Source organism: Poecilia mexicana, unplaced genomic scaffold (assembly GCF_051168715.1).
Source record: "Poecilia mexicana isolate PSO_F unplaced genomic scaffold, ASM5116871v1 scaffold_9, whole genome shotgun sequence".
Taxonomy (NCBI): Eukaryota; Metazoa; Chordata; class Actinopteri; order Cyprinodontiformes; family Poeciliidae; genus Poecilia; species Poecilia mexicana.
The window spans coordinates 17,577,479-17,825,451 of record NW_028263378.1 but is presented as its reverse complement, the minus strand read 5'-3'; the positions used below and the strand labels follow the sequence as shown (position 1 = coordinate 17,825,451).

Below are 247,973 nucleotides of genomic sequence, written 5' to 3'. Positions count from 1 at the left end.
GATTTAAACGTCAATTAAAATGTTTTCCCATTCAGTTCTCAATCATTTTACTAGCATAATGGAATCATGTTGCTGATAGTTTGCCTTTTTCCTGTCATTTCTCTCCTTTCACCAGTTTTGACAATGGTCCCCCAGGACTCCGTTCTGTCAGTTAGGAAGTTTTTGTGATCCATGCACCACTGAGCACATCTCTACATCCCATCCCCATTCACAGTAAAATACCACCACATCCCACAGGATTAGGCATGCCTCCTCTCCTTTGACCCTACTTGTCTCCTGCCTCACACACGCACACAAACACACCCTGCACACTCACACTTTCTAAACACTCACCACTGACTTTCATTTCAATGTTAAGTTTGACAAGGGGAGTGTGAAGGATCAGCATGCCTAATGCACCCCTCTTCCCTCCACCCCGCTTCAGATGTATGCATGTTCTGGGTCTGACAGCTCACAGATGTGACTGACAGTATGTGCCCATGCAACCGAGAAGAGGAGAGAAGACAAGGGGGGGGGGGGGGGTAAAATACAATAAAAAAAAGGAGAAGCAGAGCTTCAGTCTTTTCTGCCACCAAATCATCAACCTTCAGAAACACAGAGACTGAACTAAAGTGTAATGTTGTTGTTCTGCAGTGGCTGTAACTCAGATCCTTTTAGATTTAAGATAAATGTGACACATTGATTTCCTCTGATTGTTAATTGACGTGAGGCTGTTGTTGTCTGAGAATAATCTGAGAAGTGTGGCGTGCATTTGTGTTCATCCCTCTTGACTCAGATATCCCTGAGTTGGGCTGGATAGCAAATGCACAAATGAACAGGAATTGTGAAAACCATGATCAAACATAAAAACATTGCATTAATTGGTCACAAGTAATCAAATTAAGTTTATACAAGTTAATTTATTAGATTTATTAGTGAAACAAAAGTAAATCAGTTAAGTTTGACAACCTTTATTCAATTACTTGTGACCAATTACATCTTTTTTTTCATTTTGCAGGCTCTGTTCTCGTTTTCCAGTGCACAATCCCACCCTGCTCAGTGTTGGTGTGTCATGCAAAATCCCACAGAAATACTTACAGATTTGTGACAAACCTGATAAAGTTCAAAGGACATGCAAACTGTTCCAAAGTACCTAATACTTTCAGGACACTTGTCAGTCTCGCTTCTCCTGGTCTCATGAGCAGATGGTGGCGCTGTCGAGCCGAGGTGTGCTATGTGTACTCCCCCCGTGTACGACAGGGCAGGAGGAGAGTGAAACCACAACGCTGTTTATCAAACTCATAGGAAGTGGTTGTTGTTGAGCAAGGACGTGTCGCACCACCACATCCTGCCGCTGGGAAGCTGCTTTAGATGGGACAGTGTTCACACAATGTACAGTAAACAACAAATGCAGGCCAGATGTTTTTTTTCTTTTTTTTCACAGTGCATGTGCACGGGTGAGTGTGTGATGTGTGTGGGTGCTTCCGACATTGTACCATATAGCTATGATTATTCAAAGAGGAAGTTGTTCGAGTGCGTACCACGACAGATATTATAACGTTTTATTTCACATTTCTTGGAATTTCTCTTTTAGTCTAACATAGACTTGTTTTTACCCCTTAAGCTAACTACATCACACTGACATGCACAAAAAACAGTGTTCACAACCATAGCTTCAAATTGTTCCTTTGCGAAGCAGATCCTGTTTTTACATACATTTTTCTGTCATGCTTATAATATTTTTGATGTTTTCGAGAGACATGTTCAGAAGTGATAGTTGTAAAAGTTTTAAACGCAACTTTGACCCCGTTGTTGGATATGTAAGCCATGAATGATTCAGCATTGTGTTTCATACACCTGCTGCATGTTTCTGTCTTTGTTTCACTCACAGGGGGAAGTGGCAGTGTTCTCTCATCTGGGGAGTTTTCCTCGTTTCTCTTTCTGACTCTTTCACACATGCACGCACGCACACACAGTCATAGAAAGAGAGAGAGAGAGAGAGAGAGAGAGAGAGAGAGAGAGAGAGAGAGAGAGAGAGAGAGAGAGAGAGAGAGAGACATGCAGCTGTATTTGACCACAGGCAGGGCTCTAACACAACAGGATGTTGCAGGGTGGATGTGCGAGGTGTGAAGGTTCACACAAGCTATGACAAACATCATCTGATTCTCAGAAACTTATTATTCCTTTTTCAGTGGTCTAATAGACACCAACACATTGAATCCATTGCTCTTTTTGGGTCTGCAGACAGAGCGACAGCACGTAAGCCGGGATTTAAACCCACATTTATGAAACTCCACTGCACGACACTCGGCCGTGTTCTGCACTGTCGCTCACTTTGTCCTCTTCATTCCTCTCAGATGTCTGCGGTGACAAGACAATGAGGAAACAGAGGGACAGCAGAAGGACGGTCTTTATCTTCCTTGCTGCGGTGTGTTTACAAGCTATGTACAGATCCATCAAATCAGCGCTGTCAGTCCTGTGCTGCTTTGTTACATGCAAGAACGGTCAGGCTGAATTTCCATTAGGGCATCAACCCCCGTTCAGCACTGTCCTCCCTCAGCATGCACCAGGCATGTGGAGGACTTCAAGATGAGCCCACTTCTCATAGCTCATCTCAAATAGAGCCAACATTATGATAATGTCCCTATAAGTAGCAGGGGGATGGGTGCAGTGTCATCTCCTCACAAAGACAGAGCCAGCAGGGACTCCACAGTCAACTGCATTTAGGGCTTTGTTGTTGTCTGAGCCCCCTCGTCAATATTGTTTTTTCTGTTCCGGTCCGCATCCTCCTCTCAGACTTCATTATGGCTCTCATTAAAATGATCTCTTTCTGAGCTCCTGAATGAAGAACAAAGTCTTGCGATATTTTCTTTTTCTGCCCCTTTGTCTGTGTGCCTGTGTCCTCGAGTCTGGCTGCATATGCAAAGCACATGTGGCCAATTGAGAGCTCCAGAAAAGCCAACACACTGCTTGAAGAGCTGCGCTATTTTAATCAACTGCTCTGAATAGCTTGCTGTTTGTCCAATAAGTCATGGAGGCTTAGTCGTCTTTTTTTTTTGTTGTTGTTGTTGTTGTTGCAGAAGCAAAGAGAAATGACAGGAGAGCACAGTGGGGCAAATAAGAACGGAAAACATCAAGGTTTTCTCAGTGAATATATTTCTAATGGGGCTTTTTACATGCCATTCACACCACATTTTGATAACAAAACACATATACAAATGAGAGGAAATGTCCAATAACCTGGATGGACATAAAGAATTATATAAACAGGACGAAAAGGAGGGTTGAGAAGGTACAAAAACAAAAAAAATACTGCTAAAACCTACTGGTTTAGTCTTAAATGGTTAAGGTTTTTCATTTTCAAAGTATTTAATAAGAAACATTTTAGGTGGGGGAAAATAAAGGGCTCTCTCCTGGGAACTTTACGTCTGTATTGTTGTAGAATATTTAGATTTTTCCAAGAGTTCCAATGTTCAACAGCTCTGGCCTCTATGCTCACTCACAGCACAACACTCCACTGATGAAGAAAAAGCACTTTTCTGTAAAACAGATGGAGAAGTCCGTTAAATACTGGAAGAATACCAGATGAGGCTTAAGTTACGCTTTTTAGAAAGCATTGCAAACTGTGAGACATACTTGATTATATTCTTACAATTCACTCAGTGCTTCAAGATGGGTCTAAAATGATGAGAGCACTCAACATGCCTGCTGCAGCTTTTGGCTGTAGAACGTTATTATCTTTAGAAGGTAAATGAAGGAGAAGAGTCCCTTTGTGTGTTTCTGTATGCGTCTGCAGCCGGAGACGGCCTTCAATGGCGTGCGACCCAAGAAGCCATTTACTTCATTAACCCCTCCAGATCAGCAAGGGCTCCGCAATCAGCCTCGTCACACGTCCCATTAACTTCTCCTTCTATCAGGATGGCCCTCGCTCCTCCTGACACCCCACACAGTCATGCGTGCATCTCATTTTGTTTTGCAACACACAACCGCGCGGTCTTGCGTTTCCAAAGTACCCCGTCCTTCTGCGCTCTCAGATCAGCGCAGCTCCTCTGCCTCTGTCTTGGCTAACCCCATTACCTCTGCGGGTCCCAGGGGTCCCTGGGCTCTGATGAACCCTCAGCTGCCCTGTGAGATTAGTGGACTCCCTGAGAAAATCCCCCTCATTGATTGAACGAACGCGAGTCTCTCCTGCTCACAATGTCAGCTCAAGGTTGGCACGTCCACTCTCCTTCCCCTTCAGTCCTGTCAGGAGTTGCTACTTTGCCATTAATATCAGTTATTTCATCTCCTGCTGTCTCCGCTGTTCTTGTTTTTCCACAAACCTACTATTGACATTCACTCGTGTTTCCTTCCGACACTTTTCTCCACCGGCCCCACTCAGAGCATTTATTAATTGTTAGGTAATTTCCCCCTCACTTCTTCCTCATCTTCCCATCTCCTTCCCTCTGCTGATACTTTGTCGTAAAGTTAAAAAAACTTCAGCCTTTCATAAGGTGCTTTGAACGTTTGAATTCCCTTCTATGAGTTGCACATTAAATGAAGGAAACTGTTTTTTTTTTCTTTGCATGCATCCCTCTTGTGGAATAAAGGCGGAAAGAGAGATGAGGGAGTAAGGCCACTTAGATGAATGACTGAATCTTTCTTTTTATTTATTTATTTATTTTTTTTTTATGCTGAACCTGACGAGCGATGAATGATGCACCAGATTTCCTGTAGCTGTGAATAGAGATGAAAAGATTATCCAGATATTTGGATCGCTCAGGCAGGAAGGCTGCCCTGCACGCTGCTCCTTTCCTGGCCTTCCTCATAATTCAATATTTACAGTTTAGGCTGAAAACGGCTCCCTCTCGGCCCTCCTGGATCCGGTATCCATGGCAGCAGATTGGAGAGCAGAGGGCCTTCTTCGTGTGTCTGTGTGTGTGTTTCTGAGAGGGTAATCTCTGCTGATACACTGCCATTGATTGGTTGTTAGGGAGCAGCTGTTGACCCCTCAATCTCTGGGGTCTCTTTGTGCTTTCACACACATCCCAGATCAATGCATGTGATGATACTCACACACACGCGCATGCACGCACACACACACACACACACACACGCACGCACGCACACACACACACACACACACACACACACACACACACACACACCTGATTTGCTATTCTAGCAGTATTTCAGAGTTCTTTTCAAAATTATAAAAAATCAACCTAAATTTAAATGTGGTATTAATTTGAAGTTAAATCCCTGTGGCTGGTTTTATGAACATATCGGAACAAATGACTTAATTTATTTGACATAATTAAACTAGTTTCAGAACCCCTAAGGCTCCAGAACTTCAGAGCAATTTTAAATGCCGCCATTAAAAAATAAAAAAATATCATTAGAGTTATTTTCAGACATCAGGCTCTTGTGAAAGAGGTAGTAAAATTCACAAATATACATATAGATCATAACACAATGCGCAGTGCAGTGATTTGCAAAAGTAATGATACCCTGTTGACCTGCTATAATTATTGTTAATGGTGTTCAGTTTAGTTGGCTAAACTGAACACCAGTTTAGCCAACTAAACTGGTGTTCAACATACAGCACTTCACATGGATTATATGTGATAGAAAACACATAAATAGTGCATAATTGTGAACTGGTATACAAAGGACACATTTATTACATGTGAGACTTTGAAAAGGCTGAACTTTACCTGTATTTGGTGCCAGGAGTCATCTCTGTAGAAGCACATTTAGTTACAATTATTACACATGTCTTTTGGGGTATTTTCCAACCAGTTTTGCACTTCCACAGGAAGGAAAATGTTGCCTTTCTTCTTGGTAAAATAGCTCAAACTCAGCCGGAATGGATAACTGGTGCCAGTACAGTTTTCATGTCATGCCATAGATTCCCTGTTGACTAAGAGTGGACCTTTACTGGGTCACTTCTAACTCAAGGATGTGCTTTAATCTGAACCACTCCATTGTTGCTCTGGCTGCATGTTTTTCCAGCACTGGCCAATATTGAGCTCCACTCACCAGCTTCTCTTTCCCTGCTGAAGAAAAGCATCCCCACATCACTTTCACTACCATTTCACTGTTTCAGGGTGATTCTGTATTTATCACAGTGAAAGAGCACCTGAGGAGGAATCATAGTGAACGGATAATATTTAATAACGTTATTATGTCCAGCACCTTGGAAGGAGTGCAAAATGGAAGAACAAACATGACAAAACCTGAAAGCAAATTGAAGGATAAACACAGAGGAGGGAGATTACTGAATCGGCGCTCAGGCGGGTCTAACTGATTGCAAGTTGCAGGTTTGGGGGAAAAACGGGGAAATACAGAAAACTGATGGAAAACTGAAAAGGAATGTCTGGTAAACACAAAAGAGAAACACGAGGAACCAAACTAAGAATAATTCCAAACAAAAATTGACAAAACTTCCAGTGTATATCCTTCTGGTTGTTTTTGTGATTAGTATTTACTTCATAGGCTATAATTAAAACCATTACAAAACCCCCGAGGCTCTAACGCAATATAGAAATGTGGAGAAATGTTAGACATATGCCATTTAATGAATGTTATTGGCACAATTCATAAAAAAAAGGAAGTGAAATAAGTATCTAAAGGGATTCAAAACCGGTCACGTATTTATAAAAAGCACATTTAGTGAAATTTGCAGAAAGCTGTGACACTGCTGTGAAAACACTTCTTTTGAATCAGAGCACACAAACACACCGAGTTTGTGAATCTGGTGTATCTCAGCAGGGGAAGTGAAAAGTATCAGCACACGGGCTGCTGATGGCACTGCAGATTTTTAACTACAAGCTTGGAGTCGAGTGTTTACCTACTACTGACTTCAAAGAGCCTCCACCCTAATGAAACATCTCTCTGTGGGCGTTCTGCACAAACACACGCATATATGCACAGGGCTGGGCTGAGGAACTGCTTGTAACTGTGGCTCACCAAGGGAAAAAAATAAAGGTCGTGTGAGGTCATTTGCATGGCTCGTCAGTGCTGAAAGTAGGTTTCCAACGCAGGGAAGGTCAGGTTTTGCATGGGACAAACTGAAGCTCTGATAGCGATGAGGCGGCAGAACAACTGCGGCTCGCTCACGGCGGTTTGATGTTGAGTTTTCCATCCTCCTTTTTTTCTTTTTTCTTTTTTAAATTCTGACATATTAAGGGGAAATCACCGGCACTCACATGCATGCACACAACACCCACGCGTCAACAGAGCCTCTCAAGTCTCCCTCCATTCACCAGCTCGGCCCCACGCGAACGCCCACCTTGTTTTACTCTGAATAAAACGTGTGGGCGACGTGAGATGTTGCAGCTTCTGTCTTACTGGGCACACGAGATAAATTGGAAGGAAGTGCACTGATGCTGTCAGGTCTCATCTCTGCACGTCATCCCAGGAGTGCAAACTATTTCCTGTTAAGACAAAGGCGTTCATTTTATTTTTAGGTTAACTCAGGAGGTTTTAAAGTCAAAGCGCCCCCCTAGGGTACGCACACATAGATAGTTAAGATTTGTTATCACTCATCAAAGGTCTGTTTTGTGGTCTCCCTGAATGGAGTGAAGTTGAACCATTTAGTAATCCTGTTTGTATTTGTTTGGAGGTGAGAGGATTGTCTCCAAAGATAGGAGTCTATTATTGCATTATAAGACCACCTTAGACCAGTGGTGGTCTGTTTTGCTTTGTGATGTTTAATCTGCTCTGAACTGCAGGATGGTTTGCCATCTGGACTCTCTTCTGTCCAGGACATGCTGTTGTCCTTTCAGCAAAATATGATTTAGCGTTTTCTTTAATCAACAAGTCCCTGGAAAAGATGAGAACCGGATGGCTGAATGAGAATGCCTTTAACGTTTTTGCAATTCATCTTTGCACCACATTTTCAGCATCTATTCATTAACTCCTTAAAATATGTTTTTATCAGCTATAAAGCTGTACACCTTAGAAAGGCTGGGTTGACGGACGAGGATCAGGGGTAAGTAGTAAAACAGGATTCAGTTCAATCATTGATTTTCAGCAACAAACAAATGCCCATTGTTAAGTATAGTGGAGGTTCTGTGATGCTATGGGCCCCTTTCTCCTCCAAAGTTCATGACATTTATATACATTTAGATTTATGGTTGTAATGAGAGAAAATGCTGAAAAGTTTAAAAGGGTTTAATAAATTTACTAAATTGCTTACTTTTTTTTAGAATGCTAGAACAATTAACTTATTTGACATAATCAAATTGTTTCACTTCTATCTGAGCTATTTTCTGTCAATTTATGAAATTCAAAGCCAGAATATTTTTTCTCCAATCATAATTACTCCTTTAAACATGTATGTTGTTTTTTTTACTTCCTTACTCTGCTATTTTCATTCATACATATTGACCAGCTGAAGTAATATTTTTTCTATTACCAGCACTTACTCAGAGGCTTTCCGTAGATGCATGTTGTGCGTCTGCAGAGAAAAGCTTGAGCCCCACCTCTCATTTCCATTACATTAAACTATCAGAATGTCTATAAGCTGTCCCCCTTGGAGAAAACCGGTGAAAAGCAGGTGGACACAGAAACGAGGGACGTGCAGAGGCTGTTTGCAGCCAGAAGGAGGCGATCTCGCTCCTCCTCTTTCTCCTCTTCCTCCTCCTCCTCCTCCTCTCCTCTGGTCGGCTCAGCTTGGCCAGAGCTTCCAGTCTGCTGGGTGAGATCATTACCAGACACCAGGCTCCAGGACCTGACATTCACCGATTGGAAAAGCAAAGAGAGAGAGGGAGAGAGAGGCACACAGGCTCAGAGAGCGAGAGAAAGCCTTGATCCAGTGCAGCCGGCGACCTAAAGCGAGCTAACCCGCGGCGTGCAGCCTCAGCTCCCCGGTCCTCCGCTGCACGGACACGGCTCAAAGCGCGCTCTGTTGTCGCAGAAAATCTTTTCCCTCCTCGCTTGGATTTTTTTGGCTTGTAGTCGGATGCGGGCTGCTTGTTTTGACTGCAGTAAGAGAGCTGCTCCCCCTCCTTCTCCTTCTTCCTCTCCTCCTCCTCCCCTCCTTCCAGCCGAGTAGCGGATTTGCGAGGGATCTCAGCGCCGACTCACCAGCGATCCCGCAAGGCTCCGGGACACGCTCTCTGCACCGCTGCGGCTCTCCGGCTGCTCCCGCCTGCAGGAGACCCCGATTGGTTCTCCTTTCTGGCAGAACCTGGACACGACCGCCAAGTTTCCTGCTGGATTTTTTTCTTTCTTTTTCTTAATCGCTATTTTTTATTTTGATTTTTTTTGCAACCTTGATTCTCATCGGATCGCCCGCAAGTCCTATTTCCCCCCCTCGCTCCTCTCTTTCCAAAGCGCTGTTGACGCCATTTTCCCCGGGGTTTTCTGTCAGAGAAAAATCCATCCACATTTACTCCCCGGCACCGTTTGACAGCTCCCCGGGAGGCTGTCATCCCATCCGTCGCTTGTGTAAAAAACGTGTCTCGGCTAAATGGATTGTAAATGATCTTGATGAAATATTCACACGTTAGAGCCGACTGTGTGGCAACATTAGACATGGGTAAGTAGCCCCGCTTGACTGAGCACATTCCCGCACCTGAACGCACCTCTTCTTCTTGTCCATGTCGGCGTGCCCGTGTGCTGCTGTTTGAAAGTGTTTCTTGTTTTGCATGCAGATCTGAAGCGAGAGTCGTGTGCGCCTTCAGGTACGCAGCTCGTCCAAGTGCGGGAGAGCGCTGCTCCTCGCAGCGAGCGCGCTGAGAATGCTTGCAGTCACATGCCCACAAAATAAGCGGGCAGATTCACGCACGTAGGCAACCCAAACGAGGCTGTATCACCCAGGGAGGCAGCGTTTGTTATCGCTGGGTAGCACCTTGGCGCTTGTGCGGCTTTGATTAGGTCTTCTCCACCGACACAGGAGGAAAAGGTTCACCTCACTCATCAAAAACCGCTGCTAGATCAGATATTTTCCTGCTGGGCTCTGCCTCCTGCGTCTTCATTTGACATTGATAATCCGTCACATTGTGCAGGGGTCGGGGGTTGGGGGGGGGGGGCTGCTTGTTACTTTTTTGGGGTGTTAAGTTGTGCCGAACTGATTTGGGCTCTGTGGGTTTTGGTGTGTTGTTGTGGCGTTACGTTTTTGAGATTTTTCTTGTTGTTGTGTGTGTGTGTGTGTGTGTGTGTGTGTGTGTGTGTGTGTGTGTGTGTGTGTGTGTGTTAAAGATTATCCAAACCCTTGAAGTCGTTTTTCCACATCTTTGCGATGCTTTTAGTTTGCAAAGATGGTTCCGAATTTGTTTTCACTTTGCAGAATGGTTGAACTTAGGTTTGGACTTTGACTAGGCCACCCTAACGCATGCTTTGATCTGAACTGCCGGTTGGGTAGCGTTGTTGTTGAAGTTTGTCTTTAGTCTGCAATATCTTGCAGCCTCAGTCAGGTTTTCTTTTTCCTGGATGGCTCTGTTTTTAACTGCATCAAGGGTAACCAAAGAAAAGCATCCCTGCAGCATGACGCTACCTCCACCGTGTTTCCCCACTAGGAGGATGTGTTTGGGGGAAGGTTCAGTGTTAGTTTTCAACCCCACATGGTATTTTGCATGTTGAAAGTTTAGAAAGTTTCAGCTTGTAACTTCTTCTGACTTTCTGTTATGCCACTCTAAACTAAATATTCTCTCTCCTGAGTCGTCCACGCCTGCTGCTCCTCTGGGGTTAACATGACCCTCTCGTCTAGGTGATTCTCTGATAAATGATCTTTAGTTTTGTCAGTGCAGGTGGGCAGCCATGACCTGCTAGAGCTAAAACACAGCTCCCTTTAATTACACTGCAGAAACGATTAGGGTGACTTACTGCTGAGAAACACACGACCGGAGGCTAACAGTAACATCAAGGGGAATGAAATGAAACCAGAGTCGACCAAAGAGAAGATTTTCCCCCAACAAACAGCCAATCCAGGTGCATGAAACAAAGGACGAATACATCGCCTCGTGCCTACTCTTAAGTACAGAGTGGAGGTTTTGTGATGCTGTGGGCCACTTTCTGTTCCAGTGGCCTTGGACTCTTTAGAGTACTAAGAAATGTGGCGGGCTCTGTTGCCTCTTGATCTTTCAGCAGGATAGTGATCAGATGATGCAGCATCAGCTCTTGCCGATTACACGTGCTTGAACGTACGGCTCTATGTAAACAGATAGGAATCCTGCATTGGATGTAGTTTCTTGCTTGTTACACAAACCACTACTAGGATGTAGTTTGATGCATGTCAGTGTATTTAGTTTCTACTTATTTCAGTCACAACAACAAGTTTCAAACCTGGTTAGGTCTACTTATATGTAATTTTAGCTCTCACTCTTCTGGAAAAAAGTACTAAATTCAATATTTCAAAGTTTGACATGCTTCGCAATACTTGCAGTCAGATCAGTAAACCTCAGTTCTTTTTTGAAGGACATTCAAAAATACCGTGCTTAATTTCTCCTGTTTTAATTCATGGATCTTATATTGTGTTTCATTGATAACGGATCACAGAAACAATCTTGAATATTTCAATTACATTGAAGTAGGTTCATTTTTAGCTTCTTAACATGAGGAGAGCCTGACAATTCATTAGAACTTGTCTGTCTTTACCTCCTGAGTTTAGTGTGAAGGGTCAGAGGTGACACCAGGAAATGGGATTCAAGGTTCTGCTCGGCATCTATTGAGCAGAACTTTGATGTCTGTGGGTCTTTGGTCCAGGGAAATGTTCACCTCACTAATCAAACACTGCGCTTCAATCAGACGTTTCTTCCACTTCCTTCATCTTCATTTATCGTTGACAGTTCATCGCATAGCATCACATTACGTGAAGCATAAAACCCCCCCACAGATGTTTCTGACTTTTTCAGGCTGTAAAATAACATTAAGTTCCTTCTGGTTGTTGAATTTACTATTTGTTCTGTTGGAGCTGCATAAACGAGTCCAAAAGCCCCAGGATCCAAACCCTCATGTACTGTTGTAATAAATCTGATTTGTTCTGTAGTTTCCACTATTAAAACATCACTTTGTTGGAGCTCTGGCCTCTTCGCCTCCTCCCTACGTGACAGAAACTATCGGGACTCCCAGAGAAAAGGAGGGTCGAAGGCTAACGATGAAAGATAAGTAGCAAAATGGGAGTCGGCTATAGACTGAGTGTTTTGGCAAGAAACACCATGAATGAGTCAGGGCTGAAACAAAGAATGAAAAGCATCTCATACCCACTGTACAGCATGGTGGGGGTTCTGTGATGCTGCGGGACTGTTTTTCTTCCAAACAGTGTTTTGGTCCACTTCACTGAAGGGTGGGGCCTTGTTAAAGTGAAACACATTATAAATTCTTTGATATTCCAAATCGCTTAAAGTTAAAAAGCTGCTGGGTTCTGTTCATTTGGTATCTTAACAGGACAGTGGTCTGAAAAGCATGACTGAGTCGTCACTGACACTTTCAACCAGACACAAAGTCAGCCGTCTTCAGCGGCCACCTCAGTCTGCAATGCTAACTTGTTGAAAACCTGTGAATTGAGCCTAAAGACGAGTGCATAATAGATACATTGTAGCATAAACGCATTACACCCCGATGCAGAAATGCTAGAACATGCACGTTTCTTCCAGTCTGTGCTCTCTGGATCAATACCTGGTCCGGTTTTTTATTTTCTGGGTACGAGAACATAGAATCGAAATGAGTTCATGCACATACTAGTGCTGTGTCGTTGATGAAGGAAGAATATCGGCCTTTGAAAAACTGCGGTCCGGTCCAGATCCCACCAAAGACGAGCGCAGCTGGAGGGTGGAGGGAGCAGAGGCGACGTTCGGTCAGCTCTCCTGAACGTGCGGGAGTGAAGTTGTGGAAGTGAGCTCATGTGGGTGATAAAGGGCAGGCAGTGCATGACCATGTTGAAGGATGGATAATAGAGGTAATTTTATCGATCCTGTCTCGTTAGCACTTTCAGCCCCCCTCCCCCACTCAAAACAGGGCAGCAATTTCATCTTTTTTTTTCTTTTTTTCTCCCCGGCATAAAAAGTACCAAGCTGGCTGTTGTTACTCCCCTATTAGGTAACAAGATGCCTGTGCCACCTTTAAATTAAAGCATGAGAAATCGATTAGGTGTATCCCCTTCTGGGCTGAGGACCTCAGGTCGAAATAGGATCACAGGGAGAGGAGAGGGGAGGGAGGGAATGTGAACGGGATCCAAGGACAAATCTAACTGTTGGCAGTCTCTGTGAACAGAATATCGGCACTGGAGCACCTTTTGGCAGAGCGCTCTGAGAGAAAGAGGGAGTGAAGTGAGGGGTGGGGGGGGAGAGAGGGAGTGAGGTGGAGGGCGAAGGAAAGTGGTAGCAGAGGGAGAAGAGAGGGAGAGAACGGAGGTGGGGAGTGGGGGGGATGAGGTGAGGAGAAGGAGGAAGACAGTGGGAGAGTAGGGGAGGTGTTTTTTTTTTTGCTGACAGCCATTTTGTGTCTTCTGCTGCAGTTAAAATGGTTTAACATTCATCTGCTTGTGCAGGGTGTAGTTAGGTGAGGATGGGTTTCTTGCTACCTGGCATATGGTTTGTCCTGGGGATTTGTGTGTGTGTGTCTCAGTATGTGTATGTGTGTGTGTGCATCTCTTCATGAGCCAACTCCAAGGACCATCATTTTCAATTATGGCTGCCCCACATGTGGTGTTTTATGGTCGTCCTTCCTGCCACCTTACAGTCGAGCTCATGCATGTGGCGTCCATGTTGAGCAGCCAGAGACGGGAGCGTTTGTTCTAGGAGTCATGATCTTTAGAATAATCCGTTTGATGGCTTCTTTCACCTTGCCGGTCATCTAAGTTAGAAACTCGCTTCTCCGCTTGTTTGATTTGTGAACCGAGCCTGTCCAAGGCTGTCTGGGACCTTAAGCTGAATTTGATTTGGGGCCCCTTCTAACAACCATAACTCATCAGAGCCCACCTAATATCCCCTTTATATCATCCATGTTCAAACATTAATGCACTATTCCTCTAGTAGCAGTGCGGTCCTGTGAAAAGGATTTGCCCCCTTACAGAGTTAGCTTGTTTGGCTTTTTTGTTGTAGCTTAAATGTTTGAGATCACTAAACAAGTGTTGACGTCGAACAAAAAAAAAAAAAAAAAAGGCAGATGCAAAAAGCAGGTTTTTGTTTTGTAAGGTCTCAAACTAATGGCCAGAAATTCCTCTTCAGGATTTTCACATAGAGATTCAGAGTTTCTTCAGTGGCTGCTTCAAAGCAGCCCCTGACAATAATACCTCCGCCTCCATGTTTCGCTCTCAGTAAGATGTTCTTTTTCTGAAATGCTGCGTTAGTTTTGTGCCAGGTGAACAGAACACGCACCATCCAGAGGTTCTGCCTTCGTCTCATCAGTGTACTAACATGTAATGCAATATGCACAGTGCACACTTATCAAGATGCTTTTAGCAAATGTGAGACGAGTCTTGGTGTTCTTTCCAGCCGCTCCTGGGAAGATTCCCCACTGCTTCATGCTTTCTCCATGTGTGGATAATGACTCACTGTGGTTCTCTGGAGTCCCAAACACTTAGAAATGACTTTTTAAACATTTTCAGACTAGTATATGTCAGTAACTTTCTCATCTTTTCTTTCTTTTTTTTCGGAATTTGGGTCAAAAAGTGCTACTTTTTTTTTCTTTTTAGATCTTTTAGATTTCTACCATATTTTAATGACTTCTTGATTGCACATACTAGCAGTGAATTGAACCCAGTTTCCCCAAAACAACAATGAACAAACAAACAAGTTATTCACAGCTAATTCTTGATTTATTTAAGGGATAATCACTTTATCATGAGGCATATTTTTTCCTTCCCCAATCAATTTTTTTTTCTGAAGTGAATTTTTAGAGCCCAGTTGTTGATTCTTATCATCTACTGGGATCTCAACCTTTGGAGCCACTGCTCCAGGAAATACACATGGAGGCCACCCTAATGTTAATGCTAGCTGAGCTAACTGTGCTAATTGCAAATATGGGTTCCAAGGTTTTTTTTTTTTTTAAAAAAAAAGATATATTAACTCTCTAATCTTTTAACTTTGAAATATGAGGAAAACATGTTTTTAAGAGTGACATCATCTCTGCTTTTAAAGTGCTGTAGGGACAATATCGGTAGCAAGGATATAAAAAATATTCTGAATGCTGTTTTTTCCTACCTGTTCCTATATATTATAGTTCTCAAAGAGAAATCAGATTTTGGGATCAGAAATTTGGTTCTCATCAGCGTGTCTTCAGCAGGTTCTCTGTGTTTCTGTAGTTAAGTTGAAAAGTAAGATGGTGAAAGTGCTGAGTTGCTTCAAAACCAAAATCTGTTTACTCAGAAAAAGTCTAAGTAAACAGATTTTACACACAACCTTTTAAAAATAGAGATGAGAACTGTAGTTACTGCAAAACACACAGTACAGATTTACATTTGTACACCTGACTTCTGTGACAGCCGCTTAGTTTGCTTATGCATCAGGCAGGCTCTGCTTGTGAAGACGACCGGGCCCACGTCTTAGGATTTTCCTCCAAGCTAAGACTGCGTCCTGTTGGAAACATTTCAGCGCTGTATTAAAAGAGTAAAGCAGATAAATGAAAAGACAGTGTTCTGCATCTCATTAAGATACTCATCTGCAGCCACAGACTGTGCTGGTTCTCTCACATGAAAAAGAAAGATGGGGTGCGGGGAGGGGGGGTGGGGAAATCACCAGCTTGTGCAAATAAAAAAAAAACAAAAAAAAAAAACAGCCATTTGGTGTGCATCTGAATCTGTAAATGTGTGTGTGTGTGTGTGCATGCATTTGTCTCCATGTGTGTATGAGCTATTTGCGAGTCCACCTCAGGCACTGAGCTGCTGGGTATGCAGCCTTAAAAGGTTGTGTTTCTGCTGCCATCACCCCCCCCCCCACACACACACACACACACACGCCCCCCCACCCCTCCTTCCCCTCCCTCTGTCTCACTCTCTCCGTTTTTTCGCTAACACTCTTTTCTTCCTCAGTTTTGTCTGTACGTTTGCATCATGCACCGTCTCTCTCCTCTGTCCATCTGTGTTCCATTATCGGTGTTTCATCATTAGACAAAACGTTGCGTGGCCCTCCTCGCTCGACCTTATGCTGTTTGAGAGCGAAGCTGGTTAGCTCTGGCAGTTCTGAGAGCATAATAAAGCTATTTATGCAGCGAGTCTGGCCTCTCACAATCAGCCTGCTGTTTGAGGCTAGCTGAGGTGTGTATGTGTATGCCTGCATGTGTGTGTGTGTGTAGGAGAGAGGAGACAGTGAGGCTCGGGCTAAGTAAGTGAGGGAGGCCCGAGGAAGGGTCAGGCTTACATAAACTCTCCGGGCCTGCCAGTAACTGTACTAAACACTTCTTAGGGCAGCTGAGCAGGGAGGGAGGAGAAGGAGCCATGACCTAGCTAAGTAGTTTACGTAGTAATAGCCTGGACTAATGCTTAATACCACTCTGTTGTCATATAGGGCCATGGTGGTAAAAGGCCGCAAATGTTCAAAGTGTGTGTTTTTGATCTGTGAACCTGTGTGTGTCTCGTGGTTGGCATCGGTGTATTTTTTTTTTTTTTTTGTTTCCTGTCATTGTTCGCAGTCACATGATGGCCAGGGTGGCTTTCACGCATACCACAGGGGGCGAGTCACTCGGCTGGCATGAGGACCAAAGTGGGTCATGTGGGCACTCTGAGAGATCAGGCCGGACCTAATATCTGCTGTTATTTCTGTCAAACCCAGAAGCCATCGAAGCCACCACAGCGGTGGTTTAGAGCTCTTTTTTTAATGTTTTTTTGCAGCGATTTCTTCCTGGAAGCGAGCGGTTTTCATTCTTTCTAGAGGGGTATGAAAGACACCCCTGAGATGGGTAATCCATCAAGCTGATCATGTTGGCTGCTTTATTTATGTATCATTGTTACAGACTGATGTAACCCTTCCCAATGTGCGGTCGTACAGTGAGCCGGATTTGTTTGGAGAACTGTTTAGGGGAAGACTTAAATCACGGAGGCTGTGACATCCGAGACTTCGGGCTGCCAAAAAGGCTTTGCATTTAAGATGTGGAGATCTACCACAGAGGAAAATAATGTTTGCCACAGAGAGACTGATGGATACTTTCTGCAACTTAAAAAAAGAAAACTGCTGTTAAAAACCGAAGTTTTCTTAAAAGGAAATAAAAAGTTCTGAGTAGTTTGTGGCCTTGAATCTGAAGAGTAAAACTCTTCAGATTCTTCAAGCAATTAAACATTTGTTTTATTTATTCATTAAAAGAAGAAACCTTGTCTGAAATGGGTTTTTCTTCTCCCTGCTGTGAGCATCAGTGATTCTTATTGTGGTGCAGAGCCTTTTGATTACAGTTTCCTCTTGCTTTTCTTTTCTTCTTTCTTTTCTTCTTTTTTTTTTAACAGTATCAGTTTCGGAGCTAAACTGGAGGTGGTGGTGGTGGTTTAGCACCGGTTCTTTCTATTTGAGCTGCATAAAAACATTGACTCCATCCGATGACAACAACAAATCTTCACGTCAGAAGACCAAAGTTTCTTGGATGTAGGAAATTATAAGTCCAGGTTTTTATTGTTATATTGAAACAAAAGGAGAGTAATTAGAATTCACATTTTAAACTATCTTTAGATTGCGACGTTAGCGTTTAGCGCAGTTAGCATTGCCAGATCTGCGTTTCTGTGTTTAGCTGAGAGAAAAATGGAGAAAACTCCAAAATGTTGCCACTTTTTCTAAATCTTGGATGCTCATTAACAGACAAGGGCCAAAAGCTCAAAAAGATAAAGCAGAGCAAATTATCTGTACGCTGCTCGACCTCCCTGTTGTACTTTTTTCACTCTGTCACCACTTGAATGAACCACAGACTCCTCATGACATGCTTTCAGAAAATACATTGTAAAATGGCTTTACTAAAGTTCATTTTTTAAACACCTGAGAATTGTTGGCTTTGAGTCTTCTTCACCCAGAATCCACATGAAAGAGCTGTTTTAACGTCATCTGGTCGCACTTATTGTGGAGCTTTCATTTATTGATAGAGATCAGCTTTTTGAGTTCTTGGCCAGCCACAGCTGACAGTTGATCAATTCTTGATGCTAGGCAGTTTCTCTCTGCATCGTGACTCCTAGCGTTTGTTGAAATATCAACATTTACGCACCGAATGGTGTTGCATAGGGTTGCAGTCGTAGTTTCACTTTTTAATGAATCTTTAAAGGTTAGGCAGCTCTGTTGATAAGAACTCTGTCACTTGATATGTCCTGCTTGAAGTAGCTTTTCTAAATCAACTTTCAGCTTAGCTTTATAACGCTAGCTGCTTTTTAAGCAAGTTTTGCAAATTAGAGTGGATTGACTTATAGGAGAAAAACACAAACACCATGACCAAAGTAAGACGATTACCCTCGATCCTTGCTAGAAGCTTCTCACACTCGTTTGCTGACGGTTTCTGCTACCTTTCCCTTTTAAAGCTCTCTTCGGTTTTGGATTTGGTTGTGCATGAGGTTGTTCTACTGATTAATGAAAACAGTTTTACTCTTATTGTTTTTTTTATTGAATGTTTGGTTGAAAAGGGATTCAAGAAGTTTGTCTTAATCAATCATTTTTGACTTTGGGAAACAAATTTTTCAATGTCATTTTACAAAAAATAATAATAATTCAAAGCTGCATGGTGGTGAAACGGTAGAAGAACCCGAGTCCGAATCCTTTTTCTGTTCTTTCTGTGCACGCCTGCTTCTCTCTGTTAGGTTAAATGGGTATTTCTAGCTATATCCACCACTCATAGTGCTTTACATTAGAGCCGCATTGACAAAAATCACTGCTGTGTCACACATTCATACCCATACATGCAGATCAGGCCACTTGGTTAGATGTCCCTTGCCCAGAGGCACACCAACATGTGACGGTAGGAGGCTGGATCTGAACCCACACATTTAGGATTCAAGACAACGACACTTCTCATTGAGCCACGATCAGCTAGCTGGCCTCCCTAAAATGCCCTGCAGTGTGTGCATGCTGGGCTGGTTGTCCTCTGTGATGAACTGCCTGACTGACAGCTGGAAGCAGATGTGCTTCAAGGCAACACAGTTATAAAACATTTTAACAAGTCCGTAATGTTAAAACCGGCGACCATTATTAACCGTTAAAATCAACATTTCATACTATTGCCTTGTGATCTTTGGGGATTTTAATGTTTTTAGCACTTTCAGAAATCTCGTCTCTTTTTACACTGAAAAACGATTGTTGTTTAGTAGCTTAAAGCAGAGGTTCCCAAACTGTGGGGCGTGCCATTGCAGGGGGGGCGCGGGAAGCCGTCTAGATTAAAAAAAACAAAAAAAACATGAATGCTGTATGCGCTGGGTTTTTACCTTAGAATGGCCAACTCTCTGTTATTCCTCTGTCAATTTGCTTGCAGCTTGTTAACAAGTAGCCTGTAGGCTACTGGTGTTGTTGTCTATGTCCAGCTACGTACATTAATTTTGCCCCCCAAAAATGTTGGAGACAGGGAGTCTCTAAGAATCCTCACCCCCCGCACCCCTTCCACACACACACAAACACAACGTTCAACCAGCCAGCTATTTTTAATCATGGGGGGGCAGAAAATGTTTGGAAACCGCTGTGGGGGGGGGGGCAGGAGAAAAAGTTTGGGAACCACTGGCTTAAAGTGTTTTGGTGAAAAGTGGCGTTGTTGAATGGGAACAGTAGAAACACTTTGGTCTATTTTTTAGCTTCACAGTCTGTCACTGCTCAAAAAAGGAAAAGCACATTTAATGTTAAAGTACACCTTAACAGTAAAACCACTGCTGTTCTCGAATTTTCAGATTCCTATCAGGAAAGCTTATAAGCCGTTTCAGTCTAGTAAAGTAAAGTTTTTTAGGATTTGCAACTTTAAAACAGAACAGACAGTTAAACTCTGTTTTAAATAAAACCCCTGAATTATGATATTTATTCCTAAGAGCTTGTGTTATGGAGGTTTCTTCACTATTGTGATGGCGAGGATTTCTTTTTCACTCTTGCTCAGACAAAAGCACATTGAGAAAAAGCATCCAGGTAATGCTCAGCTTAGGGTCTCAAGGCATAATAGTAGAGAGGAAGGTTTCTGGTTTGTGTTTTACCCGACCTGTTTCAGGGTAGCAGTCAGCTCCCCAAGTCTGGATCTGGTCTGGTTCTTGAATGGAAGAGGCTGGTCTGCAATCCTTATCTTGGCGTCTTGTTCTCAAGTGATCATGGGGTGGAAGGTGGTGTCTTCAGTCTGCTAGCAAAAAGCAGAGCTCTGAATTTACAGATTTATCCACATTGAGACTCACCGATGGTCATTAGTAAGCTTGTCGCCATAAGGAATGAATCGATTAATCATGTGATAAATTAAAACGAGGTCGATAATTTCAATTTGTATGATTGTTTATCTTTCTTTACCAAAAACTGGATGACAAAGAGCTTCACTCCGGTGTGTTGGTCTCAATTAGCTCATTTTTCAAAGGGCAATTTTGTTTACAGAAACTTCGGTGTCTGTTTTTATTCGTTGTTTCGATTGTTTTATTTATTTTGATATTTAAAATGTCTTCCAGTTCCAGTATTGAATGTTCGTTGGAAATTAAAGTTCACTTGTCTTTGAGAGCGGGTACTTCCATTTTTATGACTTAAAAATGGATATTATCGTTTGTTACTGTAATTAATGGGACAATTTGTCATCCAGCAGAATTTGTTGTCATGACAGGCCTATTCATGAGATGAGAACAAGCAGCTGAAATGGGCCTCCCCTCTTTAGAGATGGAGAGAGGAGCTCTCCTCCTGGTGGTTATGGCAGCTGATCAGGACGCCTCCTGGGTTTCTCCCTTTGGAAGTTTCTCTGCATGTGCAACTGGGAGGAGACTCTGGGGAAGACCTAGAGCCCACTGCAGGGACTGTGCAGGGACTGTGCATCCCTTGTGGCCCGGATTCGCCTTGGTTACCGTCAGAAGGAGCTGCAGAGTGACGCTGGGAGATAGATGTCTGGAATTCCCATCCTGGACGTTTTCCCCCCCATTACCTGATGTGGGAGGGTGGGAGGGAGGGAGGGATGGAGGGATGGATGGATGGATGGTGTATTCCAGCAGTAACCCTCATGGTGTGTAACTCTGAATAGGGGTTGAGGATGTTTTCTTTTGGCCGCTTGCTGTGAACACTGAGGTCTTTATGTGTCTCCAGCGCGCAGCAAAACTTCTACTTGAGTCATGTTTGCAGACCGTGGTCCGGTCCGGGTTCACATCAGTGTAAATGGTGCCAGACTCAACTCAGCATGTGAGACAGCATTCCCCACTTCCACTCAGTCCTGCCTCATGTCACATTGACTGATGGGATTCCCTGGAGCTGTAGTAAGAACTGTAGTCTAGTGTTTGTTTTGGTTGCTTTCTGTTTATACCTCGGTGTATTTGGCCTGTGTCAGTATGCGCGCGTGACGGTGATGACAACGTGCATGCGCGTATATACAATGATCCGATGCTAAAATCCTCAATCTTGTGAGAAATTCTCCTCTCTCTAAATAGCGGTGCGGGTGCAGCGGTGCAGCCTGCTCCATGACAGCAACACTGTCATTTGGATGTGTATTTATGTGCATAACGGGTTTTTAATGCATGCGTGCAGCAATGCTTCTATGTGAGTGTGTAAAACAGTTCAGACGCTGGTTTTTCCAGACCAGCTCGTAAACCACATCTGGGGAAGGAATTTAGATTCCTTCTCTCCTTCTTTCTCTGCTGGCATTTGCTTCTCGCCCCTCCCTCCACGGTAAGACTCCCTCCCTCTGCCCCCCTGCTTTGGATTTAAAGGAGAAAGTCATTTTTGTTCAGATTTTCTGCCCTGTGTCCTCAAGATAACTTGAGCCTGGCTCTAGAGCAGAGAAGAGGAATGTCTTATTTGAAATTGATCACGAGCGCCAGCACTGCTCTGCTTCAGATCTGCTGGAAACGATGAAGGCAGCTACTGAGACAACACTACAAAAGTGAAAAATCAGTTTATTTATGTGAGATTCAAAATGCAAATCAGAGTCTGGCAGCATGCCTCTGCAGCTCTGTGATGATCCTGTCTGTCTTCGCGTCCAACAGGCTGCCAGTGAGGCTGTTGACAGCGTACAAGCCTGTGCTGAGAGGTTGTACGCGAACAGAAGATGCAGAGCTCCTTTTCTCCCTCTAATCGTGTTCTTCCCCTGCTCTTCTCTCGCAGATTGTCCCTGGCTTCGATGCGTTCCTGTGGGACTACGGACGCAATCTCAGTAGCTAACTGACAGCACCAAGCAGCCCACCAGACCCCTGCGCTGAATCTTCCCATTGGCTGATTGCCAGAGCTTCGCCCTCCCTCCCCCCCATCCTGACTGGCTCTGGCGGGAGCGTGGATGGAGCCGAGGGATCTGGTTGGCTCAGCCCGACCCAAAGAGGCGGACCTTCGGGGAGGCAGGGCAGGGCCCGGCGAGGAGCATCAACTGGCGGCGGGAGGCGCCGGGCCGGTGCACGGCGATGACGTGATTAACGGCACTGCCAGTGAGGGGGAGGGGCTAGAGGAGCAAGGGGAGGGGCTTATGGAGGAGCAGGAGTTCTCCATCAAGGAAGCGAGTTTCCAGGAGGGAAGTCTCAAGTTGAAGATCCAGACCACCAAGCGCACCAAGAAGCCGCCCAAGAGCCTCGAGAACTATATTTGCCCGCCAGAGATCAGGATGACCATCCGACCTCCAGCTGGAGAGGGCAAAGGGGGGCGACAAGGGCGGACAGGAGGCGGGGCAGGAGCAGGGCGGGGCCCCAAGGACGAAGAGCGAGGTCCCCCGAGAAAAAGGGTAAGTTCTCCCCCCACCTTTCCTCCTGCTTCTTCTTTACTCACTTAGAGTCAGTAATAAATCACCAGGTAGGCTACACTGTGTACGCTTTGAGCTTTAAGTGAAAAACACACTTCTGTCCACCCTAACGTCTCAATCCGTAGCTTTTGTTGATCGTCGCCTCCAGCTACATTTACAAAGAGTCAAAGTTTGCTGTAACTGAAACCACTCTGACTGAGATCACACACACACACACACACATACACACACAGCAGCTGAGAATAGGGCTGACACAAGCAAGTGACAGCTGGTGTCTGCCCTCTCCATTTGTGGTCATAGACTCGGAGACCTCTCTGGTCCCCTCCACTCACCGCTTGTTTCCTTTCCTCTCCTGTTCCCTCCTTTAATGAAATCAGCCTTTGTGGGTCAGAGCCTTCACCTCCTCCTCCCCCGCTGCGCCCCCCCGCCCCCCTACCCCATCACCCTTCCCACACTATACTGGTTTCTGGTGTGTGTGACACCGTGTACGTACAGGTCCTTGGGGGAATCTAGTGTTTGTGGGCTGTGTTGACCTACACGGTGCTGTGTGTGTGTCCAAACCTGACAGCCATCTCCGCGGCGCTGAGCGCGACAGGCCCAGCAGGACTAACGGTGTCATGTTGTCAACATGCTGCAGAGTCGTGTTCTGCTCTGTTGTTTGCGCTCCAACTCAAGTGGCTCACAAGGTAAAAGAGCCCCTCGGCAGGCATCTGAGCCGGCTTCCTGTCTCACACACACACTTTGAGGCGCTTCATTGGTCGACACGATCGCATCAGCAGGGACGTTGCGAGGAAATGTTTATCAATGCAAAAGCACTCGCAGCCCTTAAACTTTCGCAACCCAAAACTTTAACGATTTCAAGACAAGTTTGCATAATAGTGAGGTGAAATTAAAACGGTACATGGTTTTCAAAGTGTTTAACATATCTTACTGTAGAGCCGCCTTTTGCCTCAGTCACAGCTGAACTTTGTTTCTTTTGGGTTTTAAATGCAGAAGCTGAACATTTCTGCTCAAGCTCGGTCAGACTGCATGGAGAGAGTCTGTGAACACACGCTTTTAAGAAGTTTTTAAAGTACTTTTGAATCTAAAATGGGCAGAACATGTATACACAACAAACTTTTTCTTTATATATTTCATATTAATTTTGCTTCAGTTTACAGTTTTGTACTGTTTTTCTTGGTGTATCTCATAAAATCCAAATACAACCCATTAATGTTTGTGGTTTAAAAGTGACCTTTGACCTTTATGTACCCATTTACTCTGAGCAGCAGGGCCAGCTTTCCTGTCCCTCCTGAAACAGCAATCCCCACAGTATCATTCTGCCACCACCGTGTTACACAAGTTGTAGCAATTTCTTTTTGCCATTCTTCTACAAAGGTCCGAAGTGAGTGTGCATGACAGTAGCTGTCCAGTAAACCTTCCTCCTGTCTTAGTTTGGTTTATTTGCTGCTGCTAGATTTCTTTCTTTTCTTTTTTTTTAGCTAATCGTAAATCTTTGCAATTAATGTAAGTGGAGAGTCATGGCCAAGATGGAAGGAAACATCGTGGTGTGTTCATGTTTATTAACCTTTTTAAACATTTGGAGCGTTTGCTTGGAAAGAAAGCAAAATGTGGTTTTTGATTTGGAGCTGGCAGAGAAAGCTTATCCATCACCACAGCCAGAGTTCCTGTTGGTTTTCTCTTGGACTCGTCGTCTAACCGCACAGTGAACCTTCCGACCTGCCTGTGGGATTGTTCAGGCAGGAAAATAAAAAAGCGTGACAAGATGCGCGTAGCACGAACGAACATCAGTGTTTATCTCCGTTGGTAAGCACGGCGGGCTGAGCCTCGCTTTCCGAAGCCCGGGCAGCCGCTCATAATCCAGCGCCATCAGCCCCCTAATTAGGAAGCCCGCCGGTTGGCGATGATTGACAGATTGTTGTCATAGTGACGGCTCTGAAACGCCGGTGTCTTCTGAGCTTTGCTGAGGGGAGGGGAGAACGTGTTGGTGTTGGTTCAGATCGGTTTCAACCCTTCATCCCCACCACTCCGTCCTCCAATTACTAACACCCTCCCCCCCTTCGCCCCCCCAGCCCCTCGCCTCACGTCGTCTGCCTGCATCCACCCATCACCTGCCACCCCAGGCAGGCTCACTGGAGAGGAACGGGTTAAAGAGACCCTCTCTCTCTCTCTGTGTGTGTGTCTCTCTCTCTCTCTGCATGCCTGGATATGTGTGTGTGTGTGTGTGTCGAGGTTAAATACTCTCTTTGTGGTGTACGGGAGGCTGTGTGTCAGAAGGGGAGGGGAAGTGAGGTGGGGAGCAGATGGACAGCCTCTCCACTCGCCCTTGTATTGTGTCCGCAGCTACTTCTTTTTCCCGCTCTCCCTCTTTATCTCTTTTAGCCATCTCTCTTTCCACACTTGTCCCTGCCATTTTTTTTCTTCCCTCGCATCTTCCACTTTTTCCATCACTCTTTTCAGCCCCTACCAGATGGCAGCACGGGGCAGCGGCGGCGGCAGAGCAGGAGAAGGAGAAGGGGGTTGTGGAAAGAGGAGGAGAAAGGAGGTGGAGGTCAGGCATATGGAGAGCCTGGTTAAGGGGCCCCCTCAGAGGGAGTGTGTTTGTGCGTGTGGTAGTGCGGTGAATAGAGGAGGGGGCTGAGGGAGGATACAATAGAAATCCATTAAGAGGGAGATTTGCCTCTAATAGACAGAGAACGGGAGAGACGGCCAGCCCGATTAGAAGCTAACCATGTAGAAAGAGATGAAAATGGTGCCCTTTTTTTTTAAAGTTATTTTATGTTGTGTGGTGTCACCCAGTCAAGGAAGGTGAGATGATTTAAATAGGAATTGTGTAATTAATACCTTTGACAGTAAATTAAAGGGCAGAAAACATGCGTGTGCAGACTGGGAAACATAAATATCAGGTGCGTGAAGAGATCGAAACACCTCAAGTCTTCCTTCCCAGAGTGAACTCTTTCATATTAAGTCCTATCCAGTTTCTGTCAGCACGTGACTTCATCTGATGAAGTAAGAGTAAGGTGCTATTATGACCTCCGGGTTTGAGGGCTTTAAGCTTCGCACCTTGTTTTACCTCCAACTAAACTCTTAGGAAGAATTTTTTAGAATTTCGTTGAGTGTTGACAGTCTGCTAACGATCATCATCAGGCGAGCCGACGACACATTAAAGAAGCTTCAACCACTTCTAAATCGTTCATGTGGCATTTATAGGATTCAGTAGAACAAAAAAATTAAAAATATAACTATATACTGCCATATGAGGCTGACTGTAAGCACTGTGAGAATGCCTCGACTGGTAACTGTTAGCCAATGTCATAAAAAGGACTATATCATTTGATCAACTGTAGTTTAAAATCTAGTGAGTGAGTGAGTGCTTTAAGCTCGACACCTGTATCTACGCTTGAGACTCTTAGTTTGAAGTAAGAACAAAAGAAGTTCATTGTTTTGATACTGTCAGCTAATGTCATCAGTCATTAAATGCCACCGATCCAATTTTAAATTGAGGTATAAAAAGGAAGAAACTGTAACAAACAATGTATGAAGGATTTGTAAACACTGGGAGGATAAAATGACTAACTACTTGAACGTAATAAGACGTTTAGCTTAAGATGTTAAATTTTAGTGCATAGAAGCTCTTTAAACGGTAATTCTGCTTCGAACAAAGAACTTCGTTTACTAAGGTTCGTTAGTAAACGCAGCACCACCAGTGCAGAAAGTTAGTCTAGAGTCACCATGTTGTATCACTGCTGTAGATTTTTATTCTGAAGAAAGCAAAGAGGAACCTCTCGGGTTTCTTTGTTTTGTTTACAGTCATTCACAGTTTGAGGCTCAGAATTAGACAAGGATGACAAAGGAGAAAGTCATCTTTGCTCATAACAGATGTGGTTTTGTATCTCTTCATCTCAACAAATACACATAATTCTACAGCTGTCAGTAATAACAGTTGAGCATTATTTGCTTTTTTTACAATATACTATTCTATTAGTGAGAGGATTATGAAAGAGGGAGGGCAGAAAGGGGAGGTGCAACGGGGGTAATTTCCTCTTTTTTTTTTTAACAGGGAATCTCACTCTTCTATCATCTTCATAGCAGGCATCCATAACCAGAGGCGTCATAGAGTGAGCGTGGCGTGTCAGGGGACGGGGCCCACATTAACGCAGTATGATGGGCTCCCCTTCTCTGTCTCCAGCTGACATCACACACATGCTGGATGTCTTCTCGCACGCGGCTCTTTGTCTGGCCCACTCCGTGTGCGCTCAGAAGATGAATGTGTGTGATTTAATAGATCGGATCCCGGGTCAACCGCTGCATCACTCCTACGGACACGGAGGAGGCTCATGCAGCCGCGTGCACGCAGGCACACAGTCTGCAGGTTCGATGCCTTCACTTGGCAGAAGCTACCTAAAGAGCATTTGCTGCTTTTTTGCTCCCAGAGAGAAACACATACACACACACACAAATCATGTTGAGCGGTGATTGCAGTTAGAGGGAGTGTTTTCCTGGTTATCTGTCCAGTTCCCTGGATGTGCCAAATGTGGCTCTTAATCCATTTTGCTATCTGTGGGGAAAGATAAGCCAGAGCTTTTTCAGGAGTCCGGGCCAGGCTGTGTGTGTGTGTTGTTGCTGTTGTTCTGCGTGTGTGTGTTAGTGGACCCATCCGAAAGCTTGACTCTAAATACACACTTATCTTGTCTTGACAGCCCCTCTGCTTGGTGGTCCTACTGGCTGTGTGTGTGTGTGTGTGTGTGTGTGTTGTTGCTTGGTGGTCTTCTCCCAGCAGTGTTTGGGATTATTATGTGTTAGTCAAGTGCATGCAGGGAAATTAATGCTGTCACAGTCGCAACGCCAAGTGTGTGTACGCGCAATACGTGCACGTGTGTGCGCAGGGAACGCTTGGACGTTTGATGTGGATGTTGTTTTTCTTATTTCTGTCGGAGATGGCGGTTGGTGACCTGAGGGACTTGATGAGCTCATAAAAGCAGCAGCGTCTGTGTCAGCTTGTGTGTGTGTGTGTGTGCGTGTGTGTGATGCGTCATGCTTTGCCCACAGAGAGCAATCCATGATTGATTTATGAATATGTATAAACATAAAATGATCACCTCTGCTGCGGTCTGACCCTACTGTCCCATTGACTGTTTTTGGTGTCTGTCCGTTTGGTTAAAATCCCCCAAATTGTTCATTTAGATTTTTTTGGTGTGTGCATGTGTGCTGTCAGTGTTTGCAGCCTTTGAGTCTCTGATCTGGGAAAGCTTTAAGGGGCGTCTCCCTTTAGTGATTGGGGGATGGTAGATGTGAATGTGTTTGTGTGCATGTGAGCTGGAGGGGGGTGGAGGGGTAGTCGGGGTGAGTGATTTAGCACCACGGAAACACCAGCTGTCCATCTGTGTCTGACCCCCATGCACACACACCAGCACACGCACACACACACACACACGCACACACACACACAAACACATCGCATCTAACCTCTGATCTGCTTCTCGGTATCTCCCAAATCTTCAGAAAGTCGAGTCAAAACACAATCTGTTCACTTGTCTTTCACTCGCCAATCACATCCACAAGGTTTTCCTCTCTAAAATCTTTTTCCTGGAGATCCGCACTAACCTTAGTCTGCTTTTCAAAACTAGACCTGGGCCAAGAGGAGATTCTCACAGTGTCTCAATACCAAATTATGATGACAATATACAAAAACATTTATGCTGCAATATATAACATAAAACAGAAAGTACTGGTAGTGTTGCCTGCACCATGTATTTATTATGTTTTAGAAACATATTTAGGCCAAACTAAAGAGAAAGCACAAGCAAAGCACGAGACCCCAGTCTCAGTTCAGTATTAAGGGATTCCACTATTTATGGATTCAAATTATTTTTGGAAAATTCACCCATTCGTAAATATTTTTCTGAAATATTTGAAAGTGAATGCAGCTCAGGAAGCCTACTTTACATGCTATTGGGTGATGTTTGTTTGCCAAACAGCCAATCCAGACGTAACATTGATGTTCTTTGGTGCTCCTTGCCTGTACCTTCAAAGAGTTGACATACGAAAGACTCTAGATATTAGTTGCTATGCTAAGACTGAGCATATTAATTCATAGCACAGTTTAATTGGTGTTTGAATTATTAAAATGTAGATTTACAGGGATCAGTGAGCAACAATCTGGGTGGTCTCCGGTATTGGCGGACGGCTGTGGTCTCTACTATCGAGTAGTTTTCAAGTATTTTTGTACAAACCATCATCAGTATCTCACTTTCTTGGCATTCTTTCAGTTTTAAAAATGTCAAAACAATATGGTTTTATTCACTTACTGTTTCTTGCAGGAGTTTGAATGGTTATCCCTTATTTGTTTTAGAGCCAAAGACATTCGTTCCACGTTAAAACATTACATAGTTTTGTTTTGAACTTCTGTATGAAAGCCATGATACCGTGAAACTGTGAGAATCTCGTATCGTCCTACGCCTAATTGAGAATGATGATGACCCCAAACAGTGGCAAGCCCTCATATAGCGATGCCTTCGATGATTAATGACTCTAGAATATGAGTAACGATCATAAACTCAAACACACAAACATACTCAACGCTGCAAGGTTGACTGAATGAGGTCTGCAGCAGCGCTCTGACTGCTTTGGATTTATAATGAATGAATGCATGGTTAGCAATGGTGAACACACACACAGAGCCACACAAAGAAGTGCTGGAGGGGAAGCAGAAGAAGAGGTGAACTTTGACCCCGCTGGACATTCAAAAGCAGAGGTGATAGCTGAGCTCCAGCCTGTGTGTTTGCATGTTTGTGTGTGTGTGTGTGTCTGCTGTATTGTTGTTTGTACGATTGGGTCAGGGTTGAGACAACTGGAGTCTGGCCTTTGCTTTCTTACCCTCAGGGCTGGATTTGATGCCTGTCTGTCTGCGTGCGTGTGTGTGTGTGCGTGTGTGTGGGGCTGTGCTGACCATTTGGTGGGAACTGTAGCTAATTTCTCAATCAGACACACACATACCATCTTCTCACTTGGTCTCAAAAGGTCAAGCCTTATTCTTCCTCTATTGTGTCCGGGTCCCAGTAGGTCTCTCTTCCTCCTCCGGCAGATGCAGACGTGCTATAAAAGCCGGTCCGACTTTAGGTGCGTTTTTTTTTTTTATAAAGACCTTAGGCGCTCGCTCGCATTTAAAGAAATGCTAATGGCTCTGTGACAAATCAGCTCGTTGTGCTGAGACTTTCTGAGACCTGTTGTGTTGACAGGTCGGTGCTGGGAAGTTTTTCGGGATGTGTGTGGGAGCACAACACACCAGAGCAATGCTGAGCGATTCTGGCTTTTGGACGTGTGAATCAGCCTGATTCTCATCACCGAGGGACAGTGTGGAGGGCGGCCTTGTTTCATCTTCTCTGTGGTCATAGATAACGTTGAGTCACACCATCTTGAGCTCGTGGCGGCCACTTCATTATCTTCATCAACCCTCTGTGGTTGGTCAGTGAGTCGGTGTGTGTGTGTGTGTGTGCATGTGAGGGAGGAGAGGTGCGGCGTGTGGAGGTCCAGCAGGAACTGGGAGAGCAGGAAACGGGCTGCGGATTCAAAGGAGAAAGAGAAGCAAGTGCTGAGTATCGACTTTCACTAAGTCCCACTACAAGCGCTTGTCAGTGAAATCTGATGGCACCATCAGCTGTCTGGAGCACGCCAGTGTGTGTGTCTGTGTGTGCGCGTTTCTAAATCGCTGAAAGAAAAAGACGTTAAAGTGTCCGAAATCTAACGATAAGGTCCCGAAATCAAATTGTCTCCAGAAATAGATGCATGGTGCTTCAGAGTGAAAGTGTTACAGCAAAACCTACAAAGGAGTGGTACTGAGGACATTTTGTTCGTAGGACAAACCCTGAGGTTGTTGCTGTCTGTTGTTGCAATGTGTTCAACTTGTTTTCAGTCTGCAGGAGGCTTTTTAGTAATAAACAGATTTTAGGTCTCGCCAAGCGTTTCTCTCTTTCTTTTTTTTTCAGAGACGTGTGTGCACTTATTGATATGTTCTTCAGGATACTTACCATCTGACAGAAATACCCATCTGTACCAAAGAACTTGCTTCAGACATTGTTTTCACTCATTAATCCAAACTTTCTCCTAAAGATTTCATACTTTTTATACAGTTAATCCTTACACTCCGGGTTCAAAGCAAGCCCACAACATGATACCGCCTCCACCTTGCATCACTGTTTGCAGCACCATTCTTTCCTCCTTCCTTCCTTTCACTGTCCTAAAAAGTCAATATTTATTATATCAGAAGGAGAGGAGATGTCACACCATGTGTGTGAATGAACAGGTTTTGTTGTCTCAAAACAAAGAAAAAAATTATTTGAGGTTTGACATTTTAAACTGTATTTATTGTTCTATAAAAGCAGTATCAGTGTTAATTATGAACATTGTGTGCTTTTCCTGTAGAGTGTAGATCTTTACCTTTGTTGTTAAATTCGTCGTGTTCTGTTCGACTTGAATGGATAGCCGGTGTATCTCTGTCAAAAATGCTTCGGACTTATGAGTTAGAGCTGCATTTGATCGATTTATGAAATTTTTCTTTTTTGAAGATTTAATTTATGAAAAGTAACTTTTTTCACCATTGCACTAGTTGGGTTTCTGGACTTGTGAGTGATATCAGCCCACCCAGGGCCTTCCATCTCGTTTTACAGGCATGTTTTACAGCTTGAACTTATTTGGACTTTGAATTCAGGTCAACTCCCAGAGGGGAAGATTGAAATAAAAGCAAGTTTTTGAAAATAGTTCAGGTCATTAAAAAAAAACAAAAAACAAAAGGAGAGAGGAAAAAATAATTAAAATCAGAAACTGTATTTAGTATGAAAAAAAATCTGATTTTATTTTGAAGCCATGTTGGGCGCGTCGTCCGATTTAATTTTTAAACATTTTCGTGAAATATTTAATATTCTCTGACTGGATGAAAATGGACTTTTTGGGTTTCCAACAAGTCGGGACAAGGATCGTTCCAATCAATAGCTGATTTTCTCTTTGCATGTAAACATTTAGATTACAGAGTTAAACTCTTTTTAAGTCTGCAGATAATTGGCAACAGAGAGGGACTTTCTGGTTTTCTTTTTTATAAAACGTAACTGTGTTATAACCATAACTTACGCTTAACACCATATTATTGCTCCGCATGTCTTCTCTCCAGGCTCTGTGAAGTGCTCCTGCTGTAGTTTGGCTGCATATTTATGCTCCGTCTCTTAAGTGTGGATCCCAGCATGAATAGGACTTTTCTGTCTGTCCTTATGTCTGAGTGTCTGTCCCTGGGCACGGCTTAGACTAAACAAACAGCAGTGTTTATGAAGCAGAGAAGAAGCCACGAGGGTTTTCTGTTTGCTGCTTCATTTCACCACTCAGACATCTCCACATGCACACACACACACACACACACACACACACACACACACACACACACACACACACACTGCAGCTCCTCCTGCGTTTCTCTGCCCCGTTCTGTTGCGTTTTTTGTTTTTTTTCACCTTCTGCTTCCCCCCTCCTATCCCCCCCCCTCCAGTTCAGTGTCTCCTTCTCAGTCGGTCTCTTTTGGACCAAACCGCTCAGTGAAATATGTGTCCGCTCTCAGACCGAGAGGAATGCCACTCCGTGTGACCTCTCACCCACTGCGAGGAGGGGGTGTTGGTTTGGACGAGGGAGCGAGGGGGCAGCTTCAGTCATGTGCCCGGGCCTGGAGAGAAACACGCAGAGACGCACGCACAGGCATTTCTGAGATCATGCACACACACTTTAATTCCTGCAGTCTGCTAAGCTTTGACCCAGCTCTGGACCTGCAGCTCTCCTTCACCCGCGTCTCTTTGTGGCTGCTGGGAAGTGTATGATGCTTCACTTTGGTCTGTGTGCGTGTCTGTGAACACACGAGTGGAGTGCAGCCTCGCACAAAGGCATTATTGTTGGTAAGAGGGGGCCTAAGGGGAGGCAGGCAGCCTGATTGGTTAAGACTATTGTGTCTCACTTTTCCCATTCTCCCTGTCACTGAGGATGTCATTACAGAGCCTCTCTGACTCTCTCCCTCTTCCTGCTGCTGGCAAGCTGAAGATCATCTAAGGATACGAGGTGATCAAGGAAGAAACTGTCTGCTCACAACCTTAAAACTTCAAAGGTGGACAGAAGAGTCTATCTGAGACACATTTAGGGCTTGTTAAACCAGGGATTGTGCTAGAGCCAAATCTAAACTGGTCTAGTTCCCCACAACTGGAGACAGGGTGTCCGCGCATCCATAAAGTCTTAAAAGGTCTAAAAAAAAGAGGCAGGACTGTTTAATGTAGTTTTTCTTTCTGTCAAGCACTGTGGCCTCCAGACATCTTCATAGCGTTCTGCTACTGGCGAGCTTTTTTGCGTCTATCATGGGTAAAGTTCAAATTTATTGGCTGGATGACGTTGGTCGTTCCCTTTGTGCGGAAAGCTTGGAACTGCGGGGTTAAGGCTGTAGAGAACCATATGCAGAGTGAGAAGCACAAAGCTGCTGCCAAGAGCCACAGACCTCAGAAATTTCAGATTTTTTGCTATGCCCGATTGTAATGCAGAAAACTCCCCCAAACATCCCCTACATTTATAGTTTTTTCCGTCTTAAATTTCATTCAAGGTGGCATTAAAAAAGGGTCTTAAAAAGTCTTACATTTGACTCGCTGAAACCTGCAGATACCCTGTGGAAAGGCGCGTCATCGTATCACTATAAATGACTCACCCGGTTCAAGTTTGATCCTCCCAGGGAGACAACTCAATGACACAAGTCATATTATTAACCTCAGTGTCCCTATAAAAAGACGCCCTAATGTCACCAACAGCATTGTGCTTTTTTTTTTATTATCCTAAAACAAGATCCAGTTCTAGATTTGATTCATCCAGATTAAAATCAATTAATTCACGTTCATAGTTCAATACTGGAGCATTTTCAACTGAGGCACTCTGTTAATTTGGCTTTTTACACAACATTAAGTTAAATTGCTGGTCTCCAAAAGCTACACACAAGCTTCTGACGACAATATTTGTTTTCTGCAAAAAAAAACCCAGTTTGTTGTTGCCTGAGCTTGTTGCAATGGAAACACAAAGGACTTTCCATTCCTTAGCTTTCACGAAATTCTGTGTGAATTTATCGGTGTGTTTGGTGTCATTTTGTGTTTTGTTTCATGGTCCAGTTCTGCACCAGCTTTACTATTCTTTACTTGTGGTCCCATATTTTCCTGAAGCACCTGCTGACAGACCTCTGTCTTACCTTCATGTGATTTTAGAAAGCAAAAGTTTCCTCCTTTAAAGCCTGTTATAGGTAGATTTTATTTTTTTTTGGCTTCTTCCTGATTGTAGCGGAATCTACTTTCACATCAACAGCAGTAAAAACCTTCTGTAGGTTTTCGTAGACATATTTTAGCATCTTAGTCTGGTTTCAGGGTGAACCTGCTTGAATGGTCAGACCTGGTTGGAAGTGATTCTGAATCTCCTCCTCTTCGGTACCGGAGAATAACTAAGTTGCTCCAATGTCTTTCTAAGTCCTCGGACAACTGTTTGGATCTCACCATGTTCACTAGTCAGGAGCACAACAAACAAACAAACAAAGGTTGAAATGAGACAAACCTTTAAAACTCTGAGTAGTGAATGTTCTTATCATGCTCATTTAAAGTAGTGTGCCTGTGTGAAGTTTTAAAAGGAATTTTCTTAAGTTTATATTGTTTGATTGTATTAGTTTTAGTATAATTAAAATGTGTCTTACCTACCCACATGTTCAAATATGCTGGAAACACCCAGATCTTTCCTGGGTGGCTGCATTTTGTGCACTATACTCACTGATAAATGAGTAAACCATGTTGTCGTAATACTCCACATGGCACATCTGCAAGCTAAGACAGACTGCCTCTCATGAACACATGAACTAACCGTCATGGGTTCATGGTTGTGGTGACCGTCTACTCTTATCAGATCTTTGCTGTCCGCCAACACAGGCAGATAAAATACATTAGACTGCATAATTTGTGAATAACTAATCAGTGTGTGGGGCTTTGCTGTTGCAGACCGCAGAGAGGAAGCGTTTAATCTGAGCACACAGCTTCTGTCTTGAATTACCAATCATTCCACACAGGAAGTCATCCCTTAAAGCAGCTCATTGGCTGTTAATTGTTTCCTGTTGGAGAGAAGCGGTGCGATTGGGTCATATGGTGCCCAGAGAATGCAAACAACTTCTCCTGTTGGTTTGTGCACCTTGTGCTGCATGAGTGTCTGCATTGGGGAAGTGAGTTTTGACTTATCTTGAGGCTTGCAAAGAGTATCAAACGTCTGTGAGTGTGTGTGTGTTGTCTTTGTGTCGAGAGTGTGTACTGATTGTCATCTGTGCTGTTTCTCAGCTGAAGTTCATTGACCCCCATGAAAGGGACGATTGGTACATAATCGCTGTGAAACGACTCTAATACGGCTCTCAGCGCCTTTCTGTGGCCGGCTGCACATACAAAGGCCCAAACACGCCATTAATGGTAATAGTGGGGATTAGACGTATACTTTGTGTAGCATGTAAATGTGTGTGCTATTAAGGCGCGAGTAGAAACCTCTAACTGCCTCATAATAACATGCTCTGGCTCAGCCAATCAGAGGTTCTTGTTTAAATTGAGCCATCAACTTTTCAGTGTGTCGGAAGAGAGCGTGACAAGGAGGCTCTTTGGTGGTTTGCTGCTATCTTTAGGAGCACTCCAGTCTCAAGGATTACTGCTGAGGGTGTATGAGGGACCGTTTTACTCCAGACCCACCACTGCGCCTCACGTGTGCGCCGAAGCTCCCGCGTTTGATCGTGTCTAAGAGGATCAAATGTGCCGTACGTGACGGCGTGCAGCATCAATGGTGCTGCAGAACAGGGTTTTTTCAGTGAAAAATAGAACTCTTTGTGGTTGCAAATAGGCGTGTCACAATAATAAATTTTGCTAGATGATGCATTGCCACAAAAGTTATTGGGATAAATGATAATGTTGTTGTTTTGAGACCGTTTTCAAGTAATACAATAATGAAGGCATAGTAATGTAAGTACACAAAGATCAATAAACTTTCATGTCTAACAAACGTGTACCACTGGAACTGGAAGATATCTTAAATATCCAAAATAAATGCATAACACAGCAAACAAAATGGATGCTAGAGTTTCTATAAGCAAAATTGCTCTTCATAAAGGGGCTTATTGAGACCAATGCAGCTGTTATCATGTGATTATTGTGTAGTGCAAATGACTGTGGCTTGATTCAAAATTTTGTCCAGATGAAAATTAGAAAAGTCTGACATCCATTTTTTTTCAGCCTTCCTTGCTTTGATCCATCTAATTGAAATCCAGTGCAGCCTATTGCTGTCAGAAATTATTTAATTAGTAAATAGAGTCGTCATTTAATCTCAGATTAAATCCGTACGATCTGGCGCACATAGAACAGGGAGAACGCTGTGAGGAAAGTTTATATCAGGGCTATAAAACAATATTTTAAGCTTTGAGCATCTCATGGAGGACAGCAGTAAATCTAGAGCTGTATTATCAAAATGTGTAATTATGAAGCTACTGCAGTGACAATACAGTTCAAAATTAACCCAGTTTCTTGACTCTCTTCTTTCTTTTTCTTAAGTAAAATGTAGTATTGTAGATGCATGCCACACTTTTCAGATTTTTATCTGTAAAAAAATAAAATAAAATGTTGAAAACCATTTCCTCCCACTTCATAATTAAGCCCTACATTCTGCTGATCTGTCACTAAAACATCCCATGAAAGGTTTCAAGTTGTAGCTTGATGAAATCTGAAAAGTGAAGAAAATATAGATGCTTTGGCGAGGGGACTTTATAGTTTCCGAGCTTTTCGGCTTCGGAGCCAAACTTCCAAATGTTCCCACCCAACTTTCCCAGAAGCCGCTTGAATCTGAGGTAGGGAAGAGCGTGTCGAAGTGGAACATGCTGAGTAAAAACAGACGTACAGTTTCAGGCAGCGGCGGGTCTGATCCCACCCATCCGCAAACCGTTCACCTTGACAACCCCTCCTCTTCCCACCCCCTCCTCTCTCCCACTCCTCCCTCTTTTCTCTCCCCCGCTGTGGGTCTCCTCAGGCGCATGAATGGAAGTCTTTATTCCCAGGAGAACTGGTGGGAAGAACGAACGAACGAGGAACAGGGATGAGGGTGGCGGTGGAGGGGGGGGGGGGTGAATGGGGCTGGTTAGAGGGGTGAGGGGTAGGGTGGGGGGTCTGTGAGAGTGGCCACAAGATCAACACAGTGCCACAGCTCCTCTTTTCTACTCTGCTGCTTTTTCCCTCCTTTTTCCCCCTCTATGTTACTCCCCCTCCTGCCCCGCCCGCCTCTTCCTACCCCGTTTTTAAGTGCTGTGGATACAAAGCCCTGTTAGTATTCATGGTGTTTGTTTGCAGAGGAGCTGCATGTGTGTGTGTGCGAGTGTGTGTGTGTATGTGCGTGTGTGTGTGTGTGCTCATGGAGCTGTCAGAAACACAGATCACAGGGAAGCAAAGCTCTGAATGGAGCTGGAGAGAAGCGGGCATGTCGGGGAGGAGGGTGGCGGTTCCCACAGGAGGAGAATGGTCAGCTCCAGAATAGACGAAAGAAAAGAGAAAAGGACGAGGAGATGGGGGTGAAAGGAAGGGTGGAGGGGGGGAGTGCACAGGGGCATGGTGTGTGTGTGTGTATGTGGGGGGGGAAGCTGGGTTCCTACATGGTGTTAAAACCAAGACTACAAGGTGAGAGCGAGGGAAAAAGACAGGATCATATCAATCATAAGGTTTCAGAGAAAAGTGGCGGTAAACAAGTCCAGGCACCTCTGTTCTTGTTTTTCTGCCCCCCCACCCCCCTCCTCTTCTCCTCATTCTGCTGTTCTCATTCTTTTACTAACAGCCCCCCTTCCTTCCTTCTCCTCCCCTCCTCCTTCGCCTCTTCCCTCCCCCCGCGCTCCCTCTTTCTCTTTGTGTGTTTGCCTGGACAGCTGCCCAGTTCCATACACAGGAAAAATGAAACACTCTAACCGCTGGGCGCGCTGCCAAATAAAAGGCTGCGAAAAACTATTTGAAGGGCAGCGCGATTGTGTGTGTCTGGGCACGAGGATTTCTGTGTTTGTGTGTGTGTTTGCGTGGGCCGGTGTGCGTGTGGTGGGATGTTGAGATTTTTGGGTGTGCCTGTTTAGGGTGTTCTTTTCCCAGTGCAGTGGGCTGATCGGTCTGCCTGTGCGAGACGGGAAGAAGCTTCAGCTCGCCATCCGACTGGGAGAGGAGAGAACGCGGTTGGTTCACATGCGATCACGAAAAGTCTGGAAAAGCAGAATTTTGTTTTCCCCGAGTCTAGATGAAATTAAATTGAGCATGGAAAAATGTATTTGAGTTTTCAGTATTCAGTCTCTGCTCAGGTGTTTAGGAAATAATCTGAAACCCGCAGCATGATGCTCCCACCACCATGCGTCACAATGGGGGTGGTGATGTGCAGTGTTGGTTTTTAGTAGCATACATGCAGGTCAATAAGCTTTTTCAGTTTCCAGAGCACATGTTGGGTGGGACATAAAGATTTTGAATAACGAAATTGCTTTAATTTTCTGTTATCCCAAAAAAAAAAGATGTTAAATAATTCTTCAAACCCAATTAAAACCCAACTTCTACATCTTGCTAATGTTTTCATGAAAACTTTGCATGATGCTGCCACCAGCTAATCCCAGAATTTCTCCGTTTTTAACTATATTCTTCACATGTTGCCGTCTTCTTTGTGTTTGGTGGTTGTACAAACATGATACTGCCACCACCAGGTCCCACTGGGGGACTTTTCAGTTGGTTGCAGGTTGCAAAGACCTAAACTGGATCATGGATTGAAGGTGTAACCTGAAAGGACTACTCCTCCTTCTCCCTTGTTTCTATTTTACGTCACCTTGATATCCCAGAACAGATCTGAGACTAAGAGTTGTTGATTTTGAAACAGAGATTATTTAGGTTTCAGTGTTTCATGAAGAAAAGCATCCCCTTCATGATGCTGCCACCACTGTGTTAGTTTTCCACCACAGGGTTTTGGGTGCAGACCAAAAAGCTTGGTCTTAGTCTCAGCTGACTGGAGCGGCTTTACATCGTCTGCTCAGCGCGGATGTCCCTGTCCAGATGCGAGTCCAAGTATTATTTGAAACTGAGCTCATCTTAATCCGTCCAGATCCCAACAAGCAGAGAAATGGCCCTTAATCGCCACGCTGAATCAGAAGCCAACTTCGGCTTTTGTGTTGTTTCTTTATTTGTGGAACACATAAGATAATAAAACCCAACTAGTTAAATGTTTTGTGCTGAAATGTCCTTAATGCCATAAAATCTGCCATAAAAAAATCTGAAGGCTTGAGTCTGGGAAGGAGTGGAAATTTTTACTGGAACATTTGTGGGAACCCCGAGAGCAATATTTAACTTTCAGATCAGATCTCAATTTATAAAAGCCCACTGAGAGGCTGAGAGTGATGCGTTCAGGCGCACGCCCACGTATCTGTCCGTAAATTTATGCTGACTCATTTGCAAAGTGCCTTTCAGTTGGGTGATTGCAGCACTTAGTCACATATTATCTATGACCTCCCGAGCTGCTGCGTGCTGACCTTATCTGATGGTTACATCACCGCTGAAGGAGGAATGTGTGCGGCTCAGAAACGGCGGGCGCTCAGGTGTCATGGAGTCGATGTTGGAACAGTGGCGGCGTCTTACAGGTGTGCGCAGATCTGGGACCAGAGCAGACTGTCAACAGGAAGGAAAATGCACAACAGGAACTGAGGACTGAATGTGCTACAGCGATCTTTATCCTTATCTTCTTTCTGCTGGTTGAGACCTGTAGATGGCAGAGGGAGAGGTTGGGGACGGCAGGTCTTGTGCTTGTTAAAAGGTCAGAGTCCACGCTTTGTGCTGCTGATGTCCTAATTTCCTGACTGTTGCCCCCTCCTGCAGGTTAACAGCGACACATAAAGAAATTGCGAATATGCTGGTTAGGAGCAACAGATCCATGTTTAGCAGTTTTCAGCCCGCTGTCCGAGTTGTTAAAGGGCAGCAGAGAGCAAAAACAGCAAACTCTGGTCCATAAAATCGCCTAAAAACCGCATTTCTCGGTTCGGTTTAAGTAAACTCAGACTCAATCCGAATGAACGCCAAGCAGACCGGAGACCGCTCCAAAAGCAGAAGGTGGACTACAGGGGACTGTATCCTGGGTAGATTCCTGCAAAACAAACTTGCGAGTTTTTTGTTTACATTTCATGAAGGCGGAAGTTGTGCTGATGCTTTCTTCAGAGGTTTTCATGTCGTTTCCTTCACTGGTTCGTGGTGCAGCGCCACCACAGGCGAGGAGGTGAACAGATTCTTCAGAGGGTTTGGTTCGTCTTGCAGAGTGCAAGAGTGAAAGCAAAGCGCATCAAAAGAAAATGTAGCAAATCTTTCATTCACACACTGGTGGTGGTGAACTACATGGTAGCCACAGCTACCCTGGGACAGACTGGCAGAAGAAAGGCTGCCCAAAAGCCAGTACCAGGAGAGACCAAGTCCTGCAGACAGACAGAGAGAGCCTGCTGTGGCTGAAGGAAGGAATTAAACGGCCTCGTCTGAAATAAGATGCCACCAATGTTTCCCTGAACTTCTGGTTGCCCAGGAAGCTTTTGGAAACTAGTAGTAGAGGGCCTTGGATTGATATTAGACATAATAATCCCTCTACAGTGATAACTGTTTGATGAAACCGAGGTATTTCATCCATCTCCTAGCAGCCCGTGCCTATTCTCAGCTGAACGCCCGTCAGGTTGAGGCTGACGTTGACCTTATCTGGAAACAAAGAGCCCAGCACAACTCTGAGATTCACTTTGTTGACTAAAACACAGCCGTGAGTACCGGCAGCTCACTCTTTATGACCGCTATTTACATCTGACTGTGAATATCAGACAGTGTGTGCGTTTTCCCTGGAAATGCCTCACACAGAGAGACACAGAGACGGGGCGGGTTGGGGGGAGGAAGGGGGAGGAAACTAAGAACAAAAAGCTGAACTGGTGCCAATATAACCCAGGCTCAACCAGGAAAAAGGGGAGGTGTGTGTACTGGTGGTGGTGGAGCACCATTTGTATTTTTGTCTTCTTATTTCTCCCCTCTTTTGCCTCCATGTTTCCTCGTTTTTATTATCTCTCTGTGGTTGCTTTGTGGTCGGTGGGGAGGATGTGTATGGTGCATATGAGTGTGAGACTGTCTGTCTTAAACCGACGTCCCCCTCCAACCCCCCGCCCCCTTAGAATCTGTCTCTGTCATGGCTGCCCTCCTTTAACCCGGAGCAGCAGGTTTTCTAGGACAGGTTAAATGAGAAAGCGAGCGTGTATCAGGTGCCTGTCATCTTACTCCTCTCTGGACTCTCCAGCTCTCCTCTGGTGTCAGTGCGTGCGCATGCACACACTCTGTGAGCTTTGAGATAAATGGCAGCATGCGTGTGCGCTGAAGTGCATGCATTTGCTGGCTTTGTTAATCATTTACGCTGCTTAGTGTTTGTTTGCTTGGGCGTGTTTTTTTTTTTTTTTCCATGTGCTGTGCAACTTGGCGGTTGTGTGTGTGTGTGTGTGTGTGTGTGTGTGTGTGTTTCTGTGCTTTGCCAGTGAACAGACTCTGGAAACAACTCTCACTATTTGACTTCCAATAGAAGACAAGATGGCATGAAAAGTGTTGTTGAGGGGATTGAGCAGATGAAAGCAGGAGCAAACGTTAACACAGTGAACAATGGAGGGTGTACAAATGCCCTGTGTGTGCATTACACGTATTCACACAATGTATTTGCAGAGCACCTGCTCGCATACATGCATTTTGCGTTTCTGTATAGAGAACTCTTTTTTTTTTTTTTTTTTTTTTCTCTTTTTTAAACCGTTCAAAACTTAAATTGACTGTATGGAAGTGTGAGGGTGTCTTTGTGTGTGCACTGGCGCGTCGACGTGTGTGTGTGCATGACCATGAGAGGCAAACCTGTGGTTAGGTTACATCTCCCTGCTGTGCAGCAGAACAGTGTCTCGTTGCGTCATACTGAGTCTGTTAATAACAGGCTAAACCACAAAGGCCATCCGCTGCTCTATTTCTCATCTTCCAGCGGTACACTGATTATGCAGCAGTGATACATTAGGCACGGTTGTCTTGTCTGATGCAGCACATTGAGGTCTTACACATGTAGTTTATGTATTAAGTACAATGCATTGATAAAGTATTGAAACCAATTTCTTTTGCCACTTAACACCCATAAACTTCAATGTGCTTTATTGGAATTTTATGCGATAGACCAACACCAAGTAGTTTCGAATTAAAAGCATAGATAGGTTTTCAACGTATTTTGCAACTAATAATCTGAAAAGTGTGGCGTGAATTTGTAATGAGTCTTTCTTGAGTAAATATTTTCTCTGCACGTCTAGAGAGTGAAAGACTTGACAATTTGTCAAACGTGGAATTTTATTTAGAGCAAAAAGAGAAAGCATGAGTGAAGCAGCACAAATTATACATTTTTATTAGTAAAAAATGTTAAAGAAACACACCTTTTTTCTTTCTCTCCATACAAAGTCCCAATAACATGCATAGGAGCTTATCAATGACAGAATGTGGAAATGTTCAAAGGGGAATGAATGACTTTGAAAATTTATTTCAAACGGTTAAACATTCGATTTGTTTGACACTCGACTGAGAGTCAAGAAGATACAAATGAAGTCCAGATCTGAGTCAGAAAGGTGAGGCGATGAGGGTGGGTTTAGCTACTGCGATACTGCGTGAGCTCAAACATCTCCAACTCTACCCTCCCTGCTCTCACAGCATGAAACATCCTTGCTACAGGAATTTAATTGCTCTGTAAACAAGGCCTTTGTTTTGCTGCACATTGTTTGCTCTCGCACAAAAGATGTATTAAAATCCTCGGTTTTACTATGAATAGAGATGAATGTCATATCGGAACTCCGTGGTTCACTCATTCAAAGTGTGCTTACAAACTGAAAAATGTACACTAAGCTAGCTGAATGGCGATGGTAGTCGTTTCTATTTACCCATGCGTCTATCAGTCTGTCCCTTGCAGCTGTTTGCTGTAAGTTGTTTTCTGGTTCTCTGAGTAAACAGTGAGATTCTTTTGTATTCTCTTGTCTCCAGACTTACGAGCGCCAGTTCAGAATGCCTGAGCAGAGAGAGGGGGGTCTTCTGCAGCTACTGGGTGATCCCGCTCCACCCAAACACCAGCCGCGCGGCGCCCTTCTCTCCAACGCCCAGCAAACGCAGCATGGCCTCACTCAGAAGTTCCAGCACAGTCACACGCAGCCGCACCAAATCAGTCCCGATTGGATCACGTCTGCGGCAGCTTTTTCCTCGCCGGGGCAACCGGCCGGCGTCGAGTCATCCGGAGACTTGGCAGGAGGGAGCAGAGGGTCATTGCTTGACGCGACGCAGCCTTACTCCCGGGCGTCGACCTCAAGCCCGTCTCCCCAGAGATCCATGACTCCGGACCTGCAGCTACCAGTGGTCACAGACGCCAGCATTCTCAACCTCACCTCACTGAGCAGGTAGGGTTTGATGGGTGTCCAATATGCAGCCTGGGAGCCACTTGCAGACCCCTGGACTGACTGTGTTTGTATCTTGACTTCAGTTCAAGAAAGATACAAATTTGTGCCCCCCAGCACAGATATTTGACGTAGATGGAGACTTTCTATGAATTGGGAAAAAATTATCACAATGTAAAATATTGTATTAAACAACCACGCTTTTTGCATTCTCTTGCCAGAACCAGTGACTTTTGCTCAAAAGCAAGCTTTGCTGCATCCCAAAATGCTTTTAATTAACTTCATAAATTTAATACAGCAAACCTTTTCAAAGAAAGAGTGACCTAAATCCTAATGTTATTGATCAGATTCGACTAAATTGCTCTCTTTTTTCTCCCAAGTGATACCTAGGAAATTTGCACAATTATTTTTATTCAGGCAAATGTGCATAACCGTTTTTAAGTTTTGGATCTAGAATAATTTACACATCCCTTTTCAGCAATAAATCTGACTACTTTATTTGTTTAACTGAAGTAATCGCATGCTTTATTACCATGTGACAACAAGTTTGGACATCCCTGCTGCAGATACACTGTTTGAGATGATTGTTGAATGTATGAAACTTAATCTTTCTTTCATGCATCCCCCTCTCCGTAGGGGAAAGGGTTTGCAGGAGGTCAGCGAACAGCTCTTTGGAAACATCAAGAGGAAGTATGGAAGGAAAGACTCTCAGAGGATGTTCGCGAACCCCCAGAGCGCTGATGCACCTTGGGGAAGGCAGTCGGAGAGAGAGTCGGAGAGCCCCGCTAACTCTGAAGAGAGGCAGAGATACAGGCAAGAGGGGACGGCTGAGCAGTTCCAGGAAGCAAGGGAGGAACGAAGGAAAGACGAGCGAGACCAAGCAAACATCGGGAGGAGAGGCGATGAAGAAGAGAGAGGAATGCCTGTGCAGGCGGAGGACGGGAAAGGAAGAAAAAGGCGGCGGAGGCCTTCATTTGATGAGTCGTTTTCCATGGAGGAGCGGTCCCTGCAGCAGACTCTGGATACTCCAGAGAAGCCCCCGGTCGGACCCCCAGAACCTAAAATAGCACACAAGATAGAGGCCCACAAAAACGATTCTCGACTTTCAAGTCAGAGGGGCAGCAGTGCAGACAGGGTAGAAAAGGCAGAAAAAGCTGATAGGAGGGATAAAGCAGAGAGGGGAGAAAGAGGAGAGGCAGGTACATGCGGACCTGACCAGGAAACCGATCTGAGCTCCAACAGGGTGAAGAAAAACCCGGTGGGCCGACCCAAGAGCCTCACAGATTCCCTGAAACTCAGAGAGGCAACATACAATCAGATTAACAAACCCAGTCTTAGCATGAACCCCAGACTCCCCAGCCCCAGCTCTAGAGTTAGCTTGAGTCCGACGTCCAGCCCTAAATCCAGGATTAATATCAGTCCAAGTCCAAGTCCCAGACCAAGGATGGACCTGAGTCCCAGTCCCAGTACTGGGAGCAGCCCTGCAGCCAATTCCAGGCCAACCAAGGTCAACGAAAGGTGGTCCTACCTGAAAGCTAAGAATCATACGAGTCTCACCTCCCCTCAGAGAGACAGCATGGGCAGCCCCTCCGCTCTGTCAGATCCGCCCTCTGCCTTCCCAATCACCCCCTCCAGTCCGCTCTACACCAACACCGACAGCCTGACCGTCCACGCCCCCATCAAGAGGAAGCGTGGACGTCCCAAGAAGCAGCCGCTCCTGACCGTCGAGACGATTCACGAGGGCACGTCCACCTCACCTCCGAGCCCGCTGGCGAAGGAGTCAAACCTGGGGATAAGCCGCAGGAGAAAGATGCACACGCTGAACCCACTGGTGCACGCGGCGTCCTCGTCTCCCAGCGACGGTTTCAACAGTCTGAAGGTAAAGCGAGGCAGAGGTCATCCCAGGGCGGTGATCAAGACCAAGCTTGGGAAAATGCAGAGCATCCTGAACGAGATCCTCTCTGGATCCAGTCAGAACGGCTCCCTGGCTCTGAAGTCGGCTTCTGCTCCGGTTACCTCAGCCATGAGCGCCATGGCGACGACCATCGAGGCTCGATTGGGAAAGCAGATTAATGTCAGCAAGAGAGGAACCATCTACATCGGTAAAAAGCGAGGGCGTAAGCCCAGAGCGGAGACCCAAGGCTCTGTCGCCCTCAAAGCTAGCAGGGACAAGCCCCAGATGTCTCTGTCCATGTCCAGTTTTTACGACAGCCCTGCAGTGCCTTCCACCAACTCGTCTCCCAGCTCATGCGCTCCGTCGCTGAGAGCCAGCAACACAGACGCCACCATGCCGAGTTTGCAGCCCATCTCGGCCCTGCCCACCAAACCGTCAGGAAGAGGATTTCTCTCTGGCGGCTGGAAACTTTCTCCTCCTCGCCTCCTGGCTAACTCACCCTCCCACCTGTCGGAGGGGGCGTCGGTGAAGGAGGTGACCCTGTCCCCCATCAGCGAGTCCCACAGCGAGGAGACGATCCCCAGCGACAGCGGGATCGGGACAGACAACAACAGCACCTCGGATCAAACCGAAAAGGGTCCCGCCTCTCGTCGCAGGTACAGTAAACTGTTCAAAAGTTGCCAACCATTGATTTAGCTGTATCATCGTAAATATAGATCATTTCCATAGTTTTATCTGTTGAACATTTTGGAAACTATATTGAATTTTTGGTTGTAAGCTGACAAAGTTTGGGAAGGTTGCTAACTACTTGTTTTTCAAGTTACATTCACTCTAATGTTTACAATTTCTGAACTGCATGCCTTGTATTTGCAGGTACTCGTTTGATCTCTGCGGGTTCGAATCCCCGGAGGCCGCCGCTCTGGACACATCCACCAGGGGGAGCAGACCGCGCTGTGAACGAAAAGTTACTGCCGTGGACAGCTATCTGTCACAGCAGGAGAAGAAGCAGAAACATCACCGGAGGAAGAGGAAATGCCTGCAGACTCGGGACCATCTTCACTTTCTCTCTGAACTGGAAGAGGTTTGTAACGGCGTCATGAAACATTGTTTCATTTGTGATAAAGTGCGAGCACTAAGCCGGTGTGGTGGTGGTGTTGTTGTGCCTTCCAGGTTGTGTTAAAGTTCCAGCAGCTGCGGGTTTCTCACAGGCTGTACACCTGCTATCCTCAGCATCCGTACCCATCTATCTTCCGGCTCAACTTTCACCATTACTACCCGCTCAGCTACGACTCCTACGCCTGCGACTCCGGCTCGTACCTGCGCAGGAGTGCAGACCTGAAGGCCAAACGGAGGCGTGGCCGTCCGGCCAAAGCCAGCGAACCGATTACATCCAAGCTGCCGTTTGTCCCCGGATATGGCTACGCGCTAGGAGGGGGGAATTACTATGCAGCGCCGTATGCGATGCCTTACGCACCTCCTCTGAATCTAGGCTACTTCCCCCCAACGCCACCGTTTTACCTGCCCCACCACTCGCTCGGGCCTGCACCCCCGTCCCCTTTCATGAGGCCCGCCGTCCCACCGCCAAAGGCCTTCCTCTCGAGCGGGCACCCCAAACTGCAGGTGGGGGCGAAGATCCGCAGTGCCAGTGGCCCCCTGCAGGGCCCCACTGTGAGATCGGAGGCTCTGGGCTCCCTGAGCGGCGGCAGTGCAGGCGGTCTGGCCGGGGTCCGCCTTCATAAGAGAAAGCACAAACACAAGCACAAGCACAAGGACGAGCCTCTCCTTTCCCCGCGGGACCGCCAGGAGCTGGGCGGACTTTTCAGCGGCGCCAAGACCAACGTGCGGCTCGGCATGCTGAGCGAGAGGAGGGACTTGGCCGGTCAGGGTTCCTCAAAGCATCTGGAGAAGCAGAGGGGCAACGCGAGGGGCCCCAACCTGGGGTCCGGCCTGGGGATTTTCGAGTCGGACCAGCTGTCCGGCCACGCGCTCGCCGACAGCCAGTTCCACTCCCGTCAGACTGCACAGCCTGCGAAGGGCTTCATGAGCGGCTACGGCAGCCAATCGCAGCGGTCGGAGGCGGCCTCTGACCTTTTCTCGGGGTTACGGGAGGATGAGTGTGCCGGGAGGAGCAGAAGGACTAGGCTCGCTGTCTTCGGAGATCAGGGCTTAATGTCTTTCCAAACGGCCAGGCAGGAGCCGGAGCAGATGAACGAGCGTTCTAGTCCAGCTCTCACTGGTAAGCGTCACATTACGACCTTTCTGTTTGTTTCCGAAGAGAAAGCACTCACTCTCTTTGATTTCAAACAACGCAGCGTACATTTGAATGTCAGAACATTAAAAGGTTAACTTATTTTAGTACTTTGGTCTAAAAAGTGGAACTGTAGTGACTCACAAAATTAGAATATTTATGGGGTTCTTACTAATGGAAAATGTTATTTTACACAGTCATAAGGCTTGATTGCCTGTCATTGACACACAAGGAGGATTAGTCACAAAAAGTAATTTTAAAAGAAGCTGACTGTTTAGATTACTGTTTCCAGGCATGTTAATGGAAAGTTGAGTGGAAGGAAAGTGGTAGAGAGCAAAGGTGAGGTAGATGACAGAGCAGCTAGGAAAAGAAAGGCAATACATAGGACATCAATACAGCATAAAACGCCACAAATAGAGCCAGATTACCAAACTACACTGAAAGCCCAAAGGAAAGTGAAGGGGGAAGTAAGGGTGGGCGATATAGATGTATTGCTTTTTGTACTATTGTGGTAAGGATAAAGAAAAAAAAATATTTATTTCTGTTTTTGGTATGACTGTGACTGCATGGCACCCCAAACACAAATACAGCTCCTGAAACCATTCCCATTTGAAACAGGCTTCTCCAGGACACCACTTACTTAAAAACACAGTAACCGCTTTTAATCGTGTTTTCAGATTTACTGGTACTTATTGATGCTCTCGTGGAACAGTGGAGAAAATGGCGAAAGCAACATTTCCGACCATACTGTCAGTTTTTTTTTTTTTTTTTTTTTACCATCAAGAACTGAAATTGTTAAAAAAAAAAAACACACTAAATTCCCTCCCCTGGGGGACGAGTCACAAAATGCTGCTGAACCAGAGACAATCATCAGAACCCAAAAGTCTCATCTTCAGATGAAAGTAAATTTTACATTTAACTTGAATATCAACAGCAATGGGTTGGCGATTGATTGATTGATTCATTCATTTGGAAATAAAGTTCTCAGAGTCTGAAGGAGAGTTGCCTGATGTTCAGGGTCAACAGAGAATCTGTGGCTCATCATCCAGAGGAAGATGAGGAACGCAGACCGGCTGAAGGCTGCTATCAAAGCAACCTCACGCTGCAGTGATCCAGTTATTCATGGACAGGGAGCCCTGACTGAAGGCTCACTTCATATACTTACTTTTCAGTAGGCAGATATGTCGGCATTAAGATATTCCTGTTATTAATGACCTCACAAGACATTCTAATAGCCTGGGAAACTAAATTCTTGCTTTTCATTTAGCTGTAAGCCATATTCCTCAACAGAAATATGGAGATGCGTGCATCAGTTCAACATTTTGAACCAAACTACTAAAACTAAACGAACTAACGCGCCGAGTTGCACCTGTCGTGTCGGTGCCGCCCAGCAGGCCCGGTCGCACTGAGGTCCTGACTGAACCCACATGCAGCCAGGAAGTTTTCAAAGGGAAATGAAGTTTCCCTCTCGCACGTGCTCATCGACGAACGCTGCATGTAAACAACAAAGCCCAATCTGCCGCATAGCCACTAATTGCTCCAACGCCAGCGACGGGAGAGCGGATGCACATGTGTTGTTACAAAGCAGCTGTGTGGGATCTTAACCTGCCAAGGTTACTGGACTGTTAACATCGGCAGATTGAGATCACTCTCTAGCTCAGTGATAATGGACATCTGCTACGCTCTGTGTCTCCATGCAGGCAGAGCTAATAGGGCTTTCTTGACTAAAGATGCGGTACCTGCAAAATGCTGCTGTTGTTTATAAATAAACTCGGGTGCAGGTTAGGTCCGCGTTCTCACAGAGCAATGTGTAATTTGTTACATTCTGTATTTGGCTGTCTCCGAGCACATCTGGCCGGGGATAAAGAGAACGTAATGCATGGGAGACAACCATAATTCACCGATCTCTCCGTCCCCCTCCCTCCCTCTCTTCCTTCTCTCCTGCCAATGCGTTCGCCAGAGATATATTATTCACACAGTGTGATTTATTTTCTACAGACACGCCGTAAAAGGCTCTTGCCTGTGTTAAAAGAGCTGGCTGGGAGCCAGGGATTTAATGACTGGGGCCCAGTCCAGTGGTGGGGAGGAGAAGCCAGGGGTTCGGGCAGAACGCACCCCCCTCACCCCAGGGGATCCAGGACGGATGACTCATATGCGCGGCCCCTCAGCCCACCCCCACCTCTTCCATATTATCGTTATAGTACCTCATCTACTCCTGCACATCCTTACCCTTTTTTTTCTTCTCCAGTTTTGCCTTTTCTGCAGCTCTTGCCCTTGCTCTCCTCCTCTACCTTGCTCCCACAGCTCTCACATCCACTTCTCCCCCCCCACTTCTCTCCTTCCTACTTACTTCCTTTCTGCCTTTCACCCCCGTCTCCCTCTCCTCCCAGATTACCTTCTCTATTCCCCATTCCCGTTGCCCCTTCTCTAGCATGACTTACTGCTTCACTTCACCGCCTTAGTCCAATTAAAATACAGGCTCGTGTGCATATGAGTTCTGCTGCACACGTTTGCACATGCAGGCACGTAAACGGATGGGTGGGGGTGGGGGGAATCAACTACAACCTGCAAAATTCACAGCAGATTATATATCCAGGAGTTAGAAGAAGCTGCTCTGTAAAATGTTTCAAAATGGTTGCTAAAAATATTATAGTTACTTGAATATTTTGTTACCTTTAATCATTATTTTGATTTAAAACTGAGATTAATGAGTATTTTCCTCCCTTTGTTTCCACACTTTCTGTTTTTCTACTTAGAAATAGAAATATTTCAAAAAGTCTGAATCATATGCAAAAAAAAAAAAAAGTTGTAGTAGTCTTTATTCAGTCATCTGATGAGCAGTGTGCAGCAACAGTGGGCTGGAGCAATGCTGGATCCCTTTAAGTCTCATGAAGTTGGAGCCATTTTTGTTTATTTAGGCGTTTACTCTGGAATCTCATTAAATCGGTTGTAAACCAGAGGAAAGGCATTCAGAAAGTTTCTGCCGGTGTGAAACCGAAACTTTTTAAAACTTTGACTCCAGATGCAGATCTATGTTTGGTAGCAACTATTCTAATCAGTTGACTTATTATTGTTTTTATTGCAGTAGCGAATGTGTCAAAAGCTGTTTTCCCACATTGGCATTGCTGAGGGTTGTTTTGTTAATATTACTAATTAATGCCCAGCATGGTTGGAGTTTCTCTAGTTACAGTTGTATAGTATGTGTAGAAAAAAAATATTTCTCTGTTTCTTTTTTTTTTTCTTTTGTATGTCATTAAAATTACTTTAAACCACAGGAATGATGCGGTGGAAAATATAATTGGCTTTGTTTACTGCTCTGGACTCGGTCAATCTTTTGCATGAATAACTGCATAAATGCACGATTTCATTTGCTAAATGACAGCATGCTCCTGTAATGAGCAGAGCCAAGATACGGTATTAAAAAAAAAAGAAGCTTAATGTCTGTAAAGCACAGAACACTGTCTGCTTACCTCATCCTTAAATGAGATTAGTTCACATTTCCCATGAAAACCTGATGGAGGGGGAAAAGTGCAACCGCAGCAGAGGTAGCTTTTAAAATCATAAACAGACATAAATATTGAGAAGAAGAACGCATGAGGAGAAGACGATAAGGAAAATGTAAGACAGAGCGAGAGCAGAACGCCGGAGGACGAAGATCGATATCTAAAACATCTGGAAAGAAGCGAGAACAGCCAGGAAGGCCGAGTCACATGACGCTACAACCTCTGCACGCAGACAGAACCTGAAATAACTTTCATCGTGGAGGATGACTTTATCCTGCTAGTCGGATACGAAGCGGGCCGTGGAGGTGGGGATGCCTCTCTGCTCCTCAGAGGAACAGGTCCTCGGTGCTACAGAGTCCCTCGCGCCAGTGAAGGTCATCGGTTTTATGTTCCGTGTATGGAGCTCATAAATTTCTGCTACTTTGTAGTGTGCATGTGTGCATGTGTGCTCACTTCTGTGCAGCTCATAAACCGCTGCTACTGAGTGCTTTCTGCAGTCACTAATTTCACTGCCCCTTCTAACTTTTTTGGCAACCGTAAAGTGAAAATTTACAGCATGCAGCTGATATAAGCAGCTTGAATGTTATTAGTCAAAACTCCACACCTCCTTGTGTTATTTGTGAAGTCACAACGGGAGCACTTCCACTCAGAATTACCAACTGGTGCTGGTCCGGCATGAAATGCATGTTTCAGCCACGCAATAATTCTCAAACATCCGGAGGATTTTTTTTTTATGTGCTTTGACTGTGATTTAATGTTATTTTTGAAACACTGCTTAAAGTAAGTATAGTTATATTACTCAAATACGTAGTAAAATTAAAATGTTTGTACAAAATCACTTAAGATGACTTTGGACTCATCAACAATCATAATGATTCATGTCATTTAAACAGAGTCAGTTAGCCCAAAATAGATTGAAATAAAGTGTAATACAAAGATTTGAGAAAACAATGAAATGAAATTATGATGACAATTAAGCATTTTTTTCTTCTATATAACACACCATAATTCATGGTGAAACAAAGTGAAACCTAATTTTTTTATTTTTTTTTTATGGTTCTGAAATGGAGCCAAGAAGATATTAAATGGGGATATTATTGGGCAAAGAGGTAAACAAACAATTTAGAAAAAGAATAATTGAAAAATTAAAACTACCATTATTGAAGAATATCTTTATTTCCATTGAAAACTGTAGGAGAAACATCTATGAAAGTGGGAGTAAATCTAAAATAAACGCACACTCAGCGAACCGTTCTCTGACGAGCCTCTTAGCCTCACGAGGACCTGAACGTAGATTTATGCAAAATATTTCACCCAGTGACAGTAAACTGTGAAGACATGAACAGAAAAGGAGCAGATGTTCCACAAATCATTTAATACACGTTTTATAACCTAAGTAAAGACCAGGCATGGGCTGGTTTCAAAAGCGCATAAAATATTTCTGTCCTACCGCTGCTGCCTTTTAAAGTCCTTTAAGTAAGACGTTAAAAAACGTTCTGGAGACACCTAATGTTTTTTTCAGCTCTACGGTGCATAGAATCAAACAGAGCTGCACCTCCCCCACCTGTTGCTGCACACTGTCAGGGAGCTGGCTGAAAGAAGGCTACTGCACCTTTTCCCTTCTTAAAGGAAATATTAAATTGAGCGTTTGGGGATATTTGTGGTTGTGAAAAGCGTGGCTAGACATGGTGTGGGTACTAGCTGAACGTCCTGCATTACTCTTATTAAAGTAATGTTAAAAGTTGGTAAAATTCTGGGCTAATTAACCAACTGCATTAAATAAAAACAGTTAGATTATGTATGTTGTTCCTAATGTTATTAAATTTGAGTATTTTTACTCAGGTTTATGATATCATGCCTATTCTCATTTAACTTGTGCATAAACTTCATTATTTTACAATCCTACCACACTTTTATTGAAGTGCTGGATCACAACAAAAACCAGCTAAGCTGTAACAGCAGGACTGTGGACCAAAACAAGAAATGACCATTTGGGAACCAGCGGCCGATTGTGCTTCTCCCTCCATTTTGGCTATTGCTAGCTCTGAGCGCCGGGAACGGTTCCCAGACAGGGAGGAGAGGGTACGAGGAATTTTTTGGTGTGTGTGTGTGTGTGTGTGTGTGTGTGTGTGTGCGTGTGTGTGTGTGTGTGTGTGTGTGTGTGTGTGTGTGTGTGTGTGGAGGAGGGGTTACGGTGTAGGGGACAAAGATTGAAAACAAAAAGAGAGACTGAAAAAGGCCCAAGATCAGGAAGCTGTTTGTGAAATGAAGACGGAAATGAAACGGTGCAGTGTTTCCAGTTTAATTGAAAATGAGAGAGCGGCATATTGCCTCCCATGAAGAGCGGAGAGGAGAGGAGAAAGAGAGTGATGGGAAAGAGGGAAGGAGAAAGAATGGAACAGCGTGTAAAGGGCACACTGCCCAGTTCATCAGTGTGAAGGAAACAATATGGCTCGAGTTTCTTCTGCTCAGCCATTCTGAACTGCTGAATTCATTATTCCTGCGTGTTGGGGCCTTCTGCATGCGTGCACATGTGTTTTTCTCTTTGTGTCTATGTGATGCTGGGGGATATATGGATGTGTGTGTGTGGGTGTGTGTGACTTTTTGGCTGCCTGTTCTCCAGATGCACCAGTTTGTTTCTGTGTGGCGACATATTAAATGGTTGAAGGAGACATTTCTTTGGGTTTCCTGCGAGCAGAATAGGATCTCCTCCTCTCTGCTCTCTAGCAGACAATTACAGGATAGGATCTGCTCTCCTGGCTCAGCTGGGCTTTGAAAAGCTTACATGAATATCTCAAAATTAGCAGGAAGCTCTTGAGGCAAAAAAAAAAAAAAAAAGAAAAAAGAGACCTTCTTCCATGAGCTAAATTACATGATGCTTGCACGAAAACTCCTGCTTGCTTTGCAACCTATTTACTCACCTAAATCGTTCCCTTTTACTCCCCAGGTGTCCCCGGTAAGAGGAGGTATAAACGCCGTGAGGTGGAACAGATCCAGAAGGACGTCAGGAGGATGCATTCTTTGAACTTTGATCACGTGCAGAAGATCCTGCGTGCCAAGCGTCTGCAGCGACAAGCCAAAACAGGAAATAATGTCATCAAGCGGCGGCCCGGGCGGCCCCGAAAGCAGCCCTTGGAGGAGTCGCAGCCGGCCACCATGAGGGAGGAAGTCTGGGCCGACGCTCGAGGTCTGGACGTTCCGGCCAGCAGGAAAGGCGACGGCAGGACTTTGGGGATGCCCGTCCTGGAGAGGTGCGACAACCTGCCGGGTCGGCACAGCCTCAGGCCGAGCCTGGCCCTGGAGGCTCACGAGCTCCCCTCTCACGACTCCATCGCAGCGACTATCGAGACGGTGGTGCACCAGGCGCGATGCGTCCCTCCTCCCGGGAATAAGGAGGGCAAACGCAGAGGCAGGGGCCACAGCAGGGACCAACTGTGGGCGCCTGGCAGTCAGTAGACGCCCTGAACTGACGGTAGAGCAGCTACCAGAATCAGAGCTGCTTCAGGCCTAACAGATGCAGTGCCCTTAAAGCGGGAACCCTTTGATGCACTTTGACTTGTGTCTCCTCCTCCGGTCGGTGGAGAGGAGCCCAGGCGGCGGAGCGGTAACGGAGGAGCGACAGCCTCCCTCCGTCTGCAGAAACCCCGACCAGACAACGGGCTTCTCAAACACCCTCCGGACCTGTTTTCACATCGGCACTCTACGGTACTCTGCGATACTGAATCTGATGCTATAAAAGTGTGTGGTACTTATGATAGAGTAGGATTTCATGTGATTCTTTATGTATCTGATACAGTGACGTGTATGGTACTTTACGATACAGTATCTGAATGTGGCTTTAGCCATATATTTACCAGCAAAGGGGAAGTGGGTGGGGGTGGTTCATATAAAACTGTGCAGCTCTGCTTATTTTTTGCCTTTTTGTGGAAGCTTGTGAGACATGCAGGATAACACATCAGTAATTAACCCTCCCTAACCTGTCTGGGATATTTTTGTTTCCCCCCCTTACCATTTTCTAAGGTTTCTCGCCCACTTTTCGAAGAAATTCACACTTCCTTGGCAGCTCATCTTCCCCGTTTAACCCCCAATTCTCCTCAGATTTGCTCCTACTGATGTTTTCAATCTGCAGTCCTTGAGCTTCCTTGTTTTCAGTCTGTCTGTCGTGTATTTCTCCCGTCTCGCTCAGGCCTCTCCTGGGCAGGGAATCAAAAGGCAATACGGTGGCTAAAACTTGTCCCCCGACTGTATATAGAACTAAAAAAGTCCACTGTTGCCTGCCTTGTACAATGGGAAAAAAAAAACCAGCTCATAGATGTGTACTGGCTTCCAGTATAATAAATAGAATTGTAGATAATGAAAGTGTGTATTGTTTTATAACCAAAAACAGACATGGGTGTGACTCAAGACAAGTATGTTTTCAGACAGAAGAATACCACGTATATTCATTCATACGCTCATTATTGTGTTTGTATCCAGGGGTGGGGGCGGGGAGGGAGTGTTTTGGGTGAAAGAGGAATGTCGGATGTGTTTTTTGCTGAACTTTTAGAGTTTGTTAAATGCACTATGAAGAACCGTTCACTTGCATCAATCAAAATGCAGCACTTACATGCTTGTTCTAGCCTTATGTGTTCTTTGCATCCGCTGGGTTGGGCGTCCGGTCCAGAGAGCATGCGTTATTTTTTTAATCAATTTATATATGCAGGCCGCGCAGCCAAAAAGCATTAAAAAAAACAAAAAAAAAAAACAAACAAAAACAAAACAAATGAAGCGTAAGTCACAATTGGACAGTTCAATTAACAGCCCCATCCTCCCCTTTTATGTTTCTACTTCAGCTGATTTCAGTGAAGCAAATCCAGTGTTTCGACTTTGAAACCAAAGTCTCAGAACTCCGTTAGGATGTAGTATTTGAAAGTATTAAAGTTTGGCAAACTCTCCACCACATTGCCAGCAATGTAAAGCATTCCTATGTGCACTGTAGAATGTAGCCATGTTGGACCTCGGTGTCAAGGAGCCTTTTGTTTCACTCCTTTTTCTTCTTCTTTTTTTATTTCATCAGTATATGGGACTTTGGATCACGGTTGGATTTTTCCCAGACATAAACAATAGTTCAGTGTTTCTTTGGGAACGTTTTCAGACCGGTGGATTTTTTTTTTTTTTTTTTTTGGGTCAGGTGATATTCTCAGTTGCAGCAGCTCAACTTGTGCCTTATGTTTCCTTTCTATCACGGATTGCATTTGACTGAAGGAACAGAAAGTGGCAAGGAGTGCCCTCCCGAGAGTGACCCAAGCATGTTCACGATTGTGCATATCGACCCTCGTGTCTTATGTCATCAGATCCCTGACGCTGCCTGTGTCCCCTCACGTCTCTCCGTCTCTGGGCGTTCTTCTCGTTTTCTGATCGTTTCATCCTGACAGAGCTGGAAAGGGTGGGACTCGCTGTGTTTAATGCGCATCATGTTCTGACCTAGAAACCGCCGTGCAGCGGTGGCAGAAGAAGAAGAAAAAAAAAAACCCCACTGAGTCAGATCTGCTTCTGACCGGAGGTATCAATTCTTCTCGCTGTCTTTGATGTGGAATTGAACATCACTCGCTCCTAACGAGCGAGATATCTGACAAATAGAGGAACAGAAGCAGCTGTCAGGAGAAAATAATAAAATAAAATAAAAAACACACATATTTGCGTATATTGTTTGCTATGCATCTGGCCATTTACACTGGCAGTGACCTTAAACAAAATCCATGCTCCGGGTCCACTTTGCGACAAAGAGAAACAAGTGGTCTTATTTGCTGAATAAAGTGAGTTCATGTAAGGAGAATTGTGAATAATACCACTAATAATTTGTAATAATGACAAAGTTGTGCAGAAAGTGACTATCATTTCAAGAAAATTATACTTACTGCCTCTCTATGCAGTACAGCCTTAAACAGACGTAAAACTACAGTATTGACGTGTTGGTTGTAAATAGTGTTTTTGTGTCCATCGTGCATGGATACCAAACCAGAGACCGCCCCCATCAACCCGCCAGAGCGCCGCCTGTCTCCACCAACACACAAATAAAGTACCTTGGTATCAGGCATGGGTCGGTTTCCGAGCTTCTCAGAAATTACAGCTTCAAAAAAAAAAAAAAAAAAAAAAAACAGCTGAAGGTTTTCCTTCGTCCAGATGGTTCAATTGACAGAAGACGGTTTTGTCACTTTTGCTCACGAGACAAGTTAAAGCAGCACTTTCTTTCCAGGTGTGAAAAGCAAACAGCCATGCAGTGGAAAGGAGCACAACCCAGCTCTCTTGTTAACATGATAATGTTTTTAAACCACAGTGGGCAAGCTACAATAAGCCCTTTAAACCACTTGTTTTTGGTCTCAGCTATCTATCAAATTGAGAATCATAACTATTTGCTATAAAATCCAATATTAATGTTATTTCAAATGTAGTAATATATTATTTTAACTGCTTCACTGTTCTGATTTAAAGCAATTAGGCCATGCTGTGGTGTCATAACTTACAGTTTTTTGTTATTAACCTGATATTTTTAACTGAAGGTTATCGTGTCGTCAGAATCTCGTACCGACCCATGCCTATTTGGTACGGTCATTATTCCAGCTCATTAATTTACAAAGAATGCTATAATAATCTTCCTTACTTCCTCGTGAAAGCTCTCAGAGGCCCGACTGCAGTACACTGGACCAAAAATAGGGATCTCTGCTGACTTTTGGCTCCTTCCGCCTGCAGCTTGAAGGTGCGTTGTTGTAGCGTGAAAAAGGCTTTTGTGTGTTGGGGGAGCTCTCAAAGGGAAAACACCAAAAATACTCTCAACCTAATGTTAGCGTGCTTCGCCTTGCCTTGGTAGAGGACTTTGTGTGGGTCTGTGGTGGAGGTTGGCTGTGTACCGACGGCTCCTTGCTGCGGTGGGGCGGTGGTCTCTGACGGTGGCGTTAAAGGCCCTGGGTAATGTCTGCGCTGTCCTGTCTGTTTCGTCTCTTCCTCCACCAGCCGATGCTCCGGTGCCTTTTAACACTGACAAGTATTGTCCTAGTCCAGAGCTTTCAGTCGACTCGGAGACTTCAGAGGGGATGTAGTTGTGAGTGGGGATTCATGCTCTCCTGTTAGTCTGGCTCAGCTGGTCAAACTTTTCACGTTTTGCCGCTTCATAACCACAAACTTCAGTGGATGTTGTTGTAGGCTGATATTGGTGAGATGAAAGGAAAACGATACATGGTTTTCTTTTTTTTTTCTATAAAAACAAAAATCTGGACATTGTGGCTTTCATTTGCATTCAGCCCCTGTTAGGCAGTATTTTGAAGAGCCACCTTGTGCTGCAGGTCTATATAGCTCAGCTCATTTATAGGTCTGGACTTCAACTAGGCCATTCTACTACAAGAATATGCTTGGATCTACCTTTCACTCTGTTTTTAGTCTTTGCCCTGCTGGAATTGAACTTTTACCATGTTTCCCATCTCTACTGAAGTAAAACATCCCCACATCATGATGCTGCCACAACCGTGTCTCACCGTTATGAAAATACCGGTGAGATAAAGATACCTGTTGATAAATGCTTCTTTGTTAACTGTGTATTCTTGCAAGTGTTACCAAAGGACCTTCAGCTGCTCCCCTGTTAATGCTCTCCTTGGCCAGCCTGTCGGTTTAGATAGACGGTCATGTCTTGGTAGGTTTTGGTCTTTTCATTTCCATATGATGAATTAAGTGGAATTGGTCTTCATGACTTTTGTTCACCAATGTTTTCTAACAAACATCTGAGGTCTGTACAGAAAGTTTGGCTTCATACTGACGATGAATGAAATCCTTTTGCTCAGCAGTTTGCTTCTAAAGGCCGCTGGGGTCATCTGATTTTATTTAAGGGTATCAAACTTGAGGCGTGCTGCACTTTCAGGGCTTTTATGTGGAAACTATTTCGAAAACCATGTATCACTTTCCTTCTGCTTCACGAATAAGAGCTGCTTTGCGTTGCTCTGTCGCATAAAATCCCCACAAAATCGCAGTTTTAACAGGATAGAATGTGAAAGGGTATGAATAGTTTTGTAAGGCACTGAAATCAAGCTTGTAAGCAGCGTTTGAGCTTACAGTAATATTGCATTAAATGTACAATTAGTCCACAGGGACACCATGCAGGACGAGACAAACTGGCAACTGCGTTCTGGTCTTATTCCCCTGATCCCATGCAGTGATGGGAGTCTTACACCTGGAGTGAGGGAGGGCAGGGAGGGGGGTGGGGGGGTCATATCATGGAGTCATAAAAGTTGTCATCCTTCCAGCATCTGTTTCCCATTCGAAGCTATAACGTTGTTCCGAACTGAGAGTGCAGACGAGGCACTGAGAAAACCAATAAACGTACTTCTGTAGAGCACAAAGTGAGCTCTTCTAACAGCGCGGGCATATTTTAATTTGTATACATTGTGTATTTGAAACCTTTTTCTAGAGTGGCTCTTCTTTATTTGCATGCTCAATTTTGATTGTATGCATAAATATTTTAGACAAGTTGAATTTCAATTGAATTTGAACCAAGACTTGTACATTGTTTGATATGTTTCTTTTTGTAATGGATTTTTTAATTCATGAGGCATTTTTGTACATTGTATGAATATTAAAAACTGCAAATATTTGACATATAGAGTAAATACTAGATGCACATGCATATGCATATATTCCTCACAGTATGTATGTGTAAGCATACACATATATTTTGTATTTGCATTTGCCAGCATACAGATATATGTCTTAAGCACATATATACCTGTATTATATATGTATATCCATGTCTGCTGGCATGCTTTTGGTCATGTTTCTCTTCCATGATCTTGTAGGTTCTTTTTTTTTATTATTTTATTTCCTCTTTCCTTAAAAAGAAATGCTCATTCTTTGCTACCCTTCTGTTGGCTGGCAGCCTTGAGCACTTATTAAGAAGAACTACAGTTGAAGTTGTTCATGTTATCCATTGTGTGAAATAATAAATGACTTTATTGACAGCTCGCAGTGGTTCGTGCTTTCTTCTTTCTGTCAGAGATTGTATTGTTATTCTGTTCCCCTAAAAACTGCTTGGTCACATGCTGAGATTTGCCTCTGTTCCTGCATGTGTGTGTGTGCGTGTGTGTGTGTGGGGAGGTGTGATGGAGCGAGATGACAGGCAGCGGGGTTACTGCACTGCTGAATTTAAGATTCTCTCTGTGAATGAGTCCTACTCTACAGTGTTGCAGGTAAATGAGAGGGAATCCTCTCATCAGATTATACTGCAGAATCTCTCTCTCATACACATGCACACACACATATACTCTCTTCGTTCTTGTTAGCCAATCTCGAAATCGTTTTTGCACAACCCCTTCGGTGTCAGTTCGAGGTGGGCCGGGCTGGAGGCTGTCCTGTCATTGGACGGAGGTGAGCAAAAAGTGCCCTGCTATTGGCTGCCGCCAACTAGTAAAAATCTCCTGTTACCATGGTTGCAGAGTGAGCTGCCCAAATGTGTCTCAGTGCATCTGGTGGTGCTGATGGAGCTGTTGGCACCACTGGTGTTGTGCTGCAAAAAAAAAAAAAAAAAATCCCACTCCAATGGAAAGAAGTCAGAGGAGAGGCGAGCCTGCACCCAAATCACTCTGTTCTGATGGCTGCAAATGAGCCCACATGGCTCGTCTCCACCCTCCTCTGCACGTGAGAGAGGATGAGATGGATGAAGGTGAAACAGCCGTGCTAAATGTATCCTGCATGATGGATGCGCTCCTTAACCAGGGGGAAAAACAGGCTCATCAATCTCAGCTTCAATGCATGGATTTTTTTTTTTTTTCACCAACTTTGCTATTAAAGTTGGTTTCATGACCCTGCATCCACTATGGACACAAACATACATCCACAGAATACCGTGGATACTGTCTACATCCACAGTATGAAACTTGATGAGTAATGTCTTTTAAAAAAGGGAAGTACCTACAGAATACCCTTTGCAGAGTTAAATTTAAAGATTTTTTTTACTTTATTTTGGCAACATGTTTCTTCAGACTAGAAGTAATGTAAAGTTTTTGGAGTGACCCAGGAAGGGTCCTGAATTAAATCTGATAGAAAACCTCCTTTGACATTATTTTATAATATTATGTGAGATAACCAACTTATTTCCTATCAGAAACAAACTCCTTTGTTGAATAAAGATTCTTTTTAACTAAATTTGTTAGATGTATGAATAATTTTGGGCTGGGCTCCTACAGATTTTGAATCCTATACTTTTCCAGAATCAAATTTCAAGCATTTCTGAGAATTTTTTTTTTTTACCTTTTGGAGATTTTATTACAAAAACATTGACCAAGTTATTATTATTTTTGACAAATCATTAATTGCCATGACTAATGAGGGCCTTACAGTTCTGCAGAGAGGTAAAGGGGTTTTTTAAACTCATGAAATAGTTTGAAAATTGATCAGTGTCTCAGATTCATGTTCTTCAGGAACCTGGATCTGAAATAAACCGTGCAGTCATCCAAAACCATAAGCATGAGTTTATTAAAGTAATAAAGTTTATTACTACTGGAGAATATGTGAAGATAACATTAAATTCCTACATCAACCTGCTAAATTACGTCCATATTCAATAAATTAGGATATATGTTCAGAGGTTTGTTACCCAGATTAAAAGTATCTTTTGATAATAAACTTTAAGCATTTATTATACATACTTTTCATTAAACTAACATTTCTGTGTTTATGAATAGTTTCTTATTAGCCTGATGTAATAATTTTAAATGTTTTCATTACATGTAGGTGAAAAATCATTATAATCAACAGAAATAAAAGTTTTCAACTGTGTGTAATTATAATGTGTTTCTATTAGTGACAAAGTTCCTAAAATAAATGGGCTTTTCAATAATAATCCAATTTATTTACTGGGTCTGTAGTCCGGACTTGTCGTTTCACTATTGTAAGCAACATTTTCCCCTTTAGCTCTATAACTTTTTGAAGTTTGGAAACCTGCATCTGCCACAACATCTGTGCATTGCACGAAAGTGAATATTTGCAGAATTAGTTCAGAGCTGTTGTGTTTGAATGCAGCTCTCAGACAGTGTGGGAGGAGGACAGGTGTTATAAATTGTCTCATATATCTGACTCCTTAAGGTCCAATGTTCCCGTCTCGCCGTAAAGAAAAGGGTCAAAATTTAGGAGCATCATCCTCCCAACTCTCTGTGGATCCTCCCCTCCAAGGAATGTTGGATTTAGTGTTGGCTGAGGTGGAAACTCCAATTCTACTTGAAATACTAAGAAACAATTTTATTAGTAGAAGAAAGCATCTCAACTCAGGCCTCCATCGGTCGTAAGAAGTCGCCACACACTTAATCATTAAATTAAAAAAGGTATTAGGCAGATATCATCAGAGGTGTTCTCACGGGGATGCAAAGCAAATTCCCTCTTATTGATTTCGTAATTTTTTATTTTTTTTCTGGGAAAGAACCCAACAAAGGAGAGCTTCAGCCTGACCAGAGCTGCATCCATGGATCTTAAGCTTTGTTGCTCAACACATCTCAAAAGAAAAAAACCATGTCAGAGTTATGTTGTCCTAAATCTGGCTTCTTAAATCTCCACAAATCACAATGTTTTATAGCCTCCGATTGTCCTTCCGAGAACACCAGTAGGGAGTTCAAAATAAATTAGATTACGTCTTTCTGTAGATTTGCTAATAAAACAAGGGGGTGCACTAAAATTTGTGCTCAGTAAGTACTTTTAGTTGTTACATTAAAACATTTACAATAATCAAAAACTTGTTAACATCAAATATAACCCTAAAAAATACTAATAACAGTTGTTAATTTTATTTAAGTGAAAAAAAACCTATCCAAAGCATCCTATTAAAGAATAGCATGATATAGCTTTGCTTAGACTTTGACTAGGCCACTGATAAAGACTCATTTTGTTATTGTCAGAGGCAGACTTGCTGGTCTGGTCTACTTTTGCATCCCTTCCAAAATGTTCCAATTTTTTTATTTTTCTCTTTCCCTCCAAATTTATATTTCACTGTAAAACACTGAATTTGATCAGTGAGGGGTGTTACTGATCAAAATCATTTACTTTTTGTGGATAAACGATTTTCATATAATCCACATGATTTGCTATTTAAAAATATTTTTCTAATGTTTATGTAAAGGTCAACTGAGGGGAAAGTCTTCTGCACCTTACTAACCAAAACAAAATTTAATTGGCATTGTTCCTTTGATTTGATTTTCTGCATCTCAAAAAATGCATTCCTTAAAAACGTCAAACCATCTGGTTCAGATGTATTTTTCCATCCAAAATCTCCCAAGTGCTCCAGAAAGCACATGTCAAAACCAAAAACCAAAATAAAACCATCCACTAGGTGAGACCCTGCCAGCTAGATCAGATTAGATTAAAATCTTTTTTTTTTTTTTTCTAGACTAGAGCATGTTCACATGTGTGTTTTCTTAAACAGACTCCTTAGCCCTCAGTGATGATTTTCTGAGTGAAGATGCATGACTGAATGCCAATGAATGCCAGAGACTGTTTCAAGCACATCCAAAGCCACAGAGACCACCAACAACAAACAGAGCCATAAATTTACAACAGATAGTCCTGCAGTCCTGGCCAACTAACCGGGAAGCCTGCCGTAACCAAGCGTCCTCTCAATTTATCTCTGTTGCTGTTTTCAGAGGATGACTATTGCTTGTGTTTATGAAGATGGATAGAGCAGGCAGCAACCAAAGCACCTCCTCCCTCCCTTCTCTCTCATTCTTCTCTGCGCAGCGATGGGAGACACCATCTGGTGGCTGAAATGTAAGAGTGCGGATCCAGCTCTCCTCTTTAAAAAACAAAAAAAACAACAAAACCTTCATGTCACATCCACAGGAGAGAGAAAAAAAAAAAAAGCTTTTTACCGAGGTTAAAGCAGAAAATGTTATCCCCTTTTTTATGTGGGGGTCTAAAAGGAAGAAGCTTTCTGGAGATTTGAGGGACATAAATCTGCTCCCTGACCTGCGGTGGTCACATGCGAACACCTGAAGTGCTTTATGCATTGATGCACTTGAGAGATCTGTGCAGGAATTAGTGCCGCCGAACGATGGCTGTGACTGTGTGTGGCGCACGGGGAAATGAAAAGAGAGATGACAGAATGTGTTCTGCATGGAGTCGGCCGCTGTTGCCACAGTGACAGTGTGACTCATGGCAGTTTGATTTGGATTTAGAGAGGTGCTCTCTATTCTGTGTGTACAGGCTCCCAGTGTTGGATCTGCAGGGCTGCGAAGGAGTCTTTGCTCCTTTAAACAAATGTAAATATTGGACAAAGACAACCTGAGTGTATACAAAATGCAGATTTCAAATAAAGGCTGTTCAAACTAATCTCAATTAATGATGATTACTTGTGTTTCTTGGAAAGCTGAGTTCAGTGTCATACAGATGTGTTTGCTGCCAGCCCTGTAAAATCAAGAAATCACTTAAAAAGAACCTGTCTGACAACATGAAGCAGGCTAAAGCGTCATGATTCAATCACAAGAAACAAACCAGGTGGAAATGGACGAGATATGCACTGCTGACCCGTTTCACAGGCCCGTCACCAGGGCCCGTCTCACATCATGGCCACAAACATTACGATGACCAAATTTTCGCTCCTTCAGAAAATGGAGCTGCCATAACTAACAGAAAGAAACATTAACGCTGCGCTCTGACATAATGTCCTGAAGAAGAATGCCATCAGTTTGTGACTGTACGGTAAAGGAAACTCATGTAAAACCGCAGGAAAATTATCCAAAGCACACCGGAAAGTCCAACTCCGCAAGGATAAAAAACAACAACTACAGCGAGGTTTATGGAATAACCTAGTCAAGGTTCAGACTTAAATTTGATGGAGTTGCCATTTTATGACCTTAAATATGCCAGAAAGCCCACCAATATGAGAGCATTAATGCAGTTCTATGAAGAACAGTGAACCAAATAGCCTCACAGCGATGCAATAGCCTCATGACAATTGCTGAGGAATAAATTTTTCACATAGGGAAATGTTTATTTAGTACTCTTATTATTTCTTTTAAAATAATGAAACTGTTTTGTGAAAACTGCATTTTAAATAGATTCAATTTAAAACAGAAGAAATCTGCAAGGAGCCGAGTCATTCTTCATTGCACTGTACATTTCAGTAAAAGCACAAGCTGAAACATATAGCAATTATCCATCACTTTATTGTCCACTCGGTTATATTTAAAGCCCTTGTTAGACCTGCCTGTGCCTGTGTCTTATTAATGATACCAACACTTAGTTAATGCGCCTTTTTGATGAGAGCGGTCCACTTAATCTGTCCATTTAGGTTTCATCTCTTTCTCTCCCGTACACACTCATGCCTCCCCCTCAGTTCCTCTAACAAGCTACCTCTCTGTCTCCTGTAATTTGGCAGACAAGTCTATTATATGGTACAGTCATATTTTATTAATGGACTCCCTACAGCGAACACACACGCACCTTTAATGGATGAGATTATGTGACGCACGGCAAGCGTGTCTCTGTGTTAAAAAATGATTTCAGTTCTCATCTGCAAGGTTCGTCTGTTTGGTTGTTAAGTGTTTGGGGCTGAGAGGCTGAGCGACAAGCATTTCAGCTGAAGTTGCCGTCGTTCTCCTCCACACTTCATTACACATCCATCAAGCTCTCAGATAGCGCGGAGCAGCGTGGCTTCAAAAGGCAGAAAACAGCAAAATAAAAGACAGCGTTCAATTATAGACAAGGAGATTTCGTGGAAATGTTCATGTCTCTCTCTCTCTCTTTCTCTCTCTCTCTCTCTCTGTCTTTATCTCCCACAGCGCTGTGCAGATAATTCATACCACATGTTTTCAGGAGTGCCAGCCATTTTATGCAATCCTGGTGAAGTTTGTTCCTCCAAAGATATATATTTTTTTTCCACAAACAACACATTGTTTCCATAGCCCACTGCTCCAAAGAAAGTCACATTGTTTGTTGTAAAATCGTGGTCCTATGTATTCTCTCTTCATTTCATTTACACTCACTGCAAAAAAGTGTTGCAACTCTTCAGCCTTTCCACATTTTGTCATGCTACAACCACAAACTTAATTGTGTTTTGGGGGGTTTTATGTGATAGAACATGAAGGCAGTACTTAATTGTGAAATGAAAGCAAAGGACTAATGGCTCTTCGATTTTGTTGTTGTTTTCCAAATAAAATCTGGAAAATCGATGTGTGCATTTTCCAATACTTTGTAGAACTGCCTTTTGCTGTATCTAAAGGGGGAAAACATTCTGGGGTATTTTAGTCTATAAAAAGACTGAACTGTTTGTCCATTCGTCTTTGCAGATTAGCTGGCTGCTGACTGCTCATATGCACAGACTTGTCCTTCTGAAAGGCGAACGTCCACAATGGTCTCAAATCTCTTGCAGCATCTAACAGATTTTCTTCCTGCATTGCCACGTATTTATCTTGATCCATCTTTGCACCTGCTTTAGCCACATTCCTTGTCTGTGTGAAAGTAAAGCTTTCCCACATAATGCCACAACCATTTTCAACATTGGAGTGGTGTGTTCAGTAAAATCTGTGGCGTTAATGTTTTGCATGTGGGCCAAAGCGTTTCATTTTGGTCTCATCGGACCTTGTTATTGCACCTCCTTCCACATATTTACTGTCTCCCCATCGTGGCATGTCACAAGTCTTTCTTTCACTAATTGCTCTCCTCCAGCCCTTTCCATAAAGGCCAAATTTGTAAAAATTTGCACAACTAACAGTTCTGGTATCATCAGATGTTCCCACCATGCAGTGGATCTTTTCAGCTCCACCAGCTGCATCTTTTCTCTGCTTCTCTGAGTAATGCTCTCCTTTTCTATGTAGGTGGACGACAGAGACAGCTGTGACTTGGCAGTAGTGTCACTCAACAGAAATGCATTCAGATCTCTTTACCCTAAAATTAAGACTAAAGAACACATCAGACAGGTCAAGGATAAAGTCATTGAGGGAAACTAAACAAAAGACGTGACATCGAGAACATAACTATCTCCTTGGGTAAACATGGTGGTGGCAGTGTAATGATGTGGGGATGCTTTCCGTCAGCAAGAATAGGGAAGGTGCTACTAGTCAAGTTCCTCTTCCAGCTGGAGAACAATGCTGGACGTAAAAGTAGAGCTGCAGTGAGATGGTTTAGATCAAACCGTATTCATGTTGCTCAGTCAAAATGCAATCCTATATGGAATTGAGACTAAAGCAAAACTTTAAAACTGATGTTGTGAGATTCTGTCCATTCAGTCTGACAGAGCTTAGACTGTTTTGCAAATGGGCAAGAATTTCAGATTAAAGATGTGCAAAGTGAGCAGAGACATAGCAACCAATGAGTCCCAGATGTAACTGCAGCCAAAGGCAGGAAATATTAACCTAGAGGGGTTTGTGATTTATAAAATGTTTTTAACGACAATGTTGAAAGACATGTTTTTATGTTCCAATAAAATACATTGAAATTAGTGGCTTTAGCTTGCCAGAACAATAGAGTTGATATTTGAATACCATTGCAAAGCAATAGGCATCAAACTCCGACTTCTTAAGTCTGAATGCTTAAGCTACATGAGCTATAAAAAAAAACAAAAAAAAAACAACCCACTGCATTAAGTCTAAAGTAAACATAGCCCTGAATGATAACATGTAAATAAGGCCACCAAAATCATCATTTACTGACAGGAAGTCAGTGTGTATGCCACATTTCACTGCAGCCCATTAAGCTGTTGTTGAGATGTTTCACTCTAAACCACAAATGTAAAACTCATGGAGCCACAAGAGGAGAAGTCTGGGGATCACCAGACTAATTAGGATTAGTCCTCTGGGGATTGTGAAACTACGTTGTAATCCGCCCATTAGCCTGCAACATTTCAGGCGGGACCGACAAACGGACAAATAATGTTACCTCCAGAGAGACTGGCAGAAGTGTTTGCTATCACATTAAAACAACACAGGACTGTTGCTTTAATTTTGTTTCCTGTGGAACTGAATTTGGCAGGATGTTAGTGACTGACATTCACCTGATAGTAGATAATCTTGTTTGAATCCCTTTTTTTCAGGAAGTGCAATACGCCTGGAATGGTGATGCTTCCTGGTCCTGCTGCCATGTAAACTGTTATACTGATATTAAACTTACTTTTATTTAGTTATTATTGTATGTTTAAACTTTGTTCATAGGATATAAATAATGTAAATATTATAGGTAAAATTGCATCATTTTTAAACATTTTACAGAAAAAGTTAAAGCTCAACTTTAATTGCTTATTAATTTCTCAATATATCCTAATACAGCACATTTCCCTGTGCTGAGCTAGGCACCACGAGTCTTAATGATTTCACATTACAACACAGTGTTCTTACTATATCCTCATGTTGTGCAGCCAAGCAGACATAGTTTTGAAATTTTCTGTTGCAATAAATAAATAATTATTTTTAATAGGATACATCAGCAGTAGTAGTTACTGAAATATGTTTGATGGAGTTCTGCGCATCCTGTGGGAGTGGCATTTTAATAAGTGCTTTATCAATAATAGCATCCTAAAAAGTACAAGATAACGCTTGTTTTGTTTTTTTAAATTGTGTTGCTGGAACAGACGACCATATCAAGTTCTTTATCAGACATTTTCTTTGCTTTATTGTCTCCAGTGAAAGCAAAACTTGATCTGATTAGAAATTCTCAAAGAATGTCTTGCAACATTATTTTATGAAAATGATCATTTTGAGGGAAATGTTTCTGAAAATAAGTGTCTTCATACTTCTTGCCCACACAAAGAGTGAGGGTGTGATAAAGTTTCAGAGGCACCTGAAGTTGCTTGTGTTTCAGAGGAATCTCTTTCCAGAGAAGTTCAGTAGCATCCTCATGTGACGGTAATCAGCTGTGTAGCAGCATCATGGATGAAAAATGTTCTGAGACTTTGGTAACTGAGTTTTGTGTCTACAGACAGAGTACAGTTTGAAAGTTTAAAACTCATGACCCATCAGAGTCCTCTTGAGTCAACCAGAGAGACACAGGAAGCTTTCAGCAGATTTTCTTATTTTCTTTGGAACGAAAGTTTAACATTTTTACATTCTGGTCCATAAAAGAGGTCAACAAATCAGGCTGCAAAGGCAACAATACAATAAATCAAGCAAAGAGTTAGCGTGTAGTCCTAGATATGAGCAAACATTGTGCATACTTAGAGTCCTCTGCTGGCCTGTGATTCCCAAAAGCACCTTAATTTACACTGAACATGTTTACAGATGTACTAGTTGAATTTATAGGATGGACATCCGTCATAATTTGAAAGTTAGATTAAGAGAGTCAAGTTTTAAAGTTGTGCTTGTGTGAGTTTCTCATAGATTTATAACCTTGAGTGCCCTGATAAAAATAGTTTTTAACTGTTTACTGCACAAAATAATTTAAGTATTGCTATGACAGCATAACAAAATTATCTGGTTAGTTAGTTGGGCTGTCTGCTCCGGTGGTCAGCCTGCGGTAAAATACTTAACAGACCATTTTCACACCACATTTCCCACAATTTCTTCCAAGCAGTCAAATTTGTCACTCCTTTACGTGTAACTGCAATAGCCTTTTAACAGCACGCTGACCAGCAGTGTGCAGCTACAGTTGAAGGAGGAGAAACACTGCAACAAAATCAACTTTTTTTAAAGTTTTATATGACATCATAATATTATCCCATCATCACAAACCTACCTAAAGTGTTGTCTTGATCAATAGGTGTTTAAAAAAACAGTGAATGGTTTCATTCTCAGTGAGAAAGTAACATTATCTAGGTATTTCTAAACAATGTGATTTATTTTCACACATAATTCCGATATAAATGGTATTTAATACAAAAGACTTACTATTCAGACCTTTGATGTAAAGCAGCAGACATTTCTTGTGTATTTTCTGTTCTATTTCTTGTAAGAAAATAAAGCTTGTGTGCTTTCCATGGAAATTAATTACTCAATTCCCAAGTCAAAAGAACGTCAACAAACTCAGCATCTGGAATTAATGCTTGGTTTAACAGCATGTAAAATTAGTCAAAAATTAGAGTTTGTTGGTCCAGTAGAGGTAAATATTTCAGTGCCATTTTTATAGAAAACAGAAGCTCCCGTCTGGTCTGTGCAAGCCCCTCTCCATGGAAGCAGAGGTGTTTTACTTTTCCTCTGTCTGTGTTGCTTCCAGCACTCTGAGGCACATAACATACCTACTCTATAACCTTTCTATTCCCTAAATGTTACTGTCTCACCGGCTCTCAGAAGAAGCACAGAGACAAACAGGACCATAATTCTACGAGACGGGACGATTTGTCCCGGCAAGATGTTTCTCTTTGCCTCTCTTGTCGTCCGTCTCTCGTGTCTCGGTAAGAGTTCACACGCTGGTGGAACACTGGATTTCCATTAGTTCATTTCCCATTGCTTCTAAAGCGTGCGTGTTAGATGCACGTGTGCGGGTTCAGGCATGTGCGTGCGCATGCACATGTGCGTGTGTCTCCAGAGTCTCTGAACGGTATTATTGTAAACATATCATTTGATGGGGCGAGTGGTTCAGGTTGTTGGACGACTGCCCTGCTTTCATTTGGAACTGAGCTGCCAACATCTGGACTGTGTCAACACTCACTGACACACTGACAGTATGTGTGTGTGCATGTATATATATGTATGCATGGGTGTGTGGGGGGGGGTGTGTGTGTGTGTGTGTGTGCGTGTGTGTGTGTGTGTGTGTATGTGTATGTGTGTGTTTCCGTGCCTCAGAACCAGGCCTGACGACCACTGGATGGGGAACAGATTTGCTGAGATTAATCAAAGGTGCACCATTAATACAAAGGAGCCCTCTGCCTCCCAGCAGCCATTTTAAGAGGCCTGCAGAGCACCACTGCAGGATGCCATATGCTGTGATGCATGCACATATTTCACATGGACACATGATGAAACACAAAGGTACGTGCAACTGAAAAGGGAAACTACTATTTGCGTGTGGGGCGAACAGCATGTATGAGCACCTGTGGGGAAAAAAAAAAGGGCAAGCTATGAGTCCATTCAGTTAGAGTCAAGTGCGTCGGTATGACTGAAGCAAAAATGGCACATACATAAAAGCCACTTCCACAGGTTTAACCCAGAGAGAATAAATTAAGATTTGACATGTGACAAAATGTGTAAATCTGAATGAGAATTTTCCAGCGTGCAGTTGGGAGTCATTTAGTCCCAATAATCTAATAAATGAGTAGGGCAAGTCATTTGCTCTAAAAGCCCTCTGTGTTAAAACAAACTCAGTGATAGCAGCTGTTTGCATCCTCTATCTTTGGGTTACTTTTATCTTTGTTATTCTCAAACACATGAACCTGTAGAATTGAAGGAGATGTATGAAATAAAAAAAACACCCATTATCTTGGTATATAGATATGCTGGAAACGTTTGGCCTCCTGTAAGCAAAAGCTCTACATACTTCTAGTACATTCTCTCCAGTTAGTCTAACATACATTGCTCATACATTTTTGTAAAATTTAGCCCATTATGGTTGTATATTTTAATGTTCTGATTTGAGTGGTTTTCTTTCATTGTTGCTAGTGGCAGAGAGGGGATCCACAGGTTGACCTACACTTTCATTTGTTCGTAGTTTGACTTGCCAAGCAGCCAGGAAGATGGGGTGAGATGTGTGCTAAGGGATTCTTCCCTTTAGGGTGCAACCGGTTGCACCAAGAAAGGTAAACAGGTAGACATGCTTCAGTGTTAGTGGGACCAGCTATGCTGCTACAGTCTACCCCCCGACCCCAGCTTGTGTCGACGACACCTAGAAATCCTAACAACATGGTCTAAAAATGCAGAAACTGCATTGTAATGTAGATCAGGAGAGCTTGCAGCTCCCATTGACACTGGGAGATGGATGGCCTACTGTTGGACTTGTAGTTCCTCATGTGGCCCATAGAGGGCCCTCTTCTTGCCCGTGATACTGTATTAGACATTAGACACACTCTTAACACATTAAAGATGATAAGATTATATTTACGTGTTAGAACGGTTCAGCTAATGCTCGGGTCAAAAACTTGACAGTTGATTTTTACGGATGTTCTCCATCAAATCTGAATGGCAGCTACTTTGCAAAGAAAAGTTTAAATGTACAAAGCTGGCAAAGATCCACACCAAGACACACAGCATCACAACAATACCAACAAAATACCTCTGAGATGTGTCATGAGAAAACAGAGCCTGTCTGGGTTTCACTTTTTTTAGCCGTAGTGAGCGGAGGTGTGTTGCTCCTGAGCTGGGATGTATTTGGACTGGCTGGCTGAGAGATGGAGCCTGTTTGCCTACAGGGGCCGAAAACTCTGCAGGGGGCCCCCGCCTGATCTGCCGTACCATCCAACAGCTTAATTAGTGTTTCGCTGCTTGCTCTCACATACAGTCTGCACACACACACACATGGCTCGTCTTTTCCACACATGCACATCACACTGGGGCATAGCTCGTTAGTCTAATAAAGAGCCATTAGAAGGTTAAATGTGGGTCTCATTAAAGATTAGTCATTTACTACCATGCATAATAAGACTCTCTTGTGTCACTCTGATAACTGCTCATATGGCTGTGAAAGTGAAGAGTCAACTCATGCAATGTTAATTTACCGTGATACAGTCTGGGATTTGGCCCGTCTCCTACTGAGAGAATAAACACCACGAGGAACAATGTAGTCTCTCCCAGTCAACGACTGAAGGCCCAGATGTCATCGCGTGAGTGAAACTCCTCGTGCGGGTGGATCCTTCACGCTGTAGAGTAAGACAATTTCAACAAGCGGCGACCCGAGTAGCTTAAAAATCCCCCCAAAAAAAGAAAGTTAGATTAGCTTGAATGTATCTGGGGTAATTAATGTCAATAATAATAATCATTTTCATTTTCATGTTCGCTGAAGATTCCCTCCGTAAAGCCTTTCTGAATGCAGAACAGTGGGCTTCTGTCAATGCAAGAGGGAGACACAAACCTCCTGTTTCCAGTTTCTCTGAGCCAAGCAAGGATTTGGGTTTTTATCTCGGACTCCAATGGCATTTAAAATCACAGCCACATGGCGAAGCAGATGAGTCATAAGAAGAAAATCTAGTTTTTAATAAGAGGGAATTGAAGCTCTGAAGCTGCCAAGTGTTTAGCTTAGTGGAGGCAGCCTCTGATCGGGTTGAACTGGAGGAAGACAGAGGAAGGAGCTAAGAGAATGTCAAACGGCAGCCAGTTTGACAACATGAAGAAAAGGATTAGCCATTTGAAGCCCTGTTTAGGAGCCACGCTGCTGCTGAACAGTCCTGCTCTAACCTGTGGTGTAAAACAAGGTGTCGGCTGAATATCTGGCAGGAAGATTCTTTTCAGAGATGGAGATGAAAGCTCAAAGTAAGCTCTGAACCTTTCTAACAAAATTCACCTTTTAACCAGGCTTGGCTGCGATGAATAGTTTGCCAAGGCACTGTAAATCGTTTCCGCTGCATTTTCAATCTTCTGACTCGCCAAATGATCTCGCAGCATTTTGGGATGCGTTTTCTCAATTTCTGCTTCCTGCGTGTCGCCGGCAGATGTACAACTGGAATGCAATTACAACTAAATCATTTTTGCCATCAAGCTGACAGGTCTGCCTGATCCATTTAGGGTTTGTAAATGTTTAAAATTATTTTTTGTTTGTTCTGGTCCTTAACCAGACTGTTGGAGCAGATTTGGCAAAGCATCATTCAGTGATGACACTGAATGATGTCGTCACTGAATGATGGAGATAAGTTGGAGGATGAGATCCCATTTTATGAGTTATTGGTTGAAACATCTGTTTAATAACTAAATAAATAAAAATGTTCCCTTCATGAGAAAAAAGTTTTTTATGGTCTGATAAATTAGAACTGCTCAGCACTTTGATGTTCCGAGTCATAAAATATGCAGTAAGTTAATATTAGCTGCTTCTCGGCAATCCCTTCATCTTCTTTCTTAATAAAATGATTTAATGATGTTAAATCATTTTAACAGAGCTTGGGTGCTTGGAAATTAAACCACTAAAAAAACATATATGTGGTTTTTTTTTTTCACTTTTAAATTTCATTTTAACATTTAATAGAATTAAACTAATAAAGGCAAAACTGCAAAAAAAAAAAAAAAAAACCTTGAAAGAGTTAACTGTTATTTCCTGACTTTATGTCTCAATAAAGTGTGGTTATTTTTTTCATAATTTATTTTTGCTGTCTAGCCTTGTGTGTTCATGTGTGTGCGCCAGCAATTAGTTTTGAGAGTCACTCCTCAGTTGCAGACAAACTTGCTAATTTATCGTCTATCAAACAGATGTCAGGTTTTGTTTTACACTCGAGCACGTATCCCAGCCGAGACCCCGCTCACATCTGCCCATATGGGCGGCTGTCATGGAGATTTGGTCTCGAGCAGTTGGCGTCTCCTACTGCAGCTAGGCTCCTGAAGATTAATTTCCATATTCTTCCTACAGATTTGATTGATTCTAAAAGGACTTTTTCAGGATAAATGTCTGTCTAATTAAAGGTGGAAAAAGTTTTTCTTGGGTTATTTTCCTTTACGAAGATGTGGGCGGTTGCCCAGGGCGGCATTAGAAAATTAGACACAGAAGCGCCACATCAAAAATAGAATATTTTTACCAGTTAGACTAATCTGAATAGAGTTGACAACCTTGTATATTGAAATGCTGGCCTCTGCTTTCTGTTTTTGCTGTCAATCACACAAGGCCATAATCCCCCTGCCGCCCCCCGGCAAACTTTTTGCCCTCCTCTGCAACTATTGTGTGACTGGTCTGAATTTTGTGGGTGTGCTTGTTTATGTGGAAAACAGCCCCAAAAATTCAACTTCCAGAAGCCAGTTTTTCAGCCAGAAAGTAGGAGGATGGATAGATTTGAGGAGCGATTATCCAAAGCCTTGAAGAGGAACGTAACATTGGACCAAAACGTTAAACCCCTGCACAGTTCTGGTTCGAGACAGGCAGCACACAAACTTCCCACCAACACCTCTTGTTCTTTTTTCCTTGTTACATGGAAAATAAAATTAGATATTGCAGTTTTCCAATTAGTATTTTGTCCTGCTCTGAACTTATGAACTCATAACAGTCGTTTCTCTCTGCCATGATCTCTGTGCTTACTATGCTGTTGTAAACCGCCTATGGGAAAACACCATGACGTACACTGCAGCGGGACGGGTTTCACATGAGCTTGGACCTTAAAGGGTGTGTGTCAAAATGAATGTGGTGAAACCCCAGTTGCACTTTAGTCCAACCATGTTAGAGAGACCAATTAACTGTTCAGCCATGTTTTTGAACCCAGAGAAAACCCATATGTGCAAGGGCCCTTCCTGTGTGAAGCTTTGCACAAATTTTTGCTTCTGAGTACCTGGTATAGGGTCGAGGACATTTTAAAAAGATGTGTGTTGACTGCAGCTCACCATGTGTGTGATGGGCGCGTCAGTAGGACATTTATAGAAATACGGAACAAACCCCGTCCTGTATCGTTTCAATACGGGACTCTACATTGAACAGCCGAATTTGGGACGATTCTGTATTTTACAGGACGAGTGGCAACCCTATGACGGATGCAGAAAGAGCCCAGGCCAGGATTCGAACCCTGGATCTTCTTGCTGTAAGGCAACTGTGTCTCCTTAACAACAACCTTGCATAATCATGTCAGGTTATTTTTGCAGCTGTATAAATAGTTGCTTTACTTTTTATAAAGCCATTAGATTATACCATTATTGTTGCTGTTTTAAGATTTTGTGTAAATACAGTGCAGCAGTGTGGTGTTTACACTCCAGACTAGCATACTGAGCGAATCTCATACCAGCTCAGCTGTGCATGCCCATGTCAACAATCATTAGATCTCAGACATGCATCGCTGTGGTCCTCGATCTCGTCTGCTCTGGATTACTGGTTAACTTGATAATATCTAAACATGTGCTGTTAATGTATCCAGATAAATAATAATAAATAAAAAAACACACACACACATTTCTATTTGTCAACCCTGCATGAAAGCACATTATATTCACATCACGGTTATACATGATGAGATGCATTAAATATTGTAATTTATGGGCTAAAAACCAACCTCTATTAAGTGACCCTTAGTATTATCACTTGGTAGATTTTTCAGATTAAAACAAACAAGACTATTTTAGCTCACTAACATGTTCAGGAAAAGCAAAGATTGTGTTTTCATGCTGCAGTGTGACCGTAGGTGTATGTGCACAGCATGAAAACTTGGTTTGGCCATGTGCCATGCAGCTGGAAGCCATCATAGCACCAATTACTTTCTGTCTCCTGCTCTCTCTCTTCCTCTCTCTTTGCCGCTCACTTGATCTCTTTCTCTCTCTCTCTCTCTCTCTTCCTTCTGCCCTTATTTCTTTTTTATGTCTGTCTGAAATATTTTTCAGGACTGTCTCTTTGTAAACCAAGAGCTCACCTCAAACGTTAACCTCTCAGATTGGCCTTCGGCTGCTCTTTCCCCCGCGTGGAAGTCATCATGATCAAACTCACCTCATCCATCCCGCTTCCCAACATTAACTCCAGTTACAGCCTCCTCGGTGAGATCTCAGGTTTATCTTTACGTTTGGACCTGTATAAATTAACCAGCTCCCTCTGTCAGAGGGTAATTTACAGCAGCAGGTTAGAGCCGCACATCGTGCCATGAGTGAAGGGCAGAAAAGGTGTAAACACTGATTACAGACTGTGCACTAAATGAACGTGTCACCACAGTGAGGGATGGAGGAAGTGAGGGGGTTAACAGTGTAAACAAATGATGAACATAATGAGGATGAATTGCTGCTGTGAACAAGAAGCCCTTTGTTTTCAATTATACCTGCTGCTTTCTCCAACTCTCTGAAACTCACACACACACACACAGGACATGGAGGAATCTTGTACATAAACATGAAAAATAAATGGCTGTTGAGTCATTAAAAAGATGGAGAGCAGGATGCGGTAAAGCCGTTCGAGTATCAGGTCAGAGGTATCGGTGTAAACAGCAGCTGAAATCAAAAAAGTTTGCAGACGTTTCATGGTACTGGAGAAACGTTTTCCCTCTTGAGAGATCTTCTTTGTTGTCAAACGAAACAAATGTTGATATCACACAAGAATCAGGTGAGTGGCTGCAAAATGCAGTTTTGAAAAAAAAAAAATTTCATTCATGAAAGGTATCATACCAACCTAGCCGTATGTGGAAAGTAATTACCACGAAGTATTTGCAATAATTATGGTAGTAAGTTTTTTATTTCTTATTTGAGTCATTCAGAGGTCGACTATGATGGTGTGCTTCAGATCACTGTCCAGCTGCATATCCCAAGTTATAGTAAGGCCATGAATTGGTCAAGACGCATTCACCTCCAGCATTCTCTGGTAAAAAACAAATCCCAGATCGAGCACTGAAGGGAGATGAGAATCAAACAGAATTGCAAAGAAAGTCAATGGCCAGTCTGACCATATGCACATGAGTGCGGCGTTACCGTTTTATGCACAAAAAAAGAATCTTCAGGCCTTTACATAACAACATAAACATCAGCGTTTCACTGCCAAACATCCAACCAGGGTGATTTACATTGTAAGCGTTAAATGAACAGCATTAAGCTGCGTGTGAAAGGGGGATGAGAAACCAAATAATGGACCTGGATTCTATAATCACAAAAGTGAAGAGGTAATGGAGAACTATTTCTTTTTTCAGTATCAATATAAGTTTGCTAAAAACAAACATAAAGAGGTTGTCTTTTTCCTCCCAAATGTGACAGCACAACTATCATAGAAAGAATGTCTCAGTGTGCACAAAGAGGCCACTCATTAAAGGGGGGCAAATTGTAACAAGTAATACTCTCAAGCACACACACAAAGATGGAGATGTGGCCGGGCATCAGGCCAGATGCTCCAAGAGAAGGAAACTCACATACTTGTGATGAGGAGTCATCAAGTATCAGGTTCCATAGACTGTGGAGGGAGTTGGAGCCCCTCATCACACACACACACACACACACACACACACACACACATGCACGCACGCGCGCACACACACACACACACACACACACACACATATGCACGCACGCACACACAGGCTGAACACTTCTAGCTTCATGCCACACACTTTTTTTAGTCTGCAAACTGTTTTGGTTTGATGGCACAGATAAGATGTAAGAAGCAACATACAGTGCCTCACAAAAGTATCTTTCTTTCATTCTTACTTTGTCACGTTACAACCTCAAATTTCAAAGAAGTTAATTTGCATTTAGGTGATAAACAGCCGCAAAGTAGTGCATAATGGTGAAGTGACAAGTAAATGCATGGCTTTCAAATGTTTTTGGACCAATAGGAACAAACAAAATTAATGATGTGTTCAGCCCCCTGAGTCAAAACTTAATAGAAACCATCTCATACGGCAAATATATCTGCAAGTCTTTTGGTGTTACTTCCTGCTTTGTGAAAGAAAATCATTTCTTCACTGAAGGAACCTTTTAAGAAAGATGTAGCTTTCTTGGGTGCTTTTTTGTTGTTGTCATTCAATATGGCTAAATTAGACAAATGTTGGTAGAAATCTACTCCCACTGGTAGAGGGTAAAAATTTTTTGAATGAACTCTGACCTAAAAGCTTAGTCACGAGGTGTGATGATGCCAAACATTTTCCTCGCTTGTTGAACATCTATTTCATTTCAGCCATCTCCTCCACTCACGGTCATATTTTGTTGTCGCTTCGACTCCTACAGGAGCTTTGCATTTATTCATTTATTTAGAGACTGAGACGTCCTCTCTGTAAAATAGCTCAAGCTAAGTCAGGTTCATCATAATTCATGACAACATGGGTGTTTATCCAGAACGTTTGGCAATTTAAATAACTAAGTTTGAGATAAGATGCTGCATTTAATCTTTTTTTATGAATAACTATCCGTCATGTGTATTCAGATACAAGGCAAGATGCTATGTTAGCTATCACTGGATTCAGAGCAGGATTAAATTTAACGTGGATCCCTGCACAATTTGGTGAGAATTTTAAGACTTGTCAGACAAATTCATAAAGTAAACAGCAAGAAAGTCAGTACACTTGAACATAAGGCTGAAAGTAAAACCTAATTCAACCATTTAAGTGAGAGGAATGAATTATTATAGAAAGAGTACATTTGAAAAGTTAAGAGGTAAAAAAAAACAAAAAAAACGGAGCTTATCCCAACAAGACTGAGATAAGGGCCTAAAGGGTTAAATATCAAGCAAAATAATAGAGCAAACACAGCAGGCATAGTTGTGATTATTGTGGTTGAGATTAAACAAAGGAGGAAAAAACACATCAATTGTATTGATGCACTAAGAGTCCCAAAGGCTAGCAGAGGCAGACTCCTGCATGTTCTCCTGCACTCTGCCCATAAACCTTCTCCGTTTTTTTTTTTTTGTCCTCCTGCCCAGCAGCTCTATTAACATTGCCCACTGTTCTTTCTCTGCACGTCCATGTAACTTTTTGTCCAAACTGATCAAATTAACATGTCTCTCCAGTGTTGTAATTTCTAATCCCGGTCGCTCCCAATGAAAACTCTGATTTCTCAAAGCTCCACCTTTATTAGAGCTGCTGTCTCAAACACAAACCAAATATCTTGGAAGGGTCGACTCCACAGCAATCTAGTAAGACGTCCCTGTTCCTCTTTTACATATATTGCCTTGACATTGAGTTTCCTTGCAATGACCTGAAGCTGAGAAATATTATAGACTCAAGGCCTGTTTATTTTTCTAAAACCTTTAATGTGCAATTTAAAGTTCTTTGCATGAAAATACAAATGAGATTAAGTAAATTAGAATCAAGAAACACTTAAGAATAGCAATGTAAGCATCAATAATTTTTTTTAAAAACAGCGATATACAGCTCTGATTCAGATGTAATTTGACTTATTTCCACTAGATGTCAGTGTCTGTCTACTCTTCCAGTTCAAAAATACTGAATCATTGCTATTCACACATAAAAAATGTTTATGGTGAGAGAGTCATTTCCAACCATCTTACCATGGACATCTAGAGCTCAGTTTGGTGTTTGTGTCCCAGCACAACTTGGACCTGAAGTTAACTGAACTTGGGGTTGAATTTACTGACAAAAAAATATATATAGAAGGATCCAAGCTGGTGACAGCATGTTAGTTGGAACTGGAAAAGTAGGAATGCAAAACTGAAAACTACTTCCCTAAAGTATTTTCTGTTCAGAACTAAAATAAATTTAAAAAAAAAACATTAAAAAAAGATTAACAAGAATAGAGTCTAGGAAAGATGACAGATGATGTTCCTGATTTGCATAAAATTTCATAATAACAAAACACCAAAGCTGTTTAATCAAAATAAAGTCATGTGAAGTGTTTTTTTAGTTGCTACTGTAGGTGATTATTCACTACCTCGGATGCGGAGGAGACTGATTTTAGCTAAAGGCTCTTATTTATGTCCAAGATGAAGAATACCACAAGTTTTGATTTTCAATGATAAAAGATTTTTATGGGTAATAACGGTTTGAAAAAAAAAAAAAAAGTGCAATAAACTGTTTTGTGGTAAAAGTGTTAAAAACTATAGATTGGAGTTCAAAAGTGCAAGGGAGGGTCATTAAAATGCTTTAGTCTTCACTGCTTTCAGAAGGGAGCAAGAGTAAAGTAGAAACATAAATCAATAGAGGCGGTTTACATATATTAAGATTTATGACATTCAATTTCCCTCCTGGGAGTTCTGAAGTACTTCCACGAACGAAGCATCACAAGCTCGTACCTGCTCACCTCGGTGTGTCATCATATGAGAAGTCAAATGACTTCTTTGAATAAAACGTCTTCCACAAGTCGTACAGGAAAAAGGCCTCTCACCTGAATGAATTTTTTTGTGCCGAGATAAACATCCTCTATCTGCAAAACTTTTTCCACAAGTCAAACATGAGAAAGGCCTCTCACCTGTATGAGTTCTAATGTGTTGAGATAAACCATCTTTTGAGCTAAAATTTTTTCCACAAGTCAGACATGAGAAAGGTTTCTCACCCATGTGAGTTTTTATGTGTTTAGTGAAATTACTTCTTTGCGGGAATCTTTTTCCACAGAAGCATGAATAAGGCGTCTCACCTGTATGAGTTCTCATGTGCCGAGAAAAGCAGGCTGCACCACTGAAATTTCTTCCACAACTCATACATGAGAAAGGTTTCTCATCTGAGTGAATTCTCATGTGAACCTTCAATCTAGCCGCCATTGTAAAGCTTTTTCCGCAAATCAGACACGAGAAGGGTCTCTCATTTGTGTGAATTCTCATGTGATCAATCAAATAGCTGGAAGCAAAAACTTTACCACAAACTTTACATGCTGAAATATTGCAGTTTGTGTGCATTGTCTCCTGCCATTCTGCTTCTGGACCGACAACATTCCCAGTTTCAACTCTGAAATGCTGAAAACTCTTTTCTTCTAGCTCGTCAGCCCTGTTTGATCCAGATTCTTCATTGTTGCTCCTTCCCTGGTTTTGTTTCTCAGGCTCAGCGGAAGTCTGGATGGTGAGTTGGTCCTCGTTTGACTCTGGTTTCCTCTTCTCCGTTTTCTCATGAATAGTGACTCCTGTGAAGGAATCAGTTGGCCAACGCTGTTCAAGCTGCTCTTTCTCCAGACTGATAAAGACTTCCTCCTGTTCATCCTTTACCACCGATTTCTGCTCTTCTTTTATTTGTGGTGGTTCGGGTTCTTCTTGGTTTTCTTTCATCTGTTGAGGTTCTGGTTTCCCCAGTTCCTCATGCATACATAAAGGTTGTATCTCATCTAGGTTCAAACTGGAGTTGATCTCTAGGCTGGGGAGCTGATGGTCAGTGACATTATCCTCCTTCCAAACATAAGGCTGTGTGAGGTCTGGACAGAAAGAAAAACATTTTTGATTAATCCAAGTAGAAAACAAAAATACTTAAAAAATTTTTTTATTTCAGGTGCTTTATCAAACACATAGAAGAAGGTGCTCTGGTCAGATGAGACTAAAGCTTAGTTTTTTGGGAGTTTTCTTACCCACAATTCATTGTGTGGAAAGGAAAACGAGTAACACTTTTGTGAATTAAAAAAAACAAACATCAAGCAAGACTGAAATTTATACGCTGAGATGCTCTCCTTCCAGGTCAATTGGTTTAGTTATTTGCAAATGAGAATGTGCAAAACTGTCAAACCTCAGATGTGCAAAGCTGGTAGAGGTATACTGCTGCAGAGTTGCAGATGTTATAGCAGCAAAGGTTCTATAAATCCTGGGTTCAGGTGGGCTGAGGTGGGCTGGGTTCAGATGGGCTGAACCCATGATTTCAACGCCACATTTTTCTGATTGTTGTTTGCATTTTGAAAAGCCATGCATCTTCTCTTTCACATCATAATTGATAACGGTTTATAAATTTGATAGTCCCTTTTAACCACATTACTGAGAGGTGATGTAGTAAACAAACAAAACATCCTGCAAAAACGCATTTTTTACTTAAAAGTTTATAAACAACTTTAAGTCTTAATATTTTAGGCCCGTTCATTTCTGTAAACGTGTGTACAATGAGAACATTTACTTGACACATCTCACTATAGTTTAGTCACTAAGTTTAAGACATGATGGTTTTAATCATACCTATTCTCTGTAGCTTTATGTGGGGTTTCCAGTGGATTTCCAGCAGTCTCTGTTGACGCCACAGCTCTTCCTCGTACTGGACGATGGTTTTATCAAACTCTGTAAATATTTCCTCAGCAGCAGCGGCCAGTCGCTCCCTGATAAAGTCTCTCAGAGACTGAAATGAAGACATTGTTGCTGCAGAAACACAAATATTCACCCCAGAAGAAACAATAGAAGAAAGTTAACGCCGCTAAAAGATGCAGAAAGTCTTCTTCCTGGTTCAAGGAGAGGCTGTGGAGGAACGCATTTGCTCTTTATCGCCATCTGCTGGAGGGAAGTACAACAGAGGCCAGAATTTATAAAACCCGTAGAAGGAAAAAAAACATATACAGCATTTCAGACTACCTGAATCATTTAATGAAGTAACAAATGCTTTCTTGTAGACTTGCTGGATCATTATTACAATGAAAATCAATCGTAAGCAACATTCACAGCAAAACACAAAATGTTAACACCATCATAATCAAAATAGTAATACTTTGCTAAATTTGAAGTGTGGAGTTAAAAGACATAAGGGCACCAGAAAGAGATGAGTGGACAAATGTGTAAATTGTCATCTTTTCCACAAAAGGTTAGGGTTCACCGACTCTTCTTCCACTAGCAGCTTTTATACATTACATCTAGGTTTCTGTTGCTTCCAACAGAGATTTAATTTGGTTAGAATAAAGACATGCAGGAGTATTTTAACTATGAATCAATAATTTTTTCACATATCTTAATGGTATGATTTTTTTAGGGGTTAGATACTTCTACCACTTTAAAAATAGTCACAAAAGTTATGAGTGTGACTGCTGTCATAAAATAAAGTTGTAAGTTTAAGTTGTATTATTGGCTGGTAAAGATTTTACAAGAACTGAAACCAGAGAGAGATCCTTCTTGTGTCTGACATGTGGTGAACAGTTTAAAAATGGTGGGAATTTGTCTCAGTACACTACAATTTATTCAGGCCACAAACCTCACTTGTGTACGACGTGTGGAAAAACGTTTCTTTGAAAATCTCAATTCATGAGTCACATTCAAATTCATACAGGTGAGAAAGCATTCTCATGTAAGATCTGTGGAAAACACTTCAACAATAGTGGAAATTTATCTTGGCACAAAAACATTCACTCAGGCCACACACAACTCAAAAAAACACAACAGCTCAGAACCAGTGTGAATAATATCCACTTTAAATAAATCCGAGGCATGACAGTACATTATCTGACAAAAAAGTCCTGCCTGAGACACTTCAATGCTCAAAAGTTTTCACAAACAATGCAAGTTACTACAATGGAGGGAAGTTTTCTACATATCTTGCATGAAAACAGCCTCTCACTTGTGTGTTTTTATGTGACGAGTTAATTGAGTTTTTTGAATAAACCTTTTTCCACAAGTTATACACAAGTGAGGCTTTGTTGTGTTGTGAAGTTACAAACAGTGGATATTGTGACGTCTGCATAATAGCATCCCGACAAACTCTTCATTCCATTAGGTGGCGGTAATGAGCCACACCGTTGCTTCCCAGTCGTCGTTAAGAAGAAGAAGAAGAAAAAGACTTTCTGTGTCTGTTAGCAGAGTTAGCTTTCCTCTATTGTGCCTTCTTTCTGGGCCGAATATTTGTGTTTCCATACCAACAATGTCTTCATCTCAGTCTCTGAGAGACTTTATCAGGGAGCGACTGACCGCAGCAGCTGAAGAAATATTCACAGAGTTTGATAAAACCATCGTCCAGTACGAGGAAGAGCTGGATCGTCAGCGGAGACTGCTGGAAATCTGCTGGAAACCCAGAATAGACCTGCAGAGAATAGGTATGAACCACCAGAGGAACTGATGTTGCTATGCTGATCATAGAAAGGCACGGAAGTCTGGTGTGTTTCAGATTAAAATCTCAGCGCAGGGCGAAGCCCAAGTTGTAGCTTCTAAGACGATTTCACTTAATTTTCCGTTGGTTGAACATCTTTACTCTGGTCTCATTTAAAAACAAAGAAGTCAGACTATTAAAATCTGCACTAGATTGTTCTACACTAAAAACTGAATTTTTCATACAACGTTTTTTAATTTATCAAATCTTTTTGATCTGTTAAACTTTGATTTTATGCAGACTTCTGCCCAGGTCCCTCTTGAAAATGAGATCTGGATCTCAACGGGGTTTACCTGGTTAAATAAAGGAAATAAAAACATAATTACGACGTAGTGACAAGACAGAGAATCTGTGTTAAAAAAAAATATTTCTTCTACCTTATTTTATGGTCCTGCTGTCATCTGAACAACTCCTCTCCTCTGTCAGAAACAACCAATCAGAGCCAGGAGGAGGAGCTTAGTGCTGTCAATTTTGCAGGTCTATTCTGCCCAGACCGTCTCCCTTTGTCTCTGCTACATTCACTAGCTAGTTCACTAACAGAGCCTGTCACGATAGCATGGCCGCTGTTGACGGAGGATAAACAGTGTTTCTGAAATGGCAAGTTGTGTATGCAAGACTGATTGACAACACTAAGACCCTCCTCCTGGATCTGATTGGTTGTTTTTGACTGGGAGCTGAATAACTTTCAAAGGAGCACTCTGAGGAGCTTGATCTTTCCACAGATTATCTGTCTCATACTATAGCGTCACAACATGGTGACAGTTTGAACAAATATGGAAAAAAAATACTTTTTTTATTTTGTAAAAGATATGTACTGCAGCGGTATTTGTGAAAGTTCAACAAAGGGGCATATTAGTGCCTTTTGTTTCAGACTCACGATAGAACCATTTATGTTTCAATTGGCTTCAGACGTGGATATAAATGTCGACTGACAGAAGAAATATACACATTTATAAAAGTGCTTTCTAGAACAGAAATATGTGTTTATAATTACCAATAGTTCAAAAAATTAGTAGGTTAATTTTTTTAAAGGGCCAAATGTCAAAGAACTGTGTTCTCTGTGTTTAAAACACTATACAGCAGGGGTGTCAATCTCCAGTCATCAAGGGCCGCTGTCCTGCAGTTATTAGATGTGCCTCAAAACACTGGAATGAAATGACTTAATTACCTCCTTCTTGTGTAGATAACTGCTCCAGTGCCTTGCTAATGACCTAATTATTCTATGCAGGTGTGGTGCAGCAGAGGCACATCTAAAAGTTGCAGGACAGTGGCCCTTGAGGACTGGAGTTTGACACCTGTGCTATAGAGCGCTTAATAATGTCCAAAACATTTTTAGATGCACAAAATTAGAAATGTGAAGTGTTCTTTCTTATAATCACATTTATCATCTCTTTTCTTTTGTTGCCTCTCCAGACCTTTCACAGGTATTCAATGAGCAGGAGAGTCATTTTAATTTGGACCAATGGGAATCAAAACCTCTAGGACAGAACCAGGAAGATCCAGGACTTGAGCAGATGCATCAGAACCACTGTGATCTGGACCCACTCTTTGTAAAAAAGGAACCAGATGAACCAGAACTTCCACAGATACAGATTGAACCGTTTGAACTGAATCAAGAGACTGATACCTTCATAGAAAATCCTGACTATGACGAGAGAAACCTCAGACAAACTGTACCAAACTTCGACCAGCTCGTCGTCCAGTTCTCTTCTGACAATGTGAACCAAAACCAGGAAAGAAGCGACAATGAAGACTCCGGATCAAGTACAGATGCTAAACTGAGACAAATTAAAGGGCATCAGAAAATCAGAAGGAATTGTGACAATATAGACAAACCAAAAATAGAGAAACAGAAGAAAAGACAGTTTAAGGAGAGTTTATTGGCTGTTAAAGATGTCACAAGAACTGAAACCAGAGAGAGGTCCTTCTTGTGTCTGACATGTGGTAAACAGTTCAAAAATGGTGGGAATTTATCTCAGCACACTAAAATTCATTCAGGCCACAAGCCTCACTTGTGTACGATGTGTGGAAAAATGTTTCTTCGAAAATCTCAATTCATGAGTCACATTCAAATTCATACAGGTGAGAAAACATTCTCATGTAAGATCTGTGGAAAACGCTTCAACAATAGTGGAAATTTATCTCGGCACAAAAAAATTCACTCGGGCCACAAGCCCCACTTGTGTATAACTTGTGGAAAAAGGTTTATTCAAAAAACTCAATTAACTCGTCACATAAAAACACACAAGTGAGAGGCTGTTTTCATGTAAGATATGTAGAAAACTTCCCTCCATTGTAGTAACTTACATTGTTTGTGAACATTTTTGAGCATTGAAGTGTCCCAGAAAGGACTTTTTTGTCGGATAACGTACTGTCATGCCTCGGATTTGTTAAAGTGGATATTATTCACACTAGTTCTGAGCTGTTGTGTTTTTTGTTTTTTTGTTTTGAGTTGTGTTGTAAAGTTACAAACAGTGGATATTGTGACGTCTGCATAATAGCATCCCGACAAACTCTTCATTCCATTAGGTGGCGGTAATGAGCCACACCGTTGCTTCCCAGTCGTCGTTAAGAAGAAGAAGAAGAAGAAAAAGACTTTCTGTGTCTGTTAGCAGAGTTAGCTTTCCTCTATTGTGCCTTCTTTCTTGGCCGAATATTTGTGTTTCCACACCAACAATGTCTTCATCTCAGTCTCTGAGAGACTTTATCAGGGAGCGACTGACCGCAGCAGCTGAAGAAATATTCACAGAGTTTGATAAAACCATCGTCCAGTACGAGGAAGAGCTGGATCGTCAGCGGAGACTGCTGGAAATCTGCTGGAAACCTAGAATAGACCTGCAGAGAATAGGTATGAACCACCAGAGGAACTGATGTTGCTTTACTGATCATAGAAATGCACGGAAGTCTGGTGTGTTTCAGATTAAAATCTCAGCGCAGGGCGAAGCCCAAGTTGTAGCTTCTAAGACGATTTCACTTAATTTTCCGTTGGTTGAACATCTTTACTCTGGTCTCATTTAAAAACAAAGAAGTCAGACTATTAAAATCTGCACTAGATTATTCTACACTAAAAACGGAATTTTTTCATACAAAGTTTTTTTATTTATTAAATCTTTTTGATCTGCATTTTTTTGTACATCTTTGTTAAAACTCACCACGTCGTGACAAGAGAGAGAATCTAGAAAATAAAAATTCAATTTCTTCTACTTTCTTTTATGGTCCTGCTGTCGTCTGAAAAATTCTTCTGCTCTGTCAGAAACAACCAATCAGAGCCAGGAGGAGGAGCTTAGTGCTGTCAATTTTGCAGGTCTATTCTGCTCAGACCCTTTCCCTTTGTCTCTGCTACATACTACAACAGAGTCTGTCATGAAAGCTTAGGCTAGATAGCATGGCCGCCGATGACGGTAGATAAACAGTGTTTCTGAGATGGTAAGTTGTTTCTCCACCTTTCGCAAATTCAGAAATGCATGTGCAAAATTTATTAACAACACTAAGACCCTCTTCCTGGATCTGATTGTTTCTGACTTGGAGCTGAATATATTTTCAGAGATCAATAGGAGCACTCTGGGGAGCTTGATCTTTCATACTATTTCTCATACTATTTTGACAGAACAAATATGGAAAAAAGACTTATTGGTAAAAGATACGTACTGAAGCAGTTCAACAAAGGGCCATATTAGTTCCTTTTGTTTCAAGCTCACTGTATAACCCGTTAATAAAAAAGTAAAAATGTACAACTTCAAACTTCTAAACATTTTTATCCGCATAGCATGTGCTTTTGTTAGACAGATCCTGCACTATGTGAAGTGGGTCCAAATTTCTTTGAAAGTGTTATTTTTAGAGGTGTGCCGATCGATCGGCTACCGATCATAATCGGCAGGATTCCGTAAAAAAGTGTGTGATCGGTGATCGCAGCCAACATGTGCAGCTGATCTCCTCTGTCCTTCACACTGCGCAAGCGCGCAGCAACTCCACCCGCAGTTAACTCTCACACCGAATGTCTGCTTATAGCTGCAGCATGTAACTTAATAAACAAAAAAAAGATTTTACATATGTATTAAAACGTAAGCTATGTAATAACATAAAACGGATAATCGATCTCCGTCCTCCCTGTGTTCTGCAGAATTACTCCGCTCAGTCAGAAACAGCCAATCAGAACCAACATTAATCAGCTAGCCATGCTATCAGGAAGTTTTGATTAATTACCTCAGTATTGTTTATTTTGATGCAACCTGCATTTGACTCTAAATTAATATTTCTTTTTTTTTTCTTGACATTATTTGATATAGGCAGTGTTGTGAGATGTATTTGACTCATGTAGAATGTAAGCTGTTGAGAACTTTACTGTTAAATATTGTTTTACTGATAGCAGGTTTTACAGTTGTCCTTTAGCCTGAATAGTTGCTGTATTGTGCCTGCAAATATTTTGTAATTTATGTCTAAATTAGGTGAATTTATTGCCAGATCATTTTTCCATTTTGTCAGATCATATAGGAGTATTTATACTGTTGAGAAAATAAATTTAAAATAAGCTAGTTTTAAAACTTATCATGTCTTGATTCAAATGGCCTAATTCTGGTTTTGAAATTACTAATGTATTCTGGCTTTTTGACCTTTATTTTACCTGTAGTTACTGCAGATTGTTTGCTGGGATCGTTTAAACTGCCTTTTGTCTGTGGGAAAACAATACAGTGGAAGTTGTAGCTTTTCACACTCATCTGTGAAAGGCCGTAAACACGGCAGGGGTTTCTGGCTTCAGATAGAGGGTCAGAGATAGCTCCTGGTTGGATGAGCAAAGATACGCCTTATTTGAATAAATTAAAGATAGGAATACGTCTTTTACTATAAAACTTTCTACACAGAAGTAACAAATCAGATTTGCTCTTGCAACTCTCCAAAGATGTCTTTGCACGTCTTTGCTTTTCTTCTTCTTTCCATTTATGTCAGGTAAATGAATGTATGTCTCCGTTGTTCTGCAGTTTCTGGTGTAAGTTTATGCATTGCCTTACTTCTAAGTTTGTGCATTGTCTTATATTGGATTAAACTCTGTAATTCTGTGACGTCAACACGCATTGTTGTTTTCCTTGTGGCTACACGTGGCCCGCCGAGAGGACCTGGGATCCAGAGGAAGAGAGAGCCAAACTTTTTCCAAAGTTAACCTATTTTAGATAATTTCTTCCTTAACATTTGGGGGCTCGTGCCGGTTCTGGAGTCTCGGCGGGCGGCTGTTTGGTACCTGATTGATCCGTTTCGGCCTGACGCTTCAGTGTGGTAAGACACTATTTAATTGTTTTTTGGTTGTCTGAAGCGCTGTGTCGTTGGACCGTCGCTGATTGCTCTTGGTGTGTGCGGCCTCACAGAATTTAGAAACTGCAGCGGTATATAAAATCCTTCCTCAAAGAGTCTGTAGTTTGAAGAGAAAATACACATTACAGGGGATCGTAGCGGATCCAGGCAGTAGGAGTTTACGTTACCTCTGTCCTAAAGCTGGGTTTCTTTTAAATTCTTTACCCTCAGGATCCATGCCTGTGCCTCAATAAAAGAATTTTGGGTGTCTGTGTATTAATTAGAATTGGCTTGAATCGGCCAGGAGATTATGGCTCATCTCCAGTGGACTCATAATTGGACTGGTTTGGGATTAATAGGACTGACGGGTTGAATCACCCTACTCTGGGACTCTGAATCGAGTTGCCAGGAGTAAAAGGACTGAAGCAGGTTGAATCACCTTCAAGGACTTTGAAGTTGAAAGAGAATAAAAGAGATTTGTAAAAATGAAGTTGGAAGATTAAAAGATGCATCGTACATTCTTTTGGCCGGCGCCTGACATTTTCTTTTCTTTTCTGTCTTTTCTTGGCTGAACTACGACGTCGTCTGTGTTTCTGTGTTTTGTACGTTTCTTTGTGTTTGTGTGCGTGCTTGGCTGCGGGTTGATCTATTGCTGTGTGTCTGTCTTCCGCCGTTATATGTTCCACCACGCGCTGCTGTCTATTTGTCTGTCTGTGTCTGAGTTGTGCTGAGATTGTGCAGAAGTGATTTGTGTTTCACTACGTGTTATGTGTTTGTCTTGTGATTTTTGTGTTGGTGGATGGTTAATGAGATTGTGTTATGAAATATTGTCAAATGTTTTTGCTGGATGTTGTATTACTAACTTTCTGTTAAAATGTGCTTCTGTGGGACAGAGGTTTCTCCATTTTGGTTACAGGTTTTACAGGGTTTGTTTCACAGAGCAGGGGGCCTGATTGACCACTCCATTTGCATTTTGGGAGTGCTTCAGTTCTGTTAACGCTGACATTTGCAGCTCACTCTTTCAGGATTCTTGGATTTTGATGTGAATTTCTTTTAGAACTGTGTTTTATGTTGAAATGAAAAGTACATAATAACAGATTTACAGATGTTTCTACTTTCTCAGCGGGAGAAATGTGTGGCATCAGTTCCAGGCTGGACCACTGGAATGTTCTCACGGCTTTTTTATAATATTGTAACATTTACAATCACTTCAATTTCTAGGTTTCCTGACACAGGATGGAACACCCTCACTGATTGGAACAAGGGAACAAAAACGAGAGCATATGGATGTTTTTCTGCTTGCAGTGTTTTCTACACTGTTAATGTAGGACATGTTGAAACACTAATGAATGACTTTGATTCTTGTAGGACGATCTTCGTGTCTACAGCGAAAAATTAACAGCCAATCCAGGTGATCGGTGAAGATATATACATTCATATAAATGCTATCCAGAAGAAAAATGACAGATGCATTTTATAATTATCAATAGTTCAAAAAATTAGTAGATTAATATTTTATAAAGGACTAAATATCAAAGATCTGTGTTTCTATAACACTAAAGAGGGTTAAATAATGTCCAAAACGTTTTAAATGCATAAAATTAGAAAAGTGAAGTGTTCTTTCTTGTAATAATATGTCAACACTTTTCTTTTGTTGCCTCTCCAGACCTTTCACAGCTGTTCAATGAGCAGGAGAGTCATTTTAATTTGGACCAAGGGGAAACAAAACCTCTAGGACAGAACCAGGAAGATCCAGGACTTGAGCAGATGCATCAGAACCACTGTGATCTGGACCCACTCTTTGTAAAAAAGGAACCAGATGAACCAGAACTTCCACAGATACAGATTGAACCGTTTGAACTGAATCAAGAGACTGATACCTTCATAGAAAATCCTGACTATGACGAGAGAAACCTCAGACAAACTGTACCAAACTTGGACCAGCTCGTCGTCCAGTTCTCTTCTGACAATGTGAACCAAAACCAGGAAAGAAGCAACAATGAAGACTCCGGATCAAGTACAGATGCTAAACTGAGACAAATTAACGGGCATCAGAAAATCAGAAGGAATTGTGACAATATAGACAAACCAAAAGTAGAGAAACAGATGAAGGAGAGTTTATGGGATGGTGAAGTTTCTCGTACAACAACTCCAACCAGTAAGAGGCCTTTCTTGTGTGCAACGTGTGGAAAAGGCTTTAGCACTAGTGGAACTTTAACTCGACACAAAAAAATTCACACAGGCCACAAACCTCATTCATGTATGACATGTGGAAAACGGTTCATTCACAATTTTCACTTAATGCGTCACATGCGAACACACACGGATGAGAGACGGCTCTCATGCAAGTTCTGTGGAAAATGCTTCGATAATAGTGGAAATTTATCTAAGCACACTAAAAGTCATGCGAGCTTTAAGTCTCATTTGTGTCCGACATGTGGGAAAGGCTTTAGCACTAGTGGAACTTTATCTCGACACAAAAAAATTCACTCGGGCAACAAACCTCATTCATGTACGACATGTGGAAAACAGTTCATTCGAAAAGTTCAGTTATTGCATCACATGCCAACACACACAGATGAGAGACGGCTCTCCTGTGAGATCTGTGGATTATGCTTTGGCAATAGTGGAAATTTATCTAAGCACACTAAAAGTCACGCGAATCTTAAGTCTCATTTGTGTCCGATGTGTGGAAAAACGTTTTCTGTAAAACATCAATTAACGAGTCACATTCAAGTTCATACAGATGAGAAGGCGTTCTCATGTGAAGTCTGTGGAAAACGCTTCAAAAGTCGTGGAAATTTATCTCGGCACAAAAAAAATCACTTAAGCCACAGGCCTTATTCATGTGCAACATGTGGAAGAGGATTTCTTCGAAACTATCAGTTAACCACTCACATAGAAACACACAAGTGAGAGGCAGTTCACATTAAGACCTGTGGAAAACCTTTCTGTCGATGTAGTAACTTACAATGTTTGTGGAAACGTTGGAACATTGAGGTGTCTCAGGCAGCACATTTTTGTCTGACAACATACTCATAGGCCTCAGGTTTGTTTGTGTTCAGTTGGTCACACTGGCTCTGAGCTGTTGTGGTGTTGCTTGAGTTGTGTTGAAAGGTTATAAAACTCCAATAGAAAAAAAAAAACTGGATATTGTGACGTCTAACATTTTCATGTTTTGTACTGTACTTTAAACATTTCACTTAAAGGTTGTATACATGCAGAAAGCTACCGCTTCTGCCTTTATGGTTACTGTTTCTGAAGAGGACAACGTTCTGCCTGAAAGTAATACATCTGATGAAGATGATTGTCAGCCTTTGATGAACAGGACTGTGAGACCATCTGTGAGGAATTTGGGGTCCACTTCTGTTTGTCATATCTCTAGTTAAAAGCTTGACAGTAATTTTCTACAGTTTGAAATGTAATTCAAGTATTCATTGCTAATAAAACTGGTTTGAGGACACTCTTGTTTCTTTGTTGTGAATATTGCTATAATGATCTGTTTAATAATTGTACAGGTATTAAACAGAATTGTACAAGTTTTTGTACAATTCTAAACATTTTCTACCACGAGGTTCAGAGACTCACTGCTCAGAAAAATGTAATCTCAAACACCCTCCATGAGAAAATCTTATATTGATTATATTTTTATAATCAGAAGAGAAAATTAAAAAATAGCTTCAGAATGTGTGCTTTATATTAATCTCAATCTTTGACCTTCATGTTGAGTAACTCATACAATTTATTCCAGTCCTGCTTCCTATCTTGGTTATTTTCGTGACACTCCCAGGTCATTGCTGGTCCCCATTTATCTCTCTTCAGAAACTTCCTGGATACAATCCTGCTCTGCAATCTTGAGAAGGCATTTAATATCTTCTCTTATTTGAAGAGAAGATATTACTTATTAAAAGACAGTTATAAATGTATTTTGTACATATTTACCATCGTTACCCACACTTCATTCCAATAGGTGGCGGTAATGAACCAAAACCGTTGCTTCCCAGCCGCCACAAAGTCCAAGAAGAAGACTTTCTGCGTCTGTTAGCAGAGTTAGCTTTCCTCTGTCGTGTCTTCCGGGTTGAATATTTGTGTTTCTGCAGCAACAATGTCTTCATCTACGTCTTTGAGAGAGCTTATCAGGGAGCGACTGACCGCAGCAGCTGAAGAAATATTCACAGAGTTTGATAAAACCATCGTCCAGTACAAGGAAGAGCTGGATCGTCAGCGGAGACTGCTGGAAATCTGCTGGAAACCCAGAATAGAGCTGCAGAGAATAGGTATGAACCACCAGAGGAACTGATGTTGCTTTACTGATCACAGACATACAGGTTGTCTTATTTAAACTTGTAAAGAAAAAAATATATTTTAACTGGTTTAAAATAAGCCTTTATAAGACTGTCACAAATCACAAGGTTTGAACAATTATTTGAACAATTAGAGTAAAACGTCCAGTTCAGGTATCAGGAGTCTAAATATTGTATTTTTCAAACCAGAGCAGACGTTTTTATTGTGTAGCTGCTCCAACACGTTAAAATTCATCCCTGATCAAAATAGGTGAATAATCCATGAATCAAATCCAAACTCACTACGCGTCTGACAAATGTAAGTTTTTCTTCAAGTATTTCTTCTGGTATCATGGGCAGAGCAGTCTAAAACCTGTTTCCAAACACGTTGAGACTTCGACAGTCAGAAGGATGTACATTTATAAAAATGCTTTTCAGAAGAGAAATGTTTACAATTGTCAGTTATAAACATTAGCAGATTAATCTTTTCTAAAGGACCAAATATAAAACTGTAACACTAAAGAAGATTAAATAACGTCCAAAACATTTTAAATGCATAAATTAGAAATGTGAAATGTTATTTCTTATAATCACATTTATCATCACTTTTCTTTTGTTGCCTCTCCAGACATTTCACATCTGTTCAATGAGCAGGAGAGTCATTCTAATTTGGACCAAAAGGAAACAAAACCTCTAGGAGAGAACCAGGAAGAACCAGGACTTGAGCAGATGCATCAGAACCACTGTGATCTGGACCCACTCTTTGTAAAAAAGGAACAAGATGAACCAGAACTTCCACAGATACAGATTGAACCGTTTGAACTGAAACAAGAGACTGATACCTTCATAGAAAATCCTGACTATGACGAGAGAAACCTCAGACAAACTGTACCAAACTTCGACCAGCTCGTTGTCCAGTTCTCTTCTGACAATGTGAACCAAAACCAGGAAAGAAGCAACAATGAAGACTCCGGATCAAGTACAGATGCTAAACTGAGACAAATTAAAGGGCGTCAGAAAATCAGAGACATTGTAGACAAGCCAAAAGTAGAGAAACAGAAGAAAAGGCAGATGAAGGAGAATTTGTGGGATGGTGAAGTTTCTCACACGACAGCTCACACCAGTGAGAGGCCTTTCTTGTGCGTGACATGTGGAAAAGGCTTTAGACATGCTGCAAATTTATCTCAGCACAAAAAAATTCACTCAGGGGACAAACCTCATTTATGTATAACATGTGGAAAACGGTTTATTCAAAAAAATCAGTTAATGTGTCACATGCAAACACACACAGATCAGAGACCGTTTTCATGTAAGATCTGTGGAAAACGGTTTAAAAGTGGCACAAATTTATCTCGGCACGAAAAAATTCACTCAGGCCACAGGCCTCATTTGTGTGTGGTGTGTGGGAAAGCATTTATTCAAAAATCTCAATTGACCAGTCACATTCAAACTCACACAGGTGAGAAGGCTTTGTCATGTAAGATCTGTGGAAGACGCTTCAACAATAGTGGAAATTTATCTCGGCACAATAAAATTCACTCAGGCCACAAGCCTCACTCGTGTACGACATGTGGAAAAAGGTTCATTCAAAAAACTCAATTAACTAGTCACATAAAAAGACACAAATGAGAGGTCGTTCTCATCAAGAACTGTGGAAAAACTTTCCCTGGGATGAAGTAATTTTCAGTGTTAAGACATAAGTCTGTAATGCAGCTAAGATGGAAGAGTGTTGCGATCAGAAATCAGACAGAATCCAGAAATTGTAGAGCTCTGAATTTTTTCTTTATGCGAAAAAATTCGAAAACTTCCCTCCCTCTCAAACAATGGATTTTCCCAGTGAGGCTTATTGAAAACACCAGGTCCTTGTCAGCACTGGTCATGGGCGCGCTTCCATGGCAACACGTAACCAGATGACCTCAAAGAGGAGAGAGAATGATTAAAACAAAAATATTAAATAAAGCAAGTTACTACCTCCAAACAAAAAATACATTTACCAGATAAATTAGAATACAGAAGTACAAAATCAACACCTGTTAGGAAAGGGGTAAATCCCTCACATAGTATCTCAAGCATTACATTTTTGTTCGACAACATACTTCCATGCCTAGGATTTGTCTCCGTTTAAGGGTGGATATTGTGACGTCTAACATTTGCATATTTTACATTGTACTTATTGTAACAGTACAATAAGTATTACAATTATAATACATGGAAAAATCCACTGCTTCTGCCTTTATGGTTACAGTTTCTGAAGAGGGCAGTGATCTGCTTGACAGTAATAAATCTGATGATGATGATTGTAGACCTTTGATGGACAGGACCTTGAGACCAACTTGAAATTTTATCCAAGTGTTCATTGCTAATAAAAGTGGTTTGAAGTCACACTTGTCTTTATTTTAAATATTGGTACAGTGATCTGTTTTACCCCCATGCAGTCTGTCAGCAGCTGTCACAGTCGGAGAACAGGGAAGCGGTGCGGGGCGTCCTGTCAGCCGCCAAAAGCAGACACACAAAACAAAAAAAATCCACTTATTCTTAAATATGAGGAACAAACTAATATGTGGTTTTTTTTACTTTTTTTCTTTTGCTTTTTCCTTTGTTTTGTTATTTTGTTTGTATTTCGTTCTAATTCATGTAAAGCATTTTGAATTGCCTTGTTGGTGAAAATGTGTTATATAAATAAAATCACTTTACCTTATCTTAAATGCCTCCAGCAGGTGGCGATAATGAGTCAACAGGTTTCATTCTTGGTAACAGATTTTCTGTGTCTGTTAGCAGAGTTAGCTTTCTTCTACTGTGTCTTATGAGCTGAATATTTGAGTTTCCACACCAACAATGTCTTTATCCCAGTCTCTGAGAGACTTTATCAGGGAGCGACTGACCGCTGCTGCTGAAGAAATATTCACAGAGTTTGATAAAACCATCGTCGAGTACGAGGCCCAGCTGGATCGTCAGCGGAGACTGCTGGAAATCTGCTGGAAACCCCAAATAGATCTACAGAGAATAGGTATGAACCATCAAAGCAAAGAAATGCTGATCACAGAGATGCAGAACAGTCTGGTTTGAGGGACTTTATGGGTGAAATAATTGAAACAGTCTGATTAAATCAGTCTAGTGAATTTTAATAACATGAATGTTTCTGATAAAAATCTAAAGATATGACCCTTTTATTTTCAGAAAACAGAGGAGTCATATTTTCAGAAGTGTGTGAATGAGTTTAAAAGAATAAAACCAGTTTCAGTAAAAGCTTTGGGATTTTACCCTGGTCATTATGAGTTTATCCCCTGTAATGAGAACGGCTGAGGAGCCTTTCGTATGACCGCTGCTGAAATGAATGAATGAAACAAACTACTGAAATGAATCAGTAGTTTGTTTCTGTTGGCTCTTCTGACAGTTTACTAAAACATTTCCGTAATGCAGCTAAGATTGAGGAAATATTATTTAATTGACCATTACTTTGATTTCAGTTATCAGATTCATAGATTAATGTTGTGACAAATAACAAAGGCCCATCAGAACTCACAATATATTTTTGAGTTATGTTGATATATTGACTGATAGTTGATGAAGAAGTGTCTCTTTTCTTCACTTTTCAAAAACAAAAGAAAGTGAACTTTTTTTTTGTTTTGTTTTGATCACTTTCTGGATCAGTCGACTGGTGTGATCAAATTATAGTAACTCAAAACGACCTGCTGATGATTGGTACTATTTATTGGAATCGTATGACCACTGCTTTCCAAAATATCTTGAGTTATATAAAAATGTGAAAATCACCTGGTTTTTTTTCCTCATAACCATGTTAATCAGCATTTCTACCTGTTTGCTATTTTAGACCTCCCAGAGCATTTTGTCTGGAAGAAGGAGGAGGTTATTACTGACCAGCAGCTCTGCAACCAGGACAAGAACTCCAGTTTGGGCCAACAGGAACAGGATGAACCAGAATCTCCCCAGATAAAAGAGGAACCAGAACTAGCACAGATCAAAGAAGAGGAGGATGAATGTTGCATCAGTCTGGAGAAAGAGCAGCTTGAACTCAAGCAGGAGTTTGATATCATTATAGTGAGTCCTATTGATGAAGAAGGAGAGAACCGGGAACCAGATGTCTCTTTGTTGAGCCCAGAGCCAAACTGGGACCAAGACACCGTCCAGATCTCTTCTGACCAGGAAAGAAGCCACCATGAAGAATCAGGATCAAGCAGAGCTAGAGAGGAAGAACTGAAGCAGAAAAAATGGTGTCAGAAAATCAGAGGTTGCAGCGGTGATCTAGACAACCCAAAAGTTATAAGACAGAAGAAAGCACACCTGAATAACAATCTGTGTTCTTGTAAAGTTTGTGGTAAACTTTTTACTCGGAGCAATTTGACTAAGCATGTGAGAACACACACCGGTGAGAAGCCGTTTTCCTGCGTGACCTGTGGAAAAAAATTTGGTCAGAGGTATCATTTGACTGTTCATATGAGAACTCACACAGGCGAGAGGCCTTTCTCCTGTTTGACTTGTGGAAAAAGCTTTACCATGAGAATTGCGTTGACGCGTCACGTGAGAACTCACACCGGTGAAAAGCCTTTCTCGTGTGTGACCTGTGGAAAAAGCTTTGGCCAAAGAACTCATCTGACCGTTCATATGAGAACTCACACCGGCGAGAGGCCTTTCTCCTGTTTGACTTGTGGAAAAAGCTTCACCCTGCAGATTTCGCTGACCCGGCACATGAGAAGTCACACAGGAGAGAAGCCGCTGTTGTGTGTGATCTGTGGAAGAAGTTTCAGCGAACGAGGAAATTTATCCCGACACATGAGAACCCATGCGCATTAGCTGTTTCAGTAAACACACCAAGATGAGCAGGTGTAATATTATACATTTCATAATGCTCTTAAACTATGAGGGGAATATCAAAACAGCCAGAAAAGTTGGGCTCAGCTTTTCATCACTAAACAGTTCTCTTAAAAGGAAAGGTCTGTCTGTGAAGTGTATTGAATGTAAAACTATATTCATTATTAAGCAGGACATTAAATGCAGGTACATCTAAAAAAATCTAATAATGTGAAACTTATAAAGATTTGTTACACCTACAGTGAAATATTTTAAGCCTTTATTTGTTGAAATTTTGATGATTGTAGCTTTTAGATCATGAAAACCCAGATGACAGTCTCTCAGTAAAGTAGAATATTGTGAAAAAGTTACATGTTGTAAACATCGTGTCACACAATAATCAGCTAATTAACTGATTAATCTGAAAAGGTCACTGCTAAAGAAGCTGCTTGTCAATAGGGTGTTTTATTTAAGTGTATTTATGGAAAGTTGAGTGGGAGTAAAAAAGGGAGCAACAGGAATAATCACATCTTTGAGAGGCTAGTGAAACAAAATCCATTCAAGAATTTAGGGAAGCTTCATAAGAAGTCTTGAGGCTTGAGTCACCAGTCACATGACCAGTGGTACCAAAAGCTGGTTAAATGACCACAATGTTCCTGTTCTGGATTGGCCAGCAAACTCCACAGACCTGAATCCCGTGGAAAATCTGTGGACCGTTATCAAGAGAAAGATTTCATGAAGGCAGCTATCAAAACAGTCTGGGCTTCGATTGCACCTGCACAGGCCACAGACTGATTGCCTCTACTCAACTGCGTACTGATGCAGTAATTCATGCAAGAGGAGACCCAGCCACGAATTGACTGCATGAAAATGAACCTTGGTATTTCTGTTTAAGACATCCTTGTGTAAAAATTAAAATTTACTGAGCTATACAATTCTTTGTTTTCCTTCTCCGTAAGCCACAGCCATCAAAATTGCAAGAAAGAAAGTCTTGAAATATTCCACTTTTTGTAATGAATTTATATAATAATGACTTTGGCATATCGAAATACCAGACTTTTTCCACACATTTTTAAAAATGTATTTGTATCTTGCCCACTTATTTCTGTGACATTGTTTACAGAAATGAGTGGGCGTAGTTTGCATCTTACCTACAAAATTAAAATGTTTTACCTTGAGTGTAATTAATTTAAACGGACCCACCTATGCAATTGTAGCTAAATGTTGCCTGCTGCAGTTTTTTTTCTGTTTGTCAAAGTTGTAGAATAAAAATAGCAAAGTGAATATCGGCACAAGTAATGTTTCATATACAGCTTTGTAATTATGATGAATAGAAATTGATATTTTGTCTTAAAGAAAAATGTTTTCTCTCACTCATAGCCTTCAGAAGCTACTGTTTCTCCAACTATTATGCTGAAGTTCCTTTTTGTTCCTTCCTGTTTTGGATGGTTTGTAGTTTGACAGATTTTTAGCAATATTTTTCATACTTTGCTATTTTGTTATGGTGTGTAACCATAGCAACAGAATCTTAATTCGCAATGGTCAATCATGCAATGAAGACTAGTTCTCAAAATAAACATTTCAAATTAAGATGAATAATCAGCGGTTGGAATTAAACTTTAACCTGGGAAACCTGGGAGTAGTGATGGACTCTGACCTGAACCTTCAGAGCCACATTAAGACAGTCACAAAGTCGGCCTTCTGTCACCTGAAGAACATCTCCAGGATTAGAGGACTTATGTCTCGGCGCGATCTAGAGAAACTCATCCATGTGTTTATCTTTAGTCACATTGATTACTGCAACAGCGTCTTCACAGATCTGACTAATAAATCAATCAAACAGCTGCAGCTGATCCAGAACGCTGCTGCTCGCGTTCTCACTAAAACCAGGAAGATAGAGCACATAACACCAGTTTTAAAGTCCCTACACTGGCTCCCTGTAGCTCAAAGAACAGACTAGAGTATTGTTGTTAGTTTATAAATCACTGAACGGTTTAGCACCACAATACATTAAAGATCTGTTATTGCTGTACCAACCGTCTAGACCCCTCAGATCTTCTGGTTCTGGTCTGCTCTGCATCCCCAGAACCAGAACCAAACGAGGAGAAGCAACATTCAGTTTCTATGCACCACAAATTTGGAACAAACTTCCAGAAAACTGTAAAACAGCTGAAACACTGGGCGCCTTTAAATCTCAACTTAAAACCCACATGTTTAGAGTTGCTATGCCTAAATTAGGATTAGAGTATGGGTTTTGATGTCTTTGATGTTTTTAATGTTTTTATCTTTACTTTTTATCTATTAATTTCTTTTCATTTATCTTCCTCACTGTTTACGTTTTAATGATGCACAAAAATTCGTGTAGGACGGCGTAGTCCTATAGCGCAAAAATTACGTGTGACAGGCGAACGGTGCCTGGTGCTGCAAGGTACAAGACCTTGCCCTGTCCGGCGGCAGGGCCTGGATATCCCGTGTTAAACGGATGGCGGAGTCCGGCGACGACAGGCGCTTAAGTTCCGTGACAAAAAGTGTGATAACGACAGAAACGTAGGTGAATTAACGAGACGTTAAGAGTCCGAAAAACCTAGAGGTTGGAGTCCTTGTCAAACGGTGTTTTTAACTAAATTCCCAGAGGGTAGAGTCCCAGTTAAACGACGTTTAACTTAAGTCCTAAAAGGGGCGCGGGTTTTAATGTTTTTATCTTTTCTAATCTTTTTTGTTCTCTCAAAATCTCTTTCTCACTGTTTATTCAATGTCACATGCTGTTTTTATTTTAATTATGTAAAGCACTTTGAAATGCCTTGCTGCTGAAATGTGCTATACAAATAAAATTTGATTGATTGATTGATTAACATTTCTAGTTCTTACCAGCAGATGGCGGTAATGAGTAAATGCGCTTCTTCCTAATATCCAGCACACAGCAAAGAAGAATTTTCGGCCTCTTAGCAGAGTTAGCTTTACAATATGTCTACTGATGCCTCTGCAGCAACAATGTCTTTATCCCAGTCTCTGAGAGACTTCATCAAGGAGCGACTGACCGCTGCTGCTGAAGAAATATTCACGGAGTTTGATAAAACCATCGTCCAGTACGAGGAACAGCTGGATCGCCAACGTAAACTGCTTGATGTCAGCTGGAAACCTCAAGTAACCCTGCAGAGAATAAGAGGTGCTGCTGTTGTTCTATTGATCTTAGACGTGCAAAGAAGTATAGTAGGGGAGATCTTAACGTTAAAATGATTATTTCAGAAGCTAAATGAAAAACGAAGCTGAAAGGAATCTGAATTTCAGGTTAATGACAAGATCGAGGTGATAATTTTATGGTGGTGGCTTGTTATTTCGTCCTTTTGCACTATGTGTTTTTTTGTTTTTTGTTTTGTTTTGTTTTTTTCTGGGCGAAAGATAAAATATTGCGGTATTTTTGCACACTGCCTGCGTTCACGTTAGAAATTAAAACATACCAATGAGACCTCTGTTAACATGTTAATATAACCAAAAATATTGAATGATATATTAATTTCTAATACACTGAAGCGTCTAAGCAATTGACTTTTTAGTTCTTGCTTTCTGATTTCATTTACGAGTTCAACTGCTATAGTTATTACTCTAAAAGTTGTACATATATTTATTGCAAAATCTATACCCCTCAGTCACTAAGTTTATACTGTTGTTCAAAGAAAGTTGTTTTTTGCAGAACAATTCTTGTTAGCATAAGAAATGCACAATCTCCAAGACTCACTCAAATAAATTTTTGTATTTGATGAGACATTTTTAAAATTGTAGTCTTATTAAAATGGTAAGATCAATATGTGCCACTATTGTTTTGAAGAAAAAAATCCTTATTATCACGGATTGATTTCACTTTACCTCAATTTCATGTCTGTTTATCCTGTGTTCTGTTCTTATTGTCATAAGCAGTACAAGATTTCTCAAAATTGTTCAAAATGTGGCATCAAACCTATGCACAATTTCATAATTGAACCCAAGGGACTCCTGTCAATTATAAAGCTCAATATAGTCTTAATTTTATGAAGAGAAAACTGTTGATGAAGTCAGTTTCCACTACGTGTCACTTAAAATTTTAATTTGTGTTTGCTGTGAAATTTCTTAGTTAAAGTAGGGGTGCGGCAATTGTAGTTTTCTGGCCGATCTGTTGTCTGAAATGTTGCTAAACATAGCAAGAAAGTCGCTGAGTTGGCAACTGTTAACTGTAAATGTGTAGACATGACATAGTATGTGGCCTAGTCTGTCAGTCAGGCTGCTCTCATGGAGGGAGCAGAAATGGACACTACTGATTTTAAGGCTTTGCCTAAAAGATAAGATAAGATCGGCTTCATGAAAGTATAGACTGATCTCTCAAAATTAATAAAATTGGTGCACTCCTAAATTCAAGTTATCTTTTTGTTTTGTGGTCATGGGCCACTTGAAATCATTCTGAGGGCTACAAAATATCCTCTCAACCTACAGGGTCACACTTTACAGTACCCATGGGTCAATTCTTTCTAAAAACATCTTTAATTGAATGCAGTTTATAGAACTATTATTTTGTAGCTCTTGTTTTTATTTGATCTTATACCCATCCAATCTGCAATGCTGTAACTATTGTGACTCACTTTGGTCAGTTGAGGTTGTTAATAAAAAAAAAAACTTTGAGGTAATAAAAGTGTTGTTATATTTGCATTATTAAACATTTTTATCCTTTTTTTTGTTTAGATGTTGAGCAGCAGGAGGTACGGGAGGAGAAGGGAGTTCATCTTAACCAGGGTTTCTGCAACAAGGGGAGATGCATAAGTTTGGACCAAGAGGAAGCAGGATTTCCACAGATAAAAGACAAACAGAAGGAACTAACTCTCCAGCAGAAAGAGAATCAGGAAGATCCAGAATCTCTACAGATAAAGGACGAACATGAAGAGATAGAATCTGTACAGATAAAGGATGAACACGAGGAGACAGAATCTACACAGATAAAGGATGAACACGACAAACTCTGCATTAGTCTGGAGGAAGAGCTTGAAATCAAACAGGAGACGGATGCCTTTGTTATAACTCCTTCTTACGAAAGAGATAATGGGGAACCAGATCCAAGCAGCAACCGGCTTCAAGAGAACCAATATGATGAAATAATTGATCGTGAAAACTCTGAGTCAAATGGAGATAAAGAACTGAAACAAGATAAGAGATGTCAAAAAACTGGAGGTAGGCATGACAACATAGACAACAAAAAAGTAAAAAAACAGAAGAATAAAGAGACAAATGAGAATCTGTGCTCTTGTAATGTTTGTGATAAAGTTTTAGCCCGAAGTTATTTGTCTGAACACATGAGAATTCACACAGGTGAGAAGCTTTTCTTGTGCACGGTCTGTGGAAAAAGTTTTCGGCAACAAAATCATTTGACTGTACACATGAGAACTCACACTGGGGAGAAGCCTTTCCCCTGTGTGATTTGTGGAAAAAGCTTTACCCTGCAAATGGTCTTGACGAAACATATAAGGACTCACACAGGTGAGAAGCCGTTCTCCTGTCTAACTTGTGGAAAAAGTTTCAGGCATAGTGGGACATTATCTCAGCACACGAGAATCCACACGGGGGAGAAGCCTTTCCCATGTTCAACCTGTGGAAAACGTTTTAGTGACAAGAGAAATTTATCTCGACACATCAGAACTCACACAGACGAAAGGCCTTTCTCGTGTCCGACTTGTGGAAAAAACTTTCGTCAAGGAGGTCATTTGACTGTACATATGAGAACTCATGCAGTCAAAAAGTTGTACTTATGTGAAATCTGTGGTGCTTGTTTCACTCAGAGCGTTGACTTGACGGATCACATGAAAACTCACAAAGGTAAGAAGGTGTAATCTTGTAGTATTCTCAAACAGTGATGAGATTTGTGGACTGATGTCTTCAAAGCATCTGCATGTTTGTTTGACCTTCATGTGGGTGAAGGTCTGACATTTGCTGACGTGTCGACATATTTCATATTTGTACATAATGGATCATGGCAGAAGTTGACTAACACACGGTTCTGGGAACTTTCTAGATATGAACATTTAGCTCAGTCCATTTGTACAATCGTATGTCTTGTTTAAAAGCAGTTGGGTCACAAACCAACAAAGATGAGCCCCTCTCCATGTTGCCTGTGGTTATTTTGTAAAACTCCGAATCATGCCAGAAAGATTTCAATTTTTTTTAATCCGCCCAGTTGCACCATTTTTGTGAAAGATGCAACTGTAACCTTAGACAGAACAAGTTAAATGTTTTGCACACATTTTTGTTGGCTGTGGAATCTCCTACAAACATTGCCGGTGTACTTTATCTCTGACCAAACAAAAAAAAACACTTATGCCTCTATCAAAGGTGTGATGGAGAAATTTTGTGGAAAAACTCATGCCGCGATATACCTTGAAATCAGTAACTCCCGTTGCCTATTCTCTTCTGCCCTGAGTAGGCTACTACTTTCTTATTTTATAAGGATTTTTTTGGCTGTGCTGTCCTATGATAGTAAGTTTGTTGTGGTAGAGGGGCAAGACATACAGCAAAGGTCAACAGGCCAGGAATTGTACCTATGACAGCCACGTTGAGGACTGAGGCCTCCATACGTGGGTATATAATTCTGCCTTTGCTTGCTGTACTTTACTAAGTAAATTGGTATATATAGCATGAATTTGTAAATAGTTTTTCTATAACTGTTATATATTGCCCTGTCTTTAAAGAGACTTTAAATTCACTGTCTCCTGACTTTACCCTGTACATATTATTTACAGTATATACAGTATATCTCAGGATAATGGATACCATATGATTTCATTGTTGCATTGGGTCTTTGAGTAAAGAGATGATTTATCGGGTTTTCAGGCCAAATCCACCTCTAAATAAGCACTTGCACAGACGGTCACGCTGAAATCAAAAGGCATTTCTTAAAGAACTGTGTCTGTCAGACGACTCTGGGAGGAAGAAGGATGAATCCAATGTGTAGGATGATCTCATTAATCTGATAACAAGAGGGAACAGTTTGTCTCCAAAGCATAATGTGTGTAAAACTGTTGCTGTGAATTTACAAAAAGTAAAAAAAATTTAAAAAAAAATCCTAAACTATGACCATATGTTCACTTAGAGCCTGTAGTTCTTCCCAATACACCAACAAATTAATAAAGACAAATGTACGAACAAGTTTACATACTGGCCTTTTATCAGAATCTCCAAGCCAAAAGGCTTATTTGGAGCTCTAATCTGATCCTTTTATGAGTTTTTGATATCGTGACTCTCATGCATGGTATAAACTAAACCTGAGTGATTTACTCCTGACATTGCTTGGCAATTTTTCAACAAGTGTCACAATATGAATGTTAGATCTGTGGGAGAAACTAAGAGTTAACAAATTCATTATTTCATAACTGTTTCCCTTCCTATCTTCTTAATTTTATTTTATTTTTTTACTAATGACTCATAATAAAAGAAAATATGTTTTACTTGCAGTGTCCTGCTCACTTAGTTTCCATCAGTTGCTTGAATAGCCAGTTTAGTTGATATCCAATAAATGCACTTTATGTAAAATAAAGATGTTTGCACTGTGTTTTGTGAAAATAAATGGATGTTTTCATTGTTGGTGTATTCTTTTTAAATTTCTTTAAGAAATAAAGGCAAAGTAGTTTTTCCTGCATTCATCTGCTCGGTGTTTTGCACCACAGGTCCTCCATTATTTTTCCAACAATACTTTAATCTCTCAATCTAGTTGACTTTAGTTACAAGCTATGCTGGAACACAAAAACTGAGCAGCTTTGCATATCTGTCATAAAGTGTTTGAAAGTATAGAAAATTTTATATAAAGTCATGTAAATGTTTAAAAAACACCAAAATTATAAGAATAGGATGTCAGTGTACAGATGTATCCTCAGTCATGGTCTGTGTGCTCCAAAAATGTAATACTCAACACATTTCATGTCAGTTCATGATTTTTTTCTTCATCCAGTAACTTGAAGATGTACCTAAATACAGCCACAAATAAGAAAATGGAAAAATCAACAAGAATTAGGTGTGTGTCTGTTTAAACATCAACACTGAAAAGGTGTGCCATGTATTTGTATTCAGTCCCCTTTACTCTGATTCCATAAAATAAAATCCAGTGCAACCCTTTTCACCCAAATGTCATCTTTGGAGTAAATAGAGTCCACCTGTATGTTTATGTCTGTATACATACAACTGTTCTGTGAATATTAAACAGCATCATGAAGACCAAGACCACCAGCAACAGCCAGGTCAGAGGTCAAACTGCAGAGAAACTTAAAGTAGATTTTGGTTATCAGACAAATTCCCAGAAACTGAAAATCTCTCTGAATAATATTAAATTCAAAAATAAAGAGTATGGCACATCTAAAAACATGATTATTCTACGACAGTTTTTTTTATTACTCTGAGAAGCTGTGAAGACACCCATGGTGCCTCTGGAGGAGCTGCAGAGATTAACAGCTAATATGTTGAACCTAGCCTACATGGAAGACTGACCAGAAAAAAACAACATTGTTGAAAAAGAAGTGCTGTTTGTGGTGTGCCACAACCCATCCAATGGACAAAACAAACTTGGAAAAGAATGTGCTCTTATAAGAAAGGAACAAATTACATTTATACATATATATAAATGTAATTTGTTTCTTTATATATGTATATAAATAGTATATGTATATATGTTTGTGTAATCTGTATGATGGCATATACACAAACACACACACAAGAATTTAGAATAAACTTAAAACTTAACTATTTTTTTTAGAAACTGTGGAGTATTTACTACCTAGACCAATACAACATTTCTTAGATTCATCCTTAGATTACTATCATTATTTAGAGACTGTGGAGTACTCACTTTTAAGGTAAGGTAAGGTAAGGTAGGGTAATTTTATTTATATAGCACATTTTCAGCAACAAGGCAATTCAAAGGAATTAGTTTAGTCACTCTTTAGCTTATTTTTTTCTTTAGAAACTGTAGAGTACTCACTATTTAGATGCAGAGACCAGAAGCCATCTTCTTTCACTAAATACGCTTTTACTTTTTTTTTACCTTGCCTTCTCTCGCTTTGTGTTATTTTCCCCACTAGGTGTCAATACTGAGTAAGAAACGTATGTTACTAACCTTCATTAAACCAAGAAGAAGCCTTGTTTTTTTTTTTTTTTTTTTTGTATGGTTAGCAGTGGTAGCTTTGCTATGTTGTGTGAGCTGAATATGTCTTTGTTCGGACCACCTTCGGAGTTAGCCTGAGACATTTGTACCTGCGTTGGCATGGCGGTCTGAACGCTGTCCGTCGTGGGACTCACTAAGGGATCATCATACAGTGACCCGATGTGACTCCATCCAAACAGGAGAGTTACCTGGACTGGGTTCTCCGTGAAAAATAACATAAAGCGATTGAACAGCTCTATAAATACAGTATGTTTTTTTAGCTAGTAGGTTGAGTTGTTGGAATCGCTCCCAGTGAAGTTCTCTCTGGATTTTTCTGATCAGGCGAAATCACGGGGCTGAATGGGTAAGTAATTTTCAATCCACTTTCGTGTCTTTGTTTTTATCGTTCTTAGAGCCGAGTGAAACAGCTGCAGTCAACGGGTTGTAGAATGACTCATACAAAGCAAACATTTCTTTATTAATTAATAAAGCTGTCAATTTTACGCAACATGTAAATTTAGGCGACGCTCGTGTTGTGTTGATATGCATTTTCCTGTTAGTTGTAGGAGGGCTGATCTCTGCGCTGTTGTTACGGATTAACATGCTTTCTTGTTAGACAAGTGTACGCCCACCATAATAAACTTTGTTTGACTTTGCTGTATGACACCCTGACTTGTTACCTGTCAGATCAGAGTTTGTTTGTTTTTTTCTAGCTTAATTTGAAATTTGGGCATGTATTTATTAAAGAAATTCATTAGAGGAATAAAAAAAACTGCTGGAAGACGCCAGGGTAAATTAACATTCTGATCAAAACAGTGGACTCAGATCACACACTGTGTATCACTAAGTGCTTTTAAAGTGCATTGAAATGTGGATATACATAAAAAGAAAAACAAAACATATTTTAATGGTCCAAGTAAAGTTCAGATTGAGACATCACTTTGCAAATATGCAAAGAACAATAGTACAGGAAAACGTCTTGTTAAATGAGCTATGGCCTGTTGATCTGGGCTTTCATGTAGATCTGATGACTGAATTAAATGAGCCTATCTCTGAACTGCAGTGCAATGACAACCATGTTGCTCAGATGATAAAATGCAGTCTTTACCTCTTTTACACTCAAAAGAGAGCACAGGTCAAACTACATGCCCAATTTCTTTACTTTTTCCTTTTTGTAGTTTATAACAATAATCAATTGCTCAAATGAGTGATGAATTGTAAAATTTTTGTGATCCAGTTGATTAAAAAATAATGCCCACATCTGGACCTTTTTCCAGCCAGAAGAGGGTGCCACTCGTCCTTCTTAAGCAGAGCCAGTTGATTCAGAAATAAAGATGGCGGTGCCATCACTGGACAGCAAAGTGAAACGGTCCAAAAAGAGTCCGGTGTGAGATGCAAAATCCACTTTATGTGATTCTGTTTAGAAATGTAAACACTCGACAAGCTCCTTAAGTTTCACCTTAATGGCGCTCATTCAGTCGTGCTGCATGGTGAAGCAGCGTCAACTTCTCAACCATACACAGCTGCTTAGAGGGGCACTTCAACAAAAAGGTAGAAGCAAGACTGTGCACAATATCACTCTCACTACTGATTGACTGTCCTGAGAGAAGAGAGTTACTGTCCACTTCTTTGACATTGAATGGACAGTAAACACTGTGGTTCTGAACATCTCTCTTTCATGAGGAATTGTGTCACATATTTTATTCTTTTCATCTTTTATTTTTCTATTTAGCAACTTTTTTGTTTATTCAGTCAGTATTTGATAACTGATACAAAAATCATTAAAATATAATGTACTTCTTTTTTAAAATTCAGCATTGAATGAAAAATGTAGCATTTCATGTTATGGAAAAAAACGGTCACTTATCAATTAATTCTTAGTCGATTGGTAAGATCAATCAACTTTAGATTAAGTCATTAATTGACAACTTGCATCTCTAATTTGAAGGCTTGTATTTTCTAATGCATCTTTAGTTGCATGAAATCACAAATGTGACTTTTTAATTCTTTATGCTGTTATTAACTAATTAGCCTGTTTTCTTTTCCTTTTGCCCGTTTAGAGCACCCACAGCATTGTGTCTCAAAGAAAGTGGAGGTTCTCACTGACCAAACGTGGATTCAGGAGAAAAACTCCAGTTTGGGTCAAAAAGACGCTCAATGGATGAAGGACGACCAGGATGAATTTGAACAAGTGCAGATAAAGGTTGAACAGGAGGAACCAGAACAAGTGCGGGTAATGGATGATCAGGATGAAGGAGAACTTCCGCAGATAAATTGTGAAAAGAAAGTACTACAAGTTCTTTTAATAAGTGAGAATGAGGAAGAACCAGAACTTCTCCTAGTTAAAAAGGAAATGGAGGAATCAGAACTTCCACAGATAAAGGATGAACAGGAGGAACTCTGTCTCAATCTTGAGAAAGAACAGCTTAAACTAAAGCAGGAGACTGATTCCGTCCCAGTAACTCCTACGTATACGGAAAGGGAACATAGGCAACCAGAAGTAAACCGGGTCCAACTGCATATCCAAAACCAGGAAAAGAAAGATTACACAGACCCAGGATCAAGTAGTGTGAGTAGTGAGTGTCAGGAAATCCGAGATGACGATGACAACCCAGACGGATCAAGTGTAAAAAACCACAAGAACGAGAATTTTTCTTCCTGCAAACTTTGTGGTAAAGTCTTAAGCCGTAATTATTTAAATGAACACATGAGAATTCACACAGGTGAGAAACCGTTCTCATGTTTGACCTGTGGAAAGAAATTTGTTAAAAAAAGTAATTTAATAGTTCATTTCAGAACCCATTCGGGTGAGAAACTTTTCACATGTTTGACCTGTGGAAAGAGTTTTGGCTCAAGTGGAAATTTATTTCGGCACTTGAAAACTCACTCAGGTCAGAAGCTTTTCCCGTGTATTACCTGTGGAAAAAGTTTTAGAGAAAGAGAAACTTTATCGCATCACATGCGGATTCACACAGGTGAGAAGCCCTTCTCATGTATTACCTGTGGAAAAAGTTTCAGGTTGAGAGGAAGTCTATTTCGACACTTAAAAACTCACACGGGTCAGAAGCTTTTCTCTTGTGTCACCTGTGGAAAAAATTTTAGAGAAAGACAAACACTATCTCAGCACATGAAAACTCACACAGGTGAGAAGCCTTTCTCGTGTACGACTTGTGGAAAATGTTTCAGGCAAAAAGAAACTTTATCTCGGCATATGAGAACTCATACTGGTGAGAAGCCTTTCTCGTGTTTGATCTGTGGAGAAAGTTTTAGGCAAAAAGGAGCTTTATCGGGGCACATGAGAATTCACACAGGTGAGAAGCCTTTCTCATGCGTCATCTGTGGACAAAGCTTTAGCCAAAAAGAAACTTTATCTCGACACATGAGAACTCACACGGGTGAGAAACCTTTCTCATGTGGGATCTGTGGAGAAAGTTTTAGGCAACGAGCAGCTTTATCTCGGCATATCAGAACTCACACAGGCGAGAAACCGTTCTCCTGTGTGACATGTGGAAAAAGTTTCAGCCTGAAAGGAGGTTTGTCTCGGCACTTAAAAACTCACTCAGGTGAGAAAAAGCCCATCTGATGTTTGAACTCTGTCTAGGCGGTGTTTTAAATCTGCTCAATGAGCACACTTTCCAGTCAGAAATAGTTTGTGCTTACAAATCAAACTGCATAGTTGTGAATTATGATGGAGTATTAAGGCCAGACTAACATTTTTTTTCCTATGAGAAGTCATAATAATGAGACAATGAAGTCACAATATAAATTATATAGGAATTGTAAAGTTAAGAGAAAAAAAAGCTCCTACAGTGTAATCAAACTCTGTAGAAGCAAGAACATGCGGTTCTTTCTGCAAAATCATTATACCTATATGTATTATAAATATTTTGCTTTTGATTCTGGTGTGGCAAATGATTTAGTGTTTCTTTTGTAAAACCAATACTAAAGTAAAACTTCACAAGTTGCTAATTTTAACTAGATTACTACTTTCCCCCCTAATTTTAAAACCTTATAATCTTAGTATTATGTTATTGTCTTATTACATCTCTATTCTTATTACAGCAGTTTTGTTCTTGTAAGCGTTTACTTTTATTATATGACTTTTTTCATATTTTTATTTTATTTTCATAACTTAGAAAAAATATTAGTCTGGCTCTAATACTCCATAGTAGTGCATTGAATTTTATAACCCAAAATGAAAGGGTTGAACATTTATGCTTTGTGCATATGTCGATGGAAACGTGTGTAATTAAAATATCTGTGTTATATAAATTTTGGACTTTTAAGTTAAAATGTGTAGTTTTAAATAAATCTTGCCACTTTGTAAACCAAAATGTCTTAATTTTTTATTTTTTTTATTTTATCATTGTACATTTGTAGATAAGAATTTGAGTTAAAAAAAAAAAGATTTGTACTGCAGAAAAACTGTAAAATTATTTAAAAATAATTACATGTTCCATTTTTTTTTCCAAAAGTCTTTTTACAACTAAAACAGTGTTGAACTGCTCTCAAGTTCCCATGAGATTGAATCTGCTAGTATAAGTGTAGATCAATATTTTCTTCCTTTCAGTTGATTGGTTAATCCAATCAGGTTACAGAAGGGACAAAGGAGATCGGAAGTCATGACTCCATGCTAAAACTGTTTTGATTGTATAATTCTTCTCCTTCGCTCCAAATATCCAGTTTTTACTCCTGCAGTTAGTTTGAAGTTGTACATGTCAGATTTGAAGTATATATTTCAGCTCCAATAATGTCATTTCACAAATTATAAATGGCTGAATTAATTTTTGAATTGAATGTCAACATATTTATCAATAGCATCACCAAAGTATTATACATTTTCACCTTTATTCATGAATGTCAGGCATGAATTAAACAACAATAAAATCACTTAGATACCCCCTGCTTTCACTAACCCTTGTATGTGGTGTGTGTGTGTGTCTCTGAGGTTTCTCTTTTACCTTTGGAAGAATGCTTAAATCAATCGTTATTGTTACAACCATACATCACAGGACTCTTACATTGCTCCAGCTGTAAAACTGGCACATATGGCATCCCTCCTCCTCCGTGCTTTATGTTTGCTCAGTTGAACTCAGGAGTGCTGAGTCACATGACAACAAAGGCAAATAAATGACACGTTGAGAAATAGACTACCGTTTATCAGTGTTGGACAAGTTACTTTGAAATAGTTTTTAGTAACAAATAGCAAATGACTTCCCAAAAAAGTAATCCAGGTGCTTTACTAATTTAGCTTTACTAAATGTAATTACTTATTTTCAAAAGTAATTAGTTACTTAATTATTTGGTTAATTTTCAAAAATCACTGCACAACCTGAGTATGCTGCAAACCAATACATTTCAGTCTATACTCTTTCTGCATATTGGATCATATAACATTTTATCAAATGAAAGTGCCTCATTTTAAAACTTGATTTGTTGCTCTTTTAACTTTGTACACATTACATCTCTAAAAATTGGATGAAAACACTTTCTGAGTTGAAGACGTCAGATATTTAAATCTATTCTCACTATATTGTAAGAAAATCAAGTCTGCCTTCTGTTAAAGCTGAGGTATGCAAGTTTTACAAATATCCATCCATCCATCCATTTTCTTCCGCTTATCCGGGGTCGGGTCGCGGGGGCAGCAGCTTCAGAAGGGAGGCCCAGACTTCCCTCTCCCCAGCCACTTCTTCCAGCTCCTCCGGTGGAACCCCAAGGCGTTCCCAGGCCAGCTGAGAGACAGTCCTTCCAGCGTGTCCTGGGTCTTCCCCGGGGCCACCCGGAGGTGTTCCGGGATGTGCCCGGAACACCTCACCAAGGAGGTGTCCAGGAGGCATCCTGACCAGATGCCCGAGCCACCTCAACTGGCTCCTCTCGACGTGGAGGAGCAGCGGCTCTACTCTGAGTCCCTCCCGGATGACCAAGCTTCTCACCTTATCTCTAAGGGAGAGCCCAGCCACCCTGCGGAGGAAACCCATTTTGCCCGCTTGTATCCGTGATCTCGTTCTTTCGGTCATGACCCAAAGCTCATGACCATAGAGGAGGGTGAGGACGTAGATTAACCGGTAAATCGAGAGCTTCGCTTTTTGACTCGGAGAGAAATACCAGGGCCTCAGAGAGGAACTGGAAAAGGCCTGGAAGGTGAAGACCACAGTGGTGCCTGTGGTCATCGGGGCCCTTGCACTGCAAAAAGTGAAATCTTAGTAAGATTAAATATCTTAAATTAAGTAGATTTTTCTTGTTTTCTTTCTGACAAGATAATTTTTCTCACCAAGAGGGGTTTATGCTAGAATATTTTTCTTATTTTAAGTGTTTTTGTACTTAATTATCTCAGTAAGATATAAAATCTTGATATTAAGAAAATATTACTTATTATGAGTAAATATGTGCTAGAATCTAGAATATCAATATTTACCAATCAAACTTCAAGTCTAGAACTTATTTTATATAAGTAAAATTTTCTTATTTCAAGCACAAAACGAGAAATCACTTGCTTAATGAAATGTCTCCGGATAATTAAAACAGACTATGTCCAAATGGAATCATTTGTGCTATTGTCAATGAAAAATAAAAAAGAAACATGAACTTGTACTCTTGTATAAGTTGGCAGAGTGTACTGGAAATTATTTAAACGGTTGTCATGTAACACAACAATTTCAGAGACCATATCAGTTTATATATCAAGATAATTCTTGGCATGTTTCCATCTGCTATGGACCTTCTTAATCTGATCTTTTTGATGCAAGATGTGGGACCTCTTACTGACATGTCATGAAATTTCTATTGATGTGTGATTTGAAATGTCTGGTATTCCACACAATGAGATTAGAATCAACAACGTTGATTAGCTCATTGTGATGATAAATATTTTAATTTTTGGTTTATATTTCAAATTCTCACTTTATAAGTTACTAATATTAGTTTGAACAATATTTTATTCATCATGTTTGTCACCCTTTTTATGACATCATACAATCCAAATGGGAAAGCGCCCAAAATGTCAGTAGTAATGTTCGATACAACAGATTTTCTTTCCAATCCAATACCGAGTAAAATTTAAGCTGGTATTGGCAATACAGATCCCATACTTTCTGCAAAGACAGTTAATTTGTTTCTTAATTAAATAAAAAAAAGTAATCCATATCTTGGCTTTATAAAAAGAACACAATGTACTCTCATGCACTCATTTTAAACTCAGAAGTACATTGCGACAACAATCTCATTTACTATAAGCTATTTTAATTCAGCAGAAATATACAAAATATGTGAAAATGGTGTTGCAAATTAAAAAACAAAGACAATTAGTAGAGTAATAACCCTACTAAATATATCTTTGCTTAATTATTAAAACTACTATAAAATGACAGCTGAAATAGCTCCATGTCACTTTTATAATCTGTCAACATGTTCATTTCTGAGTGAGCATCAGCAGCACGCTGCGCTTGGGCATTGCGTCCTTACACATTACACACTCACCAGGCGGAAGAAAAAGTAGTTCCAATTAACAACGTTTCATTTAGGCAAGATCTCAATAATTTAGTTACTTTCTAACGTGCTCTTGTTAATCTACATTATCTCAAATTACTAAAGTGTGGAAAGTATTGATCCTTGGATCTGACAATAGATTTTAAAGAATTAAGTTCTGGTATCGGAAGAATCGATATTTCAGTATCAATCCGCACATCACTAACGGTGTTATGCCCAGAAACGCATGCCTGCCCAAAATTGCATCCCCTCTCGCGGGAGCGCGCATCGCTCTAACGTCTCGCTTATTGACGAGAAAACGGACTGAAATATGACCGAAGAGGAAATTTTAAAGATATTTGTAACATTATCACGTTTCTTAACCATGTAATTCCTAAAATGGTTGATTTTATTTCGCAAATTACTTGAAATAAATACGGTTTTTACACCTTTATTGACACATATGAGTCGAACTTTTTTTCAGTCCGTGTCTGTTGAAAACGTTCTCCGCAAATGGTTTGAAATTCTCTGCTTTGTTTTTAGATACCATAACAGCTTAAAAGCATTACAAAACAGAGGTCCAATATGTAGAACATTTTACGTCATGCTTAACTTTCTAGTCTGTTAATGTAGGAGGGAATGCATTTTAATTCATCAGCCTGAAAATATTTGCATCCATCCTGTTGATATAAAACTTATAGCATTAGCTCAGAGAACAAGTGTCATTACGTAGAAAAGGTGAAATCCTTTCAGCTCTTTATTTCTCCTAGTTAGCACAGGGATGCATTTTTTTTTGGCAATTTGCTTTTCCAACCTGCCAAAATATGCATCCCCTCTCTATCCTCCCCAAATATTATCCTATCGATATAAAACTTATACCAGTAGTTCATGGAACTATTCTGGTTATGTAGAAAAAGTTATTTGACTCTTAACTTTTTAATTCTCCAAGTTAGAACAGGGATGCATTTTTTGGCAATATGGATTTCCAGCCTGCCAAAATATGCATCCCCTCTTTATTTTCCTCAAATATTATCCTATTGATTTAAAACTTATACCAGTAGTTCATGGAACTATTCTGGTTATGTAGAAAAAGTTATTTGACTCTTAACGTTTTAATTCTCCAAGTTAGAACAGGGATGCATTTTTTGGCAATATGGATTTCCAACCTGCCAAAATATGCATCCCCTCTTTATTTTCCTCAAATATTATCCTATTGATTTAAAACTTATACCAGTAGTTCATGGAACTACTCTGATTATGTAGAAAAAGTTATTTCACTCTTAACTCTTTCATTTTTCAAGTTAGCACAGGGATGGATTTTTGGGCAATATGGATTTCCAGCCTGCCAAAATATGCATCCCCTCTCTATTTTCCCCAAATATTATCCTATTGATATAAAACTCATACCAGTAGTTTACAGAACTACTCTGATTATGTAGAAAAAGTTATTTCACTCTTAACTCTTTCATTTTTCAATTTAGCACAGGGATGCATTTTTGGGCAATATGGATTTTCAGCCTGCCAAAATATGCATCCCCTCTATTCTCCTCAAATATTATCCTACTAATATAAAACTTATACCAGTAGTTCATGGAACTATTCTGGTTATGTAGAAAAAGTTATTTGACTCTTAACTTTTTAATTCTCCAAGTTAGAACAGGGATGCATTTTTGGGCAATATGGATTTCCAGCCTGCCAAAATATGCATCCCCTCTTTATTTTCCTCAAATATTATCCTAATGATTTAAAACTTATACCAGTAGTTCATGGAACTATTCTGGTTATGTAGAAAAAGTTATTTGACTCTTAACTTTTTAATTCTCCAAGTTAGAACAGGGATGCATTTTTGGCAACATGGATTTCCAGCCTGCCAAAATATGCATCCCCTCTTTATTTTCCTCAAATATTATCCTATTGATTTAAAACTTATACCAGTAGTTCATGGAACTACTCTGATTATGTAGAAAAAGTTATTTCACTCTTAACTCTTTCATTTTTCAAGTTAGCACAGGGATGCATTTTTGGGCAATATGGATTTCCAGCCTGCCAAAATATGCATCCCCTCTCTATTTTCCCCAAATATTATCCTATTGATATAAAACGTTGGGTTACTTAACGTAATCCCTGGTTCTTTGATAACAGAGTGAGGTGTTTCACTATGGGAATCGCCTCAGCGTGACCCAACTACGGAAGCTCCAATGACATCACGTCTGTCCGCGACAGACAGGTTGAGCCGTGACCGTGGCTCCACCCACCATCCAATATCACGGCCAACCTACCCCTCTCAACTCATTCTAAGCAGGTTTCTTTCCGTGCCCATGCAAGAAGGGATGTGTTGGTGAAACACCTCACTCTGTTATCAAAGAACCAGGGATTACGTTAAGTAACCCAACGTTCTTTTTCTAACTTCGCTCGGTGTTTCACTATGGGAGATATGGCCAACTCCCGAATTGCATGCTGACCCCGAAGCAATGCTTGGCAGCGATTCATATCCAGGACTCAGGTGCAGCCTGATGAGCCAGCCCCAAGCACTGTGTGCGCCAATGATGATTGGGCAACATCCAGCCTGTAAAACCTCACAAACGTGTGTGGTGTAGCCCAACTGGCTGCAACACAGATGTCCTGGACAGACACACCCCGGAACAAAGCCCAAGAGGTGGCCATGCTCCTGGTAGAATGGGCCCTCACCCCTTCAGGTGGCTTTGACCCTGAGCATCTATATGCCAGAGATATAGTCTCCACAATCCAGTGTGCTAACCTTTGGCGAGAGATAGGTTTGCCCTTATGAGAAGTGGCCCAAGACACAAACAGGTGATCAGCTCTTCTAAATTCAGCTGTCCTGTCAACATAAGCCTTCAAAGATCTCACTGGGCATAAGCAATTAAGCCTCTTTTCTTCTGCTGAAGAGAAAGGAGGTGGATGGAATGCCAGCAGTTCCACCATTGAACACCTGTATGACGTGTCCATCACCTTGGGCACAAAAGCAGGATTGGGTCTCAAGCATACTTTAGAGAGCCCCGGTGCCCACTGTAGGCAAGTAGGACTGACAGACAGTGCATGTAACTCACCTACCCTCTTAGCAGTAGTTAAAGCTAAGAGCAGTGCAGTTTTCAATGTAAGCAATTTCATGCCAATACCCTCCAAAGGTTCAAAGGGATGATGGCAAAGGGCCTCTAGTACCAGAGTGAGGTCCCATAATGGCATGAAAAGCCTAGAGGTGGGCAGCTTACGTCGCGCCCCCCTCATGAAACGGCACACCAAAGGGTGCTGCCCCACAGGTTTATCACCAAATCCCACATGACAAGCTGAGATTGCAGCTAAATAAACCTTAATAGTTGAAAAGGCCTTGCCCTTTTCCAACAAGCTCTGTAGAAAGCAGAGGACCTCCACCACAGAACACTGAAAAGGAATAACCTGTCTCTCCACACACCACTCCTCAAAAACTCGCCATTTACCACTGTAAAGTGAACGAGTTGACGGAGCCCTTGAATTCTGGATGGTGTCAATGACCTCTGGAGGGAGACCTGTCGCATTTAGGTTCCACCTTTCACGGGCCAGGCCCAGAGAGCCAGACGATCTGGATGTGGATGATAAATCTCCCCCTGAGCTTGAGACAGAAGGTCCCTGCGAATGGGTAGGGCCCATGGTTTTGCTGACAGAACTTGGATTATTTCTGCCACCCAGGGCTTCGATGGCCACCATGGGGCCACCAGAATTAAGGACAGACCCTGTTCTCTCACTCTGACTAGAGTTGGGGATATCAGGCTCAGAGGTGGGAACGCATAGAGCAACACATTCGGCCATGTGTGAGCCAGCGCGTCCATGCCCAGAGGTGCGTCTCGGTCCGACAGGGAGAAGAACAGTGGACAATGAGCGTTTTCCCATGAGGCGAAGAGATCTACGGCAGCCCGTCCGTATCTCTGCCAGATCTGCTCCACCACTTGAGGGTGCAGCTTCCACTCTCCATAAAGGGGGCTGCCTCTGGATAACAGATCGGCCCCTCTGTTCAGAATTCCTGGTACATGCGTCGCGCGAACCGATAGAAATCTGGTGCTGCTCCACATAATTATTTCCCTGGCCAATCTGTGTAGCTGAATGGATCGGGTCCCGCCCTGACGATTGATGTATGCCACCACCGTGGAGTTGTCTGTCTTTACCAAGACGTGGCGGCCAACCATCAAAGGCATGAAGTGCTTCAAAGCTAGGAACACGGCGTGTAGTTCCAGCATGTTGATGTGGAGCCGTGCCATTCTTTCCGACCATAGACCGTTCACAGCTCTGCCCATCATAGTTGCACCCCAGCCCGTCAGAGACGCATCCGTAGTCAGAGTAACCCTGGATGATACCGCACCCAGGGGCATGCCCACCGCGAAGATCGCTGGGTTTCCCCATGGTCGGAGAGCCGCCACGCACGCAGGTGTTATTCTCACCCTGCGGTACAGATGACGGCGGGAACATAGACGTAGTGAAGCGACCCACCGCTGAAAATCCCTCATCCGTAACAGTCCCAGATGGACAACGGAAATCACTGATGCCATGAGGCCGAGGAGCCGTAGGCAAAGTCTGAATGGAACGACTTTCCCCAGCTGGAAATGCGCCATGCACTGAGCGAATGACAGGGTTCTCCCCTCCGATAATGTAACGCGGTAGGAGAGGGAGTTTATTCTGAGACCCAAATACTCCGTGCATTGCACGGGAATTAAGCGACTCTTCGTCTGGTTTATTCTGAATCCCAGGTTGATAAGGTGGGTTAACACCACCCGAGAGTCGCTCATTGCTTGATCTCTCGATGGAGAGCAAATGAGGTAATCGTCTATGTACGAAAAAACTCTGATGCCGCTCGATCTCAGAGGAGCCAGCGCCGCCTCCACACACCTGCTGAACACCCTCGGGGCTAATGACAGCCCGAACGGGACTGTTTGATACTCGTAGGCTGTGCCCTGATAAGCAAACCTGAGAAACTTTCTGTGTGGGGGGTAAATGGCTATGTGGAAATATGCATCGGAGAGGTCGATGGTTACAAACCAGTCCTCCGGGCGAATGGAGCGACACAGCGTCTTGTGCGTTAACATTCTGAACGTATACTTGCGTAAGTGTTTGTTTAACACACGCAGGTCCAGTATGGGCCGTAATGACACGCCGTCTTTCTTTGGAATGAGAAAATAGCGTGAGTAGAAGCCCTGATGAGCCTCTTCTTCTGGCACTACTCTGATTGCTTGCTTGGCCAGCAGGGATGCGATCTCGTCCTCTAGGACGTGCGCCGAATCCCTGTTGGCCACCGAAACTAGCACTCCGTTGAATCTCGGAGGTCTCACAGCGAACTGCAGTCTGTACCCCCTGGAAATTGTGGTCAAAACCCATGGGGAGACTGCGCATGCGCGCCACTCCTCTGTCTGAGCAGAGAGGGGGCCTGCCATGATGGGTGACGTCATCCCCTCTGCACTGCTGAGCTCTGCCGTCATGCAGAGAGCGCCAGCTCCCTCTGTTGGGTACAGAGGGGGATGACAAGGATTTATTTCTGCAATTTTTTTCTTTTTTTGTGGGGGGCTTCCTGCCCTCGGCAACATGCCTGGTTGCAGAAAAGCTTCTTTTATTTCCTTTGATTCCCCCAGAACAGAAAAATGTGTGAGGGGGCACTGGTGAGTGCTTGGTGACACTGACAAAGTGCTGTGAAGTGTTACATGACAGTTTTGAAGTGCTGGAAAACACTGTGTTGTCTGTCTCAAAATTTCCCCTCTCTGAACACAAGGGGGAGAATTTAACAGGACTCCTGATGAACTGGGAACCACAGGAAAATTTGAACACTGGACAGAGAGGTTTGCTGTGCTGTCTGAAAACCCTCTCTTCCGAGGAAGAAGTTGTGGAAAAAAGACAGGGGCTAGGTGGCCCGCTTCTTTTTCCCCTCCATGGGGTAAGATGGACGATTTTTTGCAGCAGCCGCTGCAAAAGAATGCTTACCCCATGGTTTTGGGTTCTCAGATTTATTTTGCTGGGGAGGTTGTGCGGCAGGCCTTCTTGGAGCCCTGGGTCCACCCTGCCGTCCTCTCACTGCAGCAGCTGCAAAGCCAGGTCTCGGTCCTGGTGGAGGAGTTTGGCTAGGTTTACGAGGCAAACAAAGGTTGAAAGCCTCTCCCTCCTGTTTTCTGAGGGTACTTATTTCCCTCATTTTCTCCAGGGAGGGGCCAAATAGACCTTTCGATGGGTCATAGGTTGAATCCATGATTTCAGCCTTTTGGGCGTCACTTAGGCCTGACAGGTTTAGCCATAAGGCCCTCTCCCCTGAGACTGCCAGTCCCATGACACGACCACAACCTTGAACGACACCTCTAGAGGAGCGCAAGATAAGATCGTTCACCACACATATCTCATCCCAAAGGGTGGGGTTTGGTGTCCCTGAGTCCAGCTGACGACCCATCTCCTCCAAGATTTCACCTTGATAGGCTGACAACAGTGTAACTGCATTAAGCGAGCACACTGATTGTGCAGCATATTTGTACATCCGCTGGTAAATAGATGCAGTGAGGCGATCTATTTTACCTGGAAGCGAGATGCTTGATGATGCTGACACAGATCTGCGGTTAGGGTGAAGGTGGTAAGCTACTGAAGGCTCCACTGTTGGGGGTTCGGCCAGCCCCAACTCACCCATGCCCTGAATCTCCAGTTTAGAGAAGCCCTTGGTGGGGAGCTTGCTCTTAAATGGACTAGACCAGAAACGGCTCATTTCTCTCATGCAGGCGGGAACAGCTGGTAAAAGCTGTTTAGCTGATGGTAAGACTGGTGGCAGTCGCTTCCCATCATACAAGTCTCGTTCTGTACCGCCTGCATCCTGGGCTGCTGGCCAGGGGATATTCAGCTTTAAAGCAGCCCGTCTGCACACATCATACAGGTCACTGTCCCCAGGGGAGGCGATTTCCGCTCCGCTGGGCGGCCTGGACAGTTGAGCCGGGAAGACGTCATCTTCCTCTTCTTCCATGTCTTCCAGATCGAGGAGGTCGGAGTTTGCGTCACCCTCCGTCTCCTCCAAGCCCGTTTCGAGTTCCCCACTCCCCATTAGACCCTCAAACAGAGGGGGCATGGGCGAGGACTCTTCCTCCATCATGTCCGCCCAGCTCTTAGAGGCTCGCGGTTGATGCTTATCACCCGCCGCAACAGCTGAAGGTGACGAGAGGCACGGGTCCTGGCTGTTAGCTACAGCTACTCTTAGCCGCCTTTCCAGGATTTTTTCTGGCATCGACGAGCAGTGCTGGCACCCCTGAGGGTCAGCCAGCGACGCCTGAGCGTGTTTAGCGCCCATACAAACGATGCACATAGGGTGCGGGTCCCTGCCCGAAATAGAGGCCCCGCATGACGCAGGGCACGAGCGGGATACACCCTCTTTAACCGTCGGTTCCGACCCTTTGGTGGGGGCGGGAGCCGTAGCCATGCCGAAAGCTTATTATAGCTCGTCGTAACACGTTAGCTATAAAGCCGAAGATAAAGTCCGCTCGTCGCGACACGTTAGCTGAACTTTAACAACTGTTTGTGCTAGCGATGTACTGCTAAGCAGCTACCAAGCCCGCCTTGACGCGTTAGCTTAGCCAACAGTTACTCTGTTAATTAAAACAGTAGCTATGAAAGCAGCCCGCCTCGACGCGATAGCTGCTTCAAACGAAAAAGAAAATGCTTCTTTGGAAGCACTTACCCAGCACAGTCCAGACCTGTCCTGGTACTGCGTTCAGCGGCGTCTTCCTTTACGGAACGCCTAAGAACGGTTAAGCAGAGCCAAGCTAGCCTGAATGTGCTGAGGGAGCTTTGTTGTAGTTCTTCACACGGGAAGAAAGCGAGAATGAGTTGAGAGGGGTAGGTTGGCCGTGATATTGGATGGTGGGTGGAGCCACGGTCACGGCTCAACCTGTCTGTCGCGGACAGACGTGATGTCATTGGAGCTTCCGTAGTTGGGTCACGCTGAGGCGATTCCCATAGTGAAACACCGAGCGAAGTTAGAAAAAGAACTCATACCAGTAGTTTACAGAACTACTCTGATTATGTAGAAAAATATATTTCACACTTAACTTTTTTTTTCTTAAAGTTAGCACAGGGATGCATTTTTTGGCAACATACATGCCTTATTTATTGTCCCCCATATATGAAACTTATGTATTACATATGATTTTCTTGTAGGATGTTCAGTTATGATATTTTTTATATCGGTACAAAAGTCATGTTTATTATCACTGTTGCTAAGATAGTGAAGGAAAATTATCTGACATGCAACCTTGCTAAATGTAAAGCATATACAAATTTTTTTATTTTGGTTTAACATAAAAATGAAAAAAAAAAATTATTAACTTCAATGAAATGGTATTCATAACAGTAACTTTTGGAAAAGCCTTGCTGCTGAAATGTGCTATACAAATAAAATTTGAGTGATTGATTGAAATACATGCATTACGAATGAGAAGTACACTGGTAATATAGACAAGTATGAATTTTAAGTGCATACAACACAATGTGTTGAACAGTCAATTCAAATACATTCATATTTAAATGATGCTCTCAATAAATAAAAATAAAATGAAAAACTGTAATAAGGGGAACCATTTACAATCACAATACAGACAATTTTGTCAACATTATAAAGTGTGATTTATTATGACAACAAATAAAAATGTTCAACATGACTTTTGTACCGATATAAAAAAATATCATAACTGACCATCCTACATGAAAATTATATGTAATACATAAGTTTCATGTATGGGGGACAATAAATAAGGCATGTATGTTGAGAAAAATGCATCCCTGTGCTAACTTTAAGAAAAAAAAAGTTAAGTGTGACATATATTTTTCTACATAATCAGAATAGTTCTGTAAACTACTGGTATGAGTTTTATATCAATAGGATAATATTTGGGGAAAATAGAGAGGGGGTGCATATTTTGGCAGAGTCAAAATCTATATTGCCAAAAAATGCATCCCTGTGCTAACTTTAAGAAATAAAGAGTTAAGAGTGAAATAACTTTTTCTACATAACCAGAGTAGTTCTATAAACTTCCTGTATGGGTTTTATATCAATATGATAATATTTGGGGAGAATATAAGGGGGATGCATATCGTGGCAGGCTGGAAATCCATATTGCCCAAAAATGCATCCCTGTGCTAACTTGGAGAAATAAAGAGTTAAGAGTGAAATAACTTTTTCTACATGATTAGAGTAGTTCCATGAACAGCTGGTATAAGTTTTAAATCACTAGAATAATATTTGAGGAAAATAAAGAGGGGATGCATATTTTGGCAGGCTGGAAAAGCAAATTGCCAAAAAATGCATCCCTGTGTTAACCTGGAGAAATAAAGAGTTAAGAGTGAAATAACTTTTTCTACATGATTAGAGTAGTTCCATGAACAGCTGGCATAAGTTTTAAATCACTAGCATAATATTTGAGGAAAATAAAGAGGGGATGCATATTTTGGCAGGCTGGAAAAGCAAATTGCCAAAAAATGCATCCTTGTTCTAACTTGGAGAAATAAAGAGTTAAGAGTGAAATAACTTTTTCTACACGATTAGAGTAGGATTTCACCATTTCTACGTAATGACACTTGTTCTCTGAGCTAATGCTATAATTTTTATATCAACAGGATGGATGCAAATATTTTCAGGCTCATTAATTAAAATGCATTCCCTCCTACATTAACAGACTAGAAAGTTATGCATGATGTAAAATGTTCTACATAATGGGCCTCTGTTTTGTAATGCTTTTAAGCTGTTATGGTATCAAAAGAAAAAAACAGAGAATTTCAAACCATTTGCGGAGAACGTTTTCAACAGACACGGGCTGAAAAAAAGTTCGACTCATATGTGTCAATAAAGGTGTAAAAACCGTATTTATTTCAAGTAATTTGCGAAATAAAACCCACCATTTTAGGGATTACATGGTTAAGAAACGTGATAATGTTACAAATATCTTTAAAATTTCCTCTTCGGTCATATTTCAGTCCGTTTTCTCGTCAATATGCGAGAGAACAGAGCGATGCGCGCTCCCGCGAGAGGGGATGCAATTTTGGGCAGGCATGCGTTTCTGGGCATAACACCTGCAACGCCAGAGATCATTTAACTGCCCTGATTAACGGTTAATTCAGTTGTAACAGCCTAACTAAGCTATTATCTACAGTACTTTTATAAGATTTTCTTTTGGCAAATTCTCTAATCTCGATTGGACATGAATGAAGATGGAGGACTTTTTTACGTGTATAGACCCTAGAGCTGCTGTACTGAGAGGTAAGTTTAAAGCTGTCTATCTTTCTAAGATAAGCTAATTGTGAAGCTAGTTAGCATGTCGTGATATGCCAATTTTCACCCGCGGGTTAAAGAGCCGCTCTTGTGAATATGAGCTTTGAACAGTGATTAACCACAATAGCTGTGGCTTAAAAATAATATCGACACGAGGTTTTGGTAGCTTCCGTTTTTTAACATAGCTAAGGTGGCTTCTCATTCGTAGCTTCTGATGCGGGAAATGGTTAAAGGGAAATTCCGCCTAGTATTTCACTACCTTTTAGGGTGTTTGATGTGCTGTAATTTAAAAACTTAAATGCAATGAGTCTAAAAGCCTAGGTTAGATATTCCACACTGTTACCAGGATATTTTAAACACTATTTTTGATTGGTGAATTTAAGTAGTCCTATTTTGATTCAATTAAAATGACTGTCTTGCTGTCTTGAATTCATGTAATATTGTAATTGAGCACATTAACTAAAATAAGACTTGTTTTATTTTTCAAGTAAACCAAACTGTTGCCATGGTGAAGCCTATGCCAGACACGTCTCCAATCATGTATTGCACCATCTACAAGAAACTTTGGGAATTGCAAGTGATGGTGTCCTTCACATTCTTGAGGTAAGAAACTTATGATACTTATTCATCATTACACTGATTAGTCCCTAAAACGTGGTTTGTTTTGTGATTGTTTTTCTGTCTGTGCTCCAATTAGCAGATGACCCAACAACTTCAATCAAACAAAACCACTTTTCAGCTCTGTGGTGATCGTGAAACCAACTTTCTACTGGCCATTGGAACCATGCCTGCCCTGATCTTCTGAAAGGAGGACATCATAGCTACTACACCTTCCAGCATGCATGTGTGTGGCCACTCCTCTCTGTGCTGCTGACAGATATCTTGAGAACACTGTCCATAACTGAGACAAGACTTCCACACATAAAAGGCTATGGCTGATTGGAAGATGTTCATTGTGGAGTAAGCTCCTATTGCTGACATCTAATCCCAAGTTTATTTTTGCTTTGGACAATTTGGTTTGCTTGACTCTTAGGGCATCTTATGAGTGCGACAGATGTGTCAGATCTTCATTGTTCTGTCATTTTACGGGATTGTTTCAGAATTAGATGCCCATCCAGACTTTAAATTCTGACCAGTAGTCATGTTTTACTATGTTTATGTGAAACTTAAACATAATAAAGATGTTAAAAGTAATTGAACTTATGTCTTCATTTCAGGAAGCCAATAACATCTCTTATTCCAGTATAGATAGGATCAATTTTTGGTTTTTTGCCTTAGCATAAGAACCTTGAGTAAAGCAATGACAAAATATATATTTTAATCCTATGCAACAATAAAAGTAAACTAGTTTTAAGCATATATATGCTGATTTTAAGAAATTCAATGTCAAGTAATATTTTCTTTACTTGAAATTATTTTTCTTAAAATAAGATAATGTATCTTACTTGTTTAAGTAAAATTGGCTTGTTTTAAGTACAAATACACTAATTTTAAGATAAATAAATCTCATATATTCTATTTGTATTAGTAAAATTTTCTTATTTTATGAAAAATGTTCTGTGTATTAAGAAAATAAATCTCATATACTCTATTTGTATTAGTAAAATTGACTTGTTTTAAGTACAAATACACTAATTTTAAGATATTTGTAGGTTTATCTTGGTTAGATATTTTTTCTTGTTTTAGAAAATCTTGACAAGATAAATTTTCTTGTTCTGTTGGCAGATAATTTTTCTTATTTTAAGAAAATTAGACCCTGTTTTTGTACTTTTTTTTCTTGTTTTTGAAAGGGGACTTTTTGCAGTGTGGGGGAGTCACCCCCAAACTGGAGCAGTGGCTAAAACAGATCCCAGGAACAACATCGGACATCTCAGTCCAGAAATGTGCAGTTCTAGGCACAGCCAAGATACTGCGCAGAACCCTCAAGCTCCCAGGCCTCTGGTAGAGGACCCGAGCTCAGAGGATGAAAGAGAGACCACCTGCGGAGGGTGAGAAGGGAATTTTATATATATATTATATATATATATATATATATATATATATATATATATATATATATATATATATATATATATATATATATATATATAATTTTTTAATTTTATTTAATTTTTTTACATATTTGTCAAAACTGTCAACTGGGGAGGATGAACAGCGCCACACCTGATTGTGATTGACAGCTCTAACACTTCCTGGCTCTGATTAGTTGTTTCTAGTTAACAGTGGGAGCGCTGGGAGGAGGCAGAGGAAAAAGATAATAAAATTGTGAGAATAAAGTCATTACAAGAGTCATAGAATTACCAGAATAAAGTCGTAGTATTACGGGAATAAATTGATAATATAACGAGTTATTCTGCTTATGACTTTATTCTCTTAATATTATTTGTGACGTTATTATTGTTATATTCATAAACGTAATACATTCAGAATAAATAAAATACATTTTTATCATGTCGACGCTTAGTTACGGTTACAGTTCCTTCTAGTGTTTCCGGTTTATGACTTCCGCTAGTCTTGCTAACAGCCAGCCTCTTGATTTTTGGGTCGGTTAGCTGCGTTAGCTTTTGTTTGCTATGTGAGCTACTCTCTGCGGCAACAATGTCTTTATCCCAGTCTCTGAGAGACTTTATCAGGGAGCGACTGACCGCAGCTGCTGAAGAAATATTCACAGAGTTTGATAAAACCATCGTTCAGTACGAGGAAGAGCTGGATCGTCAGCGGAGACTGCTGGAAATCTGCTGGAATCCCGAAATAAACCGTAAGAGAATAGGTATGAACCACCAGAGGAATTACTGTCGTTTTACTGATCACAGAGAAACAGGAACGTGTTGGTGGAGGGTCTTTATTGTTGAAATAATTTTAAAGCTAAGTGACAAAACTGTGTCAAGTAAACTGCTGTTTCCTTGACATAAGCCAGTGTTTCCTGACTCTGGTCCTCAAAGCACACTGTCCTGCATGTTTTAGGTGTTTCCTTGCCTCAGCCTGGGTGATTTAAGTTGACAAGGTTTGCTGAACTGCAATCAGATGAATCAGGCGTAGTAAAGCAGGGGAAGATCTAAAACAGTGTGCCTTGAGGATCAAGGCTGGGAAATACTGCCTTAAACAGACGAATAGTTTACTTTTACAAAACCTGTTAAAGCCAACTTCAGCAGTCAAACTGAACCCTGCAGGACTCTGGGGATTCTAGTTGTGTCGATAACCTTTTTATTTAATGTGATTAAAGCTGTAAGATGAGCCAGGTAATTGAAAAAATTGAGTGCTCTCTTTTCATTCTAACAATAATCGGTATGTAATTTCTTTCTTGCCTACCCAGACTCTCCGCAGCATTATGTCTGGAGCGGGGAAGAGTTTCTCGATAACCAGCAGTTCTGCAACCAGGAGAAGAGCTCCAATTTACACCAGAAGGAACCCGATCCTCTGCAAATGAAAGGGAATCAGGGTGAATTTGAAACTCAGGAGCTGAACGGGGAACAGGAGAGAACAGAACCACAGATGAAAGAAGCAAATCACGAAGAAACAGAACATTCACAGGTAAAAGTAGAGCAGGAGGAACTCTGTGTCAGTCTAGAGAAAGAGCCTCAGGTCTTGAGGCAGGAGAATGATATCTTTTCCGAAAGCCTTACTTATGAAGAAAGAGACAATGTGGATCACCAACCAAGCCGGGACCCAATTCTTATCCATATCTCTTCAGAATCTGAGAACCAGAACCAAGAAGATAGCATTCATGAGGACCCAGAGTCAAGTAGAGATGAAGAACTGAGACAAAGTAAGAGGGGTTGGGGAATCAGAAGACAGGGTGAACACCAAGACAATCCACGGGTAAAAAGAAAGAAGAAAACAAACAATGAGAAACTGCCTCGTAACGTTTGTGGCAAAGTTTCGTCTCCAGGTTATTTCACTGATCATATGAGAATTCACACCGGTGAGGAGCCTTTTAGCTGTATGACCTGTGACAAAAGGTTCCCCAGTAGAAAAACTTTAGCACAGCATATTACCACTCACACAAATGAGAAGTCGTTCTCATGTATTATCTGTGGAAGAAGTTTTCATCGAATAAGTAATTTGACTGTTCACATGAGAATCCACACCGGTGAGAAACCTTTCTCATGCATGATCTGTAAAACAAGTTTCAATCGCCGCTGCACTTTGACTGTTCATATGAGAACTCACACAGGCGAAAAGCCCTTCTCATGCAAGATTTGCGAAAAAAGGTTTACCAGACGATTCTTACTGAATAAGCACATTAAATTGCACTCAGACGAGTCCTTTCTCATGTACAATTAAAGTGAAGAAAACAAGCTAAAATAATAATGTTAGCATCTAGGCTAGCACTGTCATGTTGACTTACAGTAACTTACTCCATGCAGTGTAAAAAAAAATCATAAATGTAATTGGCAGAAACATTAAAAAGTAAAGCAGTCTGCAATCTAGCTTCAAAGCAAAACTTTTTGCTTATCATATGTTGAAGAATATAAAGAAAAAAAGTATTTTTAGCTCATTTACTGCAGAGAAGCTCATGCTGAAAATGGCTAAAGTGTATTATAGATCGTGCTCATCGCCGTGGGTCACTACCATGTTTCATAACATTAAATTGTTCCATCTAGTGTTTAAGATGTTAGCTAAAAAGCTAACGTTACATGAAATGCTGTCAACAGCATGCTGACTTCGACTAGCATGTTGTTTAACATTAACTAAATGTAGTAGGTATTTAAGAAATGCAGTCAAAATAATTTTAGCCGTCATGCCATTACTAGCATGTTGACTAAGTTAATTCATGTGCTATGCAAATAGCAATGTATCAGCTAAAAGTATTATGAAGAGCAAATCTTTATTTGGCAAATGCCAACATTAACAAGAGGGCTATCACTAGGATACTGACAATGTGCTCCCCCTGCCACCATGCCCAGGTGGGCCCCATATGGGGAAAAGGAGGGCAGACCCTACATGGGTTTGCCCATTTAGGTCCCATGTAGGGCCCACGTAGGCTGTGGCCCTACATGGGCAAACCCATGTGGGGCCACTGTGGAACCCACGGACAAACCCATATGGGACCCATATGTCAGCCCTCCTTTCCCCCATATGGGGCCCACCTAGGCATGCTGGCAGGTAACGTAATGTCCTGAGTGAATAGAATATAGTAAAAGTTGAAAGATCACATAGTATGCAGAAGTAGTTAAGTGGAGAAAAGTGTACGGAAAAAAGACAGGGAACTCAAGAGTGTGAATACTGTAAAACATTTGCACTAATAAAAAAATGCCAAACAGGTACAACTAAGTGTGTCGTCAGTTCTTTTATTTCCTGCACTTGATTTAAAACATTTTCTAAATGACTGCAAAATTAATAAGTTCTTTTGCCCTCATAAACTGTAATTACCTTTTATGTTTTCGGCTCAGAAAATGAAAAATGTTATGGTTAGTAATCAGTGAGGTTCATGAAGTGTGAAGTAATGTGTTAAATGTGGTTTCATTTTGAATGTTTTTCCCCATTTGTCTGTAATAAAATAAAAACTATTATACAGAAAAAAACAACAGTTTTTTGAGTAGTGTTTCGCTGAGCAGCTCGGCCGTTTGGTCCTACGCATCCGACATTTTGTTTTACATCAGTATTTTCAACCTCCAGTCCAGATGACTTCAGGCATAAGCTACATAAACAATAAACTCAACAATATATGTGATGAAATTTCTGGAAGGAACCACCAAAATTGTAATTTTTGATATGAGAAGATGAGGAAAATTATAATTTTAAGTAAAAAGAGACATACTGAGCAGTCTGTGGAGAAAGAGCAGAAAGACACTGACATCTAGAGGAAAGTTAAAATTGCACTTGTCATCTGCCCTGTCATGTATCTTCATAGTGCTCATTAGTGTATTCCTTGAACTTTAAATTAACAAAAAAAATAATCATTTGCATCAGTTAATTACAATAAATTTATATACAGTTTGATTAGTTCTGAGGTTGTTAGTGTCAAAAAGTTTATCTTCTGAAAGTAAACACAAGTTTAAAATAGAGAGAGGAGAGACACTCGGTATCATTTATCAGGACATTAAATTATTTATCTGGTGACATATTAAACATGCAAAGTAAAATAAATAGATTACGCTTTTCATATTTTCTGTATTTCTGCTCAGTTATGAGATATATTTTCCTCCAGCAGGTGGCGATGATGAGCAAAGACGTCTCTTTCGATTCTCCGTCAAACCAGGAAGCAGATTGTATGGGGTCTGTTAGCAGAGTTAGCTATGTTTAGTGGTGTAAGGTGAATATTTGTGCCTCTGCAGCAGCAATGTCTTTATCCCAGTCTTTGAGAGACTTTATCAGTAAGCGGCTGACCGCTGCTGCTGAAGAAATATTCACAGAGTTTGATAAAACCATCGTCCAGTACGAGGAAGAGCTGCATCGTCAGCGGAGACTGCTGGAAATCTGCTGGAAACCCCAAATGAACCTGCATAGACTAGGTATGAAGCGCCACAGGAATTAATGTCGTTTTAATGATCACAGAGAAGCAGGAAAGTCTTTCTGAAGCTGTTTCAGGTTGACTGCTGCGGCTTTTAAAGGGTTAATGGTTACTTCGATGCCTGATCAAAATACGAAAACACCTGATATCATACAATCGGTAGGTAATTGTAACAGGTGATTAAACAGAGCCAATAAAGTATTTAGACAAAAGCATTATGAAAATTGCACGTGCCTACATAATAGGAGTCGGCTCCCTTTGAAGTCACCCTTTTCCTTTAGAAAATGCTTTGAAACTTTACCACTTTGATACGCTGGGTTTCATATAACCTTGCTTTTCTGTCTAAACCGTATTTAGAAGGTACAGTGGCGTTCTGCTTCAACAGCCAGGATATGGCAGGGAATCCTTATTAGTCAGATCAGATTTATAGGATGTTAGTGGTTTGCTACATTGAATGACAGCCCTGACATAAAGCTTTAGTTTTCCCTACATTTTCAGACTTTAGTAAGCTTTTCGTCCCTAACCTGTTTATGTGAGGTCATATGCAGGGGTTTGAAATAAATACCAAGCATCACACAAAGACCAAACTCACTCTAATGCATTAGCTGACTGCCAGCAGGAATAATGAGACTGTGCTGAGTCTGTAAAATTTGGGTTATTAGTTTGAGGTGGGTACTACTGTGAGCGTCAAAATGTGGTGAAAAATACTGTAAAGAATGAAGAGGTCATCAACATTTAGAATGTATAATGTTGTAATACTCATTTCGAATGCGTCCTTGAGATTAGAGAGGCTTTTATTCCCTATAAAACTTTTTTTTTTATTTAGGATAATCTCACCTTTGTATTTTTCTTCTTCTTCTCTTCCCTCAGGCTTCCCACAGGAAGAGGAGGTTCTCACTTACCACCAGGAGAGAAGGCCCGGTTTGCAACAAAATAGTCCAGAACCTCAGCAAAGTAAAGAGAGACTAGAAAGATTAAACAAGGAGCAAATGCTAGAGAAGCAGGGAAATGTTGAAGTATCACAGATAAAAGATGATCCAGAAGAGCTAGAACCTCTGCAGAAGCCAAAGAGCCATGGGGAACAAGAATGTTTTTATGCAAAAGGACAGCAAGAAACACAACCACCAAGGATCAAAGATGAACAGGAGGGAGTCTACATCAGCCTGACCAAAGAACAGCTAGAACTAAAACAAGAGACTGATACCATCATGGTGAATCCGGCTTATGAGGACGGAGACTGCTGGGAACCCGGTCCAAACTCCGACCAACTTCTTGCCCACAACCAACTCCAGGAAATGAGTGAAAATGAAAATGAAGACTCAGGATCTAGTAGAGATGAAGAACTGAAGCGAATTAAGAGGCGTCAGAAAATCAGAGGTCACAGTGACAATGTAGGCTATCCAAAAGTAAAACCACAGAGGAAAACACACATTAATGATAATCTGTCTCCTTGTAAAGTGTGTGGTAGGCTTTTTGCTCGGAATTACTTGAATCAGCACATACGAACTCACACAGGCGAGAAGCCTTTTTCATGTTTGACTTGTGGAAAAAGTTTCAGTGAACGGGGAAACTTAACTAAGCACATAAAAACACATACAGGCGAGAAATCTTTCTCCTGTTTGGTTTGCGGAAGACGTTTTGTTCAGCAAATCCATTTGACTCGTCACTTACGAACTCACACAGGCGAGAAGCCCTTCTCGTGTTTGACGTGTGGCAAAAGTTTCTCTCAAAGTAGCAGTTTGTCTGGTCACATGAGAACTCACACTGGGGAGAAGCCGTTCTCATGTCTGACGTGTGGACAGAGTTTTAGCGAAAGAGGAAGTCTGTTTCACCACAGCAGGATCCACACAGGTGAGAAGCCTTTCTCGTGCAGAACCTGTGGAAAAGGTTTCTGTCAAAAAAGTAATTTGACTGTTCATATGAAAATTCACAGAGGTGAGCTGGTTTAGTTTTGCGATAATCCCAGTATCAGAAAACTGTCATATTTAATAAATTGGGATATTCGTTCAGATGAGGTCTGTTGTCAGATTAAAAGTATTTTTGAAAATAACCTTTCAGCAGATATTAAATATACTTTTCATTAAGCCCCAATTTTTTGGATTACTTTCGTATTGATCTGATGTAATATTCTAATTTTAAACGCCATGTTTTCATAAGCTGTAAGTGGGAGATCATGACCGAAATAAAGGCTTTCAAACATCCGTCTGTGTGTAATTGATCCATACGTTTCATTTTGTGATAAAGTTTCTAAAGTGAGCTTTTCAATAATATTCTGTTAGAATACTGTCAGGTTTTGAATTATGTAGAGAACTCTACTCTCACGTTTGTTTGTTTTTTACTTCAGCATCTTCTACATGTTCACCGGGACCTTTTGCGTTCTGAGGCCTCTTATTTTGATCCAGCCCTTTATTTCTATGGGATTCCAGGTCTATTTGATATCTCTGCTCCTCATTTTGATTCTTGGATTCAGAGTAGATCTGAATGAGGGGTCGTCTCCTGTTTGGTTCTGGTTCCATGTGGAGCATTTCCCCATGAGTAGGATTCACCATAAAGATATTCCTTTGCTTCAGTTCAGGAGGCTGATGTTCTCCAGGCTGATGCAAAGTTCCTCCAGTTCATCTTTTATCTGTGATGGTTCTGGTTCCGCTTGGTCATTTTTTATGCAAGAGGATCTTTGTTCATCTTGTTTTTTTCCAGACCTTCTACTTTATTCTGGCTCTACTTCCCTCTTGTGCTTGATCTTTATCAAACATTGTTGTTCACTTTGAAACTTATTCATGTGCTGAGGTTGTAGTTTTTCTTGGTCCAATCTGAAGTGTCTCTCCTGATTTCAGAAATGTTTGTGATTGAGGACCTCCTCCTCATTCCAGACATGACACTGTGGGAAATCTGGAGGGACAAAAAGGCAAAACTGATTATTAACGTGGCCATTAAAAACACCACTTTGCTTTGACAACTTAAAGCCAAGTATTTAATTACCCTTTGGGATCTATGATGTATTTTTGAACTGATAATGAATTTATGTAGTAAAAAGGAAGTATTAGTGTAGGCAAAAGAAACCATCTCATCATTTAGCTGGTCTATTGTAAACAGAAATAGTCTGCAGATTTCCAAATATTTTGTACTGTTTATAAGTGACATATTTCATTGTGTAAAATTATTCAACGAAGATCGAGCTCACATCTGGGAAGTCTGCAATTATTTAAAACTTGATAGCTTGACTTCATTAATTGGAGAAAGTCACCTGGTATAAATGGCGTTTTCTTCATCCATGAGTAAAATTGGTGTTAGTTCAGAGAGGTCTCCTCTGTGAGAACTTTTAAAGTGTCTTTGGCTAGTGTTAGGTCAAGATGTATTTCATTCACCTAAAAGTAAATGAGAAACTTTTTTTGAATCACTTAATTGGCAGTACTCTGATCAGACACCAATGCCACCTTAGCTGCCTATCCTTTAAAAAACATCAGGTCCATAGAAAACACTTCCAACCAGACTTTCCTGCATTTCTGTGATCAGTAAAGCAACATCAGTTTCTCTGGTGGTTCATACCTATTCTTTGCAGCTCTATGCTGGTTTTCCAGCAGATTTCCACAGTCTCCGCTGACGATCCAACTCTTCTTCGTACTGGACGATGGTTTTATCAAACTCTATGAATATTTCTTCAGCAGCAGCGGTCAGTCGCTCCCTGATAAAGATTCTCAGAGACTGGGATAAAGACATTGTCGCTGGAGAGACACAATGGCGAAACAACCCCCACTGCTGACAGACCGAGAGGTTAGAAAGAAACGTCTTGGTTCTTTGTCGCCACCTACTGGACAGGAGAACTGAGTTGCACTCCAGGTCAATTTGGCACATAGCGGAAAGAATAGCTTTACTTGATAAATAAAAGTTCAGGAATGGCTCAGCATGAAACATCTGTGCGGGATGTTCTGAGTTTGATGATGAAAACCAAAAAGTTTCACCAAATGATATGTGGGTATAAAAGCACCACCAGGACAGAGACACTCTGTCCACGTTGAGTAATGAACACCAGGGGTTCTTTGTTTTGCTGCCATTTATTTGCAGATAGCTGTCATCAAGATAAATGTCTGAAAACCAAATATTAAGTTTTCATACATAACTTTTATAAACTTGGTCCTTTTAAAAAAGACAGTCATTATTGCTCAGAAAGGGGGAAATCAAGTGTAAGTGCAGCAATAAATGTATAGGTTTAAGCAAAGGTTCAAGTGACAAAAAAAAAATATATATATATAAATTTTAAAAATAACAATAGTAGTTATATTATAGCGTACAAGACTATAACAAAGAAATATTGTGGAGTTTTTAGAAACAGGAATACTTGACGTATAATCCAAGGGAGTTGCACTGAGGGGGATAATAAAAAACTAAGTACATAATGTGCATTTGTATTTAACTTTTTTTTAAGTTCAGTCTCCATTTTCAACATATTTTTAATCTCTCTTTATTCCATCTGATCAAATTCATATTATTCTTTATCTGCTTTATTTTTCTGTTATTTGCATTATTATCATTATTGCATATTTGGATTAAAATGAATTACTTCTATAAAAATGGTCACACCATTAAGTTAAGTAACTATAACTTGGTTATAGTTACTTAACCAAGATGCAAGCAGATGCACTACAATCAATGGATGCCTGTTTAACATAACTCCACTGGTCAGCTCAAAGGAAGGTGCAGCTCATGTTCAGTAACCTCAGAACAAACAAATATTTTGACCAAAAATATACATGAACAATTAAAAATAAGTTACATAGTTCACGGACAAGACAACATGCGCAAAAAGTCAAAGATTAGTAACATGTAGAATAGCAGCTCCATCCAACCAGTCAAATAGGAATTTGGCGTCCATTACACAAAAGGTAATTTGACAGATTCAGGTTTCATCAAAGGGTTCCACCACCTTAAAAGATGAGGTTGATATTATCTCCCCCACAGGTAGGCGAGATCTTCTTTTCTATTCCCCAAAACTGTTGCCCACCAATGGTTGGCCTGTACACAATGCCAGAAAATTGAGTAACTCATGTTTGGTGAACCTATTGTTGTCCCATACTTAGATTTCCAAGCTCTTTGAGGTGGTTTAACCTTCCCCACAGCTGGTTTAATCCCACAGTTAAATTAGGATTAGAATATTTCAACTAAGTGATTTTAGCCTACAATAAATAATTTTCTTAGATGATGTGCTTAAGTGTCTTCTAGGTGATCCTAATCACATTAAAGAAGAATCAGGAGATTTGTCACCTTTACATTTCTTTTTGAACAGACACTGACCCTTTATCTTTGGAGAAAATTCAACAAGAGTTACTCCCTGTTAGAATTAAAAAATAAATAAATTTCTAAACTAATGCTAATAATTTAATAAAAGAAACAAAATGCAAACAAATGTACAAAAACTAATCTACAAACCAATGAGAAAGGGAAGATCAAAGCTTAGACATAGCTCCGTGCTCCATTACTTTATTAATTTGACCTTTATTTATACAGGATGTCCAGTTGAGATCCAATTTACATGAGAGACCTGTTTTGATTAAAAAAGAAAAACTTTAAAACTTTACTTTAAAAGTAAAAAGCATCAATCCAGAACCACCAGATACAAATATAGCTGGTCACATTCTGTTCTCCCATATATGCCTCACTTGGCTGGAAGGACAGGACATACAAATTAACTAATTCACTTAAGTCTTTGAAATCTGTGAAGTTTTCTCTGACCTTTAGAGGCAAAATGCTCTTGATGGTTCCTAAGGTGCAATTGGGATTATGGATCTTGGATCACAAAGATAATGCACTTCACAGTACAGAGTTATCAAGAGATACTGCTCAACCAATCAGAAGTTGAAGTGTGGCACCATAAGGACTACTCCAAGTTAGACTGCATCTGCTAAGACTAGTATTTTCAATAAAACTAGTTTTATCAAAAATACTTCAATTACATTCTAAATGTAAAAAAAGATATCAAGTTGTATAGCCAAAATAACCATTTCCTAAATTTTTTCTTATTTTTATTTAATTTTAGTTTTAAACAAACCCTGGAGGTCATGTTTGTTTGAGTTGACGAGATCTTAAGTCTAACAAGGACATCCTGTCCTTGTTAGCAAAATAGTTGCTGGAGAAAACTAGCCAACTATTGGCTAAAGCTTAAATCCAAAGAAGGCAAGTTTCATATGAAGAACTTCACATCTGGTACTTCAGCTGTTAACAATAAATCTTATGACTTATAAACTCTCACCTGGATGAGTTCTCATATGAACAGTCAAATGACTGCTACGACGGAAACTTTTTCCACAGCTCAAACATGAGAACGGCTTCTCGCCAGTGTGAATTTTTATGTGATCACTTAAGTGAATTTGCTGGGTAAAACTTTTTCCACAAGTCAAACACGAGAAAGGCTTCTCACTTGAATGTGTTCTCATGTGCTGAAATAAATTTCCTCTTTCACTGAAACGTTTTCCACAGTTTGTACATGCGAAAGGCTTCTCACCTGTGTGAACTCTCATGTGGTCGTTCAGATGAATTTGCTGGGCAAAACCTTTTCCACAGGTCAAACAAGAGAAAGGCTTCTCGCCCCTATGAGTTCTTGCATGCTGAAATAAATTTCCCTTATTAGTGAAGTCCTTTCCACAAGTCAAACATGAGAAAGGCCTCTCACCTGAATGAGTTTTCACGTGCTTTGACAAATTTCCTCTGTCACTAAAACTTTTTCCACAAGTCAAACATGAGAAAGGCCTCTCACCCGTGTGAGTTCTGACGTGAATTTTTAACTTACTTCCAGTAATGAAATGTTTTCCACAGGTAGCACATGGGAAAAGCCTCTCACCTGTGTGAATTCTCATGTGTTCTGTCAAATACGACCGTGCAAATAACTTACAACATACTTTACAAGAAGACAAATTATCATTCATGTGTGTTTTCGGCAATCGTTTTGTGTTTGGATTGCCTACGTTGTCATCTTGATCTATGCTTTTCTGGCATCTCTCATTTTGATTCGGTTCTTCATCGCTACTCGATCTAGTGTCTTCATCATTGCCCATTTCATAATTTTTGTTCTCAGGTTCTAAAGATATCTCCAGAAGTTCCCTGTTTGAATCTGGTTCCCAGAGGCCCTTTTCCTCATAAGTGGTATTTACTGTACAGGTATCAGTCAGCTGTTTTAGTTCTAGCCGCTCTTTCTTTAGCGCTATACTGAGTTCCTCCTGTTCATATTTTATCTGTGGAGGTTCGGGCTCTGCTCTCTCCTCTTTCATTTGCTGAAGTTCTATTTCTTCTTGTTTGGTCTTTATCTGCAACGGTTGTGGTTCCTCTTTTACCTGCTTAAGTTCTATTTCTTCTTGTTCATCTTTTATTTGTGATCCTGGTTTATTTAGCTCCTCTTTAATGAAAAGAGGCTCTGGCTCTCCACAATTTTCTTTCATTTGCAGAGATTCTAATATTTCCTTTTCTTCTTTTACCCATGCAGGTTGTGCTTCACAGTGGTTCTCCATATTTTGCTGAAGTCCTGGTCTGTTTTGGGAGTTTCTTGTCTGGTTGTAGAACTGGTGGTCAGTGAGAAGTTCGCTTTATTTTCAGGCACTGCGTTGAGGGAGGTCTGGATAAGCGAAAGAATAAAAAGTAATGGTTAATGTGATTGTAACAAAAACATAGTTATTATTTTATATAAAAAAAGATGATTTGGAAGCCACTGAAACTTCAAAATGTCAAGTAAGCAATGCATACATATATGATGATAATTTAGTTTCATGCTGCCTACAATATTACAAATGAAAAACTTCCCCTCAATGACATCCAGTCAGAAATAATTCTTGCTAAGAAAATTGACTTAATTGTAATGAAATATTTAGTTTAAGATATTCAAAACTGTTCAATCCTTAAAACATTTGCACTTAGATTTGACTTTATCTCATTTATTTTATCTTGAGAAGTTTGAAATTTAAAATTTTCTTTCAATGAAGTGCTTTCAACAACTTTTTAGGAATCTATAGTTCTTGAACACTTCTGCTTCAAATTAAACATTTTGTTTATCACATAGTAAATTAATAATTTAGAAGTAAACATTGCCTTTATGTACAATGATTTGAAGAAGGAAAAAACAAAGTTAAACTGCTTTCATAAGTCAGATGTGAAAATTTTGTGATGGACTCATACATAGGGCGATCATTTGTGACTTATGTTCACAATTTGTACACAATCTCAAAAAAGTGATCGAGTCCAAAGCGGTGTACCTATTAAAGTTTTCAATGCAAACCTATTCTTTTCTGGCCCATATTAACCATTCAACATCGCTAAGTAGTGTTGAAGAAGATTTTAAGTTATAGTATATTTTTGGGAAATATCTCTGGCTCAATCTTCTTACGGATCCCAGGTTCTCCCGGCGGACCGCGTGTAGCCACACAGAAAACTACAACGAGTGTTGACGTCACAGAATTACGGAGTTTAATCCAATAGAAGACAACGTATGAAATTACAACAGAAACTGCAGAACAACAGAGACATCATTCATTTACTTGAGACAAATGGAAAAGAAGAAGGAAAGAAAGAAAAGCAAAGACGTCTTTGGAGAATTGCAAGAGCAAATCTAGTTTGTTCCTCACGTGCACAAATTTTTATAGTAAAGGCGTATTCTTGTCTTTTAATTTATTCAAATAAGGCGTATCTTTGCTCATCCAACCAGGAGCTGTCTCTGACCCTCTCTAAAGTTAGAGACTCCCTGCAATTTGTTTAGAAGATCAAAAGCCATTTGTCCCCTTTATCTAAACCAGTGGTTCCCAAACTTTTTCTTCTGCGGCCCCCCAGTGGTTTCCAAACATTTTCTGCGCCCCCCCCATGGATTACAAATGGCTGGGGGGATGGGGGGGGCATCGACTGTTTTGGGGGCAAAATGAATGTACGTAGCTGAAAATAGACACCAACATGGTAGTCTACAAGGTACTTGTTAAGCTTAAGGTTCTGTATTGATATTAGCTAGTCATCTTTTAGCTAACATTACCTGCATCCAGCAGCTTTACTCAACTCAGTCGGTTAGTTTGGAGGGAAAAACTGTGAAAAGTTCTTTGCGTTTTGCTGGTTTGCTGCCGTGATTCTAACCCAAACCTACGTAGCTCCGCACAGCAGCAGCAGGTCTCCTTCACAGGTGTAAACCCAGCGCAAGCGTCATAGCGCTCATGTTGCGTTTAAAGGCGGCTCGGAAAAAAGTTTACAACATGTTAACAACGGATTAAACAGTTTTAACTGCTGATAAAAGTGACAGAGGACACAAATATGGGAAGTGTGGAAGCCTCTACTGTATCAAATTGACATAGGAATAACAGAGAGTTGGCCATTCTAAGGTAAAAACCCAGAGCATACAGTGTTCATGTTTTGTTTTGTTTGTTCATCCAGACGGCTTCCCGCGCCCCCCCTGCAATGACACGGCGCCCCCCCTAGGGGCCACGCCCCACAGTTTGGGAACCTCTGGTCTAAACAGAGTGGAAGCAAAGACTCTCCTGTACTGGCCTGGACTCCTGCTGTTTTATGGCATTTCACAGATAAGTGTGAAAAGCTGGAACTTCTCCTGATTGTTTCCCAGACAGACAAAAGGCACTTTCAGAAAGATCTTAGCAAACAATCTGCTGCAACTACAGATAAAATAAAGGTCAATAGGGCAGAATAAGTTATTAATCTGAAAACTATAATTAGGCTATTTCAATCAAGACATGCTAAGTTTTCAAACTAGCATATTCTAAATTTATTTTCTTAACAGTAGTTACCGCATTGGTTCGGGTCTGGGTCGGCCTGGAAACTCAGCTGCGCTGCGTATCTTCATCGTCTTCTTCAGCGGAAGCAGCAGCCCTGTCGGCGGTTTCAGATAAATGGATCCAAAACAACCTTTCTGTCCGCACGGGAAATGTTCGAGTAGACACCTCGGGTACAGAGCCCGTCATTCAGCCGCCATAGTTGTTGTTATTCTCGTTCATTATCTTCTTCCATCTTCTGGCGCGTGTCAGACCAGCTTATGGGCGCACTACCGCCACCAACTGGGCTGGAGTGTGCGGCGGATAATTAGGCAGCATAAATATAATCCTCAAAAATAAGACTTGCCTAATAATTGTGCACACAGTGTAGCTGTGTGTCCACAAGATGTCAGTATCGGTGTGACCAACCAACAGTTTGGTATTAGGAGTTCTTTTTCTTCTTTGCATCAAAGCAATAGAACATAGTTTGTTGCAAAACATGGTGTGTGGCAACCTTTCTTCAAATATTGATGCATTTTACAGAGGTGGGTAGAGTACCCAAGAATTTACTCAAGGAAGAGTGGCTCTACTTCAACATGTTTTACTCAAATAAAAGTAAAAGTAAAAAGAAATAACCATCCAAATTATTACTCAAGTTCAACATTTCATAAAAAAATAATAAAAATTCTCAAAACAATTATTAAATGTTTAAAAATTACATCACCAGTCAGCCCAAAATATAAAATTATGTGAAAATTTGGGTATTTTAAGGACCAAAGAGAAAATAATTCATATAACAATTACAAAAGAAAAGCAGGCAAAATATATTTCTTCCCAAATCAATTTTTTTTAATATAACATTTTTTAACAAGAACTAGAAAGTGGGTAGAGTATCCAGAAATTTTACTTAAGAATAGCGATACTCCATAATAAAATTACATAAGTTAAAACAAAAAGTATATTACAGTAAAAACACTTCTAAAAGTTAATCAAGTAAGTGTAACTATCCTACACAACTCTGGCATTTTGGGATTACTTTGTAGAAGCTGGATTACTGGGATGATGATAGACGGATGGAGTCTGGGGAGGAGCTCACTGTACTTGATGGTTCTTGGTCTGGTGGTTTCAGGAAACCTCTTCCATGTTGTCTCACAATCTGCATGGAGGAATATCAGGAGAGTCTACAATGCAACCTGTGGCAGATGTGGACTGAGAACCATACAAACTTATTCAAAGTCTTGAAACATGGAATATCTCTGGGAGAAAAAATTTGATGCCATCACTGTCATGATTACAGAAGATGATACATTCTATGTATCAAATTAGAAAATAACTATAAAGAAACCTACAACTTGTTGCAGAAAATACAACTCTGGCAGTACAAGGAGAGATACATGGAAGAAGAAGATAGATTCCAACGGTTAGTGCGTCAATACTGGGGGAGTTTGATTACTGGACAGAGAACTGGTGGCTGGTTGGTTCAGAGACAGCAGGGAGTAAACATAAATCAGCAAACAGAAAAAAAAACATTAACAGAAATAACTAACATAAGTAAATAATAATTAACATAAGTAAATAAACATCTGATAACAATCTAAATAAAAGCAAAAAGCAGAAAAAGAAAAATGATCAAAATGCATGTGCAAAAAAGAACCCAAATAACCCAACAGTCACTTATTTGTGACTGGAGAGTGGCAGAAAAGAGCAGTGGTCCCAAACTTTAAGAAAAGGGAAAAGTGGAGTTTGTACACCCAAAACAAGAGCTGTATCCACATTTTTGGTATAAAGTTCATATTGATCCAGTTGTGTTTCACCAGTGCTGCCCCTTCTTCCATCCCTTTTTGATTTAGGATTTTGTGCATCAATTCAGTTGCTGTATTTTTTGGTGGTGACTGAATCCTTCTAAATTCTAATTTACACAGTAAAACACATCAAATGTTTGCCTGCTGCTCATGAGGAACAGCTTTCTAAAAATATTCCTGGAAAGATCTAGAGACTTATGATGTATTTCACTGGACCTGTTTCCACTTCATTCCTCTCTTAATCACACCAGAAATCTCACTCAGTTAACTGTCTGTCTTGTGTTACAATATGCCAGGCATAAGTTAATTTCTAAAAAATGAAGACTTGGTTATGTGAGTTTTCTGAATATACAGTATTTTGGAGTTTGTCAGCAAAATTACGTAGACAAATTGCAGACAAGGACTTAGCAACGTATGCTTCAGGAAATGTTGTAATATTTGTTAGTTAAATAGAAAATAAAAATATATGTATTATTTTGTTTTGCAAAAAAAGAAATCCGTTTCATCCGGTTACATTTTACAGCTTTGTTATACTGGTAGCAATTTGCCATTCATTCATAGATCACAGGAAAAGAAGTCAGAAAAATATATACTTTTTTAAATTAGGAGACTATATGTCTTCAGAGATTAAGAAGTGGTGAAAGGTTGTCTTATCCTGTTATTGATGAGCACGGGGAAAAAAGACATGGGTGTGAAATAGAGGTGGAGTTTTTCTTTTCTGCATAAAAGCTCTTGTAGCTCTGTGTTATGCAGCTAAAGAGAAGCTGGCAGTGCCTGAAACCTCGGCCTGTTCTGTGACATATGACTGAATCACACTGCACAAAGGTAGGGGTACTTTTTAAATTCTCGCTGAAGTCTGTGTTGTGCAGAAAAACAGTTAAATATGATCGGAATGCAAATAAAATGGTTTGTGTAAGAGAGCTAGTATTAAAAAATATTAAGAGAAAACAATTGGCTCTTTGTTAGTTTAGTTTTTAGTTTTTTTTTTTAGTTTAGTTTAGTTTATTTCAGACAAACCTTTCACCGACAGTGTAAACACCACCAAAAAAAAAACAATAAAAAAACAAAAAACAAAAAAAAACACATCACATCGGTGATTATGAGTCTGAAAAGGAGTATGATGAAGTATAACTTATGTAATCATACCCCGTTTCCAGCTGTAATTTGTCACAGTATTTTCAATATCCAGTATCCTTTCTGACAAAGGAAATAATAAGTGTAATAAAATTTCCTCAGCTAGATGAAAATAGTGCATACACACACATACACATCTGTACACATACATATATACATATTTACATATACAAACATATGTACATATACATACACCCATATACACTCCCATCTGCTTATAGACAAAATACACAGCTATTTACATACCTTTATATATTTACCCACACCTGCGCCGACATGCCACCTACTTGATGACATCATACTTAAAGTTTTAATTTCCAACCAGGATTATCCCCCTTGTTCTTCCTTATAACTTTGAATAATAGCTGTCTTGAGACCTTTCTTAAAATGTCTCATACTTGGACTTTGCTTCAGCTCTTTAGAAAGTTTATTCCAGATCCTCACACCAACACCAGAAATGCACAATGTTTTCATTGTTGTACGAGCCTTCAAAGTTCTGAAGTTAAGGTTTTCTCTATAGTCATATCCCCCCACTCTATCGGAAAATAATTGTTGAATCTTTTCTGGCAATATTTTGTTTCTGACTTTAAACATGATCTGTGCAGTTTGAAACTCTACTAGATCAGTAAATTTCAATAAATAAGAATCTATAAATAGATTGTGGGTATGACAGTAAAAATCATAATCAATCAAAATCAATTGTTCTTGTGCTTGAATGAATTGATTTTGCTTTTAGTTAAATATTTAACCTTCGTGCGTTCTTAACATTCTGTTTTACTCCCCTTGTCCTTCGTGTCAAAAATGACCCTCCCTAACAAAAGCCCCAAAATCAAGCAGCTTACTTGAATTTGAAATCCAAAATCTATTTTGCACGATGAAACAATCTGTTATTTGTTAATTCAACTCAATTTAAGTCATTTTTATCATGTATTGTTTTTGTTACACACACAAAACGACAAACAGTATCACACTTTTCTTTTTTACGACAAACCAACTGTCATAAGTTTTCTTTTACACAGTAAAAGTTTATTATTGTAATCATATAAATGTGAAGTAATTCCTTCTGAATTAATTATACTGAAAGGGAAAAAAGTCAACAATCTAACTTTTTTGTCAACAGCTCATTCTTTTATTTATACTGTTCAGGACATCAACTATGAAAATACTTCTCTCATACAACATCCTTCAACATTACAACATAAGGACATCTTCAACATAAGATATTGAGCATAAGATGTTCAAAATCTTATGTTTAACATCCTGCAAAATTATATAAGATGTTCAACATCTTGTGTAGGACAGGATGTGTTAACATACAACCTATGATCTGTTGGACAGTGACAAATCTACTCATGACTTCAGCAAGGAATCAACTAGCGGTACTTTGATTTAGGGCACCTTTATATCCTTTATACTAGTGGTTCTTAACCTGGGTTCGATCGAACCTCAGGGCTTCGATGAGTCGATCTCAGGGGTTCGGCGGAGCCTCTGCCGCGGAGGTAAAGACACACTTGTGTAAAGTCATGATGACGCCCCGCTTTGCCATCACTTGCTGCAGAGGATCACGTTACATTGCTTAGCCAATCAGTGCTGCGGAGGAGCCCTGATTGAAGGAGTTTCACTCTCAGCATGGATTTGAACTTGTTTCTTTAATTACTTCAGCAAAGGTCACAGTTTTTACCAAATAGACGTCAGACGACATCCATTTTGACTCGATGCAGTGCATCGTACATCAATCCAGTTTATTTGATGTGTGTGTGTGTGTGTGGGTGCATATCCGGGTGTGTAGGTGTATGTATTACAGAAAGTTTATATGTGACCTTTTGGTGTGTAGGTGTGTGTGTTTATGTATTAGAGACAGTTTCTGTGTGACCTTTGAACTTTTTTCGGCTGTTTAGTTTTATAATTCACGGGTCAGAAATGACCCATAAGACAATCCTTGTGCTGTAGTGGTGTACTGCCCAAATGCATAAATAAATAAAAACAAAGTGTCACTTTTTCTAATGATGGGATCAATTTAGGAAAAGTCATAAAATTTCAAGTTGGAAAAAGATAGTTTAAAACCTCCTGACTACCAGTAGTTCATTTTTGTCCTCTGTAGAGGACATTTCTAAACTTGAATATCTCCCACCCCCTCCATTCTACTGAATTAATTCCTTTTGGTATCTAGAGAGGAGGTCATTTAGGGCTTTTCAATGATACCACATGTGAAGGGGTGGGACTTTTGTACTTACCTTTATCTAATTCATAAAAATGGCATTCAACAGTAATAACATTTTATGGGAAGAGACAAAGTAAGTGCATAAATATTCTAATTACCTTACAAAGACTGTGGGATTAAAAAAAATGGTGATTGGACAATATTTTTTTTTCCTGGTAGTCAGGTAGTTTTTCTACAGCTAAACATGCTAGTGGGTCACTTTTGACCTCCAAGACGACGCAAGGGTTAGTATAAAAAGGTACTAAAGTTAATTTTTACCTTGCACAGTGTAAACTCCCTTACAAATTAATATCTGATGAGAACAAAGGCTGCCTATGGCAGAAGTAAAAAAGCCAACTTTAAAATAATGAAGCGATTTATTTCTGCTTTTAAACAATAACTTGCATTTGAATTGACAATATTTTATTTTAAAGCTTTTAGTGGTTTTATACTCAAATATTAAAAGTAGTTTTTCTTACTTAGGATATTCAAAAGAATATCAGCAGCTCCTCTTCTGCACCTGTTCCAGTCAGCTCTCCTTCTCCAGTCTTCACTGTAAGTTTGTGTTTTTCTTTAATTCAGCTAATAGTCCTGGGTTGTATGACTGAAGCAATGTGTGCAATTATTTAAATCCAGGAGCTCCATCCTCTCATGGCTAGCCCTGAGAACAACCCGTCCCAGGAAGACAGGGTGGAGGGCCAATCAGGGCCTGCAGGACCATCATGCCTGCACACGGCCTGGTCCCGCTTCCGCAAGGGGGTGTCCTATTTCTCGGGAGACATGGAGGTGTTTGGAAAGTGGATGGAGAGTAAGTCAAACCTAACACAGGGTCCTTAACTTTAAAAACAGAGCAGTGCTAAAGAACAAAACGGTGCACAGACTGCTCTGAAAGTTAGAATAATCTAGTCATAAGAAAAACTGAGATGCAACTAACAAACATTTACAAGTCTAAATCTGTAATTGTCCAACCTTTCATCAGGTAATGAGCTTGTTTGTGCTTCTCCTTTCAGAACAGTTTCTCTTGCTGCAGCTCCTGGACTGGGTTCTGCGCGGAGCAGCCCAGGTGATGTTTGTTAACAACCCTCTGAGTGGCCTGGTCATTTTTGCTGGCCTCATCCTGCAAAATTATTGGTGGGCCCTCAACGGTTTCGTGGGGACACTCTTTGCAACAATTTCTGCTCTCATTCTGCAGCAAAGCAGGTGAGAAAGTAACATTCATCTGGAATAAAGCATTATGTAGAAATATAAATAAAAGTACTTGACGTGAATTACAATATGTACAGCAGTGATCAGTTACTGTACTTTCTTTCAGGGGTGCAATAGCTGCAGGACTTTATGGATACAACGGCATCCTGGTGGGTCTCCTGATGGCTGTGTTCTCCAATGCAGGCGACTGGTACTGGTGGCTTCTGCTGCCCAACATCTTCATGTCCATGATGTGGTAAGCACTGACGTGTCCATGCAGGCTTCAACTTTCTGAAACAGCTTTGAGAAATATTAAAAAACAACTTTAAGATTTTAAAACATCCAAATTACTTTTCATTTTTATTTTCAACCTATCGCTGAGAGAACAATCAAAACGTTTAACTTAGGAATCAACATTTAGTGGAATGACCTGGATTTTGCATCCGGTTTCATTCGTGTTAGCATGCTCTCCCCCCCATCATGCACATTGGCTTTCGGTCCAAGTCCTCAGCTGAGCAGAACAAAAATAATGCGTGCGCGTTTGGGAAATCAACAAACTCTATAATGTAATTACTGTCATGCAGATATTCTCATTTCAGAAAACTTCAGCGGTCTCTTCATTTCTCGTGTGCAGCAGTATATTTAATCCTATTTCATTCAGTGATAAAGAAAGACAGCGCTTTAGGTGTTTTAATATAGGTTTGCAGCAGACACACACGTTCCTCATGAGCCTGAATCTTTTTAACAAATATCCGTTTTGGGTTGCTTTATTTCAGCCCGATTGTGTCCAGTGCCCTGGCATCCATTAACACCCGCTGGGATCTGCCGGTGTTCACGCTGCCATTCAACATCCTGGTGTGTCTCCACATGGTCGCCACGGGCCACTATAACCACCACTTCCCCCAAGTCCACATCCAGCCACGCTCGGAGCTGCCCAACATTACCTGGTCTGAAATCGACGTGGCAAAGGTCAGCAGCAGGCCCCTTTACCTCTGTTTCTTTCTCTGCTCTGTATCACCTCTGACACGACGACGTTGATGTGCTCATTTTCTGCAGAGTACTTTTTAAGTTGTTTTATCTTTAAAGGCAAAGTTTATCATTGCTTGCATTTGTAATGCTCTAGAAAAAAATATATTTTCTTTCTCTCCTTTTCAGCTGTTCAGGTCGATACCAGTGGGAATAGGTCAGGTGTACGGCTGCGACAACCCTTGGACCGGAGGAATCTTCATCATCTCCCTCTTCATCTCTTCACCCATCACCTGTGTCCATGCCGTCCTGGGATCTGCTGTGGGCATGGTGTCAGGTGAGGGATTCGAACAAAGCCTCTTTTGAGGCTAATATAGCAACAATCAACCACACATTATGTTTGCGTCCTTGCGAATCAAGTCAACAATATCCCAATCATAAATCTTTCGCATCTCCCAATAGGCTTCCTTGTACTTTACCCATCAATAATGTTGATCAACTTCCCAGTTTCTGCTGAAGGAGAGCAGCCACACAGCATGATGCCACCTCCCCCGTGCTTTCCATATTTTAGAAGACCCTACATTTTCTCTTGCATTTAACAAACATGTGCTTTTTGTGTTTAGGTGTAAATTGTCCAGTAGAACATATAGAGCAAATATTAAGTTCAGCAGAACGCCGAGTTGCTGCCGTTTTCTTTTGACTTATTGTTTCTGGTTCTTTGAGCTTTGCGCATTTCTTTTCCTCCTCACAGGTCTGGCTTTATCAGCTCCTTTTGAGGACATTTATTTTGGTCTCTGGGGATACAACTGCGTCTTAGCCTGCATCGCTGTAGGAGGGATGTTTTACGCTCTCACCTGGCAGGTGCACCTGCTTGCCATCACATGTGGTGAGTAGATGCCTGTCAAGATAAAGCCTTCATCTAAAAGGTGTGGGTGTGACACGTAGCCGTAAGAAACTGAGTCAAGCGCAGATATGGTATTTCTGATATGCAATCACACTCGTTATATCACGGGGATTTGAAAACTTTTTCTCCTCTGCAGCTTTTTTCTGCGCGTACCTCGGCTCAGCCATCGCCAACATCATGTCCAGGGTTGGTATAGAGATCTGCACCAACAGATTTTTTGATTTGCCATTTATTTGTATCTCACACTCATGTTCATGTATTCCAGTTTGGTTTGCCGGCATGTACCTGGCCTTTCTGCCTGTCTGCCCTCACCTTCCTCCTCCTAACGACGGGGAGCAAGAGGATATTCAAGCTTCCGCTGGCCAACGTCACCTACCCTGAGAAAAACCTGGCCTTCTACTGGAAGCTGAAAAAACAGGAGAAGGCCGAGAAGGCAGCAAAAGAAAGTCAGGAGCAGCTGAACGCTGAGATAACCCTGAATGAGAAAGAGCAATTGAAACTGGAACTTCAACGAATAGAGGAGGGGAGACACGGAAGTGAAAACGACAACACAACTGAAGTGGAAAAGGGCGTTAATGTGGAAGAAACAAACGGAGGAGATAATTCCACAGAGGTTGTTCTTGCTGACTATGTCTGAACAATATTGTTCTTGGAAATAGTTAAGATGTGAAAATAAGGAGTGACACTGAAATGTTTGAATAATGTAAATATATGTAGCTGTAAATATGTTTTTTTTTTATTATTCTGTTGTCAATATCCATATTCTTTTTTAAGAGCAATGTTCAATTTAGCAACTAGTACTTCTTCTATACACTTGTGTTAATGTGGGAACTGAGCTTTTATTTGCAATGTAATTTGTTTGGAGCAATAAAACTTGGTGTTTTCAAAAGCAGGGAAATTTTTTTCAGCAGGATAACCAGCTGTGCACTCCACTAAGCTGGTCTCTGTGAATGAGTGGCACAAGGAAATCTGTTTTGTTTACAGAGTAATAAAAACATGCAAACTCTGTCTGGTATGCAAAATGGTAAGGATGTGGAAAAATTAACGTCTATTGTCACGAACGTAACATTCCATTGATATTTTCTCCACCATACTGGTGAAAAACTGTCAAGAGGCTGCAAAAAGCTAAAGATTTGGGGGATGGTTCACTTTTCAACAGGACAATGACTAAATATGCAATCAGAACTACACTCACCGGCCACTTTATTAGGTCCAACTTCTCATTAATGCAAATGTCAAATCAACCAATTGGATGGCAGCAACTCAATGCATTTAGGCGTGCAGACATGACCAAGATGATCTGCTGCAGTTCGAAGCAAGCATCAGAATGAGGAAGGAAGGTGAGTTAAGTGTCTTTGAACGTGTCATGGTAGTTGGTGCCAGACGGGATGTTCTGAGTATTTCACAAACTGCTGATCTACTGGGATTTTCACGCACAAGTATCTCTAGGGTTTACAGAGAACGGTCCGAAAAAGAGAAAATATCCAGTGAGGGCAGTTCTGGGGGCACAAATGCCTTGTTGATGCCAGAGGTCAGAGGAGAATGGTCAGATGGGCTTGAGCTGATAGAACAGCAACAGTAACTCAAATAAACGCTCGTTACAGCCAATGCAGAAGAGCGTCTCTGAACGCATGACAAAACGAACGTTGAGGCGGCTGGGCTACAGCAGCAGAAGACCAACCGGGAGCCACTCCTGTCAGCTAAGAACAGGGAACGGAGGTTACAGTTCACACAGGCTCACCAAAATTGGACAATAGAAGATTGGGAAAAACGTTGCCTGGTCTGATGAGTCTTGATTTCTGCTGCGACATTCGGATGGTCGGGTCAGAATTTAGCATCAATGACATGAAAGCTTGGATCCATCCTGCCTTGTATCAATGATTCAGGCTGGTGGTGGTGAGGCAATGGTGTGGGGATATTTTTCTGGCACACTTTGGGCTCATTAACGTCGGGTCAATGCCACGGCCTACCTGAGTATTGTTGCCGATCATGTCCATCCCTTTATGACCACAGAGTATCCATCTTCTGATGGCTGCTTCCAAAAGGATAACGTGCCATGTCATAAAGCGTGAATCCTCTCACACTGGTTTATTGAATAACGTGTTCACTGCACTCGAATGGCCTCCACCGTCACCAGATCTCAATCTAATAGAACACCTTTGGGAAGTGGTGGAACGGGAGATTCGCATCATGGATGTGCAGCCGACAAATCTGCAGCAACTGCGTGGTGCCATCATGTTAATATGGACCAGAGTCTCTGAGGAACGTTTCCAGTACCTTGTTGAATCAGTGACACGAAGGATTAAGGCAGTTCTGAAGGCAACAGGGGGTCCAATCCAGTACAAGCAAGGTGTACCTAATAAAGTGGCCGGTGAGTGTACGTCAGGTTGGTTTAGAATCTAAACTTTAGATTAAAGCTTATTCACTTGTTTGAATGGCACAGTCAAAGCGTAGATATAAACCAAGATTTTTGATTGTAGCAAATTAAGCTTTTATTTGGTAAGAATGATTTACTCTTACACTAATGAATTATTCTTGTTGGTCTATCCTATCCATGATGTTTGTGCTTGTTCAATGAGAACAAACCCTAAACTTTAAATATTTAAATGTCGTTGTACTTCCTCATTGAACTTCTATCACACCTAAATCAGATGAAGCTTTGGCTCTGATCACAAAGAGATAAGTTTCTGCCTGGTTGCAGCTAGTCACCATGACATGACTTCAAAGGCATACTTACTTTATGTTATTGTAGGTTTAGTCCCAATTCACAAGATGGATTGCAAATTTTTGAGAGGCCCTCTTAATTGCACAAAAACATGTAAATAAATGCGACGCTGATGAGATCTCACTGCAGCACAACTAAGCAGATTTGTCCGTTTATTAATCTGGCTTAGCGGACTTGCACAATGAGCCGGAGAGATTCCAGAGACCGCTGCAGTTCCCGATTTAAATGGTCAGAGAATGGGATTAAATATGACCTGAGGCCCAGCACACTGAAGTGCTGAAATTAAAACAAATCTAACTCCAAATTTGTTTCTCAAGGCCCTTTAGGGTTTTCATTTTCTTAAAGAATGTTTGTATTACAGCAAAACGCGATTAATAGATTCCTGATACTCATGGATTAACTTGTTGGACATTTAAAGGTATTCATATTTTTTTAAACTTTAACTTCAGTATTAATTTATTTAGATTTTATGTGATAGACGCTCATCAAAGTACTGCCCAATCCTGAAGTAGAAAATTTGAAAAACTTGCCCGTGCCTGTGAAGCTCTTGCTGCTGCAAGTCTTTAGAGGCATGCCTCTTCCAGGTTTGCACATATATCAATTTTTTTTTTAAATAATGTGTGGACGATCACATAACCTAAAATCTCTTCTACTTTGCTGGTTTTGTTCATATAAAATGAATTTTCTTGTGGCTGCATTTGAAGACCAAATCAAAAGCTTTCCAATTTTGACCCTTTTGCTCCCATCAAGTCAGAGCAGACTGGATTTGGCTTCAGTAGCTTCAATCTGGCTATTGAAGCTATTAATACACGGTCAAAAAAATAAAGTAAGATTGAATAACTGCTAAATACTTAAAGTTTTAAGCAGTTTTTAGCAAAAGTTTTATTCATTAATACCTACAATCGTCATATATCATTTAAAAATTTGGTTAGGCAGTCAAATTGATAAAATCTTGATTCTGTTTAAGCAGGTTAGGTGACAACATCTCTAGTAATGTAAATCGCTAGAGGTGTAATTTACATAACAACTCTAGTTCTTTCACTACCTGCACATTAGATGAAGAGGAAGCTTCAAAGCTGCAGCTTCTCTCTGCATATTTGCAAAACCTTGCAAAAAAGAGCAAAAACTGAGGAGAAAACGACTCCTTCTAGATGCATCCAAAGTTTACCCTAAAAAAAAATCTTTAGCTCATTTCTAAACACAGAAGTGAGCTAAAGAAACCTCATTTCTGCATGGGGTCAGGCATGATCATAAAGCAAAACCCATCAGCTTCAGCATTGCTGTCGACAATGACAGCAGCTGAGCAAATTATATTTTCATTTTCCTACTGGTTGACGTTATGTATGTTGGTGTTATGTAAGTGGTTTACACATGTTTGTCAAATTTCTGGAACCTCACAAGATCACACCTTTTGTGTCAGGTGCAGGTAAAAGCTTCGCTCTAGTGAAACTATGCAACAGCGACCTTTATGGAAACCTGCTGCGCCTCCATCAATCAAAACATTTGAGATGGAAAAATATGATAAGTGTCAGACAACAAGTTCAGATATGTAAACATAGCATGCCAGAGACTCCCAGAAGCCTTTGGAGAAAAACTCAGTATTAAAACTGCAGTGTTTCTCAGTCACATGCCCCACAGAGAGATTACATCACACTCAACAAGTGTCATTCCTCTCAGACATCCGTCTGCCATTTTGATTTACAGCAATGGTTGGATAATTGTTTCAACGTGGCCATGGCTCATCCTTTGAAACATTACTATTTTGTCTTCAACTAGAACGATTTTATTCACAGGTAAATGAATAAAGAGCGAAGGAGGCCAGTTGGATAAAACAGCATGGTTTATCCCACAGCATCAGGTTTTGCAGTTTGAGCTTACATAACGGCTGTCGACGGTCAGAGAAAGTCCAAAGTGACATCAAGATGCTCTTTTAATTGATGGCTATAAATCAAATTTTATCAGTGTGCCCATTTTTCAGGTCAGATATAGTTGCTTAGCACTTTGTGTGACAGTTGTTTAAAAGCAACTTGGATGCATGAGCAACAAGTGTTGGCTGTGTTTTGACTCCAATAAAGTGTCAATTTCCTGTCTTCAGTTAGTCGGCACAATGGACTAAAATGGTAAAACCCTACTTAACGTCAACATAATTGTAATGCTCATATGATAAACATGATATAAACATCTTAATTATAACTTTTGTGGTAATTTGTGTAATCATAGTAAATATCTTTTCAGGATTTTACAACGCAGAGAGGACACTGCACAGCTGTTTGCTTCCTTTGGGGAACTATAGGACCTCATTCGGCAGAACTTATGGTTTTATGGTTTGGTGCAGTTGGATCAGGATACTGATAATTTCTATTATTTCAATTAGCACACTTGTGTCACGTTAGGAGCTGGTTTCTGCCCAACCAGTCGAGATGAGCGCTTTTTATTCCCTCGCTACATGGACATGAAATACTTGATGCCATGGCAGAATAAAAACCCTTAGTATGATTGTAAGAGACAACTCCATTAGTGCAAGGCTGCTGCACAATGTGGGAGTAAAAAGCATAAAATGTTACCTGGGTGCACTATCCAGGGATGCCTGTCCTGTAAGACAAAGGTTATCATACATTCGCGGAAGCCTTATGTAACTCCAGTGGAAAAGGCAGTTTGACAAGACCAAAGTCGGACAGTCATGCTGACTGAAACCATGTGGGTTACACATTTCATGATGAGCTCTGTGCTAAAGATGTACTGACAGAATTAGGGAAAAAAAAACTCAAGTCACTATAAAGCTACACAGGATGGGAAGCTTTTAAATACAAGTCGTATTACAAACAAAAACTTTGACGTAGTTTAGAGTGATTTTATGTCTTTGACCAACAGAAAATGGAACAAAAATAACTTGTGGCTTTAAATATTTGGTAGAAATAAAAAATATATAAATTATGCAGCCTGTTATAGTCTGGAAATAAAATCTATTTGCTAATCATTTTTAGAAGTCATTTAACTGATAAGAATAATCAGAATAAACACTGAACGTCCTGGCTTACATGCCAAGGGTCCATGTGTGGTGCAAAACTAAAACTTTACATCTGCATATAGTCAGTAAAATAATGAGGTGGCAGGCAGCATCATGCAGCATCATGACTTTTTGCTACCCAAGGTAAAGATGGGTAGAGATCTGTGTTTTTCTGCCTGGTTAGACCTTGAGCGGATTAAAAAAAAAAAAAAAAAAAAGAGAAAGGGTGAAATCAGTGTCCAGATATGTAAAGCTAGTAAAGACCCCAAAATACCTGCAGTTGTATTCATATATAATTTTCCTTTCTTTTCAAAATTGTGCACTACTTTCTGCATGACATAAAACTGCAAAAGTGCATTGATGTTTGTGTTGGTAATGTGACGGAAATTTGAGGGGCGTAGAGAAACAACAGGGGTGGAAAAAAAAAGTGTTGTACCAATTCACAAAAAGTCACTTTCCAGTCAATGAAATGTTTTCAAATACATTTAAATATAGTTTGTGTTTCAGTTCATAAAAAATGAGTTAGTGTTCATGTTGCTCGTTTTATCCCAATCAAAGTCCTTCTAGACTTCTAGTTTTTTCCACACCAGTCCCGTTTCATCGTGCAGGTTGATCTGATAAGATATAATCTGATTTAATGCCACTGATATGGGACACTGTGTGCCAGTGTCAGCGTGACCTTTTCATGATGATCCGCATTGCTTGGATTTCTGCTGTGCTTCTAATAAGGGTTGTCACCAGAAGCAGAAAGGAATGACAAATGGATGAAAGACCAGCACCAAATAGAGAACAACACAAGTGAAAGAAAATGATACACGATCTCTCTTTTGTTTTTTTGTAAAATAAAATCTTGAACTTTGCAGCGTGCATTTGTTTTCAGTCCTGAGTATTTTGACATGCCTGCATGGAAGTTTAGTGCCACAGCTAAACACAGGATAGACCTAAAAAAAGTAGCTTCTTGGAGGTTGAGGAAGGCTTAAAAGCAGACGTTTCATTTCCAGTCGATAAACAAACTCATAGTTATAATGGAGTGATTTGACTCAGACACATATTTACCTGTCTGAGTGGCCTAGCTCTATTTTTAATTGTGAATTTATTCAATGTAGATTAAACAAACTAGACATACCTATTAACTTATTTTCTTCCATATATTAAAAGACTTGGAATTTCTGTGAGTTGACTCCGGAGGATGAACTCAAAGGAATGCTTTAAATTTATCTCAGTTAAAAATGTATGCATCAAATGATCTTTGTAAATTCACAATCAAGTTTGGGTTTTGATCTGTTCTGACTGCAGAAAGCATGATGATTAGGTTTTAGGATATATTAAGTTAAACTGTGGTCAGATTATTGCCATATCATCTTTAAATGACTAAAATGCTCTGTAATTTAACAGAGGAAAAACTCTGGTATCACTTGTAATCTGCCAATCACTTTTGATCAGGAATCTTGTGAGGTCAGGAATCTGAAGGGCTGCAGCATCACTGCCCTGAACATAACATCGTGTTTGGGATCATTTACGGAATGGGATCATTCCTTAAATGAGATCATTCCATTAAAAAAACGCATTTTAGGACAGAATATTAAAAGTCAGACAGCTTTCAGACATTTGATAAATGTTTAATTTATCATTTAACAATGATAAATTACAAATTGTGAGATATACAACTAGATTTAGTACATCTTAACATAACAGCTGCCTTGTAATATTAAATATATTGTTCACTACCAAAAACTGCATGTTGATCATGGTAAGAATCTATTTTTCTTTGTTCTTACCTGCAGTACTCGTTCTGACCCAGTTGGTCAACAATCCACTACCTTTGGCTGCTTCTGGCAGATCCTCTTTTTTTGTTTTTGACGTCTTTCTTTATGTGGCCTCTGAACTGAAAAAAGTCGTTACCCCTATTGCATAAACAATACTGAAGAACGACTGCTATCATTAACGATACAGGGAAGAAGCTTTTCAGTTATATTGCTTTGCTAGCAAAGTCGTTAGCTAGCAGCTAGCTAATAGCACATCAGCAACAGCCTAATATCTGTAAAAATACAGATGTTCTTATCGATAGATGAGAACAGTTTTTCCTCACCTGGCTGTCTCCTCCCGCTCAGTAGTTCTTCAGAGAAAGGCAGACGCAGAGGCCTGTCGGTGTCTGTTGTATTTCATTACCTCTCTGCTTAAACAGATACTCCGTGCTGAAGCAGAAACGATACTTCAACGTTTTCCGTCATCTGACAAGTAGCTAGTCTGCTCCACTTTATTCACCAAAAACATTTTTTTTTAATTAACCAAAAACTGTTCTGTAATCTGGAACGTTCGCTACGTTGAGCTCCAGTTAGCCGCCTTATCTCACTGCGCCAGAGGCAATTGCGTCGTGCGTCACGGGCAAAAGGTCAAAGGTAACAAGGTGACTGGAGGGCTTATTATGTTGTTTTTCTTGAAAAATAATAATAAAAAAAACAACTGATCATTTTTATAGGAGTTTATTTATGTAAGAAGAGAATGTGAATGACATTTGATTTTATTTTGTAATGACAGATTGCATGCTTTGCACATTTTACATGCGTCACAAATTTTAAAAACAAAGGATATTACACTTTTTAGCCTGTTTACTGTAAATTCAGTGTTTGTCTGCTGAAGTTATTTATGTAGTTAACTAATATGGCACCCTAAAATACCATTCTGCGTCTCACAATCCAAATTAATTTGAGTATTTTTGTTAGCTTGTTCGTCCTGTAAGGTTAAAATCAATCTAATCATTTGGGTCATGATGCCATCTTTAATTGCATTTTTTTAAGTGTGGAGGAGCATATCAAGACGTCAGCAGTGACTTTCAAAGTATGAGGTCAAGCACAATATCTAGATGTGGAGTGAAAGGCTAGCGCTCTCAAACAAGACATAATTCTTCGACAGTGTAAGAGAAAGATGCCCTCAAAGTATCTCAAAGCGATGAATAGGATAGCTACTTTATGCTTTGTCAGTTTTACTTAATACATTTTACGTTTACATAAACTGATACAAATAAAATTAATTCAGGAGTTTCATCTTACCAAGTATTTATTATCTAGTTTTTAGTGCAAATAGTGAACTTGAAATAAGACAAAACTAACTTACAAATCATTTTTCAGCAAGATACAGGAGCTTGTTTTAAGTCAATAATTTCTTAATATTAATGAAAAAGTGCAAGTTCACTTTTAACACAGGAAAAATGTCTTGCTAAAATGTCTTGCTAAAATGCCAATGGAGCTAATACTTTGGTCTGTGCATTACTGGTCGGTTTATGCAGACCAGTAAAGCTCATCCTTGAAACAAACAAAAATATGAATTTAAATGATTAAGTTTAATCTAATGTCACCTGAGGACTTTTTCTATGTTCTAGTGAATATTCAAGGTCAGTTCTTTACTTCTTTACATCTTTTTTATCTACTGTTGTAGAAGATAAACAAAAGCCACCATTTGCTACAACTTAATGCTTCTAACTTACTCCAAACTTAAGGACATCTTTTAGAGGAGCATCGCTGCCATCTCCTGGTAAGATACAGAATATGTTTTTTTTTTTTTTGTTTTGACAGCGCTTCTGTGGTTCTGATTTAAGTCTGTATCCAGTTACCCTGTGGTTCTGCTGCTTTCACATAGAAATTTTCCACATCGTTTACGTTTCTGATTTAAATTATTTAATTTAGAAAAATCCTGTCGACCCTGAAGTGGAGGGGATTGGCTAAAACTGCATGTGAAATAAGCAGCAGTAATGTCAGTAGATATGAAAAGCAAAATTATTTAACCCCAACCAGAACCAGCATGTTTAAAGATTTTTCTGAAGGATGGTAAATGCAGATCAGTGTGATAACATCAAACACAGAAAATTAATAAAACCGACTTAAAATCAGTAACAACGTGCTGAACATCCGTCAGTAATAATAATATGTCCAATGCATTAATGAAACCTGAAGGAAAAGTAATGAAAAGATGGGCAAATTAAACTCATTGTAAACATTATAATTAGAAATCGCTCAATTAAAGAATTTGATATAAAAATTTTGTAGTCAAGGAGGAATCTCAACCATGAAGCTAAAAAATGTTCTAATGCTGAAAGAAAATGTGCATATAATCATATTTACATGTAAATATATATATATAGTTTTCTTTTATATTTTACAATAAACAATTGGCATTGTACAATAAAAAGTCACTAAAGAAGAGTTGGATGCAGATTAGCTTTATTTGGAGTGTCAGTAATGATAATAAATGAAACAGTTTGCTTCATGAAAGAGGCTTGTAAAGCACAGGAACTTCAACTTTGGGCAGTTTTTGACAAAAAGAAAAACAAAATGCAAAAAAAAGAAAAAAAGGACAGATGAACAATGTGGGAAACTGATGAAAATGGAGTTCCCTTTCAATTTTGAATGTTTTTCTTAAGTAGCTTAGTTGAACAATTTGTGCAGATTTCAAGCAATAAAATCCTGAAAGGATATGAAGGACATCATCTCAGTGCAAAAACAAAATGTTTTACAGTTTCACTGTGAGCATGGCGCTATTATGTAACAGAAAGATATTTGAACAAAACTGAGTGAAATCCTTTCAGCAAGTAGAATCAGTGAGAGGACAAAATAACTGGCTCAAATATTAATGATCTTTACGCAGATTTAAACTGTGATGAGACACCTTACTGATTCAGTCATTTGCTTTTGTCTTAATTTCTTCTACTTTGGAAACTTATAAACCCGTTATCTTCACACTTTTAAAGACTTGATTTTTCTACGTTTCTAAATAAATTACTACAAATCCATTTGAACCCGTTGAATAGTCGTCACATGTCGTTATCTGCAGGTTCAACGATGATTTTTGGAGTAAAATAAACATAATGCGTTTGCAGCATCTGGACAAATTTCAATCAACTCTGTTTTGAAAATGTTTGGACTGTTCCAACAATATAATATGATAGACTAAAAACAGATTACTTAAAGCACAGTTGAAAAAAATTTGGTGTCTTTATTTTGTTTCAAAATATTTTTAAAAAACATCAGCTGTAGTGCTTTGTTGAATATTTTAAACCCAGTTTTGGAACCACAGGTTCAGTTTAATCTGAACTTAATGCTGTCTGGAGACCAAACAGGGAGTTCAATAATAATTCTTCACTATGCAGAACCAAGATACTCCTGGGTAAAATGTTAAATTTGGCAAGTCAAAGACAAAAGCATGGGAATTTAATATAGATAAATGTCAATTTGTTTTTGAAAATGTAAGAAAGATAAAGAGTAAAATCAAGCATGATTTAAATTTTTTTTAGTTATCCAGATTTGGAAAATGCTAAAAAGCAATTTCATACTTTTCAAGAACCTTTTGCACCATCGAACCCGTCGAGAACAGAGGCTTCATCGCGTCGCCTCGTCTTAAGGTACCTTTAGGAGGAACATCTTCACAGATCTTGAGTTCCCTTTGTGGGTGTAAATGACACTCAGTATTATGTAACGACGCCGTTTTTAATGTGTGAAACCAAACAAAACCACGATAAACGTAACAGGAATCTGAAGAAAAGTACCTCTCTGGACGTGCATCTGTCTTTAAATAACATTTCAGAAATCAAAGAGTCACATGTGAAGGCTGTTAATAAATAACTACTTCCGAGGAGTGACACGCAACCTCTGTGTGTGTGTGTGTTTTTTTAGACTAATAAACAACAAATTATCAATAAGTACAGACAGATAACAAACACAGATGCCTGGTATCTCTAATATGCACAGTAGCCCTTGTAACGCAACATTCATCAGCAAACGACCTTCTTTTGGTTGTCTAAGTAAGGAAATACGAAAATAACAAAATAGGAAAAAAAAAAAAAAAAAAAAAAAAAAGCTTTGACCTGGACTCAAAATAAAACTTTACACTATACACAAACACAACAGATATCAAGTTGTAAAATATTAAAAGTCAATATCTCTAAAATAGTACTTCCAAAAGCACATTGCTGACAGTATTTACATTATTGTTACAACCTCACACAGGTATGGACTAAAAAGAAAAAAACAATAAAGAGAGTAGAGGCAATAAAAGTAGAGTAAAACATGTGGATCAGAGCTGAAACTAAGTAAAGAAACCGTTTGGCTCCAGTGTTGGGCCGCCTGCTCTCACCTGCTGTAAGACACATTGGGTGATTTAAACCTGCACTGGGTTTCAGCACATCCTCTACTGCACACAGTGGGAAGGTTTCTCACTACATTCAACTGATGCCAAAAACAGTTTGGCGTTTTAAACCATCAATTAATCATCTAACCTGACTAGCATCAACATGGCAAAACTCTTTAGTTTACAGGAGTGACGGGGATCCATTTCGCAAAACCGCATCTCTCACTTCCTCACTGCTGAGGAACGTCGCGCCGCCTCGTCTTCGTACATGAATTGGATGTTTCGAAACATTTTGTAGCCTAAAACGGTTGGGTGTTTGAGGCGCGGCAGGGGCGGAAGGAGGTCCGTTTCGATCTTTGAAGCACGATTGTCTAATAAAGCACAAGGTTTCGATGAGAACTGCGGAGGAGGTTTGGTCAACAGCATAAAACACAAGGAGTGTGTGTTGAGTCTGACAACAATCAGACGGACAATCAGAACCACCCTGAGCTACCAAGTGAAACTGACAGGACTCATCTCAGAAACCTTTCGTCCAGAAGGAGCTTTTGATTATTTGCTCTGGTCTGGATACTGGGAGTTAAGGGACAGAGTCCAGAAATAGTGCAAACACTGCTGCTGTCTTGAAGATGCACCCTCCACCTGCTCGCTGTCGGGGCGGATTCAGGCTGACTTAACCGTCCTAAAGAAATTTTCTCATAGCTTGTAAGTTGTTTTCCATCCACCGTTTGTTCAGCCTGATGGTTTCCAGAGCCTCCTGCACGCTCCTCATCTGAGAGCCACGCTGCTTCAGGCTGGAGAAGAACGCCTGAACCTGTAAGAGACACAGAGTGATCCAAGGACTCTTGATCATTCAAAGCATTTTTACAAACGTTAACGTACTGATATCCTTTGAACTTGTTTTTGTCACATTACAAACTCAAAACTTAGACCAACACAACAAGTAGGGCATAACTATATTTCATACATGGTTTTAACTATTAAAACCCCTGAAGAGTGTGGTGTGCATCTGCATTTAGCCACAGTGAGTCAAGGCTTTGTAAACCAGACGCTGCCAGAAGTATTTTTGCGTTTCTTTTTACCGAATTTGAAAATAATTCTCCAAACATCTTTACTAATTTTTGCCTATTCATCTTTGCAAAATAACTCAAGCACAGTCAGATTAGGAGGAGACAACAACTGCCATAAAAGTCCAAATGCACATCAGTCTGGGCTTTGACTGGGCCATTCTTACACATGGATCTGCTTTGATCTAAGCCATTTCATTGTAGCTCTGGTTGTGTGTTTTGGGTCATTAAACTTCCAACCCAGTCAAGTCTTTTGCAGGATCTGCAGATTTCCTATTAACTCTGACCCCACCAGAAAAAAATGACTAGTCAAGTGACTTGTGAAGCCAATATTCTACACTGGGTTTTACCTCAGGGCATCAGAACAGAGCCGGTTCACAATTGTGCGCTCCTCTGTGTTTGTCAATCCCATGAAACCATATTGTACATCTCCAATATATACATACCTGATCAAGATGTGCCTGTGTGGAGAACTGGGAGGTAGTGGATTTGACGATTGTCTGAATGGCAAAGGAGCCAAGAGGAAACCTGCAGCCAGAAGAACAGGAAGCTATAATGACTCTCAGAAGTCCAGATCCTTTAATTAGCAGGTAAGTTAATTCTGTAATGTATTTTAAGAAAGGGATCTGATGAGACTTACTTCTCTATGAGGCGGTCCCAGTTTACTTGGATAAAATCCCAAGCAAACAAATAGCCAGCAAACCCGTGACACACGGTGTTGATGATCAGAGGCAGCTCCTGTGTCTGGATGATATCCCCATTCAGACCGGCCTTGAGAATCCTGCACAGATCAAAATAAAGAGAGTTTAGATGCAGCAAACAATGCGACCACAATGCAACAGGATGTTTGTAGTGTAAAGAAGGATATTGGGAGAGGAATAAAAATAAACAAAAAGCTTTTTTTCCCAGAATTTACCAGAGTTTCCTTTTATCGCCTTGACAACTCTGACCCGGTTCGCTTGTCTCTGCTGTAGCACTTGGAACAAACTGTCCAGTTTTGACCACAAAACCTTCTACTTCCTCATGTTTGCTCTGTCCATGGCTTGTGGCAAACTCCAAACTCGACTTTATTTCAATGTTTTTCTCGTCACTCGTCCATGAAGGTCAGATTTGTGTAGTCAAAGACTAGATTTGTTTTCTGCAGCTCCTCCAGAGTGACTCCATTTACTAATTTATTGACTTGTGAAGACGACTGACTGCACTAGATTTTATTTAGCATTATCAAAGAAAAGGAAAATGACTTTCAAGTAAAGATTTTGCTTTATGACATTAAATCCAAATAAGTCTAAGTTTATAGAGCAAAAATGTGGAAGACTTTAAAGAATTGCTGCAGATTTCAGCTTATATATATATGTATACACACACACCCTTACCATGCAATATGACGTGGGTCTTGAGAGGATGCTAGGCCTTTCAGCATCTTTCGCTTCTGTGCATCATTGGTGGTAGTTGCGTACAAGGTCAACAACGCTTTCCAGCCGTCTTCTGACTGAGCTGCCACTGCAAACACAGCTTGCTGCAAATCACCTGGGATCCTACGGAAGTAAAAATGAAAACACAAACGTGAGAATCTTTATTTTCAGGGCTCTCGCTTTACTCTTCCTGCTAACGCACATTTACTGAACTCTTACATAATTAAAGGCTGTTACTGTTTGCAAAAGGATGTTGAGGTGATTTTTTTTTTTATATAAAATCATTCAGTTCCTGAGTTCTTTACTTACTTGTTGGTGTAATTGGAGTCAGTGTAGTTTTTGAACAGGGATTTGGCTTTTTCAACACAGCCGTCATTATTCAGAGCGCAGGCCGTTGAGACGAGGGCTGAGCGCAGCTCCTGCTTCGACAGACTCTGCTCCTCCTTCCAGGTTTGACTTTCCATCAAAGAACCAAACTGACTCAGAATGTAAGTCTGTTGCAGAGAGAGAAAAAATTATAAATAACTCTTCCCCAATTCCACAACACCATTTGGACTTATTTTACGAAAGTAATAAGGCAGGTTACATCTTAAAGTGCTCATCCTTTAAATTTAATGCTAACAAACAATAAAAATAAAAAAATCAGTTTTGCTATTTAGATTAAATTTAAACACCAACTGACTTTCCAAAGCACTCATTTGTAAAGTACCTTCATGCGAGATGCCAAGTCGGACTCCTGCCTTTTGTCGAGCAGCCTGTAGATGCTGTTCAGCTGCAGCAGAGCTTCTGTCACAGGAGCCGTCTCCGTTTCGTTAGGCATGAAGCTCAACATGTGGCAGACTTGCTCAAAAGGGACACGCCCCAGTCTAACGACCAGACAAAGCAGGGAGAAAAGGTCGAACACTGAAGTGAAATATTGGAGTATTTAATCACAGAATACGCATGTATCTCAGCTACGTAGAACATCACTGAAATGTTGATTTATTAAATTAATTCAACACAACTCTGAACCAGAGAAAGCAGCAGACATGTTTTACCAGAGGTAAGGAGATAAAAAAACAAAAAAAAAAACTGGACTGTTGCTCAGGCGCTCAAAGTCCTCTTATCAGATGAAATTAAATTTTAATTTGTAAATCAAGGTAACAGATTCTGGAGGAAAATGCAGAATCGCCACATCGTCTACAATTAGTGTCTATCTGGGAAGACAAGTCATCTGCTGGTGTTGGTCTGCTGTGTTTTATCAAGCCCAAATTCAGCGCAGGCATTTACCAGGACATGCTAAGACGCTGATTTAAGACTTGACATCCATCCTCCCTACCAAAAGTAACAATGCCTGCCTTTAATGATCCAGGTTTATCTGCACTTGATTGACCAGTAACTATAATTTAGATGAGCTGAAGGGTCCACTTGGTGCACTCACAAAGTAAGAAAACAATATTCAGATGTTTACCTGGAGAGAGCAAAGATGTTATGTATGACCGAGGCTCGGTCTTCAGCTGTGAGAACGCTGATGTTTTCAGACAAAGCATCATGAATAGCATTCCAACCATCTTGTCCGTAATCGACAACGTAGAAGCCGGTGTTCTTGTAGTTCAATTTTATCCACTTTACGCTTTCTGGCACCTTTAAACTTACTGAAACACACAAACGTTTGTCATTGCACACAGTGTCCAAAACAATGAGAGTGTTACGGCAGGGTTAAGCGCTACACCGTACCTGACTTTTCACTCAGACTGAACATCTGTCTGCACTCCGGGGCCAAGCTACAGCTGTCGTTCACCAACGTGATGGGGATATTCCACCGTCTGAAACGGAGATCGCAGCACCGTTGGGTTTTGTGTTGCATTTCTCATACTGACGAGTGTGTTGACGAAACCCACCTGGGTGCTTTTGTGGTGTTGTCAGATGTGAGCAGAAAAGGCTCCTGGGAGAAGGTCGCCATGTCGCCTTTGCGACTCAAAGTGACCAGCGGGAAGCCTTTCTGTGATGTCCATGAACTCATCATCTCAGAAATATTCCTAAGCGGGGTGGAAACCTGAAACATGCAGGGAAGAAGGAAGTGTTACAGATGAATGATAGAGATTTTGATGAAGATAAAAAATAAAATATTAAACGGATATAGATAAAGGAAAAATCAAACATCTGTTAGCAGAGTTCAAGACCCTCTAATGCAGCTTTAGTTTAAAACCAAACTAAAGTGGGTGATGAGGATCAATATGCGATGAACAGGCAGCAGGAAGGAAACGTTACGCTTGCACACAACTAATCAGTAAACTGATGATTTACTATATATACTTTTGCTATATAGTATAAAGATCCTGGGAAAATAATCTAGTTATTTGAAATAGTAAAACTAACAAAAAAAGGGTTCTTATTACAGGAAACAACGTACAGCTTTCGGTCTGCATGGAAGAGATGTGATGACAAAGATCTCTGACCAGAGATGAAGCGATGAGGTTTTTACGTGCCTCTACCAGTTTTTCTTTAAGGGCCAACCGGTTCATTCTTATTTTCTTTTTAAGCACTAAAAACAACTCATTTGTTCATTTATAAGAACGATAACAAAACAAAAAGCTGCAGGCAAATTGACAGCAGTTCTAAATCCAGCGGAAAATCTACTACTTGTGTTTGCAGACTGAAACAGGAGCTTTCAAGTGTTAATGCATCCATTGAAAATGAAATAAATTCAGATGTATCCGTGTTGGACATGCATGCCGAGGGTAAGAGTCAGTCGATCACCTAACTAAGACATCATTTAAATACACGTGCACATATTGACCCCATGTAAAGGCATCCACATACCTGCATAAGGCTGTTCCAAAGGTCCATCGTTTCTGTATTTAATCCCCTAAATGAGTTCAGATAGTGAATAATGCCCTTTTTGAACTGCTGCTCCTTTGGCAACGACGCATTCAGCATCAGGAGAATTGAAGCTCCCTGGAGAGCAGAGGCACAAAACACCAACAATTAAAACCATTAGCCACAGCTGCAGCCGACTGTGAGGTCCAGCAGATAAATTTCTCTGAAGTAAGAAATTGGATATGAATATTTGGCAAAAGAACGTGGAGTCTCCAGTAAACTAGGCAAGTTATAAACTACCCTAATGTATCTTTGCCTTTACGAAGCCAGGCTTTCTGGTAACCTTTAAAAATTATCTTGTTCAATAGTTCTATGTGCTTTTTAAATGCTTTTTATAGTTTTTCTTTGAACTTTGGCTGCTTTTCAACCATTTTCTGTTCACTTTTTTTTTTAAAAAGTAATTAAACATAATTGCAAATTGTGATGAGTTGGCTTAAAAATAGGAAAGCGGGCAAATGGAAGACAAAGAAGCAGCATAAGGCAAAAACCAGCATCAACAGCAGATGAGTAGTATGTGAAGGACATCTCTTCAAGAAACTGGAAAATAATCCAGCAAAGACTTGAGAGATACTTCTTTTATTTTAAATGTAATAAAAGAAGTGACCTATCAGAGTAATAAGAGGTTATTAATCCCTAATAACTTTAACATGTATATTCCTAGGGATCTAACACAATAAACGCATATTATTCTGTTGATTCACTGGCTGATTATCAGGTTCTGAACTTAGAATAAGTGCAAAATCAGTTAAAGAAAGAGCAAAAAACATTTAGCAACATCTGTGACAGAAAACAAAAAAAAAAAGAAAAGTGAACTCTTCTTGGAAGCAAGACAAAGAAATCTTGGTCAAAGACCTTTTTGTATTTTATTTGAGACTCAAAGCTGTACCTTTTCATAGGAGACTGAGTCAAACATTTCCTCGATTTGCTCTGGCGTGTTAACCTCTGTCGACACAGGGTGGGAGGAGTTTAGAGCATCTTTGTCCAGGGCTCTGAACCGCACAGTCAGGAATAAATTACCCTGCAAAACAAAGACTCGTTGAAAAAGTTCTCAAATTCATCCGCCAGAAATATTATGTACTCACAGGTCAAACGTTTCAAACCTACAGTGTCCAAACTGGGCAGTATTTCCTGCAGCGACATGTACTCCATGTAGGTGGCAAAGCCTTCGTTGAGCCACAGGTCATTCCACCAGCTCATGGTTACCAAGTTTCCAAACCACTGAAACACAGAGATGGACCAGCAAACCAAACATAATCACACTCTTTGCTCCTTTCAAAGAGGTGTCAGTCAGAAAATTTTTTTAAAAATCACAAAAAATAACTACCTGATGAGCGAGCTCATGGGCTATTACGGAGGCTACTACTTGTTTTTCGAGAGAGGAGGAGTTCTTGTCCAGCAGTAAGGTGGTCTCCCTGAAAGTGATGAGCCCCCAGTTCTCCATGGCTCCTGCCAGGAAGTCAGGAATGGCCACCAAGTCTGACAAAACAGAAATGAAGAAAAACTGTGACAAATGATAAGAAAAAGAGGTGTAGAAAGATAAATGTTGTACAGGCCAGTGGCTCTGCTCACCTAGTTTCTTCAGTGGGTATTCAATCTCAAAGAATTCGTTGTAAAATTGCAGCAGTTTGGAAGCCGTGTCCAAAGCGAAGCTGGTCTGTTCGGTCTTATCTGGCACCGAATATACAGAGACCTACAACCAACAGACGTGGATGTGCATCACAAACAGACGCAAAGTAAAACACAACACCAACGCGATGTTTTTTTTTTCAAATTAATTATTGACGATTATGGTTTGAACGCACAGCAAAACACGGCCGTTCTTAAACCTACTTGTGTTCCTGAAGCACTGCTGCTGACAGAGGTGAAGTTAGCAACAACGAAGGCCACCAGATAAGTGCTCATGTTGACGTTGGTCTTCTCAAACTCATCCTGCTCGAGGCCACTGGAAAGAGGCGTGGTTCTGGCCTGAAACGCAGAGTGCTAGAGTTGGGCAACTGCAAGGCCAACATGCAGGGAAATAAAGGTGGTTTTGAAAATCAGAAAGTAAGGAAATAAAAACTGTGCCCACAAGAGGAGCTGCAAGCCTGTCTAAGACAGCAGTGCACACTACAAACAGATTTTGGTTGGTACATCCCATCAGCTGGATGTGTGGCTTGGGCTTTTACTTTCATGATCCAAAATTTTGCCTTAAGGTTTCCACAAAATGTTATCAGTATGTCATCTACGTTGAGAAGCCCATTAGTCACTCCTGCAAAAAAAAAAAAAACACCCACAAAACATGATGCTGCCACTGCCATAGGTTCCCCCCCCCTTTTTCCTCAAATATAACAATGGTTATTGGGCTTCATTTAAACTGTTGATTTATCCCACCAGGAGACGTGTCTCCCATGACTCTAATCTGTTTTATATGTTGTGTTTTGAGTAATGGCCTCTTTAAACACCAGGTGGCCTTTCAGCCCATGTTGGTACTTGTTCTCATCAGCTTCAGCCAGAATCACCTGGGCTTTCCCAAACTGTTTAAAGACGTAGTAATCCGACTTCATGTAAATACCTACATCTGAGCAAAGTAGTAAATTATGTCTTTTGTTATTCTGGCATTTGGCAAATATAAATAATGTTGGTAATCGTAAATGTTCTCTAAACAAGAAAAGTTCATGTTGAGTTAATGTGACACAGTGAGGAAAATACGGTTGTTTATCTACACGGTCTGTAAACACTGATTTTAACTGTAGCTCTTGTAAAGGATTTTTTTACAAATCTGAAAAAATATATAGATGATCATTGTTCCAAGCAAACTGGGAAAATGGAGACAAACTACACAACTTTTGCCGTCTTCACGGATTTAGAAATAGTTGGCTTTTGAACAAGCAGACTGGTTCTGCAGATTTTTGTTTGATGACTCACAGATCAGGGATCACACACTGAACAACTGGACATGGAGGGATCATAAACTACAGGATTCATCAAACCAACTAACGTCATCTGAACACTTCAAACTCTTGCAGGACAGCAATTTGAGGCGTAAACAATCGTACCTGTAGGTGGCGGTAAAAGAAGAATTTCAACAAGTTCTCATGTATAATCATAATGTATAATCATGTATAATCTGGATTATTTTTTTATGGGAGGTTTTTTTATGTGCTGCAAGATGGAGACTTTTTATGTGGGGTCAGTAGAAATGACGTCCAGCATTGGTTTTATTCTTAAAACTCTTAATATTTATCCCTTGACAGAAAGTACACAAATATTTAAACTTCTAATTAAAAATGTTTTATACATAAATATAAATAATTTCAAATTGAACCGAAATCACACACAGAATGCACCGACACTATTTAGCAAATTTTTCAAATGTGTAAATCTGAGAGGATTTTTGCATTTAGGTTCAATTCTTCTTAATCTTATTCAATTCAGACTTGCATCTGAGTTACTGATCTCATTTTCCACTTCCTCGTAATGGAAGCAGAGCACTCTATTTGGACCCTTTTTTTATCTTACAGGTAAATCACTAATTGAACAATACCTTGGGCATGTTGGAAAGACTCATGTAGCTTGGTTTCCTGTTGATTTTTATCAGGAAGGTGGCTTTGAAAGACGGCTCATCAAAACAAGGGAAGGCCTTCCTGGCTGAAAGCGGCTCAAACTGTGTTGCTGCAAGAACTCTATGAATAAAAGATGAAGGTTATTAGGCAAATATTTTCAAATCAATAACAGAAGTCAAACATGCTTTTTATTGTTGTCTTCATAGCCTTCATTAGTGTCCCAGCAAGAGACATCATCAACATGTCCTCCGCACACAGATTTAACACAAATATTATTCATAAAATGTACCTTTTGTTTCCGAGTTTATCAGTGTATGAGCTATTGTAGAAACCATCGTAGCTGTGTGAGAGGTTAGCATTGTATTCAAATGTCAAAACACACTGTTGGTTTGTTTTCAGTTCCTCCGGGAACTTCACAGCAATCTGCTGTTGGTGTATGTTCTCCAGTACTTTCACGTCACTGGCCTGCCCGTTGTCCAGCTGGAAGAGAAGACGTGTCCAATGAGCAACAAGACGGAAAGAGAAAAGGCCAAAGTTAATTACTTAACCAATTCCCTTTCAACCCAACCTTAAACGTAGCTTTGGTAATGTTGAGATTAGCAGCATGGAGCACAATCCGGTTTGTGTTGTGAAGCACAGACATTTTAATGGCAGCTTTGCCAGTAAAGGTCATTCTGTCGAGGTCGGGGGTGAAGGTGAGGTCATAGCTGAGAGGCTTTATGCTGCGAGGCAGTCGGAGTTCGGCCCATGGGAACAGTTCTCCGTTTGTGGAATTTGGCGGAGGACAACCAGCCTGTAGACGGACAGAGGTTAGAAAGTGAGCCAGAGAGTCAAACAGGTATATAACCTCTTAAGAGTTATTCTCCCTACCTTGGTGAAGGTGCAGCCAGGTAGGAAGTACAGCACCATGGTCAACGAGGCTGCAATCACCAGGACAAACACACACAAAACCATGGTACGAGCTGAGGGTCGTGAACATGACCTGAAAACAAAACAAAACAAAAAAAAAAAAACATCAATATTACCGTTTTAATCAACTGGGATAGATCCGTCAGCTACCCCTCCAAACCATTAAATCAGGAAGTCAGAGGATGCTGGTGGAACCTCAGACTATTTAAAACCTGGGGTGACAGATCCTCCAACGCTGTAGGCCACCTCCTCCATTACATTCTTTCAAAAAGCAGCTAACAACACCTTTTATAGACAAACTTTCATTGAACAAGAGTTTTTTTTTAATTGTTTTTATCACATGCTTTACATTTTTCCATGATTTATTTAATTATATTTTAACTATTAGGCACTTTGTTGTTTTGATCCTGTTGTAAATCAAAACCCTGCATTTCCTTACTAATCTACTTATTACCTTTACAACAGAAAATATAAGACGTTTATTTGGGAGAATGTTCCTTTAACACCTTAGTGACCCAACTTCAACTCCATTTATATTCAGTAAGCTTCATTACTAGAGACCCACCAATAAATCATCCAGAGCTCAGAGTCTGACACTTATTCCTCGATCGGCTCTGATTGATGATTGGCAGATTAAATTTTAGAAAATCTCAATATTCTTCCCAAGACAATAAGGGCATAAAAACTAAGAAGTCCCACTCTTTTTGGTAAATAAATGCACCAACCAACAGCATGCACCTCGAGGCACTCTTTGTGTTTGCTAAACAAACAAATGACATCGGCAGGTCAAACTTCAAAGGAAGCAGGAAATGAGTGTCGGCCAGAAAACTCACGATCAATATCTCTATTTATTAGTTATTGCCAACAAGTCAAACAAAATCTCTGTGTTCAAAACAAACTACACTGCTCAAAAAAATAAAGGGAACACTCAAATAACACATCCTAGATCTGAATGAATGAAATATTCTCATTGAATACTTTATTCTGTACAAAGTTGAATGTGCTGACAACAAAATCACACAAAAATCATCAATGGAAATCAAATTTATTAACCAATGGAGGCCTGGATTTGGAGCCACACACAAAATTAAAGTGAAATGTTCCCTTTATTTTTTTGAGCAGTATATATAAATTACAAACTTTTTCATAAAAAAGCAGTTAGTAGAAAATAAAGTAATGTCAAACAGTAAGTCCAGATCAGAAGTGGGAATCTTCACCTCTATATTAGGGGTGTATTTAAAGACACAATCCGCAAAAATCACTGGCAGATCGAAGTGAACATTCACTTAACAATGACACATCGCAGGATCCAACCATGACTAACTCCTGAGAGAAGATAATAAATCTAAAGAAACTATTAAAGACATCGACAGAAACGAGCTGAGCGTTACCTCGGTGGAGACTGCCTGACGTAAGGGGACGAGCTGGATCTGTGAGACGAGCTGCGGTTCATAAAGGACATTCCTAGGAGACGTGCAGAAGACTCGCAGTCCTCTTCATCGTCATCCATGTCGTTTTCTCCCAGGCCACGCACCAGCAACCGTGAGCTGCGAGGCTCGTATGCCGCCTCATCCGGGTCAAGAGTGGGAAATGTCTACAGGACAAATCACTGTGTGATTATTCAGAGAAAAAAAAAAAAGCCTTCCTGAGTAAACTATCAGTGGAAAGAGGAGAGGCACAGACACATAAGGTGCTGCCTTGCTAATGTATTCAATCATTTTTTTCACATCACAGCAGCAAACTACTTTATTGGGATTCTGTAACAGATCAGCATAATGAGCGCTAAATATGAAGTGGAAGGAAAAGTAGGAATGGATTTTAAGAAAGTTTAACAAATAAAAACCCTAAAGCTTTTTATTTGTTTGACTGACATTAAATCCAGTGCGACCAGTTGCCTTCAGATGTCAGCAGTGTAGGAAAAAAAAAGGCTCCACCTGTGCGCTATTTAATCTCTGTGTAAATACAACAGTTCTGGTGGTGGCAGCATCATGCTGAGAGACTGCCTTTCCTCAGTAGGAACAAAGAAACCGGTTTTATTAGATTACTGATCCTGGAATAAAACCTGTTGCATACTGCAAACGACTTGGGGGGGAAAAAAAAGAGCAGAGAGAAGAACATTAACTATATGCTTTATATCAAAGCATATTCGTGTGTTAAAACGGCCTAGTCAAAGTACAGAAATACATCCAATTAGGAATCAGTGGAGAGACCTAAAAACTGATCTTCACAGACATCTCCCATCAAAACTCATTGAGCTTAAACTGTTTTGCAAACAAGAATGGGGAAAAACTTCACTCTGCAGAGACTAAAAGATTTACATCTCTTACTGTGAAAGAGAGTTCTGCAAAGTACTGCCCCCAGGGGGGAAGGGGCGTTGAAAAGAAATACATGCAACATTGGTATCATTTTCATCCTGCTTTGCAAGAACGCACATCTTTGTGTTAGTCTCTCACGTAAAATCCCAAGAAAATATGTTGAAGGTTTTGGTTTTAAGTGAAAGCTTCTGCAAGGCAACACAGGATCGAGTCCCAGTGTAAATTCATAAATTAAAACAACAGGAGGGGGGCATTATGCTGTTTGGCAAACTGTTACAAACATTCATCATATTCACCAGCACATCTGTTTGGTAACAACTAGATCATGTCACGAAATGTGCAATTTTGTGCAATTTTAGCTTTTTTCAATGGTGAAAATATGAACTGGCATACTGGAAACGTGTTGGAGTCTTTGGCCAGATCCACCACATCAGGCTCTTCTTCAAACATGCTGTTCTCGATCATGTTCCTCGGCAGGTTAGCTCGCTCTGCGAAGCACAAAGAAAAGAAAACAAATGATTCTCGAACGGGAAATTGAGCCGTGTGTGAGAGAGGTGTACCCGAGCAGAATACAAATGTCGAATTACATTGGCACAAAGTGAGTTTGATCTGTTTATGTTTGCAGACTTTGAGGGGTGAATTTTCTCATAACATGGTGACATATATGCAGTATTAATATGAACACTTGCTTCACCATTTCTACAGTTTCCTGTTAGTTAAAGGTATGCTTTCTACCTTTCCCCCCGCCCCGCTTTGTGGCACCTTGACCTAAATAAAACAGGTTTGCCAGCCTGCACAGACATTTCAGTTCGCAAATAATTAAGATGGCTATCACTGAACAAATCTCACTGAGGTGGTTTATTTAGCTGCACAAAATCGAGCAACTACAGAGGCGTACAGCGGTTACGCCTCGATTGCTGAAGCACAAGCAACAGATTCACCGTCTTTGATTCGTCACGTGCAAAGCCTGAACGGAAAAAACCTTCACTTCCTCAAACCAAAATGCATCTTCAGCAACAGGAAAAGAATAAAGCTTTGTTTTACTAAACGGGTGCCATTTTCGGCCAGACAGACTCTTTACTCCCAAAGTAATTTGTGAAACAATCAGAAGCATGTTCAGCTTCCTAATTCAATAACTCCATTACTAAGATACTGTGCACTGTGTCCTGACAATCTAGCCATGCTTTTATAGGTGATGAGCAGGGCATTGTATTTTAAATCTGATGGATGCGAGTGGAAAGCAGAAACTGTAAACACCTTCTAAAGACACACTGTTCACTTTAAGCTGATGACAACAAACACAGCTGAGGTTTAACTCCACAAAAATATGTCAGCAGCCAAGGCAAGTGAAAGCGGTATCATCTGAGTCTGTGTTTGCTTAGTTATAGTGTTTCTGATATGACTTCTCTCTGTCTGGACCACGTTGCTGTGGCATGAACGTCTATTAATAGGCAAGGAACTAAGTAGCTCAGTGCTGTGTAATGTCCAGAAGAGTTTATGACAAAAATAATAGCCAGTCAGTCACATTATGCTATGGATTTGATGACTTTTAACACCTTTGGGGTATTGCTACATTATCACAGTAAAATGCAATAAATGTAACCACAAAGACATGTTTTGAGTGTGAGAGGGAGTGAATCGGCTTATTGCCAAACTAGGCCAATATAGTTTACATATTGTTACCCTTACTGTCAAACCTAGCAAATGTATTCATGCTGCTTTAACATTTGACCACATTGTGACCACAAACTATGATGCATTTTATTTGGAGGGGAGAGAGGTTTGCAATACACCAACATGCATAACTGTATAATTTTCTCAATGCAGAACTGTAAAACATACTGGCGGCAGCAGCATCATGCTGTAGGGCATTCAGCTGAGACCAGGAAGTTGGTTAAGAGTTGATGAGACGATGGATGCAGCGATAGATAGATAGATAGAGGCGTTTCCTTTCCCTACAGTAACACACGACTTTGTGTCTATTTATATAACATAATCACCTCCAATATATGTTCAAAATTATTGTTTTAAAGTGAAAAAATGTGGAAAACCTTGAAGGGTCTGATTACTTTTGCAATAATCCACAGTTACATATGGATCAGTAGCTACAGTTTGTTCCTATGTTCAGCTCATGAACACACAACATAAACACCACATCTCTGCAGAGAAAAGGTTAGAGTAGTTAGAGGTAGATTTTGACATTCTTTCACTGTCTGATCAAAAATCTGATTGTGACATACAAGTTTGCTCTTGTGTCGAAAAAAAAAGAGACAAACTCACAACCAAGATCTGTCAGAGATAAACAAAATAGGTAAGTTTTGAAAAAAACTGTGATTTTTTTTTTCACAGTTTGCTTTATAGCTGATGCACTGTTTGCTTTAATAACGCCCAGGGACAATATAAGTGGTTTGAAACTATTTTATAACTCTTTATAAAACATTTCCAGTTATAAACTAATAGGCTTCAACCTGAGTAAACACCGCAGCAGTGCTTTCACTTTGAACAGGAAAACAATTTCCTGCTTTTGTTTCATAAGCTATCTTATAAATCCTAATCACAACGTTGTTTAGCTCATCATATTTAGTCTGTTTAGCATCCAGCAAAGTCAGTCAATGTAGCTGTCATCGTGTCACCGAAACACACCGACACGACAGTCATTAGCTGGCCTGCTGCTGGTAGCTAAAGACACTGCTACTCACCGTCTTCCGTCCTTACCTGCATTGTTACTGTCAAACAAATCCATGGTGATTTATCTGAAAGACTCCCTCTTGTCCAGAAAGAACTGGGAAAACTCAAGGACGTCCGACCGAGGACCAAGGCGATGTTTTCTGGCTAGCCACAGCCCACCGCAGGCTCACAGTCAGTATCAGCAGCCTCCCCCCACTGTCACAGACTGAACATTCAGACGGCTAATGTTAGCCGCTCCCAACTTTACCCCTCATGGTTTGCTTTTTAAGGAAAACGGGTAAACAGAATAGATTTGTCTTTGTACTTAGCTACTTAAAAACTCAAAAACAAATCTCAGTTCAAAGTCTTAAGCTAGCTACAGTTGGATTAAATGACAGTTTTCCTCCTATCCCGACCAGTTGTTGACAACGTTCCGTCAAGTTGCAGGGATAACATCTAATTGGATGATACTGTCAGGGGGCGGAGCTAGCACGCTATACGTACAAATGCACTTAAACACTTAACTAAGCTTGAGGACATTGCATTGTTCTAAACCAGGGGTCTGCAATATTTACAATCCAAAAGTCATTCCTCCCCTGCCCCGCTAAATACAAATCGTTTACATGACCTATTGAAAAAACCTATAGTATATTCTTAAAAAACTACTTTTAAGAATTTTAATTATTTCTAAAGACCCAAAATTTCTACTTTTAGGCTTAAAATAAAGTAGCATACACCCTTTACGAACAGATGATGGACACATTCCTCTATGGCATGTTGATATTTGGGGAAATGATCTAAAAAAGAAAAGAAAAAATCAGTTTCCCCAGAAAAGTACATGCAATTATGTCATTAAAAAAAAGGAGTTTATAGTGTGCAAAGGGAATTGAATAATGAAAAAGTCGGTCTACCATAGCAATTTAAAAATCAAATGACAGCATCAAGTGGTAGTTGAGGTTCAGCTTGCTAAATAACTAAATATTAGTGGGGTTGTATGTATACAATTGAGTGTTTTTATGTAATTTTAACTGTCTGGACAAGAGGAAATCTACAATGAATTTTAAAACTGTGCACCTAGATTTTGTTTTTAAAACTCACAAAAGTTGTACATTCCACCCATACAAAATGCAAATAAAACATTAAGTTATTAAATGTGACAGTCATGCCCATGATGACTACAAATCTGATAACAAGTGAACCCACAAACATAGACGCAAGGAGTGAACATATTGTGTTTGACTCAACTGCTGTGTTAAACACAACTCAAAGGCACCAGGAGAAACTGTGAATCGATTTATTGTGCTCCTGCTGATCTTTGCTGTCTTTGAAGTACAGATACATAATGAAAACAGTATTCATGAAACCCAGTCTGTCATCTGCCAATTTTACCAATCACATTGTTTTCTCTATCTAATGTAAAAAAAAAATTATAATAATAATTATCTTAAGCAAGAAGATTTCAAAGCCACTCAAAATAACTCTCAGAACAATTTTACAAAATGTCTTTTTGCAGTTTTTGGCCCTCTAGCTCCTTTCTTTTTGCTGCCTATCATTTCATCTGCTCATTCAGCCAGTTACTCAGCACTCCCAGGTTCCTCTGAACCCAGCGAATATTCTTTTGCACATTTTCCAGGGCCAGCTGTGTTGCTCTCAGCTGGGAGGCCTGCTCTTTGATGGACTCAAAAAACTGCTGCACCTGTAATATAAAATACAGTCAAATGACCCATCTCATTTAATAATACTAGCACATGACAGAGAGGACTAACTGAAGTAAATGTATATTTTCATACAGAATTAGTTTTTGTTAGTGTTACACAATGCTGAAATAAAAAAAACAATCAAGTGCTACAGAACTGGAGTGCCCCTGTCTACCTCTAAGAAACTCTTGAAGACTCCGTTGTTCAGGGAGTGTCTCCTACCATTGTACTTCATAATGCACTTCCCTATACTGCACTCCCTCTTTCTGTACTTTCCTCTATGCCTGCACTCTATTCTCCACTGACAGAACCTGACTAGGGCTCCTCCTTCTAAGTAGCTCATTAACTGTGTTATTAAGCACATTGTTATAGCAGTATTCAGCAGTTTTTATATTGAGTGCCAAATTTATGAATATATATGCATACAAAGAATAGGATGAAAGTTGGAATTTACTTCAGTAAGTTCCTCTGGAAATGAAAATTGTTGTGTTGTTCCAATAATGATGTTTCTGATGCCGAATGAGCCTAATGGGAACCTGGATGTTAGACAGAAAAGAGAGTAAAATCAAGCAAAATCAAAGTGCTGCTTATAGCATATAAAAGATATCTGCACCAGTACATGCCAGAAATACAACTACTACCACTACTACTACAACTTTAAATCTAAACTGCAGGGTTGGGCCCTATTTCCCTAAGTAGATGCATGAGCAAAAACAGTTTTTAAAAAGGATATACACAGTCATACAATGGCATCATGTGGCAGCAATTATTTAGACTAACTTTTCAACCAGTGCATCCCAGTTCGTTTTGACAAAGTTCCAAGCAAGGTGATGTCCTTTTGGGTTCCTTGCAATCATCAAAATAAGATAGGACAGGTCCTGTGATCGGATAACGTTCCCCTCAAGACCCATTTCTAATAATCTGGAACACAAACACATCAATTTACTTAATTTTTGTAATCCTCTGTGATAAAATTCAACTTCTTGTCACATGGTGGCAGCACCAGTTATTAAACAAAACATAGCAGATAAAGGTCCTAAAGCACCTTTGCAGCTTGTCTTTGTCTCTACTGCTTGTCAAAGCAGAAAGGATCTTATTTTTTTGGGCTTCAGAAAGAGAGTTCCTGTATGTATTCAGGAGCGAGGTCCAGCCATGGTCATTCTGGGCTCCTACTGAGAACACCGTCTCTGCCACGTCAGTCGGTAGGCTACAGTAATGAAAAGTACAGACAGTCATGCTACAGACCCAATAACACATCAGAGAATACGATCTTTCTTCTCAAAAACCAGCATGATTGATATTGTGAATTATTTAGGTATGTCTCCACAAGCTAGGGATGGACAACAAATCAACACCAATATATGTTGCGACAGACACGCGATCAATTTCAGCAGATAATACGTCTGCTAGAATATTCAATAATTTTACTGAACTCTGATCTAGAACCCCACAGCATTCTGGGAGACATACGTAGGCAGAGGAAAGGCTTTAGTTTCTAAACCCCTCACAGTCAGCTAAGTAAGGGTTAGCACTCCTTGGTTACAACTTATTGAGTTTTGCCACCATGCTTAAGCATAACTGTTTAAAAAAAAACAATGGCTTGGAGGGAAAACTGTGGATAAACAGGCAGGTTCTGCCAGCTTGGCAGTATATCAGATACTTTATCAACATCGACTGATATGAAACCCTTATATCATAATACATTTTTCAGCATATCGTTCAGCCCTACTGCAAGCTTATAGTGAAATTTATGATAGTACACATTTCATTTCACATCTTGCTTCACATCTTTCTCATAGAAGCAACCCAAATTTATGAAGCAACCCAAATTTGTAACACCGGCATGGTCAAGAAAATAAAGATGAATTTGCAGTTAAATCCTTTCCTCTGTTCCTTTTTTTTGTGATAAATTAAAATTGCAAAAATAGCAGAAACAGACTTTAATGTTCCGTTGGAATGGAGCCAGTCTTTGAAATGTTGGCTTGCACGCTCCAGACACGGTGGGTATTCCAGGTGACAAGCCAGAGACAGGACCTCCGACCTCAGGCGTCGCTCAGACACAGTGCCGCTGTCACTCCATGTCTGCTGGTCGATGACGGCACGGAAAAACTGCAGGATGTACTTCTGCTCAGAGACAGAAAAACAGTCACATTCAGATAATGTAACGTTTAGGAAATACTTTTATGTGTTGCTCTCTTACTTCCAGGTTTTTAGTTAAAGTGGGCTCATCTCTCTTCTCGATAATGTGGTAGAAAACTTCCAGATAAGCCAGTCCTTCGAGGAGAGGCACTGTGTGTTTCTCAAGTTGCAGATAACCAATCAGGTCCAAAGCTTTGTTAAGTGGGAGGTGCCCCGCTCTTTACAAAGATAGAAAACAAACATTTTTAGTTTCTTTGCAGGCATACAGGAAGTATTCCTATTATTTAAAATATGCAAACATGCTTCCTTACGTGACCAGCTGAAATGCATTGTGTATCAAGTGAGTCCTGTCCTTGTAGCTCAGAGCTGTGTGATTTTCCCACAGTAGTTTAGCCATCACATCCCAACCATCATCAGCATAATGAACCACGTAATAGCCGGTCATATCTGAGTTTATTTTCACCCAGCTGGCTTCTTCTCCTATGTGTACACTGTCTATATAAAAAACAGCAAGTATTGAGTTATTACAAAGTTAAAAACAACAGAATTTCATATTGGATGCTTTTTTATCTCCTACCTGTGGGAGAAGTCATCATATGTCTGTGGATGGTGCTGGAAATATCAGTCTTGTATGTCAGAGGAATATGCCACAGGAAGCTATTAAAAAAGATGCATGTAAACCTCAAATTGTGTTCATTTTACAAAATAAGCCCAAACTGAGAAAGACACATTGCGCTGCTAATAGCTGTGAAGTTACCCCTGTTGCACAGCTTGCCACTGAGGATCAGAGGGATGAACTGTCCTCAGAAATCGATCCTGTCGAAGAAGCAGACGAGGCCCCTTCCTGGTTACAGTCACCAGAGGAATCCCTTTCTGTAAAGTCCAAGTGTTCATCATGGCTGTCAGGTTGAGGTGTTCCCCTGCAAACAGATACTGTAGGAGGACATAAACAGTCAGTTCCAGCAAACACAATAAAGTGTAAATGTTGTAACATCAAGATGGTGAATGAAGGTTTAGATGTTTTACTCACTGCGTTCTTGGGGGCCTGGTCACTGCTGTAACAGTGTTTGGCTGAAGTGAAGTCATCTTCTGAACATGTCTGGAAAAATTTATAAAGAAAGATTCTGTCTTTTGGGACTTTTTTAATATATGACTTTATATGATTTAATATTTTTAAATCACAAATGCTTTAATATATATATATATACATATTGTCACGGATGCTGACAGCATATAGTGCAATAAACACAGATATAATCTTTGCACAGTTTTCAGAAACAACAAAAGTTTCTATAAATTTGTTCTTTTTTTTCTCAAACTGATAAGGGCTGAGGAACGCTGTGAGGAAGGTGTAAAGCAGGGGTCACCAACTCCAGTCCTCGAGGGCTACCATCCTGTAACTTTTAGATACGTCTCTGCTCAAACACACCTGGATCAAATAAACTGCTCATTTCCAGCCTATTGCAGAGAGGAATGAATGCTGGTGAGGGAATTCAGACATTGTGGAGCAGAGGTGAATCTAAAAGTTGCAGGATGGTAGCCCTTGAGGACTGGAGTTGGTGACCCCTGATGTAAAGCAACCAAAATTTGTGACACCAGAATGGCAAAGAAAATAAAGATTAATTTGCAGTTAAACAGTCTGTAGACGAATCCTTTCCTCTGTTTCTTTTTGTGATAAAATAAAATTTTGAAAATGCAAAAATAGCAGAACAAGCCTTTCATTTTGACAACCACTGCATGTCTCTATGAAGCTGCTTGTTTACCAAGAGGCCCCTTAAGAATCCAAAAATATGAATAAAAGAGTACAAGGTGTCTTACATTGGCAAGACTGTCCCACAAGTCCTGGTTGTGAGCATTTCCATAGCTGTACTTGCGGAGGTATCGGACTATCCCACTCTGAAACACTTCTTCGGTCAAGAAGTGTCGCAGCATGTGCAGAACACATGCTCCCTGACAGGAGATGGAGAAAGTGCTTGTTTTAGCCAACAATCATGAAATGACAAGAAGGGAGTTCTTGAGATTTGTTCATGTTCTGCGAACATATTATTTTTATGTTGCTAGATGCAAAGAAGTCACTTTAATATCAACTATTCACTATTTTAATACATGATATGGGACAAATATATTATGTTATTTATGCACAGAGAGCATACTTTGTCGTAAGACACGGTGTCAAACATCTCCTTGATCTGGGTGGGGTTCTCTGCTGGGCTGGAGATGGGCCGAGAGGAGTTCAAGGAATCATGACCAACTGCTGCAAAACATGTGTGCAGTTGATACTCCTCCTGCCAAAACAGGAAAACAATTAATCACAAACACCTGTTGGTGGCTTTCTACTGATTTATCTTTAAGTTATTAATGTAAATACCACTTTGAGGTCAGGGTAGGTGGCCTCCACAGAAATGTATTCCATGTATCTGGCAAATCCTTCATTCAGCCAGATGTCGTTCCACCAGTCCATGGTTACCAAGTTCCCAAACCACTGCAGACAAGATGGAGAATCTAAGCCCCTATTATTTAAAGTAAAGAGCAACTTTTAATTTAATTTTTTTTTGTTATTTTCATGGTTTCACCTGATGGGCAAGTTCATGACCAATGACCATAGTAACCCAAAGTTTATCAGAAATGGAGGATGTGAGGGGGTCATAGAGAAGGCTGGTCTCTCTGTAGGTGGTCAGGCCCCAGTTTTCCATCGCACCAGACTGGAAGTCTGGAATGGCAATCAGATCTGGAAGAGGAAAAAATATGTAATAAAGAACAAAAGTAACAGATTAGACATAAGAAATAACAAAGGGAATTATTATTGAGTACCTTGTTTGGGCAAAGGATAACGAATGTTGAAGTACTCCTCATAGAAGTCCAGCATTTTAACAGCAACCTCCAAAGCGTAGTGGGTTTGCATCCACTTCTCAGGCACAGCATAGATGGAAACCTACAGTGAAATCAAAACCAAGCTGTTGAACCAGACAGTTCAAGCCAAAAGAAAAGTGACAGCAGGGTAGAGGATCATGAAGACCTTCACTCCAGATGAAGTCATTGCACTGACAGACTTGAAGTCACAAACGATGAAAGCTACAAGGTACGTGCTCATCATTACGCTCGGGGCGAACTGATCTTCAAGAAGGTCACCATTCAGTTGTACTGTCTTGATCTGAAACCCAGGAGAACTTGGAGGTCTTTTTTTCCATCAATGTTTGAAACATCTGCGACATTTTTCAAAGATTCAGCACTCACTACTGGCATGTTGGAGAGAGAAATGTAGTCCCGGCTCCTCCTGATCCTCACAGAGAAATTGGCTTTGAAGCTCGGCTCGTCGAAACAAGGAAATGCCATTCGAGCGCTTGTGGGTTCAAAGTGAGTGGAAGCCAGGAATCTGAAAATACATTGTTGCAGACGGTGTGTGTTGGCTACGTTTTCCAATGACCCCGAGAAACAGAAAACCTGTTCTCACCTGGTCTCGCCTTCACTGGTTCTGTAGGTGCTTTTATAGAAACCGTAAAATCCCTCTGCTAGCTCTGCTTCAAACTCCATGTACAAGAAATACTTCTGGCCGCTGCTGAGAACCCTTGGAGAAAAAATGCCTATTTGCTCGTGGGAAGGGTTGTGAAGAACTGGAAGAACCTAAAACAGGAGAAGATTGTTAAGCCGACAGGAGTTAGTAAATAAAATTGATCCTGCCTTTTATTTCCAACTACCTGATCAGACAGATGATTAAGGTTCTGGTCTAAAATTGTGGCCTTAGAGATTTGAAGACCCTTGCTGTGTAAAACAACCCAGTTTGTATTGTTCTGGACATCGATCTGGATCTGCACGGTGCCAGTGAAGCTCAGAGTTGTGAGGTTGGGGTGCAGAAGCAGGTGGTAGTGAAGAGGAACAATGTACCTGAGGCACAGAAACACGACGGCTAATTAGTGAGTTAGTCAAAGTACGGATGTTTTGTTTCTTTCCCATCTGCTTCTGCAGTGTGGCGAGAGAAAATGTAGAGCCTACCTTGGCAGGCGAAGACGGCTCCAGGGGAAGGACAGATTACCATCGCCCAGAGATTCTGCCGTGGGACTGGGGGGACTCGTTACCTGCTGTGAGCTCTGAGAGGGCTGAGACCCAACCAGATGAATACTGAAAGCCAGCAGCACTAAAAACCCGACTGGAATCATTGTTAAGGGAATGTTTGAGAACAAAATTGATTAAAATGACGCCAACCCGTTTGACAGGTCGACTCTCAGCTCTGAACTCATTTAATCATAACCCGAACACTGGAGTCAACCGCGGCAAGGACCACCCGACATCAGTGGTTGATGAAATGAAAATAAAATGGGTGCTCCTCCGGGATTCTTCTCTTGAACCTGAAAGAGAAGAATATGTCTCTTGAAATAAAAGGTAACTGTGCATATATTAATTTTACTGTTGTGAAGTGCTGTCTGAAGTCCTCTCGCAGGACTTCAGACTATTTTAGAGGAGGTTCAGTGAACCGAAATTAAGATTGTGAAGATATAAATAGCTGCATTTATTAACAAGTTTACGGAAAATGTATCAAACTGTTCTGGGGTGGGATACACTGTGGCAGAGCTCCTGCTCCAACAAAGAAAGAACAGGATTGATTTTGTGTTTTTTCTTCCTGCAGAAAAAACTCCTGGCTCAGTGTTTACATGTTTATCTGTCTCTCTTTCCTTGTCAGAGACATTTACACAGCTACTGCTGCCGGTAACTCCACACAGTCTTTCTTTCAAAAGAAATTCACCCATTCTGTTTTTACATCTTGTTCCTATTTCCTTGACCCTCAGTCAGACATGGAGCATGGCTCTGTGCTGATCTTTACTCTGCTGGAGAATACTTCCTGCTAAAAGCTGATGTTCCTCTCCACTGTATCTACATATTTAATTCGGATTACTTTATGATCTGCCCTGTGGTAACTTGGACTATAGGACTGGATTATATTTGAATAAATTAGACAATTTTAATATACCAAACTCTTTTTTTTTGTTTGTGTAAGACTGGATGTGACTTGTCTTAAAGTGACATTACAAAAAATAAATAATAATAAAAAAAGATAAACAAAACATAACTTAACTGTGGTGCCATAAACACGTGACTATTGGATATTTTGTTTACTTTGAACACTTGTGTAGCTATGAAACAAATTTCTGAGTGCCCAAAATAAGTAGACTAAATTATTCTCTTGGAGCAGGTGGAAAAAAAAAACTGCTAAGAATAACTGGGCCGTACTGAGCACATGCTCAGTTAATTATGGCACATAAGAGCTCGGCTGAAAAACAGACCACAGCTAGTCTTTCCTTTAAGAGATTCAAACATGTGAGCAAAAACGAACCATGTGGTCAGAAAGAAAGAAGAGGACGGAGCTAAGAGGGACGAAGGTGACAGCAGCTGCCGGAGCGCAGCTACAGTTCAAATCAGGTTGCAGGAACAGTCTTAAAGCTGCACTGTACCAAACTTACTATTTAAAGCTATCAGTCACAGCCTCTGAGATTTCCACAGCCTGAATAGATTTTTAGAATTGAGCTAGAACTCATCTCTGCTCCTGCTGTAGGAGATTTGTATAATTACCAAAAAAAGCATTACCTCGATCAGTTTAGCTTCATCATGCTTCCTTGATGCTCCTGCTGTTCAGTTTCACTTTCTTTTCTAAGATACCGCCCACTGAAAATAAAAGAACTGCTTACATGAGTGTGTGAGTGTGTGTGTGTGTGTGTGTGTGTGTGTGTGTGTGTGTGTGTGTGTGTGTGTGTGTGTGTGGGTGCGTGTGCGTGGGTGCGTGTGTGTGTGTGTGTGAGAGAGAGAGAGAGTGAGAGAGAAGAGATAGAGTTACAGATGTAAGGATATAGGCAACAATGTTTTCTTATAAATTAAAAAATGTTGTGGAAAGAGCTAAATTAATTATGTGTTCATAATAATTGGTTTACAGACCTGCGTGTGTGTCTGTGTGTGTGTGTGCAGGTGTTGCTGATATCATCTCACCTCAGATGTAACAGCCAAACGCAGGCGGTTGTCCAGGTGTTTCAGTATTATTCCTAATGGCTTCTCCTCACTTTGCTGTAGCTTAATGAATCCTAACACAGCTTGACATGTTTAACTTGTGTTATATTGTCTTTCTCCCTTCCTCCGTCTGGGTCTCTGGGTGTTGGGGTTTGTGGGTGTGGGTGTGTTGGGGATGGTGCATGGAGTTTCCATTGTTAGTATAAGGTCACAACAATGAGACATGCCAATCCCCCACAATGCACCGCTCCTGGCAAAGCCCTCTTTTAATGCACCCGCACACAAGGCACACAAACACGCACAAACTCACACATACAGAAAGCACTAACCAGGGTTCATAGAAGTCAGATTGACTGCAGGTTAGAAATGACTGAGCCACCCAGAGGACTCATTTATCTTCATATCATTTATCTATGGACAGGTGAGACCTTTAACTATCCTCTTTATGCAAGTGAACAAAAAAAATATGTGTTTTTGCAGAAATATGTTGCTGCTTCTTACAGTGTTCACACTCTATGATACATTATTACCAGCATTATTTAGCAAATTCAAAACTGTGTTTTGTGCATTTTATTTTTAGAAATAATGTTTGATGCACAATTAAGCGTAGCGGTATCACATTGCGCCAATTTTCAAGTCATTGGCTAATTGTTCATTTTTGGAATCGATTTTAAGATGCTTAGGGTTTATTTAGTTCCTTATTTTTTTTGTCATTGCCTGTTTTTAATCCTTGGTTTTTTGCTCTACAAAACTATTAATTAGTTCATTAATTTCTTCATCTTTGCAATTAAGGGAAAATTTTTGTGCGTGTGCCACTCATTCTTGCAACCTCCTTTATTTTCCTTGTTTTGTTTTAGTTTACTTTGTTGACCTTTATGACCTTTTCCTGCATCAGGGGGGGTGGAGGGCACTGTGCTGGCTTCTCTGGCCCCTCCAGTCCATCTCTCAGGGGAGAGGCTCGGCCTGACCCTGCTGGTCTGTGTGGTGAGTGACTTCAGGAGAGGTCACCTGGAGATCAACTGGAGGTCAGCCTCTGATGAGGAGTACACCAACGTCACTCCATACAACGGCGCAGTAACCAGGAAGCATCGCGGCCACAGCGCCGTGGCGACGATCACGGTTGTCACCAGCAACTGGCCATCCTACAGCTGCTCTGTGCGCCGCAGGAAACACTCAAAAGCCAAAAAAAGACACCGCATCGCCTCAACCGGTAACTCTGAGTTAATTTAGTCATGAACTTGGTGCAACAACACTTTGAGTTAGTTTCCAAATCTTCTGTTCCTAAAGGTGAAGATGAAATGTGCGACAGTGATGAAGAGAGAGAAGGTAAAACATTGTGAAAGGTTCTCACTTATAATTTGCTGGTGTGCTAAGCAGATTCAACATGTTTAAGTCTGGTTTGGTCTCCAGATGTTGCTGTGAGGACGAACGCTGTGGTTGTGCTGTATATGCGGCTCCTTCTGATGAAGATAATAGTCTTTGATGCACTAATGACTATTTATCTTGTTGTTAAGTGGTAAGAGTGAGTCACTATAATATTAGTCTTCATAAGAAGTACATCACATATAATGGAAAAGAGTGGAAAATTAAACCTTTTTCAGAAAAGCAGTTTAATGGGTTTGGACCCTTATTGAATTTATTGATTCAGTTTTAGTTTACAAGGTAATCCCAGTGAAGTTTTGGATTAAGACTGCATTATTTTGCTATTTTAAGCATAATAGGTGTTACAAGCCTTTGTATTTTATTTCTTTCAGAAAAATTTGGTAAAACAGCAGCACTGTTATTGAGTTAGTGGCTATATTAACTATAACTATTTTACAATTTTCAAAATGCAAACAAAACCCAGTATGTTTATTTATGAAGAGAAGAGAGAAACCACTAAGTCTCTGTGTTAATCCAGCTGTTTCTGATGAATCATATCTGTTTTTCAGAATGAAGAAAAAAAAACTCAACAACAATGTTTTTTTGTTTGTTTTTTTTTAGATACTTGGAAAAGAAGAGCTTTGGATACAGAACGTGACGCTGAAAAGAAACGAGAGCAACTGAAGGTTCTTCTTTTGTCAACTCTGAGATGATTTCTTACGCCTGAAGAAGAAAGGAGCGCTCCATCGCCTTATGGTTGACTTCACGAAGACGGTTTACTGGGAGTTTTGGGGAAAGCTACAGGAACAAAAGAAGTAATCCTCAGGAGTTTACTGCTTTGAATTGGAAGTGGCGCCTTTTTTAGTTGTTTTTTTTTCACATCCCAGGTGTTTCTGACTGTGGCAGTTGAAACTAGAGCCTGTTTGTGAGGCCAAGTCTGATGGTATCTGATCGAAACATAACCTCACACAGGTGGATCAATGCCTGCATTTTTTTTGTGTGAGTGCTTTTTCAAGATGTGTGTGGAGCTCCTGAGTCTAGTTTTAATAAGTCACAAGATATGAAAAAAACATGTTAAAAATTAACAAATAGAAATGAATGGAATCTCTGTTTAACTTTCAGATGCTTTAATTACAAAAGATTCAATGTATTTTTATATTTTGGAAAAATTACGCCATGAAACATATGTCTGAAATGTTTGGTTTACTCTTGTGTTTGTGCATTTTTCCTAAAGCATGATTATGTTTTAAGCTATTGTAGCACTGGCTATATGTTTAGAGTGTAGAGATCTTAAGATCCCACTCAAGAAAATCACTTTGGACTTAGTCTAGTATGTGTTCCTTTGTTGTTAAGTTTTGTGTAATTCCGTTTTATTCAATATCCTGAAGTTTAATGAACAGTAATTTAAGGTTTAAAATGTGTTTTAGATCATTTCCCTTCCAGGACTGCAGAAGAAACTGGCCTTTAAATCTAAATCTGTCACATTTACCTGATGGACTGCATAGGTTTTGTTTATTATGACATTAACCCTTTCATGCATGAATTATGATCCTTTGTGTCAGGATTTTTTTCCCCATTTTAAAAGAAAATTTTCTTAAGGCATTAAAAAAGGTAGGAAAAATTTTTTGTGAAAAAAAATCTTTATTTTATTTTATTTAGGTGATCAATTGTAATTTTCTCCAAATACAAAGTTGTTATTTGACAAATGCATCAGTAGTATTATTCTTTAGGGGTTATTTGATGTCAATACTTTTTTTTTTTTACCTGCAAGAGTCGTCTACAGTAGAAGGAGGGACCGGGTCAGTCGGCATGCTGTTTTGTCTGTCGGCCATATTGGATTTAACAAAAATCATTTCTTGCACTTGCAGCTGATGGCCAGTAATTGATAGTGTATTTTATGATGGATTAGTGTCCACTTCTGTGGTCTGTGTGCATCTAGAACATAAAAAAAACACAAGAAGCACAAGAAAATGGCTTTTAGATAGCTGTCCACTGTAGTGACCACTATGCAAGAAAGGGTTAACAACCTGTTCAGCATCCTTATCCTGATTTTATAGTTCACGTTTATAAATATTAAATAATGCATGACTGCTTTGACTTCATCATGTTTAAATGAAAGACCAGCACACACATCGTTTCTTCCTTTCTTTTAGTTTTTTGAGCGCTTAGTAACACACTGACGTAGCAAGGGAGTACCACTAGGTGGCAGCACAATCACATCTGACATTTTATTTAAATAATTATCCAACATCAAGAATATGGAGCTTAACATCCTCTACAGGACACTACGTTCATAAATAAGTTAAGGTATTTCAACACTGACCAGTCACTCTTCACCAAACCGACACTCACATGAAGAAAGGAGTTCACACAATGGCTAAAACTAAAGCTGATTGAACAAACTGGGAATAAATATACAGAATGTTACATTTTCGTAGGAGCAGAAAAATTCTACAAGGCATTGATTCCCACATCACAGTGCTTACACAGACACATTTCATGATCTGAAGATCCTTGAAATACCTCCAGGATTTTACTTTTATCCCATTATGGAGCATCTTGCTGCAAGATAAACTGGTTTACAGTATCAAGTTTTAGAAAGAGAGGGGATGAAGGTGCTGGTTTGGTGGGGAGTCATGATTCATGTGTACATATGACATGCCATTTGTCTTTGGTAAAAATCAAAACAAAAAATGGGTAGCGCAGCATAATGCAGTCTGTACTTTCCTGTGACATGTCAGTCTCTGGTACATGATAGGGCCTTTACTGGAACTTTTAATAATCTTACTGGTTCCTTTCCAGGAATCTACCCCGAGGATCACAGAGCTTGCTCTCTGAAACTTACTCTGGATGTTTTCTGGAGCTTACCAAGAAGTCTCCTCATAATGTAGCTACGTTGTGAAAGTAAGTTTCAGAAAAGAAAAAAAAAAAACTTGCAAGAGGAAATACTCTGCAAATTCTTGGAAAGTAATCAGTAAGTTTCAAGAATATTGCAGGAAAGTATAAGGTAAATCCTTGGAATCCTAAAAGAAAGATGAAGGAAGGTGCCTAATAAGTTCCAGAAAGTACACTTTGAGTTCTTGGAAAGTTTTGGGGAAAGTGCTTGGCAAGTTCTAAAAAAGTTCTGAAAGGTAAGTTCTTACTTACAGGAAAGTACAAGCTGTTTTATGCAGTGCTGTTAAACAAAACACTAAAATCATTACATGTTGGCAAAGAGGCTGAAACAACTCTAATGTGAGTTACATAAAATAAAGCAAACATTCATCAGCTGTTAAAAAAAACATCCAAAACTCTTGCAAACACACACACACACACACAGCTGGGATCAAATAACAAACAAGTAGTACTGATGGTATTTGCTGCAACAACAAACCTAATACATTCAACAGAAAAGCTCACATTAAATGACTTTAGATGAGATGCTGACTGACTCAGATCAGCTGCTGGAAGAATGGTTAATTTTAGCATTAGCTCCATGAATTCAATTAATTCTGAGAGGAGCCAAAAAACAAACAAACAAACAAACAAACAAAAAAGGAGCAACCAATACTTGAACAGTTATTGGTTTTTGGTGAAAAAGAAAACAAACACTGACTGGCATTGTGTAAAAAATGTTAAAATAAAGTGCTTTTGTTAAAAACAAACTTCCTCTGACTGAGGTATTTTTTTTAAAAAAGTCACATAAAATTACATAAACAAAACAATCTACACACGATCACACTGTGCACTTAAGGAAGAAAAATGGACTATTTACAGATGATTCACCCACACTGAAACATTGTTTCTCATTGTCAGTTGCATTCGATGATTCGGACTCTGCCAGGTGAAATGCAGGTAGTACTGCCAGGCTTCCCCGTGCTGCTTTTTTCTGCGTCAGTGCTCAGTATCAGTGCTCAGCTAACCAAATCCTCTCTAAGCTCCTTTTGTAGTGCACATTCTCGGGCCTACATGCATTCAGGCTCACAGGGACCGCCATTCTCACACGAACACAACGCTCAGAGCACACAGCAGGAGCAGAGCGAGCTTTTTGATAAGCTGAGAGTCTGAGTGGAAGTAAGAGGCTGCAGAGCCGCGGGGGTATATCCTCCATCTGTCCCGGTGTGGATGAAGGCTCTCCATGTCCTTCTGGGCGCTGTGTGCAGCTAATGTGAAGTTAGCGTCTCCAGTGGTCAGGAGATCAAACACACAAGAGTGGAAGTAGATGTCCAGGACTTCCAGCTGCTTGCTGCAGCGCTCCTTTGCCCCGTCCACGGCAAAAACGTGTGTGGCACCATGGGGGTATGCTTGCGTCTGTGAGGCGTAGCCGGGCCGGCGCAGCTGCTGTTGCTGCAGGCCGAGCGCAGGTGGAGCAAGCGGCAAAGGCAGGTGTCCCGCCTGGTCGATGCGCTCGCTGCTGGGGCAGCCGTTCAGGCAGAGCTGCAGGTCCTGGGTGTCATCGTAGGCCTGAGCCAGCTCCTCTGGGATCCGCACAGCCAGCGTCAGGTAGCGCCCCAGCTGGCGAATGATTACAGTCACGCCGATGTAGCCAGCATGCAGCTCCACGTGGCGCCCGGGGCTGCGTTCAGAGATCCACAGAGCCCGCACCTTCCCGGCCACGCCGTCAGCCCCGAAGGAGGTGTGGATGGGGTCTCCGCTGCTCACCGTTCCGTCATCGAAGGCAGCAGGGAGGCTGTCTGTGACGGCCTGGTAGACCCGCTGGTCTGTGCAGCCCTCATAAGGCTTGAAGATGATGGTGATCTACAGTGAGAAACAGGAGGGAAACAGTTTGCATTGACAAGATTCAGAATCAGAGTGACAAATTTGAGAGGGAGTCATTCCTGTCAATTTATTCTATGATGTGACTGATAACTAATCTGAGTTATCTGGTTTGGCCACCTGCTCTGCAACAGCAGTGGTTGGGAGCAGGTGGGCAATATAGATTTAGAATATTATCACGATATTTTGTGGTACTATTCTGATAGTGATAAAGATAAAAATATATATATAATTTACTTATTACTTATAACTGTATGGTTGTGACTGCATGGCACAGCATTAATAGCAGCACAAACACTAATGTTGTTTTTGAAAAATACTGGCATTTGAACTAGGCTTCCTCAGGACGCCACTTGCTGTAAAAAGCATGATTTATATAAGTGAACTCTACACAGTAACTGCATTTATCCATAATTTTGAATGTATTGATACGCCCATGGAACTAATAGTGGAGGAAATGGCAAAAATAACATTTCCAATCGTACTCTCAGTTTTTAATTTATTCCATTTACCATCCTTATTTGAAATTTATCATGACAACAATAAACTTTAATTCCTATCATGATAAAAAATTGTTCATAAGCAATGATATATGATAAGCGATAAGCGATACGATACAATACAATGCGCTACAATATGCTACGATACAATACGATAAATGCCACCCAGAGGTCATTTTAACTGTTTCCGTTTTTGGACACGTTTTTTTTTTGGCTCTTTTTCACCAACCAAGTTAATTGAATCCAGCGTATTGTACCAGCTTTTCCGATTTTCTGTAACTTACTCAAAGGCTTCAACTGGAAGACGTGGATATTTGCCACAAGTAAATAATATCAGTCAGCAGTAGATCGTTTAGAGTTTGGTTTGATCTGGTGTCATAATCCATCAAGATGAATAGGATTAGAGAGTGTTAAGACTGAGCATTGTAGTCACAATTTAACTCTGTGATTCCTGAAAATATGCAACTAAAATGAAAAAATTAGCAGCGGTTTACAGACACAAGTAAAATAGCAGAGCATAGGTACAAAACGGTCAAAGGTCAAACTGACCCTGAGCTCGTCCAGCTTGGCAGTGATTGACATCAATCAAAAGAAAAGTCTTAAATTTCCTGCTTAACATAAACATGAATCAGGTTAAAGAATTTGTGGGCGGAGTTAGTGTCAACAATTTATTTGGTGCATATTTGCTAGCTCTTTCTTTTATTTTTTATTTTTTGTCTGTGTCTGTTGTTTATTAGTTTTTTTCCAGAATAAAATTAGCTGAAAATATTTTTGAACTGAGCAAATCAAATCCTAAAAAAATTTCTAAATATTGGGTTTGATTTGGCATTGATCACTCAAATGAGGAAAAACAAATCAATAGACAGTGAGCCACAATCATCTCACAATATTTCAGGAACGACTTGATGACTTTCTAACAAGTTGTAATTTGACACAGCTATGAAAACATGCTGACACATGAACACACACTCACTCACACACACACACACACACACACACACACACACACACACACACACACACACGCACACACACACACACGCACTCCAGGGGCGTGCAGACACAGCGGTGGATACAGGGTGTGGTGTGTGAGCATTACGGTTAGCTCCGGCATCACAGTTCCGGTGAATGGCTGCTTTGTTCACATGACAGCCATGAGGAATGAGGCCTGGCAGCCCATTAAGCCTGGAGGGCTGTTAATGTGGGTGTATATAAAAGTGTGTGCTTGTGTGTGTGTTCGAGTCTAATAGTCGTGACTAATAACTCGCCCCACCTCTGACACAAGGTCAAACCTTTAGCTGCGAAGTGTAGAAAACCTGCTTTTTGCTCTCCCTGCATGCGCGAGTCTATGCCACGCTGCTGTTAAGTAAGTGTGTGTGCATGTGCTTTAATAATTAAAGCTATCCACTAAGCTAGAGAGGGCAAATCATCAGGGGAAACATCAACATTGCTTCTTTAACACCACAAAGATCACCTTGTGCAGCTCGTCCTCCGTGCAGTGCTGTGCACAGACGTGCGTACGTGAATCTTTGCTGTTGCACAGGGACCTTTTAACACACACAGAGCTTTAAGCTGACTGCAAGGAGTGCTACTTATGAACTTATAGAGCCCATATTTCCTTACATAGACACACAAATGCTTCCAAATGCGCTTGTAAGTAAACAGTGGCTCCTTTCACGCATCTCATTCCGCCAAATTAGCGGTCAGGCTATATGTAGCCGTTAACCAAGTTAGGTTTGCTGCACTGCTGCAGTCACAAGAGGCGGTCACAAGATCGAGGGCGCTTGCTTTGCACCTGTGTGCCTGTGGAAGCCAGAGACACACAAAGGGAGTCTGCAAGAGAGCTAAGTAGAGCAAGGGTGTTTTCTGGTTTCCCACTGATAAGATTTCTTATTGGGTGGCAAAAAAATGTAACAAATAAAAAATAAACACACACAGAAAACAAACTATGTCTGCCTCACTTTCTTAGTATTTTTTTCTCTAAAAACCAGGATATTACAGATGTGTAGAGTTGGGTTTGGAAATAAAACATACAATCTTTTTCTAATGGACTGTATTATGTACTTAACACTCTTCAGTGTGGGCACTGCTACTGAGGGGACACTCAAATGTACCCATTTTCAATACTAAGTCAAACAAAGCACAAAGATGTAAGATGCTAATTTAAAGGAAGTTGAAACTCATTTAGGTTGCTAGAGAGACAAAGAGGAAACAAGAATATCAGTAGATTGTGTTATGAAAAGTTGCTCTGTTTATCTTTTTTGTAATTATTATTTCAACATCTGTCTGTTTATAGGACACTGGGAAATGTTGGAACGCTTCTTGAAGTCTCAGCGAACGTCGCAATGCTAGCAGAAGATGCTAAACACAGTTTAAAATGCTAACCCTGTGATAACTTTGTCTTTGTCGTCAAATATTTGTTAGCACTCTTTTACAAAACTGTTCTCTCCGACAGTGTGACACTGTGTCTGCTCCTGATATGAATAATTAATGCTAATGGCAGGAATTAATGCTAATGGAACAAAAATTTGTTGGAGAAATCAGAACTGTCTAAATTTAATGGTCAAATGAACAAAAACATCTGAAGAAAAACACACAAGATAGTCGCGTTTTCAAAGTTTCTCACCTTGTTGGTTGCAGTTGCACTGGAGCCAGGAACCACAGGAACATTAGTGACCTGCACCGACAGATAGTCATTATCTATAAGAGGCCACGCACCCTCCACCTTACAGGTCTGGAAGCTGTCCTTAAATGTCCTCAGATGCGGGTCTCCAAACAGCCCACAGAACAAGTAGCCGGGCCGAGAGCGGCTGTGACCATGGCCGTGGGAGTGGGAGTGTGTGTGGGTGTGCTGGGTGCGGCTGTGATAGTTGCAGGGCTCATGGGGGATCTCGGGGTGCGCGGAGGGAGTTGGACCATCTCTGGAACAGCTCCTCTGACTCATGAGGTCTGAGATGCCCAGGAGGGCCGAGTGGAAAACCAGGTTTCCCCGGCAGGCCTTGGCTGTCCTCTGGGTGCAGGCTGAGTACGCGCGCAGAGCCTTGCAGAACTCGGTGTCAAAGCCATCCACAGCGGGCGTCAGGTGGGAGGTCAGGGACACAAAGTCGGTGGTGCACTTCTGGATCCGACACTGGGTGGTAGCCACCTGACACTGACCTGAACGGGACAAACAAAGAGAGTCAGAGGTACCCCTTTTAAAAGACAAAATGAATATGTTTGCATTAGCGAGCCAACCATAAACGTCTGATCACTTAGATCTAAGCCCGATCTTTTATGAAGGTTGGTGTGAGTCTTTGATCTTAGACTTCCCAATGCTCTACGGTGTTACAGTCCAACCCAATAAAAGAAGAAAAAGAACCAGCACCCAATTAAAAGTCTTGATCAATCAGTACTGCCGCTTTGTGAGTGCAATAAACCTGAAGTGTAATAAACCAAAGAGCGCCCAGACAGGAACGATGAAGCAACTTCATTCCAGTAGTGAGATAATACTGTCTGGAGAGCCAAGAAGCGTTTAAAACAGAGTTTCACAGAGAGATGGAGCAGGAAAGAGCTGGCATGTTGCACGTACAGAGCTTTGCAAAAATATTCCCAACCCCAGAACTTTTTCACATTTTATCACACTAACCATGAATTGTAATGTAAATATGATAGAACAACAAAAAGAAGCGTTCGTTTGTGAGTGGGGAGAAGAAAAAAACATGATTTCTGTAAACTATTTACAAATAAAAATCTGACAGGATACCATGCAGCTAAGAAACCCATGGCAACTCTGGAAGACCTGCAGAGATCTACAGCTCAGGAGGGAACAACTATTAGTTATGAACTTCATAAATAGGAGTTTGAAAATGAAAGACGTTGAAAGAAAGCAATAAAAAGCCAGTTTTGAACTTTGCGCTAGGCTAAGGGACAACACACAACAAATGTGCTCTTATCAGAGGAGACAGAAATGTAGTTTATTGACCTAGGGTCCAACACTGAACATCACCTTGAACACATCATCGCCATCTTGAAGCATGGAGGAGGGAGGATTATGCTGCGGGGAGACATTCAGCAAGTTGATGGGAACTTGAACTAACTAATCTGGAAAGCATACCATCAAGTTCACCTTATAGAGGCACTAAACATACAGGGTTAGAATGGCATAGTCAAAGCCTAGACCTAAGGCTAATTCAGACCTCTTCAGAAATACTTGAGATTATTCAAGCATAGGTGGCAATTATCCTTCTAGGTCTTCATTTAGAAACGCGAAAGGAATTTATTTGAGCCCAAAAGTCCGTTAGTCATGTAGATTTCGTACGACTTTTCAACAGAAATCTGAAAAATATGTGGCCATTTTCATAGTACATGTGCAGATACACCATATATGTTTAATTGCTGCATCATTTTCCTTCTACTTTACAATTAGGTGCTAATTTGTGCTGGCCAGCCACATAAATATTCCAATAAAACACTCAAGATTGCGGCCATGACGTGACAAATTGCGAAAAAGTTCAAGGGGAATGAATGCCACGTATTGTCATGATTTATAGAAACTTTGATAAGTTGTGTGTTTGTAACCCTCACTTTAAAAAGAATAAACACATGATCAAAAATTCACCATCACACCATTGGGAACTGATTTCTTGGTCTGAAATTGTCCATGATTTTATATCTGCGTCCACATTTCCGAGTGGAACGGGGGTCAAAACAGCCTTTTGTATCGCTGATCATCAGATGTACAGAGAGAGTTAGAGCCAGAGAGAGATTAGAGACCAGACCTAATGCATCAGTCACGGCGTGCTCCTATTAGATTAGCCCAGGGAGAAGGAGAGGGAGAGGGAGGCGATAGAGGGGGCCGGCTGCACACAAACACAAGCAGAAAAAAAAAAAATGGTGGTATGACTCTTATATCTGAGCAAAGGAAGAAAAAACAGGAAAAAACAGGCACCCTCCATCAGTTTCACACAGAGATTATTCTTAATAAGTAGCAAAGACGTGTGAAGCATTTGTGTCCCACCATGTGAGGGCAGTGCTGCTCCGAGTTTAAGCGATTTAAAATCAGGGTACAGATGTAGAGCCCCCCCACTCGCAGCAGGCTTCAGAATCTCTCCCCAGCCTGTTAAATACTGACACCAACCCCTGAGATATGCCCGCACGTACACGCACAGGCTGCACAGACTGCACAGACCGTCTGAGCTGCACTGAGGCTGCATTGTGTCTGTCCAAACGCCTGCCTTCTTCCTCCTCCTATCAGACCTGCAGCACCCGAACTCCGCTGCAAGGGGTCGGAGGGGACGGAGTTCAGATGGTTTAAGGTTTGGGAGCTATGATAAATGAAAGCTAAAGGGGTTTTTCTTGCAAAGAAGGCTGTTTGTTCTGCAGCTCAAACTTCTGCCTTTAGCCATCTTTTGTGTAGCTTTCAGCCTTGAAGACGACCCTGTCCAGGTTTAATAAAAACAAAGCCATTTAAAGTCAGGTGTGGTAAGCCTGACTAATCAACTCCAACCACCTTTCCGCTGTACATCTTGATAAAAGACACTTCCCACTTTACTCTGGAACCACAATTTTACATTATTATATTCAAACGGAAGGGAAAGTCATCTTTTATTGTTTATTCCATTAACTCAATTGACTTGCAAAGATTAAAACAGACAAGCAGCCTCTGAAGAAAAGTTTGCAGCAGCTCCAAACGAGTCACTGAAGCGCCGTCGTTGGATGGATTCTGGGTTTCCATAAGGAGATTCTCATGTGATAATTAAATATGTTCCGACTATCTACGGTTACTTATTAAAGAGAATTATCTTATCTTTGTTCTCGGGGGATTCTCGTAATCTTATTAGGTATTCATAGCTGTTCTTTCAAAAGAAAAGCCAATCTATGCATATAAATAAGGAACTTACGCTAAAGCCAGGAAAGGTGGTGAATACTGAAAAGGCTTAAAAATGTTATTAAGAGGAGAATAAAGAAACCTCTGTGGAAGGATCTCATGTGTTCAGAGGCTTGTGTGTATTATCCCCCTGCAACACAGTTTCTAATAAAGGCACAATACCTTCTGCAGAATGATACCCATATCTCTATATTTCTATTATTTTCAATTTTCTTCTTTACTTCTTCCATTATTGCACTTGGTCCGGCTTCAGGTCACCAGCTCCCTGCATCCCCAGGCAGCTTCTCCACCATCAGACAGAGGTCAGGAGACCCAGAGTCAAATTTATTTATCTGTTCTTTGTCTCTTAACCTTTCCTGAGCTGCAGAGATGAGATTGAAAAAAAAAAACTGATCTTCTGGGATTCTCTCTGCCGAAGGAACGGCTTGTGAAGTGCTTATTGATCACCTTGTTGTGAGCGCTCTCTCACGTTCTCTACCAGCACGCACTCACCGAAACCCCGCCAACAAAAGCCCCTGCTAATCCAGACGTTCATTGCTTCCCTGTGCAAACACTCGTACAGCTGTCAGCCGATGACATTTGTCTCAACAAAAATAACACAAACAAAACATTATTCACACCTTTTAGCAAATAAGCCGCTCTGTTTGTCTCACTAAACCAAATAATACACATTCTTTCCTGGTGAGGCATGTGTGGCAGGAGGTGCCGAGAGGGTTTTCAAGCAAGCTGGGCTCTGTGTGCTCCACAGGGCCAGTGTGTGTGCAGAAAGAGAGTGGGGGATTGTCCCGCTGCCGAGCAGCGTTAAACTATACCCAGGGGGTGTGATTGGCCAAAATAAATAAATAAATAAATAAATAAATAAAAAAATAGCCAAAACAGAGAAATACATCAAAATGCTGGGTGAAAGGCAAGGTTGTGGTGAACATTTGATTCTCAGCTCAAATATGTGCAAATTAAACAGTTTCCACAATAAAAGATTAACTTTAAATATAACAATGAGAAACTAAATGAATCTTTGATGACTTTTAGTGCTTTCTTCTCCAATCTAGATGATCGAGTTAGAATTAAATACCACTTTGTTGTGTCTTTCTTTGATGTCCAGCAACGCCACAGACTGAGCGTTATCTTGGATTTCAATACATCTGTTATGTATGGGCAGCAGTAGAGGTTAGCAGCCCTGTTTCCCCCTTCTCTTCCCCTCCTCCATGAGTCATTAAGGGGCAGACAGGAGAATGACGGCCCAGGAGAGAGGAGGAGAAACTCGATCCGGGCTCAGACTGCTGCACTGCCGCTTTGGAGAGAGCCTTTGTCAGGCAGCAGTTGTGCTGGGCCCCGACGCAAAACGCTTACAAACGCTTAAAAACTCGTAAATTATCGGAAGTCTTAATAAAGCACGAACTGATATTAAGAGCTATGATGTAAAGTTGTCTAAACAAACTGTGAAGTGCGCAAGTAAAGTGTAAAATGTCAGATTCGGCGGCGGGTTTGACCTAAAGATTTGAGAGGGTTAGTTACCTATGTGAGCACCGCAGCAGAGACCGATGATCAGCAGCAGCAGCGGCCGGAAGCGGCGCACCGCAGACGGGGACGCGAGGCGCTCAGCCCCGCGGTGACAGCATCCGGCTCTCCCCATCCCCGTCCATGCAGGGCCAGGAGGGGAGAGTGGACAGAGTCCCAGGGAGCGGGGACGGGTGGTGTCCAGGCCTCTTCACCTCCTCTTCTGTCTCTTCTTCCTCACTCTTTTCTCCGTCCTCTCCTGCTCGGGTGCGTAGGGGCATTAAAGCACAGCTGCTCCGCGGAATGCAGGGCGGAGGAGGAGGAGGAAGAGGAGGAGAAGGCTGAAGGAGGAAAAAAAAGAAAACAAAGTGCGAAGTCACTTTCCTCCGACGACACTTTTACTTTTCTCCCAGCTTCCACGTGTTTTAGGAGCGCTCGCTGGCTCGGCGGTCCGACTTTTTCTCTGATTATGATCGCTCTCCCCTCCTCTCCGACACCCAACAATCACATCTCTCCCTCCCCTCATCAAACAGGGATTTCTCCTCCACTCTCTCCTCTCCACTCCCCTTTCACTTTCTCCTCCTTCTCCTCGCCCCCCTCCCCCTCTTGCTCTCCAACAAATCAATACAGAATCAACCAAACCCTGCTGGCGGAAAACCCGCCTACCCTGAGACAAGAGGAGACAACTTTAGCAGAGAAGACTCGCAATGACAAGCGATGACTATTTAATTATTGAACGCAGCAATGATTTTGGAATATCATTGAACAGTTCATTCCTTCAACTGGAATATTGAAATTCAGTGGCACCCAGGGATTTATTTCAGGAGCATTTCTGTTCATATTCATATAACAGAACGAGACTTTTAATAGAGAATACGTCAACCTACTGAAAAATGTGTCTTTTGTACAGTTTCTGTTCCTCTTCTTCTCCATATTCCCTCTGTGGTTTATAGGTCAGGTGAGTTTGTTGGCCAGTCAAGCACATGGACACTAAAGCAGGTAGTTTTGGCAAAGAGAGCAGGTGCCAAGTCCTACTGGAAAATAAAAACAGCATCTCCAAAAGTCTCTCATAACAGTTTGAAGGAGCTTGGCCTCATTCCTCATAACAGAAGTGATCAAGTTTGTTTCTAAGCATCTTTTTTTGCGTTGCATTCAGATTTTATCAGGTCTTTGAGACGGCCACTCTTCTTTAAGCTGCTTTATAACTTGGTATACTCTCATAATTACTCTCACAATGGAGTAATTGTTCATCATGAAGACTCATCTTCAACGTCCTGGCTGATGTCTTGACAGATTACTTCAATATTGCAATATAATGTCCTTTCCTTCAGGTGCACAAGGTTAAAATGTTAAAAACTTAAATCATTTCTCAGTCTGTATAATTAATGAACTGTGCTTTGAGTCAGCTCTGATGACATTAATTTAAGATAATTTATTCCTATTTTAAGAATAATAATCTACTTTAAGGCTTTGATGCATTTATGGAGCCAAATAACTTCACTAGTTTACTTTTACATCACTAAGAACATATTGTTATATTTTTATTTGTTGACTAAATCATATTGGAACAAATTGCAGATAAAAAAAAATATGTCCTTCCTCCTGATGCACACCATGAGAGAAGTTCTTTGAGACGCGGACACCAAAAAGTCAACATGGCCACCCCTCATAAATCATAACGTCAAGTCAAAAGGATTGCCGAAGGGCACACAGGCAGTGTAAACACCACTCAGAGATCATCGCCCATACTGAAGATATGCAAAACAGCTTCTACCTTGCTATTGTTACCTCTAACGAATAAATGAATAACTTCACACTGTGTTTTAGGATGTGTTATGAAATGTATTTTTTGTTTATTACAGAGGTTTGAAGTTGTGCCAAAGCTTACCCAACTAACGGATATAAAGTAGGTCAGGCATCAAAGGGAGCCCTGAACTTCTGAAGTCCTAGATAATCTTTTACACACCATATATTGTCCATATCTGTGTTGGTTCTGTGTGTGTGTGTGTGTGTGTGTGTGTGTGTGTGTGTGTGTGTGTGTGTGTGTGTGTGTGTGCGTTCAGGGTTGTTTTCCGCTTTTATCGTCCTGGCTCAACTTGTGTCTCTGCAGTAAATAAAGCCTCTCTATAGCTGATAGTTTATGAGCTTCTGTGTGAGCCAAATCCAACTAGTTTCACTCTGATGTGACTCACAACCAGCATGTTAACTCAAATCACTGCTGGCAAAGGATTTGGTCATGGGCACTCTTATTTTTTTTCCCCCCGCATGTGTCAGTAAAAAAAATAAACACACACAGAGTGACTTTAAAGCTCATGGATATTTCACAGTAAGTGTGGCCAGAGGAGATGTTGCATGCAGCTCAAACAGCCTCTCCTATTAGATTATATTTGCTTCCTGTTTGCGGCAGTACTCTCTGATCTCACCAGCGAACAAGGCTGCATGTGTGTGTCAGTGTGTAAAGAAATTATGCCTGTGTTCATGTGTACTTTCAAACAAATCTGGAATAATTCAAGATCTGAATAATATTAAATAAAACATATGTCAGGTTATTATTTTAATTATTTTAATTAAATAAATAACCGCGACTTTATAATGAGAAAATTGGGAAAATTAGTAGAATAAATAAAATGTTTAGACATAGTGGTAAGCAATGTGTTCCTATCCACAAAATTATCATTTCCATTACACTGTATACATCCACATCATCATTTACGATATTTGGATTAATCTAACAACAAACCTTTTTCCTAAACCTCAGGATTGAGGACAAAGCCCCGTATTTTGATTGGAAATCAACCAAAGTCATCATGTTAACATGTCAGTGAGTTTGGAAATTTTAGGCTCTGTATTTGAGACCTAATCTAACCTAAATCCTTATTTTTATTTTTTTAATTTTATTTACTTTTTATACTAAGAACTAGTGACAGAGTTTAAAAAAAAAGAAAAAAAGTTGAGTTGACAGAGTCTTTGGACTGCCGAGTAGCTGACATGCAGATCCAACACTGACTTTAAATCAATTAGATTTTCTCTAATATACATTTTTTTGTGCCTATTGTCTAATAGAGTCTGAAAATAGCTGAAAACACTTTCCATACATACTACAATGGAAAAAAATTCACATAAGTCTTTTTTTTTCTCTCTAAAATGTGTAAACCTGTCATTTCCCATTGCAATTTGTTGGTAATCATTTTGCCCAAATTAAAAGTAAAAAGTCTCCATCTGTGTCAACCACCTGTGCAGGCAAGCCAAATTTGTATCGCTCTTGTTTTATTTTTTTTGTTTGTTCATTAAAGTGCACTAGAATGATACCTTGAAGTTTGTTGTCTTCTTGAGGAGGGTCTGGGTAGCCAAGAGCTGATATGACAAACAGTGACAATGTCTGAAGCATCTGCCTGGACTTGCTGGTGTTGCTAGCAGTTAAATCCTTCCACTCAGACAAAACAGTGGCTTGGTATATATTCAGATAAATATTGAAAACTTTCAGTACTGCACCTTACATTGTGTGTCAATCTGGGCATAATGCTACGTCATGTCACTTTTCACATGTGGCAGAGGTAATTACAAGTCTTTCCTTTGTAACCATGGAAATTTTCAGATATGATAAAGTATCCATTAGTTTTCGAAACAGCATGTGAAAGCAATAAATGATCTGCTTGGGTGTCATATAAAAGAAATGTGTTCATCTTTCCAGCGGAGTAAAAGCAGCCTGAGTTTCCTGGTGGTCCACTCCGACACCCTGCTGAGACACTTAGTGCTGTTTAACTTTAATTTGCCAGCCAGCTGTAAATCCTGGAAACCAAATATTGGGGCCTGCATTAAACAAGCCATGGTCCGACAGACTGACATCTTCTCTCTCCAGCGTGTCAGCAAGCTGGAAAAAAGCTGAAAAAAAGCACAGAAACAGGTGAACATTTCATTCACACTAACACAGTGAACACAAAGGGTTTAATTCAATTACATGCATACGTTCGGCGTTATTAATCAGCACTAATTTCACATTTGATTCTAATCACACATCTGCTTAAACGGACAGACACCTAGAAAACAAATGATGCCCTGTTCATTAAGATTAATATGATATTCTGTACTAATTTAACTAATCAGTTGTTCACAGCTGAGACAAGGCAGCAGAGGATGCCAACAACACCCCCCTTCCCTGTGCAGCACCTCAGGTGCTGATTTTCTGCCGTCGGACACAAACACAGTTTGTTTCTGAACGCTGAGCTTGTCTTCACCTCCACACCTCTGCCTCCTTTCTCCACCTCCACCTCTATTCACCCCCTCACCCCACCCCAACTCCAAACAGACCGTCGCTCAACAGTTTGCACAATTCCACAACGCACCTGTGTGTGTGTGTGTGTGTGTGTGTGTGTGTGTGTGTGTGTGTGTGTGTGTGTGGGTGTGTGTGTGTGTGTGTGTGTGTATGTGTGGTGGGTGTGCAAATGTTAACAGCTTGAATTGTTGCAAATACATCAAAGGCTGAGTTTGGACAAGGTGGAGTGATTCATTCAGTATTACATCATTAGTTTAAAAAAAGTGGATTGCAATAGCAGAATTTTCTTGCAGAAGACCATTTGCTAAAAGAAAAAGTCAATTAATTGAGTTCAGAAAAAATCTAAACAGGGATTTTGGAAGACCTTTAAAATGGAAGATTTAATGAGAAGAGCTTCTCATGTTTTAAGACGTTTCCATCAACAACGTCTGAGCAATGTGGACAACCTAAGGCATGAATATTAACTCAAGTTTCGATATTTTACATCAATAAGTTGATAGGAAGGAGAGGATGGTCATCTCCAACTCTTTTGAGAAACTCAGGACCATGAGTCCTGCCTCTAAACAATAACAATAAATCAAATACTAAAACTCTTATGTCCGCTGTTTCACACAAATCCATGTATTCCGCTAAGTTGCACAGCCCATCTTTTTGTTCTCGGTGTGAGACAACAGAGCACTCAACCACCTGAACACTAACACATGTGTGGCAAAGGTAAAAGGAGGCACTGCAGGTGTGTGGGGTTAAATTCCTGATGTGAGACGATAATCAAACAGATAGCATCAAAGTATCAAAGTAATGTGAGTGGAAACAGCATCCTCTAATAGCCTGTTTGATAGCTGTGGCTCTCCAGGACCAAGCTTGTCTTGTGTTTTACCTGAGTGGATCTTATCAGGCCATCCTGTGTCCTCAAACATTTACTCCACTGGATTCGCGCTCCAGAAAGGGAAATCTAAAAAAAATAAATAAATAAAAAAATCAGGAAGAGTGGAAGTCACCACCGTTTACAGTGTTTCTTTTTCCCTTTTATTTGTACATGTTGCTGCTTCAGCTGTATTTTACATGTTTAGGTTTGAAAATGTTTTCAGACATCTGAAATGCATTGCAGTGCAATGTGCAACCGCATCGAGATTTGCTCATGGAAAAAGAGCCGAGGGCCTGGACTCGACCTCCGAACTTCCCAGATGTGAATCCTATCAAACATCTGTGGGGTGTGTTTGAACAACCCTGATCCACAGTGAGGCAATGGGATCCATTTTCAACATCCTGGTGCTCAACACCGTAGGACATAAAGAAGTCTAACGTTCCAACCGATCAAAGCAGCAACTCAATAATGAGATTTTAATACAGCAAGCAGCTTTACGTCACAGAAACCACAAACAAACAACGCCTACCTGGTTGATATTGATTGTTCAATTTTTAAGAAATATACATTAAAACATATTGGCCACTTAGTTGCGTACACCTGTTCACACCTCAATGTATTTAAACGCCCAAAACCTGCTGAAAACAATTTGTTGACGTTCAAAATGAGCATCAGGAGGGGAAAGAAAAACTATTTTATGTGAATGATGGTGATTGTTGCCAGACAATGCAACATGTGAATGGGCTCTCTGTTCTCCAATGGCCCCCACAGTCAACAGGCCTCAAATTAATCAAGCACCTTTGTGATTTAAAGCTGCACATTCTGGGTGTGCAAATGACAAAGTTTCAGCAACTGAATGAATTTCTTTGCTTCGGTACAATGACGATAAAGAATTTCAGATTTTGAGGGAAGCCATTATCTCATAGGTTTAGAGAAAAATGTCTGAGTAAATGCTTCTGATTCTGTTCTGAAAAGAGAATAACCCGATACTTGGAAGGTAAAGAAATGAGTCTTAATAAAGTCCTCAAAAAGCTTAAATTAAATTATTTCTTCATCTTGCTGAAGCAGTGTATCGGCATTAGATTTCTTCTTTTAGTCACAAGTCCAATAATTAACACTTCAATGCTCATTTTAATTCAAATCATGTGGCTTTAAGTTGCAGCAGAATCAGAAACACCTGACATGGAAAGTGTCCCTGGTCCCCAGAGACACTTTCCATTTTTAGCATCTTTTGCTCTTTGACAAAAGAAAAAATATACTGATGATTTGCTGGTGCAGCGCTCCGACCACAGAGTGAGATTAAAAGACTTTATGGACACAGTTATTTATTTTATTAAACTCTGCATCAGTCCTGTTTTGTAGTCCTCAAACTTCACTCGTCTTTCACTTCATCCTTTGTGTAGAAACATCTGAAGCGTACACAGCTGCATCTGACAGCGCAGTCACAACGAGGCCTTTGTTTTCCCTGAGCAAACACACACACACACACACACACACACCCCCCCACACACACACACACACACACACACACACACACACACACACACACACACACACGTCCGCATTTGCACACACAGAGCTGTAAGACGGAAACAGCTGAAGGATGTAATAGGGCAGATGAGGATCATGGGGTTGCAGTTTGGTTTGGGTCAGGCTGAATGTTTGGCAGCTGCGAGACAAAAGACGTGCTATTAAAACTTCTCCCTTCTCGCCTCCAGCTCGCCCTGTACTCAAACTTGTTTTGTCACTCACTGCCAGCTTCAAGGAACCCAAGTCTTGTGATTTGATCAACAATCATCTAGTGATGAAAAACGCCATTTTTTAAAAATGTGTGAACCACTTCAGGGCATCTAAAAACAGGAACATCATTGTGATTCTGCTTTCTTTGAACATCTACTCTCATCCAGTGGTACACACACCTCAATTACCCGTACAAATTAAAGTTGGTGACTTTTTTTTAATTTTTTTATTGTTCTTCTTTTAAATCAAGCACACACATGTGCACACACTTAAGCCTTGTGGGTGTTTTCAATCTACAGATGGTTAGCTCACATCTTCTGCTCCTGCCTTCTTCGGGGAGTAAACACATACCTATTACACACATATTCACAGAAGCTATAGGTAACTATAAATCACTCATACTCCACAGCCATATGCTCGTACCTGTCTGCAAAGAGGAAACACAAACACAGGTGAGCTCCTTGCATTCCTTCAACTTGAAAACCTGACAGACATACAGATTGGGAAGCAGACATAGAGAGGGGCTGAACGCCAATCTCCCCCCATCCTTCCCAAATCCAGCTGTGAGTGCCTTCCTCTCTTTTCCTCCCTCTCTCCTCCCATCTCTTCCCCTTGGGATAGAGCGCTCACGGAGAGGCAGATGGGTGGAATGCATAATACAGAGACGATTTTGGGGGGCTGGGATGATTTCTGTGCGAGTGTGTGTGTGTGCGTGTCGTCTCTCTGTTGGGACTAGGCTGCAAAGTCATTATAGATCTAATGGTTGTGTTTTAGACGCCTGCACCGTGTCAATCTCATTTGAAGTGCAAAAGCCAGATAAGTGTGAAACGTTTCATTACTCACACTCAGTGCACTCTGTCACAACTTTGAAGCCTGTATGTAAATAAACACAAACTGCGTCTGTGTGTGTGTGTTGGGGGGGGGGAGTGGGGGGACATTCACCATTGACGGGAATTTTTTAAGTTCGCAGTTGACTGTGTTGTTCTTCTCAGACGTGGTTGTTCTGCTTCCTCGATCATGTAGACCTCATGTAGATTTTTATTTCCCTAATTACTCTGATTACTGTGATGTATCATAATGCCGTGTAATTAGCAATCCATTGTAACCTAACAAGGCCTCCTCAGGCATAGGTAATGGATTTTGGAAAGACAAGCTGAGCTGAGGCATGACTAATTCAAAACGGGTAAGTATAATTAAAGACTTTTCACTAGAAGGAGGCTCTGCATTTCACCAGCGCAGCTGCTGGGATGATATGCTGTTGTTTCACGTTTCTGCATAAAAAAACAGATTAGCGTGATCTGAGCTAAACCGGATTAAAAGCGCGTAATTCCGGTCAATGATCACCACATTTAGCACCAAAAATTACCACACTTGCTTAAAGTATTGGTAAACTTATCAAAGCAGTCGCAGTGCTGTTATATCAATGAAATATGTAGCTAGTACTTTTAATAAACAACACTGCAGGTTGCTAATAGATCCTCACTGAGGACTTCAACATGAGTCAGCAGAAGTTATTTCTATTTTATATCTTTAAATTAGGCTAAAGGAACTAAAAGTTTGGTGTATTATCTAGTAAAGATAGTTTTGTAAAAAATAATTGCAGAAGGCATTCAGTCAATCTGAATACCAACAAAGCCATACAATGCCACCAAGGCAAACAGTACCCTGCCGCGGTACGCTTAAGCATAAAACGGCACACAACACTGACCGATGCCCTGCTACATCATACCAGAACAATACTCAAATCATGCCATGCCATGCAGAAGTTTTTACCAGGCATATGCATTGTAAAAGCTGCATCTTAGACCCAAAACCAATTGTGTGCCAACTATAAATTGCTATGTGAGTCACAGAACAAGGTCCCAGTGAATCACTGAAAACTACATTTATATATTCGAAGCACATGTCCACACCACATCCACTCATTTAAAAGTCTTGTAGCAATTTGCAGAGTCGGTGAAATCTTGAGTGCTGAATCTTTCCCAAGGACACTTCATTAAGTAATGGGGCAAGCTGGAGTCTGAACTGAGTCGAGTTACCTAATCAGCAGACAACTGCAAAATTTGAGAAGAAACGATATTCATTATGGAAACAAAGAGGAGAACTCTGACACTCTAAAGAGCACCCAGCAGAACTTTAAGTGGCACTGAACATGAACACAAACACCAGGGAGGTACGAACATGGTGGAAGAAGTGTTGCATGGAGAGGAGCGGCTTGGTTTAGGTTGACGTATAGCCGAGAACAGAGTGTGAGAACAATGAAGACAAGAACGAACACGAGAAAGTTGGCAGGTAGCAGCTCTCAGGAGATTCATTAGGCTTGTCAAAAACGCTGCCCGTAAATATGCCTGCACAGTTCCTCTGTGAGCACACGCAAACATACATAAACATACGCACATTAGCGTGGATGGCTGCAGGTGTAAGGAGCTCTGTCTGCTGACAGGTAGCACAGTCGGGACAGAGGGATTTGGAATCACACTGTGAAGACAGCAGGTGGCATGTCTCCAAACAGCTTCCTCAATAATTAATGTATTCAGCATTTAGTTGTGTGCTTTGCAAAACAAAGGATCCCAAGCCTTGAATTAGACATTTATCTTGTCTAAATACCACTGAATGTCCAAGTTTTATGAGCAGTATAATAGCTTGTGTTGTCCCAGATTCATTAATTATGTTGTACAACAAATTTATGTTGTATAAACCGTTTTGTTCGTACCTGAATTGAGCTCAAGACAACCGAGGTTTGTCTTGAGTTCAAACCTGAATTGGACAAATCTGTGCTGAACAGATTCCTTAAAAAATTAGATTTGTGAAAGAATAATGTTGTTTGTGAACACATAAATACAAGGTAGCATTATTTGGTAGTAAGACCATCTTAGAATTACACAAGTAAAAAATTGTCTAAGACAATTTCTACTTGTCTAATTTTGTAAGAACCCTTCGAAAATGAGATGATGGACTTGTCAAATATTGGTAGTGATTATAGATGTTAAAACTTTAAAACACAGTTTGGGATTTGTGAAATCATTAGAGTACTCTTTTTGTAAAAACAAATAATCAAAATAGGTTTTTAGGTTTTCCAAAATTTTAAATAAAATTCAAATTCCCAGAAAAGCCTTTTCCTGTTGTCATCTAATAATGTGCACTGGGCTAACTGGGAAGCCAGAACGTTTCTCCTGCTTACTGTAGACAGAAACAATCCTCATTGGGATAAAAAGCTCCTGAAACGGTGTTCAGCGATCAGTAACAGCAAACGTCGTGTTATCACAGGTAAAAGCTTGAGCTGGGGAAATCAGTTTGTACACAACAAACGCCCCGTCTGAATAAATCAGCCCGGTGTTTGTTTGTTTAAGGTGAAGAGCTTAGGATGAAAAATGACTAACAGATGATGAAACAATCTGAAATCTATGATGCAAGCTGAGCAAGCAGGAGAGGTCTTTGTGTGAATGTGTGCACATGACTGCATGCATATGCATGTTCCCCTTGGCATGGAGTGCTGTGTGTCTGGGCTCTGGGCGGTGTGTAAATCCCAGCATTTAGGAGGCAGGCAGAATCACCGTCTGAGTCCGCAGCTGTTCTCACAGCTCTGCCTCTGCCTTCTCGCTCACAAAGACGCGCTCACTTTGCGCACACTGGGACACATGGAGACGTTAAGGCATGAAGACACAAGCACACAGAGGGCTTTCTGTCGATGAATGGGAGGCTTTCTTTACAGGAAGCGGGCCAGAGAGCGAAGAGGCAGCCCCCAGATGCAGCCTCTCATCCCAGAAAGGATCTCAGAGGGAGATGGAGAGGAGCTCCACACCAGCAGCTGGAAGCTTGATGACTGTTCCATGTGTTCATGTCTCACAGGAGATCCATAAACTTTGACCATGACGGCCTCAGGCGCATTGTGTGTGTGTGTGTGTGTGTGTGTGTGTGTGTGTGTGTGTGTGTGTGTGTGCGTGTGTGTGTGTGTGTGTGCGTGTGTGTGTGTGTGTGTGTGTTCTCACAAAGTCAGAAAAAGGCAGAAAATAACATATGTGAACACGTACGTTTTAGACAGATATTACATTTCCTCTTCACCGTCGTCTGTTCAGTGCAAAACATGCATGTAGAATTTTTTGGTTCCATAAACACATACAATTATTTCATGTGATAGATCAACAGAAGGTGGATTAATCAATAAACAATCACTGAAAGAAAGTGACAAGAAGTCCGGTGAGAAGTTTATCAAAAGAAATAGAGTGGCGCAGCAAACATGTTGAGGAAGTTGCTCTGATCAGAAGATGCCAAAGTTGAAGTTTTTGGCCAACAGCAGGAAAAGAGAAGATGGATGGAGCTAATTAATGGGCAATGTTGGGAAGAAAAACAGTTAATCCAGGTTCACACTGTGAAAATATTCTCTGTCTTTTCCCAAATATGCTGTCAAAAAACAGTCTTGAGAAAATATCTGGTTGTGAGCTTGAATAAATGATCTGTCGTCAATTAGGTTCACAAACACACAGACTGTTGATTCAGCGCTCTGTAACAAAGATGAACTACGACAGACATTATAATGTTTCGCCTTGCCATGAGCATGTTTTATTTCTTTTTCTTTCTCTCCCTCCTTTCAGCATCCAACTCTCACAATATGGACATTAAAGCTGCAGTGTGTCACTTTTATGAAAAATATGTTCTTTACGTAATTAAAGTGACATGTTAAAACTGTCACTGTGTCATGGCAGTAAAGACAGACAATCTGTGAAGAGATCGAACCATCTGGCCTTCTCACTATCAATCTCCTCTCATTTGCACAAATACACGGCTCGGCCAGAAACCATGAATCAGTCAGTTGGAGGGTCTGAGCGCTGTCTATCTCCCTGGTGTTAGCACTGCTCACACCCTGAGCCTTTCTCGCTGCTGCGTTACATCTTCTTCCTGTCAGCCATGGACGCTCAGGGTAGTTAGCATGGCCACCGATGACGGCGGGTAAGCAGTTTTCCTGGAACTCTAAGTTGATTTTCCAGCATTAGTACATTTAGCAGCGTGTACACGAGGTGGATTGACAGAGCTAAGACCTTCCTCCTGGCTCTGATTGGTTGTTTTTGAAACGGTGCAGTTCAAGATGGCAATAGTAGCTCTGGGAGGAAGTGGAAGAGTTTTTCATAGTCTCACACCACGCTGTTATGACATGGTGACATATTGTTAAAAAAGTTACATGCTGCAGCTTTAACGCCAGTAATTTGCTGTCTATTTTGAGCTGGACTAAAACTTCGGATGGATCTTTCTGAACTGATTTTTGCTGCATAGCTACAAGTTTTGGAGTCTGACATCTTCCATTGCACAGTAAAAATGCCAGTGTTGAATTAACACCTAAAAGTGTCTATATGTGTCCAAGTCAGCTGGTGTTAAAGTAACACTTTTGAAAGTGTTAAAAGATTGACACCCATTTTTTGTTAAATTAACATTGGTCTATAATACTGAAATGGGTTTAAGAGAAGCTAAACTTTCCATTTATGTGTATTGTTTTGAATATTCTCCACTGGATTTGATTGATATTGACACCTTGTGGGTCAATTATTTACTTTTTTAACACCACATTATGTTTTGTGATCAACACTACACTGGTGTTACTTTTAATATATTTTAACCCCAGCACCGTTGTAAATGTTAATGTGACACCGTATTGTTGAATTTAACGCCAGGTGACTTGGACACATATAGACACTTTTGGGTGTTAATTCAACACTGGCATTTTTACTGTGTGTACATTGTGACTCAGGTTACCAGTAAGATTTTATAATGTTAAACCTGCAAGATATGACAGACTCAAGTCTTGTACAATTGTAAAAGTCATACAGCCTGACTTAGAGGAAAACAACTTGAGTCATGCTGGTCCCCTGCCAGCAGGACAATAAACAGGAAAACAGCAGCGTCATGTTGATGGAGGGATGACCAAAACCGAGGACAGCCGAGGCGTATTAATGTTTTTGTAACAATTTAGTTTCTTAATGCCACAGAGGCATATTCAACTTTCCTAATTTAGAGGGACGTTTCTACACAAACACATTCTGTACATACAGCGGCAGCTCAGTTTATAATTTCACCTCAACTTTCTTTCAGATGAGCCGGTTGGCATTTTCCTTTCTTCCTGCTTTCGGCGGGGAACTCAGCTGTGGCTTCGGGATCATGGGACTATGTTTCCGTGACAACCAGACATCATCTCTGAACGATGTCTGCTAAAGAAAACAGACTGAATAATTTAGATAGATCCCTTTTTAAACAGCATGTCAATTCACATCAGTGGCCACAGGCACCACCCTCGGCACCCCGCAGACAGAACCACCCAGGCCAGGGGAGAGTCGACTAATAACACAGCTACTACTGGAGGCAGTGAGATCCTGATACCAGAGCTTTGTCTGCATTGGCAATACTCCAAATGAATTTAATGTTGTTGAATTGTTAAAAAAAAAAAAAAGAGTCCAGAAGTAGCTACAGCAGGAAACATTAACTAATTAAAGCTCAGATTGGTTTGTTTGGTGTTTAAGGCAAGACAGATGAGGGAGGACCAGTTAAATAAAAGAGGCACATGAATCCTGATTGAAACTCAAAAAATATCATCCATCTGAGGTAATCCTCACATATGATCTTCACATTTTTCTCCATTTAAAACCAAGCCAGGGAAATCAGCAACAATCTCTGAGCATTTATCAGCATTATGCATCAAAAGATTATATGAGGTATGTTCGCTTCATGAAGACGGATTGTTTTTTCAACCAAGGTTATAGAAAGTAGAGAATATGCAAATCTGATAGCTGAATATGAAATCACACGTTGTTTCTTTGATGTTGTTTCTCTTCTATTTGACATCGTTACAAGTGCATTAATATTGTAAACTAACATCAGGAATAAGGAGGTAACTCAATGCAAAAACTTTGCTCATAAATCCAGAGTTTTATATTTGTATGAAATAAGAAAAACGTCAAGACAGCCAGAGATATACCTGAGCAGACGTTGCTCACAGATGCTGCTGATGGCTGGTTCACATGGATCTAATATTTGTGCACATGATTCATCCTGCTTTCCTCATTTCTCTGGTGTTTGGAAATACTCAGACACCATTGTGTCTGCATGCATTAATCGTTGTGTGTGTGGGTGGGTGAGGAGCTGCGTGGGTGTGCATGTGTGTGTGTTCTCCCAATGCTTCACGAGAAAGCTCACACACACAGACACACACACACACACACACACACACACACACACACACACACACACACACACACACACACACACACACACACACACACACACACACAGCATGTCTTCTTTCACAAGGACTTTACGTTGACTTCCATTCATTTTTTATTCATTTCTGCAGCCTAACTCTGACTCTTACGCTAAACTAAACCTAAACTCAGCTCACACCTTAGCTCTAATCACAACCCCTATCTCTAAAACAGCACGACTTCTTTGGCTCCGGTAAGAAACATTGAGTCCTCTCAAAGCAAGCATTTCTTGTAAAAAATGGGCCTTACAAGGTAAGAAATGCTAAAACACACACACAGGAATACACACATGCACACACCCAGTCACCAGAGGATGAACTGAATAATGTGGCGGGTTAGGGAAAGACCCTTACAGAATAGATTTTGTTTTTGTTCCACCATTTTTCCAGTTGTTTTTCTTATTCCTTTAGACATCTTTATGGAACATCAAATTTATAACAATTTATGTGCATGTATCGCTTTTAAGCAGAGGAACATTGGGACAACATGGAACTCAGATCAACTCTGTTATGAAATGGCATACATTTCTTTTGTTTAGTTTTATATATTCCAGTATAACGTTTGCTTACAAAGCTGCAATAAACATTTATTTGTATTTATTCTTCACATAGTTGCAGTTAATTTGCTTGGTATGTCTCAAAATAAGCTTAATAAAGTGCATATATTTAAAAAAAAAAAAAAAAGACAGTAACACTTTATTTGAAGAGGATGTGCATAAGACATAAACATGTAAACATGAAGGAGTCTTTATGTTTATTACTGTTGTCACAAAGTGTTATTCAGTAAATACTTACATTTTTAACGCAAAGTTGCATTAAAAGTTGCATTAAAAGTTGCATTAAAAATGTCATGTTTTCATTATTGGGTAATTAATGACAGTTTTAATGCAGAGTTGTATTAAAAGTCCATTAAAAGTGTCAATAAATTCAATCTGAGATGATTTAAGTTACTGAGATCTCCTGGTGCTTATTCCATATTTAACTCAGACCTTGCTTTTGATAAAGTGAAATATTTCATATTCTGAGAAAGCAAGGACAAAATAGATAATTTATTTAGATTCATTTATTTACAAAGGGCTTATTGTCAGGCATTCTCCAGATCTAAGCCCAGTTTGAGCATTTTTGCTGAGAAGAACAATATGATGAACAATAACATGAATCAAAAAGGTATATGTTAAAAAAATAAAACAATGAAACTTAAGGAGAAAAATCTTATAAATTTATAAAACTTTTTAGTAAGTAACAAATAGTGAATTTATTGTCTGGTAATTGGTTTATTGTTTGTGTTAACTACTTGAACAGGTGTATCTAATAGATAAAAAAAATTGGTGGAAATTGGACTGCTGCCTTTATCTGCATCACCTTTCCAGCAGAATTAAACCACTGCTTCAACAAGCTGTAAGAGTATCAACAAAATGTTTCCATGGCTGCACACAGGAATCTTCAGTAGCTGATTTTGGTTAAAATTTCTACCTTCAGGCCTTCTGCTCCAGTTTAATGGTGGTGCTTCTCAATTTAATGAAATACCCATGAGCTCTTTGTTTTTTTCTTCTTCTTCTGACTCAATATTTGGAATTTGACCTCATTTCTTGTTCTGGGATTTTGGGAGAAGAATCCTCCTGACACACCCTGTCATCTCTTCGCTCACACACTCCCCTCTCACCCCGCCGACCTCCAGGCGATGCACCTGGGTACAACTCACACATGCAAAGACACACAGATACAGACGTTTCCCCTGCAAATAAGAAAGAACCAACACATACCTTCCCACAAAAGCTATGCTACCTTGACTGGCCAGACTTTGAGTTAACCTCTGAGTGAGTTTCTGCTTTATAGCTCCCGATGTCTGTCGTCAGGTGGTCTCCCATTAGGTGCTATAAAAGCCGAAACACCTCGGCCACATGGGGAATGACATATACGCACACTCAACTTGAAAACCTCCAGGAGACACGCAGCGGGATTGATCTCCCTCTGCGGTATTGATCAGCCAACCCCCAACTCAGACCAGAAGATACCAGCTGTGTGGAGCCGTTTGGTTCCTGAAGCATCCCCCTCCTGAGAGGAAGATGAAAATAATGATGCCGCAAGCTTCGTCTTTCAGAGAAATTCTGCGGGCTGCAAAAGGGCAGGAAGTCCACAGGGACGCCTCCGAGGAAGGTCGCTCAGAGCTCTTTTTAACCTCTGCCCTTTGTTCTGCGTAAAGTGTGTATGTGCCGTAGAAGCTTTTGTGCAATAAATACAGTAAGACGTACTTTTCTTTATCCAACTTTGCTTTTGTTTCTAAGCATTTGAGAGCCCAAAGTCATAACATGTTAACATGCTAAAGCTGAGACCAAAGCAAAAGTATAAACAGAAAATAAAGGAAATTTACAGAAAAAAGTTTGTAGCATGACAATAAAAAAACATCCAGTTCGTAATGAGTTTGCAAATTTTGAACATAATTACCAACTAAAGTGGTGAAAAACAAGTTAGGAGTAAAGGAACATTATTTTGGGGATGTCCAAAATAATGTTGGACATCCCAACATTATTTTTCTTTTTATATCCTGAATTTTTGGTTGTAATAAAAGTTATATAGTGTTATTTCAATTATTCATTGTGATTCCACATTGTAATCTGAGACATTCATTTAGAAATGTCCAGATCTGGGATTGACGCATCTTTCATATTTTCCTTTGCTGCCTGGCGTAAATGTGGAAAGTTATAGTCGACAAAACATAAACTGGAGTAAAGATACAGTTCTAAATTTCTACTAAATAGTCGTATGTAACTCTAAAACTGCGTTGAGTAGATCACAGTTTTGTGGATTCACAGTCAAAGGCAGGATTTGTACAGATGGGGAATGAAAAGACTGTAATCAAGGAGAACAAAAGAAAAAAAAAAGAGTGGCAATCAAACTGGAAAAGGGAAACAGATAAAACGCGAGGCTTCATGCCAACGACATGAGAATAAGAAAAAAGAAATGTGTAAAAAACTAAACATAGCAGTAAGAAGAAACCAAAATGAGCATCAGGTGTGGAGAAAACAGAAACCAGATTTGGAAAAAAAGCCACAAAAAATTAGAAAAAGGAGACAATGTAACAAAAATCAAAGGAAAAATCAAGCTTAATTTCACACAGGCTGCACTCAGACCATGGGTATTCTCAAACCAATGTCTGAAAAGCAACCTAACCATGACAAACACGTGCTATAACCCTAGATAGAAAATCAGCAGGAATGTTTTCTACATGTGAGATTTATTTCTTTCTCTGTCCAGGTGCAGGTTCCACCTGAGCTCTTCAAACATCGGTGTGATCTGACAGACTCCTGCTCGGGTTTCAGACAGCCGTCCATCTCCTCTCTCTGCTGCTCCGCCGAGTCTCTTTCTTCCTTTCGGCCTTGCTGTGTTTTTGACAAGCTAGCATGCTCAAAGGGCACTGTCAAGCCTTCAAACTTCATAAAATATAGAACCAGAAATAGATGTAGGGGCGGCAACAGAGGAGGACGAAAAGATGAATTGTGGGGATATGAGAGAAGTGTAAAAAAAAAAAAAGAATAGAAGTAGAAAGACAGATTGAGAGCGTGTGGAAAGAGATATGAGCTCTCTGTAGCAAAAATACAATAAAGTGTGAAAGGTTCTTCCTTTGCTGGATGTCCTCCCCTCAGGGGCTCCGTGACAGAGAGCGCGGCAGAGTCCCACTTAAAAGAGGGGAAAATGACAGGAGCTATTTCTCTCTTTCTCTCTCTGCGGCCCTTCAGGAGGAGATGTGTGGAGGGGTGCATGTCAGAGAGTGACAGAGAGAAAGAAGGAAAGGATAAAGCAAAAGGAAAAATAAAGAGAGGGGAAGCCCTTGGGGTCAAGTAAATCAGGCCTGCATTGAACAGGAGAGTCCCAGAGGATCCTGAGTGGGAAGACAGGTGTCCATAGTACTCTGGGACAAAGGTTATGCTCAGCTTATCCCACACAACACAAACACATATGCATACACACACATGTGCACACAGAGGTGGAGCTGAAATTACCCAGAAAAAACAATTTCCTCCTGCAGTACCTCATTACAATATAACCGCTCTGTGCTCAATATTCGGTCTGCTTTTAAATGCGAAACACCACAGTGATCAAACAACGGGAATAAAAGGCGACGCAAGCTACTTTTATAAACAGTTTACTGCTGATTATTCTGAAGCTTATTGTCTCTCACTGTGTTTTCTGTTCGACTCATAAAACGGAGAGGCAGCTGTCTCAGTGTGCTTCCAGACAACATTAGCATAGTAATAACTCAGTGACCACAGTCACAGTGAAGATGAAATACAATATTGTTCTTTCATTTTGCGGCTCACATTAAAATTTCTATGTAGATGTTCGGGTTTTACATGTGACAACTATGAATACGTCTTTCATGACCATGCAAAGCAGTGGTAATGAAGACTGACATCACTGACGCACAGTGGTATGATATGGGTATAACTTATGGTAACTTTAAAGAAGAAGTTTTATAACTTTCATAAAAATATGTGGGTTTTTTTTTTAAGTATTTGTTAAAAGTTTTACCATGTGGTGAAATTATGAGAAAGAAAATCTGTAAAGAAATCAATTCCCCCACCTCCTTCCAGTGCTGCTATTGGGATTTGAAGAAATGCACCACTCCCAATCAAAATAAAAAAACAAAACAATCAGAGCCAGGAGGAGCATCTTGGCGCTGTCAATCAACCTTGTGTATGTGCTGCTAAAAGTGGTAAAGGTGGAGAAACAACTTGCCTTTACAGGAGAACCTTTTTTCTGCCATTATTGGTGGCTGTGCTACTGCTGTAAGGGAGAGAAAGGCGGAGGTTGTGAGCAGCGTGTACACCAGCCTGATTGGCAGTGCTACCACTCTCCTCTTGGCTCTGATTGTCTCTAACAATTTCTGTAATTAGCACTGTGAGAAGGCACTGGAGTTTGATTTTTTTCCCCACAGATTATTTGTTTCATATTATATTGTCATGACAAAGTGACAGTTTTGTAAAAAAAAAAAAAAAAAAAAAGTTAAAATATTTTTTTTAAATGAAAGTTATCTTCTGCAGCTTTAAGGTTTATGCAAATATCTTTGTGAGCCTGGGGGTTACAGATTGAGGGAATATGGCGTGTTTCTCTTCTCTGTCCTCCATTTCACCCTCATGATGATGCTAAAAAATGAAACTTGTATGTGCCACAAATAGACAGCAGCACCAACTGTACACACAACCTGATACACACATGCAGACAGTCAAAGAGTGAAGGGTCCTGTGGAGTTCATAAGCTAGTGAATAATAAAAGCTCCACATTGGACTGGGCTGTCTTTCTGCTGTAGGAATGGCTTCTCTGTGACATGAATATGATTTCTGCTGCATGTGTGCATGTGTGTGTGTGTGTACGTGCATGCATGCAAATGTGTTTGAGTGTCCTCTCTATGGTAACAATATGAATTATTCACTGCTTACAGATGAAGAAGCATTTAGGCTCCCAGGAGTGGAGCTCAGAAGGAGGCCTCACCTCTATCTTCTAGCTCCTTCAATCTCGTTCACATTTCCTATTCACCTCCTTCACACCGTCGCCATCATTCCTCCTGCTTCTGTTGTTACTAGCAAAATGTTTGTGACCCTAATGGCTTCCTCAAAATATGCCATATTGTGGTGCATCTATTTTGCGGCTGCGTGTCTTATTTTCCCAAACTGCATGCAAAAGCACAGGACTCCAACTGCATATATTAAATTGAAGTTTGAGTTTCGGCTCCTTTCTCTTTGAAGCTCCGATAGTTTAATTAGCATCACTTCACTGACTGGACTCAGACTTTTACACAAATAGCCACACAAGCACAAATCGCTGAGAGGCAAATTTAATCTTCTTATGTTAATAGAAAACATTGCTGGCAAACACACATGCACACACACACCCCCACACACGCACACACACACACACACACGATGGGTAAAATACAGTTAATACACTGACTAATCAGCCTCCCATTAGCAGGAGGAGACTTTCACACCTGGGGACAAAATTCTCTTCATCTAATTGGTCTGCTGAGAAAATGGCCAAGCATTTCACATCTGCTGAGATACAACACACACACACAATAACCCTAAACCAATCGCTGAGCTCCTTGGGCAATGTGCACAGTACCATCCTTTCTTTATCCGTTCTTTATCCCCTGGTTCATCCCTCGCTTTCAGCTCCATCGGTCCCAATTACCACAGCCAGGGACCCCGATCCCTGGAACACTGCCCAAACACACCGGCACAAACGTGCACACACGCAAACACATGCACCAACGTGTAAACTCTCTCCTCACCATAACAACACCAAAGGACAAAGCTGTTTTGGCCTGTTGGTGTCACCTCTGTGCGGCCGTGGTGTTTTGATAGGTTCTTGTTCGTGTGTTTTTGGAGGAAGGTAGTTTCCCATCGGGGGCAGCCGCTGTGTTGCATATTAAACAAAGCCTGTTTGAAGCTATCCTAATCCTTTCCCATAGCCCTCGCTGAATGCACACACACACGCTCTCTCTCTCTCTCACACACACACACACACACACACACACACACACGCACACACACACACACACACACACACCTACACACACACACACACACACACGCACGCACACACACACACCTACACACACACACACACACACACACACACACACACACATTTCAGAACAGATGTTGGAGTCCAGGGCTCAGCAACACATTTTGTCCTCTGATAAAAGAAAGAAAAAGCAGGAATTGAAGATAAAGCATACATGTGGTTACACACTACTTGCCGTTATCTTGGGTCCCAGATGGCAAGATGCAGTCAGATCCTTAAAGGCCTCATTTAGCCAACATGTACCTCTATTCAATGTTATGTTTATTTTTGGCCTAAGGAAAGATTTTAAGTGTGGTTAAATGGTTTCCCTGGTAATTTTTAAGTAAAAACATGAACATAAATCTGAGATACAAAAGTAGAAGAATGCTGGCCTGAGGTTGCCAGTGTGGTGTATGGTGGCAGCTGTAAACATGGCGACCTAATGGCTTTCTCTGATAAAGATTGTGAGGAGAATTACGATTTTTTTTTATTGAGACAGAAAAGGGAGCAATCAAGTAAATGTTAATATTGTCTTTACACACAAGAGAGAGCAGCTTTACAAGTCTGAGATGCAACAAAGACAAGATCGAGCTGATTGAGCTCCCTGAGCAGCTGACCTCTGTGGCAATCCAACTTTATATTTACTCACTTAAGGTATGAGAGCAGTGTATTGCAGGTGTTTAGCAGAGAAATTCATTTTCTGTGTTTTCTTCATTTTTGGGACAGCATTGTTGTCTTTTTTGATTCGTGCTAATGTAAATAAACAACATGGGGTTTTCCCACATACTTCTAAGCTGTAACAGGAACGGACTGAGAATGTTTATAGTCTTTCTGCATTTATTATAATTACCGAATGAAGCCACTGGTAACAAAATTACTTCACAGCTTAGACGATATCCAGGGCAGTTAGGAATGCAGAAATGCTTTGCACTGCTAATGAAACTCCATGTTAACTTTATCCTTTAAAGTTTTGACCGTGGGCATGATTGTTCACCTTATTTGTCTGTATCACAATAAAAAAAAATTAAAATGGCACAAATATGAAAAAAATAACATTTTGGCCATGGATATAGGATAGATCATTTACACCTGTGAACACTCAGATGTAACACCAGAATCCACACAGGAAGTGGAGCGGTGCTGCTTTGGCATTAGGAAATCTGACACATAGGTGCGTTCACACTGCAGTCTGAAGTGACTCAATTCCGATTTTTTTTTTAAGTAATGCGACCTGTATCCGATCTTTTCATGGCAGTGTGAATAGCACAGGTCGGATTCTTTTTCGAATGTAGGGTTAGGGTACCCTAACTGACGGTATTGTCAGATGGTGATTGATACATCACTGTTTATAATTTGCTGTAGTTGTTCTGCTGTGATTTTAGCACTTCGTCACAACTCTTATTGGCTTCACAAATCATTATCGGCGTTAAACGCAAAGTGCCTCTCTGTCTACTAAGATCAAAATTGTCACGTATGAACTCCACATACGAAGAAGATATGTTAGACTGAACAGGTTAAGCAGCATCCGCCCACACAGGTGTTCCTGAAAGGTTTCACTCACACACCTGGTTTCAAAAAGTGCCAGTGTGAGAGACTCAAATTTCTGGAGATGTGTGAACGAACGGTTGGGTTGCGACAAAATGTCACGGTTTCGCTGAGACCAGGTTCAGGTAAACCGGGCCTAAATCATTAAGGAAGACCATTCTTGTTGCAGCATCTTGATGTCTTCACTTGCCCTTATTCTGGGCTTTTCATTCAGCTTTTGTTCCAGGTCATTAATCAGCCGTTCTGTTTCCATTCACTAATCATCCCTCCTCGGATATATGCAGCTGTCTTCCTGTCATTTGCAAGATCCGCTCTTTACCTCATGTTATCTCTGTTTTATATATCCTGTTTTGCTATGAGCAGAGATAAGTAGAGTATTTTTCTGTTTGGTTGATTATTACTTGGGAAACATAAACAGATGGATAGATGGATGAACAGATGGTTAATCCAGTTACCTGCCGAATCAATCCCACAGAGGCCTTCCAGGATTCATCTGTATCACAGTCTGGTCATTGGTGAAAATGTCACTGTGAATTTGGGGGCACAAGCAGTGCTAAGAATGGTCTGAGTTAGTATGTGAAAACATCTTGGAAATTAGTTTTTAAAAATTCTTGGAGTTTAAACCAGATTGAACTTCTGACTACATAAACATCCAGACAGGAGGTGTGGCAGCTTTAATGGAGATAATGGAGCTAATAAAATTAAATACATGTTCAACTTTATTGACTGAAGACCAACAACATGTCTGCTTCCTGTCTCACGAATTAACCTTTATGAGGTTCATATTTACAAGTGCTTCTGTCTTGCTCTTCAATCCAAACATTCACTGACCATCACTCAGAGGAAGGACTTCACATGGCTCTACAAATTTATTTTTTGCAACTGTTTTGCTTGTGCTACTTGATTATTTTGCATACTGGACTCCCAAAGTTGACTGGAATAAATACGTGCAGACACAAACACCCATTAAGTCCAGCAGATGGGAACAATTTGCACTGGTTTTTGCATCAGGTTACAATTGCCCTCTCTTCAGTCACAAAAAGGAGAAACTCTGTGACATTCATGCCCTGTTTGTTGCAGCACCAGCTTTCAGCAGACTGTATTTGGATGCGATGCTGCTCCCTGAATGGATCCACGTTGCCTTATTTGACTGTGAGCAAGCAGAGAAGATAGAAAAGGCGTTTCTGAAGCAGATCGGCCTTGTGTTCATTTTCAGTAGTAGAAAGTAAATTTGAAATGGCACAAGAAGCCCCATCCCCAAATCTATTTGAGGTTTGTTGACCCATAATTATTGCTTTGCTTGGTTAAAGGTAAGGCATAACAATGATGGGAGGTGAGAAGTAACATTTTGTTGCATCTGTGCCTCAATCCGATCCCTTGATATTTATATAGAATAAGTATCACATGTTGTGTTTCTGGCTGCTTCCTTGTTAAGACCATTTCGAATTATTTATTCTTGTAATGTTTCTTACCTCTGGTTTGAATGAGCATGACACCCCCTATATTGAAGCACTTATTTCCCCATTCACTTTGTATGTCTATGTGTGTGATATTGAACAATAGACATAACTACCTGAAAATACGTCTGTAACCTGAAGTCATCACTTATGGAGATTATATCCCAGAACAGTTTTAGTGCATTAATACTCATATGCACACATTTTGTCATGAAAACATTCATGCTGAAACAGAAGAGACTCTTGAAGGGTTGAGAGCTTTTTAACACGCTGCTTCAGAAGCTGAAAATAATTTCGGTGCATTTCAATGAAGAGTCCTCAACAGGGACGCAGCTGCCAAGCGTAAAAACGTACGTTATGCACTCAGGCTAAGAGCAGTCCATGAAATAAGGGTGTATTGTGTGCAAACCCACGAAGAGTGGGGTCTAAAAAAATGCTGCAGATGTCTGTGACTTAGAAGTGCCACACGGGCCTTCAAAGCTGGGATTTGAGCTACCTAATAAGCATATGAAAGGGTAAGGATTATAACATGAAACACACACATTCTACCCGGATATATTAACTAACATCCTTTTCTAAGGATTTTTTGGAAAAGCTTCAACTAAAGCCAAAATGTAACTATTACACTACCCAGAAAAATATTAAGTGGTGGTTCTTAGACTTAGGTTCTTAGTTTCAGTAGGATTCTGAGACAGCATCCGTTCTTCTTGGCAGATGCAAACCCACTGCAATATTTCAACCTAAAACCTGATCTATTTTGATTAGCAATGCAGAAAAAGAAAAGTCAAGGTGACCAGCTACGGAGGGATGAAGGGAGTAAGAGAATTTGTGCAGACGTCTATTCCAAAGCCACAATATAGGACAATGTCTGTGACCCTGTCCTTATGGATCAAGGCATAAATCACTGTAAATTGTGTTTGTTCAACCTAATCTAACCTTGATGTGGCCTGAAACTGTGAAGTCAGCAGTTGTGTGTCCGCGCAGCCTCTATAAAACACAAACACGGACAAACAAAAATGTGAATCCATTTTGTTTAAACATGTCATGTGTTTCTACCATTTCTCTGTCTGTCTGCGTTTCCTTTAAAAAAATCTCAGAACTTGAATGAACCAGATTTCGACAACAGGCAGATGCAGTTGATTAAGCGAAGCTTATTGAAACAAATGGTTGTACAGTCCCAGCTTCGTCTCTCCACTCCTCGGCAGACTCTGGAATTCAGAGAAGGATGTGAAAAACAGCTTTTTCAAATATGTTGACTAAAATGTCGCCTCCTTTGCAGACTCTTGTAGCCTGAAGGAGCAGGTGGACAGAGGGGATGCTGCAGGTGAGCAGGGAAGGACAACAGAAGAAATCCGGAAAATACTGAGAGGGTCTGAGTAGAGAGATCTACAGGTTATGGTAGATGGGTTGCAACTCCACATTTGGAAACTTGATGTATCTCCAAAAATTCACTTGAGATTAGAATTAGGATTGAGATCATTTCATTGCAGCAGGAAGGTCCTGTGTTGGTGCAGAGAGCAGCAATCTAAAGGTCAGAGTTGGGATCCGGACAGTTTGTCGTTTGCCAGGTTTGGGTCATACACCGGTACCACAGCAATGGACTGACATTGGGTCATAAGGCACAAATGCATTTAAGTTTAGATGTTAAATAGCTGCTCATAAAGCTGTCACCATGTCGTGACTCTGCAATATTAGACAGATAATCTGTGAAAAGATCTAGCTCCTCCACCTGAGCTACTATTGTTGAAGAAATGCACCGCTCCTGTCCAAAAACAACCAATCAGAGCTATGATAAGTGTCTTACTGCTGTCAATCATCCTAAGGTATGCTCAGGAAGATAATGATTGAGAAACAACTTACGGTCCAGGAAAACTGTTTATCTGATAAACCAGCAAACCAGCAGAGAGAAAGAGGGAAGATGTGAGTGATGCGTACACAAAGATGATTAACAGCGCTAAGATGCTCATTCTGGCTCTGATTGTTTTGTTTCTGGCTGAATATTCTGAATGTATTTGTTCAGATTACGGCAAAACAAGAGGGAGAAGGCAGAGGAGCTAGATTTCACAGATTATCTGTTTCGTATTGTACTGTCACAACAACATGACAATTTTAACAAATATAAAAAAACAACCCTACTTTTTATAAAGGTTGCATTCAATACAAAGCTATTGTAGACACATCCTATGTCATTTAATGTGATTTATTCTGTTCTGGCCTCGTTCTGCATGACTTCATGTTGAAATCCCACTCAGACAAAAGGAATTCTCCGATATTGTTCTGGTGTCTGAGTCTGTACACACAGACCTGGCTTCAAAAAGCAAAGGACAGTGGCTGGGATGTAATCACACACACACACACACACACACACACACACACACACACACACACACACACACACACACACACACACACACACACACTGAAAAACATGGGGGCTGTGTTGGTGTAAGCCCTTACAGTGTGGGGCCTTGTGAAAAACCACCAGAGAGGAGTGATGACAAAGAAGAGATGTTGCACCTCTCTCACCCTCCCCCGTTGTTCAGCCTCAGACATCAAGGTCAGACCATGATGTTTCCAATGAAGCACCGTTCCACCCCACTCCCGTCCACTCCACACACAACAACACACACCCACACACAGGTTGATGAATGCCCGTCGCTGTGTCCAGCTCCTCACTGTGACATCATTAACACAACATACCGTCCACAGTGACATCGTTAATAAGTGCCGGGGTGCTGATTCTTCCGTAATGGCCGTCTAAATTTGACAGGCTTGACGCGCCATCATATGGTTGTCTCGTCCTGAGGTGTGTGTGTGTGTGTGTGTCTGTGTGTCCAGGTGTTGAGCAGAGAAACCTATGCATACAGCAGCATCTGATTTACTCATGGTGTTTGCAGGGTGCTGGAAAATAGGCTCCAATGATGGCTCCCTGTCTCTTTTTTTTACAATAATTAGGATCACAATTTCTGTCAGATTCAGAGACATATCCACACACACACAAACACAGACACACATCCACAGAGCGGGCCGACCCGCCTCACCTCCCCCACTCTGACGGCCTACACTGAGCTGGAGATGGATTGTGAATAATTAGGCAGATAATTGTCCAGGCAGGCGGGGGGGGAGAGAAGATCAATGACTGATCATCGGATCATCAGGCCAGGTGGTGTGTGTTTTTCACTCAGAGGAGATGAGTGAAAGTTGACAGAACGAATTCTGTACAGGTTTGTGTTTAAAACTGTTTCGCATGTGCTTTCAGAACTTGAGGTAATGTCCTGAACAAAAACGCTAAAAAATGAAGGTGGAAATAAAAGTAGCAGCTCTGACAACAAAGTAAAAATGGAACCAAGTAATCCTCAAAGGCTACATCACCAAAGCTGAGCGTTTCATCCTGTGTCTTTGTTCAGCCTGACTTCAGTGGGAACAGACGTCCTTTTCCCTGCTTGGCAGTGAGAAGATATAGAGGGACAAAAACAGAGATGCAGAAGAGAGGAGAGGAGAGAGTAAGGCAGGTCAGGCTGCACCTGGTAAGCAACGGATACATTCTGTCGCTGCGAACCCTCATCTCCCGGCTCCTGTCTCCCGCTCCGACACACAGACAGGCTCTCGACAAAGACTTGATCAGAGCCTCCTGCTCTTTGTTCAACTTCCTCTGACTCTTCATATCTCTCTCTCTCTCTCTCTCTCTCTCTCTCTCTCTCTATCTCTCTCTCTCATGCTCTTGCTGCTCTCCTTCTGTGCTCCTCCTCTTCCTTCCCTCTCCTCCTCAGACAAAGGTGAGCACATGCCAGACTTACAATCAGAGCAGGACTTGGAGCTTGCACATAATTGGCATGCAGACACACAGAAACACACAGACAGAGATGCATAACAGGGACATCTCCCTTGGCAGCCAGACAGCGAAACCTTTATGACTTCTCAGTCATATTTATCTGCAAGCAGAAACACACTCCTCTTGTCATCAGGGGTCATTTTTTAATTTCTGTTAAGCTTTTACCAGTATTTTCTTTTTCAGAACAGCTCTATAATCTAGAATTTCTTCGCTGTCTTTTTCATCAACAAAGAAGAATCTGGGGCAGTGTTCATGTTTTTACTATTTATGGTTACTGTAGTTTGCAATGCATATCATCCAGGGTAAATGAAAAACATAGAGGCAGCCAAACAGCTTCGGGGAGGGGAAACGTATGAGGCTTTCATATTCAGCCCCTTTTACCCTAATGCCTCTACATAAAATCCAATGCAAACAACCATCTAGAGAAGTTACCTGGTTAGAGTCCGCCCACATATAATTTAATCTCAGTATATATATTCAGCTGTTTGGTAAAGACTTCAGAGAACGTTAGTCAACAAATCGCATCATGAAAACTAAGAAGCACTAAGAAGTTGAGTAAAGGTTTCAAGTGTATTTAGGCTGACAAGCTGACCAAGGAGCTCACAGAAGGAGCCAAGAGCCTCATGGTAAATGAAGGAGCCGCACAGATCAGCACATCAAATGGGAGAATCAGTTAGCAGAACCAGCTGTTCAACGTGAAAACCTGGAGGAGCATAAAGAAAGCCTGAGCTGAAAGAAACTCATGTGAAAGTGTGGCTTGTAGTTTGCCAGTCCTCCACAGCAAACATGTGGAAGAAGGTGCTCTGCTCAGGTTAGACTAGATGTTTTTGTTTTGGTCTACATCAGGGGTCACCAACTCCATTCCTCAAGGGCTACCATCCTGCAACTTTTAGATTCACCTCTGCTCCAAAATGTCTGAATTCCCTCACCAGCATTCATTCCTCTCTGCAATAGACTGGAAACGAGCAGTTTATTTGATCCAGGTGTGTTTGAGCAGAGACGCGTCTAAAAGTTACAGGATGGTGGCCGTCGAGGACTGGAGTTGGTGACCCCTGGTCTACATGATGAAACACTGTGTGCTGAAAAAAAGTAACACTGCACATCACCCTAACTCAGTCTTTCACAGTGGAGCACAATGGCAGCAGCATCATACCTCTACCAGACTTTCATAGCCTGGTAGAGGCTTTGGTAGAGGTTCGCCTTACAGCAGGACATCATGCAGACAGACGTACATCCTACAGTTTTAGTTTTCAAATCTGTGTGCCAACCTGACTGAGGTATTTTGCAAAAAAAAAAAAAAGGAAAGCAAAACAGAAAAACATTTGGTGGAAACATACCTCAGGCCTTTAACAGCAGCAAGAGGTGATTCTGCATTCATGGGGGCTGAACAAAAACACAAACACGTCGTTTCGATTTTTTTTAAAGATTGCTACTCACATAAAAGCCAAATAAAACACATTCAAGTTTGTGGTTGCAATGACAAAATGCTCCTTTTTTCTTAAAAAGTGTCGTTTGTAATACATATTATTACTGAGGGCTATTGAGATACGTGAAACAGGCCCAGAGGAAAGAGTAGGAGGAGAAGGGGAATGATAAGAGAAATGTATTACCGACACAAGGGGGGGCAGCTGTGGGTTTAACGTTGTAAGAGATAGGCAATCGCAGGTTGAAGCCTTTAGTCGTCAGATACATCTCCATATGAAAGGAGCGCCGTGGACCCCTGAACACCACGTATGCATTCATAATGTAGCTCATACATAGGACTGTGAATTCACTCAGCGCTTCATCTCCCGCTCAGAAGCAGCTGCTCAGATACAAAAAATAATCACTCTGAATTTGACCCGTCCTCTCTCCACCTGCCACGCAACATATCGACCATCAGAAATGCCTTTTTTGTTGTTGTTGTTGAGCCATTTCATACAAAAAAGGGGCTGTGATAGAGGCCTGTCCATCCTTGTAATTACACGCTAGAAGGAGATTAAGCAGTGTCATTGTGATGTCTGCATTTGCTTCTCGCAGCAGGCCTGCAGCCCTGTGTGAATTACAGAGAAACTGAATCCCCAGCAGCGTAGACCTGTGTGCTCGGCAGATGATCTGTGATCGCCGGGTGGAGCAACAAAGCTTACAGGAAAATCTGTCAGCTGACTGACAACTCAAGTCAAAAAACATAAAATATGTTAGGTTTCAGCAGCTCCTGGCATGCAGACGACACGTTGGGGAAGCGGTTGGTTAACTTTAGTGATTTGTTTAGTTTGGAGCCATGGTTGTGTGCACATCTGTCTCTGTGTTTATTTTGAGGCATAAGGGGCATTAATATTGAAACAGGGCTGTGTGGGCGGATGAATTCAGACACAGTTAATGGGCCAACTTGGTTATTTGCGTCAGGATGCGATCCGCTACCAGGAACACAGATGTCGGGCATCAACTAAATAAAGAAAACTTTGGGGCTGCGCAGGACGATACTGTGAGCGAGAACAAAAATAAACACAAAACGAATACATTAGAATCACACATGACAAGTACAATAAACACTAGAGGCATGAACAGAAATTAAAGAGTGACAAAAGAATCAAAAAGAGTTTGGGTTGGGAGAAGGACTGGAAATGGTGGCCTGGATCGGCGATAAGGTCACATTGCTTGCGCTGAGCCTCACCTGCATCAGACAGAACATAAAAATGTCTAACTTGGTAGACTAGTGGTCCAGTGTCATCTTTTCAGATAAAAACAACTTCTGCATCTCATTTGATAATCAGAGTCCAGTCTGGAAGAAGAACTGGGAAGTACAGAATCCCAACTGCTGGAGGTTCATGAAGTCAACACACTCAATGTCGATTTGGGGATGAACCCGCTCTGCTGGTGTTGGTCCACTGGGCTTTACCAAGCCCAAAAGCAGTGGGGCTGTCTGCCAAGAGATTTTAGAGCATTTTATGATCCCTGCTGCTGACGAGCTTTGTGAAGATGCTGATTCGATTTTCCAGTAATACCTACTTTAATGACCATTGTTTCATTGTGTTTGATTGGTGAGAAAACTGGTCTGACCTAAACCGTCAGAAGATCTCTGGAGTTTTATCAAGAGGAAACCCAAATGCAGCATCTGAGCTTAAACCAATGTGGGCCGCCTGAACTCCTCATCAGAACCAGAGTAAAACACTTCACTCTCCGTGTAATATCTCACAAGATTTAAAATTTTAATTGAATTACTGAAAGGAAATAACATTTGGATGACATTCCTACTCTAATGATGTGCCTGTGCAGTATTTATGAGAATCAACTCCATTTAAATTAAGCTAAAAAAAATCAACAACAAAAACAGGTGCAATAGACAAACTATTCTCCTCCTCTCCTCCATAAACTGTTTTCAGGGGAGCTTCTTTCACTCAGCTACAAAATCACGTCGACCTGAAATGTTTCCTCCAAAGTAACACGTCTAGGATTTAAACCGTACCAGCAGTATCTCTGCAAAGTCTATCAAACTCGATGGGGGGAAAATAGCTACTTCAGGAGCAGAGTAATGTAGTGTGTGCAGCCCAGAACTAGTAACCACACGCTGTGACAAAAATGAGAAACAACACCATTATGCCTTCTCAGCAGAACACAGAGCGCCATAATGGAATAATCTGCTAAACACATTAACTAAACATTACACTGTCACAAGGTGGTTGATGCACTATTAACAACTGGTGCTATTACTGGGCTACATGCAGGAGCAGAGTGATCTTCCACAGGAGCTCTGGTCCTGCAGATGTAACATTCCTCATGGGTTTGCCACTTGCAGAGTCGTGCCCTGCACTGCAGTTTACAGTCTGTTTTTTTTTTTTTTCTGTTTCTCTCCATAAACAGATCTGACAGAAGAACAGAACATGACAGTCTGGTAAATCCAGTTACCCTCCATCCACAGAGGAAATGACCCGGCCCAGGCAATCTGTGATTGGAAGTGTGTGTATGTGTTTGTGTTTTAGCAACAAGAGAGGACAGGGTAGGGTGAAGAGAAGACTTTTGCCATAGATGCTCATGTTTTATTCATTGGAGCAGAGAGATTTTGTGGAATAAAAGCCTTTTTAAACATTAAGGAAAAAGAGAGGCCAGTGATGTACAGGAGGACCAGAAAGACAGTAAGACAGAAAATAAGACTTCACTTGTTTTTTTTTTGTTTTTTTTTGCTGTTTTAGCTCTCTCCCTCCATCTTCCTCTCTGTCCTCTGTTTCCATTCTGAGGCTTTCAAACAGATGAAACCAACATAAGGGCCTGGAAGAGCCTGAGTACAGAAGAGAAGAGCAGAAGAAGAAAGTGTGATGCCCTCGGGAAAACTTATGGAGGGGAACAAAAAGGAAAGAAAAAAAGGAATAAGTCAAAATAAGATAAAACAGGGGAGTAAAGGAAGTAAAAAGATATGGAATGAAAAGAATGAAATTGAGAGAAAGGGAACAGTAGGAGGCGACAGGAGAAGAGAAGAGGAGACTAAAAAAGGAAAGGAAAGAATAGGAAAGGACACAAAAAGATAGGAAAAGCTGAACTGTGAAATGAAAGGTAAGAAAAAGAAAAAGAAAAGAAAGGATATAGGAAAGAATGAAATCAGAAAGCAATATAGGAAACATAACACAAGCAAACAAATGAAAGGAAAATAATATAAAAGAAAAAGGAAAGGAAAACAATGAATAGGAAAGAACAAGATGGAACAGGAAACATAAAAAAGGGAAGAAGATCATGGAGATATACTGTACTGTCACATCTTATTAATATGCCAGGGTAAGAGACAGTAGTTGCAAACAAACCAGGTCCAACATTTAACCACAGACTCATTTTTCGTCCGCGTGCAGCGGCTGTGACATCAATAATTTCTCATGGAGCATTGAGCAATGACGCCATTTTCTTAAACTGCACCTTATTTCAAAGTTTATCTGGTGGCCTTTCCGGGTTCCTTTAATGAAAATGGGCAATTAATTAAAATCTCATTAAATTTGCAGCAACTGATTTTCTTCATCCCCATAATGGAATTTTTAATTGCATTAATTGGTCCCAAGTGATTGCTCCAGGGCATATGCTTGTGATAAATGCTCTTATTAACGTGTTTTCCACACTAGAAAACATTCACTGAAGAGACCAAAGGCACAATCACTTCCAAACACTGATAAGACCAAAAGATGGTCTAATGTAATTTTCACTGAGGAGAAATGTTTATTTTACTCTTTAAGGTTAATAGTTTTGATATTCATAAGGTTATAACTCTTCAAATCTGCACAAAGCTTTTAGATTTACATTAAATTACCGAAGCATTAACGAACTTGAGTGACATCCCATGTTTAATCCGTAGGGTTTAACATAATGTGAATCCATCCTTTGCAATTAACTTCCACCAAGGTGGGAGCGTTTTTATTGAAATTTCAGATCATTCTTCCAAAAGGATATTTGTGAGGTCAGACACTGTTGTTGGATGAGAAGGCCTGGCTTGATAAACCAATCAAATTCTCCTCCACAAAGTAGCTTCTCCGTGTTTCGATGGAGTTTAATTCAACCATGCTCAAACTGTTCCCACAAAGTTGGAAACTTGACTTTGCTCAAAATATTAATGTTAATGTCTAGAACTACGAGTCCAACTTGAGAATAACCCACACTGTAATCCTCCCTCCACCAAACCTTACAGCTTATGAAGTGATGTTTTCCTGGCAAACCCAAACCTCCAGACTGAGGCGAAATCCATCATCCAGAGAGCATGTTTCCAAATCCAGTGACTTTGCATTGGACTTGGTGTCGTAAGGCTTGTATGCAGTTACTCAGCAATGGGAAACAATTCCAGGAAACTCTTTACACACCATTCTTGAGCTAATCTGAATGATTCATAAGTGAAAAAAAACTCAAAATGCCTCATGGAATTTAGAAAGGCATAATGTAATTTTTCTCATCTCTGGTTCTTCTTTCCTTATGAGAGAGAATGAGAACCGACGTTTCTTTACCAAAATATAACCAAGATTAAACGACTCATTTAGTCCCCAAACTGTCATTTTGGTTTTCACTTTGTGTTTATGAGAACTAGTAACTATAAAAACAACCTATGACATCACTGGCAGACGTTCCTGCTGTCTGCTCTAAGAGTTTGTCTGATTCATTAATCCATTCACATGGGAAAATGTCTTGTTATAACACAGCACTTTTTAAAATTAATATTAAGATTATATTAATCTACTTAAAACAAGCTTTTATATCTTGCTGAAAAGTTACCTGTAAGTTAGCTTTGTCTTATTTCTGATACTGAAACAGAAAGCTTCTGTTTCTGTTGGTTCTGTTGTGCAAAGTAATTATTTGCAGTGGCAGCTTAGGGATACCAAGGAAGCTTAAAAGCATCTGCCATCTTTAAAACATTACATGCCTACTTTTTCTCTCTCTCTTTCAGATGCTCTGTTTATCCCTCCTAAACCTCCACTTTGGCCAATTTCCCATTTGATGGAGTCACAGGAAAGCACACTATGTCTGCTTTTAAATTAGAAAACACCATTTGTAAGACTGCATGCTCTTGAATGTCTTTGCACTGAAAGAAAAACACATTTTTTTGTGTTTTTTCCAAGCCAGGTTATTTTAATAGCCTTTGTGTCTCACCTGTCTTATCAGGACTTTGTTAAACTCGGCTTTGTTAAAAACAGCAGTTTTTGCATTACATTACATCTTCTTTCGGATATTTGCTTTCTGAGGTTATATGTTATGTTTTGTAAATGAATGAACTTTCCTCAAAATTATCTAATGGAGCCTTCAGAGTAAATAAACACAGATTTCTATGTAAGTAATGATTTCAGACATGTAACAAAATGTATAAAACATTGTTCACACTGTATTTGTTTCTCCATCTTAGATTTTTAAATTCTATATTAGAGCTAATTTCTGTTTCCATAAACTGAGATTGTTCAGACAGTCAAACATTTTGAACTGTTAATCTTTAACAACTGTTGCAAATTCTTCAACCAAAACAATCTAAATTGTTGCATTGAGTTTTATTTATACTGCGTCACCTCAATAAAGAGCTACTGATTTTATTACTACATCATTTTAAACATAATAAAATAAACACTGAGAACACAAACTAGCAAACTGGGAATAGGAACGACAAAACAGAGGAAAACAGATGTTCCCATTTAGTTGGTTTGAGTCTTAATGTAAAGAAAATGCATAAAAGCAGCAGAGCTTTCAGTGCCTGGAAGAGTGAATAAGGGAACTTGTTTGCACAAATAACCCAAAACGCTCTGCTTGAGGCAGCATTGGATATTTTTTCCATTTCACTACCACCAAATGAATGCATTAAACCTGGGGCACAGCGAGAGTGTGTCTGTGAGGTCAGGCTCGTAAAAAAGTGCCCCAGCAGGTGCCTGCCGCACCGCTTCGCTCACAATTATGCATTCAGTCATACGCACAGACACGGCTGAGGGGACGCATTCAGACGTCTTACTCCCGTCCACGGCGCTACTCGTTTCTTACAGCCGTCCTTAATCGAGGCTTCCTTGATTGTTTGGCGTCGCACATAAAAGAAGTGTGTTACATTTGGGCCTGTGTAACAGATATCAGCAGAAGTCATAAAACCCCAGAGGTCAGACAGATAAACGCAGGAGCTGCAGATTCACAGTGCAGATGTCTGTCTGATTACGATGATACACGGTTATGCTGCACGCTGCTGCCAGGGGGGTTCTGGTGAGGACGAGGCTTTGAGCCCTGTGATTGGCCGGCCTCTGAGTGACCTGGAGCTGATGTGAGTCTCAAGATAACTTCATGGAGAGCGGCACATGGAGCATGACTCCGAGCTTGGTGGAACGTCATTTGGGCTCGTGTTGATGGCTTCACTTGCATGCCAGGAAGTGGGTCAAGAACCTGTATGTGGCTGGTGGGTGAAAGTGTGGCTTTGTGAGTCTTTCAACAGTGAAAATGGGAACATTTTGCTGTGCATTCAAATGAAGAAAATGTTTGCTGCTCTTTGTCTTCTCGGTCAGTGTCTTATATGACAGTATAAACTAGTGAAAAATTGCAAAAGCTTGTTTTATTGAGATATTTATGCATTTAGACACATCATCTCAATTGTAACAACACATGCAATTTTAAATAACAACAGAAATGAGAGAGATTATGTTTTTAAACTTTTTGCAAATTCTGCACGGTGAGGAATAAATTTGGACTTTGGCATATTCGTTCCAGTTTCAAATGGCTAAAATTGCACAGCTGTGTCACATCAAGCATACTTGAAAATACGATCGCTCAGCATTTTGAAGGAGGTTTGCCCTATTTGTACTCAACGGCCTGACACGGTGGGATTTACAGAGGCGTCGGAGGCCTTCGGACAGATCATTTTAGCACCTCGTGAGCCTGACAGGGGTTATAAAGAGGTTTTAAAAGAATCTTTAATCAGTGGAAAACACTGTAAGTGAAGGACATTAAATGCAACTTAACACATTGACCCTGATACCAAACTGCAAGAAGTCTCTAAAGATTTAATCAGGGGATCTGATTTTGCTGTTGTGAAATTTAAATCTTTCTGCAGTAAATCAAAGGAAACCCCTGATTTTTTTTTTATGGTAATAAAAGAAAACAATACAGTTCCTTACATTTCACTGAGTTTGGAAACCAGGTTTTGTCCCTTTACTGTTATTTTTGAGTCATTTCACCAAAATGGCAGTAAGAAATTTGTTTTAACATGATTGTTTTGACATATACTCATCTTTGGTCAAACTCATTGAAATTGTGATATTTATTCATTTTATTTGTTTCTATTCCTTCACATGTCTCTTGTGGTGTAGAACGTAGCTGGAAAGAGACGTAAATATTTTCCTATAGTCATGCCTCCTCAGTGCCTCAGCTTGGAGCAAAAACTCCCACGTTGCTGACATTGAGACCGGCAGCACTGCCTCACCTTATTACCAGTCGTATTACCGTGTTTATTTGTGACATGTACTTATGTAGTCATTTCCCCCCTTCATCTTTCATTAGTACCCTTGTTTCCTTCTCTCCTCTCAGCTGCTTTACATCATTAAACCACTCACCTGTCCCGGAAATCACCATTAGTTTATATTTCTATTTCCACAGTTTCTCCTTTTAAACTTTTATCTCATTTTTCTTTCCATCCCTCTTGTAAGTTTGTACTTTGGTTTGTCTGTGCCTGCCCCTGGCCTGCATTAACAGTGTCACTGTGCGTAGTTTTTCTTTTTCAGTTGCTCAAATTTAAGAACTGTGTCAACATCGCAGATTTTCCTGGTCCCTTTTTCATCTCGCCAATTATTACTAGAGGTAAGCAAGAAAATTAAACTTGATAACTTGTTGCTAGACTCCATCATAAATTAAGTCTGAACGCACAAGTTTCTTTAAATATAACAAAGCTGCTGTAAAACCAGTGGAGATGCAGTGAAGCACTTTACTCTCCAAAATGACTGTAGTTGTATAGGAAAGGCATTGATCCCAAAATATATTTTATTTAGTTGTTGTTTGAGGTGAAATGACCCAAATGCAGGCAGGACAGAGGTAGTCTCATGGTGAAGGATCAATTTCATGAAATCACACAAAAAAAACCTTCAGCAGTGATGTCCAAACCTTTGGCCAAACCCATCAGGCACAAAAATTCAAATTCTGTAGCCTAACAATAGTAGAATATTTTTACAAAAACAATAGTTTCATTTTTGTGGAGGGGATCTGTAAATCATTGTAGGTCCAAGTCTTTAATGATTTGTCATTTCTTGGAATCTATAACTTTTTTATTTATGCTCAGCAACAAGAACAGGATATGGGTGATTCATTTTTTGGAAAAGCTCACTGGATCAGTAAAGCCTAAAGAATGGGTGAGTAATGAGTCCAACAAAGAGGTGCAAGGATAAGGGGGGAAATCATGAACAGAGCAAAACCTGACAAGAAAATGATTCAAGAAATGGGTTTAAAAGGTGGAAAAAAAGATAATTGGAAACAGAAATAACAAGGAAACAAGAAGTAAATGAACAGCTGAATATAACTTTAGGTCTATGAAAGAGACACTAAAGAGAACAGAACAGTAAATAAGCACCATAAAGCTCAAAGTAACAGAACGGACCTAATATGAAATATAAAATAAATATTACAAAACAGAAAAAAATATCACTAGTCTCATTTGATATTAGATGTTTTTTTTTATTGGTTACTTAATCATGTTAATCCATTGATATCTGCATTGTATAGTTTAATTTAATGATAAGTGCCTTAATTAAAATATTTAGTAACCATTTATTTCAGTAGATCTGACACCAGCAGATATATTTATCTTTATATAAGATATACCGCCAATACAACTAAGAAATGATCTAAAACAGCGACCTCTGTCCACCAGTTCCACGCTCACATTCATTAAAGTTAGGGCGATGTTTCTGACTGACCATCAGTGCGAATGAAATCTGAACCAAGCTGAAATATAAAAGATTTGTGGCCAAAAACAGGTTTCGTTGCATTTTCTTATTTTCAGATGTATTGCAGAGTTATAAAGCACGTTTGATTCCCATAATGTTTGAGGGATGCATCTCAAAGATTTCCAGCATCAGTCCGTTCATCCAGACAGTGAGCTCCCGTCTTCTGGGAGCGGCCCGGCTGCCTCCCGTAGCCTTCAGACATGTTTTAATGGTGAGCCTGAACTTTTGGCTCCTCTGGTTCTCGTGAGATACACACACACACACACACACACACACACACACACACACACACACACACACACACACACACACACACACACACACACACATGCATGCACGCATACACACACACATTCAGTGGTACTGAATTGCATATATATCAGCCCTAGTCACCTAACCAATGCCTCTATCTCCTTTTTATTCTCCTGTTGTCTCTTATCGCCCATATTTTTTATTCAAAAACGTGCTTTTTCCCCATAGCAAATCTTGCACTTCCCATAAATACAGGTTATTTTTTCTCTCTTTACTCATGTTTTCTCTTTTGTTTCTTATCTGCCGTTCTGTCCCCATGTTTCATTTACCACAGCGTCATTCCTCCTGTGCTCATTCCACTTCCCTTTTCTTTTTCATGATTTTCACATTTCACAGTTTTCTGTGGAGAACTCCATGCAGCCAGGTGTCTTTGTGTTAACATGTGAAAACACAATGTTTCTTGCAAAAAGGAAGAGAGGAAGAAGTTAACTGTGATCAGAACAGATGGAAGGACACCTGCTCAGTAATGATGTTTTGTTGCACACTTTGTCTCTTCTATGGCCAGTGACTCAAACACACATACACACAACACCCCCCACACACACTGCTACCTCAGGGAGGGAAAAATGGGCACAACATGAAGGGACATCCTCCTCCTCCCATGTGGGTTAGAGTGACTGATGGGACGCGGATGAGAGTCAGATAAAAGAACAATGAGGAGGCATGGAGGCAGGTCTGACAGGGAAAAAGAGGAGAGAGAGATGGAGAGTGACAAAGGACAGACAGGGTGTGGCCACACATTTGGAGAGAGAAACCGGCAACAATGAATCCTCCAGACGGCTATGTCTGTGCTGATATGTGTGTTTGCCAGAGGTAAGAGTTTTTCAGAGAGGCGGGCAGAGCAAATCTGTCTAGCTGCTGGTCTGAGAGACTCTACTGGCCACCATGGTGACTGAAACTGTGAAGCTGGCCTGCATTTGGTTCCTTTCGGGTGATGAGTTGTAAATCGGAACAAAAGTTGTTTTAAGGTTGGAAAAAAAAGATTTATATTTTACATTATCCAGTCCTGAGAAAAAAAAAATAATTTACAAAGCAAGAACAAAATCTGGAAGTGCAGCATCTCTGACTCTGTTCAAAGGAGCCATCTTGGAACAGGTGTGACCCAGTGACAATTTTACAATTAATAGAGTAATGTTTGTAGCTGTATCTGATTATACTGAGCTTAGAAAAGAGAAGAGGACATTGGTACTGTTTTTGGTCCAGATGGCTTACCTTGGAGGAGACACAGATTGGATTGTTGAAGATTATTCTCAATGATTTTCATAAAAACTCTAGAAAATGCCTCTGTTGCTAAAAAACCCCCCCCCACAAAGAATCTTCCAACGGGGAAAATAAGAAAAACAGCATGATGTAACACTTAAATTTTATAACCTCGAAATAAAATTGTCAGTACTGTTGAGTTGTCAGAAAAAAATCCTGAGTAAACAAGAACTGATTTGCACAGATAAAAATGGAGCATGCTAATCAATTGGTTTACAGCGCTGACAATAAAACCCAGACTTACCCTCATAATATGTTAACTTAATAAGGATGCCCTCTGAAGCTTCAGTGCAGACATTTTAGAATTTAATCCGTCTTTTTGCATTAAAAGGCAACAGCATATTCTGTTCAATGAGTCACAAAATGCCACACGTACGAATAAAAAGATCTCTAAAGCAACACTTTGTGTTAAGACACAAACAGGAGTCAATATTGCTAAATGACTTAAAGCTTGGAAAATCACATACTTTCAGAGACAGAGCTATGTCTTTGGGAGACATTTCAGATGGTTTTCTGAGTTCAAGTAGGATAGTTGATTAAAAAAAATTACTCTACAAAACATGTTAATTTTGTTTAAGGTTTTGCTGTAAAATCAATAAATAAAACTGAATGTCACAAGACAAATTGCCATAAAGGCATGTTTTAATTGGCACTAGTTTATAAAACATGATTAGTTCTGTCCACAGTCAGAAATGAAAAGAGGAGTAAACAATGCGTTAGCTCTCAGAGGAGATGGAGCGGCACAGCCCGGCAGGCAGGCAAACAGAGCAGAGCCCGTTACCGGTGGTACAAATGAGGTTCTTGGCACTATGAATGCCAATGAGCAGAAGGTGAAGCCCAAGTGGGTAAAAACACACACAGGCATCCGCTCTCCAAGCACAACCAATCAGAGGAAAACAACATGGGGAGTGTCACCCAGAAACTCTGCTAACTCTAATGCCAACAAATATATTCACGCCTCTTCTGTCTCATTTCATTCACTTATGAGCAGATTCACCATGTCATAGCCCGCAGGTGTCATTAACATTTCAAACATGGAGAATTATGCAAACACGCCGCGTGCTGCAATAGCAAGCAGCTCTGCTCGTTTTACTCGGCCGTCCGGCCGCTGAGACGGAACTGTTTTCTCATCTGTCAATGTTCCGCAAAAACAAACATCCTGTCAGCGTCGCGTACTTTCACATTTACGTCAGCGTGCTACACATCGGGGGGCTGAGGCAGACAAAAAAAAAAAAAGAATGGCTTGACTGGTTCTTCTAAGGAAAACCTATTTCAGAGAAAAGACACACGAGTCGACATCTCGCACATGAAAGATGGTATCCATGAACACTTTCTGCTCCCATCATCCCTTCTGACCCATTTGGATGGACTGTCCGACCTCGTGGCCTGCAAAAGCAATCTGCTCTTATTGTATTTCATCGTAATCAATTCATGCTTGGATGAACTGACCAAGGTGTGCGTGGTTGTACATGTGTGTTAGCGTCCATCTCAGTTGGTAGGTCTATGTGCAGGTTCCCAGAATATGGGGTGATCAATCACATCACACAGCTTTAGATTAGAGCTCCATCGATCTGGTCTCAGCTCTGACAAACAGCCTGACCCAGAATACGTCCACCTGGACAGGACACACGCACACACACACTGCATACAGTGTCTTTTCTTCTGCTGCATTTCATGTAGTGCCTCCCAGGAGCATGCAATACCACATACACACATACCTGGAATATTTACGGAGAACCGCAGCCTCACACAGCGCGGTCCCTGTGCAGTAAACATTCAAGGTGGGAAGAGTTTCGCCCTGTGGGTGGCTGCTCATTTGTATGCCCCTTTCACTGTGGGTCAGCTCTCCTGCCCCCGGTTCAGGAAAGTAAACACACACTGTCACAGCTTGATGTTCTCATCATCCTTTTCGACTGACACCAGGAATGTCAGACATTTTTCTACCTGTGTGCATGCGCCCCGCACTTCACTTATTAATGCTGTGTATCGTCCCAGTCGATGATGATGCGTGATGAAGGTCTCTGCCTGAGGGTAGAGAGACCAAACAGTGGAAGCTCAGAGATGTGCGCCGTTTGCAGAATTACCAAGTCCATGCTCCTGCCTTTGAGTGTGTATTTTTTTCCTGAGTGTGTGTGTGTCCGTACTTATTGAGCTTAACCAGAAACCATTAGCAGTATGTTTCCAGAGAGGATGTTATTGTGTTATTCAGATATGGCTTGAAGATCTCCAGTTGTCTGTGTTGTGAAGCAAAAGCAAGAAAATCAAAGCAATGAACATTTAAAGCTTGTATGCGTGCACTCGTTTGGACACGGTGATTTCTCCAAACACTGCAGAGAGGAGAAATCTATGCAGGTCACAGGTGAAAAGGTAAAACTCTTCCAACACTTGCTGCTTATTTACATTGGAACATTTGGTAAGCAGTTCAAAATTACAAGGAAATAACCAGAAAAGTTATTCTTTAAAATATAATTGGAACTGATTTCATAAGTCTATGAATTACCAGGAACACATTTTGTTTCTCGGAGGTCGAAAGGTAATTAGGCCATTTTATGGCCTAATTATAAGTAACATTGTCAAAGTTTGACCTAAGAGGGAAATGTTGGGAAAAGGGAGATATTCTCAATTCTCAGAGCTGCCTCTATGACCAGTGCTGTTTTGACTCTCATGGACCTAACCTTGGTCTGTGTGTGTGTGTGTGTGTGTGTGTGTGTGTGTGTGTGTGTGTGTGTGTGTGTGTGTGTGATGAGGGTTGAATCTCAGCACAAACAGCTCACTCTGAAGAGGCGAGGCAGCGCTGACACCACTTAGTATCACTCTGCTAATATGAAGAGGAACAGAATCTAAATAAGTAGTGGACGTTGAGAAACTCTTACCAGAATCTGGGAGTTCACCTTAACAATTAACTGGACTGGACTCACATCACTGACACTCTTTACAGGAAACATCAGAGCAGACTCTGAATACTTTACTTTGATACTTTGAACTGCTGAGCCGCCATTTATAAGAGTTTGCTTTGACTAAATCTGCAGTCCTACAAGGTCATTAGAAATAACTTTAAAAAGACAGTTGTTGAATTTGACATTGGATAAGGTTGCGTTCTGTCATATATTTCGTACAAATAAGAAAAACTAGCCAGTTCCAAGCACTGCTTGTTTTGATATGTAAAAACCTCTTGCTTAATTGAGAATTATTTCTTTTATTGATGTTTTCACGGATCCTTGGAGGAAAGTCGTCTCATTTCTTATCCTGTTGCATAACAGCTAAGCAGTGAGTTTCATAGACACATATAAAGTCGTTTCTAAGTCTCTTTCTGTGGTGAGTTTCACTGGTATGGACAAGTGACCAATTGAGATGTGGAGAAAGAGGGCAAATTGACCAATGAGAGAGCTGTTCTTGTTATAAGTGATTTACTCTCCTGACATCTTTAACCAAATTACCCAGCATCCTCTGCGCCGAGATTACTGAGATGTAGAGTCGCTGCCTGTGTGTAAAGTGTGTGTGGGTGCATTATTATACTTTGAGCTGCAGTTTATAGAGATCTACAAGAGGAATTTGGACTAGGGAGACTTAAAGCTAAAGCAGAAAATGTGTTTGCTTTGAGGCTTCTTCTGAGATCAGTTTTCAAATTGTGTCCCAGTTATTGTGCAAGCTGTTATGCAGAACAGGGTTAAACAGCATATTCTAGGTTTATTATCATTGATTGTGACTGAGCTGTGGTTGGAAAACCCAGAAAATTTTTTATTAGACTATAAAAAGCTTCTTTGTACTTTTTATAAGTCCATGTAAACTATGATACCCACTGATTCATGCAAGCTGATAGAAAAAAAATGGATTAAATTAAGTTATCATGCAAAGGATTACCTAACTTTCAAATAAGTAAACAAGTAGTTAGAGATTCTCACTTATCAGCTTTAATAAGTTTATATATAAATTTCTACACACTTACACTGACAAAAACAGTACAACCGCTAAAATTGTACTCAGGTATAACACTACTACAGCATATATTACTCAAGTAAAAGTACAAAGTAGCTATCCAAAAATTACTAAAGTAAGAGTATTTAGTAAAAAGGCTACTTAATGTGATTTAACTTGATGTAATCATGAAGGCAAAATGTTAAATTGTTTGCACATTCTGGTACTCAAATAATATTTAAAATGTAATATTATACTAATATATTATTTAAATATTATTTGAGTAGAAGCAAAAAGTATGATGCTGTAAAACTACTCTTTGAAGTGCACTAAGAAAATGACGAATGTAAACTCAGCTGAGTGAATGTAACTAGTTACTATCCACCTCTGTCTGCATGATCCATTATTTAATTTCAGCTGCTGCTCTGTTGGCCCTCAAAGACAGATAGTGAAGGTCGTCTCATTTCACGCTTGCAATGGTTAATGCCATTAAACTAGACATACAGATTTGCTCATATGCCCACCCCTTCTGATATACGTGCAAATGTGCAGCAGCAAGATGAGGGTACCATCAGATAAACGGCAGCTCTCATGTCGCAGCGGCACACGGTCATGTTCTGCCTCTGAGCCTATATGTGTGAGTACATATTTGTAGCTTTTGGTGTGACAGATGTTTGACCAGACTCCAGTGATCCCATTACAAGAGCCTGAGAAGCAAGGCTTATGAGTGTGTGTGTGTGTTTGATGGAGAAGATCATCTCAGGACTCCAGTTATTAAGCAGCGCTCTCTATCACTGTGGCATGTTATTATCTGGCTGGGGTCTACGTTACATCACTCATACTTACACATACACATTGGGGCGGGTGTGTGAGCACCCAAATAAACAGCACATGGTCACAGAAACATATATCTACAATGGGGGTTTTTGTGTGTTTTTCATCCTTCATCACCAACCAGCAACATCCAGCTCTGGAAAAGCTGCAGATCTTAAAAAAGGGGATGCACGGCACTGATTTGGAGAAAAAAAAAAGTTCAACTCAAATGTAACATCCATGGTTAATAAATAAATAATTTTACATAAAGGCATAAAATAAATGGCAAATAGCTGGTATAATCATCGAGCTGAAGAAAACAAGATGACGCCAGATTCTAGCAATGTTTTTAAGGAGGAAAACTGAAATACATTTATTTTTCTTCTTTTATAAATTATTAATTTGTTTAAAAAAAGAATCTGCAATGAGCATAATATATTCCAGACAAGGTTTAATAGTCAATTTATTCCTTTTTTTTTTTTTTTTGCTTGGTTAAAGTGGATCAAGAGCCAAAAAGAACAACACCGAACATCGACTTTTTTTTTGTGTTTTCTCATAAAGATTTCATGAATCTCATCTGCTGGCGTTGGTCCACTGTGCTTTCTAAAGTCCACAGTCAATGCAGCTGTATACTTGGACATTTTGGACTGACTTTATGCTGTCTTCTGCAGACAAGCTTGATGGAGATCCTGATTTTAATTTTTCGAGCAGGACTTGGCACCTGCCCATCCTGTCAAAGATACCAAAAGCTGCTTCAGTGACCACAGTGCTTGATTGGCTTGCAAACTCCCCTGGCCTTTAACCCCACAGAAAATCTATGGAGTATTGTCAAGAGGAAGATGAGAGACAACAGACCCAAAAGATGCAGATAAACTGAAGGACGCCATCACTGCGATCTGGGCTTCGTTCACACCTCGGCCAAGTATCCAGTTATTTTGCTACATGCAGCTGAGCTGCGTCGTTTTTATATTCCCTGATCAAACCTAACTGCGCGGCTTCACATATGGCTGAGATTATATAATAAAATAAATTGCCTTTTTTAAGGTATTTAAGTAATTACTTAGTATTAAAAGAAAAATAAATGCAACACTTTAAGGTTGTAAGCAAAGTAACAATGTAGGACGATTTCTTAGTGATGCCCAGATTTGTTGAACCGATTGCCAACTCGCCTGGAAGGGAATCAAGCATCGCTTAGCAGGTCCGTTCAGTTCATGACCGTTAACGTATATCCATCTGCAAACACACTGACGCATACCTGCTCGGATCATGTTAAATAGGTTACTAGGCATCTTGATGACAATTCTTTGGAAGAAAATCAAAATAAGAGCCTTCAAATTTTACAGGTAGTAGTGGTGATTTGTGAAATCTGGCTTATCCACACATTACAAGCTTTTGAATGTCCGTGGAGCTCAAGCTTTAGCAAGAAATGCAGAGGTAGTAAGTGTCGTGTCTCACAGATGCCATACGTGTCTTTGTATATCTGTGTCTTGCAGAAGGTTATGTTCCCCCTGCTCAAATTATCCTCAGGCCCCTCATTTACAAGCCTCTTGTAGCGGCACCTGAGAGCAGATTATTGTTTAGGAGACTGGCAGCAGAGCAGGCACAGAAAGTGGATCCCTTCTCTTCTCTTCTAATCTAATCAAATTTGATGTTTCCAAACACACAGCGGCTGGCTGAAGGCACTGCGATGATAACCCAGGAACAAAGCCCACGCTTGTTGCTGCAGACTTACCTAAGCTTCTCCAATTCCTGCCTCAATTTAGCATTCTGTCCCCAAGGCTAAGAGCAGGAAAACAACATGAAAGCAATTTAACCGGGTGACATTGCATGTGTGTGCACTGCTTTGTGTGTGTGTGTGTGTGATATTTTGTGTAGCAGGCGGTGAGGTTATGGGGGCATTTCCTCCATGTTACCACTTTATAACGAAGAGACACAGAAATCGAAGCTGAAATGCCTGCAGCCTCTCTATAAATACTCCATCTTTTTATAAACAGATGTCAAATCTTCATACGTTTATAATATGTTGTTTTTCTGTCCTTCTTAAATCCATTGTTTCCCAAAAATGTTCAAACCCCTTAAACATTTTTGACTCACTTTGTTTCGTTGCAGCCACAAACTGTATTTAACCAGGATGTTGTCAAGATTTTACCAACACAACACATGAAGTGGAGAAAAAAAAAAGAGAAATTACTTTCTTTTTCATTTTTCCACTAATCAAAACCTGAAAAGTATGACATGTTGCAGATCATCGATCAACTTCAGGGCTGTACATAGTTTCCACAAGTCTGAACCGGAAGTGATCCGTGACATCTTAGTAAGCATGTTCACTGACTTTTACTACCAGAGCTGGGTAGAGTATTCAAAAACTGTGATCATGTAATAGTTGTAACGTACTTATATTGTTTATAAGTTAGATAGGAACGAGGCCAGAGTCAGGTCTAAGCTTGTGCTTATGACTGCTGCAAACTTTAAATGGTTCTTCTCCCAGCCGTCGCTTTCCAAACAGTGGCTTCCTTTTTGCATCTCTTCCATGAAAAGCAGTTTTGTAGCCATGTCCTGCAAACAGATTCAGCTATCTGGGCTGTGGATCTCTGCAGCTCCTCCAGAGTCCACCTCTCAGCTACTTCACTGATCGATGCTCTCCTTGCTCAGCCTCAGTTCAGGTCCGTGTTGCTGTATGGTTTCAGTTTTCAACTGATGAACTGACCAAATCTCTATGGTTTAAACTTGGTTTAAACTTCTCCACCACTTTTTCTGTTGTTTCTTCACTACTGTTCTCTGACAAACACCGAGGCCAAGAGAATAGGCTTTCATTCTCTATCCACTTTACCACTATGTACAAATGTCAGTCTATTATATAAAATCCAAATAAAATTACAATAAGGTTCATTGAGTATAAACACTTTTTGCAAGGTCGTAAGTCCTGGATGTCAGTACAGGATGAGACAGTAGATATTTTACTACTTTAAAAGGTTTTTTGCTTTATTATTAAAACATAAAAGGCTTTTTTTAAGTTGATGTAGTAATAGGAGGGCTGACTGCTTTGATATACTGTGTGTATATCTGATGTAGCGATCCCCCCAGTCAGTGCAGCAGAGATCCTTTCATCACTTTGACCTACCCTGCTCTCACTTTCATCTCACACCAACGAGGGGCTCATTAATTTCTTATCAAAGGAGGCTGATTCACTGCAGGTCTGTGGACAATATTCAAGCATTTACGCACAGAAAACGGACGGGGTCGTCGCGTTTTATAACGAGCGAGGAGTGGTGAGAAGAACCGGCATTAACACAAAATAAAGCCAAATCCTGTCCGTCCACTCCCATTGGCCACGTTTCAGTCCATGCAACCTGGAGATGGAGGCTGGAAACAAAGCTGCTCAGAG

At 40.7% G+C, this 247,973-nt stretch overlaps 15 protein-coding genes and 3 long non-coding RNA genes across 21 annotated transcripts; 11 read left to right on the top strand and 7 right to left on the bottom strand.

Annotated features, from left to right (window-relative positions):
• Positions 1–8,608: 8,608 nt before the first annotated feature.
• setbp1 (SET binding protein 1) lies at positions 8,609–59,893 on the top strand. The gene is made up of 7 exons (XM_014992851.2): positions 8,609–9,505; positions 22,116–22,719; positions 42,861–43,267; positions 43,901–45,814; positions 46,032–46,239; positions 46,329–47,394; positions 53,857–59,893. Exons 2-7 carry the CDS (start codon positions 22,285–22,287, stop codon positions 54,363–54,365), a joined length of 4,539 nt encoding a protein of 1,512 aa, XP_014848337.2. The 5' UTR covers positions 8,609–9,505; positions 22,116–22,284; the 3' UTR covers positions 54,366–59,893.
• Positions 59,894–79,577: 19,684 nt separating this feature from the next.
• LOC106920912 (uncharacterized) lies at positions 79,578–82,752 on the bottom strand. The gene is made up of 2 exons (XM_088008904.1): positions 82,446–82,752; positions 79,578–81,703 (listed from the first exon to the last, which is right to left on the bottom strand). Exons 1-2 carry the CDS (start codon positions 82,615–82,617, stop codon positions 80,538–80,540), a joined length of 1,338 nt encoding a protein of 445 aa, XP_087865030.1. The 5' UTR covers positions 82,618–82,752; the 3' UTR covers positions 79,578–80,537.
• A 925-nt stretch (positions 82,753–83,677) lies between these two features.
• Positions 83,678–93,076, top strand: LOC106920933 (uncharacterized). The gene is made up of 3 exons (XM_088008902.1): positions 83,678–84,277; positions 85,744–87,178; positions 91,280–93,076. The coding sequence occupies exons 2-3, from the start codon at positions 86,869–86,871 to the stop codon at positions 92,527–92,529; spliced, it is 1,560 nt and encodes a 519-aa protein (XP_087865028.1). The 5' UTR covers positions 83,678–84,277; positions 85,744–86,868; the 3' UTR covers positions 92,530–93,076.
• Positions 93,077–93,644: 568 nt separating this feature from the next.
• Positions 93,645–96,278, top strand: LOC106920938 (uncharacterized). The gene is made up of 2 exons (XM_014992289.2): positions 93,645–93,890; positions 94,525–96,278. Exons 1-2 carry the CDS (start codon positions 93,719–93,721, stop codon positions 95,523–95,525), a joined length of 1,173 nt encoding a protein of 390 aa, XP_014847775.2. The 5' UTR covers positions 93,645–93,718; the 3' UTR covers positions 95,526–96,278.
• A 437-nt stretch (positions 96,279–96,715) lies between these two features.
• LOC148157679 (uncharacterized) lies at positions 96,716–99,640 on the top strand. The gene is made up of 2 exons (XM_088008906.1): positions 96,716–96,903; positions 97,729–99,640. The coding sequence occupies exons 1-2, from the start codon at positions 96,732–96,734 to the stop codon at positions 98,706–98,708; spliced, it is 1,152 nt and encodes a 383-aa protein (XP_087865032.1). The 5' UTR covers positions 96,716–96,731; the 3' UTR covers positions 98,709–99,640.
• Positions 99,641–101,594: 1,954 nt separating this feature from the next.
• On the top strand, positions 101,595–106,307 carry LOC106920935 (uncharacterized). The gene is made up of 2 exons (XM_014992283.2): positions 101,595–101,871; positions 103,416–106,307. The coding sequence occupies exons 1-2, from the start codon at positions 101,670–101,672 to the stop codon at positions 104,552–104,554; spliced, it is 1,341 nt and encodes a 446-aa protein (XP_014847769.2). The 5' UTR covers positions 101,595–101,669; the 3' UTR covers positions 104,555–106,307.
• Positions 106,308–107,579: 1,272 nt separating this feature from the next.
• On the top strand, positions 107,580–114,452 carry LOC106920934 (uncharacterized). Its single transcript, XM_014992282.2, has 2 exons — positions 107,580–108,214; positions 109,911–114,452. Exons 1-2 carry the CDS (start codon positions 108,211–108,213, stop codon positions 111,431–111,433), a joined length of 1,527 nt encoding a protein of 508 aa, XP_014847768.2. The 5' UTR covers positions 107,580–108,210; the 3' UTR covers positions 111,434–114,452.
• Positions 114,453–121,137: 6,685 nt separating this feature from the next.
• On the bottom strand, positions 121,138–123,047 carry LOC148157678 (uncharacterized). Its single transcript, XM_088008903.1, has one exon. It carries the CDS (start codon positions 122,735–122,737, stop codon positions 121,193–121,195), a length of 1,545 nt encoding a protein of 514 aa, XP_087865029.1. The 5' UTR covers positions 122,738–123,047; the 3' UTR covers positions 121,138–121,192.
• Positions 123,048–124,867: 1,820 nt separating this feature from the next.
• Positions 124,868–126,775, top strand: LOC148157677 (uncharacterized). Its single transcript, XR_015764276.1, has 3 exons — positions 124,868–125,569; positions 126,070–126,184; positions 126,279–126,775. It is a non-coding gene; the product is annotated as an uncharacterized LOC148157677 (long non-coding RNA).
• A 1,298-nt stretch (positions 126,776–128,073) lies between these two features.
• Positions 128,074–131,109, top strand: LOC106920939 (uncharacterized). 2 transcript variants are annotated; one of them, XM_088008907.1, is made up of 3 exons: positions 128,074–128,351; positions 128,895–129,112; positions 129,273–129,486. In XM_088008907.1, the coding sequence occupies exons 1-3, from the start codon at positions 128,180–128,182 to the stop codon at positions 129,339–129,341; spliced, it is 459 nt and encodes a 152-aa protein (XP_087865033.1). In that variant the 5' UTR covers positions 128,074–128,179; the 3' UTR covers positions 129,342–129,486. The 2 variants fall into 2 exon arrangements, with proteins under 2 accessions (XP_087865033.1, XP_014847778.2); XM_014992292.2 differs by having other exon boundaries at positions 128,077–128,351; positions 128,895–131,109.
• A 626-nt stretch (positions 131,110–131,735) lies between these two features.
• Positions 131,736–134,236, top strand: LOC106920937 (uncharacterized). Its single transcript, XM_014992285.2, has 2 exons — positions 131,736–132,036; positions 132,906–134,236. Exons 1-2 carry the CDS (start codon positions 131,865–131,867, stop codon positions 133,982–133,984), a joined length of 1,251 nt encoding a protein of 416 aa, XP_014847771.1. The 5' UTR covers positions 131,736–131,864; the 3' UTR covers positions 133,985–134,236.
• A 1,832-nt stretch (positions 134,237–136,068) lies between these two features.
• On the bottom strand, positions 136,069–142,482 carry LOC106920936 (uncharacterized). Its single transcript, XM_088008905.1, has 2 exons — positions 141,794–142,482; positions 136,069–139,635 (listed from the first exon to the last, which is right to left on the bottom strand). The coding sequence occupies exon 2, from the start codon at positions 139,529–139,531 to the stop codon at positions 138,266–138,268; it is 1,266 nt and encodes a 421-aa protein (XP_087865031.1). The 5' UTR covers positions 139,532–139,635; positions 141,794–142,482; the 3' UTR covers positions 136,069–138,265.
• Positions 142,483–144,253: 1,771 nt separating this feature from the next.
• On the top strand, positions 144,254–150,837 carry slc14a2 (solute carrier family 14 member 2). 2 transcript variants are annotated; one of them, XM_014992278.2, is made up of 10 exons: positions 144,254–144,384; positions 147,377–147,448; positions 147,530–147,701; positions 147,904–148,093; positions 148,206–148,334; positions 148,855–149,047; positions 149,234–149,381; positions 149,796–149,930; positions 150,085–150,134; positions 150,214–150,837. In XM_014992278.2, the coding sequence occupies exons 1-10, from the start codon at positions 144,361–144,363 to the stop codon at positions 150,583–150,585; spliced, it is 1,485 nt and encodes a 494-aa protein (XP_014847764.2). In that variant the 5' UTR covers positions 144,254–144,360; the 3' UTR covers positions 150,586–150,837. The 2 variants fall into 2 exon arrangements, with proteins under 2 accessions (XP_014847764.2, XP_087865026.1); XM_088008900.1 differs by lacking the exons at positions 144,254–144,384; positions 147,377–147,448 and having other exon boundaries at positions 147,545–147,701.
• LOC148157676 (uncharacterized) lies at positions 148,330–158,125 on the bottom strand. The gene is made up of 2 exons (XR_015764275.1): positions 157,459–158,125; positions 148,330–148,378 (listed from the first exon to the last, which is right to left on the bottom strand). It is a non-coding gene; the product is annotated as an uncharacterized LOC148157676 (long non-coding RNA).
• A 1,755-nt stretch (positions 158,126–159,880) lies between these two features.
• Positions 159,881–177,021, bottom strand: lnpep (leucyl/cystinyl aminopeptidase). Of its 2 annotated transcripts, XM_014992277.2 has the most exons (22): positions 176,617–177,020; positions 174,295–174,389; positions 172,978–173,180; positions 171,548–171,659; positions 171,246–171,470; positions 170,967–171,157; positions 170,659–170,797; positions 168,966–169,100; positions 168,705–168,825; positions 168,460–168,611; positions 168,240–168,353; positions 168,022–168,153; positions 167,079–167,213; positions 166,157–166,311; positions 165,993–166,081; positions 165,727–165,910; positions 164,986–165,142; positions 164,586–164,770; positions 164,238–164,399; positions 163,505–163,645; positions 163,311–163,392; positions 159,881–162,611 (listed from the first exon to the last, which is right to left on the bottom strand). In XM_014992277.2, exons 1-22 carry the CDS (start codon positions 176,642–176,644, stop codon positions 162,480–162,482), a joined length of 3,069 nt encoding a protein of 1,022 aa, XP_014847763.2. In that variant the 5' UTR covers positions 176,645–177,020; the 3' UTR covers positions 159,881–162,479. The 2 variants fall into 2 exon arrangements, with proteins under 2 accessions (XP_014847763.2, XP_087865024.1); XM_088008898.1 differs by having other exon boundaries at positions 168,460–168,825; positions 176,617–177,021.
• Positions 177,022–177,848: 827 nt separating this feature from the next.
• Positions 177,849–186,545, bottom strand: erap2 (endoplasmic reticulum aminopeptidase 2). The gene is made up of 22 exons (XM_088008899.1): positions 186,378–186,545; positions 185,982–186,074; positions 184,395–184,747; positions 184,100–184,286; positions 183,856–184,025; positions 183,639–183,777; positions 183,421–183,555; positions 183,216–183,336; positions 182,978–183,132; positions 182,773–182,886; positions 182,558–182,689; positions 182,223–182,354; positions 181,435–181,503; positions 181,162–181,337; positions 180,982–181,061; positions 180,716–180,899; positions 180,466–180,622; positions 180,205–180,389; positions 179,311–179,472; positions 179,046–179,186; positions 178,720–178,801; positions 177,849–178,264 (listed from the first exon to the last, which is right to left on the bottom strand). Exons 3-22 carry the CDS (start codon positions 184,556–184,558, stop codon positions 178,118–178,120), a joined length of 2,832 nt encoding a protein of 943 aa, XP_087865025.1. The 5' UTR covers positions 184,559–184,747; positions 185,982–186,074; positions 186,378–186,545; the 3' UTR covers positions 177,849–178,117.
• Positions 186,546–187,271: 726 nt separating this feature from the next.
• LOC148157675 (uncharacterized) lies at positions 187,272–189,378 on the top strand. The gene is made up of 4 exons (XR_015764274.1): positions 187,272–187,605; positions 187,683–187,721; positions 187,806–187,911; positions 188,379–189,378. It is a non-coding gene; the product is annotated as an uncharacterized LOC148157675 (long non-coding RNA).
• Positions 189,379–189,892: 514 nt separating this feature from the next.
• Positions 189,893–201,125, bottom strand: rgmb (repulsive guidance molecule BMP co-receptor b). The gene is made up of 3 exons (XM_014992273.2): positions 200,394–201,125; positions 195,639–196,168; positions 189,893–192,494 (listed from the first exon to the last, which is right to left on the bottom strand). The coding sequence occupies exons 1-3, from the start codon at positions 200,509–200,511 to the stop codon at positions 191,736–191,738; spliced, it is 1,407 nt and encodes a 468-aa protein (XP_014847759.2). The 5' UTR covers positions 200,512–201,125; the 3' UTR covers positions 189,893–191,735.
• Positions 201,126–247,973: the final 46,848 nt, after the last annotated feature.

Excerpts from the sequence above, each read along its gene's own strand:
- setbp1 (XM_014992851.2), top strand. The coding sequence starts at position 22,285 with ATGGAGCCGAGGGATCTGGTTGGCTCAGCCCGACCCAAAGAGGCGGAC. Across the intron at positions 22,720-42,860 it reads GAGGTCCCCCGAGAAAAAGG|ACTTACGAGCGCCAGTTCAG; the intron begins GTAAGTTCTCCC and ends TCTTGTCTCCAG. Across the intron at positions 46,240-46,328 it reads TTCTCTCTGAACTGGAAGAG|GTTGTGTTAAAGTTCCAGCA; the intron begins GTTTGTAACGGC and ends TGTGCCTTCCAG.
- LOC106920912 (XM_088008904.1), bottom strand. The coding sequence starts at position 82,617 with ATGTCTTCATTTCAGTCTCTGAGAGACTTTATCAGGGAGCGACTGGCC. Across the intron at positions 81,704-82,445 it reads CATAAAGCTACAGAGAATAG|ACCTCACACAGCCTTATGTT; the intron begins GTATGATTAAAA and ends CTTTCTGTCCAG.
- LOC106920933 (XM_088008902.1), top strand. The coding sequence starts at position 86,869 with ATGAGCCACACCGTTGCTTCCCAGTCGTCGTTAAGAAGAAGAAGAAGA. Across the intron at positions 87,179-91,279 it reads AATAGACCTGCAGAGAATAG|ACCTTTCACAGCTGTTCAAT; the intron begins GTATGAACCACC and ends TTGCCTCTCCAG.
- LOC106920938 (XM_014992289.2), top strand. The coding sequence starts at position 93,719 with ATGTCTTCATCTACGTCTTTGAGAGAGCTTATCAGGGAGCGACTGACC. Across the intron at positions 93,891-94,524 it reads AATAGAGCTGCAGAGAATAG|ACATTTCACATCTGTTCAAT; the intron begins GTATGAACCACC and ends TTGCCTCTCCAG.
- LOC148157679 (XM_088008906.1), top strand. The coding sequence starts at position 96,732 with ATGTCTTTATCCCAGTCTCTGAGAGACTTTATCAGGGAGCGACTGACC. Across the intron at positions 96,904-97,728 it reads AATAGATCTACAGAGAATAG|ACCTCCCAGAGCATTTTGTC; the intron begins GTATGAACCATC and ends TTGCTATTTTAG.
- LOC106920935 (XM_014992283.2), top strand. The coding sequence starts at position 101,670 with ATGTCTACTGATGCCTCTGCAGCAACAATGTCTTTATCCCAGTCTCTG. Across the intron at positions 101,872-103,415 it reads AACCCTGCAGAGAATAAGAG|ATGTTGAGCAGCAGGAGGTA; the intron begins GTGCTGCTGTTG and ends TTTTTTGTTTAG.
- LOC148157678 (XM_088008903.1), bottom strand. The coding sequence starts at position 122,737 with ATGGCTACGGCTCCCGCCCCCACCAAAGGGTCGGAACCGACGGTTAAA.
- LOC106920939 (XM_014992292.2), top strand. The coding sequence starts at position 128,180 with ATGTCTTTATCCCAGTCTCTGAGAGACTTTATCAGGGAGCGACTGACC. Across the intron at positions 128,352-128,894 it reads AATAAACCGTAAGAGAATAG|ACTCTCCGCAGCATTATGTC; the intron begins GTATGAACCACC and ends TTGCCTACCCAG.
- LOC106920937 (XM_014992285.2), top strand. The coding sequence starts at position 131,865 with ATGTCTTTATCCCAGTCTTTGAGAGACTTTATCAGTAAGCGGCTGACC. Across the intron at positions 132,037-132,905 it reads AATGAACCTGCATAGACTAG|GCTTCCCACAGGAAGAGGAG; the intron begins GTATGAAGCGCC and ends CTCTTCCCTCAG.
- LOC106920936 (XM_088008905.1), bottom strand. The coding sequence starts at position 139,531 with ATGGAGAACCACTGTGAAGCACAACCTGCATGGGTAAAAGAAGAAAAG.
- slc14a2 (XM_014992278.2), top strand. The coding sequence starts at position 144,361 with ATGACTGAATCACACTGCACAAAG. Across the intron at positions 144,385-147,376 it reads CTGAATCACACTGCACAAAG|GATATTCAAAAGAATATCAG; the intron begins GTAGGGGTACTT and ends TTTCTTACTTAG. Across the intron at positions 148,335-148,854 it reads ATCTTCATGTCCATGATGTG|CCCGATTGTGTCCAGTGCCC; the intron begins GTAAGCACTGAC and ends GCTTTATTTCAG.
- lnpep (XM_088008898.1), bottom strand. The coding sequence starts at position 176,644 with ATGGATTTGTTTGACAGTAACAATGCAG. Across the intron at positions 171,158-171,245 it reads TTACCAAAGCTACGTTTAAG|CTGGACAACGGGCAGGCCAG; the intron begins GTTGGGTTGAAA and ends CTTCTCTTCCAG. Across the intron at positions 164,771-164,985 it reads ACTTGGCATCTCGCATGAAG|ACTTACATTCTGAGTCAGTT; the intron begins GTACTTTACAAA and ends TCTCTGCAACAG.
- erap2 (XM_088008899.1), bottom strand. The coding sequence starts at position 184,558 with ATGATTCCAGTCGGGTTTTTAGTGCTGCTGGCTTTCAGTATTCATCTG. Across the intron at positions 180,900-180,981 it reads TATGATGACTTCTCCCACAG|ACAGTGTACACATAGGAGAA; the intron begins GTAGGAGATAAA and ends TTTTTTATATAG. Across the intron at positions 179,187-179,310 it reads GACAAAGACAAGCTGCAAAG|ATTATTAGAAATGGGTCTTG; the intron begins GTGCTTTAGGAC and ends TTTGTGTTCCAG.
- rgmb (XM_014992273.2), bottom strand. The coding sequence starts at position 200,511 with ATGGGGAGAGCCGGATGCTGTCACCGCGGGGCTGAGCGCCTCGCGTCC. Across the intron at positions 196,169-200,393 it reads CTGCTGCGGTGCTCACATAG|GTCAGTGTCAGGTGGCTACC; the intron begins GTAACTAACCCT and ends TGTCCCGTTCAG. Across the intron at positions 192,495-195,638 it reads GTGCAACTGCAACCAACAAG|ATCACCATCATCTTCAAGCC; the intron begins GTGAGAAACTTT and ends TTCTCACTGTAG.